The sequence below is a fragment of the Schistocerca piceifrons genome, chromosome 1 (assembly GCF_021461385.2).
Source record: "Schistocerca piceifrons isolate TAMUIC-IGC-003096 chromosome 1, iqSchPice1.1, whole genome shotgun sequence".
Lineage (NCBI taxonomy): Eukaryota > Metazoa > Arthropoda > Insecta > Orthoptera > Acrididae > Schistocerca > Schistocerca piceifrons.
The window spans coordinates 42,296,962-42,585,319 of NC_060138.1; the positions used below are offsets into that span (position 1 = coordinate 42,296,962).

Below are 288,358 nucleotides of genomic sequence, written 5' to 3' on the forward strand. Positions count from 1 at the left end.
CCCATATTGCACCAATAAACAAAAAAATAAATAAATAAACACACCCACCGTACCCACAACTGAACCTATATGATCATTGCACTTCATATCCCACAAAGTGTTACACCCAGGAATTTGTATGAGTTGGCTGTTTCCAACAGCGACTCATTGATATTACTGTCACAGGATATACGTTTCTTCGTTTTGTGAAGGACAAAATTTTACATTTATGAACGTAGAGGACAAGTTGCCAGTCTTTGCAACATTTTGAAATCTTATCAAGATCTGACTGAATAGTTATGTAGCTTCTTTCATATAGTACTTCATTATAGATAACTGCATAACCTGCAAAAAGCCTGATGTTACTATTAATAGTGTGATTGATTGGTGACTCCATAGTGTCCTGTGCACTATGACCAGATATTGGGTATACTTGGAAGGAGAGACAGCATTGGTCGTATATTTTTGTTTATTATCGCAAAATACATTTTCGGTCACTTAGTGACCATCTTCAGTGCTGTAATTATAACTTAAATTAGTAAGCACTGGTGTCAATAAGCTTATGGCGATACATAGAATCTATGTGATAGCCGTAAGCTTATTGACACCAGTGCTTACTAATTTAAGTTATAATTACAGCACTGAAGATGGTCACTAAGTGACCGAAAATCGATTTTGCGATAATAAACAAAAATATACGACCAATGCTGTCTCTCCTTCCATGTATAAATAGTGTGATTAATATATAACATGAACAGCAAGGGTTCCAACACTCTTCAATGGGGCACACACAAAGTTACTTCTACATCTGTCGATGATTCTCCATCCAAGATAACATGCTGCTTCTTCCCTACCAAAAAGGCCTAAATCTAGTCACAAATTTCACTTGATACCCCATATGATCTTACTTTTGACAATAAGTGAGTGTGTGGTACTGAATCAGATGGTTTTTGGAAATCAAAAAATTCTGCATCGACCCAATTGGCTTGATCCAAAGCTTTCGGTATGTCATGTGAGAAAAGTGAACGTTGGATTTCACACAATCGATGTTTGCGGAATCCATGCAGGTTGGTATGGAGGGAGTCATTCTTTTCAATATACCTCATTATGTTTGAGCTCAGGATGTGCTCTAAGACTCTACAACAAATCGATGTCAAAGATATTGAACATAAGTTTTGTAGATCGTTTCTATTATCTTTTTTGTAGACAGGTGTGACATTCTCTTTTCTCCAAGAACTGGGCACGGTTTTTTGTTTGAGGGATCTACGATAGATAACAGTTGAAAGAGGGGCTAACTGATCCGCAAATTCAGTATAGCATGTGACAGGGATTTCATTGGGCTCTGGAGGTTGTTCAGTTTTAACGATTTCAGCGGTTTCTCAACACCATTGACACTAATACTTGTTTCATTCTTCTTTTCAGTGATTTCAGGATCAAATGATTAAATTGAGACCCATTGTAATCCGCCCCCGAAAGCAGGCACAGTCACACTATATAAGCATGGAAGAATGGACGAGACATTTCAAAGACATTCTCAACAAAGATGGTAGAGAGGGAGCACAGGTATCAAGTCAAGAGATCACACTGCAAGAGATGGCAGCCTGGTCCCCACTCACTCCGAATGAGGTCTGAAACATCATTGAATCAACAAAAAGGAAGAAAGCCGCAGGACTGGACATGCTTTACAACGAATACCTTAAAGACACAGCCAATCTGCTAGCACCAACCTGGACAAAACTTTATAACAAATGCATTCAAACAGCAAAAATCCCAGGCCAGTGGAGAAAATCAATAGTAAGGGTAATGTACAAAGGGAAGGGTGACCCAAAGGACACAAACAAATACAGAGGAATAGACTTGGAGAACAACCCTTTTAAGGTATTCACATAACTAGTCACAGGAAGAATAAGACACACTTTGGAAGACCACCTCCCAGAATCTCAATTTGGGTTCAGGGAAAAAAGATCCACTATCTCAGCAGTGGAGCTGCTTTTAAAAAACATATGGGAAACCATCGATAAGAAGCAAAAATATTATGCTGTATTCATAGACTTCACAAAGGCCTTCGACCTCCTCGATCGATCATTAGTAAAAAGGATGCTCGACGAAACCCTGGGAAGAGACAGCATCTGGACGAGGATTATAAACTCCATAAATGAATGGAATGAGATAAGGATCTCGGACAACCTCGACCTGTCTGAACCAATAAGGCAAACAAACGGAGTACTCCAAGGAGACCCACTGTTCATTCTGACCTCTGTTCATTCTGGCAGCAAAGGACATTATGGAAATCGCTCATGACGAAGATGTCGAAGCAAATGCCTACACGGACGACATTGTGATAGGCTCAAAAAACTTAAAGAAACTACAGGAGACTATAGAAGACGTGGAAAAATGGTGCACAAAACACAAGTTTGTAATCAACACCGACAAAACGGAAATGATGGTATTCAGACCAGGTGGGCAAATCCCAAAAACGACAAGAATTGCACTACAAGGAAAGCAAATATGTATCACCAAAGATTACAAATATCTGGAGATAAAACTCCAGCAGTCCGCAAAGTGGTTCACTAAACACACAACAGAGAAAGCGACACAGGCCATCAGAGCGATAAACGAAATAAGTTCCATCAGAACACTAAATCTAGACACAGCTATGGCACTCTACAAATCAAAAGTAATACCAATACTGGCTTATGGGATAGAAATCATATGGATACACCTAAATGAAAAGAATTTAGAAACATTGGAAAGAGTAAAAGCAACCTATATCAAAAGAACATTAGGGGTAACAAAAACCACAAGATCAAGATTAGTCTACCTTCTCGCCCGAGAATCTTTCCTCATCGAGGATCTAAGGACAAGGTTCTTACTTCCCAACACATTAGCATCGGAGAACCTACTAAGATCACTACTCAAGAAAAGAGAGGAAGTACCAATGGAATTCTATGGATCCGGGGCCATGATCGACCTCACTTGAACAGCAGCAAATTTTGAGATGAGACACGTACTTACAAGACTCGCAGTACACGGATTCCACCATGAAATTTGTGCAAATACAACATACCACGAACCGTCAAACCTTTGCAAGTGTACACTATGTGGACAGTCTTGTGAGAGATACCATATAGAAATATGCAACAAGAGGACCAGATCAATTAGAGACTATGCAATAAATGGTTCAAATGATAATCTGTTATAATACCAGCACTGAATGTAATCTACTAAGAATTATGCAGACACTCAACACATCCTTGTAATTCGCTCTCAAATGATTGTAATCTAATGTATAACTATAATGGCTATTTTGCTGCAATAAATCGTTTAAAATTGGGGCAATTCTCCTGGGTTTTCCTTAGTAAAGGAACATTTGGAAACAGAGTCAAGCATTTCAGCTTTGGTATTACTACTCTCAATTTCAGTTCCTGTCTAACTCGGGTGCCACTAACAGCCTCTACATACGACCAGAATCTCTTCATGTTCTGTGAAACATTGTTTGACAATTTTCTGCTACAGTAGTCATTGAAAGCATTATATATTTCTCACTTGACAGCCAAACGCGTTTCATTCAGCATTTCTCTATCTGTATCCCTACACTTCGTTTTACGCCTATAATGCAGTAGTCTCTGTTTCTTTAAACGTTTCTTTACTGTGACTGTATACTATAGAGGTTCCCTCCCATTGTGGACTGCCCTACTGGGTACATGTCTGTTCAATGTTGGTCAACTATTCTTTTAAACTGAGCTATAGTTCCCCTACATGTTCCTACTCTGTGCTGAAAGTATCAAGTTCCTCATCAAGATAAGACATTACTGATCTAGACTCATCTAGTTTACTGAACATACCTCTTTTTCTGCTTGTTTTAGGTTCCTTTGTACTATGGTAATTATTGTTGCCACAATCGTGTCTTGGTCAGTCTCAATGTGGGCATCCTCAAAAAGGTCAAGTCTATTACTTGAGATTAGATCCATATATTTCCATCATGAGTGGGGTTCTTAACTATCTGCTCTAGTTAGTTTTCAGAGAAAGCATTTAGTAATGTTTCATAGGACGCCTTATCACACCCTCTAATAAAAAAACTGTAATTTTCCCAATGAAATGTTGGATAATTAAAGTGTCCACCAATAATTGCAGTATGACTGCGGACCTTAAGTTCAAGTGAACTGAGGTTTTGTCGAAAGTGCTCGTTTACATCAGAAAGTTAGTCTGGTGGGTGACAGAAAGATCCAATTATCATTTTATGCCCATCCCGGATACTGAGTCTTGGCCAAACAATTTCACATGCAACTTCCATTTCCACCTCGACGGATTTGAGTCTCTTGTCTCCTGCGACAAATACACCACCTCAATTTCCCATTGACTATCCATTTGACATACACTTAAATTTTGCCCATAAATCTGACTGCTATCAATTTCAGGTTTCAAACAACTTTCCATATCTAGCATTACGTGAGCTTAACTGCTTTCATGAACTCTTCAAACTCTGGTACTTTGTTGTGAATGGTTTGGTAGTTTACAATTAGGATTTTAATACTCTCACCAGTGTGAGGAATTTCTTTCCATCTTACACTGATACTTCTGCGTTTACTACAGCTATCGTTCTCTGGATTGGATGGAGAGTCGCCTAATCTAAAGAGAAAACCCCTGTGTGTACTCCATAGACAGTCAGCTACAGTTCAAGTCGGTTGTACTTCGTGACGCCACATGCCTTCCATCACTGCTCCCTGGTGGCTGTATTTCGAAATACGAACATTCTGCTGCAGCCACCATGCAGAAATTGTTGCTGTACTCCATCGATTTCAGCATGTTTTTATTTTATTGCTGAAGAAACTCAAAACAGTGGTCAGCAGGTACTCTTTCGCAGCTTCTAGACCTTGAAGAACAAAACCTAATATTACTGTTAAATTTTGTGTGTTTGTGTGCGTGTGTGTGTGTGTTGTGTGTTGTGCGTGTGTGTGTGTTTGCATGTGTGCGCTCGCACACACACACACACAATATTTGCAAGAGAATCATGTATTCCATAATCTTCAAAGATTTTTGGATGAGTGAGTAAATGAACTAAATATGTAACCAAAAAATGGAATCGTATTAACCTTATAATTTGTGAGGTAAGCACTGTGTAAATGGTGAATTATATGTGGGAAGTAATGTGACACCAGTTAAACTAAAAATAGTCTTCTAAATTCCTACATCACAGATTCTAGAATGTTGGAAGAGTGGTGTGGCTGCAGATGTGTTTTCATTCCAGCTGGTTATAGTCACAGGATGGTAGTCGAGTTTAGGCCTCTCCTACACAGCTTCATCACGCGTTCTCCAACAGCCAATAAACATTTGGTAGTGTTCTAAGTGTTCTGCTGTAAGTATTGTACTCAAAGCGAGCCTTATAGGTGATCCAGGACATATCTTTTACCATCATGAGGACTCAATGCTTTCGTGTTTACCTCAACTGTATAGCTGTCATGTTTCTCACTTTGAATCGTGCCTGTTGTTCTGTATTGCTCTCTATTGTTGAACAAACAATTTTTATAGTATACTGAACTTATTTTATTTTAGACAACACAGTTATTCACTCCTTTAGATTTTTTCTCCTCCTTCTCATCAATTTTATAAGCATATATTTTTGCTCTCAAACCATAAAATTCTTCCATTATTTTTCCATTACATTTATCTTTCGTTTTTCCTAAAACTTTCATGCTTACTTCTGGAAAGCCATAAATATCATCCGTTGGATAGTCAATAGTATCAACGTAATCGATTACTGATATCATGTCTTCATAGAAATCTTCAGTACATACGCTGTATATCAAGCTACTTGTGTTATAAACTGTTGTTGAAGAACCTGTGTTAAATGTTCCATTACTTTCTGTATTATATGCATAATTGTCTTGATGAGAAATCGTATGTATCTTCTTTATTTTGTTAATTTTCTAACTCTTCTCACTCTCAGAGATTGTTGTCTTAAAATGTTTGGTTTATCTAGCCTGGTTTGTACAGAAAATGTATACCCCAGTCACTGAAATGAATAGCATAGCTATGAACAAGTAATTTTTCCTTTGTGTCAAAGATAATATTTTTACACATTTTGATTGTAACACTTAGCCCCATCTGCCAGATAATAGCGAGAGCAGAACCAATATATTTCTTCTTTAGCAATATCTGATCGGTGTAATAAAATTTAGCATACTCTGTAACATATTACTTTATGCTTTCAACAGGAAAAATTTTATATACACCACTTGGACTAAGTGTATCAAACATCTTAAAATTATCTTCACACACATGGATTTAACAAAGTTGATATGTTACTGAGTGCCAAAAAATATTTTGAACCCCTCGCATGTGGGTGTATTCCACAACTTCCATCTCCTAAGAAAAAGGTGTTTAAGAATATTGTCTTCATCTCTCTGTTCTCGTTTTTTATGTTGAACATGCTATTTATGAATTCCCTGGCAAAATTGTCTTCAGTTTTTGACTTTGCATTTACACAAGATGAATGGTAGAGTTCATCCCCTATTTTTAAATCTTTAGGCTTCACTTTGTTTAGATTCTTATTAGAGAGTGAATGATGTTCTTTTACATCAACAGCAGAGTTATTTGTAACAACTCTATAAATATCTTTGATAGTTTTATGCCATATTGTCTTGCTTATATCAGAGCAACCGTCATGATTCCAAACCAAGTATTTGTTACTAAATGCTACGAATGCTACTTCTTTTCCATCATTTCTTTCTTTCCAGTGAATAGCTAACTGCTCAATGCATTTTATTCCTACATTACCATTTATTTTATTTTTCAATATTGCTGGTGTATCACCTGTTACTGGACCTCCATAGCAGAAATTAATAGTTTTACCATATTTTGGTTTCATAACTACATAGTAAAATTCATGTATCAGTTCTTTAGGTGAATCAAGTCTACTCATTGCTACATAGATAGGTTTATTAAACGCGATTTTTGTCTTATACGTATGTATGGCAACAAGATTTTCATTAAATACAGTTCTTCCTTTAAAATTTGATTTTGCTGCAAGTTTATCAGACTTTTCTCCATCTGAAACTAATCTTATATCCACTCTGTTTTTTATGGTCTCTATCGTCTTTCAAACACAGAATTACTCGTTAGCTTATAGAAACCTTTTTCAAAATCATGGTTTGTTTTCATCCGCATTTGTTTGTTCAAGACTATATACTTCTTTAAGCTACCTGACTGATTAAATTTTAAAAATCTGTGTATTTTTGTTATCCTAATCCCTAGAGACAGATACTGTTTCAGGTTTCTACAGCACAGTACATCAGTGTACTTAGCAGCCAGAGCAGTCAGCAACTTAGTTTCGTTAGTTCCAGATACAATTTCAGTCTTGGACACTAAAGCTATATCTTTATGTAGATTATGTAGTTCTCCAGAATATTCTAGATCTACTTCAAATGTATATCCAATTTTAAAACTCTCTGAAAGTCCACTTATTGTTTTAGAATCGAAAGAATTTGGTTCACCCCACTCAAAATCATCATATGGTAAATATTGGCTCACAGCGTAACTATACAGATTGTTTGCATTAAAACATGATAAATAATTTGATATCTTTTTTACATCATAATCTTCCATATATTTATTATTTGCATTTCGTATATATTTTCCAACACTCGGATGTACCGCACCTTATTCCCTTTTCAATCATAGGAACAATATCGTAATCATGTAATAATTCTACTGATTGTTCAGTCATTTTTAGCATTGCATCCCAAGATAAACCAGGAGTTGTAAAATACCAAGATGGATCCAAATCATATACTTTTATACAGATCATGATATTCACCAAGATTTTGGATATTAAATTTTTCCCAAACTAATTTAGCATTTTTATTAATTTCAGCACTTATTTCACCATCATTCAGTTTACTGTAAAATTCTTCTTTTTGTTGCAAGCTGTGTTTCTTCAGACATCCTCCAAAACTCCATGTAATCATGTAGACAGACACCTTTTGTGATCAATAAATTGAATAACTCTTCTGGGATCGGCAAATGGTTCAAATAGCTCAAGCACCATGGGACTTAACGTCTGAAGTCATCAGTCCCCTAGACTTAGAACTACTTAAACCTAGCTAACCTAAGGACATTACACACATCCATGCCTGAGGCAGGATTTGAATGTGCGAACGTAGCAGCAGCATGGTTCTGGACAAAAGTGACTAGAACTGCTCAGTCACAGTGGCCAGCTTACATTCATCGTTTGATTCCTTTTCAATACAGGTTTGTAAAGTGGAGAAGCCATAAATTTAAATGTGTCAATACATCTCACCTTGAAATTTTCTGTCAACTGGCGAAAACTAACATATATTTTTTCATTGTTGGGTATCAACTCTATGTTTTTTATCATAACCAAATACTTTTACAAACAAAGGAGTGTCATATCCACATAATTTATGTAAATAAATTGTACAGGACTTCGACTTATAAGTTTTAGATAACAATTATTATGTAAAGGATTTATATATTTTCCTGTTAAATTATCATGATGACGAACTTTTTTATTATTTTTTGTGTAGTGTCATCTACATAATGAGCATATTTCAGACATTGTATGTCTTGATTGTTCTTCAGATGTTAAAGGTCTCATTTCTTCAGTTTCAGAATAAATTGTTCGAATTTCTTCAAGCTCTTTTTTCATACATTTTTTCATAAATTTTTTACGACAATTTGATCCTCTATGTACAATGGAATCTTCATAGTATCCATCAATGTACTTGATATAGTAACAGGAACCATTTGGTTGATGTTTCTGATATTTTATTGTGTATGAAGATTCTGGGTTTGATTGTCATTCATCCATCTTTAATAGCAAACTCTCAAAATCTGGATAAACTACAAATTGAACTTGTTGTGTATGTTGATAATCTTCAAGATTTCCTCTGGTAATTCAACGTTTAATGGTTTGTTAACTAAATATTTTGGTATGCAACTATCTAATTTTTCCTTACTGTTAAAGCGGAGTAAACACATTTCACAAATAAATTTTCCTGCTTCATGTATTGTAATTTGACTTGAAACAAGCCTAGATACATTTTTTATAAAACAATAGTGTCAATTTCCCCCATTCTTAAAATAAAGGGACTTACATCTTCCTCCTTTTGCGTTTTCTTATTTTTAACAGATACAGTTGATATTTTTCATCAACTGAGTAAACATTAATAGATATATTAATTTTAGTCTCAATTTTTGGAATGTTATTATTATGTGTCTCTGCCACTGTTTTATTTACAGAATATAATACAGGTTTTATATCCCACAAAGAAATTTTTGACCATTATTTTTTATATAAATACATGTTTTTTTAATTTTTTCTGGAAATTTCACATTTGGTGATTCTATCAGTGGAACATATCTATTTATCCCTAGTTGTAAGGCAATAATTCCGTTTAAAGTCTGGCCTTATTACCTTGCTTGAAAATTCGACATTTTTGATAAAATATTTTGATTATCATTGTTAATTTTTTTAATTAACTCTCTTTAAATCCTGTAGTTCTCTGTTTGGAACTTAAATTCCTTAACATTTCTACTTCTTTGCATTCTGCACTCACAAAAGGCTTAAAAGTTATTTTTAGATTATCTTTCACAGTTTTCATAATTTCTGGCTTCAATGCATTGAAGAAGAACTCTGGGTCATCAAGTTTAGATTGTTCTCAAAATTTATAGTTTGTAGTCTGTTTGCAAATGCTTAACTAGGTGATATTTAATTGTCCTTCTATTTTCTCGTTTCCCAAAGACGTTGCTTGAAATGGAAATATTCTATTCAATTGTTAATGCCCTATCCTAATCAGTTTTGGAACTTCTATCATCAAAATAAGGTAATTGTTAATATCCCCCTTGATATCTATCAATAAATATAATTAGACCACATTTATGTAATTTAGTATATACTGTCAAATTATTTCTTATATAATAATCAAAAAGTGAACTGATTGTCTGCTGTTGCTATCATCCCATGGCAGAAGACTGGTACATACCTTCTTCAGTACCGAAATCCAAACATCATTCAATTACACTACCTCATCCTCCTCATTGAAATTCCTGGGTTGTTTTACAATGCTACGACCCCTCTGTACAGCCTTTCATGGCATCCGCTTGTGGCTGCCAGTTCCTGCGTCGTATCAGAATGAATATGGTTGTCTCCTGGCTGTAAAGCGTGTTCTGCATCAGATGATCTCTCCATCTTAGTGTCCACACCTCCCTGCAAATACGAGGGTTGACTGAAAAGTAATGCCTCCACCTTCGTAAATCTTCAACAGTTGGCTGCATTGGTATGTAGCAAGTACTGGCTTGTTACATAGCCTCTTTTTTACAGCTCCAGTTGGCGGGAAGCCTTAGCATTGAACGGTTGTGTTGTTACAGTGTAAACAACAAACCCTGCACATACGGTCGGCCAATACGATTTAAGCAATGTGAAGTCATTGAATTCTTAACAGCAGAAAATGTCCCCCAAAGGAGATTAATCAGAAAATGAAAGCAGTTTATGATGGTTGCGTTGATGTAAGTACTGTCGGTCGTTGAGCGAATAAGTTTAAAAATGTTGAGGCAGAAACATCTGACCTGCGTGATAAAGAGTTGGATGTCCTGTGACAGCAACCACCGAGTTTCACAAGCAAAATGTTGACAGATTGATTCAGGACGATCGTCGTATCACTCAGAGAGAAATTGCCAGCACAATCGGCAGTACACAAGAACTTGTGTGTCACATTATTGCATTTCCTTGGGAAACCACACACTTCACGTGCCACCACAGCAGAACTTCAGAGACTGAATCCCACCACCATATGGCACCCTCCATACAGGCCAGATTTAGCACCATCTGACTTCCATCTGTTCCCGATAATGAAAGACCATCTGCGGGGACATCATTATGCTTCCGATGAAGGCGTTCAGAAACCTGTGAGACTGTTGTTGCTGAAACAGTGCGTCGTCTTCTTCCTTGACGGCTTCAGAAAACTTGTTCATCGTTGGCAGAAATGTATTCAATTGGCTGGTGATTATGTGTAAAAGTGAATATTGGTAATTAAAGATCACGTATCACATTCTAAGGATTATTTCTGCATTTGATTTATTAAAATATTTCCATTCAAATACAGTTAACGAAGGGGGAGGCATTACCTTTCATTCAACCCTCGCACACGAAATCTTATAAATTCAGCTTTTTCTAGCGCTTGGTGAGAATCCTTAGCCGGTTTTAGGTGATCTTGTATCTTAGGATTTTTCCTATGCGCTCAATTATGTCCTTAATGAATGACAGAAAAACTTTCGATTTCACTGGCGCTTGAGCATTACTTGGTTTCTATGCAGTCGTGTTAATGCTTTTTCACCTCAGCGAACGAATAATCATTCTTGAGCAATGAATTGGTGAGATTTTTTAATTCTGTGTCAAGCAGCTCTGGTTCGCAGATTTGCGTTGCTCTATTCGCCAATGTTTTTATGGTGCCTCGCTTTTGTTGTGGGTGTTAGGTAGAATCCCAGTGAAGGTAATGGTCAGTGTGCATGCGTTTTCGATAAATCATGTGGCACAAGTTACCATCTTTCTTGAAAGCTAGCACATCAAGAAAATTTAATCATCTTCCTGCCTCTACCTCTTTAGTAAACTGAATCTTCAGACTGATCCCCTTCAGATGTTTGTGGAAAAGATTCAATTCTCCCTGCCATGCCACCAAAAAACAAATGTATCATCCATGTGACGGAATCAAATATTTGATTGCTTGTTTGCAGTTTCCAGTGCCTACTTCTCGAATTTTTGCATAAAGATGTTCGTTATAACCAGGATCAAGGGCTTCCCATAGCGATATCATCCATCTGTTCATAGAACGATTCGTTACATTTGGAATACGTGGTTGTGAGGCAATATCTAAACCATTCTGCAACATTGGGAGGAAAAATCCGATTCATCTGTTCCAACACTTCATTGAGTGGAACCACAGTGAACAGCGACACCAATCAAAATGGACTAGGTTTACCACAATGTCTTTTAATTTGCTTATAAATGTGTCGAACTTTTGATGAACGAATACGATCGGCCCACAGACGGTCATAAGAATGTTGTCAGGAACTTGTCAATTGAATAGATGAACAAACCAACCGCTGTAGGCCTTAGAGGAACATGTTCTGTGTGCACCTTTGGCAATCCACATAGTCTTGGTGTTAGCGCAACTGAATTGAACACGCTTTTCTGAACGCTCTGTTCGATAGAGGACTTCTTTATCAGCCACATAACATTTCTAAGAACCTCGTTAGTGGGGTCTTTGCTTCGTTTCCTATTTGCTTGGCGATCTACTAAGTCGTTAATCTTATTATAATAGTCAGTCACATTAAAACAACGGTTGCATTTCCCTTGTCAGCAGGGAGAATGATAACACTATCATCCTCATTCAGGCGTTTTCTGGGATTCCTGTCACCACCAGTGAAATAACTTTTTGGGGGCCATGCATGAGACAATACTCTTACAGCTCGAATACCTGCTGCTACACTGGCTGTTATCTCTTTTGTGGGCACAATGTGTGGGCTAATGGAAAAATTTCCATCCTTGGCAAGCACAGATCTCTCATCGTCAGATACGAACATGTGGATAAATTGATAACCATGTCAGAAGCATCTAAATCTTGCATCGCTTTATTAGATTACAAACTATCCGATTTATTCTTCTAACAATGTCTAATAGACAGAATAAGAATTTAAGAATGTAATGACCTAAATACAGAATTAATTCTGTTAGGCACTCCTAGAAATTCTCTAATTATTACTCCACTTTATTTATATTTGAAGTCACACTCATCCAATCCTGCATAGAAAGGATCATAAAAGAATAAAAATGCTCTTCCTGTGTTTATGTTTACTACATTGTTTAGTAAAAAAAATTATATATCTCATATTAGCTATTGGTTTAGGATATCTTAGTAATGTATGAAAATACATCAATATATAGTCTCTTGGTATCTGATACACTCCATCTATTTTTTGTAAATCTTGTGATAAAAATTTTAACTAATTAGTTGTTAGAGAGAACCATTATAGTATGCATACATTATTGCTCCATCAAAATCTGTGTGCTGTAAATCTAAGGTGTGACCAGTTTCATAAACGAAAACTTCAAATAGATTTTTTTGATAATCTGATGCATTTCTATCAATTTTCGAGTACCAGATCAAATCTTCATCTAAATGCATTTCTACTTTACCATTATTCCTATTTGGAAAAATGTATAACCTAACACAATTCCTTTTCCATCTAGATCCTAGAACATTAGTGACCTGATATTTCAAATGTATATTTTCTTCTTTTATGTTAAGTTAGATCATCAGAAGCATTGCTGTTGTGAACAAACTGAATATCATTTATATTATGGCCATAAACGAAATGCTGCCTCTGTTACTTCTAATACTTTTTTATTTTCTTTTTGTAAGTCCATTTTATATTATTATTCCATATATACATACGAGTATAATGGTTAACAAATGAATCTTTAACACCACAATTAGGTCTACTCATAAAATTTAGGGTATCTACACTTAACTCACCATTTATCTCAAGACAGAGTATTAACTGAAATAGGATTAATTAGTCTCTTAACACATCATCACTCACTTGTGTAAGTTTTGTATCATACTGAATATCCAAGTAACCATAACGACTTAAATATTTTATTGCTTTACTCTTTTCATATGGACACAGGTCGAAGCCTGCTTCAGCTGGAGCTGCATCTACCATTTTCACAAACAACAATAGTAGTAGTATCTTGAGTTATACAAACTTAAAATATTATAAGATGTGATTAAAAGAGTTGTTGATTTTCTACATCTACATCTACATCTACATGGATACTCTGCAAATCACATTTAAGTGCCTGGCAGAGGGTTCATAGAACCATCTTCACAATTCTCTATTATTCCAGTCTCGTATAGCATGTGGAAAGAATGAACACCTATGTCTTTCTGCATGAGCTCTGATTTCCCTTATTTTATCGTGGTGATTGTTTCTCCCTATGTAGGTCAGCGTCAACAAAATATTATCGCATTCAAAGGAGAAAGTTGGTGATTGGAATTTCATGAGAAGATTCCTTCGCAACGAAAAACACCTTTCTTTTAATGATGTCGAGCCCAAGTCCTGTATCATATCTGTGACACACTTTCCCGTATTTTGTCATAATACAAAACATGCTGCCCTTCTTTAAGCTTTTGTGATGTACTCCCTCAGTCCTATCTGGTAAGGATCCTGCACCGTGTAGCAGTATTGTAAACGAGGACGGACAAGTGTAGTGTAGGCAGGCTCCTTAGTAGAGCTTTTACATTTTCCAAGTGTCCTGCCAATAAAACTCAGTCTTTGGTTAGCCTTCCCCACAACAAGTTTCTATGTGTTCCTTCCAATTTAAGTTGTTCGTAATTGTAATACCTAGGTATTTAGTTGAATTTACGGCTTTTAAATTACACTGATTTATCGTGTAAGTGAAGTTTAATGAATTCCTTGTAGCACTCATGTGGATGAGCTTACACTTTCCGATATTTAGGGTCAACTGCCATATATCTTTTCTAAATCGTTTTGCAATTGTTTTTATCTTCTGATGACTTTATCATCTGCAAACAACCTAAGGCAGCTATTCAGATTTTCTCCCAAATCATTTATATAGATAAGCAACAGCAAAGGGCCTATAACACTACCTTGGGGAATGCCAGAAATCACTTCTGTTTTACTCGGTGACTTTTCATCAGTTACTACAAACTGTGACCTCTCTGACAGGAAATCACAAATCCAGTCATATAACTGAGACGATATTCCATAAGCACGCAATTTCACTACAAGCTGCTTGTGTGGTACAGTGTAAAAAGCCTTCCACAAAACCCAGAAATACGGAATCGATCTGAAATCTCTCAACACTTCGTGTGAATAAAGAGCTAGTTCTGTTTAACAGGAACGATATTTTCTAAACCCATGTTGACTGTGTGTCAATCGACAGTTTGAACACAATATACGAGGTGGAATCCAAAATTTTCGGGACTGACGCTGCCATCTGGAAAGTAGGAGTAGTAGATCTTTGCACCGCTAGGTGGCGAGAGCTGCACATCTGATGAGTCAGTGTGCAGAGTGGCATTGAGCTGGGAGAACGTTTTGCGTGTCCACAGTGATTTCCGTAATACTCTGTGTATGGTGTGTTGCGATTTTACGGTGGATCCACGAACAGATCAGCGCGTGTGTATCAAATTCTGTGAGAATCTCGGGAAAGTTGCTAAGGAGACCCTTGGAATGATTCATCAAGTGTTTGGGGGACAGAGCCCAGGCTCTCCAAGACCCAAAACAGCGAGACAGGTGAAGAGCAAAGTGAAGAGCATGATCATCGTTTTCTTTGATATGAAGGGAATTGTGCTCAAAGAATTCGTCCCACTCAACCAAACAGTAAATTCCGCATACTACTGTGACTTTTGCGACGGCTCTGTGATTACATGCCGCGACGATAGCCGAACTTTGGCGTCAAGGGAACTGGCTGCACCATCACGACAACACGCCCTGTCACACATCCTTGCTCACCAGGAAATTTTGGCTAAAAACAATTAGGCTATTGTACCCTACTCAGCGTACGCGCCACTATTTGGCACCTTGCGACTTCGTGCTATTCCCAAAACTGAAACTCATGTCGAAAGGCCGTCGGTTACACACTCTGGAGAGGATTCAAGGAGCATCGCTAGCAGTGATAAACACCCTCAAAGAACAGGACTTCCAGAAAACGTTTGACCAGTGGCAGAAGCGCTGGGACCAGCGTGTACATGCGGATGAGAACTACTTCAAGGGTGATGGTGACCATTAGTGCAAAGGTAAGGTTTTCAATGGGTGGCAGCACCAGTACCGAAAGTTTTGGATAGCACCTCGTATGTTCCAAAATCCTGCTGCACATCAATGTTAACGATATTGGCCTGTAATTTAGTGGATTATTCCTACTACCTTTCTTGAATATTGGCGTGACCTGTGCAACTTTCCATTCTTTGGTATGGATTTTTCGTCGAATGAATGGTTGTATATGATTGTTAAGTATGGAGCTAATGCATTAGCATACTCAAAAAGGAACCTAATTGGTATACAGTCTGGACCACAGGACTTGCTTTTATATAGTAATTTAAGTTGCTTCACTACTCCTAGGATATTCCTTCTACGTTTCGCATTCGGGAGGACGACGGTTCAATCCCGTCTATGGCCATCCTGATTTAGGTTTTCCGTGATTTCCCTAAATCGTTTCAGGCAAATGCCAGGATGGTTCCTTTGAAAGGGCACGGCCGATTTCCTTCCCAATCCTTCCCTAACCCGAGCTTGCGCTCCGTCTCTAATGACCTCGTTGTCGACGGAACGTTAAACACTAACCACCACCACCACCTTCTACTTACTCATGTTGGCAGCTGTTCTCGATTCTAATTCTGGATTGCTTACTTCGTCTTCCTTTGTGAAAGCATTCTGGAAGGCTGTGTTTAGTAGCTCTGCTTTGAGAGAACTGTCTTCGATAGTATCTCCATTGCTATCGCGCAGAGAAGGCATTGATTGTTTCTTACCACTAACATACTTCACATACGATCAGAACCTTTTTCGATTTTCTGCCACGTTTCGAGACAAAGTTTCGTTGTCGAAACTGTTATAAGCATCTCGCATTGAAGTCAACAATAATTTCGAGCTTCTGTAAAATATCGACAATCTTGTGAATTTTGTGTCTGTTTAAATTTAGCATGTTTGTTTCATTGTTTCTGCTACAATCTTCTAACCCATTTTTTGTACCAAGGAGGATCAGCTCTGTCGTTCGTTAATTTATTTGGTATAAATCTCTCAATTGATACTCGTACTATTTCTTTGAATTCAAGCCACATCTGTTCTACACATATAATATTAATTTGGAATGTGTAGAGGTTGTCTCTGAGGAAGGCGTTAAGTGAAATTTTATCTGCTTTTTTAAGTAGGTATATTTTTCGCTTATTTTTGGAGGATTTGGGGATTACAATATTCAATCTCGCTACGACAACCCTGTGTTCACTAATCCCTGTATCGGTTTTGATGCTCGTTACTAACTCAGTAGTATTTGTTGCTAAGATGTTAAGTGTGTTTTCACAACCATTTAATATTTGTGTGGGCTCTTGAAGTAACTGATCGAAATAATTTTCAGAGAATGCGTTTAGCACAAGTTCGAATGATATTTTATGCATGCCTCCAGAATTAAACATGTGTTTTCGCCAAGATATCGAGGGTAAATTAAAGTCACCACCAACTATTACCGTATGAGTCGAGTATGTGTTTGAAATCAAACTCAAGTTCTCTTTGAAACTTTCAGCAACTGTATCATCTGAATTGGGAGATCGGTAAAAGGATCCTACCATTATTTTATTCTGGTTGCCAACAATGACCTCTGCCATACTAACTCACAGGAAGTATCTTCTTCAATTTCTTGACAAGTTAAACTACTTCTAACAGCAACAAACACGCCACAGCAAACTGCATTTGGCCTATCCTTTCGGAACACCATTAGGTTCTTCGCAAAAATTTCGGCTGAGCTTATTTCTGTCTTTAGCAAGCTTTCAGTGCCTATAACGATTTGAGCATCAGTGCTTTTTATTAATTCTTAGATTTCTGGTACTTTCCCAACATAGCTACGTCAATTTACAACTGTTATACCAATGGTTCCTGTATCTACATTCTTCCTGTGTTTGACCTGCACTCTTTGTGACTGAAGCCCTTCTTGTGTTTTCCCGAGACCCTCTAACCTAAAAAACTGTCCAGTCCACGTCACACAGCCCCTGCTAGCAGTGTAGTCACCTCCTGCGTATAGCGAACACGTGACCTATTCAGTAGAACCCGAAACACAATCAACCTTTGGCGTAAGTCGAGGAATCTGCATCCTAGACGCTCGCAGAACCATCTGAGCCTCTGATTCAGACCCTCCATTTGGCTCTGTACCACAGGTCCGCAATCGGTCCTGTCGACTATGTTGCAAATGGTCAGCTCTGCTTTCATCTTGCAAGCAAGACTGGCAGCCTTTACCAGTTCTGTTAGCCATGCGAAACCAGAGACAATATCTTCTGATCCAAAGTGACACACATCATTGGTACCGACGTAAGCAACCACCTGGAGTTGGCTGCTCCCTGTGCTCTTCATTGCATCCGAGAGGACCCTTTCCAGATCTGGAATGACTCCACCTGGTATGCATCCGGAGTGCACATTGGTTTTCTTTCCCTTCTTGTCAGCCAAGTCCCTAAGGGGTCCCATAACGTGCCTAACGTTGGAGCTCCTAATTGCCAATAATTCCACTCTCCGTGATTGCCTGGATGTTGTTGGCTGAGTGGTTTCCTCTGAAACAGGACAGGCGATAGCATCTGCCTCAGAGACAGTGTCAGCCACAGACAGAACCTGGAACCTGTTTGTCAGACAAACAGGGAGGCCTTACATGTGGCCACCTGGGAAGTCTTTCGCCGCCTGCTGCGCCCCAAAAATGGCTCTGAGCACTATGGGACTTAACTTCTGTGGTCATCAGTCCCCTAGAACCTAGAACTACTTAAACCTAACTAACCTAAGGACATCACACACATCCATGCCCGAAGCAGGATTCGAACCTGCAACCGTAGCGGTCACGCAGTTCCAGACTTAAGCGCCTTTAACCGCACGGCCACACCGGCCGGCTGCTGCGCCCCAGGGCGACCTCCCACACAACCACAGGTGGGGGGTCAACCTTAGTGCGCACAGTCACTGGGTTGGGCGCTGGTGAAGACCAATTGGAGGACTCGGATGTGCTGGACATCTGTTGGATCCCCACGGCTGGCCCACAACATTGGTGCCCACCCACTGCAGCCTCAAACTGTGTAACCAAAGCCATCACAGCCTGGAGCTGAGAGTGAAGTGTCATGAACTCGGCTCATATCAGCATACAACAATTGCAGTCACTCTTGGCACATGCTCTGAAACTCTGCTGTAGAACCTGACGAAAGTGCAGGAATAATATGCAGTTATTCAAAAATCTAACTACCGAAGCATTCAGGTGAAACTTCGAAGCACTCATGTGATACTAAATAATTCGCCTCTGACTAGGAAGTATAATATGTCACAAAATCGGTTTGCTTTCCGACGCAAACGAAAATGCGAGAACTAATGAACGTATTTGAATTTATTCAGAAGCACAACAGGACTGTTTATAGCAACAAAGAACTACTTGTGATTAATGAAATAAAATATAACCCTTGGTTTAAGGCTAAAGATGTAGCTGAAATTTTAGAGTATGAAAATCCCAAAAGACTGTTCCTGACCATTTTCGAAGAAACGTATTAGTTATGAAAATTAAAAGAAGAGTGATATGTTCCCCTTATTAAATGAACATGCATATATTGTTTTATTGATGAACGAGGCTAAAAAATATATCTAACAAACTTTATTTTTATTAAATGCAGTTGACCATAGACATCAGCAGCAACTAGCATGCATTCGATGGTAAGTTAGCATTTGTGATTATTGATGGGAAGAATAAACCTTGGTTTAAAGTTGAAGATGTTAAAATATAAGGAAATAAATAAAGCTATCGAGAACTGTTGATGTAGATGAAACAAAAATACTGTAAATATCAGTTGGACTGGCAGTCCCCTGTACCCCATTATGAAAAAACTCAGTATTTATCAATCAGTCTGGTTAATATTCATTAATCTTAAATTCTACAAAAGAAGAAAACGTACAGTTCCTAAAATGGCTCACACATGACGTTTTACCATTAAGTCGTAAACATGGAGTACACAAGATTAAAAATGAAATGAAAGAGATGTATCAATGTCAAATAACGCATTTGGAATATGCTTTAGAAAAAGTACTGGAGAAAAAGAGAGAAATAGATTATTATGTCATGATGTTCCCAAAACAATCGATCATTCCTCAAGACCAACTTTTATTCTTGTAAGATTATTTGATGACGACTATGAATATAATTATTACGTTATTAGAACATAATAAAGAAGCACATGAAAGCCATTGAATTATATAGATCCAGATTTTGAAGAAGTTTTAAGATTTAATTCAGGTCCTAATTCTATAAATTTATATCAGAGAATGTGAGAAAATTTATGCATTGTTTGCTATTGTAATTATTTTAATATTTAGAACGATTAGACACAAGAAGAACTGAATAATGATATAATAAATCTGCATCAGAACCAGGGAATAAATATTCACTCTAGAACATTAATTACATTCTTTTAAAAACATTGGATATGAAAAACGTTCTGTTAACCATTTATCAACACATTAGTTATGAAACACATGATTGCATTTTGTTTTGAAAACAACAGCAGAAGCAGATATTATTTCATAAGATTTTAATATTTTTTGTACGATAGATTTTGATAGATCTTGATATTTTAAAACATTTCCTCAGTTAACATCATCTTCAAATTCAATAACAAAATCTTTAGGCAGTATTTGTGCATGTGATATATCATTCCAATTTAATTTATCTTTATTTTTGATTATTTTTTGATATCTTGACATATACCACCAATCAAACATACCTAGAAGTCCTCTTATGAAATTTTCAGATATTTCACGATGACTTAATATATATTGTAATCTAATTTATCTCAATGTCTGATGTTTCCACAGAAATTCAATAACGAATTTATCTTTTTAATATAATCAACAACAATATTTCTAAATATTTTATTTGCTAAATATACATATATAATTGATCAAAATTATAAGGTAAATAAATAAAAAGGGCTGTAGTTCTTTAACTGTTAGTTCATCACCTCCTTATTATAATTAATATTATTACTGTTATTGTTATTATCATTATTATTATTGTTATTATTATTGTGGTTGTTGTTCTTATTGTTGTTAATATTATTATAATTGCTCTTGTTAATAAGATCATCAAGTTGTTTTTTTCCCAGTTTAGAACATCCTTTTTTCCTTGTTTCTTTTACTTTGTCTTTTAATTCTTGCACAGTAGATTTCATGATATTATTTTCCTTGGACTAGCTATAGCATTAAAGATCAGTAAGTTGCTGTCTATTCGTTGTAGAATATCCTCTATGTCCTAGTTCGTTTAATCTACCCTTTATGGCTTGTACACCCTTCATTTACAAGCTGCAATTTTATTTTTAGAAAAAAAATTAAAATCTCCAAGGGCCAAATACTTTTTATGCTGGTGTTAAGTGGTCCAAAAAACGAAAGGACATTTACTAGATGCTTTAAATAATTACAATCTAGAATGTTCTGAAATAAATATGACAAGTCATTAGCCTTACGATACAAACACATTAAAAATATTTTTCCTTATTAAATTTTATTTCTTTACAAATGGAGTCAGTTTTCAGCACATGTTATGTTGTTTTCTATGCAGAAGCATCTATGATGAAAATATTTGAATCCATTAATCACAAGAACTATCAACTAAATTTAGGTAGCCATTCACCATCTAAAGCGAACAATATATTGATTGCTCTAGTATTTTAGTGTTTCTTTACAATATTCGAGGGTGTAGAAAATTTTGACCCTGCGTTTTTTAAAAATGTACAGCAAATTATGTTCAGTTTCTCAGACAGAATAACATTCCAGTCAGAGAAATAAAATATAATAATCCATTGGCATTAGAATTTGAATATAAACAAAACATTTTTTTCCTAACAAATTTTATTTCTTTATAAATGGAGCCAATTCAATATACATCTAGTGCTCTAGCAGCTATGATGAATGTAACTGAATTTGTTAACCACAACAATAATCAATGAAATTGAGGTACTGGGTTAAAAAATATTTGGTTTCCATTATTTGAAGTGAGAAATGTGTTGATTACAAATGGTATTTTAGCTTTTCTATGTGATATTACTGGATAATCTAATTACTTCCATGTAGATTTAAAATGATTTAAAAAAAGTTTATTTTAAATTTCGTAAGGATAATGAAATACCGTATAAAGAGATAAAAATGTGATGATTGATTATTACAAGAATATGAACTGAGATGAGATAAAAAATTTAGGAGCAAACAAAATAATACAAAAGACATGGCTATTATTTGCAGTTGATAACTTCAAGGTATCAGTGACTTCATTCAAATCAAAACAATGCGAGCAAGTAGGAACATGTAATGCTCTAGGACGTTGTATTAATGGTTATAAAATTAGAGGCAATTTAAAGATATGGAAAGTGATAGCGAATAATTCAAGAGGTTTTAACTCACACATAAATTGTAAGTAGTTAATCTATACTAGTAGGTTAGTAGTTAATCTATACTTACTTCTATTTGGATTTAAAATGATAATAGCTATGAGTTTTAAAGACTAGGTAGTGGAGGAATTATTGACTTCAATTGGAAAACATGGTGAATACAAACTATGATCAACAACTGAAAACTTACAAGAACAAATTAAAGATTTACAAATTGATGTTGAAGTGGCTATGTTTGTGCTGAAGAAAATAAGAGAAGAAATTCAAACTGTGCTTGTAGAGCAAATAAGACAAATGTATATACATGTCATCGTTCCAACTGAAAACACTGATTTGGGAAATATGTTTATTACTTTAAAATTATTTGAAAATGAATTTGAGTATGATTACTATGTGGTTAGATGTCGTAGAAGAAAACTTCAAACATGATTAATTTTACTTGGAAGCACACATCCAAATTGTGAAGAAATAATAAATATCGAATAGAATCCAAACTCAATCAGCTTGTTTAACAAAATGAAAGAAAAATTGAATCAAAATTTTAATTTTTACCAAAATTATTTTTCGTTATTTACTGGATGCACCAAGCAATGACTTTTACAAGATGTGAGAAACTTTATATAAAATGATTTTATCTTTACTAGGCCTACTATTATTTGAATTGTCAAATCCTAACCCTTCAACATACACTTCATTATCTTTCTTTCACTAAACTTTAACAATAAGATATACATCAGGATAATTAGTTTTCTGTAGCTCATACTCATGAAGGTTTCCTTTTATTTCTTTCTCCATCCAGTGCTTTAGTTTTATGTGAGTTGATCAGAACGAGTAACACTATAATTGAAAAAATTTGTCTTTGCCAATTAGCTGTATATCCTTCTTCAAAAATTCCGTTCAGTTTGCTGGTTCTCACTTTATCACCTATGTTATATTTTGCTTCTTCTAAAACAGATGATAGTCTGCAACTTGGTTAACATTACATACACAGTAGCTTCTTTATAATTTTTTCAGTAGCTTAAATTGTTTTCATTTTTATTGTTGAATGTTTTGTGTTGTTGTAGTCATCAGCTAGTTTCGTAACAATATCTACCCACTTATAATATTCTTGAAGAGCAAATCTCTTCCACATTTATTCTTTTAGCATTCTGTTAAATCTTTCTACTACAGATGCTTCTAATCATTTAAAAGTTGAAATAATGGTTGATCTTGTATTTCTTCACCAGTACTTGACATTTTTTATTGTAAAATTCCTAACTGTTATCTGTTTGTAGATTTCTTGGAGTTCTTACTTTAAAAATTTTTTGTGTGGCATCCACTACAGTTTCACAAGTTTTATCTTATCTGGCATAGCCCAAGCAAATTTTGAAAACACATCAACAAGTCAATAAATATTTATATCCTTTATTTATTTTTAATATTATTGTCAAGCTGTCAGAACCATTTTTACTAGATAGTAGTGCCATATATCATCTACCCTAAATGAAACCACACTTCGTCTTTTAAATGTTTTTCTCTTTTGTTTATGTAATTCATTAATTATTTCTTTACGAATATTCATCACATCACCTTCAAATAAAAAAAAATGTTTTACTCTATTTAGTTTTACATACTGTGCAGACATTCAGCTATTACTTTGCGAGGACAATGTGTTTCAGTAAATTATGTGCACTTCAAGTACCAAATATCATTATCTGTTTATATATATATATATATTGGTACTTAAAGTGCATATATATATATATATATATATATATATATATATATATATATATATATATTAAAATTTATTAACTACTGTTCCCATCTGTCATCATCATTTGATTCTAAAATCAGTTCACATAAGTTAATCACCAGAAACATCTAACAGTTTTAACAGATTGATTTAGGCATATAAATATTTAATCTTCTATTTTCATTTCAACGAATGGATTATTTAATAGAGTCCCATATAAAATCTTAAGTTCATCACATTGCATCTCTTTACCTCTATTTAAAAATGAAGGTCATCATTTGCATTGGCTCCAAATAAAATAGTTCTCTTGATTTTTAAATCATACTCAAATGTGTATTTCAGCATTACTTCACCAGCAACCAATTGAAATTTCTGTTTATGTTTGTCTCACATTCCTTTCTGAAAATCTTTTAGTTGAGTTAATTGTGGTGTTTAATCTGCCTTTGAGAAATAATCTGGAAAAGCTTTTTCATTCTCCTCTCTTGTAATTTGTTGGATTAATCTGTGGGATGTTATTCTGTTATGTTAGAATACTTGTGTATTCAGTTTTTCTAAAGTATCTTTTCTAAGTATTGATTGGTAACTGCATCATTATCACTCATTAGATGTTTGAAATCTACCAATAGTCCACTTTTAAAATCATTTTAGCCTTTAAGTACTTTAAAGATGTTACATAATTCTTTTTGAAATTGTCTACTTAAATTTTGTATTTTTGGATCAATTTCATTTTTAATATTTTCTTGTTCTCTAGATTTTATATTTCAGTTATTTATCTTATGTCCAGAAATATTCCCTTATTAAATTTAAAATATCATGAAACTTATAATTATCTGAAAAGTTTTAAGACAAATGGACATAAATGGCTGCATATTATTTACTTAAATTTTTTATTCATTTTCCATTCTGAAACAACTCACTTGAATCAAGATATTTAACAATTTCTTCTGGAATAGTTCCACCAAATGAACGAAATATAAATTTATAATTTTTATATATTATAGTAACAATTCCAATGTGTGCCCGCATGAACGGATCTATCTAGATTCATATTCTGTAGAATGGTCAGGTGATTCATCAACCATATAAACAGTGTGATTGTAGTTAAAGTTTCAAACCATTGTAGAAATAACAACATTGGCCAGAATGACATTAAATTACAATGGAATATTATTGGAGAGGGGGAAACGTATATCAGAAAGAAAATAAATAATTACAAAATGGAGCAATATATGGCACTGTAAACATCGTAATTTAATAGTGAACCACTACAAATGTCAAATGAATCATACAACATTGCCAAAGGTGTACATTTGATCTTAAACAAACTGTAATACTCAGTGTGCATGGATGTACAGATGTGATACTGTTAGTTATGTAAGCCTATCACCACGTCAAGGTCATATCACATCAGATGGGAAATATCTGTTTTCAGTTTTCCTGAGACCAAACACATTATAGAAAGCATCAATCACATCAGTTTTTAATTGTCCTGAATGCAAAAACCGCATAAAAAGCATGAATCCGAATGAAATCGGATTATTAATTTCTTTGTGACTGGCGCAAAACTTGTCCAATATACTGTTACTGCCTTCTACAACAAGCTGGAGTCGAGAAACACCATGTTCCACAACTGATCAAAGTGTTTCCGAGGTAAAGTCCTGAATGTGTTGTGTAATGTGTGCCTTCAATACAGCTAAGTTTGCAATCGGAAAACTGAGCACATCATCTTTCAGATAGCCCCACAGCCAGAACTCACAAGGTTTAGGATCAAGTGATTGGGACGCCCAGGCTGTAGGGAAATGGTGGCTGATAATTCCAGCATTTCCGAAATGGCGCTTCTGCAGCTGCTTAACTGGATTTGCATTGTGCAGAAGTGCGCTATCTTGCGTAAAAAATGATCCCATCCACACACCCATGCTTTTGGAGAGGTGGAATGACGTGGTTGCACAAAAGACACTCATAGGACATACCAGTGATGGTACAGGTAACAGGACTGGAAGCACTTGTTTCTTCAAAAATATACGGCCCTATGATAAATGATGCTGTAAACCTGCACCACACAGTGACCTTTTCAGGATGAAGTGGTACTGGTTTATTTGCGTGTGGGTTTTCTGTTGCCCATATTCGACAATTCAGTGTATTGACATATACTGACAGACAGAAGTGGGCTTTGTCTGTCCACAAAATCTTCTATGGCCAATCATTGTCCACATCCATGGGATCAAGAAATTCTTTCTCTTTTTCGTTAGATATTCAATAATGTTTTTCACAACCTAATGTTATGAGTAAATTACCAAGAGTTGTATTAATCACTCTTTCTTGAGGTTCAGTTAAAAATTATCAATTCTGTGTTGGTGATCAGTACTGATTTTAATTTTAATTGACTTAGCTCTAGTTTTGCCCATAGGTATCAAAGCATAATCAATGCTGAAGTTATTCATTTATCTAGAGTAAAAAACTGTAAAGGATAAATATTTTTAGATAGCGCTGATATGGGGCTATTGAAATTTTTATAAACCCCCACCATTTTCATCAAGTTCAATGCTCATATCAAATTATCTTTTTCCATACATTATTCCTCTAACTGCTGTAGCTGCTAATTTTTATCCTAATGAATCATCATAAGCATACATTATTTCTTTTGCAGCTAATTGATGGTCTTTACCTACTTAATGTCGTTTTTCTAAATCTTTATTATCTCTGTAGGCAATATCATGACTTTTGGAAGCCCCTTCTAGTGGATTTATAACTTTATCACCATGTGCTAATCGCTCTCCTGTCTGTCAGACACATTTCGAATAGAAGTTTGTCAATCATACTGTTCATTAGGCCTTCACCATATTTATCACTTTTCTTCAACTTGATTTTATCTTGTTGGTTTATCAGCAGAATGCAATGCTCCTGAATTGTACAGTATACCCACATAAACACGACCAAATTTTTCATTCATATGAGCCATAGTAATCTGTTTTTTTCTTAAGAGATTCATTACTCCATCTGTGTCTTCATATTCTTTTCCATCAATTGTTAATTTTTATGCACTGAATTCAACTGGTAAATGTAAAAACATGTCTTAATCAAAAAACTGTATCTTCACTGTTACTAATATACTTTAACATTCTTTCAATTATATTTGACTTTTTTAACAGTACCCTAGGTCGTACTTAGCAGGAGACCATTCATACTTTGGGCTTTCATATCCTGGTAAACCTCCACAATGATGGTAAAGAATGGCTGCAGTGGTGCTACCGTAACAGCTATTTTAGAAATGGATTAATAAATTTAATCATTAATAAGTAATGAACGAGGTTGAGAGCCATCAGTTTTACTCATTCCATTTGATTGAGAAAAGGAAATATAACCTAAATGTTCCTGTAAGGACGCTGCAATGAATGTAAATATAGGAGCTCGATGGCTTCATCAAAATCATGCTCAACTTTAAAGAAGCTTCAGTATTACTTGAACCGATGTTTGAAATTATACAACATAGGACGGAAAAACTAATAAAAATGATTGACAACTATGTGGCAAAGTTATCTGATTTTGTAACCATAAATAAAGGCAACTGTGTTATGTCTAGATTAGAGCATTTTACTTCTCCATGAGTTTTGTTGTACTTGGCTTCATCTTTTAATGATAAAATAAGTGTGTAAGGACATATACTTAGTAAGGGTAACTAAGGGTCAAGAAAAGTGAAGTGCTTTATCCATTAGGAATGCTTAGTGGATTTGTAAAAAGCATATAAAGAAATTATGTGGGAATGACGTTTTTACATGAATGTTTCAGTGCTGGTGATGGTCTTCTTAGTTGGCCTGCTTACAATGATGTTGTAATTGAAATAAACGATACTTTTCCAAAAGAAGTTAAAACCATAGTAGAATGTAAGGAAATTCGTGTGACTATTGTTAAATATGATGCAAATTACAAGCTTTTGCAATAAGAAAATATATTGAAAAATCCAAAACATCTGATATAATTTTATGAATTGCAAACTGTGGAAGTGGCTAAATCGAATGGGAAAAAATTAAGAGCTAGATATCACTACTTTCTATAACTTAGCAAAATTTAAATGTCATACTTCATATCTGTTACATTTCAGACAAATCGAAATAATAATCAGTTGGCTAATTCAGTATTATTTATTCATATTAAGCTACACACACTACACTTGAAAAAGGGAAAGGATGAAGGTTTCCCTCAGGGGACGAGGAACTCGGATAATTTGCTAAAGCTTATGAGTATTTCCTAATTTTAGATGAGTTACACTAATGAAATGAGATATAGATATAAATCCATTTAATTTCATAACAAAATATATCCTATCTATTTGATTAACATGACTCACACAAAGAAATTGTGACCTCACAGACAACAAAGATGAAACTGGTTGCAAATCTTAATTTAAAAAATCGTGCATACACTTGAGAGTATGTAATTATGTATGGCAAGAAGAATCTCACATTTGATGCAAAACACAGGATACTAATTGAGAATTTTTAACAGAAAAACTTATTAAATGATATCTGATTTTATTCATTTTTATTTTTCTGGGTAGTTTTTCTTAGATTACGTTAGTATTTTCAATTTTTAAAATCGGTTAATATTTGGCTGAGAAATTAACAAAAATATTTTGCTCTTTGTCTCTGCATCTTATTCAACCCAACTTACTTCCATTGATTACAGATTTCGGTTTTTCAGGACACTGACCCTGTCCAAATATGCAATAGGAATTCAATTATTTCTAAAAATAAAAATGTTATAACAAAAACAAATTTCATGCACTTTAAACTTCCTGCCTGTGATAGTGTCTGAACTGTAGTGGTGCCAGCAAGCTAACACATGGAGATCAAGTAAATTCCATTTGAATTAATATGGGAAAATTTTTATTTAAAAAAAATTATTATTTTGTAATTTTAATTTGAGTAGTGTGATTGACATTGCATGTTGTTTACAGTTTGTCTTTTCAAATAAAATACAATAATATGAGGAGGATCATATATTTAGATCCATAATAAACTGCTGAAAATACTACATTTTAAAATGAAGTTAAGACCTGCTGTCATGTTGTATATATACATTGTTCAAGACTCTTTACCAAACTCTGCATACCCTACATACGTTGACTGGAGGTAGTCACATTACCAGAGGTCACTATAATGTAATGTGTAGAGAGAGTTAGCCATTTGGCTAAAACAACTAACAATCTCACCTACATATTTAATAGCAGCCTGAATGAATGGGGGCACTGCTGTTAATTCAGAAGTTAATCCCCATGTAGTGTTGTGTACATAGGGTCATAGGTGTCTGAAATACACAAGTTATGTGGATGGCAATGTGGGGTTGTTTTGCAATTTTTTAAAGAATTTGAAGAGTTTCATAAAGATAACTATCGTAAAGTTGGGTATTGTAATAAATGTAATATGATGATAAATACCAGAAGATAAAAGTCACATGTGAATTTGGAGTCAAGTCTTGTGTCAAAAAACATGTAAAGTCGACAGTTCACAGCAATCTCATGGGTGCTAAAGAATTAAAAATTATGAAAATATTAGGCAAACAAATTTACTTTTACTTTAATGCCAAATTGTAATTGTGACTTGTCCTATAGTCATGTGTAACAATGCACAACAGGAGTCCTGGAATAAAAAATTAAATCAGATTAAAAACAATAATACATTTATGTCTCTCTGTGAAAGTACCACTATGAAAACTTCATGAAACAAGTAACTCAATGAATTTTTAAGTTCAGGTGAACAACATCTCATAATTTTGCATCGGATTTCACCATAACTACTTGAACATTTATTTAATAGCATCGAAAACTTGTTTTTGAGGTGCTGGAAGAAGCAGAATTTTGTAACACTTCTTTTAGAAAGTTTTTCTTTTTCAAGTAAGCTGTCTGCTAAGCAAGAGTTTAAACGTAAATTATCTTGCACTGACAGAAAAAAGTACTTACAGTTACTGTAGTTTTAAGGCTATCTTTGATGAGTTTATTATATATTTTAAACACTTTCTTCGTTTTATAAATATGTTTTTCTTCCCTTATTTGTTGCTATAATTCAAATAGTTTTTATATTGTTGCTGTAGGAATTCCTTTTCCTTGGAAGCACAAAGATTTAGATACTTTGATGACTTTCTTTAGATATTTTCAGTACATTCTGTAAAGAGATTTAACCATATTATCATCTGTGTTCATTGATGTCAATAGAGTTTTTTCTTACATAGGAATGATGTTGGGATCCAGTTTGTAACCTGAGGTTTAGCCACGCTTAATATCTTAGGAAAACAGTTTTGAAAGTTCCCAGTCACTGTGTTACAGAACATATATTTTTCGTTTACCCCAGGGGTATTGTGCACATCCTCATAGTCAGTAGTTTGCTAATTCTCCTTGAATTACACTATGCTTTTTCATTCATTATTCTGGTTGTTTTCGACTTATTTTTAGTATATCACATGCTCTGATACTGAACGTCAGCAGTTGACAGTTGTAGTCTGAGGGACCAATAACTATGCAGTATCGATGCACCTATAAAAATGTTGTTAATAGCAGGGTTGCTGTTTCCATAACTGTTGTTGCAAATTGTATATGGGTACTTACATAGTGTGAAATGGCATATTTCTAGAATAGCTATGCTCTAAAAATTGAATTTAAATGTCCACTTAATATTACAACAGTTTTCTTAGAAGTTAAAAAGTTAAATAATGCATCAAGTTCTTTCATAAACAATTCAAAATTATGAGATGATGTCCTGGATGTTGTGACTGATATTACTGACTTCCCATTACTGACTTTTGCAGCAGCAGTTAAAAAAACTGATCAGTGCAAAGTCTGTGGATATCAACATTATTAGATCTGTATTCCTTGGTAGTGAAGTGTCCCTTCCTCCTTCCTCTATAACTGACCTACAGTAACTTTACGCAAAGTTCTATTCATCCAGCAACCCATATTGACCAAAAGAATGTGTATATCATGCAGGAACAAAGAGAGACAACGGATTACAGGCACATAGAATCTGTTTCCGAACTATAGGCTTATTTTTAAAAAAACTCCATGACATACTAAATAACACAAAACTGCTTTTGTTCATGCTCATGGTCCATTAAATTGTAAAAGCAATTTGTATGTATACACTATATACAAACCAATTTTTCCATAAATTTGTTATTGTCTCTTATACGTTGTCCATTTTGTTATAAAAATTTAAATGACATGCCCTTATGAGTTGCAAAATGATTGACAATAAATAATTAAAAAGGTGTATGACAATAACTACAAGACAGTAAAAGAATAAAATATTTATACAGCATGACATACATTGCTATAAAATAAAATGTTATTTTTGCATAGTTCAGTCACATCAGACCAATTGTTACAACTCAAGGAATTCTTGAGAAGAGTAAAGTACTTTATTTTTCATCTTTTCACAGTTATGGCTTAAAATTTATTTGCTAGTGCTGTGTAGGGTTTTTCAGGTAACTTGTTGAAGTAGACGAGACCTGGACATTTATAGCTGTCATGGGTCTTTGCCACCCTGGCATATGGCACATTTAACGCATCCCATGGTCGTGGATTGTTCTCCTTAGAATACTTGGTTAGGTTTTCGTTTACAAAGACAAAACAGTTATAGATATACTAGGTACTCTCATCATATTTAATTTTTTGAAATAATCTACAGCTATATGCACATGCATACTCCGAAAGTCACGATACAGTGCATGACAGAGGATACCTTATACCACTATCACAGAGGGTAATTCAAAAGTAAATGTGCACAATTTGAAGGTGTAATATGCATCAAAATAAGAAGAAAACGTTAAAGTTTTGTCTCAAACTGCTTTATTTCAGAGTTACACAGTAGAGTTGGGATGACAAATCCAACACAAACAACACAAATTTAGTTCTTCCCAGAAAGAAATGACATGATGGGACCCAAAAGTCAACAAAACTACACACTGTATATTTACCCAGAACATGTTGAAAATTATCTCAATGTAGACATGCTCGACGTCTTACTACTCTAGGAATGTTATAGGCTCCACTCATCCTCTTCTGCACAGTTGCACATCCGTTTTCAGCTCGCTGTGGTACTTGTGCTACATTCTCAGTTGAAACACCATACATGAGCTCCTTGAGATGCTGTCAAGGAAGGAGTTCAGGGGGTTGAGATCCTTAGATTTTGGAGGCCAAGCAAATGGTCCTGCACAACCTAACCACATATCTAGCTAAGCTGCTTTGAGATACTCCCTCGCCTCCCCACAGAAATGTGCAGGGCACCGTCATGCATAAACCATTACTTGGTTAATGTAGCGAGTGGGACATAATGAAGCAGACCACCCAATCCATGTTCAAAAACAGTTGATACACTCTGTTAGTCAGGCAACATGGCGCTCAAGCAACCACTGCCAGAAATTCTGATATCTAAGGTCGAGTGTAGGTGTCCGCTCCATTACCTTCTGCAGGTAAAATGAGTCGATTCGCTGTTTCTGAAGCAGGCGCCATACAGTTGATTGAGGAACCCCCACTGTGGCACTTACACAGTGGCTACATATTGTTGAATCTTCATCTACCATTTCAAGTATGTTCTCAACAGCCATTATATCCAGCTGAAGTCGACCTAATCATGGTGCACCACAAATGCCATATTCCCTTTAACACCTGTCTACAGCTGTGAAAATCTAATGGTTCTCTTCTATTAGGAAACATTTCCATGTACCGTCATCTTGATGCTCATGCATTGCCTTCTGGTGCGCCACAAAAGAGGTGCATATCCACATATTCACTGTTTCAGTACACCATAGTATAGTACACAGTGGCTGCAGTGAACTACTGATGGAATGATGTACACAGTACGTCTGGTGCAGCTACACTACAGGAGTACCATAGAGTACAACAAACCACACCAGAGTCAAATAAACAAAGGCAGTTCGTGCTGTGATCAACTGAGCACCGGAGAGAGGTGCACAAAGCACCATCAGTCGATATGCAGGCGAACACAACATGCGAAAAGCCTGTACTGGCCCATGATGTAATGCCTACTACCAATGAAATTATCCACCATAACTCAGAAATAAAGCTGTTTCAGAAGAAAACTGTATTTAGCGCTTTTCTCTTACTTTTAGGCGTACATTACACCCACTAACTATGTACAGTTACTTTTGAATCATCCTGCATGCATTAAAGGGATACTGATCGATTAGTTTGTGGGCGTTCTAAAGGGTTCTGAAAAAATATTCATTTTATGGGGGCATAAATTAATCACTCGTAACCTTTTAAAAATAGACGTTAAGCCCCTTTGAACATAAAGCTTAGATAGCAGCACTGATAATGCTGGATATCATTTAATACTTTTACTTGCACACCCAGGTACCACTATCACTCATGTTCAAAGGAAACAATATGATGCAATTGTTTGGCTGTTTCACATTGTTCTCTTTGTCATCTGCACAGTTAAACATGAATTACATTATAGGCTGGCAGTAGTGTTTGCTGATTATATGTAATGCAACGACTGATACTAAGAGTATACATGTACATAATTATTGCTAGTAATAGAAATATTGTCTATTGCTTTAAAAACTGTAAGACGCGAATGCCTACGCCTCCTAAAATAACATGGCATAACTCATCTGTTATTCAGTTCGGAATAAGAATCACAATCTCAGAACATTTCTGTTACATTTACTGATTTAATAAATTTAATAACATTTTACATTAATTTCAGGCGACAGGACATAGTTTTTTACCCTGGTATAGGGATTTCAGCATTATAAAAGGTAACTAAGGAAACAGAACATATTGTTTACTGCACATAACGTGACAGAGATGATTCTTACAAGGTCGAAGGCAGGTGGAATTATTGTTAGACAGGCTGCTGCTGCTTAAACATTAGACTTCAGGTTATGATAGCAGCTGTGCTACAGGGAGTCCATAATTTCTGAAGAAAAAGCCTCAAAACCAAGGGATGGTGACATTCTCTATAAGCACTTTTTCACATTCAGTTTTTGATAACACAGGACAGGGTGTTAGTATTGCTTCTACAATGATTGATGGACTGATTAGTCACATCTGTCATCTAGACATCGAACATGATCCATTGTCTGCAACAGGAAAACTAGATTATCAAATTAAGTCAAATACTATCAAGGACTTGGAAAAACTCCTACATTACCTACCTGACGAACACTTACCTTCCAATGAAGATACTCTGAAGTGCCCTATAAAGAATGACAGCGAAGACAACGAGTAAATGGACTGTCAGACACTGATTATTGTTGCAGAACGATGCGTTAGTACTGTGATACGTAGAACGGTATGTGTTTTATTGTATGAAATCAAGATAATGTGAATAGAAAAGAGTACGCAATATTAGTATGTTTTATGTACTTTTTTAAAAAGATATCAGTTTCCAGGTTTTAATGTTAACCTTTAAAACTATATGATTCTATTAACCATGGCGTTTCCTGTTAGACTTGTAAACTGGAGTAAGGTTAAAACAGCAGCCTATGCACCTCCATATGAGCCCTAATTTCTCTGCTCTTGTCTTTCTGATCCTAAGGTGACACATATTATACATGATTTGTGATCATTTCAAGGAACAAAAAATAACAGATTTTGTTCTATAAGTAGAATGTAAGTTCTGTGCCAAATTAGTCTTTTTAATGATAATTTTCTAGCAGTCAGTATACCACATGTGATGCTACCTTGTCAGTGAAAAACTTTCGAGACTAGATTAATAAAAAAAAGAGAAACGTCAAGATGGTGGTTTGAATTCTTGAGATGCACTACATATTCTCCTTTGTCCCCTCGCCACTGAAGTACAATGTACAAAGCAATCACACAAATATATGAAACCATTGGAAAAGTTCTTCTTTACTATGTTACTCAACTCACACATCACATTGGTTCGAATTTTTGTTATGTGTGTCAAAGCATAGACATTGTGCTGCACTATGTATTTGTGTGCTAGTTTTGTACTGATAAATTCAAGTCCTGTCACCCATGATAATTTTTCCTAGAAAGAAAAAGCCTGCATTTTACATTTCAGTTAAGTTGTCACATGTGTCCACGCAATGTTTTTTTTATTTTCTATTTTTTTTATTCAGGAGTCGAGATATGTGGGAATCATTTAGCACACACTTTTCTCCCCTCGAAAATATTCTGGAAAGTGACTTATACATTTGATTTAATGTTGCTCCAACTCAATTTCTGCCACACCAACACTGGCACACTAAGGTCATTTGTCCATTACTTAACAATGTCTATTCACCATTGACTGAATGAAATGCACATCTGTAGTTTGCAGTTACTGCTTCAAACTGTCAGTGTAGTTACTGGGCTGAAATCACTTATCTGCCAGGCTCAATATCAGGCTCAGAACTTTTTGGATGGATGGTGAATGAGACTCTTTTGTGACAGTGAAATGAATATTGATATAAACATGCTTTCTAATGAAACTTTTCTTATTGGTCATATGATACTAAAATTGCATATCTTTCAACCTATCTGTTTGGCATATTTTCATTTCCTTCAGATGCATTGCGTCCACTGCTTTTACTTACATAAGTAAAAAAATTGTATCTATTTGACATGCAACTTAAGATTTTCGCTACATTATGCTGATCCTTAGATACAACTTTAGTATAGTACACACACGTCAATTATGCTGTATTTAATCATTAGCCTAATTTCAACCATTTGTTTTAACTGATAATATGAATACTACTGAGTGGTTTACATGTACCTAGTCTCATTTGTGTACATTTTTATGTATTTTTATTCTCCTATTCGTTTTTGTAATTGTAGGTTTTGTCAACTTTGCATTTAAAATGAGCCAGTGTAATGTAGATGCAAATGTTCATTATTTATATAACAATGTAATACAGTTGACTCTACATGTACTGTTTAATTGCTCTCTTTCGCTTCTTTTATGGTTTTGTAATAAGGAAACTTAATGTTCTTATTATTATTATTATTATTATTATTATTATTATTAAACACTTTAATTCATTTTACAGACAGGTCCATACACATATTTCCAAAGAATTATCACCCATTGTCAAGCTATGATACAACAGTTAAGGTAGTTGTGTGCTATGCATTCATTTTTGTTTTAATATATCACTGAAATAATGGCTGCTTGATGCAGCTTAATCACTGGTTAAAATTTATTTTTTTAGGAGAAGATTCACTGTTTTTGCTTCACTGAGGTAAAAGATTTTTCTTACACATGTTATAGTGATACGTATGATAATGGTTAATAATCTTACTCTGTATTTTTATTATCATTCAAGCACACACACAGTTATGATATTTCAACTGTGAGTAGATAACAGTTGGTCCCTCGCTTATAGGTGTTGCTCATTGATTGCTGGTATAGTTAATAATAAATTGGTATATATTATCAATCAACACTCAGTGATTAATTAATGTAATTGGCATTCTTTGTTTTGAATATTTTAGAACCTTTAGTACAAATTTTATTTTGTATTTAATCTCAATTATAAGTTGTAGTTTTTGTGTGGATGTGTAATGTACAGTACTCTAATATACGATTATTATTTTCCACATTTCTACAGTTGAGGGTAAAGGTAATAATAATGTCGTGTGACTAGGGCCTCCTGTCAGGTAGGCCATTTGGCTGGTGCAAGTCTTTCGATTTGATGCCACTTCGGCGACTTGCGCGTCAATGGGTATGAAATGATGATGATTAGGACCCAGTCCCTGAGTGGAGAAAATCTCCAGCCCAGCCGGGAATCGAACCCAGGACCTTAGGATTGACATTCTGTCGCACTGACCACTCAGCTATCGGGGGCGGACAGGGTAAAGGTTACTGTGCATGATATGAATGCACTATATCCTATATCCAAATAGTGGCAGTGAATTAAATAACGTTTTCACTGACTCTGGTTAGCATATAAATGTAGTTTCTATCTACTTAATCTACTTTAATGTTTTCAGACTATATTTGCAGCACACATAATAGTCAGGGTATGTTTATATATGAGTGCTGTTTGATAAGTCTGGTAAATTTCCATGAAAGATCAGAACAATTTTGTTGTGCCTTCAGGATTAGTAAGCACGGTTATTCCAAGGTCTGTGTAAAGAATTTTAACAGTGTGTAGCATACAGTTCATTGTTGACAGCCATCTGAATTGGTCAGTGTGTTGAATGTGATTGAGAATGGAGAAAAGAGAGTTTCATGGTGTTTTAAACATTTTCAGTTGAAGGATTGGACTGCCAAACAAATTCATATAGAATTATGATTTATGAATTTGAAAGTGATCAGACAAGCACCAAACGTGAAGTGCATTCCAGGCACCCAAGTGAGGACACCAGAAAAGAAAATATTGGTAAAATTCATGATATGCAATCCAAAACAGCTGAATAAAAATACTGAGACTGTAGGCATCTCAAATGAGCGAATATCTAATATCCTGCATGTAGAATTGGCTATGAAGTATGTGTGTGTAATGTTAGTGCCCCAACTGCTCACAGTCAACCAAAACACATCTGGCACCACATTTCAGAACAACGTTTAGCTATAATCAATCACAGTTCACAAGAAGTTTTGTGCTGATTTGTGACTGTTGATCAAACCTGCATCCATCACCGAGCAAGGTGGCGCAGTGGTAGCACACTGGACTTGCGTTCAGAAGGACGATGGTTCAATCCTGCGTCCGGCCATCCTGATTTAGGTTTTCCGTAATTTCCCTAAATCACTCCAGGCAAATGCTGGGATGGTTCCTTTGAAAGAGCATGGCCAACTTCCTTCCCCATCCTTTCCTAATCCGATGAGACCAATGACCTCGCTGTTTGGTCTCTTCCCCCCAAACAACCAAACCATCTGCATCCATCATTACATGCTAGAGTCAAACTGGCACTCAAAACAATGGACAAAGGTTGGTAAAAGTACACTGAAGAAGGTAAAGACCATTTTATCAGCTGGTAAGGTGATGGCCCAAGAATTAATTATCGTAGATTGCTTGGAAAAGGCAGAACCATACCTCAACCCTACTACACTTCATTGCTGGATCGTTTGAAACTTGTGTCGGCTGAAAAGAGACCTAAGTTGGCACGTAAAAAAGGACTCTTTTTACCAGGATAATTCACGTCAGTGAAAGAGCACGATCGGACTTTGAATTGCTTCCTCATCCACCCTATTAATCAGAATTAGCCCCAAGTGACTTCTTGCTTTCCGTAGCTCGTCATTTTGGCTTACCGGGAAGAATTTTTCATCAACTGTGGAAGTGATAGTTTCAGTCAACGAGCATTTTGCAGAGAGTGACAGAACCTATTTTTCCAATGAGATGAAAAAGCTGGAGGATCGCTCGACCAACTGTATATCCCTCAAAGGGCACTATGTCGAGAAGTAAGGTGAGTTGTTTATGAAAGAAACATTCATTCTTGCTTTTTTAATAGACTTATGTAATATTACACTCTTCACTACGTGTTTTAGTGAAAATTGCACTTCATCAACTTGACCTAGTTATTGTCCACTCTCTAAGTTAATAACCAAATGCAAATATGCAGACATAAGCAGTGATAATGACTGCAGAAGCTTTAATTGTAAGAGGAGGTGATACATTTGCTCTCTTATTTTATATTTGAAGTTATTTGGTACCAAGTTTTAGAGATAAAAGTCATTATTATTGTGTGATTAATCTATTGTACTGTTGTGGTATTTGTTTTATTCTTAAATATAGGTAAATAATCATATTTTTGTCGTACACTAGACTTCAGTGATCTGATATCTTATGTTTTTTATTTAGTTGGTGAACCTAATTTTCTAACATATTAATAATATTTAATTTAAGTGGATTTATTGATGAATCAAGCACTACTGTAATTTTATAGTTCACACCAATCCTGAGACCACATTACTTCAAAGTTATTAAGCACAAATGATTTTGTTAAAGGTAAGTGTAAGTAACTGTAAATTTCTTACATACTTGTGGCCATATTTAAACCATTTTATTATGCATATCAACAACGAATATCACAGAAAACAATCACATATTTAAGTATCTTTACGTACTTCAGTCATATGTGGATACAAAAATAAAAAGTGCAGGTGAGTGACTTCCAATTTTTACATTACACAACCATTCATTGTTACAACAAATAAGGCATCTTGTATGCAATAGTAACATCTCAAATTTGGAATCAAAGTGAAGTAACCAGGTTAATATGAGTTGTAGTTAATAGTTACATTATATTTTTACAAATCTCTGGCAACAAACATAATTATACTTGATGGAAGCGGTAATGGACAATAAAGACATCAAATTACAAAATTCGTCTAACGTGTATATGTACAATATGGTTGCATAAATATTCTTATCAGTTTAGAAATGAATTGAGCAAAAATAAATGGTTTCAATGTAAAACCTATATTTCACATTGTATTTATATACTCCTTAGAATATTGCACTTCCTTAAAAATCCATAAAACTGATTGGCTTTCAGGTATATCTAGATATTCCTGTTAAAAAGCTATCTGTAGCACATTCTGTAGTTTTGAATTTAAAAAATTTTCAAGCTGAGCAATTGGATATATTTCGAGGGTTTAAAGAAAACTTCGAAAATAATATAGTACAAAGACATTTATATAAAACCGTTGGGAGTCTAAATACTAGATACTCTAAACAGCATTCTGAATTAATTTACAAAGCCCCACACATAAAAACAATTAAAGATTGAAAAATATTACTTATTACAAATTTTATAGCACTTGTCTTCATAAAACATATGCAATTACAACACATATTAAAAATATACAGTTTTATTATATCATGTACAGTACTCAAACCTGATTGTTTTGCAAAAGTATTTTATTTATGACTAGTATCATGTGAAGTTGAATAACCTCACAGAAAATGTGTGTACTAATAATAAGGCTTCTGCTAGTAGTAATTACACTAATTGCTTAAAGGAGATCAGTTTGAGCCTAAAATGTATTGTGAATTGTGCTCTAATTGATGTAAACCAATATGTTAACTGGCCAAATATATGTTTTGATGAACCACTTTATCTGTTAATGTATAATTTGCTAAGAACTGCCATTTTTGTGTGATGTAGATGGAGAGCCACACGACGAAATTAAAAAATAGACGTAGTATCCATCCATACCAAGACGTCATCATTAACTCTACAAGATACACCTGTAAAAGAAACAATCCATGTATCACAATAAGAAGGACTGAACAGCTATATACATAAGCACTCAATTTCACTTCATTACAAGTTAATTTTGATGCTAACTCTAAATTATTTTGAATATGAATTAGTTAGCGTTATTCTGAAAACAGTTTGAACAATTTTATAAATGAAACTTCCTGGCAGATTAAAACTGTGAGACTCAAACTCAGGACCTTTGCCTTTTGCAAACAAGTGCTCTACCATCTGAGCTACCCAAGCACGACTCATGCTCTGTCCTCGCAGCTTTACTTCTGCCAATATCTCATCTCCTACCTTCCAAACTTCACAGAAGCTCTCCTGCAAACCTTGCAGAACCAGCACTCCTGAAAGAAAGGATATTGTGGAGACATGGCTTAGCCACAGCCTGGGAGATGTTTCCAGAATGAGATATTCACTCTGCAGCAGAGTGTGCGCTAATATAAAACTTCCTGGCAGATTAAAACTGTGTGCCAGACCGAGACTCGAACTCGGGACCTTTGCCTTCCGCAGGCAAGTGCTCTACCATCTGAGCTACCCAAGCACAACTCATGCCCTGTCCTCGCAGCTCTACTTCTGCCAGTACCTCGTTTCCTACCTTGCAAACTTTACAGAAGCTCTCCTGCGAACCTTGCAGAACTAGTACTCCTGTATGTATAAGTGAAACTTAGTTTTTATGGTATACCACATCTCAAAGTCGACAAATTCATACATATAAAAAATAACAATTTCAGTAGCTAGCCTTCAGCCCAACCCCAACCCCTGGGTATTAGAGGCCATTCCGCTGATCAAAGTATTGGACTTGCCAGTTCTAAAGTGGATAACTTTTACAGTCGTCAAAATTTCGCCTATTTCAGGGAAAAAACTTAGATCCAGACCCAATTAAAATTAAGAACACATTTTTGAGATGCTTATAGGCACTATAGAGACCTATACCATATGTGTTTCGAAATTATGTGATTATTATAGGAGGCAAAGTAAACAACATAATTTCTACCAGTTAAATATTAACAACAGTGAAGAAAAAATTTTCTGAAGTGTGTATGCAATAAACACAATACAAAAAGTCTGAAAATATTAGTTTCGAGGTCAACAAAAGGAGATTCCAATGATTTCGATAGTTTCAGAGATACGACATACATTAGAAAATGTTTCCTGAGGCTGGAAAATTTCATGCATTTAAAAAGTAACATTACTTTGACTCTAACCGCAGATACAGAAATGCTATGGTGCCCGCCTGCAGATAGTGAGTGCCGTGAGAACATCGCAACATCAATCCTTAAAAACATTGGACGCCAACTGCTTTCAAAGACTGCAGTGTTTGTCTGGGAATTAGACTGTAAATTGAAATTGGCCTATAGTACATAATTTCCTTTGTAAGTCAATCTCCTCTGTAAAAGATGTTTTTAACTATCATGCCAGCATCACTTGTTTACAATTGAACCTTTCAACAGTTGGCAGCATTGGTTTGCGGCAGGTACTAGGTTGTTCCGTAGTCTCTTCTCTACAGCTCCGGTTGGCGGAAAGCCTTATCATTGAATGGTTGTCTTGTTAACAGTGTAAAGTATGAAAGCCTGTGCAGGCAGTCGGTGAATGCGATTTAAGCAACGTGCAGTCACTGAATTCTTGACACTCGTAGGTGCCACCCCAAAGGCGATTCATCAGACAATGAAAGCAGTTTACAGTGATTGTGTTGATGTGAGCACTGTATGTCATTGGGCGAGTAAGTTTAATGATGTTGAGGTGGCAACATTTGACCTGCGCGACAAACGAAGAGTTGGACATCCTGTGACAGCAACCATCGAGTTTCACAAGCAAGATGTTGACAGACTGAATCAGGACGATCGTCTTATCACTCAGAGAGAAACTGCAAGCACAATTGGCTTTTCAAAAGAAAGTGTGGGTCACTTTATTGCTTTGCTTGGCTATCGGAAGGTCTGTGCATGATGGGTACCCTGAATGCTGACTCCTGAAATGAAAGAGCACAGAATTGAAAATTGCCAGGAACTTCTCTCGCATTACGAGAACTCAATTTTGACAGGAGACAAAGCATGGGTACACCATTACGAACTGGAGATGAAACGTCAGTCTATGGAATATGGACACAAAGACTTGCATCAAATTCAAGACGCAGCCCTCAGCTGGAAAAATCATGGACACAGTGTTCTGGGACGCAGATTGTGTTATCCACGTTGATTTCCTTGATCGTGGAACAACAATAAATTCAGAGCGTCACATCACAATGCTGTGACCTCTGAAACGACGGCTAACAAGGATCCGACTGGAAAATGGAAATGTGTTCCTGCACCATGACAATGCCAAACCACATACTTCACGTGCCACCACAGCAGTACTTCGAGATTAAATTTCACCATCGCACGGCATCCTCCACACAGTCCACATTTACCACCCTCTGACTTCCATTTGTTTCCGATATTGAAAGTCGATCTGCGGGGACATCATTGTGCTTCTGATGCAGACGATGAGAGACCTGTGAGACTGTGGTTGCCGAAACAGTGCGTTGACTACTTCCATGGCGGCTTCAGAAAACTTGTTCATCGTTGGCAGAAATGTATCCAATTGGCTCGTGATTAAGTGGAAAAGTGAATATTGGAAATTAAAGATCACATTCTAAGGATCATTTCTGTGTTTGATTTATTAAAATATTCCCACCCAAAGCCAATTTACGAAGGTGGAGACATTACATTTCATTCAACCCTCGTAAATAAATGTCCTTCACTTCACATACAATTGCGTTGTCTATGTTAACCAACATTTCTAAAAGCAAACGGGAATATAAAAACACAAGCACCTTTCAAAATCAGTTCAGCATCTACGTGAAAGCGAATATCGATTGCTGAAGTAAAAATTCAGCACTAGATCTGTATATCTAGAATCAGATTACATGAACAACTGAAAGTAGTACTGTAAATCGGTACTTTCGAAGCCCAAAGATATTCTAGAAATACAGTAACTAGTACATGTTGTGTTCCTACTCAGGTGCAAGCTATCTTCACACTATTTCATGTGCACCAAATACAGATAAGGTATGGAATACAATCATTCGAAAAGTAAACGCAGACCCGATCGAAAAAGAATCACATATGTAGTTTGCTACACACGCACGCTGTGGTGATGTGAATGCAAGTATTGTGTTGGGCAATGAGACCATAAACTGAAACTGGGCTGTAATACTCTTCAGTATGTAACCCGATTTTCTAGCATATCGATCTCCACTGTAAAAGCTGTGTTTGAATTACCTGCTATTAGTTTCCAATTTCCAAAACCGCTTACAAACTTACAGTGTGTGGATACTGCCTGCTAGATAATCATGCAAATGGGACTCAACTGCTGCAGACAAGCTGTTTCCGTAATTTAGAAGCAAACACGCAAAGCAGTCTTTTTTTCGTCATTCCTTAATTGCCTCAAAATTCATAGAAGTATGTTCCGTCTATACAACTAAATGAGAGGCAGTTTGTTTTTTGCCATGCACATTTCGCTTCTTTTATTTCTGGTACATCTACAGTGGCCTATAATACACGTTTCTATTTATATGTATTGTAAATGTATTATGTAGTAGTTCAAATAGCTCTAAGCACTATGGGACTTAACATCTGAGGTCATTAGTCCCCTAGCCTTAGAACTACTTAAACCTAACTAACCTAATGACATCACACACATCCATGCTCGAGGCAGGATTCGAACCTGCGACCGCAGCAGCCGCGTGGTTCGGAACTGTAGCTCCTAGAACCGCTCAGCCACAGTGGCCGGCTATGTAGTAGTTACAATATGTTACTACGTTATATTTGGTCATGTTTTTCTCTGTTTTTCAGATTAGAACCAGCACAAATTTCGTGAGGTTAAATTATTGTTTGGTGTTACTTATGATTTGCAGTTCCACATTATTAGTCCATAAGTGTGGTCCTGGAGATGTGTTCTTTCGAACCCCATGCTCCAGCTGGCTGATGGGGGTGAAAAAACGCTGGAATTCGGACCTCTGGAGCATGGGGGCCGAATCAAGACATCTTCAGAACCACACATATGGACTAACACCCAACGACAATTTAACTTAACGAAATTTGTGATACAGAAGAGAAAAACATGACAAAATGTATCATACTAACGTATTGTAACTACTACATAATACATTTCTCATATGTATGAAAGGAAACGTTTATTACAGGCCACTGAAGATGCTTCATAAATAAAAGAAGCGAAATGCGCATGCCAAAAAACAAACTGCCCTCCATTTAGAGGCATAGACGGAACATTCCTCCCTGAGTACAAATCAGTACACATCTCGCCTGCCTGCACTGCGAGAAAGAGCGACAACTATTTAACGCACTTCTGGAAATTACTTTGTCCCCAACCAACTAATAAATGTGGTGACAATTTTGAGAACTAATGTGCCCAGGAAACGCACAATCTAATTTTCTCCTCCTATCATGTAGTGTGGAAATGGCACGTGCCATTTAAGATGCTACTGAAACGATTACCTGGTCAGTGGAATCTACGTCTCCGAGGACGTCATTTGAGAATTAGCGATACAGTATATAGCTAAAGACCAAAACTTCGTACGCCAATTCGTTTTCGTTTGAAACTTCACTCTCTCCACAACATAAGTATTTAAATTCAGGAAGTTTGCGTACCTGCCATTCGTAAGCGTTGCGCGACTCCTTGCTGAGTTTGTCCAAGTCGTAAGGCAGTCCAGCCAGCTGACTGTACACGTATGCGCAGACAGCATCAGAGTCAATGGCTGGCAGAATGGCCCATATTCCGTCCAACATGGCGCGTGACATCGTAGCAAAATCTTCTGGAGGTTTCTTCAGGTTAGGAACGAAAACTTGCTGCAGCAACATTGAACACAGTTGACGGGTTTCTTCAACACTGTCTGGGCGGCATATGTTGAACCTGTATACACAGAAAAGCATTGTAGCCAGGACCATAGCTCGTATTTCCTTAACGATTTACTAAATCCTTCCATTATTTGTCGAACGTTACTTACAATATAACTTAACTACATAACCAAGGCGCATTTTATTGGTCTTACAAGACATCTTCATGTTATGTCAAACGTCGCGCTTGTTTCTAAAAGGATCATTTCTTTTTCAATTTTTTTAAGGACCCGCGAATTAATGAACAAACAGCTCAGTTCCCAGTAGTGGTGGCTCAGTCGTAAACTGAAATCCAAGAAACGGCATCAAAGACATTTCACGTAGAACAATGAAACAAGGAAATGTAAAGCGACCCCTAGACATTCAACAATATTCACAATAACTCCCGGACGCGCAAAAATATTGACCGCGTAGGAGAGAGATTGAGAGGTTGCGCAATAATTTTAAGAACATCAAAAACTATGGAAACATATTGCGCTGCTTGAAAATATTGTGCTGTCTGTAGGTAGTATTGAAAATTTCTTTGACAGTCTGTCGCGTGCTACAAGAATGATGGCGGTTTCTTATCATTGGATGGAGAATGAGATCAAAACAAGACGAAAGAACATTATTATTAGAGTACTTTAAAATGTATAAATATTTTCGGCATTGTGGGATGTTACAGCAAATGACTAAAAAAAAAAGTGTTGAGAATGATGAATTGTATGATTTGTTGCTCAGAAAGTAGGGAACAATCACGGAGGAAGATGTTTTAAGAAATTTATTTCATGTATGGCTATGAATATCATAGCTAACACTTGGTTTAAGAATCATGAAAGAAGGTTGTATACATGGAAGAACCCTGTAGATACTAAAAGGTATCAGATAGATTATATAATGGTAAGACAGAGATTTAGGAACCAGGTTTTAAATTGTAAGACATTTCCAGGGGCAGATGTCGACTCTGACCACAATCTATTGGTTATGATCTGTAGATTAAAACTGAAGAAACTGCAAAAAGGTGGGAATTTAAGGAGATGGGACCTGGATAAAATGACTAAACCAGAGGTTGCACAGAGTTTCAGGGAGAGCATAAGGGAACAATTGACAGGAATGGGGGAAATAAATACAGTAGAAGAACAATGGATAGCCTTGAGGAATGAAATAGTGAAGGCAGCAGAGGATCAAGTAGGTAAAAAGACGAGGGCTAGTAGAAATCCTTGGGTAACAGAAGATATATTGAATTTAATTGATGAAAGGAGAAAATATAAAAATGCAGTAAATGAAGCAGGCAAAAAGGAATGCAAACGTCTCAAATATGAGATCGACAGGAAGTGCAAAATGGCGAAGCAGGGATGGCTAGAGGACAAATGTAACGATGTAGACGTTTATCTCACGAGGGGTAAGATAGATACTGCCTACAGGAAAATTAAAGAGACCTTTGGAGAAACAAGAGTCACTTGTATGAATATCAAGAGCTCAGATGAAAACCCAGTTCTAAGCAAGGAAGGGAAAGCAGAAAGGTGGAAGGAGTATATAGAGGGTCTATACAAGGGTGATGTACTTGAGGACAATATTATGGAAATGGAAGAGGATGTAGATGAAGATGATACGATACTGCGTGAAGAATTTGACAGAGCACTGAAAGACATGAGTCGAAACAAGGACCCGGGAGTAGACAACATTCCATTAGACCTACTGACGGCCTTGGGAGAGCCAGTCCTGACTAAACTCTACCATCTGGTGAGCAAGATGTATTAGACAGGCGAAATACCCTCAGACTTCAAGAAGAATATAATAATTCCAATCCCAAAGAAAGCAGGTGTTGACAGATGTGAAAATTACCGAACTATCAGTTTAATAAGTCACGGCTGCAAAATACTAACACAAATTTTTTACAGACGAATGGAAAAACTGGTAGAAGCCGACCTTGGGGAAGATCAGTTTGGATTCCGTAGAAATGTTGGAACACGTGAGGCAATACTGACCCTACGACTTATCTTAGAAAATAGTTTAAGGAAAGGCAAACCTACATTTCTAGCATTTGTAGACTTAGAGAAAGCTTTTGACAATGTTGACTGGAATACTCTCTTTCAAATTCTGAAGGTGGCAGGGGTAAAATACAGGGAGCGAAAGGCTATTTACAATTTGTACAGAAACCAGATGGTGGTTATAAGAGTCGAGGGACATGAAAGGGAAGCAGTGGTTGGGAAGGGAGTGAGACAGGGTTGTAGCCTCTCCCCAATGTTATTCAATCTGTATATTGAGCAAGCAGTGAAGGAAACAAAAGAAAAATTCGGAGCAGGTATTAAAATCCATGGAGAAGAAATAAAAACTTTGAGGTTCGCCGATGACATTGTAATGCTGTCAGAGACAGTAAAGGACTTGGAAGAGCAGTTGAACGGAATGGATAGTGTCTTGAAAGGAGGATATAAGATGAACATCAACAAAAGCAAAACGAGGATAATGGAATGTAGTCGAATTAAGTTGGGTGATGCTGAGGGAATTAGATTAGGAAATGAGACACTTAAAGTAGTAAAGGAGTTTTGCTATTTGGGGAGCAAAATAACTGATGACAGTCGAAATAGAGAGGAAAGCGTTTCTGAAGAAGAGAAATTTGTTAACATCAAGTATAGATTTAAGTGTCAGGAAGTCATTTTTGAAAGTATTTGTATGGAGTGTAGCTATGTATGGAAGTGAAACATGGGCGATAAATAGTTTCGACAAGAAGAGAATAGAAGCTTTTGAAATGTGGTGCTACAGAAGAATGCTGAAGATTAGATGGGTAGATCACATAACTAATGAGGAAGTATTGAATAGGACTGGGGAGAAGAGAAGTTTGTGGCACAACTTGACTAGAAGAAGGGATCGGTTGGTAGGACATGTTCTGAGGCATCAAGGGATCACCAATTTAGTATTGGAGGGCAGCGTGGAGGGTAAAAATCGTAGAGGGAGACGAAGAGATGAATACACTAAGCAAATCCAAAAGGATTTAGGTTGCAGTAGGTACTGGGAGATGAAGAAGCTTGCACAGGATAGAGTAGCATGGAGAGGTGCATCAGACCAGTCTCAGGACTGAAGACCACAACAACAACAACATGGCTATGAATATAAGTAAATATAGACCTCTGTGTGTACATTACTTACTCGAGTATAATCATTTAGTGCACATACACTCCTGGAAATGGAAAAAAGAACACATTGACACCGGTGTGTCAGACCCACCATACTTGCTCCGGACACTGCGAGAGGGCTGTACTAGCAATGATCACACGCGCGGCACAGCGGACACACCAGGAACCGCGGTGTTGGCCGTCGAATGGCGCTAGCTGCGCAGCATTTGTGCACCGCCGCCGTCAGTGTCAGCCAGTTTGCTGTGGCATACGGAGCTCCATCGCAGTCTTTAACACTGGTAGCATGCCGCGACAGCGTGGACGTGAACCGTATGTGCAGTTGACGGACTTTGAGCGAGGGCGTATAGTGGGCATGCGGGAGGCCGGGTGGACGTACCGCCGAATTGCTCAACACGTGGGGCGTGAGGTCTCCACAGTACATCGATGTTGTCGCCAGTGGTCGGCGGAAGGTGCACGTGCCCGTCGACCTGGGACCGGACCGCAGCGACGCACGGATGCATGCCAAGACCGTAGGATCCTACGCAGTGCCGTAGGGGACCGCACCGCCACTTCCCAGCAAATTAGGGACACTGTTGCTCCTGGGGTATCGGCGAGGACCATTCGCAACCGTCTCCATGAAGCTGGGCTACGGTCCCGCACACCGTTAGGCCGTCTTCCACTCACGCCCCAACATCGTGCAGCCCGCCTCCAGTGGTGTCGCGACAGGCGTGAATGGAGGGACGAATGGAGACGTGTCGTCTTCAGCGATGAGAGTCGCTTCTGCCTTGGTGCCAATGATGGTCGTATGCGTGTTTGGCGCCGTGCAGGTGAGCGCCACAATCAGGACTGCATACGACCGAGGCACACAGGGCCAACACCCGGCATCATGGTGTGGGGAGCGATCTCCTACACTGGCCGTACACCACTGGTGATCGTCGAGGGGACACTGAATAGTGCACGGTACATCCAAACCGTCATCGAACCCATCGTTCTACCGTTCCTAGACCGGCAAGGGAACTTGCTGTTCCAACAGGACAATGCACGTCCGCATGTATCCCGTGCCACCCAACGTGCTCTAGAAGGTGTAAGTCAACTACCCTGGCCAGCAAGATCTCCGGATCTGTCCCCCATTGAGCATGTTTGGGACTGGATGAACCGTCGTCTCACGCGGTCTGCACGTCCAGCACGAACGCTGGTCCAACTGAGGCGCCAGGCGGAAATGGCATGGCAAGCCGTTCCACAGGACTACATCCAGCATCTCTACGATCGTCTCCATGGGAGAATAGCAGCCTGCATTGCTGCGAAAGGTGGATATACACTGTACTAGTGCCGACATTGTGCATGCTCTGTTGCCTGTGTCTATGTGCCTGTGGTTCTGTCAGTGTGATCATGTGATGTATCTGACCCCAGGAATGTGTCAATAAAGTTTCCCCTTCCTGGGACAATGAATTCACGGTGTTCTTATTTTAATTTCCAGGAGTGTATTATTGCATGACACGTCTCCATAAGTAGGTCTCTAATACTGACAGTGAAGCTGCACTTGTAATGATTTTTTTCCACTCTCAATTATCCCTAACAAGTTTTAGTGAGTTAGTTTCGACGCCCCTTTAACCAGTTTTTAACCACCTTCTTTTCTGCTTGCAGTGAAGTAGAACAATTATCACCGTAGCAGCGTCTTTATCGTCAAACTTTCGAACTGCAAAATTATTCCACAATATTACTAACAATGTAATTGACAGTATTACTGAGCCGTCTAGGGAGAACCTCAATAATACTGCGAGACATTATTGTGTAATGCATGCCATGAGGTGGGAGGTCTCTGGGACCCCTATGCTGAAAACGGCATTTAAGGCGCAACATACCGGAAATTTTTGACTAAAATGAAGTAACATTTAGTTAAAAATGCCGTTTTGATCTTACTGCGGTAAATTAAGCCAGCAGGAACATACTTTTTATCGCACAAAATCACACGTTTTGTGCTATTTTTTTATAGTATACGTAAACGAACTGTTAGAAAACTGAATTTTACAGTCTGAAAAATTATAGTATCTCTGTAACAAGTAAATTTTCACATAGAATTGTATTCTATGGCTTAAAATTGCACGTAAAAATTGCTTTCAATAAGGACAGGAAGAAAGTCTGTAAAAGTGGCATTCAGTGCTGGGATACGCAAATTTCTTTATCACCACGGAGAACACGAGTATACTTGACCTTAAGTAACACTTTAAATATTTGAATGGAAAAACAGAGGACCACGATACGAACGTCCTGAAGTTCTTCCTCTGAATGAGACCTCTGCTAGCGTAACTATGATCACTAGCTATCGTAAAATTGTCGTCCCTTCCCGTTTTTTCTTAACTATTTCACTGTCATCTTCCTCCGAAACGTTCCTACAAGCACATTTTCTACTACATTAAAAAAAAAAAAAAAAAAAAAACAGGTAACGTATTTCACGAGGGGTGGCCTAAGATATCACAACATGTCAGCAACACCTGTCAACAACGCAGGAAGAAGGCGATAACGCAACTGACAGCAAAACATTGTAAAGTTGGTGATTTAAAGAGGATAGGGGGGATATAAAAGCATACCGTCAGAGCTGACGTTGGGAAGCGAGTTTGAAAATCTTCGAACAGCTGAGAGACCTGAGTTCAGTGTTGCCAATTTAGCGACTTTGTCGCTAGAAATGGCGACTTTTTCCTTCGTCTTAGCGACAAAAAAAAACTTTTTAGCGACAAAAATTCTTTAGCGACTTATCTGGCGACTTTTGGAGTACTGACGGCTTTTGAAGTACAAATCAAAACTATTTTGGGCCAGTATTTTCATTAACAAAACGAAGATTTTAACTATAGAATGGATACTACACTGACTTTGTTCTAGATTTACTAAGTTAAATTAAGTTCTTAGCAGATCATGTAGCATTGTTCAGCATTTAGTAAACCTGAATGTGGGAATTGCCTACAGAGTAAGAAAACCTTGACTATAGAACAATTCATTATTCATTACCCACTAGCCTGTTATCGTCGATATCGTATCGATCTATGATTCTTCATCTTTTGAACTCCCTATATTTTTCGAATTGACAAAACATACATAATAATTAAGTATAATAAAATACATTTCTGTCCAGCAACCTCTAATTTTTCGAAATCTTAACTGGCAAACAATGAACAATAGTACTGATATCGAGTTACCGCGTGAGTAGATTGTTTCATGACGTCTAGTTCGCCTGAGTTTTAATGTATTTTCAGTGACTATAAATTGGTGAAACTTATGTTGTGGTGGCTTACATAATGGATTTACCGCAGAAGAAGAAGTAGTACGCTCAAAAATATCGGGATGCGTGGGAAGCAGAACCTGAATTCAATGGGTAGCTGAAACCAGTCGTTGGAGACTTATCTAATTCAAGATGTCAAGTGTGTGCAACAGAGTATTATGCTAAATTGTGTGATATTAGAAAGTATTCGAAAACTATTAAGCATAAACAAAAATTGATTTAAAAAAACACAAGCCACCTTACCTGTGAAAATTGTTCCGAAAACTACAGTTAGAATAGCAAGCAGAGCGGAAGGCGCCCTTTCTTTACTTATTGCTGAACATTGTTCTATTTTAGCTGTAGATCATTTAGGAATACTGTGCAAGAAGGTGTTTTCCGGTGATGAAGACGCTAAAACATGCAATTACATCGTAGAAAGTGCACTAACATTATAACTGAAGTTTTGGCTCCATATTTTACACAATCATTGGTTGAAGATATAGGTAACCAAAAATACAGTGTACTAATAGATGAATCCACAGATGTATCAATATCTAAAATCCTAAGTATCGTTATACGGTTCTATAGTGTAAACAACCAAACCATTAGATCAGCATTTCTCAAACTCGCTGTAGTAGAAACTGCAGATGCAAGAAATCTGGCTGCTGTTCTTGTGAATTCTTTGAAAGATCTCAAACTTCCAATCGCTAATATGGTAGGAATTGGCACAGATAATGCTTCTACAATGGTTGGAATAAACAATGGGCTTTTCGAACAACTCAAGAGAGAATATGTTTTGAAGCATTTGGTATTGATTCATTGCATTAGTCACTCTCCTCAGCTTGCAGTTTCTCACGCCTCTGTGGATACCATACCTAGAAACATAGAATTTCTTGTACGGGAAACCTACAATTGGTTCTCCATTTCACCCAAAAGACAAGAGAAATATAAAAAGGTTTATGAGACAATAAATTGTGGAAAACAGCCACTAAAAATTTTGAAGGTCTGTGCAACACGTTGGCTTTTAATTGAACCAGCAATACGAAGAATTCTGGAGCAGTGGTAAGAACTAAACGTTTTCACTTGCCATTGTTCAAGGCAATTGTTACACTGCCGATCTTTTGTACAAGATGTATTGTGACGACTCAACTCATCTTTACATGTTTCACCTTAAACATACTTTAAAAGACGTACAAATAGCAATAAAAGCTTTTGAAGGAGAAGACAATGACCCCACTAGATTACTAGATACACATTGTATTTCACCGAGCGAGGTGGCGCAATGGCTAGCACACTGGACTCACATTCAGGAGGACGACGGTTCAATCCCGCGTCCGGCCATCCTGATTTAGGTTTTCCGTGATTTCCCTAAATCGCTCCAGGCAAATGCCGGGATGGTTACTTTAAAAGGGCACGGCCGACTTCCTTCCCCGTCCTTGCCTAAGCCGATGAGACCGATGACTTCGCTGTCTGGTCTCCTTCTCTAAAACAACTCAACCCAACTTGTATTTCTCATGCAGTCACTCGGACAAAACATAGTTTTTCCAACTGTTGATTTGTTGACAACACCAGTTCCTAGCGAATGTATGTATGCAAATACGAACCTTGGCTTTATGTTTGAACAGAAATTGTCTGAGTCAAGTTTGTCTGAAGAAAATAAAGTTTATTTGAAGAAGAGATGCATTCAGTTTAGTCTGAAACTCATAAAAGGAATTGAACGAAGACTGCCAAGGAACGTTACGATCCCGAAAAAAAGTCAATGCTGAATGTTGAAGAAACACTAAAAGTGAATAAAAATAATGCTGTAACGGATGCAGCCAAAGAATTGGGTTTTAGTGGCGATTTCATAGACGGTATGCTGCAAGAATGGCATAATATCAACTTCATTAGGTGGAATAACACTACTAACACTGTTCGATTTTGGAGTGAGATTCTGCGGTATAAAAATGCCGCAGGGGAGAATCCTTTTTCTTTGATTTCACAGCTAGCAATGATTGTTCTATGCCTACCGCATTCAAATGCAGAAGTGGAAAGAATATTCAGTTCTATGAACATTATAAAAACTAAACAACGTAACAGATTATCGTTAAAGACAATTAATACTTTGATCATATTGAGAGACCAGCTGAAGAAACAAAATAAAGACTGCGCATCTTTTGACATACCGTCAGACGTAATGGAGCTTATTGGAACGAACAAAAGTTACTGTTTTGCGACAAAACCAGTCGAACGGCATAATCATCTTTTGAGTGACGCTCAACCCTCTACATCAACTACAGTTCTGTCAGAGCATTAAAAAGAAGAGTTATTCGATCTTCTGAGTGACAACGATGAATAGCTCACATACTGGTATGTATATATTTTGTAACCTAATTTGAGTTCTTGCTTTCTTTTGTTACAAATATAGTTGTATATTTCTAGTATATTTGACTACTGTGATTAAAACAACAATTTATGTGTTGCGTCAATTATGATAACATTTTTAATTAAACGTTAGCGTATTTTATATGTATGTTGTTGCAAGCTATGCGTAATTTAATTAAGAGAATATAACAATTACATATGAGACAATTTTTATTAATATTTTATTACCCCTCCCTACCCCACTGGCTTATTGCACCATTCACAGCACGAAATTTTCAGTACACCCCTAGTAAATTCAGTTTTAGCGAATTTCTAGCGACTTTTGATATTGAATCTAGCGACTCGGGTTTTTTAGAGTTGGCAACACTGCCTCAGTTAAGATTGTTCACTGTTTAGGTGCAGCTTGAATGACATGTGGCATTCTCTGCTGGGACGTTTATCCACCTAAATCGGAACGATCCACTGGTTACCCACTCCTTTGTGAAGAGAAAGTATTTTCTATTCACTGTGATTGCTTAGTAAACGTAACTAGTATGAATGCATGTGGATTGTGATAACGTATTCGTATTGTTGATGATAATGGAAGAAAAGGGAAAGGGCGAAACCCCATGTCAGCACGTAACCTACCAACGTGCTGCTAATTATAACGAATGAATTTCAACGTTCACACACTTGCCGGTCAAATACCAGCGGTTAGAATTTCCCCTCCCACCAGCAATGTTCTGTTTCTAACGGTAAACCGAGAGTAGTTACAAAAGACCAAGGGCGCCCGTACCCGGGGGGAAAGGAGGGCCACTGCCCCCCCCCCCCTCCTCGCCTCCCTAGCTCTCAGGGAATGGAAAATTATACTGCAGTCATGTGTTTTACTTTCAAGAAAATTATGTAAAAAGTAGGTATTACGCAGATTTTTAACAAGCTCGAAACTAGGACGTATTTATAGCTACTTACAAGTCACCATTCGTCTTGCTGAATATTACAAAGAGTCCATCCCTCCTCCCCAGAATGCCTTCCCCCACCTGCAAACTATCGTATGGGCTCCCATGATAAAGGTTTAATGTTCCTAATTTTTTGCCTGTTTGCAAATACACTCTGTAGTCATTGTAACTGCTGATATCCCCTTGCCACAGTACTGTAGGACGCAGCGAGATAAGTCAAAATAAAATGGAGCAACCCATGGGCGCCGACTTTCCTAAATTTCTGTAGGTGCATATCAGGCTTGTGTTTTGAGGGTAGTCTAGATTTTTGTTAAAATGATTACCTTTTTTGTTGCTACTGGACTACAGGAACTAGCGGACGACATATTCTCGGATCCCTGATTTTTTGACTGCAGGAGCTTTTCACCACGTTCAGTGCCAGTAACATTCACCTATGATGACGACGACAAACGTATGGCGAATTTGTCCAAAGCGGCTCGCAAACCTACTGTTCGAATTCGAAAGTATATAAAGGGGTAACACTCAGCATTGTATTTCAGCTCTCCACACGCGTCCAGTTATCGTGCCACATTTGAAAATTGCGAAAATTGTTGCGCACAGAAGAGCTCTGAAAATGAGAAATTCAAGGTCTACAGTCGAAGCTCCCGTGCGCTTCCAAGCCATTGTGTCTCACAGAACAAACAAAACGATGGCAATCCGGATTACGTGAAAACAAATTCATTGAAATCGTAAACCACACGGATGTTGTTACCTGACTAAAACAAAAGAAGAAAAAATCAACAACGGTACTGAGGTGGTAGGTCACAGCCGGCTTGCTCGTGTTTCGGTTTGTTCTTTGCTAGTGCTCAGTATCAGCAAGTATTATTTTGAAACGGCTGTTGACGGATGGAGTGAGCGAATTGTAGTGTATCCTTTGTAGGTAAAGGTAAAAGTAAGTCGGAAAGACGGGATTCTATTTATATATACAGTACTTCCATTGTTATTGTGGGGACCGCCTTTTACTTGGACTGAGACAGGCAAGGAAGGGAGGAATGTGTTGCCTAGTTGCTTTCGCACAAGCAGTTTTGAAACAAACAATTACGTTTTAGACGATAGAAATATTAACATCCATCTCAATGTTTTAATTGTTTATTATTTTTCGGTAACGGTAAGGGAGAAATTTTTATTTTATTTTGTTTTATCAAGATAAAAATGTGGTGGATGCGTCGCATACAGACGATTATTTATGTGGGTATTCTAGCCCCGGGGCGACCACGTAGTCGCCAAGCATGGTGCAGCTCAGAGATGATGTGGAGTGCCGCGCGGTAAGTCGTTTTCTGCACCGGAGTGGGAACGAAAACCCGTGTTGAGTTGGTGGAAATGCACGGCGAGAAAGCATCATCATATGGACAGTGGTTAGATGGCGTACATGCTTCCAGTATTGTCAAAGAAGTCTGTATGACGAAGAACGAATTGGCAGAAAAAATGGCTCTGAGCACTATGGGACTCAACTGCTGAGGTCATTAGTCCCCTAGAACTTACAACTAGTTAAACCTAACTAACCTAAGGACATGACAAACATCCATGCCCGAGGCAGGATTCGAACCTGCGACCGTAGCGGTCTTGCGGTTCCAGACTGCAGCGCCTTTAACCGCACGGCCACTTCGGCCGGCGAATTGGCAGACTACATATCTGTTAAGAACCGTGGATGACCAGAGAAGTGGAAACACTGCTGCTCCAAGAGCAGCCTATCACAGTTGAGGTGTTGGTGCAGACAGTGTCTCGGGTCTCGTACGACGTTTTGAAGAAGACGAAAGCGGCCGCCGAATGGGTTCGGCACTGCTCACAGACATCTGCTGCGGATTTGGGGAATTCTTGTGAATTTCGTGCAGCTATGGCTGGAAGGCAGTACGGGAAGGGGTCGTCGTTGAGTGACTGTAGGAGGATAGAAGATGACTTGGACAGGATTTGTGATTGGTGTAAAGAATGGCAGCTAACTCTAAATACAGATAAATGTAAATTAATGCAGATGAATAGGAAAAAGAATCCCGTAATGTTCGAATACTCCATTAGTAGTGTAGCGCTTGACACAGTCACGTCGATTAAATATTTGGGCGTAACATTGCAGAGCGATATAAAGTGGGACAAGCATGTAATGGCAGTCGTGGGGAAGGCGGGTAGTCGTCTTCGGTTCACTGGTATAATTTTGGGAAGATGTGGTTCATCTGTAAAGGAGACCGCTTATAAAACACTAATACGACCTATTCTTGGGTACTGCTCGAGCGTTTGGGATCCCTATCAGATCGGATTGAGGGAGGACAGAGAAGCAATTCAGAGGCGGGAACTCGGGTGGGAGTCTCTAGAGGAAAGGAGGCGTTCTTTTCGTGAATCGCTACTGAGTAAATTTAGAGAACCAGCATTTGAGGCTGACTGCAGTACAATTTTACTGCCACCAACTTACATTTCGCGGAAAGATCACAAAGATAAGATAAGAGAGATTAGGGCTCGTACAGAGGCATATAGGCAGTCATTTTTCCCTCGTTCTGTATGGGAGTGGAACAGGGAGAGAAGATGCTAGTTGTGGTAAGAGGTACCCTCCGCCACGCACCGTATGTTGGATTGCGGAGTATGTATGTAGATTTAGATGTACTGGCACATCGGATGACAGGCATGGGCGATTTCGATATTTTGCAAACGATTTTACGAGGCAGGTTTACGACACCGCTCGCAGGCTAGAAGGCACGGCCCGGCGGGCACTGTATACAAATGTGAAGTAATGTGGGCAGTACAGGGCACCGACGTGCTGTGAAGAAGGCATACGTTTCAGTTACAACAGCGCCTAGTGACCTCCGTTTAGCGGCCGAAGTGGGCTGTCGAAAGCTGACGTATTTATGAAAGAGCATTCCACTTGTCCCCTCCAGAGGAACTGCGTTAGAGTCGTAGGGAAAGATGTATAAATAAGCGAGCACAGTGGCTCAAATCGAGCAGTTGCGTCGCCATTCTGCCCGCGTCTACAACTGGAGAGAATGACGATGGTTTAAAATGCAGGCCAACCACGGCGACCTTCTGGTGATGGATGTCGGTGGTCAACCGGCCCGCTGGAACAACCTCCAACGTCCGCTGCACGTACGAGCCATTGCTGTGACGGGTTGCGTCGCACCTCTGAGCTACACCGGCGCAAGGAGTGAGAGGACTCCCTGGGTGGCATCGTCCGGCGGACTGCAACCTGCCGTCTGCAAAGTCGGGGTCGGGGCGCGAACTAGAGGCCTCCCGGGTACAGAGCTGTCTGCAGGCGCTGAATAAGCTGCCCTGGGCGGACGGCCGGAGACGCTACGGCTCACAAAGACAGAGGTCGGCTGCTTCCCTTCGGCGCTCTACACGGGGTCCACGAGTCGCGCTTGAGGGGGCAGTCAGCCGTGTTACGGGCCAATAGCGCAGTTGAGGACCGCGGCGGCCACGTAGCTGTGGCGTGAACAGCAGCGCCGCGCTACGTCTGCAAGGCTGGGAGACCGGACGCCGACGCTGCAGATTCCGGCACTGGCGCGCGCGGCGCCGACACCGAGTTCACAGAAATGCCCGTCGTGCATCTCCCATGTAATAAAGTCAGTGACACACTTGCCCGTGTTTCTCTGCACGCTTCGGCGTGAGTCATCCCTCTCTCCCAAACTATGCCTCTCGCTCATTCTGACATATTACGACCCCTGAGCTACGGGGCTTGTAACACATGAAACAGGACGAGTGCTGAGTTCATCGGGATCTGCCAGAGAGAAAGAAGCAAAGTAAGCAATGGAAACACGAGGATTCACCAGCACCGAAAAAGGCGAAGACGGAGTCATCATCAGACGAAGGTGATGCTGACTGCTGTTTGGGATTGCCGTGGTGCGATGCTAACAGATTACTCACGCAAGGGACAAACCATCATAGGAGCACGCTTCGTCAAAACGAAGTGAACTGTTGCATGAATCTGTCCGAGGTGGGTGCTTTTGCTCCACGACCACACCCCACCTCATTCTGTACAGGACGCAGCAGCACGTGCTGCTTCTTTGAGCTATCGAATTTTGCCTGTGCCCCATACTCTCCTGACACTGCACTCAGTGACTTCTTCCTCTTTCCTCCGATGAAGAATCATTGCTTGGCAGGCATCTCCAGAACGACGACAAGATCTTAGTACTGGACAGTTTCTTGAACAGCGAAAATTCAGACTTCTGCAACACAAGGTATCTGCCGAGCCATCCACCGGTGAAAGAAATGTGTCGCACTGAAGGCTGAACACGTAGAGGAGGACTAACTCTGTCACCAAGTTTACTAGTCACTGCTTGAATTTTTCGAATCGGTAATATAATCTTTAAAGCTGCTCCTCGTACCTTACACCATGTGATCAAAAGTCTCTGGACACCTCGTTGAAAATGACTTACAAGTTCGTGGCGCCCTCCATCGGTAATGCCGGAATTCAATATGGTGTTGTCCCGCCCTTAGCCTTGACGACAGCTTTCACTCTCGCAGGCGTAATTTCAATCAGGTGCTGGAAGGTTTCTTGGGGAATGGTAACCCATTCTTCACGGAGTGCTGCACTGAGGAGAGGTATCGATGTCGGTTGGCGAGGCCTCGCACTAAGTCGGAGTTCCAAAACATCCCAAAGGTATTCTATAGGATTCAGGTCAAGACTCTGTGCAGGCCAGTCCATTACAGGGACATTATTGTCGTGTAACCATCCGGGCACAGGCCGTGCATTATGAACAGGTGCTCGATCGTGTTGAAAGATGCAATCGCCATCCCCGAATTGCTCTTCAACAGTGGTAACCAAGAAGGTGCTTAAAACATCAATGTAGACCTGTGCTGTAATAGTGCCACGCAAAACAACAAGGGTGCAAGCTCCCTCCATGGAAAACACGACCACACCATAACACCACCGCCTCCGAATTTTACTGTTGTCACTACACACGCTGGCAGATGACGTTCACTGGGCACTGGCTGTACCCACACCCTGCCATCGGATCACAATGTGGCCACATTGTGTACCGTGATTCGTCACTCCACACAACGTTTTTCCACTGTTCAATCGTCCAATGTTTACGGTCCTTACACCAAACGAGGCGTCGTTCGGCATTTACCGGAGTGATGTGTGGCTTATGAGCAGCCACTCTACCATGAAATCCAAGTTTTTTAACCTCCCGCCTAGCTGTCATAGTACTTGCAGTGGATCCTGATGCAGTTTAGAATTCCTGTGTGATGGTCTGGATAGATGTCTGCCTATTACACCTTACGACCCTCCGCAACTGTCGGCGGTCTCTGTCAGTAAACAGTCGTGGTCTGCCCGTACGCTTTTGTACTGTAGTGTCTCTTCCAGTTTCCACTTCACTATCATATCGGAAACAGTATACCTAGTGTTGTTTAGGTGTGTGGAAATCTCACATACAGACGTATGACACAAGTGACACTCTATCACCTCACCACGTTCGAAGACCGTGAGTTCCGCGAAGTGGCCCATTCTGCTCTCTCACGATGTCTAATGACTGCTGAGTTCGCTGATATGGAGCACCTGGCAGTAGGAGGCAGCACAATGCACCTAATATGTAAAACGTATATTTGGGGGGGGGGTCCGGATACTTTTGATCAGATAGTGTAATAATTTTTATTTTGTCAGTAGTTACATGCATAGAATGCCCAGCGTATAAATTTAGATAATTTTATTTAGTTGTCTACTCTTCCATTACAGTATATAAAACTACACAGGAGAGTCACATTAATGTTCGACGTCAAAGTGCTAGAACCACCCGCAACGGCAAGTGGCAGCACTGGCAGTGGAGGGTATAAAAGCGTGTCCCGCGGACGAGGAGAACAGTGCAGTTGTCGTAATGCGGAAACGGGGAGATTCGTCTGACGTCCAGGAGGGCCTGGAGGGGAAGCATTTCCGAAACGGCTAAGTATGTAAACGGTTCGTATGCTGCAGTGGGTAAAATATAGCAAAATGGCGCTCTCCAAAACCGGCGCTGAGGCAGCTGTGTTGCGCCACGGGCCGAAAAATGACAGGGCTGAACGACGGCTGCGGAGGTGTGTACTGGCCAGTATACGTGAAACTGCTGAACAACTGACCGCCCAGGCGAACTGAGGAGCTACCAACAGTGTCTCCTCAATGCCGAGTGCTGTTCAGCGGCGATTGAGGGATGAATTTGCACGCCAATACTCAACTGGACTTCTACCGAGTGGTCACAGAATAATGAATAACGTTTCATCGTCCATCGGACAGATGGCCGTTGGCATGTGCGGGGTGAAACGTCTACGGAGGCCTTAGGGTCTGCGGAATGTTTTCGTGGCGTTTCTTGAGTGACCTCGTCATTCTGAAAAGCACACTGGATCAACACAGGTATGTATCTACGTTTTAGAGCTGTATCAACCCCTACGCGTAATTTGCTTTTCCTCGGCACGTCGGCATCTACGAGCGGGACAAAGCTACCTGTCACACAGCGCGCAGTATTCGTGAGTGGTTCGAATGGCACCAAGATGAGTCTAACACACTCCCCCTGCCACCACACTCCCAGGATTTAAACCAAATAGGCAATCTGCGAGACAATCTCGATAGGGCTCTTGGCGCGATGGATCCTCTACCGAGAAACGTGGCGCTGGTGGCCGTGGCCCTCGGCTCCACACTCACGCCGGCCCCTGCCAGAACCACCTCTTCCCGCGCGTCTCACGGCAGCCTTTACTGCAAATTAAGTGCCTACGCGGGCTTCTGACAGGTGGTCACCGTGTTGTGCTTGGACAGTGTATACTCGTTGTATTAGGCAATGCACGTTTTTATGAATCAAAATGCAATTCTATAGTGACAAACATAACAATGCAATTATTGGATTGCTCAGTTTTTAAGAGGGCACAGAAAATAAACTCATATTAGAAGACACACAAAAACGTTGTGCTTGGCATATCTTAACACGATCGGGCATTCTAAGTGCTAGGCACTTACATACAGTTTTCTGGGAGCAAATACGATTAAAGTGTCGGATAAGACATTTAAATATAGAGAAGGTTTTAGCTAATAAAGTATTTCAGTTCATTGACACAAAGGGGTAAACATTGTGTTTGATACTGCTTGATTTTGTACATTTGAAAACAGTTACATAAGAGCGAACATAGTTGCAGTCATTATTAAATTGTTTCTTTACTCAGAAGATATAATACACAATACTTTTTTTGAGGTATTTGCAGTATTGAGAAAAAATGGAAAGTTTATCAAAATTGGACGTATTCATTACAACGGAGTTATTCGCAATCCTTCTTTATTCGAAATGGTCTAACTATTTCAGTCTGCAGCTGCCTGTCTTTTTATTTCCAAACTACCGGTTCTGCAATGTCGCCCATCTTCAAGTCATATTTCTTAGTTACAGAGAAACTAGTCGAAAAAGAACAACGGTTCGCTGCGATATATACACTGAAGCGCGAAAGAAACTTCTATGGGCATGCGTATTCAAATGCAGAGATATGTAAACAGCCAGAATACCGCGCTAGAAACACATTAGCTGGTTGGAGGGGTCGCGTTTCAAACTATATCGAGCAGACGGTGCTGTACGGGTATCGATACAGTCTCATGAATCCATGGACCCCGTATGTCAGCAGGGCACTGTTCGAGCTTGTGTAGGCTTTGTAATGGTGTGGGGCGTGAGCAGTTGTAGTGATATGGGACTCCATGATATGTCTACATACGACTGTCGCAAGTGACACGTACGTGAGCATACTGTCTGATCACCTGCATCCTTTCATGTCCATTGTGCATTGCAACGGGCTTGGGCAATTCCAGCAGGACAATGCGACACTCCACACGTCCAGAATTGCTACATAGTGGCTCCAGGAACACTCTTCTGAGTTTAAACACTTCCGATGGCCACCGAAGTCGCCAGACATGAACATTATTGAGCACGGTTCAAATGGCTCTGAGCACTATTGGACTTAACATCTGAGGTCATCAGTCCCATAGAACGTAGAACTACTTAAAGCTAGCTAACCTAAGGACATCACACACATCCATGCCCGAGGCAGGATTCGAACCTGCGACCGTAGAGGTCACGCGGTTCCAGACTGTAGCGCCAAGAACCGCTCGGCCACTTCGGCCGGCTATTGAGCATGTCTAGGATGCCTTTCAACATGCTGTTCAGAAAAGATCTCGACCCCCTCTTACGGATTTATAGACAGCCCTGCAGGAGTCATGGCGTCAGTTCCCTCCTGCATTAGATCAGACATTACTCGAGTCCATGCCACGTCGTGTTGCGGCACTTCTCCGTGCTCGCGGGGGTCCTACACGACAATAGGCAGGTGCACCAGTTTCGTTGGTTCTTCAGTATACGTTGAGTATACGACAGTGAACTGACTGTTCATTTACGACAAGTTACTCTGTACCTAGAACGTATCACCTGAATATGGACGACACTGCCCGGACTCCGTAATTTGGAAATAAAGGGGCAGCGACCTGCAGTCTAAAAAAATTAGACGATAAGGGAAAGCGTAAGTTGTTAAGCTAGCTATTTCTAGACAGCATCACTTACTTCATTTTTGTTGAGTTGTAAAAAATAAGAAAACAACAGTCGGTTAACTTAGAATTATATGCCCTAGCTTCTGTGAAGCAATTGGTGTACGCTTGCGAGGTTCATTTACTGCCTGAGCGACTCACTATACGGATGTGAACAACACAAATGTTATATTTTGTGCTCTTGTGCTCTTTTCCACTTTCCACTAAATTTCCCCTACTTCCTTCTACAGGTTTCTGATAAGATGCTTGTGGCAGCTTGAGGAAGAAGATGGAGGGGTGAGGAGGGAGAAGGAGGGTCTCGGTGTGGTTGCGTCCACCGGAGGTTCTTTGTCACACTGCGAGGGCGAGCCTGCTGATGACCTTTTCCAGAGGGATCCACTCAAATTCACGAATGTCTCGCGCTGCTGCTATGAACCCTGCGTGTTCTCACCAGTCTGCCACACGTGTGAGGGGGCCCAGTCTGACCCTGTGGCGCCCTGCCGCCCAGTGCGCCGCGCCCTCTTCCTCCACAACTGACGGCTGTGCTTTCTGGCGCGGCGGCGTCTCGCAGTCTGCTACAGTGACAGTCAGCCATTCCGCTTTTGTTTTTCGCTCAACCGTCCATTTTACTAGCGGCAACCTTTCTTCGACGGTAGTCCAGGTGTCCATTCTGCCTCGCCACAAGAACCGGCGTCCAGGTGTGTCCATCGGACCGCAGCTTCCGCATTTTGCGGTGTTACGGCAGCAGCTTCGCCGTTAGTGGGCACAACATCATGTCTTACTTTGTTCCACGTCACTTGCACTGCGGATGGAATCACCGATTCTGTCATGTTCTGCCACGCCTTCTTCTGTTTCCGGCCCGGAAACTTCGAATTCGACCTTAAGAAGTTCTGTCTGGCAGTATGGAATCGCACTTCTTCCTAATACAGAAATATCCCATCTTCAGAAATTTCCTTGTTAGAAAGTAACTCGTTGGTTTTGGAGCTTAACAGTCCGCACATGTCCGTGGGACTTATCTCTTAAACTAACGAGTTACTTTCTTTGACAAAAATTTGGCGATCGCTAATTGTTAAATACAAATTTGGCACTAACACAGTGGTCATAGTTCTTACGACATAAAAATATATAAGGTTAGCCAACTCCATAACGTTCTTATGCAAAGACTGGAAAAAAAAATCGCAACTCTAAGAAGGAGTTGTGCGACATAAATGAAAGTTGGTAGGCCTGTTTCTACATTTGAATAATGGTGTCTAATCAGATTTTACGCCACTACAAGCATGCAAATCAGGTTTTCTTTAAATACACGCTGTAACTGTCGTGATCTTTAGTTGCTTTTGAGATTGGACGTTGTGTGTTGATGGCAGTCAAGAATGCTGTTAGGGTGATAAAGACGCCATTATCAGTGCCTTTCTGAGTTTGAACGAGGTCGTATAATAGGGCTACGAGAAGCTGGATGTTGCTTCTGCGAAAGACCTGTCAGGAACGTAGTCTCTGTACATGACTGCTGGCAGAGGTGGTCACGAGAATGTACGGTCGCGAAAAGACCGGGCTCCGGACGGCCACGTGGAACTACCGATAGGGAAGACCATCGAGTTCGGCGTATGGCTCTGTCGCGTCGCAATACATCTGCAGCAGCACTTTGAGCAACAGTTGACACTACAGTGAGACAGCGAACTGTTACAAATTGTCAATTTCAACGACAGATCCGAGACAGACGCAGTGAAGTGTGCATTCCACTGAGCGCCAAACCACCACCACTTGTGACTTCACTGGTATCAAGCAAGAGCTCATTGGTTGGCAGGGTGGACGTCTGTTGTGTTTCCTGATGAAAGCTGTTTCTGCCTCGGTGCCAGTGAAGACCATATGTTGATCAGAAGGAGGCCAGGTGAGGGCCTCCAAGCAAACTGTCTGAATGCTAGACGCACTGGACCTAAACCTCGGGTTATGGTCTGGAGTCCGATTTTGTATGATAGCAGGAGCACTCTCGTTGTTATCCCTCACAACCTGAAAGCCAATCTGTACATCAGTTTGGTGATTCGACCTACTGTGCTGCCATTCGTGAACAGCATTCCAGAGGATGTTTGCCAGCTGGATAAGGTTCGCCCACGTACCGCTTTTGTAACCCATCACTTCTACAGACTGTCACTACGTTGCCTCGTCCTGCTCGATCACCAGATATGTCTCCAATCGAACGCGTATTGGACAGCGTCGAACGACAATTCCCGTCTCATCCACAAACAGTATTTTCGGTCTTGCGATTTTTCTCCCACGATCACGTGCTAGGAGCATCGCTTGTGGAGACAATAAGAAATGCAGAAGTTGCAGATATTCACGGATATAAAAAGCGTATTGACCTACCAAGCACAACAGACATGGAACTCCATACCACAAACTGACATCCGGCACCTGCATATCGCAACGCACTAAGGTATGCACGCTTGCATTCAACATCCTGGCGGTTACAACAGTTATTAATGTCCCAGCATTATACATTTGCAATGGCTTACCTCGCACTTACATTAACCTATGATCTTTCAATGTTAATAACTTAAATATATTACCCAGACAAATGTAATCCCGAAATTTCATTACTCTACATTAGTTATTTTTTGGTATTGCTACTTTTCCCCCCCACGATCAGGCCCTAGGAGCATCGCTTGTGGAGACAGCAAGGAATGCAGAAGTTGCACATATTCGAGGAGATCAAAAGTGTAAGTGCCACCAGAACAAATGCTGGAACTGCTGCGTTAACTGTGACACGTTTCAGTACTGGCCGTGCAGCGCGCGCGCGCACGCACCCACCTGTCCTCCATGCCCATGACGTAGCCGATGACGCGCCAGAAGTGCACGATGCCCTCCTCGCCGCCGCGCTCGATGCCCAGCTTCTCGGGCGCCACCATGGTGAAGCCGATGAAGCCGAACTGCGTGACGGCCATGTCGAACTGCGAGATGCTGCCCGCCGAGCGGCTGGCGGCGCAGTGCCGGCCGCGCACCTCGGTCAGCGACTTGAACGCCCTGCCGAGAGAACACTGATACAGCTTCTCCCCCTCTCGGGCGATCGGGCGACATACAGATAAACGAAGCGTAAAGCGAGCGCAGTTCAGCGGCGACACTCGGCACTAACTTTGTACAGGGCCGGCAAAATAAAACTGGTCCGGATAATACTTCGTGCACCTCAACGTAGGCAACCCAACATACACCATCTGCCCTTGGCAGAGCTGAAGAACTACTGTAGGCTATCAAGGACTATTGTAAGTAAATGTACAAGTGTAGACTACGGTAGGTTTCCTAGTAGCCTTGGTCAGTTAAGATCGTAACCGCATTACCTGTATGTTAGGTGTGTTGCTTACCGAGTCGTATGTAGACGCCATTTTGACGCTGTACTACGGCTCTGCCGTCTGTCAGGACTGTTTGAAACCTCACCGGCTCACAGAACAAACATCAAATGTAAAGCACCAACAAGGACGTTTGTCTATGTACATTAATGGCTTTTTTTTTTTTAAATGTGGGTATTACTTATTGAACGACCCTCGTCGATTCACCAAGAAACAGAAGTGATGAACCGTCTTTAAACTGGCTGAGGAAATGTAAAGGACTGTGTAACCTACGGACTATTTTTGTTCTATGTAACTACCTTGCTGTTACTTAAAAATTAACAATATTTATAGCAAAATAGAGATTTTCAATGTTTAATTCAGATTTTATTCGAAAATTGTTGATTTGTTACGTGAAACAGAGGAATGTTTTTGTAAAACTAAGAAAAACAATACACATTTATAATTTAGCACTAAAAACGCAATTTCCTCAAATAAAAAAGACTAAAGTAAAAAAGACTGCGTATTAAAAACATATCAAACATCACTTCAAAACTTTGTCGAAACGAGTGAGGTGGCGCAGCGGTTAAGACACTGGGCTCGCATTCGGGAGGAAGATGGTTAAACTTTATGTCAGCCATCTTGATTTAGGTTTTCCGTGAGTTCCTTGAATCGCTTCAGGCAAGTGCCGGGTTGGTTCCTTTGAAAGGACACGACCGATTTCCTTCGCCGTACTCCTCTAATCCGAGTTTGCGCTCCGCCTCTAATGACCTCGTTGTCGATGGGACTGTAAGCACTAACCTCCCCTTCCGATGCTTCATCGAGCTTATACAAAACACGTGTCTGTTGCCAGAACGCGGTTTTTACTCTGGAGCAGAGTGTGCGCTCACATGAAACTTCATGACAGGTTGAAACTGTGTGCCAGGCCGAGGCTCGAACTCGGGACCTTTGTCTTTCGCAGGCAAGTGCTCTATCGAGTAAGTTGCACAAGCACGACTGACGATCACTCCTCACGGCTTGACTTCCGCCAGTACCTCGTCCCCTCCCTTCCAAACAACTTACCAGGCAAAGTAAGGAGAATTTGTCAGTCGTGTCTGGGTAGCTAAATCGGTAGAGTACGTGCCCCCACAAGGCAAAGGTCTCGAATTCGACGCTCGGTCCGGCACGCCGTTTTAACCTGCCAGGAAATCTGATGTTTCTGTTGTTTGGAAACAACTTTCGCACCTATCAATAATAGCACGAAACTCTTGCCTTTGATTATGATAAAATGAAATGTCGTGTGGTGAGGGCCTGCTGGCGGGTAGACTTGAACGCCTAGTTCAAGTATTTTGAAGTGACACCACTTCGACGACTTGCGCGTCGATGAGCATGAAATGATGACGACGACACAGGCGCCGAGTCCTTGAGAGGAGAAAATCTCCAACCAAGCGCCGGCCGGGGTGGCCGTGCGTTTCTAGGCGCTAGAGTCTGGAACCGCGTGACCGCTACGGTCGCAGGTTCGAATCCTGCCTCGGTCATGGATGCGTGTGATGTCCTTAGGTTAGTTAGGTTTAAGTAGTTCTAAGTTCTAGGGGACTGATGACCTCGGATGTTAAGACCCATAGTGCTCAGATCCATTTGAACCATTTTGAACCATCCAACCAAGCCGGGAATCGAACCCTGGCCCCTCGGCATGAGAAGCCCGTGCGCTGTCCACACTGCTGCGGTGGCGGACTTTGATTATGATGAAGAACATTCTATTGAGTGCAAAAAACAACAATTATTACTTAGAGTAGTTTTTGTTTTTAGTATTTTATCTATCCTCAGTAACTGTAGCTGCTTATAAAGAAAAAAGTAACCATTTGCGTAAAAGGAATTTAATTTCTTTACAGATTCGGGGCAATTAGCGCCCTTCCTCAGAAAGTTATACTTATCGCATTAATTGTGAGTGTCAACAATAAGATCCGTACATCAAAACTTCGTGGTCATGTGGTTCATTGTACCGGTAAAAAAGAAAGTGTATCTCCCTCCTCCTCGCTTAAGTGAACGATAATACGTTGTGTTTCCGGGAGACACACTCCCAAAACTCTTGAAAGAAAGCACACTTGGTATTTATGCACATATGTGATTCAAAACGTGATGGAGAGCCCACTCTGTTTGCACGCCTGTTCGTGAACACTTGCTGTAGAGGTTACCTGATAGGCGCACTGGAAGAGGAGGGCGTTCTCCCTATCAGTTAATTCATTAAATAAAACACCTTTAAGGACAGGGCAATTTTATTGACAAGTGAGGTGACAGGTAGCCATTGTAGGAGAATTCGATAGCAAATTCAGACCAAAGGGACACGCACGCCACAGTAAATGATGACGAAACAACCGCGTCAATACACAGTGCATCCTCGTCTGGAGGCAGCGCTGGAGTCTATTCTCGCATGCAAACTATCGTAAAGGTGCCGAGTGGTATCTGCGACAGATTGTCCCATGCAGCTTGCATCTTTTGTTGCAGTTCGGCAGTGGTTCTTGCAGGCCCTGGAGAACGAGTAAGTTCCCACTTCGCCGTGTCCCATGCCTGTTCAGCTGGCGAGAGATTTGCTTGTCAGGGAGGTTGTTGTACACCACGAAGAGCACATTGCGTCGCAGCAGCAGTATGTGGGCGTTCATTGTCCAGCTGAAAAAGCACGTCACCTCCTCGTCAAGATACGGCAGTGCCACAGGGATAATAGCCTGTGCGATGTATCGAGAAATGGTTACTTTACGCTGCAGAAACACCACATGTGACAGCGAGTTGTAGCTGCCGAGCCCTCATATCATGAAGCCTGAAATGGGATCTATGTGTCATGGGCGAATGCACTCTGGAGTAGGCAGTTTGCCAGGGCTACGCTGTAAACGTGTACGACCATCACTCGCATACAGACAGAATCTATTCTCATCACTGAAAGCAACAGAGCGCCATTTCGTTGTGCAGTCGACTCTTTCACGACACCAGAGTAGCAATGCTTGGCAGTGTAGTGGTGTCAGTGGTAGCTTGGCAAAAGGCACCCATGATCTTAATCCCGCTAATCCTGCTGAAAGCAGACGTTCCCCAATACTCCCAATGACGCAACGTGTACCAGTATTTCTTGTCTGAATGATGTTCTGTCGGCTACCGCCGCTTGCACAGTGCGTCGACCTTGACGTGCGCCTGTACTATGCAAACGTCCGGAACCTGCTCTACGGGTGTGGGAGTGTTCCACATACCACTGTTGATAGCAGCGACACACCACCGATAATTTGCACCCATCATGTGAAGCAATCCATCAAAATGTCCATCCACTTTTCCACAGGCCCACAGATCAACCGCGCTCAGGTGTCTGAAGCTGTTCAACGGGAGTATGTGTCTGGTAGCGAGCGCCGCGGGTTTCGAATCCGCGCCAGACGCGCACGGACCTCTATTACCACTAGAGGTCTCTGCAGCCGCCGCGCCGTAAGTCGTGGTTGCGCGCGCTCCTGACCCGCGTATAATGTGAGGACGCCACTGTGGAGCACGTGGTCGCGGCGGGCAATACAGACGTACGTCATCATGTATTTAAGCGCCTGCCTCTCACTCAGCGAGGCACTCTAATATTCGCGTGAGTCTCTCGATATCTCGCTTACAGACACCGTGTTTACTTTGCTCATTTCCGTGTACGAGTGGACGTTGAGTTCGTGAGGTTTTCGCTTGTGACCCCGTTGCTTCTTGCGTGTTGTTGTTCTCGGTGTCTTGCTCAGCCGTCTGTCGTTGTGGGTGTCCGTCTTGTTCGTTCGCGGGCCGCCCCCGTTCGGTCCCGCCGCGCTTTCGCTCACGGCGACCCCGCAGCCGTTCCGGTCGCGGTTACAACAATGTACTTGTCAGTGGGGCATGATTGTACCATAGAACGAATGTTGCAAATACTGTTCACGTTCAAAGACAGTGCAGTTACTGCCCGCATAGTCCAAACAGAGGGTGGAAATACAGGCCTCCTGCATGCCAGCTGACCTCTGATGATTCTGACAAATGAATCGCTAACCTGTCAGTACGCTCATAACGTGCGTTGACGGCACCGAACACTATCGCTGGTGGTGGTTCACTTTTTCCCCATAACACAATAAATAGTATGAATCCAGAGATGTGAAAAATCTTAGGTACGACACACCTATCTGGTTTGTAAGGGATCCCTTGCCAAGAATTCTCGCTCCCTGTGACATTGCCCTAACAATACCTGTGTTGATCGCAAAAAGGAAAGAAGATTAAGGTTTTATATACCATCGAGGAGGAGGCCATTGGATACGAGGCACAAGCTCGTGCCAGGGAAGAAAATTAGTTGCACGTTTTGCGAAGGACTTTTCCCAGCATTTTCCCTCTGCGATATTGTGAAACTCTAAACTGAAACGGACAGTCGGCGATCTGAACTGCACTCCTCTCAAATATGACTCCAGTGCTTCACCACTGCCTCAGCCACCTCGTTTGGCGCCGACTGACCAAGTGGTGGTCACGGCGAAACACTGTGCAACAATTGAGTCGCTTAAATGCAAAACTGTTCATGTCCACTTTTTAAAAAAATTGAGTTGGCAACTCTGGATTGTAGAGCATGACATTTTACACATGCTTGAAATGCTATTTATGCTCAAAGCTCTCCATGTCCTATGGAAAACAGCTCACGAGAAGTGTGGTTAGATTCAAAACTGTCCATGTCCATCAGTAAGTTGGGCGCAAAACTTGCCTTGTCCCTTTTGACAAATCGCATTGAAGGCTGGGGTCATGTGACTGTAATGCAAGATGGCTACCATAAGCATGTAAACATTGTACTTGTGTGGTCTCTTACAGCTGTTTATTCTGAATGTTATACACATTCTCAGAATGCTATAAAATTATGCCTAATTATAATTCTGAAATCAACCTACCAGTGTCCGTATGCAAACGTGGGAAACACTTAGGACACATAAACCCGAGCTGCATTACGAACACGGTTGTTCCTATTAATGAAAAGAAACTGGAGGATGTTTCAAAACTCCTCGAGAAACACTATGGTGAGTCCTGGAGGGAACGTGAATCCCTGTCGTGGTACATGACATTACTAGTTTCCAGTGGGTCAGGGGCATCAGTTGAATCAGAATGCCTAGCAGGAGAAGATGAAGACATTGTTCCAGATATGATGTGTTAAGTGGATTGCAGTTTGTCAGTTGTTACACCATGTATCTTAAATATTAAAAGAAATTAAAACTGAATACACAGTTTTATGTTCATGCCATATCCTCTCCTGATGTACAACTAGTCAGGTTGAAAACTGTACATGTCCATTTCAGTTGCATGCGAAAGTGGCCATCTGCAAAGTCAGATGCAAAACAGTCCAAGTCCATTTTTATTTTCCTTATATCTTACATGCATTGAGTTCCTGATTTTTTTTTTTTTCAATAGCCCAAATGGTTTTGTACTAATCCATACTTATGTATACAACATACAGTGTAGGGCAGTTTGTATTTACCCAGTGAAAACAGTTTTTGCACTTTTTCTCAAAACTGGTTATGGAGGACATGGACAGTTTTGCATCTAGGCGACTCAATTGTATCTATACAGAAGATGGAGGAAGAAGTATTGCAGATTTAGAACCGTGTGTAAGAAATCATTCCTGGCCGCAGTTGCGGGCTCGGCGTGATGCCTACTGCGGACACCACAGCCGATAACCAGCGTCTGCAGAGAGGGCTCTGTCCGGCCAGGAGACGCTGGGTCGGTCTTCGCACAGTCCTCCTAAGAGCGTTGTGGTTGGGGCCTACAGTGCCGGCTTATCGGGAAATGAATGTCTCATAATGGTAAATGTATTTTTTTTCACTAGCTGCTTATTTTTTTTATGACCCAACGTCTAATTTCTTATGGTGGGTCGTATGTTGCCACTTAGCCGCTGTGACCGAGTCCGGGGTCCGGTGTGACTGAAAGTAACACCACCCCGGCTCCCGTCCCCACTCACACCGTTGCCCGTGTCCCGCCACGTGGAGGCGGGCTCTATTTGTTTACATCCATTTGATATCTTTTTTTTGTGCAGAATTAGAAAAACTTATAACTAATACATGTAAATGTATTGCAGAATCTATTGGGAATGAAATTCTGAAAAGCTCTCGCATGAAGCCTCTTTTACTAGCGTCATTGGGACACGGCAAAAGAAAATGCTGCTCTGGCTGACTGGCTGAAAGGCGTGAGTTTTGAAACAGCTGACGATTCGCGAAGTGGAGGGGCAGGTGGGCAGCGCTCGTGAGTGTGGGGGAGGAGTCGCAGACTCTGCGGGGCGGAGCTGATGTTTTGAGGACGTTCAGTGGGCACGGGTGGCTCTGAAAGGATTCGGAAACACGTTCCCGTGGGCGAGCGCGGAGTTACACGTAGTTCGCCGGTTTCCTACAACAGTGTCGCAGTTCAGAGCTCGTGCACGTGGTGAGTGGGAGAGGGCGCACAGCGGGGTGTAGAGCCATTAGTTGGCTGCAGGTGAACGAGGAGCATTTACCTAGGTGTGTCACTGAAGGCAATAAATTCCATTTGTTCCCTTGGAAATTTGGACTTTCGCATTTTCGTTCGTTGCTGATTTTGCAGTAGTGTGCTATAGTTGTTTTGGGGGAGGCTGTTGGCGAGAGTTATTTGGAAACCCAGCTGGAGGTGGATTCATGGCCGTTTGCCGTGTTCGTTCGTCAGTCTACTGGTCGGGTGTGAGAGTCTCTCTGAAGGTAACTGGATTGTTCCAGGCCATTTGTTAATGGCATAGGGGTAGTGGAAATTTCTCTGGCTCGCGGGTCAGAACGACGATGACAAATTTTTTTCATGAAACCGTCCATTTGCTCATCGGTCGAACTTTCTCGTACGGTAAAACGTGGTCAGATTTGAATCGCTAATTATTACGACACTAACAATGCGTAGACTGTGGTTAAGCTCACAAGGGACGGATGATGTCTGTTCCTGTTTGTTGCTCAGTATTTGTTTTGCCTGTGACATCGGCGTAGCAGTGTTAAGTGGATGGACGTAAACTGGTGTAGCGTGGAAGCGCGTTTAGGTAGGACACTGATTTAGATGTCATTATGAAAGAGCTTGCGAAACACTGCTGGCATCCAATGTGCGACAGTAAAAATTTTCGCCGGAATTAAGTGAAAGTCGGTATCAAATGACAAGATAGTGAAAAATGTCGTCTCATACGGTTCATAAATGTGCTCGGCATAACAAGAAACGCAAGCCAGAGGAAAACTGGCGCCGAAAAGATTTCAAAAACCTAAAAAGTCCAGGGCCGACCGAACGCGAGAGCTACAGCGTCGTCGAAAAGGAAACGAAAAATCGCTGAAAGCCGTTACGTAGCATACAGCTACCAGCGGTAGTTGAAACTTGGGATTTATCTATTCTGTAACCGTTATATACTCAGTGTAACCATTGTATTAAACAGATTGATAATTAAGTTACATTTCAATACGAAACACTTTTTATGACTATGTCCCGACGTTTTCTCGAAAAATCTATGGTACGGTTCCCAAAAGCACTAACACAGACATTTTTTAAACTGATTTAATAGTGCAGTGGTGCAGAGGATTGATCCGGGATCGACAGTAAAAGTTTCCGAGTAAATCTTGCGGACAATACGACTGGTAATTCCTCTCACGCGTCACACGTCGCTAATGGTGTGTGGATTCTCTCCGTGGACGCGTGAGGCATTGTGTGATGGCACGGAATCTTCAAAGACACAAGGCCGACGGAACGTTTTGAGGTCAAAAGTACGTTTACAAGTTGTCATTTTCATTTGCATGCTTCCACTTCGTCATTTCCAGGCCAGTACTCCCCCATCGTCCCCAGACACCGCTCGCGCCGGCTGCGGTGCGCTTACCTGGAGCTGGGGTCGGCGAGGTCGCCGTCGGCGTTGGCGCTGTACCACTCGAGCATGTGCGACACGGTGGAGAGGTAGCGCTTGAACGAGGAGATGGGCGTGGCGGAGCGGCGCGTGTGCACCAGCACTCGCAGCACGCTCGGCACCGCCAGCAGCACCAGCAGGCCCGTCAGCTTCGCCACGAACATGGCGCAGTAGTTGGCCGCGAAGAACCTCTGGCCCCTGCAACACGCGCACAACGTCCTCTGAGGCGCCAGTGCCTCGGCTTGCAAAGTAGATCTTGTCGTCTACAGTCATCACTGCAGGTCTGGTTTAACATGCAAAACGTCTCTGAACCGTCCTACAAAACGATACCAACTACTGGATCGAAATAAAATTGCCTGGGGAGTACTTCGTGCACCTCAAAATAGGCAACCGAAGTTACCTCTTCGGCACCCAGCGCGGACAGTGTAAGTTCGGTTCCCGTCTTAAAAGTGCACGAAATACACACATCAAAAAAAGTTTTGCGTCACCTCGCTTCCGAGAGTTCCGGAATCTGTACAGAAAATTGGAATAGACATCAACATACACATCATTTCCACCCTTTTTAATGCTCATGAAAAGCACACATTGCATGTTGTACCACCATACAGCGAGACCTTCAGAGGTGGTGGTCCAGATTGCTGTACACAGTGGTACCTCCAATACCCAGTAGCACGTCCTCTTGCATTGATGCATGCCTGTATTCGTCGTGGCATACTATCCACAAGTTCATCAAGACACTGTTGGTCCAGATTGTCCCACTCCTCAACGGCGATTCAGCGTAGATCCCTCAGAGTGGTTGGTGGGCCACGTCTTCCATAAATAGCCCTTTTCAGTCTATCCCAGGCATGTTCGATAGGGTTCATTTATGCAGAATAAGTTGACCACTCTAGCCGAGCGATGTCGTTATCCTGAAGAAAGTCATTCACAAGATGTGCACGATGGGGGCGCGAATTGTCGTCCATGAAGACGAATGACTCGCCAATATGCTGCCGATATGGGCGCGCTATCGGTCGGAGGATGGCATTCACGAATCGCACAGCCATTATGGCGCTTTCCATGACCACCAGCGGCGTACGTCGGCCCCACATAACGCCACCCCAAAACAGCATAGAACTTGCTGCACTCGCTGGACAGTGTGTCTAAGGCGTTCACCCTGACCGGCTTGCCTCCAAACACGTCTCCAACGATTGTCTGGTTGAAGGTATATGCAACATTCATCGGTGAAGAGAACGTGATGCCAATCCTGAGCGCTCCATTCGGTATGTTGTTGGGCCCATCTGTACCGCGCTGCATGGTCACGTGGTTGCAAAGATGGACCTCGCCATGGACGTCGGGAGTGAAGCTGCGCATCATGCAGTGAAATAGCCTATTGCGCACAGATTGATTCGTAACAGGACATCCTGTGGCTACACGAATAGCCTTATTCAACATGGTGACGTTACTGTCACGGTTTCTCCGAAACGTAATCTGTAGGCAGCGGTCATCCACTACAGTAGTAGCCCTTGGGCGGCCTGAGCGAGGCATGTGATCGACAGTTCCTGTTTCTCTGTATCTCCTCCATGTCCGAACAACATCGCTTTGGTTCACTCCGAGACGCCTTCCCTTGTTGAGAGCCCTTCCTGGCACAAAGTAACAATGTGGACGCGATCGAACTGCGGTATTAACTGTTTAGGCATGGTGCCTTGGTCTAGGGGTAGTGTCTTTGATACATAATCAAAAACGTCTTCGGTCCCGGGTTCGATCCCCGCCACTGCCTAAATTTTGATAAATAATCAGCATTGGCGGCCGAAGACTTCCGGAATAAGAAGTCAGCCTCATTCTGCCAACGGCCTTGTCAAAGAGGGCGGAGGAGCGGATAGAGGTTCAAGGCACTCTCTTGTCCTAGGGGTGGGAAATTGCCCTAAAAGCGGAAGAATCAGCAATGATCAACGACATGAGGATGCAGAAGGCAATGGAAACCACTGCATTAAAGACACGTAACGTGTATCCACAGGACATGTGGCCTGTATTTGAAGAAGTGTCATGATGATCTCTCCATTGGCAAAAGATTCCGGAATAGTCCCCCATTCGGATCTCCGGGAGGGGACTGCCAAGGGGGAGGTTACCATGAGAAAAAGATTGAATAATCAACGAAAGAATAACGTTCTACGAGTCGGGGCGTGGAATGTCAGAAGCTTGAACGTGGTAGGGAAACTAGAAAATCTGAAAAGGGAAATGCAAAGGCTCAATCTAGATATAGTAGGGGTCAGTGAAGTGAAGTGGAAGGAAGACAAGGATTTCTGGTCAGATGAGTATCGGGTAATATCAAGAGCAGCAGAAAATGGTATAACAGGTGTAGGATTCGTTATGAATAGGAAGGTAGGGCAGAGGGTGTGTTACTGTGAACAGTTCAGTGACCGGGTTGTTCTAATCAGAATCGACAGCAGACCAACACCGACGATAGTTCAGGTATACATGTCGACGTCGCAAGCTGAATATGAACAGATAGAGAAAGTGTATGAGGATATTGAAAGGGTAATGCAGTATGTAAAGGGGGACGAAAATCTAATAGTCATGGGCGACTGGAATGCAGTTGTAGGGGAAGGAGTAGAAGAAAAGGTTACAGGAGAATATGGGCTTGGGACAAGGAATGAAAGAGGAGAAAGACTAATTGAGTTCTGTAACAAGTTTCAGCTAGTAATAGCGAATATCCTGTTCAAGAATCACAAGAGGAGGAGGTATACTTGGAAAAGGCCGGGAGATACGGGAAGATTTCAATTAGATTACATCATGGTCAGACAGAGATTCCGAAATCTGATACTGGATTGTAAGGCGTACCCAGGAGCAGATATAGACTCAGATCACAATATAGTAGTGATGAAGAGTAGGCTGAAGTTCAAGACATTAGTCAGGAAGAAGCAATACGCAAAGAAGTGGGATACGGAAGCACTAAGGTATGACAAGATACGTTTGAAGTTCTCTAACGCTATAGATACAGCAATAAGGAATAGCGCAGTAGGCAGTACTGTTGAAGGGGAATGGACATCTCTAAAAAAGGCCATCACAGAAGTTGGGAAGGAAAACATAGGTACAAAGAAGGTAGCTGCGAAGAAACCATGGGTAACAGAAGAAATACTTCAGTTGATTGATGAAAGGAGGAAGTACAAACATGTTCCGGGAAAATCAGGAATACAGAAATACAAGTCGCTGAGGAATGAAATAAATAGGAAGTGCAGGGAAGCTAAGACGAAATGGCTGCAGGAAAAATGTGAAGACATCGAAGAAGATATGATTGTCGGAAGGACAGACTCAGCATACAGGAAAGTCAAAACAACCTTTGGTGACATTAAAAGCAACGGTGGTAACATTAAGAGTGCAACGGGAATTCCACTGTTAAATGCAGACGAGAGATCAGATAGGTGGAAAGAATACATAGAAAGCCTGTATGAGGGTGAAGATTTGTCTGATGTGATAGAAGAAGAAACAGGAGTCGATTTAGAAGAGATAGGGGATCCAGTATTAGAATCGGAATTTAAAAGAGCTTTGGAGGACTTACGGTCAAATAAGGCAGAAGGGATAGATAACATTCCATCAGAATTTCTAAAATCATTGGGGGAAGTGGCAACAAAACGACTATTCACGTTGGTGTGTAGAATATATGAGTCTGGCGAAATACCATCTGACTTTCGGAAAAGCATCATCCACACAATTCCGAAGACGGCAAGAGCTGACAAGTGCGAGAATTATCGCACAATCAGCTTAACAGCTCATGCATCGAAGCTGCTTACAAGAATAATATACAGAAGAATGGAAAAGAAAATTGAGAATGCGCTAGGTGACGATCAGTTTGGATTTAGGAAAAGTAAAGGGACGAGAGAGGCAATTCTGACATTACGGCTAATAATGGAAGCAAGGCTAAAGAAAAATCAAGACACTTTCATAGGATTTGTCGACCTGGGAAAAGCGTTCGACAATATAAAATGGTGCAAGCTGTTCGAGATTCTGAAAAAAGTAGGGGTAAGCTATAGGGAGAGACGGGTCATATACAATATGTACAACAACCAAGAGGGAATAATATTTATTTATTTATTTATTTAACCTGATCAGATTAGGGCCATCAGGCCCTCTCTTACATCGGGCCAGTGTTCCACACATGCAGCATTTCACACATCAGAGTAACATCATGAACATAGTTTAAAGAGTGGACGATCAAGAACGAAGTGCTCGTATTAAGAAGGGTAAAAGACAAGGCTGTAGCCTTTCACCCCTACTCTTCAATCTGTACATCGAGGAAGCAATGATGGAAATAAAAGAAAGGTTCAGGAGTGGAATTAAAATACAAGGTGAAAGGATATCAATGATACGATTCGCTGATGACGTTGCTATCCTGAGTGAAAGTGAAGAAGAATTAAATGAGCTGCTGAACGGAATGAACAGTCTAATGAGTACACAGTACGGTTTGAGAGTAAATCGGAGAAAGACGAAGGTAATGAGAAGTAGTAGAAATGAGAACAGCAAGAAACTTAACTTTAGGATTGATGGTCACGAAGTCACTGAAGTTAAGGAATTCTGCTACCTAGGCAGTAAAATAACCAATGACGGACGGAGCAAGGAGGACATCAAAAGCAGACTCGCTATGGCAAAAAAGGCATTTCTGGCCAAGAGAAGTCTACTAATATCAAATACCGGCCTTAATTTGAGCCGGCCGGAGTGGCCGTGCGGTTATAGGCGCTTCAGTCTGGAACCGCGGTACCACTACGGTCGCAGGTTCGAATCCTGCCTCGGGCATGGATGTGTGTGATGTCCTTAGGTTAGTTAAGTTTAAGTAGTTCTAAGTTCTAGGGGACTTATGACCTCAGCAGTTGAGTCCCATAGTGCTCAGAGCCATTTGAACCATTTTTGACCCTTAATTTGAGGAAGAAATTTCTGAGGATGTACGTCTGGAGTACAGCATTGTGAAACATGGACTGTGGGAAAACCGGAACAGAAGAGAATCGAAGCATTTGAGATGTGGTGCTATAGACGAATGTTGAAAATTAGGTGGACTGATAAGGTAAGGAATGAGGAGGTTCTACGCAGAATCGGAGAAGAAAGGAATATGTGGAAAACACTGATAATGAGAAGGGACAGGATGACAGGACATCTGCTAAGACATGAGGGAATGACTTCCATGGTGCTAGAGGGAGCTGTAGAGGGCAAAAAAAACTGTATAGGAAGACAGAGATTGGAATACGTCAAGCAAATAATTGAGGACGTAGGTTGCAAGTGCTACCCTGAGATGAAGAGGTTAGCACAGGAAAGGAATTCGTGGCGGGCCGCATCAAACCAGTCAGTAGACTGATGACAAAAAAAAAAAAAAAAGGTATGGTCGAACTACAGACAACACGAGCCGTGTATCTCCTTCGTGGTGGAATGACTGGAACTGATCGGCTGTCGGACCCCCTCTGTCTAACAGGCGCTGCTCATGCATGGTTGTTTACATCTTTGGACCGGTTAGTGAAAGGGACTGTGCCTGTGATGCAATACCCACAGTCAACGTCCATCTTCAGGAGTTCTGGGAACAGGGGTGATAAAAAGTACGTATAACTTACTGTTTATTATTTCCAGAGTAATCACCATAATTGTTAATACACTTATCCGACTGTGTGACAAAATGCACGATACCTTCACGAAAAAATGTTTGTGGTTGCCTACACAACCATGGTTATATCCAGGCACGCATCTCTTGGTCTAAAGCAAATAGGCAGGCACGAATGTCTTTCTTCAGGAGTCCAAATATATGAAATATGGGGAGAGATAGAGACTGTGGGAGGATGTGTAAGGGCTTCCCAGCGAAACTTCTGCAACGCACTCGAGACAACAGGAACGCCATCTCTTGGAAAGTCATGCTGACTTTCTTTTCTGATTGCAACGGCCAGCTGCTCACTGACTCATTGTGCTAAAAAGTTAATTTTAGGTCCTCATCACGGTCATTTTTATAAATTTCAGCCATTGGCGACTCAGCCTTAGGCTATCAGAGATCAAAGTGGAAGACGGTGTTTTAAATTTTAAGGAATGTGTATGATTTGTAAGCCTAATATTCGACACGAAACCTGCCTTTCTACTGCAGTTGTATAGAGCATACGTCCGATCCCGACTGGATTATGACAGCGTTGTTTACTGATCAGCATGAGTCCCTACCTCAAGATGCTGTATGCTGTCCGCCACGAGGACATGAGGCTACCAACAGGAGCCAATGGATCGGTCCAGTTTTTCGTCTTTGTGCAGCTGATGGCGAACTACCAGTGCGAATACAGCAAGACAGGCCCTGTAAACATTAACATTACCCAAGTCACTGGCATTTAGAGGGATGGGCCGTCAAACTTCGTGGGTATATTCTGGAATCGGTCACATACGACCAAGTCATTCGAGATCTGGGCTGAAGAATGACTTATGCAGCTCGAAGTAATGGACCTCAGGGTAAGGAGCCGGGGATGAAGACCCAAAGTGAGTTTAAGCTCAGCAGACTTCAGGAAACTTTGAGCTCTAGACTATATTTTTAAAAGTTCATGTTTTTCAGCGCTAACATCGTACAAAGACTTTATTGTCACTTAAATGTAAGGATCTACGCAGCGGAACAGACTCGGTTGTACAGTTGTTTTTCCTAATAGGATCTTTCTACTTTGCCTTCCAGAACAACTAATATGTTGTCGAGATATAGAGAGAGTCCAGAAGACACAGGGGCAGGTAAGAAGCCATTGCAATAGAAAGTTTCTCATTTGCTTTGACGCTCTCACTGCCCTGAGCTCTGCACAACACGTGAATCCGGTAGGAGCAGTGATGCCTTACAGCGGGTCCGAAACCGACGCAAAGATGTGGTTTTCAGCTGGGCACTGGAAAATGTCGGGATCTGATCTGGGTAAATGATGAAGCCATGAAGCCAACAGAAAACCCGAATAAGTGTGGAGGGGAGTCTTTGTGATTCCGTATGCCCCCTCCCCATTCCTTAAACGTTGCCTCGTGGTTTGCCTCGACCTTATACATTAATGTCACGTGGAGCCCTGCAGATTCCAAGACGATTAATCACGCTATCACTATACCACTCACGACCCTGCTTCATCAGAGAGATATGAGAACAATTTGCAGAATTCGTCGTTTCGGAAGCTGCGTTCAGCTTGAATACAGGTGAATGTTGTGTCTCGAAACTAGGATGAACCCTTCCTTCTACCCTTTCCAGCAATAAGCAGGCAATGCTAATAGCAGGTGGTTACAATTAAACTGAGGGTGTTGCCAGCGCTGCAGTGCAGGCTGCATACATCACAGGACAGTGAAACGTCCATCGACCGCTGCGCCCACGGAGTATGCTAAAAAAATAATAGTTCCACTGTCTTCCACCAGGTGAAAAACGACGTTGTAAGCAGTCAGAACGTGGTGTGGTATAGGAAAATGGCAGGAACGATCAGAAACATGATAGCTGTGGTGCTGCTACATTTATTAGGATACAGTCACAAGTTAAAACATATGTTCAGTATGGTCCCCCGACTCAGCAACATGCTGCATCGGTGACACGGGACTGTCGACAGTATCTCGCAGCACACCTGACGTAATTACAGAGCTATGTCGTCACATGTTATCCTTGAGATAAGGAAGACTCCACATACATCTCTGATAGACTCGATCTTTCAGATATCTCCACAACCAGAAGTCACATGGATTTAGGTCAGGGTGTCTGGGAGGCCACGCATCTTGAAATTACCTAGAGGTGATGCCGTCGTTACCGAATGTTTCTCAAAAAAAAATCTTTCACCCGGCATGCGACATGTGGTGTCGCTCCATCTTGCATGAAAATAGTGATGTGGACACAGTTGTGTTCTTGCGAAGCTGGAATCACGTGTTGCACAAGTAGTTCCTTATAACAGGCGGGCGAGGTGTCATCTCCTCGAAGAAAAATGGACCGACAATTGAGGAGCTTGTGAAACCACACCACACCTGAACTGAGTGTAGTGGATGTTCGTGGACAACATATTGAGGAGTAGAACTCCATATGCCACAGTTCTGTGCATTCACGGCACCGTGCAGAGTAAAATACGCCTCGTCCATCCAAAGAATATTTCCCGGCCGCATGCCATCCATTTCCATGCGTGCCAGAAGGCGAGGGGCAAAGTCACGGCGTTGTAGACTATCTTGAGGCTTCATCTGACGCACGTTCTGAATCCTGTAGGAATACCAGTGTAAAATGCGCCGCAAAATCTTCTGAACTGCTGACCCGTGGGAGCACTGGGTGCACAACCTGAGGCGTGTGCTGCACGGTCGGCTTCGGGTGCAGCAACCTCTTCAACAACTGCCTCGGGAGTGGACCGCATGGGCCGCTTCCCTCTCCCTGCTGCACCACCTAATTCACCTGCTTCTTCAAATTTCTTGATCATATCCTTCAGCCCATTTGTTGACACGGTCCTTCTTTGCAGCTGTTCCTGTCGGTGATATTCCCGCAGTGTAGCGCTGCTGTTGCTGCCGTTCTGGTAAAACATCCTTACCAGAAGTGCACGGTCTTTATTAATAGCCATTGCGTTTTCTACGGATAACGTCAAACTTGTTAATTCTTTACACCAATAGTCACTTGACAAAAGAAATCAGCACACATTACCAAGTGAGAAACAGAATATTGACGTCTAAATAGGAACATTTCAAAGTCTGACTACTGACAGCGCCATGTTTTCCCATGCTGGCAGAAGATGGGACTATTATTTTTTTGCATACACCCTGTGCGCACCGATTAATGAACATACCTACGATATTTCAGCTTCTTGTGATGTGTACAGCCTGCATTGTAGCTGTCGGAACACCAGCACTTTAATTATAACCAACAGGTACGTACGTCAGCTGAAGGTGGCGACAATAGTGTGACTCGGCAGCTTATGAAGTGCATTAAAGCTGCGTTCCTATTCCCAAGCTGAAGTTATTTTGTGGGGGAGAACTAGTTTTTGTGTTAGAGAGTCTTGAGACCCGTTTTGTAGACGACTTCACACCTGTTCGTATAGCATTGTGAGACAGGAAGTGAGCAAGACCAGAATCGAATCTGCGCGGCAGAACGGCGGCTGCGTCTGGCACACCGGCCAGTGTGAGTGCGATTCCCGGCTGGTCTCCCACGCTCGTGTGGGCAACTGCTCGGCTGGTAGCCACTTTGCGTGTCAGAGAGTATGATAGACAAACAGTGAAAATACAGTAACACACACGTAACACAGTTCCCAAGATTCACAGACAGGTGGCGCGCACAGCTTCCACTCGTGTATCAGTTTCTAACCAGCTTGCGATGCGCAGATATTCATCCGTCGTCAGCAACGAAGTTCAATTGCAAACAGGAACACGAGAAGAATAGAATTTGTACTGGGGGAGTTGAAATTATGATGGAGAAATCGTCTGCAAAAAGTCTGAATGATTGCACCATCACGGAATTCGTACTTAAATTCTCAAAGAACATTGAAGAGCTTACATCTAGTCTGATATCACGTTTCTCGTATGCAGAAATACGCTTAGCACTCGTCGATTGGTTTCGATCATTTGTTGACAACGTAGAATTGCAAAGTTTAATCAGAATGAAAGTAGTCGCTACTGTGAGATCCCTGCAGGGGTCGGGTGTCATTGTGCATCCGCACTGAAGGTGGTGGGTTCGTTGCCCACCGAGGTGAATCAATTATTTGAATGTTTAGTTTCTGTTGTTTCGGCCATGTCCGAAAGAACAGGCCCCATATAATCTGTGCCACAGTAGTCCGTCGGCCGCTCCGTATGGCTCTGCGGAGGCGGCGTAAGATTCGTCCGTGGTCTCAAGTTTAGTTCGTGGATGCAATGGAAATGGAAATGAGCGTTCGGCGTCATTGGCCGGGAGGCCCCTTGCGGCGCAGGTCGGGCCGCCGCGGTGCAGGTCTTATTACATTCGACGCCACATTGGGCGACCTGCGCGCCGGATGCGGATGAAATGATGATGAAGACAACACAACACCCAGTCCCCGAGCGGAGAAAATCTCCGACCCAGCAGGGAATCAAACCCGGGCCCGTACGACGTGGATGCAATGCCTCTGCGCTACTAGAGATCGGCGTTAGACCCTGTTGATCTTTTGTGCGTTCTCCAGTATGCTGTCGCTCATACGTCATGTACTGTTTACAATCCGACATTCAAAGTTGGTTAACTAGCAAGGTGATGCGTGTTCACTGCATCAGATGCAGTGTCTTCACTGGCGTCATACGTTGCATCTAGCGGCAACATTCGAGCATCATACACGGCTCGTCTTTAAATGGGACTACCCTTCCCGTGACTGTCCTATCAGTTTAATCTCTGTACAATATATAGACCGCGCAGTTGTTTGCAGAATAGAGATGTAGACGATACAGGACGCCCCAGGAGGAATGGCCAGCATTCAGGGATATAACCGATTATTCGAAGCAAAACAATGCAGTAAACATGGGCTCCAATATGCGTACTTTAAGAGCTATTAGCACTTGTTCATCTCTATCGCTGAGAAAATTATCGTAGCTCTTAAGGCATGCATTTTAGAGCCCATATTTATCAGACATTCCTTTCATCTTTTGGTCCACACTGCCGCCTTCCAAAATATGGAAAGGAAAGAGTTTTTAGTAGAAGAGGTTTGTTTCACAGAATCGAAGATGAATAACTGCTCGTAGCCGTTAGGGAATGCATTGTCAGAGGTTGATGTCATGTCCCTGAACACGGACCATTCCTCCTGGGACAGGCTGACTGGTGTGGTGCAGAGGAGAGCAGAGCGTACTCACTGGCGGTAGAGGTCGGCGTCGTACCAGGGCGGCAGCTGCAGCGGCCCCGTCGACCTGGCGGGCGCCTTCGCCCCCTCCTCCAGCAGCAGCCGCATCTGCTCCTGCACGCTCAGCGCCGACTCCGCGCCTGTCACAACACAACACAGCACAGCACGCCGGCGTCATCCACTGAAACTCTGCCATCTGTTCAATAATACAAGTGGCGCGGCCGTGGACAGGAAAGGAATTACGTCCCTTCACAATGTAACCACCTGTCAAAAGCCAGGATAAATATCTTTTGTACTGCGGACATTCAGGAAGAAAGCGAGTGAGGGTCTGGAAGGTACCGAAAGGGATGTGCAGCCGTGTTGAATTCAGTGCTGTGGCCAGCTCCGCTAAACTTACCGGTCGTGGATCCACGGTGCGAACAGCCTCATCCAGGGGGTCCCACAGATTCTCGATTGGATTTAAATCCGGGTAGTTTGGTTGCCGGGGGCTAAGGTAAACTCATCCCGATGTTCTTCCAACCACGCAAGTACACTGCGAACTGTTTGACACGTTGCATTCTCCTGCCGGTAGATGTCGCCGTGCCGAGGAAGAACAAACTGCTTGTTGGAGTGGACGTGGTCCGAAGGATAGAAACGTACTTGTGTTGATCCGTTGTACCTTCCACGGTGGCGAGATCACCCAAGGAGTGCCACGAAAAATTCCCCAGACCTTACCGTTCCGTTATACGGCCTGCACCTCTCCGAAGATTGTTACAGAGAGTCTGCTTTCAGATGTTCCGTGTCATACACGTCCTGGCCGTCTGCCCGATGCAGCATAACACGCGATTCGTGTGAAGAGGCCGCCCGTCTCCGTTCCGTGGACGTGCAGTGTCAGCAGCACTGGCGCGCGGATTCCAGCCTCTGTCGCCGAAGAACGGCAGTCAGCGCGGCTGCACGAGCCAGCCGCCTGCTGTGGAGGTCGTTGAGGACACACTGTTTGTCGTCCACTGGTTCACCTCGGCAGTCAGTTGCTCAACAATTGCACGTCTTTTCGCCCGTACACTCCGACGTCGTCCTCCACGCCTGCCTTCTATGGCCCGTGGTGCACCGCAGTAGCCACGGCGACGGTTTTGCCTAGAGCCTCTTTGCCATGCACGGTGTACTTTAAGCACAGCCGCAAGCGTTTCCGAAACGGTTCCACCGGGGGCCCGAAAGCCAATGATCACACCCTTTTGGAAGCTAGGTAAATCGCTCCGTTTGTGCATTACGGCAACGACTGCACAGTTTGCCACGTCCCCCGAACACGCTTCATACACCCTACACTGATAGTGCCTCCACCTGCCGTCTGTGAGTCGTTATTGCATGTTGACATCGAGTATAGGCGGTGATCACAGTAATGTCACTGGACTGTGTATTAGCTGTTGCAGCTGACATTCTGAAAACGGATATGACGCAGCAATCCTGTGAAAGTCATCCCATTTCTGTGTAACTATTGCAGTATAGATTCGTTGGGATCTGGGTGAGCCTATTGTATTCAAGACTTGTGCCCTTTCTATTATTTTTACCCCAAACACCTTCCTCCATTTGGTCGCAAGATGAGTTGCGTCAGCATATCTCTTCTTTCAGTCAACTTGTGTTTTTAACATCTTTTATCCACAATTCAGTTCATTGTCTCCTCATTAGCTATTCGATCTACGCATATCTTTATCATTCTTTTCTAGCATCAGACATAAAACCTCCTACTCTCGTCTTTACTCTTTATCGACAACGTTTCACTTCCCTATACTGCAAATAATTAACTTCAGGAAATACTGCCTAATGTATACGTTACGTTCGGTGCCAGCATCTCTTTTTCAGGAAAACTTTTCCTTCTTTGGCCCATCTGTACTTTATCTGTACTGTGTTTCACTCTTTACCCAAACAGAAAAGCTCATCTACCAGTTTCATTGTCTTCTTTCCCAGTCTCATAAGAACTTTGCTCATCATATTATATGTATCCGAGGCTTGACAACATCCGAGGCACTTGGTATGGCTACGACCTATCTACAGTTCAATGCGTTTTGGACAGATGGCATTGGAGGATATGACTAGAAGTTCGTTGTTATTCACAATCAGAATTCACGCCATCTCACTGAGGAAACCCACTGACTCGAGCACTGCTTGGATCTTCCCGTTCCAGATGGCAGCCTGCTGAGTGTCGTCCTCACTGTGTCTGGTGGGCGAGTGTCCAGCTACTCGTTGCCGTCCGCGGAGCTGAGCCGTCGTGTTCTGGCCCTGCTCTGCGGCTGGGCTGCCTGCTCACTCGGGACGATCAGCCTCTTAGGCGGTGGTGGAAACCTCCTGCGTAACCTTGAAAGGGCACACTTGTATGTGGCACCAGAATAACATAAGAATTTTAATAAATGAAAATGCAACTAGCTAGTGTACTATAAACGATGAATGTCTCCGACAGGCTCGACAATTGGGGTCGCTGACTGTGCGCGACCGCAGCGCCATAGACACTGCTTTGTGGGAGTAAGAGAGCGCCTGGCGCACCCTCTGTGAGGGAGAGTCGATGGAGCAGGCACTCTTCGTGGTGTGCTGTGTGAAGCCACCAAGTGTTAGATTAATGTAGGTATGTCAGTATTGTTGAACATGGAAGCAGAAATCTTCATGCAACCAAGGTAAAGATGTTAAATAATTATGATTTTTGTTATTGCCAGCGCTTTAGTATAGATGAACTGGCTGATAATTTGTAATTGTTGAGTAACCCCAGAATGTACGTAAACCGGTTTGATAAAAAGGCTAGTTAGATATTTCACTCTGTAATGTTTTTAAGATTTGTTAACAGAGCTACATGTAATTTCAGGATTTTCATTTATGTTGGATTAATGAGGTTAGATAATATTTCTGTTTAAACCTCGTTGTTTGTGAATCATTTGTGAGTAATGTAACTTTGATTGTCAGATGTTTACGAAAAGCCAAACTTAACATGCAATATAATTTTGCTAAAAAAGTGAGTGTTAGTAATTCACGATAATCAGAACCGCCTCCTTGTCCAAGTCACATATTTTTTAAAGACGTTGGACTTTCTTAAATGTTCTCGTTTACGGGCCAAAAGAATTTCATCTGCATTTCAAGTTGAATTATGGCCAGCATTGCAAACTGCTGAGCCTGTAGCTGGCAAATTTTTTTGTTTTTCATGAGAGACCAGAATATATCGCGTTACTTCATTGCTGCTTCAGAGCTAAGACTGTTTAATTTATTTGTTATGTGCACAGGGACCAAAGTTATCAGTTTTGCATGGGGCCAGATGATTCGGTGCCTAAGGGGCTGAATGTATTTTGCAGAGACAGTATTTATTTGTTGGTACAGGGAGTTGCATTGCCCAATCAATTCTTGCAAGGCACAAGAGTAAGAACATCACTTGCACTTACAACAAGCAACACGACCATTCGAGTTCAGTACCCATTCCATAGATCAGACATTAAATCAACGTAACTTTCTTACAGAACGTTACAACCCCAAAAGCTGAGGACGATACGGTCGTGCTGTCATTCTAATTCATTGTCAAGCACCTTGTAATTACGGCTTAAAAGGAATGACTTCTAACTAAAAACGACTGCAACCAACCATTATCATCCGAAATATTTATTTTCATGAAGAAAGAGCCTTGCGTTAATATAATTTCGACTGATGGAAATGGAGACTGATTAAAACAATGGCCTCGGTTTTCGTAGGAGTGCGGTCCAGATTCCTATTAGGGTTTTCTGTGGCAAGGCGAGGGCCACGGTGCTTCCTTTGAACAGGCCGCGGACAGTATCGTCCCCAGCTTGTCCAACTGAACTAGCGCTACGTCTTAAATCATCTTGACGTCGACGGGGTGTTAAAAAAATCTGTGTTTCCTTCCTTTGGTATAAGAAACGAGTAACTGTTCTACTTCTTTGAAACAAATCAAGTAAATAATAGAGGCTAGTATGTCGTCTTAATTTCATTAAGAAAGCACATTCGGTCATTTTTCTGTCTCGTAGTAATCTTTAAACTTCTACACAGCTTCTATATCCACTATATTGAACGTAACATTCCGCATACTCTTATCTAGCACAATACTTTTCATCTCTAGCACTCCTTCCAGTACGAAGTATAATGCCGGATCACTGTTTTTTTTCCCTAAGACGTCTCGATTTCCTAGCTTATCCGTAGTTTGATGTTTAGCATATTACAGCAACACTATATTTCTATTAATTACAGTTTCTGACGTCAACATCGCATTTCCATAAAATGTTGGACTCTAATGTTGGCGCGTTTCAGAAACATCATCCCCTGACCTCTGTAAAAATTGTCAAAAGAAGATTGAGATTATTGTATACTGGAGAAAGCTTTCTGCCCCTGCACCGTACTGTTGCACATTTCTTCCTTGTTCTGAGCCGGCCGGTGTGGCCGAGCGGTTCTAGGTGCTTCAGTCTGGAACCGCGCGACCGCTACGGTCGCAGGTTCGAATCCTCCCTCGGGCATGGATCTGTGTCATGTCCTTAGGTTAGTTAGGTTTAAGTCGTTCTAAGTTCTAGGGGACTGATGACCTCAGAAGTTAAGTCCCATAGTCCTCAGAGCCATTTGAACCATTTGCACCTTGTTCTGATAACGTACGGAAATGCAGTCGAGTAAAGCCCTGGCGGCTGACTGTACAGAGATACTGGCGTGCACATCCAATTACTGGGATACGCTTGGCAATGAACCTGTCGACATCAAACCAGCAAGTGACTTAATACAAAGCGACGGAGGTTTTTGCTTGAATTATGGTTGAGTTTCTGCTCTCACCCTGCTCAAGTAACGCAGGGACAGAGTGAGCACTACTTGCTAACACGTTGTTCGCTAATATTCCACTAGTGGTATCGCCTGGATTATCTTCGGTCGCGTGGTGACGTTTTTTGTGTCCACGGCTGGTGCATCCCAGGCCCATTGATGGTTCAAATTGCGATGCAGAGCGATCTCTTGCTTCAGTTGTGCCTCGGAGATGAGAGGGTGTTCACTTGTCGGAACAACAAAAGGCAGCCGCCGAGGACGCTGCGCGACTGCACCCCCCCCCCCCCCCCCCTCGAGTAATCTCGAGTAATCTGCTGAACGTTCGATACGCTGGGAACAGCTCAAGTTTCATATTTCTCCCCTGCTTGACCCATCTCTGCTTCTTCCCTCTCGAGTTATTTTATTTCGAGACGACAGAACTTTCACTTCTTCATTCGCGTACCTCGTATTTCTTTAATGTTCCGCATTCTTGCGATTCTCCTTTCTGCCTTTCTGTATCACTTTCGTCTCTGCCTTACTTATGCTCGAATAAATTGCGGTGTCCAATACATTCAAAGTAAATCTGTGTATGGTGAATAAACTAAAATGTTTTAACGAATTTTATGTATGAGCAAAGAAAGTTACATATTTGTCTCCAAAAAGTTACCTTCATTCTGAAGGATATTCTAGATTTTAATCATGATAGTAATGTGAACGGACGTATCGCTTCCGCCTTGTTGTTAGCTCGGATGCACTATCAGCTGTGCTTCGACCATGACTGTTGACTCAGCTATTCTGTTAAGGTGCCGGTGCGAGTGCCATCCTCGCAGCGTCCTCGATGCCAAACGGACGTTGCGTAACTAAGCATGCGCTTCAGGAGTGAGGTAGGACGGTAGTCTTCCGCTTAGCTCTTCCTGCTTCTTCCGCATGTCTCTGCCGAGTATTTTGGACTCTCACACCTGTGCCTTTCACGTTACGTTTTATGAGGGACGTATGTCTTTGTAACCTCTGTTCATCAATGTTATAGAAAATGTAAGGCGGTAATACTTCCGTATGTCTGAATTAATACATTATGCCGCAACGCCCGCAATTGGGGAGATAAAACGTAGCTTTGTTTTGCTTTCATTACCGCGCATGTTCCGCCGTTAGACACTGGCAGAATATTTTGTACTGTAACTCATCAAAACGATCATATTTTGATTAGAATCCAAGCACTCGTAAAATCAAACAGCAGTAAAAACGTAAGGAGTTGGCCGGACTTCACAATTAAAGACATGAAACTCACTATATTTCGAACAATTTATGGTGTCCGTGGACCCAATTGCAACTAAACTATTAGAACTTCGGAACGTCTGTTTTAGACGGATGATTGATTTTCTTATTGTCTATCTTTATTACATTGTCTTCTACTCAGACATTTTCTTTTGTTGCAGAGAGACGTAGATAACATTGATAATGACAATCGTACGCAGTGAGAAACTGGGATGAGCAACCTTTGCTATGTAACAATTTATCCGCTGACGTAATGTCACGTGATTCATGGCTCATAACTCTAGAGACGCCGCGATGCATAAACGCGTATGTATATACATTCCGCAAGCCTGTGTGCAGAACGTTGCGGAGGGTACTTTGTATCTCTACTTTCCATCCCCAGTCTCCCTCCACTCACGTATGTAGCGATGAAAAATGGCTGTATGCTCATGTTCCTCACCTTGTTCTCGTGGCCGTTGCCTTGTGCCACATGGAAGCAGCAGAAACGTCACACGGTCTCCTCACATTTCGAACAAGGATTTGCGAAAACAAGCTCATACCTTCTTCCAGCGATCCCTACGCAAGTACAGCTCCTTAAGTGAAGACTAAAAAGAGCCTGATGTTGCATAAATATGAAATCTAGTGTTGGAGCCTAAGTTACAACAATTAGTAGACCAAAATTTAGATAAGGCTGCTGATCTTAGTGAGATGTTTTCTAAATCACTAAAAGTGCAGCAGTATTTGGTTCTGGAAGTTTGATAGAAAAAATGTTAAAAATTCCGCCAACCAGACAAGTCACCACAGAAACGTTAAGAAACGTTGACTAATAAATATGGGAATAATCGCGCTATCGGTTTCACATCTCAAACTAGAACAGTACACGGCATGAAATGAACGATTGTCTGTTGGGCGTGAAAGAGCGCAAAGGTAACAAAGAAACAATTTTGTTTTTATTCAGATAAATTCATCTACAGAGCCCCATCATACCGAACGAAATGTCAACAATAATATCTGCCAAAGCTCCTTGGAAGGAGAGCTTCTGTAAAGTTTGGAAGGTATGAGACGAGGTACTGGCAGAAGTAAAGCTGTGAGGATGGGGCGTGACTCGTGCTTGGGTAGCTCAGTAGCCGGCACGGTAGCTTAGCGTGTTCGGTCAGAGAGCCGGTTGGCCTCTGTAACAAAAAACTGAGGTGAAGGATCAACGACCGAACTTGAACAGGATGTCTTCCAACGTCCGCAACGACCAAACACAACGATCAATAACGAACAAAATGAAAAAAAAAAGTTGGTAGAGCACTTGCCCGCGATAGGCAAAGGTCTCGAGTTCGAGTCTCGGTCCGACACACCGTTTTAATCTCCCAGGAAGATTCATATCAGCGCACACTCCGCTGCAGAGTGAAAATCTCATTCTGGAGACAATATCAATAATACTTTTGACGATGACCTGTTTCAGTCAGTAATGACCATCCTCAGATCTACAATATTAAAATATATACACCTAGTGAGCAGTGTGTCTTTCAACACTATACAGCATTACGTATCACAATATACTATCATACAGCCAGGGAAATGTACAGATAAAATACGGTAAAACTTACACCACTACCGCTCTCAACATAAATCATCAAGCAAGGCTAGGTGTAAATACGCGAGGCATTGCCTTACTTCCATACATTCGTCGGTCCAATCCTGTTACTGATTATGTCCTACCTATTCATGGATTGTATGGCCAAAGTAGATAATTTTATTTATTGACTGTTAATATGTTGTTTAACCGTTTTCTGTGGGAGACATATCACGAACTATGTAAAGCCCTCTAGTGGTTAAGTTCTTACGATCGGTGCGCGACCGACCCAACAGAGGGCGCTGATCATTGATCTGTCTTTTCTTCAGCTGCCATATAGACATTTTGTCTTACATAGGTAATTTATAGGTTGCTACAGGCAATGTATTACGTATATTAATTTTTGAGCGTAAATTCGGCATAAAAGTGTCAGATCTATTATCTTTATATATTTCCTTTTAATAATTTTATATGGGTAACTGTATTCGTCATTTACTGTATCACAATTAATTTCTATAATAGTTATCAGTATTTAAAAGTCTGCTACGTGTATTTTACCTAATTTGTTTTCATCAGATTATGTTTCTTACGTAAATGATGACTACATCTAAGTTCACAGTAGCGACATCTATGTAGGATATAGGCAAACATATTTCTGTAGCTACTGTGCTTCAGCAGCCAGTTGCAAAAATGACTGTGAGGACGATGTGGCCTATTGTACACCTTATTTTCGATCTATGTGACGATGCCATTACGGCCTTATCACTTTAGGACATGGTGTAGAAAAGGTACGTTTTCCCGTATTTTATCTGAACATTTCCCTGGTTTATGATAGTATATTGTAATACGTAATGCTGTTTAGTGTTGAAAGACATACTGCTCACTAGGTGTATATATTTTTATATTGTAGATCTGAGGATGGTCATTACTGACTGAAACCGGTCATCGTCAAAAGAATTGATATTGTGATCAAAGAGTGGAATAAAAAACTTTTGACAGTATTGGATCACTGTTCATATACGTGACTATGTCGGAGCTGGTGAATCACACTTAAGTGCCTTGCAGAGGGTTCATCGTGCCACCTTCACAATAATTCTCTGTTATTCCAATCTCGAACAGTGCGCAGAAAAAACGAACACCCGTGTCTTTTCGTGTGATCTCTGATTTCCCTTGTTTTATTACGATGATAGTTTCTCCCTATGTAGGGCGGCGTCAGCAAAACTGTTGTGTTGGCAGAAGAGCCAACACCGTGTTACTAGAGGAGGCCGAAATGCACGCATTTTAGCTCACGCAGGCTGGCGTGAGGAGGGAAGGACTATACTGACGTGAGGTCTGGAACATGACAAGGAATTAGAATTCAGAAAGCGGACGTAATTACTTTGATACTTAACTTTAATCCATTAATGATGAACGTCGCTCTTGACGGTACATGATTCACAATATTATCTGTTCAGAATACTTATAGTAACTGAATATGGCGCCTTGCTAAGTCGTAGCAAATGACGTAGCTGAAGGCTATGCTTAACTGTCGTCTCTGCAAATGAGAACGTATTTTGTCAGTGAACCATCGCTAGCAAAGTCGACTGTACAACTGGGGCGAGTGCTAGGGAGTCTCTCTAGACTAGACCTGCCGTGTGGCGGCGCTCGGTCTGCAATCACTGATAGTGGCGACACGCGGGTCCGACGTATACTAACGGACCGCGTCCGATTTAAAGGCTACCACCTAGCAAGTGTGGTGTCTGGCGGTGACACCACAAAAACATTTTCGCATTCGCAGGAGAAAGTTGGTGATTGAAATGTCGTGAGAAGATCCGCCGCAACGAAAAACGCATTTGTTTTAATGATGTCCACCCCAAATCCTGTATCATGTCAGTGACAATCTCTCCTGTTTCTCGATAATACAGAACATACTGCTCTTCTTTGAACTTTCTTGATGAGCTCCGTTAATAGAATCTAGTAAAGATCCCATCCCGCAGCAGTACTCCGAAAGAGGACGGACAAGCGTAGTGTAGGCAGTCTCTTTAGTAGATCTGTTGCATGTTCTAAGTGTTCTACCAACAAAACGCAGTCTTTGGTTCACCTTCCCCACAACATTTCTTGTGCGTTCTTTTCAACTTAAGCTGTTCGTAATAAAGCTATGAAAGAAGCAGTAAAAAGGGAAAAATGGCAATAATATAGTGTTACCGATAAAAAAGGGGACGACAGTAAAAAAGTCGAAAGAAATCATTGTCTACATGTAGAGTACAAAATAAGGATAGGAAAAAGAAAAGATCCAATTCGTGCAGCATTAATAAGCGTTTGCAAGCAACTAAATCTTATTCTCCGAAACAATGATCGAAAATAATGCAGAATTTGTTGATCTTCCTTGGTGCAAATCACAGCGTCTTTTGTACAGACATGTTTAAGTAGTTTTCCTGTCAACGCTGGGATTATTTTCTTTCTTCAAATTCTCCCTTTTTACACATACCTTCAAGATTAGTTCGGAACTCCCTTTATTGTTTTCTAAAGACGCTGGTCAATCAAGTGAAGTGCAAAAAGTGTTTAACGGCTGACTAAGAACTCTAGCTTTTGGGCACATTCCTGCGTAGAATTAAAGCATAAACAATGGCAAAACTGGAGAAGAAAGAAGAACCATATGTAATATCTAGGGACTAAGGGATGATGAAAATTAAAGACATACTAATACCGCAATAAGTTAGTTCAGACTCAACAGACAGGGACTAGAAATTTATGGAAAATCCTTTACAGAAAGCGTGACATGTTGTTGGGGCATGTGCTGATTTAAGGAAAGCGGGGAGGAAGGTGGGAGAAATTACGGAAGACACTGTACGTAGCAATCATTACAGAACGAGTTTTTTGGTGTAGAAAGGAAAGAACATGGAATGTTACAGAAAAAGGAATACAGAACTACATTAATACTGTCGAAATAAAAAAAATCTCACATAAATCGTAAATAAAGCGAGAAAAGTGTTTCAGATTCCTTATAAGTATTACTGTACAAAGTCCACGGAATAAGAGAACTAAAAATTTCCAGTGTTAACTTATTCACCTAGAAAGAAAGAATTCCACATGGAGAGCTGATTTTGTGATAGAAGTCCGAAAGTACTTGAGAAACTTCATTGTACTAAGGCTATTTTTTCTAAGTATCCGATCCGTTGAAAAATCAAAACCGCAGTGAAAATCCGATGAAGGTTTGTTCAGATGTTTGGCTCAGTGCCTCAGGTCTGCCAGTCGATTGCACTGCGTCCACTTTTCAGTTTTAAGCGCACAGCGAGCACGCAACGATGCTTGGAACAACAGTGTCCCCCGCCAGATGTGAAGCGCCTGCTGAGGGGCTCCGCCTGATTGCATGCAGCCCGCGTAACGTAACTGTCGTGCATCTCCTTCACCACGACAATGCTCGGCCGCACATTACAGGTGCAACGACGACGCGACTGCAGCGTTTACGATGGGAAGTGTTTGATGACCCACAATACAGCCCTCACTAATCTTCAACTATTCGTTGGACAGCATCGTGGCACACACAGCGAGTTGTACACCAGCGTAGGGAATTGGCAGAAATCACAGACGGCTGCCTTCTATGACGAGAGTATAGGAAAATTGGCACCACGGTGCCACAAATAAAAGGGCAGTGACTGTGCAGAGAAATAGCTGGCACGTGTAGCTAAGAGTTACAAATGAAGATTTCCATTTTGCATCCTATCGGACGTTGGAAAAGAAATAGTCCTCCTATGTTTACACATTTGTACTTCCTCTTTATTAAACAATCGATTTCGGTCACTTTAGGACTATCTAGAGATTGTGTACGAGGTAATTAGCTGAATGTCACACGTACATTTGTTTTAAGAATGTAAATCATTCCATGATACTGTTAGTACCAAACCTGACTGGAAATGGTTCAAATGGCTCTGAGCACTATGGGGCTTAACTTCTGAGGCCATCAGTCCCCTAGAACTTAGAACTACTTAAACCGAACAAATCTAACCTAAGGACATCACACAGCCGGCCGATGGTGGCCGAGCGGTTCTAGGCGCTACAGTCTGGAACCGCGCAACCGCTATGGTCGCAGGTTAGAAACCTGCCTCGGGCATGGATGTGTGTGATGTCCTTAGGTTAGTTAGGTTTAAGTAGTTCTAAGTTCTAGGGGACTGATGACCTCAGTTGTTAGGTCCAATAGTGCTCAGAGCCATTTGACATCACACACATCCATGCCCGAGGCAGGATTCGAACCTGCGACCATAGCGATCGCTCGGTTCCAGACTGTAGCGCCTAGAACGGCTCTGCCACCCTGGCCGGCCCTGACAGAATTACGCAGACGTTCTGTGTGACGCAGATTTACTGTTATAGTGTTCCTTTTTTTACACGCAGTTACGAAACAAAATGTCGTTGAAATACCAGAGAATCGTTAAGAAAATGTTGACCAATAAATGGGAAAAATCGCAGGATCGGTTTGGCATCTCAAACTACAATAGCACAGGGAATGGTATGGACGATAACTCCTCGGGCGTCTGGACTCGCATTCGGGAGGACGACGCTTCAATAACGGGTCGACCATCCTCATTAACTTTCCCGTGATTTTCGTAAATTACGTAAGGCAAACGCGGGGATGGTTCCTTCCTCAAACCGATCTTGGTCTCTGTCTCTAATGACCTCGTTGTCGACGGGACTTTAATCACTGATCTTCTTTCCTTGGGCGTCAGTGAGTCCGAAGATAGCAGAGACTGCATGCAGAGTATACAAGACTATCATAGTAGATTTGCAGATCACACAAAATTTGCGCCATCATGCGTCTGCTGTATTTGTAGTGCCACGGAATTGCTAACATTCAGTGAAAGAAGTTTCCATATGAAATTTTTTATATAAGCTGAAAATCATCGTAAACTGTCCGGAAACGATAGTTTAACAACAGAAAAGTGCAGCTGTGTAAACATACAATGAATTTCTCAATTACTATAAAGTTGTAAACGACCGCATGCACATCATATCAATGACGAAAGGATTTTGTCATAGAATAAGCCGTGCGTCACACATTAAATGTGCGATTGCACTTTTCATAAAAACCAGTCGCCGTTCGACTAGCGAGAAGCAAAGATTTCGGAGTCGCGAGTGGAACCTGATATTCGGCGAGCGCCTCTTCTGGTGCTTGCAACGTCCGTTGCTCTTGGCATGAAGGACATATTCTTCGATGAAGGGCGCAGCTCATTGTAATTCAGAAGCCAGGGGGCTCGCGGAATGCCGCTAACTGGTAGAGGCTGGAGGTGGAGGTAGAGGCAGGCACAGCAAGGCGACTGCCGAACACGCGTGTGGCGGATAAACGCAGGCCAGCGGTCAGGTTTTGCAGTGGAGAGCCCTTTTTTTTTTTTTTTGTACGAAACTGCGTGAACAGACATACAGTTACCATCCACAGATATTTTTTTCTGCAAGCGTTCCACTCTTGATGCGCTTAACGGATAACCGTAATAACGATTATTTTGCGACCTGTGTTTCTCGATATGTAAATTTTGCAATAAGATGAAGTCGGATGGCATGGTCGGCTATATTACACCGACACCTAGGTTCTACCCTTGCAATGTGTAGCGTGGGATACTTTGTGTACCACTGCACTCGCGAACAGTTGGCGGGAAGAATGGCTACCTGTATACCTCCGAGTGGGGTCCAATCTGACTGACTTTGCCTTCATGGTCTTCTAGCGATATATACATAGGAGGAAGCAACACATTTGTTGACTCAGTTAGGAACGTACGCTCTCATAACTTAAACAATAAACTACACCACGATGCAGAACGCCTACTACAGGAGTGGACTGATCATCTCTGTGACACTTTCGTGCTTACTAAGTGTCCCTGTAACGAGACGCTCTGCTCTTCTTTGGATATTATCTATTTCCTACGTCTGTCGTACATGATTCATATCTCATACGAGCAGTCATCAAATATTGCTCGAAAGAGTGTTTTGTGAGCTACTTCCTTTGCTGATGGACTACATTTTCTGAGACCTCTTCCAATGAATCTCAGTCTGTCATCCACCTTAATATCAATTAGCCTTCTTAGCCTTATGTGCCCATTCCATTTCAAATCGCTCCGTACGCACACTCTTAAACATTTTATGGGATGGTTCTGCGACTGTGTAATCATACATCAAAGTCCCTTTCTGTCTGTGTATTCTCAATGTGGTGTCACCGCCAGACACCACACTTGCTAGGTGGTAGCCTTTAAATCGGCCGCGGTCCGCTAGTATACGTCGGACCCGCGTGTCGCCACTATCAATGATTGCAGACCGAGCGCCGCCACACGGCAGGTCTAGAGAGACTTCCTAGCACTCGCCCCAGTTGTACAGCCGACTTTGCTAGCGATGGTTCACTGACAAAATACGCTCTCATTTGCCGAGACGATAGTTAGCATAGCCTTCAGCTACATCATTTGCTACGACCTAGCAAGGCGCCATTATCCTTTGCTATTTATCTTGTGATGCATGTACCGTCAGACCGATGTTCACCAATTATGGATTAAAGTTAAGTATTCCAGGAGCTACGTACTTTATTTGCTAGTCTCCATTACTTGTCCTGTTCCAGACCTCACGCCATCCTGCGTGTGCTTAAACGCGTGCCTTTCGGCTTCCTCTATTGTAGGTTGGCGCTCTGGCCAATCCACAACACTCAATACGCCTCATTTGTTTATGCTGATGGTCAGTTGCCACTCCCTGCACCAAGCGTCGATCCTGTGCAGATTTCCCTAGACTTCACTACAATTTTCTAGCGTTGCGACTTCTCTGTATACAACACCATCACACGCGAGAAGCCTTGTCGAACACAGGACATTATCTACCACGTTATTTATGTTGTTGTTGTGGTCTTCAGTCCAAAGACTGGTTTGATGCGGCTCTGCATGCTACCCTATCCTGTGCAAGCCTCTTCATTTTGGAGTAACTACTGCAACATACATCCTTCTTAATCTGCTTACTGCATTTCATCTCTTGGTCTCCTTTTCCACAAATTTCTCTTCTCCCTAGTTCTCTTCGGCAACTCCTCATTTGTTATGTGATCTAACCTTCTAATCTTCAGCATTCTTCTACAGCAACGCATTTCAAGTGCTTCTATTCTCTTCTCGTCTAAACTGCTTATTGTCCATTTAACAGTTCCATGCTTGGCTTCACTCCCTACAAATAGTTTCAGAAAGTACTTCCTAACACTTAAATCTATACTCGATGTTAACAATATTAGCTTATTCAGAAACACTTTTCTTCCCCTTTGCCAGCCTGCATTTTATATCTACCCTACTTTGACCATCGTCAGTTATTTTGCTTCCCAAATAGCAAAACCCATCTACTACTTGAAGTGTCTCACACACAGTGTGAAAATAAAGGTCCTATAGCGCTCCCCTAGGGCACGCCCGGAGTCACTTTACGTCTAAAGACTTCTCTTCGTTCAGAATGACATGCTGTGTTCTGTTTGCTTAAAGCTCTTCAGCCCAATCACTCAGTTAGTCTTATATTTCATACGCTCGTGTTTTGTTCAGTAGGGGCAGTGCGAAATTGCATCGAGCGCCTTCGGTAAGTCAAGGAACAGGTTTTCGATTCGGACTGCTTTCCTTTCCTACGCTTCGCAACGATAAGATTAGAGAGCGCGAGTGAAACCCAGTACTGGGACGTAGTCTAACACCAGTGCAGTGGCTGAACTCAACGTGTCCTCACAAAGCACCAGACACCAGAGAAACAACTAGACAACATTTGCAGAAAGGTTTGGTTCTTAAGGTAGAACACTGGTACCATTCCAGCTCTCCTCCACTTTGCTGGCAATTACTGGAGATGAAAGTGCATTCTGTCACGAGGATTCGAACAGGCTATCTTCGACGAGAGCTCAACCGCATTCCCGGCCGTCAGTGCTTTCGGCTACAGTGGCTGGAGGTAATCCAGTATAACATCAGTAAAAGCACTTTGATACAAAATGTGAAAAATATACTATCTGACGATAAAGGAAAAATGGTGTAGTTAACTGAACGGTAGTTTCTCAATGTAACCGCAGTAATTCGTAACTGCGAAATATGTCCAGCGAACGGCCGTTCTTCGATCTTGAACGATGTTCTCACGCTGTGATCATTTAAATCGAAACCCGTCAGATCAACGGCAGCGTACGAGGCGTTTATTCGATTGGTTGGTTGTTTTTTTTGGGGGGGGCGGGGGGGGGGGGGAAGGAGCGAGATCATCGGTCCCATCGGACTACGGGAGGATGGGGAAGGAAGTCGGCCAAGCCCTTTCAAAGGAACGATCCTGGCATTTTCATGAGTCGATTTAGGGAAATCACGAAAAACCTAAATCAGGATGGCCGGACGCAGGTTTGAATCGTCGCCCTCCCGAATGCGAGTCCAGTGTGGTAACCACTGCGCCATCTCGCTCGGTCCGTTTATTGGAGACGAGTCTCGGACGACAGGCGAAGATTTGTAGGAGAAATGAATGAAGACGTGTGTGGAATCAAATGGTTCTTTCACTGAAGGTGTAAACTACCAAATGATGTAGGAACCATCTTACAACTGCCGTTGTTCGCAAATCCTCTATCGCTTTAACAGTTAACACCCTCGCTGTCTGTTCACCAAGGAGCCCGAAGTTCTGTCCCATCTCGTGACAAAGATGAAAAACACAGTCCGCTTGCGCTAATCTACACTCATACAGCTACTTTACAACGTCTCCGTGAATTACGAACTGGAGTGGTAGACAGAGATGCTATAGTAAACTGCGGCGTAGAAGGAACGAACATAGCGACTGTAATAATTGAATAATGTTGATAATGGAAGAGTAAATGCTGAAAAATGGCAATAATGGACGGCAAACAGTCCACACTTCCTTTTTTCGAGAGTTACGCAATGTTCATTTCAAAAGAAAAGGTGTGCGTTATGAACCAATTTGAAAAGAAACAGTCATTACCTCTCATCTAGAGAGAACGTCACGTCCCCTCGAGAGAGAGTAATAACAAGAATATTACGAGATGTCCTGTCCTAGCTCGCGATAACCCGTAGTTCCCTCACCACGAGAATTTCAGTTACCGGCTCACTTGAGTTAGCAAATCTGCGCTTGTGTCGTGCGACATTACTACCTCTGTAAAAACGAATTTATTCGGCATCGGCAGGATTAACATCTAAAATCTGCCTTTGCGAACACTAAAGCAATACTAAAATATTGGCAGACGTAACAAAAATAATTGTTCAACGTTATGTTGATAGAGCCTTTGTGTGTCCTGTCATACAAACAGGACGGTCATTCTCTCTCTCCCACAAGACGTCAAAAAGTGTGGACATCATACAAGCAGTGTAATTCGTGAGACCGTTGAGCAAGTGGACTAACACCTGTCAACACCCTCACCATACGGAAGGAAAATAACATACATCATTAGAATATAGCGGAGACAGTTACTGAGCTACAGCAATACGTAACTTTCTGTGGTTACCAGAGTACCGAGACATTGAATAGAATAAATACGAAGCCCACCTCGGAAAGTATGCAGCACCACAACGCGCGCTCGGTTATTCGCAATATCAGTGCATCCGGCCACGTACCTCAACTTGGAGGGAGGGTGTACAAAGAGTGAAAAGGAGACTGGGGAGAGACACTTTGCCAGTGCAGCCGCCAATACTGCGATGTGTGACATGCTCCCATCACACTACGATCTATGATTAACATGAGGGAAGCGATACCTAATGTCCATGAAAATGACGTTCTGCCTTCGCAGCAGTTACTGCAGTTACCTTCACAGAATAGGCGAAGAACACTTTTGGCGACACCGTCTCTCAGTGGCCGCTTCAATTTGCACACACAACGGCCTGATTGGTTAACTTCAATGCTAATTAACTGGAAAACGGATCAACATATCCAATTTTTTCTTAACAGATATTTTTTCAGGACAATTTGCCCTGTAACACTCTTACAAACTTTTCATACTGTTTCCGGCCACCGTGTATATAGGCTGTTCTCACTGGGAGTTGCCAGGCGCTTTTTTTCTGGTGTTTCGGCAGATATTTGCGATTTAGTTTTTGAAATGTGTAGACGTAGTCAGCCCAGACAAACACTGCTCAAAACGTCTTTCAACATGGCGCCCAGTTTCGACAAAAAGCGTCGGTTTGCTTCCCGTTACAAGAAAAATGATTTTTAAAATGGAATTTTACGTGCCCATTCGACGGAGCAGTCCTTGATTAGTGTACATCGCTATTCGTTCTACCGATGTGTATTGACAGGCACAGTAAAACACGAACAACAGTCAGTGCTCCAGCAGCGAATGACCAGCGCTGCTGCGTCGCGGCTGCAGTCAGCACGGGGGTCTGTGCGGCGATGCCGCTGCTCGAGCACTGGCTGTTCTTCCAGTTCCACTGTAATACACTTCGGTAAAACGAATATTTCACTGCACTAATTTGGAACCACTCTGTCGAATGGACACGTAAAATTCCGCTTTAAAAACCATTCAATATTTTTCGTCCATCCAGACGAGCAGTATTTGTTTGGGCTGACTACAGCTACACACGAAATTGCAGACATCTGCCACAGGCTTATATACTGTAGCAGAAGCCTGTGTCTGGGAAACTGGCTTGAGTGCAGCTGGAGTGCAGCCTTCCTTCGCCATGGCACTAGGAGCAGGAGGTGGTGTATCGTTCCAGCTGCCTTTTACCCCCTGGAATGATCCCCAGTAATCATTTGATAACAGACTGAGTGGACTTTGGGCTGTCCTGGAGGGACTCTTCTAAGAAGAATCTCTGCATCTACCCAGGACTGAACCCAGACCCTCCAGGGATGGAATTTGGTGCTCCACCCGCTACATCACCTCATATATATAAAAACAACGTATACAAATTTGTACCGTTATTAAAGAACATAAGACGAAAGATTTTTGTTGCTTGACACTAATACCACATTAGCACCGTTTCCCCATTAGGGGTATTTGAATGATGAATTGCTGGACTTTGGTTAAGCCAATGTTCACAGTCGTTATGACTGCTTTGCATTGAAAATGGAATATTCTTACTGCTATGCAGGACAATTGTTTATGACTGCTAGTAGTCTCCGCATCCCTGGATAAGCAATTATACTATGCTATGTTTATCTTATGCAGTGTTTCCATAACCCCCCCCCCCCCCCCACACACACACACACTGAAGTTTACAGGCTATTGATGGCTGATTACACTCTAAACGAGCTAACTGACGTGAATCTCATTTATGGGGGGCACAATGCAACAGCCGAGCAGCAAGGCTACCAGGGAGAGGATTACCAAATCATGTTACATTTCAAAAACTTGATGGCCACTTCAGGATCATTAGACCAGACCGATGGGAAGCTGCTAGACCTCGCAGTGTGCAAATTGTTCAGTCTGGGTATGCTGTCTTACAGTGAACTGAAAACAACCACAGCACTAATCACCTATTCCATAATCAAGGAACTAAATACCTCTATCGTCAGTCTGTCGAACCTCCTGCAAGAGATGGGCATGCATTCACTCAAGTATCAGAACGTAGAAGTCCTATCAGCTGATGACTTTACCCAGAGTGTGGACTTCTGCTAACAATATCTGCAACAACTGTAAAAATTCCTAACTTCCATATGTCTCATTTGTTTACTAACATACTCCCTTCCCAAGGAATGGAATATTCCTCAGTGACGATATCCTAGTCTGGGAGTTAGAAAATTTAAAGACAACTCGTGTGTTCCACAATCAACCAAGATTTACCATAAATGTGGTGGCTGCTGTTTTTGGCTATGGTGGCTGATTGTACTGCTTTTCTTTCTGCTCAGAGGGGAAAACTGCCGTATCTTTCTCCATCCAGTATTAGCTTATGTGTTGGAGAACGTCATGTTAGCAGTCAGGTAACAATTACAGTTCAGGCATGATGGGGCCCCACCACAGTCTACCATCGGCATGAGAGAATATTTGAACTATATTTTCCCCAGTTGCTGGATTTGGAAGGGCCGCCAGACTTTCCCAGCCTCATTCTATGGAGTGGGGGGAGATAAAGCGTTTCATGTATGTGACAACAATAAACACTCCGAAAGAGATGGTTGAAAGTTTGGCTGAAGCTGCAGCCGTTATTGATGAAATACCTGGATGATGTGAGCATGTTAGGCAATCATTAGCATGCTGATGCCAGATGTGCATTAATATAAACAGATGACGTTTTCAGGAACAACTCTAAAACAATTTACATCACACAACAATTCCAACAGCACCTGTGAACATTACTAGCCCTAGCATCAGAAGCTACATGGACCTCTAGCAGAAGATATGGTGCACTTGTGACAGTTTTGACACTTGAATCTGTTTATCTCAACATTCTAAAGTTTCGCATATGTAGCCCTGTTAGACTCTATCTGTTATCTGTCTGATATATAAAGCAGGGTCTATGTACGTCCAGAATCTCTTACCAAATCCCTGGATCGATTTCAACCAAATTTGGAACAGAAACAGCAGACCTCATGAGTATCCAACTCAACCTGCTTTGCTGGGCAACCTACATGTTAGGGGCAAGAACTGGTTTTTCCAGGTCCTGACATGTAGGCTGCCCTGCATGATAGGCTTGTTGAAGTAATATCAGTCTGAGTTATCTAGCTGCTTTGCTTAGTGGCTTGTATGTACCATTGGGGCTACATGTACTGATGAGTGTAGTTGGGGAGAACTTGAGATGGAGAGAGGAGGGTGTGGACAGAGTGAGGGGAAGGAGGAAATTGCCAGAGAGGGGGGTGGGGAGGATTCATGAGGCAGGTGGAAAGTGTAGAGGGGTACTTGGCAGGTGGAAATGGAAGAGGGTGAGCTGAAGGTAGAAAGAGAGAGTGGGAGGAGGATGAGGCAGTGGGAGGGGCTGTGTAAGATACGGTCAGAGAGAGGGGGTGGAGGAAATGGACAGAGAGAGGAGGAGGAGATAGACAGAGGGAGAGAGAGAGAGAGAGAGAGAGAGAGAGAGAGTGGGGAAGGAAAGACAGACAGAGACTGAAGGTTCATTCCGGCTACTGTCGCAAGTGGCCTTCAATAAAAGGGCATATCTGCTAGCACTCGCACACTTTTTACCATCAGATGTGCCACCCAAGTAATATGGTGGTGGCTGCACGGATTTACATCAAAAGGCAAAACGGAAGATATTGAATTATCGTCTGCTGCTGAAAAACGTCTCAGTAATAAAAAAGTAGCACCTGTTGAGATGCGCATTTGTTCTACTTTTCGAGTAACGGATTTTTCTCTTTCTGTGCGGCATCTGAATGATCTGTGGCGAGCAGCAGCGAGGACTCCGCAGCAGCACTGCAGCGGCCGGCCGGGTGTGCTACGTGGCTGTCCCCGTCACGGCCGCGCCGGGCCGGGCCCGCGCAAAACGCCGCGACGCGTCGAGCGGCGGTGAAAGTGGTGCGGAAGGAGGAGCGGCCGGGCCGGGCCCCGTAGCACGTTCCGTTCCCTGACGCCGGCCTCTGCTTTCGCCAGCGCAGCGCTCGTAACGCGCCTCTTACGCGTCTGCCGAGGGCGACGTGCGACGTGCGTCGCCTGGCGACGACGCTCGCTGCGGCATTGTGTAACGACGTGACGAGCGTCGGTCCCTGCCGCCCACGTGTCCGCCGGCAAGGGTCGACGGCTACGCTGTTGTAAAGCAGGCACTCACTTTAAGCACCGTGCCTAACATAGCCCGGTCGTCGAGGTGACAGCTGTGGAAGGGAACACTCATGTGACAAAAGTCGGGGGATAGCGACGTGCACGTACACTGACGGCCGTAGTATCGCGTACCAAGTTGTAAAAGGCCAGCGCATTGCAGGAGTTGTCATCTGTACTCAGGTGATTCACATGAAAAGGTTTCCGACGTGATTACGGCCGCACGACGGGTACCTGAACGCGGAATCGTAGTTGCAGCTAGACTCATGGGACATTCCATTTCGGAAATCGTTAGGGAATTCAATGTTCAGAGATCAGCAGCGTCAAATGTGTGCCGAGAATACCACATTTGAGGTATCACCTCTCACCGCGGACAACGTAATGGCACACGGCCTTCACTTAACGAACGAGACAGTGACGTTTTAGTAAAGTTGTCAGTGCTAACAGACAAGCAACACTGCGTCAAATTACCGCAGAAATCAATTTGGGATGTGCGACGAACGTATCCGTTAGGACAATGCGGCGACATCTGGCATTAATGGGCTGCGGCAACAGACGACCGACGTGGGTTCCTTTGCTAACAGCACGACATCGCCTGCGGCGCTTCTCGTGGGCTCTTGACCGTATCGATTGGACTCTTAGGTGGCTGGTAAACCGTGGCCCGGTCAGATGAGTCCCGATTTCAGTTGCAAAGAGCTGATGGCATACTACGAGTGTGGGGCAGAAGTCGTGGATCCAGGTTGTCAACAAGACACTGTGCAAGCTGGTGGTGACTCCGTAATGGTGTGAGTTGTATTTACATGGAATGGACTGGGTCCTTTGAATGTTCGGTTACATGGAGACCATTTTCAGCTATTCATGGACGCCATGTTCCCAAACAACGATGGAATTTTTATGACTGAAAATGTGCCGCGTCATAATTGTTCGCGTTTGATCTGAAAAACATTTTGGACAATTCGTGCGAATGGTTTCCTCAACCAGTTCGCCAGACATGAATCTCACAGAACGTTTATGGGACATAATCGAGAGGTCAGTTGGTGTACAAAATCCTTCATCTGCAACACTTTCGCAATTTTGGACGACTATAGAGACAACGGCTCAATATTTCTGCAGTAGACTTCCAACGACTCACTGAACCCATGTGACGTCGAGATGCCGCAGTACGCCGGGAAAAAGGAGGTCCGACACGATATTTGCAGGTATCCTACGACTTTTGTCACCTCAATATATTATGCAAAATACTTACGCCGTTTGTAGCAGAAATGACAAGGCAGTGTGACATGTCTCTAGCCTGCCACGACATTATTCAGCCTGCAGCACTGAACGGAAACTTGGATGATAAACAGTAGAGACAAGAAGAGAATAGAAGCTTTTGAAATGTGGTGTAACGGAAGAGCATTGTAGATTAGATGAGCAGATCGAATAAATAATGAGGAGGTGCTGCATCGAAGTGGTGCATTTGAAATTTGTGGCATAACTTGGGTAAAAGAAAGGATCGATTGATAGGACACATACTGAGGCATGGTGAAATTGTCAATTTGTTAATGGAGGGAAGTGTGGAGAATAGAAAATGTAGAGGGAGACCAAGGCCTGTATACAGTAGGCAGATTTAAATCGATGTTTGTTGCAGTGGTGTATGTAGAGGTGAACAGACTTGCAGAGACTGACGCCGGGCTGCCTCACGCCACTCAACACTGTCAGCGGGCTGGAGACCCAAGAGTTTCGGAGCTGTAGTATGGTCCAGGAAAGTCTACATTCACCTCCCGAAAGGTTCTTTCGAACTCCATTTGGAGACTGGACTCAAAGAAAAAAATAAATAAATAAATAAATAAATTCCGGGGTACTATTAACAAATAAAAACTGCGGCAGGATAGTTGACAGTAGTGCACCGCTCGTGTGAAAATCGGAAGTAGCAAATTATTTGGATTTGTGAAGCTTCCATACCGTCTGCAACACCTCTAATACTCTTGCAGACACATACACAAATCACAGCACATTGGACTCGCTTTCGGGAGAACGACGGTTCAAACCCACGTCCGGTCATCCTCAGTTAGGTTTTCCGTAATTTCCCTAAATAGCTTCACGCAAATGCCGGGATGGTACCTTTGAAAGGGCACGGCCGATTTCCTCCTCCATCCTTCCCTAATTCGAGCTCGTTCTCCGTCTCTAATGACCTATTTGTCGTCGGGACGTTAAACACTATTCTCGTCCTCCACAAACTACAGGCGTGACTCGGCTAAAGTTGACGCAGTCGTACACGTCCCAGTCACATTAACGTGACCATCTGTCAGAAGCCTGAAGCACCACCTTTTGCAGCCCGGACGTGCAGGAAGAAAGACGTAGAGGTTCTGGAAGATCTCGACAGAGATGTGGAGGCGTTACCACTTGTACTAGGTTTCTCGGTTGAGGATGCACGGCGCGAACAGCAAGATCAAGGTGGTCCCACAGGTTCTCGACTATGTTTAAGTCAGGGATTTTGTTGGTCAGGAGAGTACTGTAAACACATCCTAGTGTTCTTCAAACCACGCACGTGCACTGCGAGCTGTGTAACACTTTGCATTGTCCTGTTGATAGATGTCATCGTGTCGACGAAAAACAAACGGCACGTAGTAATGGACATGGTGACCAAGGACAGATGTATACTTGTGTTGATCCACAGTGCCAGGAAAACATTCTCAACTGTAACGTCCCCTCCTCGGGCCTGGACCGTGACGACGGTCGTTGCAGGGCCATGTACGCCAACGACCATCTGCCCGACGGAGCACGCAACGCCATCCATCTGGAAAGGCCACCTGTCGCTACTCGGGGGACGTCCAGGTGCGCTACTGGCCAGTAGAGATGGGCAAACTCGTTCATCCTTGGGAACTAGTTCACTGCTGATCGTTCTTTTTTGGGAACCGTTCATTTTTACTCGTTCACCGTTCATTTGTGCTTGGTATGGTTCTTATGAAAAACTGAAAACTAGTAGTGTAGGTGACTGAAGGATGGAGGGCACCAAGGGGGGGCACTTGCCTCGCCCCTGCAGTATAGAGTTTTTATTCATTACAGAATTCTTACACACTTTTAGAAGTAATTTCTGTGATTCTGCAGAACCTCTCGTTTAGCCAACTGTAGCGTTCTGTGGCTGATCGCAGGGAAATAATACAGGGTGGTGCACCGAAAACCGGCCCCCAAGTACAGACTGCTCGCCAACTACGGACGTGTGTTGCCCGTTACGAGCAGATACAACAAATAGACAAACATGCAATAATTAGGCAGTGAAGAAATAACAAGCTAATACAAGCAACAATTGCGAAACAATCGATGACGATGTGTAGAGAGCTGGAGAAGAGAACATGAACATCTCACGCGACGCGCATCGGCTATAGCTCATGTAGTCTTGTAAACCTGTTGGTGGTTGTTTCCCAACTTCATAGACCACAAGCGTCTTGTATAAAATTCTTCGTTTCGACTTCCACTACATAGCTATGCTACGTTGTAAATAATAATCGTTTACACCCTATATATACTTCACGTTGTCTCTGAGTTCGAGGCGAAGTAGAGACCTTATGGAAGCATAAAATAAAATGTGGTTTTTTCATCATAGTTGCGTCACATGCTTAGTAAAAATTAGGTTTTTATGTTGCACTATTAAAGTTAATGCAGCAATAATAATAATAATAATAATAATAATAATTAAGTTCGCAGTAGTAAAGTTTTTGGTTTGAAAGCTCCTTCAGAACAAATGTTTTTGACATAATAAGTAAATACGATTTTATGGCAATCTTTGTCTTTTCAAATGGAGAGGCACCGCTTTTCCTACTGAGCCAAAATGAACCACAACCCACTTTTTTTTTTTCAACGAAACCAAACTAACAGGTAATGCAAATTGGAAACAACCGAACATAACAATAGTAGCTCAGCTGGCTCTGAGCACTACGGGACTTAACATCTATGGTCATCAGTTCCCAAGAACTTAGAACTACTTAAACCTAACCAACCTAAGGACATCACACAACACCCAGTCATCACAAGGCAGAGAAAATCCCTGATCCCGCTGGGAATCGAACCCGGGAACCCGGGCGCGGGAAGCGAGAACGCTACCGCACGACCACGAGCTGCGGACATATAAAAATAGTAAGAGCCTTCCTAAATGTAATATTTTGTAAATGAAACATACACGAAAATCGCTTTATATGAATTTTCTTACACTAAAAATTAAGCAAATTATTGAAAGTTAGTTCCTAAATCAAATCGATGAAACCAAAAAATATATGAGTTACAAAAAAAAAAAAAAAAAAAATGGTTCAAATGGCTCTGAGCACTATGGGACTTAACATCTGAGGTCATCAGGCCCCTAGAACTTAGAACTACTTAAAAAAAAAAAAAAAACTTGCCTTGCTATAAGTATGTCTTCTGCTGTTCATCGATATAATGAAGTGAGCTGATATGCCCTTTTGTTACCTGAAAAGACGTACCTATCACATGCAACGTAATTTTTATGTAATTTACGTAACTATAAAATACTTTTTGATTACCGGTCGTGGACGCTGAATAGCCAGAGCCAAGTGCAGGAACAGTTTGGAACACATGTAAAATGGACGAGCGCAGTGAACGAAACGAACAACTGGATACTGAACTAACTAGGAGCAGTGGGCAGTGGAACTGAGACCGGTGGTCATGCGAAGAACGACGAGTGCGGCCGAGGGAATCCTACTCTGAGACGAGCACGCGACCGAGGCTGGAACGAGAACTGCCGAAGTGACCGCTGCGACCGAAGTGAGCTATGAACCGATCGTTCCTCGTTCTCGCGAACTATAAGTAGATCGCCGCGACCGAAGTGAACTATGAACCGATCGTTCCTTGGAATTCGTTCCTCGATCCTTTCGTTCACCTTGGTGAACCGTTCCTTTGCACCCGTTCGTTCGCGAACTACCCATCTCTGCTGGCCAGCAAACTTCAGCCTTCGCCACGGACGAACAGCAGTCAGCGTGGTTGCATGAACCAGGTGCTTGTTGCAGAGGACCACACGCAGCACGCTCGTCGAGGAGACACTGCTGGCAGCCCCTTGGATCATCTGGGAGGTCAGTTGCTCTGTTGCTGCACGTCCATCCGTCCGCGTACGCCTCTGCAGCCGTCGTTCACCCCTGTCTGTCACCTGTGGCCCCTTCGTACGCTATAGTTGCCTCGGCGCTGGTTTTACATGGCACAATTTCGCCACGAACGGTATACTTTAACCACGGCGGCACGGGAACGCTTTACAAACTTCGCCGTTTCGGAAATTCTTCCACCCTTGGCCCGAAAGACAATGATCGTGCCCGCTTGGACGTCGTATAAATTCATCCGTTTCCGCATTACGGTAACGACTGCACTGTTTTCCGCGTCCCTCCCCCCTCCGAGACGCTTTATACCGTCCGTTGCCAGTGCTGCCACCTGCCGCCTATGAGTGGTTACAGCACGCTGACGTCGAGCATGCGCGGTAGCGGCATTAACGTCACTATACGATGTATGTGTCCCATGCTCCTGATGTAAAGACATTTTCTGTCTAATCTCAGACGTGAAATAGGTATGACGATAAAATAGGAATAATTAGAGCTTACGCAAAGGCTTAACGGCAGCTGTACTTGCCGCCTTCGTTAGCGAGTGCAGAAGCAGTGGGAGGCAAAAGGATCGTGTGTGCTAAAGTGCAGGTGTGTCGCAGGGGAGTGTCGTAGGACCGTTGCTATTCACAATATATATAAATTACCTTGTGGAAGTTCACTGAGACTTTTTGCGGATGATGCTGTAGTATATCGAGAGGTTGTAACAATGGAAAATTTTACTGAAATGCAGGAGGATCTGCAATGAATTGACGCATAGTGCAGCGAATGGCAATTGAATCTCAGTGTAGACAAGTGTAATGTGCTGCGAATATATAGAAAGAAAGATCCCTTATCATTTAGCTACAATATAGCAGGTAAGCAACTGGAAGCAGTTAATTCCATAAATTATTTGGGAGTACGCGTTCCGAGTGATTTAAAATGGAATGATCACATACAGTTGATCGTCGGTAAAGCAGATGCCAGACTGAGATTCATTGGAAGAATCCTAAGGAAATGCAATCCAAAATGGTTCAAATGGCTCTGAGCACTATGCGACTTAACTTCTGAGGTCATCAGTCGCCTAGAACTTAGAACTAATTAAACCTAACTTAAGGATATCACACACATCCATGCCCGAGGCAGGATTCGAACGTGCGACCGTAGCGGTCACGCGGTTCCAGACTGAAGCGCCTAGAACCGCACGGCCACACCGCCGGCCGAAAACAAAGGAAGTAGGTTACAGTACACTTGTTCGCCCACTGCTTGGATATTGCTCAGCAGTGTGGGATCCGTACCAGATAGGATTGATAGAAGAGATAGAGAAGATCAAACGGAGAGCAGCGCGCTTCGTTACAGGATCATTTAGTAATCGCGAAAGCGTTACGGAGATGATAAACTCCAGTGGAAGAGTCTGCAAGAGAGACGCTCAGTAGCTCGGTACGGCCTTTTGTTAAAGTTTCGAGAACATACCCTCAGCGAGGAGTCAACCACTATCTTGCTCCCCCCTACGTATGTCTCACGAAGAGACCATGAGGATAAAATCAGAGAGATTAGAGCCCACACAGAGGCATACCGACAATATTTCTTTCCACGAACAATACGAGACTGGAGCAGAAGGGAGAACCGGTAGAGGTACTCAAGGTACCCTCCGCCACACACCGTCAGGTGGCTTGCGGAGTATGGATGTAGATGTAGATGTAGAATTATAGCAGTACATCATGAGCTCTCTGTCACAGACTATAATATAGCGCACGTAGTATCAAGAGGATGTGGATGTAGATGAATGTGTCACTATTTCTTTCACCAGTCTACCCCTCATTCAGTGGCTTAAATACGACGGTGTGCTGTAAAGTAATACCTCGAAGATTTTTTATTTTGTTGTCGATGTTGGTTGAGATATTACATGTCATATATATTACTCGGTGGACGTTTCCTCTTCGCTGACGCAAACGAAACCCTGTGTCTAATTGTAACGTATAACATGGCTGTGTGTAACGTAACTACGTCAGCAACTCAGAAACAGTGTGTTGTAATCGCGTTTCTAACCGCAGAAAACGTGTCTCCAATTGATATCCATAGGTGAATGAAAGTTGGGTGTGTCAGTCATGTGCGACGTTTGGTTGTTCTTGCTCGTAATGAAGGAAACGGTGGTACTAACCTCAACGTGTGTGACAGAGTCCGGAGCGGCGGCCGCGTAGTGCAACCGACGAGAATCATCGGAATCGGATTGATGATCTCATCAGAGAAAACCGTCGGATAGCCGGCCGGTGTGGCCGTGCGGTTCTAGGCGCTTGAGTCTGGAACCGCGCGACCGCTACGGTCGCAAGTTCGAATCCTGTCTCGGGCATGGGTGTATGTGATGTCCTCAGGTTAGTTAGGTTTAAGTAGTTCTAAGTTCTAGGGGACTAATGACCACAGATGTTAAGTCCCATAGTGCTCAGAGCCATTTGAACCATTTTGAAAACCGTCGGATAAGACACACACAGCTCTCAGGTAGGTGTGGAACATCACGAGAGCGTGTACAGATCATCACTGCAGAACTGCGGTACACAAAACTGCGTGCACGGTGGGTGCCTCGAACGCTCAGGCCCGGCGTGAAGCAGAGGAGAGGAGAGTGGCCATCTGTCAACAATTTCTTTTGCGTTTTGAGCGCGTGGGTCACGGGTCACTTTAAGACATTGTTACAGGTGATGAAAGCTGGGTTCACCATTCTGAACCAGAAACTGGAGAGTATCAATGGAGTTCCGCCACACAGGGCCAACGACACCAAAAATGCTGAAGATCGTGCCATCAGCAGGCAAAGTCATGTTCAAGGTGTGGTGCAGTTCAAATTCTTGCCTAAAGTCACCGCCATAAACTCTGCACGGCAGTGCGAGACCCTCAGAAAACTGAAGGCACGAATTCGAAGAATCGGCCCACACACGGAGTGCTCTCTCGTTCAGCGTGTCGATGCCGGACCACACAAACGCGCCGCGACATCTGCCTCAGTCCGACTCTTTGGGTGCACCCTCATCGATCATCCTCCAGACAGTCCCAACTTGGCCTATTTGCATCTTTTCCAAGACTTAAAGAACGCCCTCGACGACTTCACTTCGATAGTGCGAGCAAAGGTGAAGTTTTGGGTCCTTCAAAAAAATAGAACATTCTACAAGGACGGTATTAACAAACTGGCCTCTCGTTAGGAGAAACGTGTTCGTTGCCATGGTGACTATGTTAAGAAATAAATGTATAGACGTGAAGAACAAAGAACGAATGTTAATAAAGTTTGTTTTATTTAAAGAGCTTCAAGTGTTTTCACATTAAAAATTCGAAAGCATTATTTTTCAGTACACACACACTCGTAGTTTCTCTCTAGTTCGCCTTAGCTACGGGAAGTAAGAGACAGCATTAGTTTTTTTGTTTCTGTTCATATTTCATGTCATTACAATAGCCAAATCACGGAAATTGTTAGACATCAGTGAGCTTTTGCAATACTGTTAGAATACTAATTAAAGCAGATCTAAGATTAGCTAGAAAAAGTTCTTAGCCTTGAGTCATCAGTCTTCTGACTGGTTTGATGCGGCCCGCCACGAATTCCTCTCCTCTGCCAATCTCATAATAGCGTTGTACAGCTCCCTCTGGTACCATGGAAGCCATTACCTCATGTCTTAACAGATGTCCTATCACCCTGTCCCTTCTCCTTGTCAGTATTTTCCACACATTCTTTTCCTCTCCGATTCTGCACAGAACCTCCTCATTCTTTATCTTATCAGTCCATCTACTTTTCAACATTCGCCTGTAGCATCACATCTCATTTGCTTCGATTCTCTTTTTTTTCTGTTTTCCCACAGTCCATATTTGACTACCACACAATGATGTGCTCCAGATGTACAGCCCCAGAAAATTCTTCATAAAATTAAGGCCTATATTTGATACTAATAGTCTTCTATTGGCTAGGAATGCCCTTTTTGCCAGTGCTAGTCTCCTTTTGATGTGTTCATTGCTCCGACCGTCATTGGTTATTTTGCTGCCTAGGTACTAGAGTTCCTTAACTTCATCTATTTCGTCGTCCGCCCCTGTTAGCTGAGTGGTCAGCATGATGGAATGTCATACCTAACGGCCCGGGTTCGATTCCCGGCTGGGTCGGAGATTTCCTCCGCTCAGGGACTGGGTGTTGTGTTGTCCTTATCACCATCATTTCATCCCCATCGACACGCAAGTCGTCAAAGTGGCGTCAACTCGAAAGACCTGCACCAGGCGAACGGTCTACCCGACGGGAGGCCCTAGCCACACGGCATTTCCATTTATCTATTTCGTGACCATCAAGAAATAGTACACTGAAATATAATTGTAGAGGAATATTTCGGCAGAAAGCAAAACGCCTCCCGAAGTTACATGCGCATGTACTTATTTCAGTAACAGCAACTTTTGTATATTTTTAACCGGCTGTCTCTTGTCATTCTACACTATGTACTTACTGTGCCGGCACTGACGAGAAATCAGATTATCTTACAGTTTGTTTGAACCGACAGAAAGAGAACACAAATTTAGAAAACATCGTTGTCGTGAAACACAACTAGCTCTTTGCTCACACCAAGTATTGAATGCTATTGTCAAGGGATTTCAATTAGGTTAAGCATTTATAGATTTCCAGAAGGCTTTTGACACCGCACCTCACAAGCTGCTTGTAATTAGATTGCGTGTTCGTGGAATATCGTCTCAATTATGCGACTGGATTCATTATTTCCTGGCAGATTCGTTGTAACAAACGGTAAGTTATCCAGTAAAACAGGATTTCTGGCGTTCCCCAAGGTAGTGTTATAGGCCCTCTGCTGTTATAAAAGATTTAGGAGACAATCTGAGCAGCTGTCTTAGGTTGCTTGCAAAGGATGCTGTCGTTTATCGTATAGTAAAGTCATAAAGAGATCAAAACAAATCACAAAACGATTTAGAAAAGATATGTGTATGGTGCGAAAATTGGCAATTGATCCTAAATAATGAAAAGTGTGAGGTCATCCGCATGAGTGGTAAAAGAATGCGCTAAACTTAAAATCAATCAAATGTAAAGGCCGTAAACTCAACTAAATAACTAGGAATTACAATAACGAACAACTTAAATTGGAAAGAACAGACAGAAAATGTTGCGAGGAAGGCGAAGCAAAGACTGCGATTAATTGGCAGAACACTTGGAACACGCAACAAATCTACTAGAGAGACTGCCTACCCCACGCTTGTGCGTCCTCTTTTGGAGTGCTGCTGCGAGATGTGGAATCCTTACCAGATAGGATTAATGGAGTAGATCGCGAAAGTTCAAACAAGGGCATCACGTTTTGTATTATCGCGAAAGAGGGGAGAGAGTGTCACTGGTTCGATACAGGATTTGGGGTGGACATAATTAAAACAAAGGCGTTCATCGTCGCGGTGGAATCTTCTCACGAAATTTCAATCACCAACTTTCTCCTGCGAATGCGAAAATGTATTGTTAACGCCCAACTACACAGGGAAAAACGATCAACATAATAAAATAAGAGAAATCAGTGCTCTCACGGAAGATACATGTACCCGTTTTTTTTTTTTTTTTTGCTCTCTCTTAGAGACTCGAATAACAGAGAATTATAGGGAAAGTGGTACGATGAACCCTCTGCCAGGAACTTAAGCGTGATTTGCGGAGTATCCATGTAGATGTAGCTATAGATGTAGCTGTAGATGTAGAGAATATAGAAGAGAGTTTTCCACAGCAGCTACGATGCATTTTCTTTGCTTTTGTTTGTAGAATGTAGGGAAATTCAATTCCTAACTTTACCAGCAACTTTATTCAAAATGGCTCACTGTTCTCTTGAGAAAGTGCACTCGCGTACAAGAAAGACGTCTATGGCTGTGTGTCGGAACAAAGAGACGGATAAGTCTCAACTTTCGTCGACATTGAGGCTGTTGCTATCGGAGCAGTAATTCAGATTTAGAAGGATGTCGTGTGGAGTGATCGTGGCCCACATAAGCAATCAAACTGGTATTAGGGAATCAACAGCAAATATAACTCGTGACGGCCATACGAATATTTTAACGCCTCTCCATTTAAATTAGAATTAGGTTAATAAACCTCTAATGCATCTCGTTTAGACACTATGCCATCTCATTTAGTTTCAGTTAGTACGGCGAATTTTCTGCTTAGTACAGGTATCGTCAGAAGCGAAAGTTGTGACGTCAGTCACCAACCCTTTCATTCCCGTAGCCTCCGCAATTTCATTGATTTCCGTAATGTGGTGTATCAGAAGGCGGCGTCCAATCGTTATGGAACCTTGCTTTGTGGAAATATCAATTGTCTACGTGCTTAGGCATTTTGTTGTTTATTGGTTTACTTTGGTCTGTGATTAATTTCAGTTATTGGCTGGTTGGTTGACTTGGTGAGGGGGGCCAAATAGAGAGGTCATCGGTGCCATCGGATTAGGGAAGGATGGGGAAGGAAGTAGGCCGTGCAGTTTCGAAGCGACCATCCCAGAATTTGCGTTGAGCGATTTAGGGAAATCACGCAAAACATACATCTGGAAGACTGGACACGGGTTTGAACCGTCGTCCTCCAGAATGCGAGTCCACTGCGAAACCTCGCTCGGTATTTCAGTTGTAACGACGTTGTCTTTCCACTCATAATAACAGTAAGTCAGACATACACAGTAACGCGACCGACGAATGAAAAGAAGAAAGACCATTCCATAGCTCCCAGAATAAGATATAGACGAATAAATAAATAAGAGATTCCAGTAAATACTGATTATTTCCGAGAGTGTTATCAGCAATCGCTCAGTTACGTGACGCAAGAAAACGTTTGACTGCGACCAAAGGCTAAAGTTCCAGTGCCTGTGTCGAAACGATTCTCACTGACAAAGAAAAGTGATTAACTTCTTGAGATAACGATTCGCGGAAGATAACTGTGACTGAAGGTGGACTGAAAACGGGTACCTGCAAACTTCTGTCGTATTGTTGTTAGACGTATTTTCATGACATGAAGCGTTGATGTGTTTCTTACAGGAACGTTGTTGACTGTAGAAGAAAGTAAGGGAATTTAGCGATCGGTAGCTAACGGATTCACGAGTTTTCGGAGACTAACTACATCCGTAACAGTTCTGAGATTTTCTACGATGAGACAGAGAGAGAGAGGAACGATGAAGACGACACAAACAATGTGTGCGCTGGAGCTGTTGACAGGAAGAAGCAGGAAAGATTATTGGTGCAGTGTGGTGGCCAGCAAGTTTGCGGCCAGAAGTCTGTCGGTGGCCACCTCACCTCAGAGAGCGCGCTGCCGCCGCGTCTGCACGTCTGCCCAAACGGAGAGCATTGCGTCACGTGTGGACACGACCGAGGGAGAACGCTAGCCGGCGGCTGGGTGTTTCGGACTCAGACGGTAATAGGTGGGCAGCGACGCGCTGTTTACTTTCTCCCTTGCTGTAGCGAACGTCCTTCGGTCGAATGACAAACACAGCTGCAACTGCGGTCCTGTGGGCGGACGTGTGGCCGTCGCCGCTACCTCGCAGGCCGCGTAGCTGCGTGTTTCTCACGAGACGAGTCCAAAAATTAAAACAGACGAACAAAGAAATACACGTATGTACTAGCTGCACTTAAAACGAAGCGTTCTGTGTGCCACGCACATATGATCCAGGTACTAAGAATTGCCTGGCAAAAATTATGCATTAGTCTTATTTCACACAGGGGATTATGGCTCAGAACACTGGAGATGCAATAGTTGCAAAAGAAACATACGAGGTACTTAAACACTTTAAAAAACAGAAGTTAGCACACACACAAACACACACACACACACACACACACACACATACACACACACACACACACGCTAACGGAGAGAGAGAGAGAGAGAGGTTAATGAGATGCACAGCACCGTTTTTCTAATTGCCATTTAGCGTTAATTATAAACTTCCTGAGCTTTTATTTATTTGAGTCGCGATTATAGAGACACACCATATACAAAATTAAAAGTTTTTTGTGCATTGGCAATATAATATATTTAGGTTTATCTAAACATCTATAAGATGTAACATCATATTGCGCCTTCTGATTCAGTGCGCCTGTAAAATGGCCTTTTCTATTTACTCTTGTTGATTATTTGTCATCTATATCAGTACGTTTACATCTACGTAATATTCCGCTCAGTGCCGTACCCTCCGTGGCGGAGGGAACGTTGTAGACTGTTAGTAGTTCCCTTCTTGCTCCACTCGCAGTATACAGCAAGGGAAAAATGAGTGTCCATATGCCTCCATGCGAACTTCCACGTCTCTCAAGATTGTGGTCCTTACGCGAAATCTAAGCTGGCAGCAGTTGAATCGTTCCACAGTCAGTTTCAAATGCCATTTCTCTAAATATTCTCACTAGCGTTCCTCAAAAAGAACGTCGTCTTCCGTCCAGGGATTCCCACTTGAGTCCCCGAAGCATCTCATGTTGTTCGAACATAACAAATCTAGCAGCACCTTCCTGAATTACTTCTGTGTCTTTCTTTAATCTGTTCGGAATCCCGAACACTCTAGCAGTACTCAAGAATGGGTCATACTAGTATCCTATAGGAGGTCTCCTTTACAGAAGAACCACACTTTCCTAAAATTCACCCAGCAAACCAAAGTCGACCATTCACTTTCCCCACTGCAATCCCCACGTGCTCGTTTCACTTCATACCGCTTTGCAACGTTACACCATAGATCAAGTAGCCCCCTAATGCTGTATTCGAGCACTATGGGATTGTTTTTCCTACTCATCTGTATTAACTTGCACTTTTCTACATTTAGAACAAGCTCCCATTCATCACCCCCAACTAGAAATATTGTATAAGTCATCCTGTGTGCTCGTACAGTCACTAACGACGACATCTTCCCGTACTTCACAGCATCATTAGCAAACAGTCGCAGCTTACAGGATATACAGAGAACAAGAACGGTCCTACCACACGTCCGTGGGACACTCCTGACGATGCCTTTTCTCCGATGTACACTGACTGTCGGGGACAACGTACTGTGTTGGACCGCTTAATAAATCTTCCCATATCTAGGAACCTATTCCTATTCTAGTCCTTCTTAACAGTCTGCAGTGGAGCACCGTGTCAAATACTTTTCGAAAATGTAGGAATATGGAATCTGCCTATTGCTCTTCATCCATAGTTCGCAGGATACCGTGTTAGAAAAGAGAAAGCTAATTTTCGCACGAGCAATGCTTTCTAAATCCACGCTGATATATGGATAGGAGTGTTTTCTGTCTCAAGGAACTTTATTATATTCGAACCGAGAATATGTTGAAGCATTCCGCAGCAAACTGATGTTAAGGTTGTTGGTCTGTAATTGTGGGTCAGTTCTTTTTACCCTTCTTATGTAGAAGAGTCACCTGTGCTTTTTTCCAGTCGCTTGGCACTTTGAGCTGGGCGAGAGATTCGCGATAAATGCATGTAAGTAATTGGGCCAGTGCCATAGAGTACTCACTGTAAAACCAAACTGGGATTCCACCACACCTGACGACTTGTTTGTTTTTAACTCTTTCAGTTGCTTCTCTACTCCAGGGATGCCTGCTGCGAGGTCATCCATACAAAGATCTGTGCGACGGACAAACGACGGTATGTTTCCACGAGAGTCCAGCGTGAACGATTTCTTAAGCGCGAAATTTAAAACTTCAGCTTTCATGTTGCTATCTTCTATTGACACACCAGACTGGTCAACGAGTGACTGGACAGAGCCCTTGCACACGCTTATTGATTTTACTTAGAACCAGAACATTCTCGGGTTCTCGGTTGATCTGATGTAATACAATAAGGAAGCATTCAACTGACACATGTATCATCTGAAAATGGTCACAGGACTGAAACTATAAAATAACTTACTCAAGAACAAAGAAGTAACTCTTTTACCCTTCTTATGATTGGTTCCATGCACACTCACATTAAACATTAAAAACCAAGAATATTCCTAATCTCTTGATAACCAATTAGTTCTAATTATAGCCAACGGTAACTAAGCGCCACAATGAAATGTTGGGAAGAAAAGGAAAATAGGAAGCCAAAAAATATGGAGTTTAAAGAATCATCGACAGCCAGAAAATGGATATGAATTGCTGTTCAGTTGAATGAAAGAAGACGAAGGTTTCGGCTCTAGTTTTATCAAAATAAGCCATTCGCGTCATATTGTTTGGATAAGTACCAGCATCTTATTCGACTTGTCAAGTTCCTTTCTGCAGTTTAAAAGAACTTGTAAAATGGTGGATTAAGTGTTACATTGTATCGTATAAAAGACTTTGTTATCGAATGCGCTTGTGTCAGAAGACTCTATCACAGCAACTTGGGGACACACAAGATTGCTTTGAGCTTCGAGAATTTCACTGTTGGTCATGTTTTGTATTGTACAAAACAGAACGTAACCAAATAGTAAAGTACGCCAAAAGGAAACATTTTTCAGCCTAGAACGCCTTCGGACGAGGTCTAGAGGAGAAAACACTAGAGGAGAAAACACTTTCACTCTGCCATAAAATTGCAAGCATTCAGACGCAGACACCGTGAAAGCATGAAAATTTTCTGTCATTCTGTTTGTTTTACCACATAGACAACCGCCACTTCGTGAATAATTTGGATTATTGACGCCCCACAGGATTATGTATTTGTGTAGCTCCTCCATAGAGTGGGAGTGAGTTTTGAGAAGCGTAGAACAGTATTTTTGTCGCCAGTATACGTTAGTCTCAGGTAATGTGACTGCAGTGCGCAGTTATGTCTGCCAGTAATACCAGCAATAGCAGTGGTGAATAATTGTCGCTGCTGTGGATGCAAATTTACTTAAATACACGAAAGAAGGCACATTTACTATTTAAAAATATCTCCCACAACGTAATGGGCAATGTACGTTGGCGACAAAAATGTTTTGCGCATCTGAACGCTCACTCTGTAAATATTCCTACTCTATGAATACATCGCTGTTCAAAAATGGTTCAAATGGCTCTGAGCACTATGGGACTCAACTCCTGAGGTCATTAGTCCCCTAGAACTTAGAACTAGTTAAACCTAACTAACCTAAGGACATCACACACATCCATGCCCGAGGCAGGATTCGAACCTGCGACCGTAGCCGGCTCGCGGTTCCAGACTGCAGCGCCTAGAACCGCACGGCCACTTCGGCCGGCACCTCGCTGTTCATTGCAAACAACAGATCTCTCTGACTCGGGAAGGAGTAGTGCGCACGGCAACAAACTCTTGGATGGCATAGCTACGAGCTACGAAATAAAATCTGTGAGTCTGGCGAAATGTGTTTCAATGTTTGTTAAAGCTTCTCTTCTCTTTAAAATTCGTTCGATCCCGTCAATGAGTCATTAAACACGGGTAAGTTAACAGTTTGATTAGCATGTAGTTCAAACTAGTAACGTGTCATACTTCTAAATATAAGTAATGAAATTTCATTTATTTCCTTCAAAATCGTGAGCCACTAGTCAAGACAAATTTCAGATAAATTAATCTATGGGAGCACGTACATATGCTGTCATAATTCAGGTAGGTGTACAAGCCTACTAACACCATTTCAAGCATATGTTGTCAACTGATGGTTGAATAGATACGGTGTTGAATTGTAATTGACTTCCTTAATTTAGATGTCATTATTTGTTCTAGCTCATTTTTAAGAATGTTCAGTGAATTAATCTCATCGCTGTTAGCGTTCTTACATAACTCTCTCAGCTAATTGAGATCCAAACTCTCTTTACGTTCAATGTAATTCCCAATGTTATTCGACAATTTTCTGATTTATCTCCTGTGAAACGGATACAAGTTTGTATCGCTTGTTTGTGAAACTTGTATATTTTCTATAGGTAGATTCGCATACAACTATAAACAGAGCTGCTGAAATAGGAGTTGGGAACTTCGTGTGCTGTTACAAGCCAATAGGAAAGGAATCAGTCAAATAAATCAGATTATCAATAATTTCAACTACCTGCGGAGCTCGCAGTAAGAGCGACCTTTTTTTAAACAAGCATGCGTATTTAACGTATGGGAATGGTGGTTCCGTTTCAGCGAATGAATCAACACTTCTGACGGACTACAAGGAATAAAACAAAAAATATAAATATAGAAGTTTAACTTTCCATTAACATCATTGCTGAGCCTGTCATTTTGTAAATTCTGAAGTACGTAGAGTTATGCCCATCTAGGTAGTATCGCCTTTTTATTGTCGACCTAATGAGCCTTCGACCTTACTATTTCAGTGTTCCTGTATTTTCGGAATGGCAGAGCAACGAAAAGGCGGAGGAGATGATTCGTGTAAAGCGATACATAGAAGTTACTCAAATCATACGGGCTGGATGACACTAGAGTGCACAAAAAACGACAGCAAGCAATTCTGGTTTCCCAGGGAGTCACTCTGATGTAAGAAATTGCTGGTATTCTTTTGTACGTCATTCTTTCATAGCAGAACACAACGAAAAGTGTCTCATTTGTATTGCGTGACTCACGTATAGCACAGAATAACTGCAATTTTCGTCGCAGGTCGGCTGCTTCGTAGGATCTGTAGTTCCATCAGCAGTAACGCTTCCGGTAACTAAGACGCTTTAACTATCTGAAATATACGAGTGTGGCAGTGGCGTATTTGTTCACAATTGATCTCGTGCACAGACAGCTGGTTTCTTCCAGCAGTCGTTTTCACACATCGAGCGTAGCGTGTAATAATCATGGCGACAAGCAACAACAATCGTGCTTCACGTGAGACGCAGCTAGGAAGAACACCTAACAATTTCGATGCCTGGAGTGATATATAAATGACAAAGCATACCAAAATGGGTGCATCTCCAAGCATATTGACAGGCAAATGGGGGAAGTGCCACGCAGCGTTAAATATCCTAAGCTAAAATAACCACGGTACTAATGGTTCGAGGAGGCAACCGTAACGATTACTTTTCATAGCTGTCTGCATCACGTTTCGACTGACTTTCAACGAACGGTTTGACATCGACGAGGTCGCAAGAGGCCGAGTACAATCTCTGCTTTTGGAAGGATGGGGCAGGAAGTGGCAGTGGAATTTTTAAAGCATTCGACTTAAATGATTTATGGAAATCGGGGAATCGTAAATCTGGACGGTCTGAAGAGATTTTACAAGTCCATCCTCCCAAATGAGAGTCCATCTTGCTCAGCTGGTGAACACTCAGAAAGGTGTGAGAGTTTACGTTCGTTGACAAAAAATTATAGCTATCACTGGAGATTACTGTCAAGACGAATAAAGGTGTTTGTATTTTCTCTTTCCTTTGTTTTATGAGTGATCATTTAAATGTTTATTATATATATTCAACACACGAGTACAGCACAAATTCTAGAAAAGCACCCTGATTTAGATTTTCTATCATTTCAAGCAGATGGAGGGACGGTTTCGTCCATAAGGCCACGTCGTTGGTCAGATGAGCTAGTGCTTCGTTCCTGATGACCGTGACCTCAGTCAGGCGTCAGGCCCTAATAAAATGGCTCTGAGCACTGTGGGACTTAACATCTGTGGTCATCAGTCCCCTAGAACTTAGAACTACTTAAACCTAACCAACCTAAGGACATCACACACATCCATGCCCGAGGCAGGATTCGAACCTGCGACTGTAGCAGTCACGCGGTTCCGGACTGAGCTCCTAGAACCTCTAGACCAACGCCGCCGGCGTCGAAACTAAACTAATGATCCATCTGTAATATGCTGCCGATATCAACTTGATCACCGCAAAAACAAAGGAGAAGAAGTACCCCCGAGTGTTTATGTGCTTATTTATGGATGGTATCCAGACCAACAACTGAGTAAAATAAGGACAAAATCACCATGGAACTAAGTTGAAGACATCATCATTAGATTTCAGGCTTCTGCGGAACTGGGGTGCCATTGGCTTCAGTCAACTGTCGCAGTGAATTTCCCATCATTCGCTAGTTTTTATGTTGTCTCTCTGTTTCTAACGACTATTTGCTCAGAGTGAAGCTTGTCTGGGCATGCCTTTGGCTGATGAATTGCTTAGTTCATTGGGAGTGTGGAATTTCGTGCATTGGGGCATTTCGAAGTAATATGGATCAATAATGTGTATGAACTGCGTGGGCTTGGATCTTGGCAGTTCGTTGATGTGGACGTAGAGAAGTTGCATGGCATCTTCCCAAATTACCGCTTGCACAGTGTCAATGTCGTAACCAAGAAACGAATACAGAGTTGAATGTTCCCGTTCCCCAAATGAATACCGAAAGCAGTCTGCCACAAGCACGATCGTCTGAGAGGGCTCTGTTCGCGCCTCAGTCTCTACAGCGAGAACCTGGTGCATTATCAGTAATATTATGTGAAACTTACAACAAATAGATTTGCGATATCAGAGATTACGTCCCTCTAGTACAATGCATGCAAATACGATTTATTATATCAACAGTTCAAAAAGTCCTGTTTAGATAATTGCTTCTTGTTTTATATACTCGTTAACAAAATTGTCCGTAAATATATATACATATATCCATTGTTCCAAATAATGGGTCATTTCGCTAGAATGAAAGCAATCTACATTAGGCTCTTAGTTTCGTACAAAAAAAAAAAACTGTTTAATATTAAGAAACCCAAGTTTTCATGAAATTGCCGCAAATCAAAAATGTATAGTAATTACAAAAGTACAGTTTAAGAAAACCTGAAAGATTTATTAATGGTCATTACTGGAACTGTTTCTTGCAGGCCAAAAACATTTCGTTCTTTTTCTGGCCTACCTTCTTTCCTGTGTCCAGACGCTATGGAAACACATTTTATGATCGGTTATCTGTACCTCGACTGGTTAGAGATGTCTTTACTGATTCAGTCCAATACTCTTCAGATCCTTCCTGACTTTCTTGCACCATTTATCGAAGACTTTTAAGTCTGCTGTCCAGTACCCTAACAAAAAAAAAAAAAAAAAAAGCTGCTCCTTGAGCTGGGTTGCATCTATCCTAAACAGGTGTCCATAGAACTTAAGCCGTCGTTTCCTTATCTTCGCAGTATATATTGTCCATCTATTGTCTTACGACACATTTTTTTCCAAAGGAAAAGATTTATCAGCTTCTCACAGTCCAACGTTTCCTGCCATTCTGAGGCATTCACTACATACAGACATTGGGATTCGACCTCTATGTTATAGCGCTTGAGGTGGTCTTTGTCTTAAGGAAGACATCCGTCATACGAGAATCAACGACCATCTTCTCTCTCCTACTGTGATTGGCTTCTTGTGCACTAGTTTTCGTCTGTACTTTTTCACCAAGGTACCTCAAACTGTCCACTTTATATGTTTTACCGTACTCTGTTGTTATGTGACAAGGCGCTGTTCGGGTGTTGGTTGTATACTTTACTTTCTTGAAAGAAATTCGGAGGCCAGATATTTCTGCTTGCTCCTTAAGCATATCTGCCTGTTCCACAGCTGTCTGTATGTTTCTTGGTAGGATCTCCAGATTATCGGCGAATGCAAGGCCGTTCTTTGAACCACCGACGTGAACTTCGTTCAGCAACCCTGTCCGGGATAATTCATTTTCCCATTGTCTGATGACAGTCTGTAACATGCAGTTGAAGAGAACTTCTGACAGTCCTTCATCCTAACGGGTCCCAATTTTAATCAAAAACTCTGGAGGCTTCTGTCCTGAATTTTATTTCTGAATGTCTATGTAAACGTTTGCTTGATAATTTTCCAATTTCAGGGTCCAGTGCTAATTGCTGTATATATTCCTAATAACTTCACATTAACTGATTTATATGCTGTGTTCGAATTCTGCACAAATTAAGTGCTATCAAAATAAACGTAAACTCCTTCCTTTTACATCTGACTATAATATGATAGGAATTGTGTATATACGATTGTATGTTTATGATAATTATTGTATAAAGTTATAATAGAAAAAGTGCTTCAATTTGTTTTACTTGTTCTAAATTGCGGAGCACCACTTGAATGAAAATTTGTGGAATCGACGTTAAATCTAATCACATAGTTGCTCGCGTAAAATATGTAATCTGTATTATGTTTTTCTGACATAATCCGTGTTCACGAGGACAACATCACTGTTAGTTATCGGTACGAACAGTGCACACTGATCCAGTCCCTACGCGCATCCCTGGCTGCGTCCTACTTCGCAGAGGCGCCTGCCAAGAGGACTCGTATGCATTCGAGCAGCCGTGCCGTGAAGTGCCTTCAGCAAGAGAGAGTTAGATGTGTGCTGTCCTAGTGCCTAGGAGAGCTACCAGGAACTTTCTAACAAAGCTTTGTGAACTAACTGCTCTTCGGGAAGAAAGTTAGGCAGTTCTATTGTTCATGACGTGTAACCTCACGAAAGTAGAAGATAATCGTATTCGTATCAACCGGCTGAGAAACTTTATACGGTTTCTTCATCATCACATTCCCTCTAATTATTAGGCCTGCTGACCTATTACAGGCTCGTCGAGTTCTCCTACCTCCTTTCTGTTGGTCGACCGAACGATCTTACACCGTTGGGACGACAGCGTAGCATGGATTTTGGGATCCTTTTTGAGCTCATCCGTTGTAGAAGTTTCCTCCAGCTGTTTTGGTAGTTCTGAATATAATGTCTGATGAGTTCCATCTTAAGTTCCTTCAAGTCTGGTATTGTTCCTAGATAGGCATACGTGTCAAAGGCTGGAACGTGTTTTATTTTATTCTTAACTTGAGCATAGCTGCTCTAAACTCTGACTATTGCTTTGTTACAATAATTTTACAGTTTCTCAAAACTTCATTCTGATGACGATACCCTTAGAGATCTCGAAACCTAGGTCAGTGTAAAAAAACAGTTATTTGCAACCGGTAGGCTGTGTAATTCCTATGTTTGAAAATTATATACTGTTGCTGAGAAACTCCTTCAAGACATCTTCAATCCTTTTGCGGTCCTATTAGGTGCAACCAGCAGTTCGTAGGCTGTTAAGTCTTTGCGCATATTTTGTCTTTATTGGCTTCTCTTCCATAGCACAGCACTTATCTTGCTAAGGTCTTGTAAATGAGTGTTTTGGTATTCATTGGACGAGGGGAGGGTTCATTACATTATTAATCACTCCAGTTATTTTTGTATGCTTGGTGGCTTTTTCAGATAATTCTGTTTCTTCCGGAAGGGATAGTTTATATCCTAAATATGTGAATTTGTTCACTCTTCTCCACTTTTTAATGATTTTATTCATATAAATAATAAACAAGAGTGGTGAAAGAGCGCATCCCTTTGCTGTCCTGCATTTATCCTGCACCACTCTGATAATTTCCTCTCTTTCTTGAGACAGATTAAATTTGTTCAGTGAACTTTTTATAAACACACAAAAAAAAAAAATTGCATCACCTCGGTCCCGAGAGTTCCGGAACCGGTACAGAAAACTGAAATACAGATCAACATAAACACCGTTTCCGCCCTTTTTATTGCTCATTAAAACCACACGTTGCTTGTTGTACCACCACACAGCAAGACCTTCAAAAGTGGTGGTCCATATTGCTGTACACACTGGTACCTCTAATACCCAGTGGCACGTCCTCTTGGACTGATGCATGCCTGTATTCGTGGTGCCATACTATCCACAAGTTCATCAGGGCACTGTTGTTTCAGATTGTCCCAATCCTCAACGGCGATTCGGCGTAGGTCCCTCAGAGTGGTTGGTGGGTCACGTCATCCAGAAACAGCCCTTTTCATCTATCCCAGGCGTTGTCGGTAGGGTTCATGTCTGGTCACTCTAGTCGAGCGGTGTCGTTATCCCGAAGGAAGTCATTCACAAAATGAGCACGATGGGGGATCGAATTGTCGTCCCTGAAGACGAATGCCTCGTCAATATGCTGCTGATATGGTTGCACTATCGGTCGAAGGATGGTATTCACGTATCGTACAGCCATTACAGCGCTTTCCATGACCACCAGCGGCGTACGTCGGCCCCACATGATGCCACCCCAAAACAGCAGGGAACTTCCACCTTGCTGCATTCGCTGGACAGTGCATCTAAGGCGTTCAGCCTGACTGGGTTGCATCCAAACACGTCTCCGACGATTGTCTGGTTGAAGGCATATGCGACACTCATCGGTGATGCCAATCCTGAGCGGTCTATTCGGCATGTTGTTGGGCCTATCTGTACGGTGCTGCTTAGTGTCGTGGTTGCAGAGATGGACCTCGCCATGGACATCAGGAGTGAACTTTCGCATCATGCAGCCTATTACGCATGGTTTGAGTCGTAACTTGACGTCCTGTGGCTGCACGAAAAGCATTATTGGACATGGTGGTGTTGTTGTCAGGGTTCCTCCGAGCCATAATCCGCAGGTAGCGGTCATCCACTGCAATATTAGCCCTTGGGCGGCCTGAGCGAGGCATTTCATCGACAGTTCCTGTCTCTCTCTGTATCTCCTCAATGCCTGAACAACATCGCTTTGGTTCACTCCGAGACGCCTGGACACTTCCCTTGATGAGAGCCCTTCCTGGCACAAAGTAACAATGCGGACGCGATCGAACCGCGGTTTTGATCGTCTAGGCATTGTTGAACTACAGACAACTCGAGCCGTGTTTCTCCTTCCTGGTGGAATGACTGGAACTGATCGGCTGTTGGACCCCCTCCGTCTAATAGACGTTGTTCATGCATGGTTGTTTACATCTTTGGGCGGGTTTAGTGACATCTGTGAACAGTCAAAGGGACTGTGTCAGTGATACAATATCCACAGTCAACGTCTATCTTCAGGAGTTCTGGGAACCGGAGTTATGCCAAACTTTTTTGATCTGTGTATTATCGATAAGTTGCTGGGGAACCCGACCATCTGCAGAATCTATAATAATTCGTTCCTATTGACTTTGTCAAGGGCTCTACGTTCTTCTATTTGCAATTTCAATGAAAAACAGCCATCATAGTACGGTTTTCCTTGTCAAAGGCAAAAGAGTGTGTACTAATATTTCTTTGTTATATCATTTCTCGAAATCATATTCAAAACCATATGTCCGTCAGTTTTACTGTGTGTGGACATTTTTTCTGCAGATTCATCCCAATAACTGCCGACTAACAGTTTGGCAAAGCATAATTTACGAATCAGAAAATGAAACTAGTACTAAAGTCCGTCCGGCTCCACGGAATTTCCAAATGTTCTCCAGTTGTACCTTATGTTCGTACACATTACCTGCTTTCATAACAAATTTTTAACATCGTTCTTACGAAGAAAAAGGGATAGGCTCTATCAACAGTCGACAAGACAATAGATAGCATTATCGCCTGTCGTCCATCTTCGCTATAGCCGAGCTGGTGTACGTTGTCGGCCTTACTTGAGCTCAGTAGCGTTAATGTCGGTACACTGTCCTCTCCCTTTTACAGCGGATGATGTCTTAAATGTTATGGCAAGAGAATGTAATATCTCTACCGAAGTTGAGAACAGAGTAAAAAATTCAGAGGCATTATTTTACAGTACGCTCTCGTATAATTATGTCCTATTGCTGATACAACCATAAGAACATTATAGAATGTAATGAGTTTCAAGCAGATGGTGGTCATCTTCAGACTACCGCTACACACGTCACTCATAGGGACACGTGGTACAGACAATACGTTGTCAGACTGTGAGCATTAATTATCACCGTGTGCTACGTGTGCTGTAAGAATCTGAAGATGATGGCTTTGTGGCTGAAACTCTTTAGATTCTGGAATGTTCTTATGATGGTATGAACAACAGGCTAGGAGAATATCCCGTACGCATATCATCAGAATCGTGGTGATATGAACGTGTCAACTGCTTTCACCAGATACCTGCCTTGATTCTACAGGTAATAGCTGAACATGTTCGTAATATCGACCAAAACGTCTAACTTTCCAGCACCACACATAACACAGGTGAAATGGCTGCGATCAAATTTTTCGACTAGTAATTCTGAGTACAAACGTAGTGAAAGCACGTTCGCAAGACTCACAGGCGTGTATGAGGTCTAAATGTAAAGCGCTTATGGAGGTTAATCATATGGGGCTTAGAAATGCCGTTGTTGCGAGATAAAATTTCAGATGCATCGTTACACTCCTTAAAAAATTCCTAATAAGCATGTGGGTGTTTTACCGTGTTATATATAAGAAGATTTTTGGCAAATTGAAGCACTATATGAGAGAGATCCGTATAATTAAAAAACAATTTGAAATAAAAATATTCTGGGATAAGAAATTCACAGTTATCGGCTAAATGAGAAGTTCCAAGCTCAATGCCGTAAGTGGAGAGCATGTAGGATGTTTGCTTTCCTCATAGCTTAACGTGTACTGTTCTTTCCTTAGAAATCTTACATGGTACCGATCCAGGTGTGATGTCAATGTGATTAACATAACCGGATGCGCTGTTTATTCTAAGAATCTTCGCAAGATTTCTTAAGTCCTCCATGGTCTGTTGGATATGATACACCTCAAAAAATTAGGCCATAATCCCAATCAGGTGCTGTCAAAAATTAAGCTGAAGATATGCGCATAACAGACGTAAACACCATAATGCGGCGGAAAGGACGGACTATAAATGAAACTGAGAGTAGGAAGATACACCTGCAACTACGACATGGAGAACGATGGAGAACAGACGCTGTAATACTGCAACCTGTTCACCGTGGCTTATTGGCCGCCCAAAGAATTTGACTTTCTGGTGACAAGGATTTCGTTCCTACTTACAAGGTTAAATAGCCCCATTTTTAAATGGACTGACCGTGGATTGACTAGCAGATGTAATGGGAAGAGACAGTATTACGAACAAGACAATTATAAAGAGTCCGAATTAGCCTCAGTGAACAATGATATGTTTTAAGAACTATGCAGAAACCGTATAAACTTGCAGGTACTACTTCCCACTACCGATAATAAACTGGGCGTCAGAAAAACTGGTCCCTAGTCCAGCCGTGGCTCTGCAAACAGAATAGCGTTCCTAGCGCGTTCCACCCTGATCCTCCTACCCGTGTATCCATGCGCAGGTAGTAAATACAGCTCACAAATGGAGCAGGTTATTACGTTCGCCCGCCAACTAAACGAAAAGATTAGTTTTACTACGTGGAATGATAATTGAAATCTAATTATGCCAAAAAATTTAGCGACCACGCGGCCCCACATCATTAGGGAACACTCCGAAAATCAGGCATAAAGTCTAAAGACATGTCCAGCTACTCTTGAACTTCGATATTACAAATTGAAAGTTTGTCTCTACTTTCCCACTTGATAACAAACCCACACATTTCGGAGCTAAAGTGTACGGCGAAACGGATCAAATCCTTAATAAGCTCGATGAGTTAGATGAGGCTTTCATTTATTTCTGGAGGAAGTAAAACGCTTTCTTTGTGGTGTCTGAAGATTCCCATCTCTACTGGTATTCTGTGAAACTTATATTCCCAGCTTCTACTGAGTTTGTGAGTGACCCAAGACGATTTTTGTCAGTCTCCTGCCTCTTTTTACTGAAACAAGTAGATCGCAACAGCTTACTTTCTTATCTTTTAAATTCAAAAACAAATAAGCCTGTTAACATAGCCAACGCTTTGTCAGAGGTTAAGAACTCGGTAACGGACTCGTCGGGGATTGAGCACAACTCTCAACTCTTTAGAGGACTCGTCGTCGTCTGAACATGACACTTCAGCAATAATTAGTATTCGAGCAGACAGAAAACGTCTTTCTTCACAAAAGTCGGGGACCACGGGGAGTTTAGAGTATTTACTACAGTAACTTAACACTGATGTGGCAAAAGTGATGGGATAGCGATATGCAGATATACAGCTGACAGTAATATCGCGCGTACAATGTGTAAAAGGGCAGTGCATTGGCGGAGTTGTCATTAGTACTTAGTTGCTTCATGTGAAAATGTTTCGGACGTGATTATGATCGCACGACGGCAATTAACAGATCCCTAACGACGAGTGGGACATTCGATTTCTGAAGTTGTTAGCGAGTTCAGTATTCAGAGATCCACGGTGTCAAGAGTGCGCCGAGAGTACGAAATTTCAGGCGTTATCTGTCAACGTGGACGAAGCAGTGTCCGACGGCTTTCACGCAACGACGAAGAGCAGCAGCTTTGTGTAGAGTTGTTAGTGATAACAGCAAGCAACACTACTTGAAATAATCGCAGAAATTACTGCGAGACGTACGAAGAATGCATTCGTCAGGACAGTGCGGCGAAATTTGACGTTAACCGTGCCTTTGCTAACATCACGACTTCGCCTGCAGCACCTCTCCTGGGCTCCTGGCCATATCGCGTGGACCCTGGGCAACTGGAAAACTGTGGCCTCGTCTGGTGAGTCCCGATTTCAGTTAGTAAGAGCTGGTGGTAGGGTTCGAGTGTGAGAGGGTCCCCACGAAGCCATGGATCCAGGTTGCCGACAGGGCACTGTGCAAGCTGGTGGTGGCGTCATAATGATATGGGCTGTTTACATGGAATGGATTTGGTCCTCTGGTTCAGCTGGAGTACTTCGAGAACATTTGCGGCCATTCATGCACTTCATGTTCCCAGACAACGATGGAATTTTTATGGATTACTATGCGCCATGTCACCCGGCCAAAATTGTTCGCGATCGGTTTCAAGAACATTCTGGACAATTCGGGCGAAACACTTGGCCACCCAGATCGCCCGTCATGCATCCTCTCGAAAAATTATGTGCATAAAATCCTGCAGCGGCAACACTTTCGAAGTTATGGTCGGCTGCAGAGGCAGCGTGGCTCGTTATTTCTGGAGGGGACTTCCAACGACTTGTTCAAAAAGGGTTCAAATGGCTCTGAGCACTATGGGACTTAACATCTGTGGTCATCAGTCCCCTAGAACTTAAAACTACTTAAACCTAACTAACCTAAGGACATCACACACATCCATGCCCGAGGCAGGCTTCGAACCTGCGACCGTAGCGGTCGTGCAGTTCCAGACTGAAGCGCTTAGAGCCGCACGGCCACACCGGCCGGTTGCCAACGACTTGTTGAAACCATGCCGCGTCGAGTTGCTGCACTACGCCGGGCAGAAGGACGTTGGACACGATATTAAGAGTTATCCCACGACTTTCGTCACTTCAGTGTACTTTACAAAGCACACTGTTAGGATTCTGAGCTAATAAAATACACTCCTGGAAATGGAAAAAAGAACACATTGACACCGGTGTGTCAGACCCACCATACTTGCTCCGGACACTGCGAGAGGGCTGTACAAGCAATGATCACACGCACGGCACAGCGGACACACCAGGAACCGCGGTGTTGGCCGTCGAATGGCGCTAGCTGCGCGGCATTTGTGCACCGCCGCCGTCAGTGTCAGCCAATTTGCCGTGGCATACGGAGCTCCATCGCAGTCTTTAACACTGGTAGCATGCTGCGACAGCGTGGACGTGAACCGTATGTGCAGTTGACGGACTTTGAGCGAGGGCGTATAGTGGGCATGCGGGAGGCCGGGTGGACGTACCGCCGAATTGCTCAACACGTGGGGCGTGAGGTCTCCACAGTACATCGATGTTGTCGCCAGTGGTCGGCGGAAGGTGCACGTGCCCGTCGACCTGGGACCGGACCGCAGCGACGCACGGATGCACGCCAAGACCGTAGGATCCTACGCAGTGCCGTAGGGGACCGCACCGCCACTTCCCAGCAAATTAGGGACACTGTTGCTCCTGGGGTATCGGCGAGGACCATTCGCAACCGTCTCCATGAAGCTGGGCTACGGTCCCGCACACCGTTAGGCCGTCTTCCGCTCACGCCCCAACATCGTGCAGCCCGCCTCCAGTGGTGTCGCGACAGGCGTGAATGGAGGGACGAATGGAGACGTGTCGTCTTCAGCGATGAGAGTCGCTTCTGCCTTGGTGCCAATGATGGTCGTATGCGTGTTTGGCGCCGTGCAGGTGAGCGCCACAATCAGGACTGCATACGACCGAGGCACACAGGGCCAACACCCGGCATCATGGTGTGGGGAGCGATCTCCTGCACTGGCCGTACACCACTGGTGATCGTCGAGGGGACACTGAATAGTGCACGGTACATCCAAACCGTCTTCGAACCCATCGTTCTACCATTCCTAGACCGGCAAGGGAACTTGCTGTTCCAACAGGACAATGCACTTCCGCATGTATCCCGTGCCACCCAACGTGCTCTAGAAGGTGTAAGTCAACTACCCTGGCCAGCAAGATCTCCGGATCTGTCCCCCATTGAGCATGTTTAGGACTGGATGAAGCGTCGTCTCACGCGGTCTGCACGTCCAGCACGAACGCTGGTCCAACTGAGGCGCCAGGTGGAAATGGCATGGCAAGCCGTTCCACAGGACTACATCCAGCATCTCTACGATCGTCTCCATGGGAGAATAGCAGCCTGCATTGCTGCGAAAGGTGGATATACACTGTACTAGTGCCGACATTGTGCATGCTCTGTTGCCTGTGTCTACGTGCCTGTGGTTCTGTCAGTGTGATCATGTGATGTATCTGACCCCAGGAATGTGTCAATAAAGTTTCCCCTTCCTGGGACAATGAATTCACGGTGTTCTTATTTCAATTTCCAGGAGTGTATTTTGCATCCTTCATACTAATGTAAATATAACTAAACTTGCAATAAATCGGACTTTTCGTATGTTACCTGATATGAATCTGTTATCCAGACCTTTTCTGTTCTGGTTCCCTCCTGGGTAGAGAGGGCTAGAGGTGAAACCAAACATGTAAAGATTTTTGTGCGACTAGGCAACAATGAAATATGGAAACGAGATGGACACCGCGAAATTGCGTGCCACCGCCGCACGTAGGGAAAGAGGCGTGCCACTGGCTCGAGTCTGCGCTGTGCGTTGCGCGGAACCTGCGCTGCGGTACCGCAGTCTCAGCCCGTGGCGAAAGCCGCCGCCGGCGCGCCTCAGTGACCTCGCAGCTCGCCGCTCGCCGCGCCGCTTTCCCACTTCTGCAGCGGCGGACGTGGCAGTGGGCAGCCAGTCCACGGACCCGAACACGTCACGCCGGAAATCCCGCTAGGCAGCGCGACTTCTTTCTCTTCTCATTCGATCTGCTCTTCTCAGCTCACTCTCCAGCTGTGCTTGTGTTCCTTTCCTGTTTTAAGGTGACCTCTCAACCTTGCGGCAGCAGTGTCGTAAGTAAGACAGAATGCTTGCACTTCCATCGCAACAACAGAGAGGAAAACTACCAGCAATGTATCGTGTCCGGCACCACAAAGTCACAATGGAGGCCTGTAGCTTTAGGCGTTCGGTATTAGGTCCTACACTCTTTCCACTGTATGTCAATGACGTGTCATCAGTTTTGTCCTGCTGCAAAACCGCATGTACGCTGATTACTTCCAGTTGTATGTAAGTGCAAAACCAATAAACCTGAAGACAGCTATCGCGAATCTCAATACCGACCAGTGTCCACTACCAAAAGTGACCCACGATACTGGGTTACAGCTCAACCCATACAAAACCCAAGCGGTACTGGTTGGTCATTCTATCCTCATTAGCGAGACGTATAAGGAATCCCTACCATCTTTAACCATAAATATGGCAAATATCAATTTCTCCCCTTCAGCGAAGTGACTAGGAGAAATCGCAGATGAAAATCTAAATTGGACTGAGCACGTAACTACAATGTTCTTCATTCAACCACTTTCTCGAAGTCCTTTTCAGTAGCAGCAACCTGATTCTGGAATAACTTCACGCAATATGCAAGGAAACTGAATAACATCTACAGCTTCAGAAGACAGTTAATGACGTATCAACTAAAGCAAAAGTAATGATTACCATAGCCGCAGTACGCACTCGTTACCTTTGTACATCCTTCTTCCAACCAGATCATCCTCGTTTGTCAGTATCCTTAGCTTCGCTATATCGCAAAACATCTGCTTTGTACACCTATAAATTCTTTTTATACCTGACACTATTAGTATCATTATTATTATTATTGTCATTATTGTTATTATTATTATTATTATTGCTACCATCACTATTTGTGGCAGCAGTTGCAGTAGCATAATTATTAACCTTACAAGTTGACAGTCAATGTTACTTATTCACATTGTCACTATAGTCACTCAGATCATTTTAATACTATTTGCCACATTAAAATTGTAATTTTTAGGTAAACGTAGTGTAAAAAAGATACTGTATGTTTGAAACCATCGTCCGATGGCCAGATGGTCCCGGTCAGATTAGGTTAATGAAATAAATTAATATATTAATGGAAATTCCATTAAATATACAACCCAAGCCCAAAGTACTTGCGTGTCACACTTGACAGATCCTTGGCCTATAGACCGTGATTGACTACTGCCACGGGCGAAGTTCGCAACAGGAGCAATATCCCCCAAAACTCGTGTGCTTCGTTGTGGCCGGGCAGTTCTAGGCGCTTCAGTTCGGAACCGCGCTGCTGCTACGGTCGCAGGTTCGAATCCTGCCTCGGGCATGGATGTGTGTGATGTCCTTAGGTTAGTTAGGTTTAAGTAGTTCTAAGTCTAGGGGACTGATGACCTCAGATGTTAAGTCCTATAGTTTTTAGAGCCATTTGAACCATTTTTTTCGTCTGCTTCCACATGGCGAAAAACGGCTGCAACGCACCGCTGATGCGCACTCGGATAAGAATACTGTGCTGCTGTGCGGCTAAACAGCGTCCTATATACCAGCCAACTCGACACTCTACTCGATGCAACAGTGAGTACTGTCACAAGCTGTCTAACAACTCCACCACGTTGGTGGCTTCCAACACAAGCCGTACCTCTCCGTCAGAGCTCAGAAGGCTCGATGCTTTGTTGCATGAATATAAGGAGATACGTCCTCTATCGTTATTGTGAGTAGAACTAGATAGTGCATAGTTATTTAGTGATGGCTCTGGAAACATTCTTTGCAGAACTGTAACAAGTACAGTGCGCCTAACGTGCCCCAAGGCAACTGCGATAAAGGAATCTTGCATTTCTCGGCGTAGTCGGTAAATACTCCACTGGATGCGGCAACTCTCTTCTTATTGAAAAAGAAGAGGTAAAACGACGGTTGAGGCATAATAACGTTATTTTTTCTCGCGGTCCGTCCGGTCGCGAAATGAAAGCCACAGTGCAAATCAAAAATGTTTTATTTGCATCATTTAACTACATCGCCGCCCGACTTAGACATTTATCGTAACGTTGTATCAGATTCCCAATACCAAAGTCATACAAGGCTGCCGCCTGTGGTTTCCTCCCCATTCTCTTCGCTGGCCTGCAGCTCGATGTCAGTACCAAAGAGTCCTCATAGCCAGCGGTTCATGTGAGCAAAGAGATCAAAATCAGAAGGCCAACTTAGGGCTGTATGGCGGGTGATCAAACACTTCCCATAGAAAACGCTGCAGGAGCGTCTTTGTCATCAAGAAGGACTATGGCTGATGACGCTTCTCTTCGCTTGTTCTGAACTGCTCTTGCTACACTACTTTCTCTAACTGCCTGATCCAATCGCCGACCGATCTTAGCGGTTGACGCTCGGTTCCTTTCATGACAGTCTCCATCATGAATGTGTACTTAGTGCTTCGAAATTCCCGCAGCGTTGCCGCACTTTGCTGCCACGCATGACGGTTACGCTATGTCCGCTGCATGAAATCACGGGGAACCCATCAGCATGTAGAAATTAAATGACAGCATGCACTTCGCACTTGACGGGAGACTGTAATGTTGCAGGCATGTTTACGTGTCCCCTGTGCAGTCAGAACTGAAACATGCGACGTGACGGTATCGATGAGCGTACTAGACACATCGCGCAGCACGTTCGCGCGAAGCTGTATCGGATTTTCACTGTGGTTTAAATTTGGCGACCAGGTGGATCCTGGAAAAGGAAACAGCCGTCGTATGTGAACGCACGGCAAACTTGCATGTAATATAAATTTTGAAGAAGTTAGAAATTTAAGTAATAATATTAGAGGCAGGAACAGCAGATTTATAGAGGTATAAAAAGAAAAATGAATCTTACTTGAGGTCATAGAGTAATGTAATACGGGGAGTGTAAAAATACACTCTAAGGAGAAAAAAAAATCGACAAGCAGCAGAAACCATCGGCGTGTGAGGGTGAGCGACATCTTGCCGAAAAGTAAGCCCAGAATACCTTTTCGGATAACAAAAAAAATGGCTGTTGCTACGAAATGGAATGGCACGCTAGACCGTCACTACTGGTTGTCGGCCCCTGTGATGGGCGAAATTGTCTCCAGTGATGAGTCCCGCTTCCAACTGAGCCCCGATGACCAGCGAAGACGTGTCAGAAGACGTCCCGGACAGCGATGGGATAAAAACATGGCCGTCACCCGCCAGCCCGGACTCATGGTTTGGGGTACCGTTTCGTTTCATGATGGAGGTGGACAGCGACCGCTCATCATTCTCTCCAAATTGGACGGCGTAGGTTCAATATTATTGAGATATGGTGACTGGTGGCCAGGGGAAATGCGACAATTCATTCTCGTGCTCACAAAACGAGTCCTAGGCTCTGCGAACAGGGGCTCAGTCGTCTTGGAAAACAACATCATCATCGGGGAACAAACGTTGTAGCATGGGATGGAGCTGATCAGCCAGAATGGTCACACAATTCTTTGGTTGTCATCTACGGCATCCTTACAGCACAGCGGTACATCGGTTATATTTTACGCCCCGTTTTGTTGCTCCTGATGGCAAGCCATCCTGGGCTTACGTTTCAGCAAGGTAATGCCCATCATCACACGGCGAGGGTTTGTACCTACTGTCTTCGTGTTTACCAAACTCTACCTTGGCGTGCAAGACCACTGGATCTCTCCCCAAATGAGAGTGTTTGGAGTAGCGTCCTCCAACCAGCTCGGGACTTTGACAATTTAAAGCTCCAATTAGAAAGATTTTGGCACAATATTGTGGTGTCAACGTTAGACACCACGCTAGAGGTTCAGCACTTGCAACCTCCCTGGTCCCGCTGGCGCTTGCAGCGCCGCCGTATGGCAAGTACAGAGACTTGCAGATCGCACCGGCCCAGTCAGCTGCAGGTCGTGAGCCAAGTCAGATTAGAACAGCTTTCATCTCGATAGGTTCGCAGCCTCTAGTTCACGCATGTGTTACGCACGTAATACCAGAATTGTGTTATCTTGCTTGTTGTATAATCCAGTTAATGTTTGTTAATGAGTCATTTGTATTCAAGAAAGATAGTTGTTGTTAGTTAAGTTCCTGGAGTGCAGTAGCAGGACGAAGTTAAGTAAAAGTTATTTATTAAACTATTCCAGTACTAATTATTATAGAATGTTCCAGATTTCTACAACCACCCCACTCGTGCTAGCCTCTATTCATCCCACTACAAATCCCGGGGGTATCGATCGAAAAGCATCCTGCATTTGTGTGAGGTCATGACGTGCTGCCATCAGACATTCCTCAGGAGGATACCCAGCAACTATGTATTACTGCTTGTATAAGGGCCAAGGTGGATCAGCGCGACATTGACTTGCTCAATTTGTGAAGCTCGTTCTCTTGAATAAATCATCCAAGTTTTCTGAAATTATTAGTCTTTATTTTTCTGTACATGTACGTCACTTTTATTGGATCTTTAAAAGTGTGTTGTTACTCTAAGATAACAGTAAATGATTTTGGAAAAGATCAGCTTAATTCAATGAAAGTCAGATTTGGAAAAAAAATTCGTCAAAGTCTGGAAATTTACCTCAGGCTTCTTGACTCCAGCAGCGCTTCGCCGTTCCAGTTTTGTAATAATTAAAACTCCAAGATACTGGAGTAATTGTTTTTTTAATAGGCGACTTCGTTAAGGAAAACTACATGGTAGCTCATTTTTAAGTCTACGGTAGAAGTTGGAAGTATTTCACCAAGTTATCTGACTCCAAGACTGGTCGTAACGCGTATTTTTGTGGTAAACAAATGTTACTTCACCGTCTGCCCATTCAGCAAGCATTCCGTTTTGGTAAGGTGCGTAGCCAGAGGTCTACTTTCACCAGGGCTGTGAGGTAACACTTGAGTTCGGGGCAGCTGCTAACCGAAGCCTCATATCGAGGACACGCTGTCGACTGCGATACACCTCGCTCCCGCAACAGCAAATGTAGAAGTGAATGCGAGATACCTTTGGGATGCTAGTAATCTATCTTTTCGGGAAGGAGACCGAGGGTATTAATTCATATTCAAACGTAACTTTCTGACTGGTGTGGTGCGGCATTCCGTTTCTTTTTGGTTTGTGTGAGGAATCTCTTTCACTGCAAACGTTAACAATATTGGTACGCACCATAGATCATTTCTCGAGAACTATCGAATGCGGTAAAAGAATACAGGAGCTAGGGAAAAATATGGAAGCAACAAAATCACAATACACCGCCACGTCTAATACGGTGTAGGAAACCAGTTAGCATTCAAACCATCTTCCACTCGTCTGGGATTGGACAAACGCAGGTTCCGTACAGTCTTCAAGGTATTCTTATACCATTCTTCCTGCAAAATGGTGGCACGTTCAGGTAAGGATGGTGGAGGTAGAGAGCGGTCGCTCATCTTTCTCTCCAAATTGGACGACGTAGGCTCAATGCTATTGAGACATGGAACACAACATCACCATTGGGGAACAAATATTGTACCATGAGACGGAGCTGATCAGCCAAAATAGTCACATAAGCCTTGGTAGTAATGTGACCTTGCAGAGTAACCGTGGGTTCCATTGAATACCACGATATGGGTGGCGAAATCATCACAGAAGCCCCGCCCGGTTTCACTCCTGGGAGTTGGATACAGTGTGAAACAAGACTCACCCGACCAAATGACATTCTTCCGTTCGACATGGCTGCGGCACTATCTGTTCCTAATACGGGAATTTAGATCACTGACGAGCGGTTCTGGAGTTCCGGTTCGCCCTACAATTCCCCGCTTATGGAGCTCTCTTGGTATTGCTTTGGTGCTGACACGATTCGCGAGCGTCGCATTCAGATCTGCAGTGATTTTTGCTGCTGTCGTCACAATCCTCTTCAGTGACAGTCCAGCAAGATCAACAAAAACGCACTTTCATCCACGTCGTGGCTTAGCGGTTGATGTTTTTCCGCTTTCCCTGTGTACAGTATCAATCTTCGATACGGTCCCTCTTGTAGTACCAAACACTTCGGCTACCTTGGTTACGGAAGCACGGACCACACGACCACGTACAATTTGCTGGCGTTCGAATTCACTGAGTTGCGACATAATGCACTCACAACTATACAGAATACAGTTCTGACCATGACTGGTCTTGCAACGGATTGCGGACACTGCACAGTTGCCGTTCGTGGTCAAATACAACAAGCCGCGACCTGCAGGCTTGGCTAGCATGTACATGGATGCATTTCTGGCACTGTTTCCATATAGGTGTTCCATTAAAATTGTAATTTGCTACAAAAGTAAGAATATTAATCATACAGCGAAATACTAGTCTTTTCCTGAAAATTCTGTTTCCATCTCTAAACCAGATCTGAAATACTCAAAGTGCGCATGGACTCCTGAAACTATAGGCAGAATTCGCGTGGCAGTTATGAGAAGCCCCCAAAAGTTGGTAAGGAAGTTGTCGCAGCATATTGATGTATCTCATACATAGTGTCATCGCGTACTAGAAGATACGTAATTAAAAGCCTATTGTGTGAGCGTGGTGAAACAGTTGAAATTTGAGGATAAGGAAAAAAGAGTTCATTATTGTAACTGGCTATTAACATCAATTGCTAACGGTTACTTGGACCCGTTGTTTTACTTCATGTCCGGTTATGTAAACTCCCAGAGTTGCAGGTACTAGTACCAGGACAGCCGACGTAGTCTGCATGAAGAACCTCTACACTCAGAGCAGTTACGTGTTTGGTGTTCGTTGTCCGGCATGCGCATTATTGGTCCCATATTTTTCAGTTACACCGTAAACAGTGCCAGATATCCAGACATCTTTGACTCTTTCTATGCACAGTTAACAGATGTAGAGAAGATGTATGCAGCATCCCAACAAGATAGAGCAACCGCTCACACTTCCAAGCAAAGCACGGCCCAAATCAGCAACGTGTTCCCTGAAGACTGACTTGTCAGCAGAGCCCCCGGGCACCAACATCCCTGGACTTAACGTCGTGTGATTTTTATTTATGCGGCACACTAAAAAGCAAAGTATATGCTGACAATCCTCGCGCAATAGACGATCTTAAACGGAACTTTATTAGGGAAATTAACAACATGACGCCTGCAAAATGACAACGTCATCACACGAAGCATCTCTCATCAAGGGGTGACTACACGTTATTTAACGTTACTGTTACCTGCTATTCTTCAGTTAGTTCATCGTTACTTGAATCTCTGGCGTGAGGCGTACCAACTTTGTCTGGGATAGCCTATCCTGTGTATAATGAAATGTTGTTAGTAAAAATCTCGAAAAGTGCTTGACTGATTTACTTCAAATTTTAAATGATGTTCTATTAAACAATCAGGTACATATAGATTAAACAACGCTGTGCAGGTTTTATGTTAAAATTGACTGCAAGAAATAAAATTCTCTTTTGTAAAAATGTGCGATTTTGTTTCATTCGTCGCAGGCAGTCTTAACTACGATAGCAGGGCACTTTAACCATTAGATAAATTTTTTCTCCCATATACATTCTTTCTCATTATGTATAGTTTTAAACCTAAATTGTAAAGATAACAATGTCCTCACAGACGGTTTTCGTAGAAAACAGGAAAGTTGTATTTCTGGCTTACCGGCTTATGATTGGAATACTGCTATAGAATCTCAATTTTCAGTGATACAAAGGGAAGCACCTTCTGGTATTCTCTCGACAGTGATTTTCCAGGCTATGGATGTAGATGTTACGTTACCCTCGTGGTCTCTTGCAAGTGACATATAGTCACACCCAGACGAGATGAAAATTTATCAATTCAGCAGCAAAAGACTGTTTTAAATGGTTAAATGGCTCTGAGCACTATGGGACTTAACATCTATGGTCATCAGTCCCCTAGAACTTAGAACTACTTAAACCTAACTAACCTAAGGACATCACACAACACCCAGTCATCACGAGGCAGAGAAAATCCCTGACCCCGCCGGGAATCGAACCCGGGAACCCGGGCGCGGGAAGCGAGAACGCCACCGCACGACCACGAGCTGCGGACAAAAGACTGTTTCTTTCAGGTGTAAAAACCTTACTTTTCTACCTCGAACTCTTACAGAAAAATACTCATTGTATAGCTTTTCCGGTGAATGTATATCGTCTCTGAAATTCGATTGTGGGTGTTTTGCAGAATACGTATACATGCCCTTAGCCCCTTTTTGGGCAAAGGAAGTTTTGCAGATAGAAATATATTTAGATGGAACAGATGAAGATCGGAGGATACCAACGTGATGACTAAGGATGTTCTAACAATAAATTCTTAATTTGCGTCTCTTAGTTTTACCATTGCCAAAGCACGAGTCATATTACTCTTTCCCTGGCTGCTAACTAAATAAATCGTTTAGTTTAGTAATTTACGGTATCATTTGAATTTTTGGTGGTGGCGCATATTACGATTGGCTAGGAGCTCGCTTGGTAAATTACATACCTGCTATCACCTAAGTTTCATTTCTCGTCAAGGGATGAAGATCAAGGCAGTAGAAAGTGATCAGTCCATTGCGGTTTGTGTTCTACTCAGAGCAAGGCTGCCACCATTCTGAGCATTCAGAATAACAATCATTTCATTCATTTGTTTCCATTTACTTTTCTATCATTTGCACGATATTCAATTAGAAGAATTCATTATAAATGTTAACGGAAGATGACATTACCTGATATACAGCGTGTACATAAATACTGGGAACACTTTCAATTATTCATTGCACAAGAACTAAACATTTTACATATGTCATACATAATGCATTTTGAAGAGAAACTCTGAAAGTTTGTTTTACAAGCATTCGATATGCGAACCATGAGTGACCCGGCAGACGTCAATACGGTAATCGAATTCTTGCCATACCCGTCCCAGCACGGCATCGTCGACTGTGGCAGTCGCTTCCCGTATTCTCTCCCGGAGTTCTGCTACATCACATGGTAGAGGCAGTCTTTATTGTGTCCCCACAGAAAAAAGTCACACGGAGTGAGATCTGGTGATCCGACACACAGAAAGCTCGCTCCGCACCTGAACTCGCCATGTTTGCGACTAGCGCTACCTATCGGCAAATTACGATACTATGCTGTGGCGGTACACATGAAAAAAAAAAAAAAAAAAAAAAAAACTTTCAGGGTTTCTCTTCAAAATGACATATGTATGATATCTGTACAACGTTTGGTCCTCGTGCAATAAATCATTGAAAGTGTTCCCTGACTTTATATACACTGCATATTACTGCCGGCGAACTGTTTCCGTCTGCTGCTTCGAATTCAGGTTAGTTTCCGGCTTGATCTGGTGAAATCGCCCCCCAACCAACACAACAAAATGGCGTGAACAGTTCGTAGAATTCTTTCTAAAATGATCCAAACATTTCTAAGAAATTCCTTTCCGCGTATAGTTTTGATCTCCTAGAGAGGCTTGTTGCACCTCATTCTTCATATGAAATGTACCAGACTCTTTTGCTTTGCCATAAATTATTTAAAAAATATTTAATTTTCCAAAGATCACTGACTCTCTGTCCTGACTTCGTAGTTTTCATGTTGATCACCTTGAAGGTATGGTTAACCAGACTTGAATTTAGCCAAGCATTTCTGGATTAAAATGAAGGAGCAGATGCCTCATGAAGTTTCACCAACGTATAATAATTTCTATGGGCGATAAACAGACGAATAGAAAAGAAAGCAAGAGGCGTATAGCATTGATGACTGGGAAGGTAGATCGTTCCGCTGTCTTAAATGGAAAAATTTTTCTTCCTCGTCACACAGCAACCACTTCCCAAGTGGTGTGCCAGAGTTGGAGAGCTGTGTTTCAAGTGTATATCTTGAATGTAAATAGCCACAGTAGGTTTATGTATAAAACATCGTTATTTTGCGGTCTGTAGTGGTGAAATAAGGGAAGGGAGAAACCAGGTACCGGCACGCGGCCAAAGTTGTGGTTGCACTTTACATTGATCGGAGCTCACGTACAACAAACCTGTAAAAAAGCTATTGCACAGCTCCAGTTAATTCTTGATTTACGCAGTTACATAATCTGTACCAACAAAATTAAACTACACTTTCATTTATATGGACGCCTTCTCGGTGCCAGGTCGAGAATTTTTTGCCTACCAAAAGTCTTCGTCATTTAAAATAGAACTCCCATGCCATTTCATACCACTCTTAGCACAATGCCTTGCTTCAGTTCTACGTGTTCCCAATTAACAGAGAACGAAAACGTAACAGCAGGTAATGATAGCAGACATGTTTTTCCTGCTATTTCCCTAACAGAATGATCCATTTCTTTCCTTCTCGAGAGAAACGCGAAATTAAAATCGTGCTAATATAACTTATTTTTAGGTTGGTTTAAAAAAAACTGTGGCACCGACAAATATCGTAGTTGTGTCTACATAGGCATCAGTGTTTCTTGAAGTCCTTGTAAGAGGCTAGTAATCATCTGTGGATGTGGTAATGATGGTTCTGTTTTTTTATATTAGTTTCCTTTTACGTTGTCTGTTTTTTTATATTAATTTGCTTTTACGTTGCTCGAGTTTCATCATAGTTTCCTGAGGAGAAACAGCGCCAAGGTAAATTGCTTTGACCTGTTGACGGCACTTAAGGAGATGCCCCTGGGGAGCACACGTAACCTGTCGTGATGTGGACTAGCTTTCGTGCTTCTCCCACAAAACAAGTGCCTTCTTGCTGGCGTGCGTATTGCCAGGAAAATTACTTTCAAAATTGGCGGCCAGCGTGTCCGACCTAGGAAAGCAGTATGACGTCAACCAGTGGCGTATTTCCTTCTTTTCATCATGTCGCGCAGTTCCGAGTGCCACACAGGGACCTCCCGGCTTTGAAAACGTCCATAAGGACTGAGAGTGTTCAGTCGAAATTTGTAGTGTACGTGAAAAAGCGCTTTAAATTTCAAATTTGATTTTATTCACATCCTAATACGGAAGTAAAGAGAAATATCAATATCTGCTCTGATTTGCCTGTCGCCGGCCGGTGTGGCCGTGCGGTTCTAAGCGCTTCAGTTTGGAAACGCGTGGCCGCTACGGTCGCAGGTTCGAATCCTGCCTCGGGCATGGATGTGTGTGATGTCCTTAGGTTAGGTTTAAGTAGTTCTAAGTTCTAGGGGACTGATGACCACAGTAGTTACGTCCCATAGTGTTCAGAGCCATTTGAACCATTTGAACCATTTGCCTGTCGGTAGATGTTCTCACTAAGCTTAAGTAAAATAAGAATGGGAAGCCAGACACACCTCCAATTAAAGACTGTTGCCAAAAACAGCAACAGAGCTACTTGATGTCTAAAATTGTAAGGTTTCAAGCTTATTTTATGTGTTCAATGAAAGTGATGTCGGTTCTCTTTTTATTCGACGAGCCATACCTCATATTTGTACACAGGATATTTTTCGAACAGAAGTCTTCAGTAGCTGCCGTTACGCCACAGAGGTTCTGAGTACAAGCAATGCGTTCTTTGGTTGTAAGTAGCATTGTCGTTCCCAGTAGCAATGAGTGAGAAGTAAGTGAGAGAGTTGGGTGTTGGTTACGCACCTGAGTAGCCTGGAAATAACTAGCAAAACACAGGCAAATGCAGAGGATGTTGCTTTTTAGAAATATGATTTTGTAAGGATTGATTTGAGAAATGTGAAGATTTCCAAGTACGTAGTTGCTGCATTGCTTGCTCGCGCGCTATTTATGATGAGTCTTTGTAACGCAAATTTTCGGTGATTTTTCTTTATTTGATTATCCAGACGTGATTAAACAGTTATCAACTCACATAGCTTGCACACAGAGTAATATATACACCACTCCTTTACCATTTAGTAACGTGTTATATGGCAGAGTAACATTTTTAATAAGAAGTGATTTTTCTAAAGATGGTGGTAATTGTTAAGTAATCAGAGTTCCGCAATACAGTTTTTGAATGCTAGTCTCTTTCAGTCATTTAATTTACCACCACCTCCCCACGAACATTTTGTTTTGTGATTGTCTGTTGAAGCATTGCACTTAGCAGAACACTTTTGCTCAAACTTAAAGCATGATTTGCTTAGCATAGCTGCTTTTCCTTGCATTGCACTGGGAAACGTTTCTTTTCTTTGGCTGGTTTGCTGCTGTGCTGGGTATTTTAATTTTCACTACATTTACAGTTAAGCTTTACATTTTAAAATTGTTATCATGTTCAGTTTAGGTAAAGTTAAGTTCAGTTTACACTTATTTGTCGGACAGTCTTATTCTTACAGTGGAGTGTTACATTCACATGTGTATCATTTAATGTTTGGGATTGCATTTAGTCAGTTCGTAACATATTTAATTACAGGGCATTTTTATAAAAGCGTTTTGGATATTTATTCATTCAAAATTCGATTTGTGACGTTACGTAGAACTTTTATTCTGTTGGTTTTGTGTGTTGGAACTTCATGTCACGTACACTCACACACACACACACACACACACACACACACACACACACACAGTCAGACAACAAATGGACTCGTCTTCGACGTGATATTAAATCTTAACCTTCCTTCTTTCTTTCCCAAGTCGAGTTGTTTCACACGAGAGAAATAGCCTATTGGTGCTTCAAATATGAATTAAGTAAGCTCTAATGACAGTTTCCAGCGAAAAATAATCTACGAACTCGCTACAGACTTTCACTTTTCGTCGATTTGAGTCCAAAATCCATTGTAAAATTCAGCTTCTTATGATTTAGTAGGAAATCGCTAAACAAGAGTATAATGCCATCGATTCTATTATTCAAGCGTCTGACTTTCTTAGTAGGTAGCTGTGATAAGAAACATCGAACAGATCCAACGGATCACAACAGGTCGATATAGCCGATACGAAAGTTCAGCAGACATGCTCGGAGAACATAGTAGGAATGCTGGGAAGAAACGAGATGTAATTCTCGCGAACCCCTTCCAATTAGTTTTAATTTGCTGCAGTAATTTGTTTAGTCTGTAGAAAACACGAAATTAACTCAATCAACAGTTAATGTTTCTTAATAAGATTTTTTCGGTCCTCAGCAGGACATGCGTAGTTCCTTTACCATTTAATATCCAGTCCATAGGCCTTCCACTTCAATGACCATCCGCATACTGCGAGGAAAGGAGTCTGCAAGGACAGTGATAAATCTCTAGTTTTCTCCCATCTCTTCAAAGGCAGCTACGGCGACATTGCGAAGGTAACAGCTGGCTCTTACAGCGGTATCAACTCCGCTCATGGGCTGAGGTCTAGTGCAAGGATGGCAATCGAGGACAGAACTCTCATACTGTTCTGCAAACCATTCTTGCACCACAGTTGGCATGTGTGCTGGAGACTGATCCTGCTGGAAACAATTTTAATTCCTCAGGATATAGTGGACGCATTGATGGGATCGTAGTGTGAGTATACTGGGCAGCATCAAGTCGGGCATCTGTCCTAAGAAGCACCCCAAGTTCACGGGAACACATCCAGCACCCACCTGCCACAGACACTTGGTCACTGTGAGATGACCCGCGCATATATTCTGGGTCTAAACGGGCTCATGTATCCTGTATACTCGTACTGGAGCGTGATTCGCTGAGGGCAATGCATATTCGTCTTAAAATATTCGTCAGAATAACTATTTTGCTCAGCAGACATTAACTGGTAGATTCGATTATCATCATTAAGTTTGTGCTTGCTGGTCGCACCGTTTGCTTTATGATCCAGCCTCCCGCAGCCAGCGCCGTTGCGCAGTGCTCTCAGGTAAGCCATACTGTGCCCCGCTTCCAACGATATCAAATTCCCTTCCTCCACAAGAGCAAAGAAGATATCACGAATAACCTGTTGACGATGAAGCGTGGCTCATGAATAAAGTGGCTGGACGCAAAGCGAGGTGTCTGACCGTGAATTACGCACTGTCATTGGCTGCTATAGACCGACGTGACGGATATAACTCGCTGCTTTAGACTGTCAGTCAATGCAGCAGAATACTGCCACGTCATGCGGGGACAGCGTCTAGCGTGAAAATTGCTCCAGAATGATGTTCCCTTTCGGGTGAGGTGGTACTACAAGGAAGTTACGCAGTTTAAAAAAATGGCTCTGAGCACTATGTGACTTAACTGCCGAGATCATCAGTCCCCCAGAACTTAGAACTACTTAAACCTAACTAACCTAAGGACATCACACACATCCATGCCCGAGGCAGGCTTCGAACCTGCGACCGTGGCGGTCGCGCGGTTCCATGCTATAGCGCCTAGAATCGCTTGGCCACTCCGGCCGGCTACGCAGTTTAGTCCTCTGAAGGTGTCATACATGGATAGGCCACTACGCCTGAGCGTTTTTAAAAAAAATCTAGTTCAACAGTTACCGCGTTAGACTGCTTTACTAGATTCAACGCGGAACTTGTCGCGTCGATTAGAAAGATTACATACTGACAGGGATGTCATGGGTTCAAATCCCCACGCTTCCGGCTTTTTTTAACCGCATTTAACAATAAAACTAACAATTAATCTTACTTTGCACAAGTATTACACAATAATTTAATGACACAGGTGAGAACAACATAATATGCAGTCATAGAGAATCACGATGCATGTAGTTTCGTGATATCATTCAGGCAGTCTCTTACCATTAGCCAATTACGCAAAGACTCCTTTAGACGAATATTTTATTCCTATATTGCTCATTTAGCCTGACCAGATATATAATCCATGTTCCTTTTTCGCCGACTTAGACAAAAGAAATTAGCTTGCACCGAAGTGCCTTTAATTCGGCATGGAAAATGCAGAACTTTCATGTGTTCTGAGTGCCTTTAGAAAGTTTATCGTCCGACACCTTGTCAGAACGAAGTTTGGGAAATTCTGCCTGAACGATAAAACGAAACGATATGCGTTACGATTATCTAGTTTTACTAATGTTAATTCTTAGTAGCCTGAATCCTTTTACAAGAGTTACGTTTCAGTGGTACGCAATTAGTGTGTTAAAGTGCATCGAAGTCTCTGGGTCTTCGGGTGTAGCCTCCCCTTACCCGAATTTCGCTATGGAATCGTGAGAGAGGCTCCAGCTTTGTTATGCTGTTGTTGCGTGGATTGAATAAACACCTTTTGATGATCTTCGCCGTTATGATAAAATAGTGAAATTAATTTATTATTAGTACATTATTATTATCATTGTTACTATTTGCAGACGTCATAACGATGTCGTACAGGAGAGCTAACAGCAAATGTTGCATCAGTTTTATCATACTTGCCACCACAAATGAGCCTCGTTGTTTTACGACCTAAAGGTAGTAAGAGCAAGGGCCCACATATTACACATCTCTTAAGAGCAAGGAAGAAAAAGAAAAGACTCTGCAATGTGCCACGGAATCGAACCTCTGCCCCTTTACATACTAATCCTAAAGTTGATTGTTGAGTTACAGCGACGAACAGCAAAAATTATACCCAATTAAGGGTTTCTGTAATTTATAGTTAATAACATCATATTTTATTTCCAGAATTTTGTGGCTTCCTGTAATAGCTTTAGAATACCGACTGGAGGATTTTTGTGTAATATAGCACGTAATAATTTTTATTCTCGGGGGTCTCAACGTAATTTAAAAAAATGGTGTGTTGCATTTGATTCATGTCAGTGCTGCACCGCAATTCGGTTTGCAATTTTTCGTCGTCATTTTTTGTGCTCTCAGGTGTCTGTCTACACTGATACTACGCAAGCCACCACGTGATGTACACCTCAGGGTGCTTCCTATAAGTATTAGTTGGCTACTGCCCCATTCCGCACACGGATAGTCCATGTCAGGAGTGACTTCTTATACACTGACATCAACTGTTACGTCTTACGACTACTATCTGTAAATGACACGTATTCATCAGGCAGCGACACATTTTTAGAATTATCTGTTACGGCAGATAGTCGAAATTTCAAGAGATTCTTGCGTGCTGCCGGTGCTTTGTCTGCAGAGCTTGCTAGTGGAACTTGGCGATAGCTTGGCCGGACCAGGGCTCTAACCTGGGCCCTTGCTCTTACTAGCTGAGCTACCCAGGCAGACCACACGGCGAGATCTACAGTTTAAGCATGTTTGGCAGAATGAAAATGTGAGGCGCGACGCGAAGCGCGCTCGGATAGTTCAGCCACAGGGGGTGCTGCCCACAAAAGGCTAGGGTCCCGGTTTGATTCTCGGTCCTGTACGTAATTTTGATTTATCACGGAGTTATAAGACTGTACACTATGCTGCAGAGTGAGAGGCGCATTGTGGAAACGCCCCACAGGAATCACCAGTAAAGTGACCACAGATACCATCCACAATTAGCTACTCAATTTTGGTAGGAATTTTTATATGCACGTCTGTTAGTTCGTTATAATAGGAATGTCAGAGGAACGAGTAGTAAACATGTATGGGATGGCCGCACCTCTTGGGCGCTGTTCCTTTCGTACATCTTCCCATTCTCCTCCTAATAAATCAGTCTGCCCACTCGCTTTCTCACAATAATATTCTCGTCATCGTTTCACTTAAATCTCTACGATTGCCGCGCGAGAGGCCGTGCGGTTTAAGGCGCCATGTGATGGATTGCGAGGCCCCTCCTGCCGGAGGTTAGAGTCCTCCCTCGGGCATGGGTGTGTGTTCTTAGCATAAGTTAGTTCAAGTAGTGTGTCAGTCTAGGAACCGATAACCTCAGCAGTTTGGCTCCATAGGAATTCACACATATTTTGAACATCTCTACGACTGGTGATATAAAGGACTTTAAAAAACGTTAGTAGCCGTAGTTTTGCGTTGCTAACGACTTACTTGGGCTATAATGGAGATTGCCTTACGTAAATTGAATGACATTTGCACGTCTTCCACATATCCTCCAAAAAATTTCTAGTCTCGTGGCAGGTTGTCTCTTTAAAAATAACAGCATTATTAATGAGTAATCTCAGAAAACTGCTGATATTTTTACGTCTTCCATTCATACACGTCGTTACATTTCTCTGACTTAACGATAAGTCGTCGATCAGGTCGCATATCTACTACAACACTGGAAAGGGCGTACCTCACTGGTTAATGGGTTATTGCGAGTTGTATCAAAAGTTATCCGAAAGTCGAGGGACGCAGCATCAATCAGACAGTCGTCACATTCTGCCGTCTAATGTCATTCTTGCGGGGAGTGAGCTGCACATTTCATGTGGACTTTTCACGAGGAAAAATAGCTTTTGTTGAGAACGGGTGGCGCGTATATTTGAAGGCTAATCGTTCTCGAATTGAACATCACTGTTCTAAATCCGTGTAGGATGTACATTTTTTACTTCATTAATCAACGATAGAAGAAGGAATGGGAGTCGATAGGGAAGACACTGGGCTTTAGAAAGAATTAGAGTCAGTATTTAACAGTGCTTTGTAAGACGTGCTATCAAATAAGGCAGAAGGGATAGATAACATCCCTTCGTGATTTCTAAAATGGTTGGTGGAAGTGAAAAACCAAATGACTAGGTAAATTGGTGTGTAGAATCTCTGAGACTAGAGATATACCATCAGACTTTCGGGAAAAATATAATTTACACAATCCCGAAGTACCAAGGGGAGGTAAGAGCGAGGACTTTGGCACAAACTGCTTAACACCGCATGCGTTCTAGTTTATGGCAAGAATAATATACAGAAGAATGAGAAAAAAAATTAAGGATCTGTTAGACGAAGATCGGTTTCATTTTCGGAAAGGTAAATGGATCAGAGAGGCAGTGCTGACGTTTCGCTTGATAATGGAAGCAAAACTTAAGAAAAATAAAGACACGTCCATTATTTTGTCTACCGAAAAGCAGCGTTTAGTACCGTAAAATGGTGCAAGATATTTGAAACTTTGTGAAATATGGGAGCAGGGTTTAATCTGTAGGGAAAGACGGGTTATATCCAATACGTATAAGAACCAAGAGGGGAAAATAAGGTTAATAGGATAAGAATGAAGTGCTCAGATTAAAAAGGGTAAGATAGGGATACCTTTCGCAACTTCTGTTCTCTCTGTACATCAGAAAAGCAATGACGAAAATAAAAGAAAGGTTCATGAGTGGAATTGAAATTAAGTGTGAAAGGATATCAATGATGTGATTCGCTGATGATATTGCTGTCTTCACTAAAAGTGAATTACAGGATGATCTGTTGAATGGAATGAACGGTCTAATGACTACAGAATATGGATTCAGAGAAAACCTAAGAAAGACGGAAGTAATAATGAGTTGGAGGAATGAGATTAGCGATAAACTTAACATCAAAAAAAGGAGACCGCAAAGTAGACGAAGAAATTCTTCTACCTTGGAAGGGAAATAGCACCTGACGTACAAAGCAAAGAGAACATAAAAAAGCAGACTAGCGTAGGCAAAGAGGACATAGCTGACCAAAAGAAGCATCCCAGTATCAAACATAGGCCTTGATTTGAGGATGAAATTTCTGAGAATGTGTGTCTGGGGCATATCATTGTATGGTATGATTCATAGATTCTGAAAATACCGGGAAAGAAGGGCGTCGAAGCGCTTTAGATGTGGTACTACAGAAGAATGTTGAAAATTAAGGGGGTGATAAGACAGGAATGAGGAGATTCTCCGGAAAATCGGAGGAAAAGGAACATACGAAAAACACTGACAAGAAGGTGGCACACGATGATAAAACATGTGTTAGACATCAGGAGAGAACTTCCACGTCACTAGACGGAGCTGTAGAATTTGAGAACTGTAGGTGAAGACAGAGATTGGAATACGTACAACAAATAATTGAGGACGCACGGTGCTAATGCTACTCTGAGATGAAGAGATTACCACAAAGGGGAACTGGTGGCGGGGAGAATCAAATCAGTCCAAGAATTGTGACTTAAAAAAAATAGGAACCAGAATTCTTTATGATCATGTATTTTAACAACAACAAACTACTTTATTTCATCATGTAGTTTAACAACAATAAACTACTTTATTTCAGTACTAGACACATTCTACAGTTTTCCTTTTTACGCTACTTATTTTGATTCAGTTTCATCCAAATGGTTCAAATGGCTCTAAGCACTATGGGAACATCTGAGGTCATCAGTCCCCTAGACTTAGAATTACTTAAACCTAACTAACCTAAGGGCATCACACATATCCATGCCCGAGGCAGGATTCGAACCTGCGACCGTAGCAGCAGCGCGGTTCCGGACTGAAGGGCCTATAACCGCTGAGCCACAGCGGCCGGCTCAGTTTCATCCATCGGAACATAAGTGCCACATATAAATCGGTATATATTAACGATTTTTAATACGTATTTCCGTCCAAGTAACAAATGGGATATTCGTTTACCATTTCCAAACAGAGAAAAACCAATTCAGCACGATCATAGAAGGAAATAACATAAGCTATGAAGAGTCCATAAAGCGGTGAATAATGCCGTTAGTGCAGTGCAGTTTCCATATAAAGACCAGCGATTATTTTAGTCAGTAACGCAAAATTTATATTTTTGTTGTGTGGAAGCACCCGTGATTCCTGAATCTGTTAAAATAATTTTCATTTCAAAACACAATCAAATTTATATTTTTGCATTAAGGGTTTCAACCATTTTAAACAGACGCTTTCAAATCAATGTGCCTTTTGCCTTGGACGATTTCATGAATTGTCACTAACAACACCTCCAGTTAGCGACAAAGCGTCGTCCTCAACGAAGCTGTGGCTTGTCTGCTGCACGTTCATTTGAAGATGATCGCAAGCTGAAACCGGTAAAAGTATAGCCTTGATTGTGCCAGGAAATAGTTTTAACAAAATTTATTACATCAGTAGTCAGTGGTTAGACCGGTATGTGGCAATTCATTAGCGTCAGTTAATTGTTTAGTGGACTAGTACAGTTTACAATTGCGTTGAATTGATATTTTTCTGTCTGCAGAACCTATAACAGTATAACAAGCACCCGGCATTACTTTTTTGTTTCCATCAGCAGTAAAATGTGTCTGAGAAATGCTTTGGCAGGAACTCGAAACCCCTGTGGCGTCATCGATCGTTGAGAAATGGATCTACTGTGACAATTACTTTTTGCGTTTTTGATTTTCATTTTCTGTGCTACTTTTAGATTATTCAGTATACATTTAAGACCACCACTCCGCAAGGCTCTAAAATATCGCCTGGGTATTCGTATAACAGAACACTCGTGGTAATTCCGAAGACCGTTTATCAGCAGAAGTCTTTTTGACGAGAAAAGAGGACAATGAGTGAGAGAAACGTGGAGAGTAGCGACGTCAAATGGCAAGACGTCGCAGCCTTGACCGCCCTGCTCCACGCGCCGACAGGACACGGAGGTCAGGAGAGCTCTCCAGCCGGCGGCGGCGGATCCCAACACGATTACCCACTCCCTGAATTTATGGGACTGGTTGGTCACCAGCGCGTGGGAAGAAAAAAAGAAACTTGTAGTCTGCATTGCTACGATTGCAGCCTTTTTATTTTTTTCTTCACGATCCATCCCGTGCCCAGAATACGTGCATGGGGATTTTGACAAACTTAATAGCGCGGAGCTCGTAAGCCTTTCAACAGAGGAACGTAGAGGAGATTTTTTGTTACGCTACTACCCGACGCCTTGCATGGACACAGCGCTTAAAATGATAGCACGACGGCGGTGACAAAAGTCAACCAAAATAAAACCATTACAAAAAGGAAGAAGGAATGGTGGTGGCGGGAGGTGGGGGGAGACAAGGCAGAGAAAGACAGACAGAGAGAGAGAGAGAAAGATACGGGGAAAGAGAAAGAGAGAGAGAGAGAGAGAGAGAGAGAGAGAGCAGTGAAGGGGAGGCGGAATTCTTATAATTCGGCCCTATTGAGTTGGGATTTTTTCAGCGTGGATACGTGTAGATGAATCCTAGTTGTTTGAGAATGTTTATAAGGGAAAGTAAAGTCGGGGCACTTGCCTTACAATGAAGAAAACTCTCCAAATAAATTTTATCAATGCTGGGGGTTGGAACTATTTTAATTTATTATTAGGACAACAGTGTCCAAGTCAAAAATATACAACCTAGTTTACGACAGAGCTGCTGATTGTGTGTCAGAGTTACGTCGTGGGTTGCTTGACATTTACTGTGTGTGTGTGTGTGTTTGTTTTTTCTTCTGGTTGCCTTAAGAAAAGAACTTTGTCTCTCCGAGAAGTTATATGGACCTGTAACGACTTATTACGGTAGAGTTTCAGTGGAGCCAACCCAGTGATAATTTAAAACCTGGACCTCTGAATGTAACCACATAAATGGCTCAGGAAGAGACGAAAATCGTGAACGAAGCAATAGAAAAATTAAGCACGAGTTTTCAGTTGTACGCTTTGCACCAAGCTTGTAGGGCACCATAGATGAATTAACTGCATTGCAATGTAAGTACTAAATTTTCTCTGGCGAGTTTAGCTCAGTGAATTTTTTTTTTTTATATAGTTTCTGTCAGAGTTACGGAAAAAGGAACTGATATTACAAGAAAAGCGTACAACAACCGCTGAGATTGTCGTATCAACTAAAGCTCTTGGTTTGCGTGTCAGGTGCAATATTATACATAATTGGTTCTACTTTCATAAAGATTCAACCACAAAAATAAGTTAAAGACCACAATATAGAAAACCATAGAAGTAAGAATTGTTTTAGGTTCAAAAAATACAACGTAGCTTCTAATGGTCTCGTTATATTTGATCTCCCTTAATTCCCAACCCTGCCCCCCCCCTCCTCCCCGATGTAACTACACACACACACACACACACACACACACACACACACACACACACAAACACACTATCGTTGTGACAGTGTTGTGCTGTTTATGTTCTAAGACCGTACAGAAACTACTGTGATGGACTATTGCCACACAGAAGCATGCTGCACTTATTGCTATGAGTAATTTAATTCCCCACTAGCCTACATGGACAGCCTAAGGTTCAACGGCAGTAAATACCGCAAAAGGCACAATTTTATGGTAGAGAATAAAATTAAAGTTGTCATTAACCCAAAGGATAGTCTGAAAACGGCAGCACTTTACTTCGCGTGGTCTCGAACTGACTTGCAATGCCAGTTGTAGGGGACTCAGAACTACAGTACAGTTGGTCATTTTTCACAATAACGGATATTGCCAGAGGAGAAAGAAATGATAGGTAAGAGACTAAAACTGCGGGAATGACCAAGGATCTAACCCTCGGTCTTTAACCCGTACTCTGTCACTGAATGACCTAACCAGATTAAAACTAAATGTAGCGATGTATCCTGGAGTAAATCAGTAAAAAGTAATTCGATATTTTTCTTCGCTGTCTGCATACCGGTGCCTGGAACTGAATGATATTTCCTTTTCCTGAAACGGACCGCATATTTGATGGATTAACCTTGACACAAGGAGTGCCCTTGTTTCTGTAATGATCTTGAAGTTAAGAGCCAGACATGCAGCTTCAAATGACATAAAAGACATCGTCACAGAAGGACGCAGGCTGGAAGGCGTATTGAAAAGACGGCTTTAGTCCAACTGATACATTTACTATAACTTACACTCGCCTGTAGACTAATTCTGCAAAGAACCCCTGGGCTATGGCTAAAACATCTCCCCACAGCAGGTTACGCAAAGGAGCTTCTGAACACACAAGTGGGATATGAACCGTGTTCAGCTGATATCAGTAGCGTTGCTGACGAGGGCTGGTGGTCGGAGTCTGAATCCCGGTCCAGCGCATAGTAATGAGTTAGAAAATCCATTACGGCGTGCACTTCGTTGTAGAGTGAAACGTTAGTTCTGGAATCATTCAAGTTAGCACATTATGAGTGTCTGACTTCGCAATGTCAGATGCATTTGAAGTACTATTCGTCCAGGCGGATAAAGGATATTTTTATATCTCGTCATAGTATTTTTGGCTCGAGAAGAGCTGGAGAAAAATGTTCGTACGTCTTAGCGAAGCGTGTAAGGTCTACTCAGAAGTAATTACTGGTATTTATCGACTATTGTTACATTGAAAGGAACGCAGATTTTCTGCCAAGAGAAACGCGGTAAAATTCTTAAAACTCGAAAATAGAAGTTGACTAGGTATCGCTTTTTCTTGACAAGTTAAGACTGTGTTCCTGACCCGGAATTCATCTTCGATACTTGCTTGTTGCGTACAGTGATATCCCAGTTGCGCCACTGGACATACCTAAAGGACAAACTCACTGTGTCCCTGACCCAGAATTCATCTTTGATACTTGCTTGTTGCGTACAGTGATATCCCAGTTGCGCCACTGGACATACCTAAAGGACAAACTCACTGCCTCAACATTGCCAACTAGCTGCTCCTTGCAGACTCCATAGAGACAGTAACGCGAGGAGAACTGGTGCAGTGGAGCTGTTGACTTATTCGTAGCCACAGGATTGGACGACATTTCGTTTATCGTTGGCGGATCAGGTGAAGTGTTGATTTGTGACACAAATGGAAGTAGACGAGCTAGTGCTAAGTCGAAACTTTGACGGAGTCTTGGAAGAGGCCCGTAGAGCGACCTGGATTCGAGTCTGTGCCGGGCAGAATGTGTATCGTACGGTCCTGTCTCGTAGCAACAGAACTATTTCATGCTCACTGTTAGTGAATTTTGATGAGTTAGGCAGAGCACGAATTGTTAATGTGGAAGTATAGAGAAGACATATACTCCTGGATAGATTCTAATAAATTTTCCAGTGCTTCCCTGAAAACTTCGGCCGAACGCTGGGTAAGTCCCTGCACATCTTCACGTACAGTCGTGGACAAAACGTTCGAGACCCCTCACCTTTTCGTTATGCTGATCTGCACAGCTTTAAAGTCTGCTACACAGCATAACAGGCAACGCGACGAAGTGCTACCAACATACTATGCACAGGCGTGAAATTAACAAACCATCCGAACTTTGTCACACTGTTTTCAATCATGAGGAAGACTATATTATGCTGATTAGTGTGTTAAACACAACACGTAAATAAAGATATAAATGAAAGAAGAAACGCTAATTAGTGTGAAATGAATTAATAAAAATGAATTTCAGCTTATCGAGATAACATAACTGTTTTAGTAAGACGAAGTACACCAGATCGTTACGAATTAGCAAAATATTATGTGCATTCGGCCGCGAAACGGTGTGTGTCAACGTTCAGACCAGTCATACTGGAGTAAAGTTGCTGACCTACCATGAAAAAGTGCCAATTTAGCAATGTGTGAAGATTTATAACGAAATTCAGACAAAATCATTCAGTGCCACACTTAAGTCAATTTAATTATTGACAAAGCGGAAAAAGTAGGCAGTAACAAGTATGAAATTCTACAAGACTTTCATATTAACATCCACAGTTCGCCGGTACAGAATAAAGGAAGCAATAAAGTGTATTGGGGGCGCGAGAATTTCTTAAAATTGCTTTAATGATAGTCTATCTGCCTCCATCTAGATTAGAACCGAAAACAAACTACACTACTGGCCATTAAAATTGCTACACCACGAAGATGACGTGCTACAGACGTGAAATTTAACCGACAGGAAGAAGATGCTGTGATATGCAAATGATTAGCTTTTCAGAGCATTCACACAAGACTGACGCCGATGGCGACACCTACAACGTGCTCACATTAGGAAAGTTTCCAACCGATTTCACATACATAAACAGCAGTTGACCGACGTTGCCTGGTGAAACGTGTTGTGATGCCTCGTGTAAGGAGGAGAAATGCGTACCATCGCATTTCCCACTTTGATAAAGGTCGGATTGTAGCCTATCGCGATTGCGATTTATGGTATCGCGATATTGCTGCTCGCGTTGGTTGAGATCCAATGACTGTTAGCAGAATATGGAATCGGTGGGTTAAGGAGGGTAATACGGAACGCCATGCTGGATCCCAACGGCCTCGTATCTCTAGCAGTCGAGATGACAGGTATCTTATCCGCATGGCCGTAACGGATCGTGCAGCCACGTCTCGATCCCTCAGTCAACAGATGGGGACGTTTGCAAGACAACAACCATCTGCACGAACAGTTAGACGACGTTTGCAGCAGCATGGACTATCAGCTCGGAGACCATGGCTGCGGTTACCCTTCACGCTGTATCAGAGACAGGAGCGCCTGCGATGGTGTACTCAACGACGAACCTGGGTGCACGAATGGTAAAACGTCATTTTTTCGGATGATTCCAGGTTCTGTTTACAGCATCATGATGGTCGCATCCGTGTTTGGCGACATCGCGGTGAACGCACATTGGAAACGTGTACTCGTCGTCGCCATACTGGCGTATCACCCGGCGTGATGGTATGGGGTGCCATTGGTTACACGTCTCGGTCACCTCTTGTTCGCACTGACGGCACTTTGAACAGTGGGCGTTACATTTCAGATGTGTTACGACCCGTGTCTCTACCCTTCATTCGATCCCTGCGAAACCCCTTCATTTCAGCAGGATAATGCACGACCGCATGTTGCAGGTCCTGTACGGGCATTTCTGGACACAGAAAATGTTCGACTGCTGCCCTGGCCAGCACATTCTCCAGATCTCTCACCAATTGAAAACGTCTGGTCAATGGTGGCCGAGCAACTGGCTCGTCACAATACGCCAGTCATTACTCTTGATGAACTGTGGTATCGTGTTGAAGCCACATGGGCAGCTGTACCTGTACACGCCATCCAAGCTCTGCTTGACTCAACGCCCAGGCGTAACAAGGCCGTTACTACGGCCAGAGGTGGTTGTTCTGGGTACTGATTTCTCGGGACCTATGCACCCAAATTGAGTGAAAATGTAATCGCATGACAGTTCTAGTATAATATATTTGTCCAATGAATACCCGTTTATCATCTGCATTTCTTCTTGGTGTAGCAATTTTAATGACCAGTAGTGTAGGCCTCCCTTGCAGCAGCAAACGCCTTTCACTACGCTAGCAGACAACCCAGGCCAACAGCCCTCTGTTATTACCCATGACATGAATAAGTCGGCAATTCCGCAATGAATATGGCAAAATGATCTGCAGTTTCTGTTGCATAGAGCTTTCTGAACTCAAGAACAAGAATTTTCTACCATCATGTCACCGCTTGTGTGACAATCATTCGGATTGTTCATCGAAATAACAAAAATACTGTTATTAGCGAGTAAATTTAGTAGGATTATTCTGCACCACCCCAGGATATTAGCGGCTACGTAGCTGCCAAACGTATTCTACAATATTTCGAATTCTCCATTAGACTCACGAGAGCCAGAAAACGTTCATTAGCCGAAGTGTTTCTTAAGTTAGCTAGCAACGGGAACGCTCGCACTTTTAAAAGGGGGTGGCATCAATACTGGGATCTGAATGACCACGTGTGTAAGCAAATGGATTTTATCTGCATTCCTCTAAATGTGATTTGGATCGAAAGCGTAGCCACGATTAATATGCAGATGTATCGACTGCAACTAGAACATTTCGAATAAAGAGTAGGGGGGATTATTTATGCGACCCTCATCTTCAGTAACTGTCGTGGCTATTTTCGTTGTTAGGATTTCGTCACCTAAATCGGTAAAAATGGAACCATTCTAGTCTCACTTTCTTGACCGTCTATCTGTCTACCCAACCCTTAAAACCCGCCGGCCGAAGTGGCCGTGCGGTTCTCGACGCTGCAGTCTGGAACCGCGAGACCGCTACGTTCGCAGGTTCGAATCCTGCCTCGGGCATGGATGTGTGTGATGTCCTTAGGTTAGTTAGGTTTAAGTAGTTCTAAGTTCTAGGGGACTAATGACCTCAGCAGTTAAGTCCCATAGTGCCCAAAGCCATTTGAACCTTAAAACCCGTTTACGTCGAATACGGGCAGACATTATAAGCGGAAATGTATCACACTCCCTGCGGTATACGGTCCCCTGGTGGTGTAAAAATGTGAGCTTTTGTGCCTACGCTATCTAAAGACATGGCCATTTATTTAAAGAAAATTTACGCGAAAGGTCAAAAAATGGCTCTAAGAACTATGCGACCAAACTGCTTAGGTCATCAGTCCCCTCGACCTAGAACTACTTAAACCTACCTAACACACATTCATGCCCGGGGAAGATTCGAACTGACGGTGCAAGCAGCCGCGATGTCCGCGACATTACGCAGTTGAACGCACGGATAACCCGCGCCGGCAAGCTGTTAACATCATCTGGTGTTGCTAAAAAGTTATTCACTTCTGGTGAATGATTTTCCGTGCATTTTATTTAAGTTTGAATAACTAAAATATATTTGATGTTACGCAAGAGGAAGGACGCCTAATTCATTTCCCATTGTCTCTATTTATGATGTTAGACTCGCAATCTGAGCATACGTGCTATCCATAACCACACTTTAGCGCCAAGTCATAGTCACAGATATACGAATACAACACGTTGGCTATTTCGTTTCGCACGAAGTAAAGTGGTCGCAGACGATGCTGTGGCGTCTTCGAAGCGCGAATTTCGCCAGTGCTAGCTATCTCAGCACATCAGCTGAGCGAACGTTTTCTTCCTGCTGCTAGTCTAATGAACAATGGCAACACCGCAGTATACGTTTGACAACCATCTGACCATCGATGTACGTTCTTGAGTGGTTCATAATTATGTTAGTAAACCCACCCGATACATGATTCGCACTGAAGACGTAGGAAATATATGTTATTTGGTCCAGGAAGCACGTTCGAACAGTAATTGCTGCTTACATTGACATTTACGGTGCGAATTAGTCGTATGTTGGTAGCACTTCGTCGCCTTGCCTATTATGCTATGTAGCAGACTTTAAAACTGTGCGGATCAGCATAACGAAAAGGCGAGGGGTCTCGCTCGTTTTGTCCACGACTGTACATCGGTATCTATAGACGATGAGTAGCTATGAAATGAACAGCAGAGCGCATTTTTGTTGAGCCATATAATAAGATTCGTTCCAGTGCTATACACAAGTTGAAAGTGGGAATAATGACAACCAGAACATATCCGTGCTAGCCGGTTTTTGCAGAACTTTACAAATGATTCAAATGGCTCTGAGCACTATGGGACTTAACTTCTGAGGTCATCAGTCCCCTAGAACTTAGAACTACTTAAACCTAACTAGTCTAAGGACATCACACACATCCATGCCCGAGGCAGGATTCGAACCTGCAACCGTAGCGGTCGCGCGGTTCCAGACTGTTGCGCCTAGAACCGCTCGGCCACATCGGCCGGCGCAGAACTATACATCTGCGATCTCCATGAGAAAGATACCTGGGTGACTGAAGGTTTTTCGCAGTTGCCACATTGAAAGACTGTTTTTGAAATTGCTAAGCAGTTGATCACGAGAAGCTGAGACTTTTCAACACTTGTTTTACACTCTTTCGTCATTCAGACATGCCTGTAACCATTCGCTTGCTGTGCTGATAAGGGTCGTATTTACTTGAGTACGATTCAGACAGACATGGACCACACAAGTGTTTTGTAGAAAAACTGCAATTTCCCTGTATGTCACTGATGTATCGTAACTCGGCTTGTACTGCAGTTCCACTTCATATTTCTAGTCGCTGTTCTAGTTGTGACATTATGTTACGTTTCGTAAAAAGTAATTTTTCATTTTGCTGCATAAAGAGTTAGTTCGCAGTCTTTGCCTCAGGTTAATATTTTGTCGAGATCTAACTAGAGGTTAGTGCAACATTCACCTGATAGAAAGGCCTAATAGATAACTGCACCATCATCCAAATGGTAACTTAAACTACATGCCGAGTCCCAGTTCCGTTAGGACTGTGCCTAAGAAAAGTAAAAGTCATGGATTTTGTTCACAAAGTCACTGTATTTTTTCAAAGTAGTCTCCCCCAGAATCAAAACACAGCTGAAATCGGTTAAAAGTGTTTTGAAACAGTCATTGTAGTCCTTTTTTGGGGTTACGCAGTTTTCTTGGACGTCTTTAACAACACCATAACTGTCTCCTTTCATTGCCAACTTAAATTTGGGGAACAACAAGAAGGCGACTGGGGTCAAATCCGGCGAATACGGTGGGTGACCCAGGACTGTGATCCAATTGCTGGTGATAAACTCGTACACAACCTTTGCTTTGTGGGCTGAGGTGTCGCCATGGAGGAGCAAGCAGGAACTTGTGTCTCGATATTTGGGTCGAATTCGACGAAATCTCGCCCACAAACGCTGGAGGACTAAAAAAACTTGATGTTGCCTCACTTCTGCACTACCATTTTCCGACGAATGTCAGACACGTACCGTACTGTTCCATTCGCGGCCAGGATGCCTGCTGCACCAATACTAGGGCTTTGTTTTTGAATCTTCTAGGACTGTAGCGCCGCAGCGCGCCACGAGATAGAATTGCAGTTTGGAATTTCTCACGAGCAGTCCTAACGGAACTGGGACACACTGTGTATTTCAGTGTCTGCAGATGGCTCTCGATCCAGCGTTGTGACTGCCAGCAAATGTTTTATTCAGCTGCAATCCTGATAAGATTTTTTTTTTCAGAAAGCGCCATTGCGATAGTGAGCCAAACACTGTTCCGAACTTTTCAATTACCGAATCAGCTTGATTTCTTCTAGCCGTGTCACTGAGGACATTGCACGTGAAGACCTCGATTTGGGTTTAGCTTAATCGATATTTTCAGAACCCATGCCGATTGGTAATCAGAAGCTTCCAGCTAGGTCACAGCGTTTGCATTCAGCGTGTGTTCCAGGATTCTGCTACAGACAGATACGAACAACGTAGGGCAATAGTTTTGTGGATCAGTTTCACTTTTTTCTATAGGTGAGTGGCTTCCGTGCTGTTTTCCAATTGCTGGGAACATACATCTGGTCAAGGGAGCTGCGGAAAATTGTGATCATGGGCAGAGCTAATTCAATCGCAAACTGTATGTAGAAGTGGACATTTAATCCAAAGGATTGCTGGGCAACACAAAGTTTCTTAAGTTACTTATCAACTAGCCAGTACATACAGAATTACCGTGTCGGTCCCGTACATCTTCATCGATACTCCGCAGTCCACCTTACGGCGCGTGGCGGAGGGTACAACGTACCCTTTCGTGTTCCACTCGCTAATAGAACGAGGGAAAAACGACGGTCTATATGCCTCCGTACGGGCCCTAATGTCTCGTATGTTATTTTCGTGGCCCTGACGCGCAACATATGTTGAAGGAAACAGAATAGTTCTGTAGTCAACTTCAAATGGCAGTTCTCTAAATTTTCTCCATAGTGTTCCTCCAAAATAACGTCCCCTTCCCTCCAGAGATTCCTGTTTAAGTTCCCGAAGCGTCTCCGTAACACTTGCGCGTTGTTCGAACCCATCAGTAACAATTCTACCAGCCCTCCTCTGAATTGCTTCGATGTCTTCCTTCAATCCGACCTGGTACGGATCCCCAACACTCGAGCAGTAGTAAAGAATAGGTCGCACCAGCGTCCTATGTGCGGTTTCCTTTACAGGTGAACCACCCTTTCCTAAAATTCTCCCAATAAACCGAAGTCGTCTATTCGCCCTTTCCACCACAGTCCTGAAGTGCTCGTTCCAATTCATATCGCTTTGCAATATTACGCCCAGATATTTAAACGACGTGACTGTTTCTCTGCTCTATCCGAACATTGCGGGTTTATTTGTCCTACTTATCCGCATCAACTTACATTTTTCTACACATGGAGCTAGTTGCCATTCATGACACCAACTCAGCAGCGTTACGGCCACTGCCCTAGAGTCGAAGCTACTGATCTCAGCGGTATACCTGTAGATGGCGCAATAGGTACGGTAGCGGGAGGAACGAAGTTCAGATCCCCGTCCGGCCATCCTGATTCAGGTGTCCCTCAGTTTCACCACCAAATCATTGGGCGCGAGTAGTTCCATCAGAAGTGTTGCAGACGATCATTGTTCATACGAGCTTATGTGTCGTTTTTTATCGACCTCGATGTGGCGGGAAGTTAAGCTGTAATAGTATTTCTCTTCTGTCTCGACATTGACAGAAATTTACAGAGCGAGATGGCGCATTGGTTAGCACATTGGACTCGTATTCTGGAGGACGACTATTCAAACCCGCGTCCTGCCATCCTGATTTAGGTTTCCCGTGATTTCCCTAAATTGCTTCAGGCGAATGCCGGGATGGTTCGTCAGAAAGGGCATGTCCGATATCCTTCCCCACGTTTCCCTAATACGATGGGACCGATGACTTCGCTGTTTGGTCCCCTCTCCCAAATAAACCAACCAACCAACTGACAGAAATTTAATTTATTACTGAGAGATACAGAGTTAAGAATCTTTTGGTGCTGATGACCAGTTCCGAAGCAGCTGCGGCGATTGATGAAATTGCGCCGCGTGAGGCTTCAGACGCGATGAAAGCAGCGACGTGGAGCGGCGGGTCGCGCGGCTGAGGGGGTTGGGGGTGGGGGAGATGTGTCGCGGAGGGGCGGGACGGGAGGAAACTTTCTCTGGACCAAGGCCGGCCTGGCGCGCGCCGCAGCTGCTACAAACTCTACACGACGCGACTCGACACGGCGGCCGGTGGCCGCTGCAGGCAGCCGGCTTTTGCAACAGCCGAACCAGGCACCGCTCCTGCCAAACGGGGTGAGCGTAACTGCAGACACTTACTTCCAACGTGCACCTGTGCGCTTTCTTGCAAGTGATAGCTTAACCTTTTTATGCATATACTTCCAAACGTATATGCAGTTTTTTTGCTAATGGTAGCTTAATTCACGAAATTTTTATGGATACACTTATACTTAAAATTCATGGAGAAGAAATGAAAACTTTGAGGTTCGCCGATGACATTGTAATTCTGTCAGAGACAGCAAAGGACTTGCAAGAGCAGTTGAATGGAATGGACAGTGTCTTGAAAGGAGGATATAAGATGAACATCAACAAAAGCAAAACAAGGATAATGGAATGTAGTCTAATTAAGTCGGGTGATGCTGAGGGAATTAGATTAGGAAATGAGGCACTTAAAGTAGTAAAGGAGTTTTGCTATTTGGGGAGCAAAATAACTGATGATGGTCGAAGTAGAGAGGATATAAAATGTAGGCTGGCAATGGCAAGGAAAGCGTTTCTGAAGAAGAGAAAGATGTTAACATCCAGTATTGATTTAAGTGTCAGGAAGTCATTTCTGAAAGTATTCGTATGGAGTGTAGCCATGTATGGAAGTGAAATGTGGACGATAAATAGTTTGGCCAAGAAGAGAATAGAAGCTTTCGAAATGTGGTGCTACAGAAGAATGCTGAAGATTAGATAGGTAGATTACATAACTAATGAGGAAGTATTGAATAGGATTGGGGAGAAGAGAAGTTTGTGGCACAACTTGACCAGAAGAAGGGATCGGTTGGTAGGACATGTTCTGAGGCATCAAGGGATTACCAATTTAGTATTGGAGGGCAGCGTGGAGGGTAAAAATCGTAGAGGGAGACCAAGAGATGAATACACTAAGCAGATTCAGAAGGATGTAGGTTGCAGTAGGTACTGGGAGATGAAAAAGCTTGCACAGGATAGAGTAGCATGGAGAGCTGCATCAAACCAGTCTCAGGACTGAAGACCACAACAACAACAACACTTATACGTGTGCTGTGACAGCATATAATTACTCTTCTATGTCTCTTTTTACAGGTAGTGTAATTTAAGAGTGCTGCTGCCACAATAGCGTCTATGCAGGAGAAAGGGCAACGCGTTTGCTGGTTTCATGAAACACGTCGTCTATTACAGTTCAGCGATAGTTCCGAAGTCCCTATCGAGATGTGTCAAATATGATTGGCACCTAGGATGGTATGGAAAGTTTGAACAGAGTGGCAGTGTCGGTGACAAGGCGAGAGGCGGTACAGCATTTGGCCGCAGTCCGCGGAAATCGACACGTATCTGTCCACACAAACAGGCATACTTCAAAGCATTGGGCTGAAGATTTTACGCAAACGGCTACGTTTCCTAGCACGCACAGTGCAACTTCTGCAGGCTTTGCAGTCAGTTGATACAGCCAGATGTGTCGGGTTCACTAGTAACATGGTGGAACAATGCGATGGGGACAATGACTTTCTTAATAAAGTTAACAAATATTATATTCTGAGTCAGAAAGCCCCACGAAGACTGATTCACATAGCCCCAGTCCTTTATTATTTTTACTATTAAGCAGTTGCTGAAATTAATAAAAGATGTTTTTCTGTTTACCGACCTGGTGGATCCTATATAACTGGTAGCTGAAGGATTTATAACTAGCATTCATGTATTTCAACAATAGACTTTATTTTAAATAGACTTACTATTGAATGGGGGATTTCTATAAGCAATACTGCCTTACCTCTTCTATTTCCTTCTGGGCGACTGGTGTCTAGATTACATATATTTGGTAAAACCTTTTTGCCGTTTGTGTCCTGTAACATTACTGTGTCCGAACTGCACAGACGAGCTGAACAGTAGAATATTTTCCATCTACACAGACCCAAGATTCAGAAAGCACAGCGAGCGACGTGGCGCACACTGGACTCGCATTCGGGAGGGCGACGCTTCAATCCCGCGTCCGACCATCCTGATTTAGGTTTTCCGTGATTTCCCTAAATCGCTTCAGGCAAATGCCGGGATGGTCCCCCTGAAAGGGCACGGCCGACTTCCCTCCCCATCCTTCCCTAATCCGAAGAGACGGATGACCTCGCTGTTTGGTCTCTTCCACCAAATCAACCCTAATCAGAAAGCACCACCCTACTTTAGATGTACTAAGTTCCACAACTACATGAATGGCACAAAACAGTCCTGATTTAGTATTCGCTTCACGTTTACATTTACATTTCGTTCATGTGAATGACACAAAAAGAGCTGATTCGGCGATAGATTATAATGTACACTCCATGATAAGAAAACAACGCCCACGAAGGAATTGTCCGAATGGGATGAAAATCAGTAAATGTGATATACATGCTCAAACGAACAAATGATTACAATTTCAGAACAGTTGGATGGTTTATTGAAAACAGAGAACTTCACAAACTGAACAAGTCAGTAACTCGTTGTCCACCCCTGGCCCTTATGCAAGGAGTTGTTCGGTTTTGCATTGAGTGATAGAGTTGTTGAATGTTTCCTAAAGGGTATCGTAGCAAATTCTGTCCAGTTGGCGTATTAGATCTCCAAAATCCAGGGATTGTTGGGGTGCCCTGTCCACAATGCTCCAAACACCTCAATTGGGGAGAGATCCAGGGACGTTTCTGACCAGCCTGGCCAAGGTGAGGATTGCAAGCAAAAAGGCGAGCAGCAGAAACTCTCCCCGTGTGAGGGTGGCCATTATCTTGCTGAAACGTAAGCCCAGGACGGATTGCCATGAAGAGCAACAAAACTGGGCGTGGAATATGTTCAACGTACTGCTGTGCCGATGTGTGCCACGGACGACAGCCAAAGGCGTCCTGTCATGAAATTACATGGAACCCCAAATCGCCATTCACGGTTGTCGGGCCGCTATATGGGGCGGCTCCAAATACGTCCTCGCTGGTCACCTGAACTCAATTCGAAGCGGGACTCTTCACTGAAGACAATATTGTACTCCAGTCAATGAGATTCGAGGCCGAATGGACCCGACGCCTCATCAGATAAGCTTGTTGATTTCAGAAGTCAGTGGTAGTCGGCGCAAGGGGCACCGTGAGTTCAAGTGCCTTTCAACGGTACTTGTGGTCACTGAAGCTCCACTTGGACGTCGGATCGATGAGAATGATGAATCTGCGGCTCTGAGTCCCTCTCTGACGATTGCTCGGCCCTCACGTTCTGTCGTTCCTCTGGATCGACCGCTTCCTACTTGACACTGTATACGGCCACGGTTCACCCATTCGTGCCAGCACCGTCGAATAGTGGCATCGCTCCTATTCAAATGCCGAGCGATTCTCCGATTGCTCCAACCGGTTTCTTTGAGCCCAACTCCACGTCCTTCGTCAAATATCGTTGACGCATTTGTCTGCGAGGCATAGGTTCTGTGCAGCTGAGTACACGGAATGAAATTCGCAAAGACTACATGCCCTGATAGCAAAATGTCCCCTTTTTACTGTCTTTGCCAGCTGCGAGGTGAAATTGTGCTGCAGCGTCACAAATTCATCCATCGGACGCCAATAGTCACAATAGTCATACATGTATCCGTCGATACATGTACGAATATCAGTTTGTGACCAATTTACATAACTCGTTCGTGGTGCGTCGTTTTTTCATCTTGGAGTGTATAAAGCGTGACATGATGAAGCAGTGAAGTATATGTTCCGACTGTTCAGCATAAATTTCATTCTTCTCACAAAAGTGTGAGGTGATCAAGTCATGCGTAAAAGACTGCAAGTAATGCGATTTTCTTACAGAAATGTTCAGAAACAAATGGGATGCTTCTCAATATTATCAAAAAAGAAAACTGGCAGACTAATTACGTTTTTCATCGGCAAGCTGCGCCTCAGTCCGTATAATCTGAGAGGTTAAGAGTCACGAGAAGGAATGTCCCGTTTGAAGAGGAGCCCTGTGTAGATGCTGTCTCCGTGCAGTCTGTTACAGGCAAGTGTCTGGTTAACGGGCTGTGAACGTGGGATGCTAGACAGTGTTATTCGCACTGGTCATAGCATGTCGGACGTTACACTAGATTTCGGGTTTATGAGATTATCAGTTTCCAATGTGGATCTTCAGTATCGGAGAGTTGTTTACACATACGCAAACCGCCGCACATGTAGACGACAGGTGGCTGAAGGACGGACTCGTGCCGCCTCCTCAGTGCCGTATGACACTCTACTGCGTGTCAGGTGGCCGCCGATTTGAACGTGGCCCGTCAGGAAGCAGACAAGTGCGACGCATACGCTTCAGCAGGCGGCGTGACCCACTGCCTTCCCGTGGCTTTGGCTACTCGGCGTACAACTTCCCACTTACGTGCATTTGCAATTCCTTTCAGTGAAAAATTCGGGTCGCGCCATGAGTCAACCTGTAGCAGAGAATTACATCTATACCGGTGATAATTCTTTTCGCTATGTACGAAAAAAAATTTCCGTGTCTTTCTACAAAACTACTTGGCACTGCTGGTAGTGGGAACTGTTAGGAGAAAACAAGTAAATGATTAAGAGAAGAGACTGGAGAGGAAGCCGTAATAACGCCGATAGTGAAAACTGAACGATAATGGGTGGGACGTGTGGCCAGATGAACTTCATGGAGACGGAGCGATCAGGTTCCCTGCTGGATTCCAAGATGTAAGAAATGCAGGGACGACATTAGACAACATACCGAACAAACATGACTTATATAGCAAAGGACTTCATGCATCGGAAACTTTTGCAGAGTCCTTAAACCAGCGGTGGATGTCGAATGAATAATGGGTGGTGATGACGCTGATACACAGCGCATGACTTTCGAAAACCACACCAGTTCCTCTCACTGACTTTAAGCCCCGCTCAACATCAGTTTAGGAGATTCTGCTCCATACCTTGGCTTCTTCGTGGTGTTGCACAAACCTCGCAGAAAATTGCAACCAATTCAACGTCTGCTGTCTATCTCTGCCTGTTAAACAAGTGGTTTTTCATACTGACGTGCGAGACCACGTTAAAGCATAGATCTCAGCACAGAACAAGTTACTCTGCTGAAACAACTAAACAGTTTCGCCTGCTGCTCCGTACGCACGAGTCCGCGCTGGGCTGTGCCTATGTGTGTGTGTGTGTGTGTGTGTGTGTGTGTGTGTGTGTGTCTGTGAGAGTGGGTGGATGGGGTTATCCTGAGCGAATGTGTTACAGTTCAAAGTGATAAAGGTCGCCGGAGATAAAAAAAATTGAGGTTTGCTTGGTTCACAGAATACATCTCAAAGATCTGGAGACTCGAATGACTAGGTAATCCATTTGTTTACTGATAGACTCAAGATAAAACAATACTTATCTCAGGAATGTCTCATTGAAGTTGATGTTCTCTTATCGGCCGCTGTCGAAACGATAACAAGCAATCACTATCACAATTAATATGCTGAGAGACCTATCACTGTAAACAAGCATCTTATCGTCATGTAAAATCCCAAATTTCTTAATTTCTGTTGCTTTGCTCCTGAATTTCGGATCCCAGTCAACAGTTCAGTCACGTGTCATTACAACGTTCTGCAGTTTTACTTGTAATGCGAGCGTTTTTTTCTGACCTGTTGTAAAACGACTGAAAAGCACTAATCCGAAAAATACGCCTCATCGGAGTGAATACCATCGCATTTGGACGTACTTTTTTGTTCTATAGTCCAACGTGTGGAGCGGCCCGTTGGTGATCCGGCGCATTATAGACCCTCAGACCTTTGCAGCCAAACACTAAGTGAGAAGGTAGTGAAGCAGATTTGAGGGGTCCTAATTCTAAGTAAGTTGGAGGAGTCACTATTTGTGGCATTTACCTTGCAACCAAGGTATTCTTGGTTGGAACAGGAGGATTTGATTTATTTTCAATTTTATGTCAGAGACAATGTTGTCCGTCGGCTTATAACTGTATTCGACGTTACTCATGAAATCGGAATCCGTGACTCACACCAAAAACATGTTGAATTACAAAGCCTTGAAAACTGGTTCCGGGCACGAGTTTCGCCCAACAGTATTTTCACACATTTTTCTTGTTGAAATTAGACACAGTGACAAACTGGATCACAAACACCCGCACCCTCACACTCATTCACATTCATTCATCTCCCCCCCCCCCCCCTCTATATATATATATATATATATATATATATATATATATATATATATATATATATAGAGAGAGAGAGAGAGAGAGAGAGAGAGAGAGAGGGAGGGAATTAATGAATGTGAATGAGCTGGCTTGGAGCGTTATACCATCATCTTCCTTTCTTCTTTGTCTTCTCTTCATACTCTGCTCGTGTTTTAGAATCATTAGACACGAGGCATTTCACTAGGAATGTTTGTATCGTGACCTTTTTGAAAGAAATTGCTACGTATTCAGTTGTAACAAGTGACTGTTCCAAGGAAAACGTAAAGGTACGGACGCCTACAACTCGAATGTTGGTATGATAACAAAGCGCTTTCAGACACACTCCTACTGGAAATCGTGTGCCGTTGCTGTTGCCTTCTCACAACCTTAGAACTGACCTAGCCAGACAGTTGTAGGGTGGCCTAGAATTTAACGAGGGCTCCGAACTATGGTGCAGCTCGGCAATTTTCACATGTACTAACGACAGCCAGAGAGAGATCACGCAACAAGTAACAGAAACACACTTTGCGCCGACTAACTACTGAACAGGGGATCTTTCGATTAGTAATCTGACATCCACTTACATGTTTTTGTTTTGTTTTAAATTTCTTAACGGTCTACTTCTTTCCTTTCCAAACCAGTCTTCCATTCGACTTTAAAAGCCTTCACTGGAGGTAGCACTTGGCTGAAACGAAAGGATCTTCTCAAGTTCTGTGAGCATTCTGGAGTGAAAGATGAATAAAAAAGAATCCTCTGAAATTGTTGAAAATGCGGTAAAGAAAAGCAAAGAGTCTTGAGGTTGAAAACCTTAATGAGAGTCGCAGTTCTCTCGTAAACTGAATGTTATTGGTGTGATTAGTCCATGGATCCTTATAAGTATACCATGGCTGGAATGTAAAATAGCTATCCTTGTGGTCGATTGTCCGGGGGATTTCAGCTGTTCACTTACATAACAAAATGAAACGCCTGCAGCCGTCGTTTAGATGTTATTTTATTGTTTGGCAACCAGTTTCGGTGAATCACTACTCCGTCTTCAGGTGATTACATTACTTTGTTAAAGAAAATATTGAAGGTGTCTGCTTAATTCTTCCTTAATTTGTTTTGTGTTGTTCGGTGTTGGTAGCGGAGGTAGTCTAACCAATCCCAACTGTAGGGGATGTGACCACCGGGGCCCAGGAAGAAAACAATGGGGAGCGTAAATGAGAAAGGCGACAACGATTCCAGCATCTCGGTCTTCAGTCGTGAACACTTGCTGACTTTAAAGCGGAAACAAAGCTGAAATAAGCCGCAATAAAATGAAGAACAATAAGAAAAAAGAAAATTGGATTTAGCGTCCCGTCGACATGGAGGTCATTAGAGACGGAGCACAAGCCCGAACTGTGTCAAGGATGGGGAAGGAAATCGGCCGCGTCCTTTCAAAGGAACCATCCCAGCATTTACCTGGAGCGATTTAGGGAAATCAAGGAAAAAGTAAACCTGGATGGCCGGACACGGGTTTGAACCGGCTTCCTCGCAAATGCGAGTCCAGTGTGCCAATGACTGCTCCACCTCTCTCTGTAGAAGAATAAGAAAAAAAATCGGGTGTTGTGTTGCACTAGTGTGAAGGCAAGCAGGGGGACAAATAAACAAGCAAAAGCGCTTTGAAAACATGCGTACACGAGATTGCACAATCGTGACGAACTCTTTCCTGTTTCTTTCTGTTATGCAACTACATGCTTAAGCAGGTTACCAGATGTTAACAACTTTATAGGGTCAAGAAGTAAGTGTTATGTTGAGAAAGAACACCACGAAAATACCACAGAATTTGGTACATTCACTTGGACTGAAAACGAGATCCCATTCTTTAAAAAAGAACACCGAGAAGGGAGGAAGATGTTTTGTCATCTTACAAAGAAAATAGAACTGCAATGGAAATTATTTTGCATTAAACAAAAACTAAAAGTTGCACAGTTAGTGGTAAAAAATACAGACATGCGTAAAAGTATCTTTTTTTAGTCTAGATTAGACCTTTTCTCTTGGTCACTATGGCATGTTGACAAATCACCGCCAGGTCTGCAGTCTCTAATCTTTGAGCGCGTTACTGTTCCAAGTACAATTTTCAAGTTATTGAAACGTACGGATCAAATTTACGTAAATATGGAAACAAACTTTGACACTTCGAAATATTTTGGACTATTCAATATGAGCTGTTAAAAGAGAAATATGTTGCAAATTAGATTTTTCTGTTTTTCTGTCCATGTAAGTGAAGATTCTATGCAAGCGTTCTCCAGCCCTTTTGCTCATACATCATCGCCCACTTTGATCTTCAGTAGCTATCATTAGTAAGTAAGATTACTTAGGGTGCCGTTTAACTTTCCTCCGTGAATTATTTATTGTTAATACAGCGTCGCACAAAAAATTTCCCACCCGAAAAAAAATTCCGCAACTGAGCGATGTTAATAAATATGTTCATGTTTAACATCAGCGTTTTGTATTTCATACTTTTGACAACACATTTAACGAGTAACGTAATTAACGTATAATGAATCGAAGCACGTAGTTGTGTTGAGCTCGCACAGATCAGAGATGTACAGGGTGTTTCAGCACAGCGGTTGCAGACTTTCAAGAGAAAAATTGAAATGACTGTATGGCATAGTTGGCCGGGAGGCCCCTATTCGGGAAAGTTCGGCCGCCAGCTGCAAGTCTTATTTCATTCGACAGCACATTGGGCGACTTACGCGCCGGTGATGAGGATGAAATGATGATGAGGGCAACACAATACCCAGTCCCAGAGCGGAGAAAATCTCCAACCCTGCCGGGAATCGAACCCGGGCCCGCTTGCATCCAGGCGAGCACGTTACCACTCAGCTAAGCAGGCGGACCTTTCAGGAGAGATAGAGTATGTCTGTCGGATGAAAAGTCACAGAGCATTGCATGGTGGGAAGCGATTACCTAGCGCAGCAGTGACGACACAAAACACAAGAAAGGAAGGACAGGAACAGGGTGAAAAACATGCTTATTGTGTTTAATACAGAAGAAAGCATGAAATAAGAACAAAGAAAGACAGCGATGGTCATTAATGGAGGTGTTTGAAGATTCGATTCCGGACAGTGATGCAGGCCTCACATTTTGGGTGCTCGGAAAATGTGATGTTCTGGAAAACACCGGTCGTGTCCTGAAGTTCCCTACCAGCTGCCACGATACGTGCAAGTTCCCCAGCGCTGTTAATGGGGGTTTCGTTCACCGTCGGCTTGTCGTATCTCCAGAGGAGGCAGTCAAGGCAAGTGAGTTCTGGCGCTCTCGAGGCCGATGCACCGAACCACCCCGGCAGATCCAATACGATACGTTGCATTTAGGTGACGGCTCACATCATGGTTGTAACGTATGCTCCGTCAAAGCCGGCCAAGCATTTTATCTGTGCTAAGTACAATAAACATGATTTCTCACCCTGTTCGTCTCCTTCCTGTCTTGTGTTTTGTGCCGTCATCACGGCCCCAGGAAAGCGTTTCCGACTGTGCATTACTATGTGATTTCCCATCGTGTATGTCTGTGATCGTCAAACGATTTTGATCAGGAGCCAATACGGACATTATTTGGCGGCACTTGGGGCTGCCTATCTTGTTATTAACATGTGACCTGCATAAATTAGTACATTATGTGCCTCCAGTAAACCAGCTACAGGAAGGGCGCGAGAATGTGGTCGCCGGCAACCACGTACTGACTGCTAAAAGTCGGCATCCTTCCAAAAATCATTCGTGTTGACTGTCGTATGTTTCAGACTGCTGCCAACCTCAGCAGTCTTACAGCTGCCACGCTATAGTCGCGTGATAAAGTGTTGTTGGTTTTACTGTGTATGCGAATGACTTTGACTAATAGTAGCATTTGTATTCATATTTAAATTCATTATTAAATATGAAACACCATCAAAAGAGGTCGATAATGGATGTAAATCCCAGTTTCTTCTACTCCCTGTTCTGTATTACAACAGCTCCTCCTCCTTTGATGATGACCATCTCTGCGCTGTGTGCTGACGAATCGGTGTTATTTTCGTGTTAGAATTTATACCATAGCAGTTGATCGGTACGGGTCGCCCGCGCCCATGAGTTACCAGTGTTGGAAGGCAAACAATAGTACACTCCCCCTCCCACATCCTCTGAACCCCGCAGTGGTCATGATGGCTTTCCCCTCTGCCACTGAGGTATGCGGCCAGCATTGCTAAGACCACGGGCGCATTCACCAACATCAGTTCAAATTAAGCATATTGAGGTATTGTTGTCTCTGTAAGTATTTTTTGTTTGTTACCGAGCACCAACACTACACTCTTAAGTAGCTCCTAACGTTAGGTGACGTTATTGGATTCGGCTGTTAGTTGCTAGGCGCTTATTATTATAAAAATTATGGCTGAGAACCGCGGGCCAGGACAATACTCGATACGGGTCGCAATTTGATGATCACTGGCCTAGGTGTACTCTATCTCCCCCGAAAGCTTGTAACCGCTGTGCTAAAACATTTCGTAGATACGGAAATTGGTGTGTGCGGACGACCAGTGCGTTGAGTATGATTGAAGTGATAGCCTGCTTTATCAAACATTGAAAATTGCTATTATTTTCGTCAGTCCGAAATAAATTTCGAATATTTTTGCTGTGCGAGTAGAGGCTTGTCCTGGATTCTAATAAATTGCACATTTTTTTATAAAAAAGCTCTCTGTAATAAGTATTCTAGTTCAGTATTGTATGCATCAACAGAGGGAGTTACATCAGTAATTAGGCTTTGAGGTGACACGCCACTCACATTATGTATATTCAAAAGAAAAAAAAGAATATTTGCTTTGTCAGTGCTGCTGACAAAGGTAACCGTCTGGTTTTCTGAAAATTTAACTTCAGATCTTCTCATATCACATGCTTTCGAATAGTACACCCCAAGCTATAGAATCAAAAATTTAGGATGATTCGCGATATACGGTATTTCGTAGTGTTCTCCAGGAGCGCACTGCGACAGGTAGGTTACTTTCAAAAAATTCAATGGGGCGATCACTGATTTTATTTTCTTCATTATCACATAGACTCAGATTCAGAATGTTAGTTATTTGCAGAATCTTCTGGGTTTGACGCTGCACGACATGGGTTTGTCTTGATCACCCCTGCAATAAGTGCACGGCCGCTTTACTGCGCGGTCCTACGCAGGCCCTCTTTACCACTTAGAACCGCATTCGCAGAAAAGCTTAGGAGCGCGCAATATGGTGCATCCATCTAAAGTTATCGCCCCACCATGTTCTAGTGGACTTGCGAAGATGTGTCAAATCGCTACAAAGAATTTACACCCTATTCTTCTTGCTATTCTGAAACACTATCTGTATTACTAAACTGCTAAAAAGGTCACCCGGCGCCTGTTGCAAGTTGTCTACACGGGGTGTAAAGGGTGTAGGTGCAGCTATTTCTATGGTGACCGAGGACGGTCTGCTGAACAAAATTACATCAGCGTTTACGTCATTTGCAGACTAATAATTAATGCTTTTACAAGTCGTATGTTTTTAGGCTGGTTAGTGCCTGGTAAGAGCACGCCATTGTTGCTTATTTTCCCTGGACAGCAGGTCAGATGTTGAAGTGAGGATGCGCAGAAGCAATAGTGACAGCTTAATCCATTTGGTAGTGCAGTTATCGGCGTGCAGAAGACATCAGGTAAAAATAATGCGACGTGTTTGCGGAAAAACTGTTATATGCAGAGAAAAAGCAACGAACGCACTAATGTTCTTACCACATACAAAAGTATCTGCTCTTATATATCCTTTACGCCTTACGCCTTGTATAACGGCTTCCAGGAACAATAAAGACTGGACTTTCGTTTTCACGTAATTGTTATTTATTATTACACATTTTTGTCCTTAAGACATTGATTAACTTGAATGTTACGTGATCATTCTTTTTTTCTTATTTCCTTCTTCTTTTTCTCATCCCAAATCTCTTCATTCTTTGGCTGGGTTTCTGTTTCCATTTTTTCCCTTTTTTCTTCCCTTCTCTTGCTTCAGATTTCGTGTTCATAATTTTATTTCCAAATCTGTCTCTTTCATATGTCATTTTCCTGCTGATCCCTGCTTATTTTAGGTCTTCTTCTATTTCTTCAAACCAACTGGTTTTCATCATTAAACCGTTTACTACATCAGAAACCCTTAATGCAAGTTTGTTGTTCATTCCATGTTTGTGACCACAGAATGTTAGTTAGCGTTTTATGATCATGTTTTTGTTTTAGTATAATTCTTTGGTTGGTCTTTTCATCCATAAACCATCTCTGTGTACTGCTCCAAAAATTTTTCTGAGGACATTACCGTCTATTTTATCTGTGTCCGTGATGCCTGATGCCCGAAGTTTGGTCGTTTCTGAAGCTTAGAGTACTTCTAGTAGTACAACTGTATTGTAGTGCCGGAGTTTTACCTGTCTTGAAACGTTTCTTTTATCGCAGAGCGTCCATGGATGCCTTGTTTGATCCTCCTATTTGTATATATGTTCCAAGAGATTTGAATTTTTCCACTCTGCTAACCTTTTCGTATTTTGTGTGCATGTCTTGTATGTTGCTGTTCTTTGTTTCCACGTATTGCTTTTTCTCGTATAATATCCGTACACCTGTTTTGTCAGAGACTTCATGCTACTCCAGTGCTTCTTGTCTATTCTTGTTGAATATTATCAGTTCGTCTGCAAATGCCAGGCATTTTATGATTGTCTTGTTTGCACATGTTCTTCCCAACTGAGTCCCTTTTACTTTTCTTCCCATTGTTTGATAATTTCGTCCAATATCATGTTGGATAAAAGCGATGAGAGACATCTCCTTGTATGACCCCCAGTATGTATCTCGAATGGGTCTGAGATTTCTCCTATAAATTTTATTCTGTTGTATGAGTATCCTAGTTTTTCTGTTTATTCCATATTCCTCTAGTGTGTCAAAGAGAGTCCGCCTGTCTATGGAGTCGTAACCCTTTTTAAAATCTACGAATGTGACTACAGTGTTGTTCATCCGTATTACCTTCAGGAGCTTTCGCTGGTTCCAAATCTGTTTATTACTGGATCTTCCTTTTCTGAAGCCTGCTGGATATTCATCTATGTTTGTGTAGTTCGTGGTCCTAGTCTGTCGAGTGATGCCATGGAGGGAATTTTGTAGCTGATCGGTAATAATAAGAAACGTCTGTAATTATTATGGTATGTCTTGTCGCCCTTACTGTGCAGTGGAATTTTCTCTCTACTCCACATATGTGTGAGAATTTTATTAATTTACTTTGTGATGTTTTGGTCTTTGAGTTTCCAGATCTTGGAATAACGCTGCTTTCTCCTGGGGCCTGTTGTTTGTTTTATAATCTCCTCTACCTCTGTAATTGGAGGCGGTTTCGAATCTGAATTTGGTACTGTTTCATTGAAGTGTAATTTTTCTTTAAGCTTCTCGCAGTTAAGGAGTTTATCAAAGTATTTTTTAAGAATTCTGCAGCTTCCTTAATATTGTTTCCAGAGATCCGCCAGTTCTTTTGAAGAAGATATTTGAAGGCTGATAACTTTTTATATTTTCTCTGAATTTACTATACCATTTTTTTTTCTTCAAGCCTTCCTCGATTTCATTTAGTTTATTTTGTCAAATGCCGTTTTCATTCTCGTATTTTCTTTCAAGTAGTGTTTCAGGACTTTGTGGAAATCCATGTGTCTGTTGTTCTGCCACTGATAAAAATCTGAAAGACCTGGATTCTACATTAAATGGCACGATCACAAGTTGCGTTCCACAATCTACGAGTTTCCTAGGAGGTAGACCCCTAACGGATTGCATTCCGGATTATCTTCGCGAGGTCTGTCCAATTTTCTGTTGTATTGCGATTGATTTCTTCAATAATTTTATATTTGTTTGTCTTAAAAGTGGGAACAATCTTATAATATTACTTTCATATAATTATTGACCGAATTTAAAAATTTAAATTACTGTTATAATCTAATCATTAAGAGGTATAATCTTACATTCGTAACGCTACAGCTACATCGAGCGTCGATGGGTTTTTTCCCCCCGCTTTAAGGTAGTAACACCAAGTCATTGCATTGAAAACGTTTGTTGAGTGAAATAAAAGCAGATGTAGGTGGGGGGAAATCATTTTATTAATGTTCGTGATAAATATGCTTCACGTCATCACTCAAGAGTGTACGAGATGCCACGCAGCAACTCGTACAGGGGAGCACGGCAGGCAGCAGACTGACCGACGCCGGGCGACAAACGGTCATAAGAGGGCGAGCGCTGCTGACGACCTGCCTGCCGGGGTTTTCTGCATTCCAGAGCAGCGTCACAGTCAGTCTTAGCACCGCGTCCATTCCTCACTGACGTAATACTTTTAGTTGCACCACACCAAAATAATTGAAGCGCGGAAGTGGAAAACGTTGTAAGAGACGTTTTTCCACTAAACGTGTTTTCGGTGCTGTTGCGTTCTCGGTACTCTTACATATCCCTAGACTTGATCCAAGTGCCAAATCACGGAGGAAGTGTTTCAAACATGTGGTTTTAGATGGCGTCTTTGTGCCAAACACTGCATCCCTCTGGCTTCGCAAAATTTAGAAGATACGAGAAAAAGTTTTTGTTTACTTCAGTTCTACTAGTTAAAAACTTATCGCTGTATTTCTGTACGTGTATCATCACAAATGAAACTTAGTCATCAGTACTAGTTGCACGTGAAACACAAATTTTCTACTAGGCACTTGGACGCAATCGGATTTCCAGTATATTTGTTAGAACGTTCTTAATAAAGTATTTATTTTGTAATTTGTCTTTTTTTTTGCGGAGGTGTGGTGAGCTGTATAACTCTGCGGTATCAGAATACCTTCTCAGTTTTTTGGACAGAAATCAGTTATGTACAAATAGAGCTGCGTTGTGTTTCTTGAAGTTTTCCCAGAGCATCAAGTATTCCGTCATCCCCAGATACAGACCCGAAAGATACTGGGATAGAGGTACATTTGTTTTTTCATTCTGTTGACAAATGTGGCGTTTGACACTTAGAACGTTTTCGATTTCTATTCTTCAGTTAATATTGCACTTGACAAGTTATTTGACACAGATGGAGGTTAATGAGTTACCATGAGGCACAGTGACTGTAATAGTAGTTTCAGAATATACGAATGGGTAAGATTTGGCTGCGTAGCCATTCATTGCTTTTCTTATACGCGATGAGAGGCTCTGAGTGACTGTATGGTGACTTATATGTCCAATTATTACAATACTGTGCGATCTACTTCTCGTCCAAAGCTTGATATACAGGGTTATTACAAATGATTGAAGTGATTTCACAGCTCTACAATAACTTTATTATTTGAGATATTTTCACAATGCTTTGCACACACATACAAAAACTCAAAAAGTTTATTTAGGCATTCACAAATGTTCAATATGTGCCCCTTTAGTGATTCGGCAGACATCAAGCCGATAATCAAGTTCCTCCCACACTCGGCACAGCATGTTCCCATCAATGAGTTCGAAAGCATCGTTGATGCGAGCTCGCAGTTCTGGAACGTTTCTTGGTAGAGGAGGTTTAAACACTGAATCTTTCACATAACCCCACAGAAAGAAATTGCATGGGGTTAAGTCGGGAGAGCGTGGAGGCCATGACATGAATTGCTGATCATGATCTCCACCACGACCGATCCATCGATTTTCCAATCTCCTGTTTAAGAAATGCCGAACATCATGATGGAAGTGCGGTGGAGCACCATCCTGTTGAAAGATGAAGTCGGCGCTGTCGGTCTCCAGTTGCGGCATGAGCCAATTTTCCAGCATGTCCAGATACACGTGTCCTGTAACGTTTTTTTCGCAGAAGAAAAAGGGGCTGTAAACTTTAAACCGTGATATTTCACAAAACACGTTAACATCTTGTGAATTGCGAATTTGCTGCACGAATGCGTGAGGATTCTCTACCGCCCAGATTCGCACATTGTGTCTGTTCACTTCACCATTAAGGAAAAATGTTGCTTTATCACTGAAAACAAGTTTCGCACTGAACGCATCCTCTTCCATTAGCTGTTGCAACTGCGCCGAAAATTCAAAGCGTTTGACTTTGTCAACGGGTGTCGGGGCTTGCAGCAATTGTAAACGGTAAGGCTTCTGCTTTACCCTTTTCCGTAAGATTTTCCAAACCGTCGGCTGTGGTTACGTTTAGCTCCCTGCTTGCTTTATTCGTCGACTTCCGCGAGCTACGCGTGAAACTTGCCCGCACACGTTCAACCGTTTCTTCGCTCACTGCAGGCCGACCCGTTGATTTCCCCTTACAGAGGCATCCAGAAGCTTTAAACTGCGCATACCATCGCCGAATGGAGTTAGCAGTTGGTGGATCTTTGTTGAACTTCGTCCTGAAGTGTCGTTGCACTGTTATGACTGATTGATGTGAGTGCATTTCAAGCACGACATACGCTTTCTCGGCTACTGTCGCCATTTTGTCTCACTGCGCTCTCGAGCGCTCTGGCGGCAGAAACCTGAAGTGCGGCTTCAGCCGAACAAAACTTTATGAGTTTTTCTGCGTATCTGTAGTGTGTCGTGACCATATGTCAATGAATGGAGCTACAGTGAATTTATGAAATCGCTTCAATCATTTGTAATAGCCCTCTATATAGTAGGGAGAGCCGTTTACTCGTTGGAATTGTTATTCGTCTGGAATGGCGGAAATTTTAAAAATTGTAGGACGTACGTGAGTGTAGATAGTCAGATGCAAATTTAGCGTGGCAGTGAGGCTTTGTGCACTGGATCCGTTGCGCATAATGGGGAATTTTTAGGTTGGGGCCCTTTTTTCTGAACAATTTACCCGAGTCATATCATCGAGACTGATACACTCCTGGAAATGGAAAAAAGAACACATTGACACCGGTGTGTCAGACCCACCATACTTGCTCCGGACACTGCGAGAGGGCTGTACAAGCAATGATCACACGCACGGCACAGCGGACACACCAGGAACCGCGGTGTTGGCCGTCGAATGGCGCTAGCTGCGCAGCATTTGTGCACCGCCGCCGTCAGTGTCAGCCAGTTTGCCGTGGCATACGGAACTCCATCGCAGTCTTTAACACTGGTAGCATGCCGCAACAGCGTGGACGTGAACCGTATGTGCAGTTGACGGACTTTGAGCGAGGGCGTATAGTGGGCATGCGGGAGGCCGGGTTGACGTACCGCCGAATTGCTCAACACGTGGGGCGTGAGGTCTCCACAGTACATCGATGTTGTCGCCAGTGGTCGGCGGAAGGTGCACGTGCCCGTCGACCTGGGACCGGACCGCAGCGACGCACGGATGCACGCCAAGACCGTAGGATCCTACGCAGTGCCGTAGGGGACCGCACCGCCACTTCCCAGCAAATTAGGGACACTGTTGCTCCTGGGGTATCGGCGAGGACCATTCGCAACCGTCTCCATGAAGCTGGGCTATGGTCCCGCACACCATTAGGCCGTCTTCCGCTCACGCCTCAACATCGTGCAGCCCGCCTCCAGTGGTGTCGCGACAGGCGTGAATGGAGGGACGAATGGAGACGTGTCGTCTTCAGCGATGAGAGTCGCTTCTGCCTTGGTGCCAATGATGGTCGTATGCGTGTTTGGCGCCGTGCAGGTGAGCGCCACAATCAGGACTGCATATGACGGAGGCACACAGGGCCAACACCCGGCATCATGGTGTGGGGAGCGATCTCCTACACTGGCCGTACACCACTGGTGATCGTCGAGGGGACACTGAATAGTACACGGTACATCCAAACCGTCATCGAACCCATCGTTCTACCATTCCTAGACCGGCAAGGGAACTTGCTGTTCCAACAGGACAATGCACGTCCGCATGTATCCCGTGCCACCCAACGTGCTCCAGAAGGTGTAAGTCAACTATCCTGGCCAGCAAGATCTCCGGATCTGTCCCCCATTGAGCATGTTTGGGACTGGATGAGGCGTCGTCTCACGCGGTCTGCACGTCCAGCACGAACGCTGGTCCAACTGAGGCGCCAGGTGGAAATGGCATGGCAAGCCGTTCCACAGGACTACATCCAGCATCTCTACGATCGTCTCCATGGGAGAATAGCAGCCTGCACTGCTGCGAAAGGTGGATATACACTGTACTAGTGCCGACATAGTGCATGCTCTGTTGCCTGTGTCTATGTGCCTGTGGTTCTGTCAGTGTGATCATGTGATGTATCTGACCCCAGGAATGTGTCAATAAAGTTTCCCCTTCCTGGGACAATGAATTCACGGTGTTCTTATTTCAATTTCCAGGAGTGTATTAAACTTGAAGTTGACGGTCAGGAACTTTAGTCTGGAGTTTCAAGTTTTAAATCCAACCTTTCAGACCATTAGTCACGAGAACCGCCACACCATAAAAATGTAACAGAATCAGGTAAATATTAAGACTACAAACTGTGTGTGTGTCCTCAGGCGCGGGGATTACTCAGAATATATTCGTCCGGTATTTGAGAATGAGAGCACTTTAGCGACCTCCAACAGACTCTACAGATACTCTGAAATTTTTTGGAAACTTTTTCTCATTGACACCCTCCATAAGATAACGAAACCGAAAAGTTCGTCACTTACTACATTTTCGCTGTTCATGCAGTAAAACATCTCCATCAGACATTACGTGAGTTACTTCTTTACTAGTAACATGGGAGGTCGATTTTTAGAGTCATCGGTACGGCGGTTAGTGGTGTAGTATTTAAAAACATGATAGAACGTTATACGTGTTGACTTGCTGTTTTATGTTCCCAAGACATTTAACGACAGAAGCAGATGGTTCCAGTCATGTAATATGATCCATAATTTTATTTCATCCCCTTAAGATCTGAAAAGCAAATGAAGTGCTGAAAGTGTCACAGATACAGATGAGAAGGGTGGTTGGAAACTTAAAAGTCCGAGTCTAAAAGTGAATGTCCGTCGCTACCCAGTTACAGATGGACGAATGTTAGTTATCACTGCGCAATGAACGAGAAGCAGAAGTTATGGTATTTTTTCTAAATTAGGCGTACTGGTTTATATCTCACGCGTAATGAATAATTATGTTATCATTTGTGTATTTCCGTCTACAGAAATCATTATAAAATCGAACACATGTTCTGTTAACGTTATCTATGTGATTGAACATCTCTTTTCGCAACGCGACAGGCAATAGGAATCCTAATACCCCTCAAACCTCGAAAATCACAAGACCACTGTTAACATGTCGACAAATGGTTCCAACAGACCTAGACTGTGACAGAACTTGACATTAGTGAAAGTAGAACTTCCGTAATTACACTTACTTTATATTTTTTCACATTTAAAAAGCACTACGTTGGTGCATAAGTTCATAGCGTTTTTGTTTGTATTACGATTGTTTTGCATTGCTGTTGGTACAGGTTTCTTTATCGATTGCCATTTCTTATTTGTAGTTCATTGTTGCTATTTGAGTTTACATATTGTCTTTTTGTCATTTGGATATAGAGGACGGAGCTGTGGACGCTAGGATATGGTGTGCCAAGTGGAGAAACCGGGACATTTCCGACATATTCTTCTGTTTGATTTCGACAGATGGGTGACAGCAGCGGGGGCAACCAGAGACATTTTTGCCGAGTATGCGGATAATTCCACTGGACAGACCACGACATAAAAATGATTTCTTGTTTCAAGCAGGATCGTTTTACATTAGTGACTTTCCGCGTTCAGGAAGACCTTCGGGGTTTGATGAAGGTTGTGTAAACACATTACTTCACAGTGATGCAGAAGTGTACTCGAGAATGAGTAAATGCGATGAACATTCCATCATCGTGCTACGTTTGCTTGCAGTGAGTAAGGTTCAAAAATCGGGTGTATGGGTACCGCGTGCTCTTAGCCAAAATCACAACAATCAGCGAGTGCATCTCGCTTTTTCATTATAATTCCACTGCTGTATCGTTACGGGTGACGAGGAATGGTGTCTTCGTGCTGACATAAAAGGAGAAAGGAATGGCTGAGCCCAAACAAAGCAGAAACAGCAACAGACCAGCGCGCGTCCACAAGAGGTAATGTTATGCGTCTGGTGGAGCAGCGACGGTGTGGCGTACTTACTACGAATTGCTTTCCCGAGGTCTAACCATCGCTGCTGACATATATTAACAACTGAGACGTCATGCAGACGCAGTCCGAGAACAACGAGTAGGAAAACTGCGTCAAATCATGGTTCTCCACAATAACGCCCACGCGCATTCCGCTAGACAGCCAAAAAGGAGTTGGGATGGGAAGTCATTCCGGACCCACCTTCTTCACCTGACCTTGCGCCATCAGTTTTCACCGTTTCCGCTCTCTAACGTACAGTCTTCAAGGAATTCCCTTTCCGGATGAAAATGCGCTCCGAACATGGCTCGACGACTTCTTCGGATCAAAACCCTGTGATTTATACAGTCGCGTAATCGAAAAGTTATCCGAGCGATGGCAGGCTGTTGTATATAGTGAAGGAGAATATATTGTTAATAAAGTCACTCTTATATGTATCTATTAAGTTTATTAAACTTACCGAAAAATATCATGAATTTATGCACCAACCCAGTATTTCATGTTTTAAATAAAAGATCTTGTATCATGGTGTAACAGGCAATTTGCTTTCAAATGCTATATTTCCGTCTAGAAGAAACAAAATGTCTTGAATTATAGTGTATGTATTGCCATCGAAGTCATCTGTAACATTAATGTTGTTATTGAATATTAAAGCAGTAGTTTTGAAGGAAACTAAGTATTGTAATGTGAATTCGTTTCCGCCGTGTTCGCCAGTAGCAATAAATACGCTGCCTTATGGCACCGCCGCTGCAGCCAACATTTCGAACACGATCGAGTGCAAGCGTTCATCGTCCTCCTGAGTCATCTGTCGTGCCGACAACAGCAGTTTCGCCAGAATGATGCCCTTCGTATGCGGTGAAGGAAGCCGAGTTGCAGAGGAAGTGCTGTGCGTCTTTGTGGCGCTGCGGCCTGGCTCCAGATCAGACGGGTGCCGGCTGTGTGATGTGCACCGTTACCTCGGCCCGCGGCCGTACCTGGCCAGCTTTTTTTGCTCGGCTGCTCACAGAGCGGGCGCTCCATCCGCCGCTATATCGCTTTATTGGCGTGACGCAGGGGCAGCAGAGCAGCCTGGGCCGGGGCAATACTGGAACCCGGCTGGAACGTGTGCCAGTGCCTCGCCTGCGGGCTAACTGCTCCGCTAGCATTTCCAGCTCCCAACAGCTTCGCAACTTATCTAAAAGTGTACTTACCACCAGTACCCGAAATCCGGATTTGGTAGCACACTTGTGATTCTCTGGGATATTCGCCACGCGGAGTGACCGAGTAGTTTGAGGCGCCATGTCACGGATTGCGCGGCTCCTCCCGCCGGAGGTTCGAGTCATCCCTCGGGCATGGGTGTGTGTGTGTGTTGTTCTTAGCATAAGTTAGTTTAAGTAGTGTGTAGGTCTAGGGACCGATGACCTCCAGCCTTTTGGTCCCTTGGGAATTCACACACATTTGAACATCTTGTAGAGTATTTACACCGAAAGTTATGCAACATAACAAAGCGGGATTTTCGACATACGTAACCTAAAGTTAAAATATTTCTATATTCGAGATTTATTTACGTGGTTTTCAATCGTTATTAGGTACAGTTACAGGTAAATAGGCCGTCTCTCACATCGATTTTCTGTAAGACACCATCACCCTAAGTAACATTCATTGCAAAAGGGGAATAAAGAGCCGAAAACTAGTATAAACGTCAACAAATATATATCTAAACGTGAAAAGCTGTCTGAAGATGAACCTGTCAGTTCGAAAGCATTAACGGCTCTATTTGTAAAAATAAACAGCATTATTGACAGTGGCTGGTTGCTGCTGTCTTCTTCGCAAGAATCGATCTGTATAACAAGTAGTAAGTATAATTATTTTGGAGCACGACATTGACATATTTTAAGCATTTTACTAAGGCTGTGGAACTATATCTCACGAAAATATTTGTGTTACGCTTTAGGATCCGTGTGTACACGAACGAAATAAATTCAGATAGTTTTCTGCGTAGGCTGTTCTGTCTTTTAACCGCATGCCGACATTTTCCTTCACTTTTGTGTCACAACCAGCAAGCCATTTAAGTCGCGGGTGTGGGCGGAGACACGAGCAGCTCTCAGACGACAAACGCAGAGCTGACGTGCTCGGCACACTTTCTTCGCTGAGCGGCCGCCTCGTCCGTGCTTGTAAAGCGGCTTACGACAGAACTGTGCGTCAGTGTTCAACTTGCTTTTTATGGAAATTCGTCAGCCGATCATCATCATACATCATAACAAACGTATAGCAGTTTCTGATTTGAGGTCTAAGCATGACACTTGTATTACGACTGCAGCATTCCCACCCCCTCAAGAAAGAGAAAAAGCGCCTCGGAAGGGTGTTTCTTTTCTGTTAGAGAGGCACTGCGACATACATATTGCTCAGTGGTTTCATTTACACCGCTTTTCGTTAACTAGGCCTCTCGAACTTGCGGTTGGCTTCACTGATGAAGCGATTAACGTCGTTCTTATGAAGAAAGCTAAATTCGAAGACAATTAAATCTGAAGTGCTCCTTCTTTCACAGCTACCTCTGCTTCTCCACGTACGTACACCTGTGCACACACATGTGTTGGGTTCAGCTATTTCCATCTGCGACAGAATTCTCTTCGAAATAAAACTAAACCATACCCATATCATCTGAATGTTCCCCGTTCTTTCACTGTACAGCAAAATTTTAAGAGTCTACCATGAACGCCCACTATGCATCTCCGTCATAAGACTTTCAACCTGTCTGACAGTGAATCAGAAAACATGACACGATTCTTCAATGACTTTCACTAGGATTACCCACATCTGGTAGGAAATAAACCTTTAAAAAATCGAAAAACAGTATGGAGTATTTATAGTAACATGAACTCGATTCTGATGCTAACCAAATAAAACATTTTAGTTCGTGCCGAAGACTGAAGGCCGTTTGCGCCACAAAGGAGGCGTGCAAAAATAAAAAGAAAAAAAACCTGTTCACAGCTTCAGATTTGCCAGTTCTTGTTTAGTAGGGGCATTTCCCGCGGAAGTTCCGCGTTCGAGAACCGGTCAACAAGAAGTTACACAGGACAGCATGCTCCGCTGCATTCTGGAAATCCCCTTTAAGATTAACAGTTCTTTCGATAACTTGAACAAATACATGTACATTGTACGATTAATCATTTTTCATTCAAAATGCATAATATAGATTGCGTACTGCAAGCGATAGTCATTACTTAACAGGAAAAAGAGCATCTGCATTCAAGGTTTTATCAGGGTAAAGCACGATTATCCACTTATTTTAAAATTAACAAAGATGTGTTCTACTTAAAATGTACAGACCGTTTTCAGGACGCAGAAGTCACTAATGTTAGCTAAGGTGAAATTTAATGGTTCAAATGGCTCTGAGCACTATGGGACTCAACATCTGAGGTCATCAGTCACCTAGAACTTACAACTACTTAAACCTAACTAACCTAAGGACATCACACACATCCATGCCCGAGGCAGGATTAGAACCTGCGACCATAGCGGTCGCGCGGTTCCAGACTGAAGCGCCTAGAACCGCTCGGTCACACCGGCCGGCTGAAATTTAATATTAGCTAAGATAAGGTTCTTATGATTACTTCGTTTGAGAGGGAGACCCCACAGCGTTTACTTGGTCGGATTGTGTGGAGTTTGATGTCCTCTACGTGGTAATGTACCTGTTCTCATTGGTATAATTCAAGTTACTATTAAATGTACGCAGAACAGTAGGGTGCTACTGTGATTATGTAGTTGCTCCAGGATCTCTGAAATTAATGAATGGTTCTCCAAGATAAATTTCTAATTAAAGGCGTAAGTGTGACAAAGCTCATCGAACTGTCAAGTACTGTATTAAGGGGTTTTCCCGGTCACGAGATTTAAAAAAAAAAAAAAGAAAAAGAAAAACATTTTTGCGTATTTTGACTCCTTGTAGCCTTGTGAATATATGAGCTAAAGGATTTTGTCGGAAAACTCACGTTTCAATGGAATGGCGCATACGCCTGCTCTAGCCCGCTCAGAGCTTGGGCCGTTCGCGACTCCCATCGATATCTCCTTCTCTGTAAAGGTCGTGTAACATATCGATATAGGTGTTGTGCTTGCCCAACAGATCTCTCAATAAATGCTTTCGACAGAAGTGAGAGAAAAAAAGCGGTAATGACGGTGCTTTCAACGAATGACGATGCACAACACGATTACTGTTTGAAGTTTGTGCAAATGGATGAAAGTTGCGATGAACGGGACACTCGATACTTTTAATCGTAAGCTACCACCGTGCGGCGAGGTTATTACTGATGTGTGCAAACATCTGACTGGCGACAGCTTGATGGAGAGAGTCTTGGAGCCTATAGGCAGACCAATGAAGCAGTGAACTCACTCGCTTCAAAACACATGTTTTACGGAGTAAAAGTCGTCCAGATTGCTATTAATCGGCGTGCGTTATTTTTACCGACGAATTGAAGGGTGTCATGCGTACCACGGAAGTCACTGCAGTCGTTGCCGGCACCATCCGCCACGATAGGCGACGAGAAACGCCTCAAGAGTTGGGACCGGCGCTCGTTCCAGAGAAGCGTCGAGGCTGGAATTGCAGCTAGAAAGGCCCTCGCCTTAGAAAATGAAGTCTTCGAAGAAGAGGGAGCTTTACTGTATGGCTCAGGCATAGCAGCTTAACGGTAAGTTCTAAGTTTGTAAAGTTGTGTACACAAAAATCACATTTAAAACTTTAAATGCGTATTTCTCGAGACAATGTTTGTTAAACTAGTACACGTGTTTAAAAAACAAGTACTCGGTAAAATTAGATGCCGTTTTGGTTTTAATGAAACAGACACTTGCAATTTTGGCGTAAACCTCAAAAAGCAAATGTTTGTTATTTATGTACATTTAAAAGGTACAAAATAGAACGATTTTCAGTACCTACGTTTTCAAGTGGCCGCCATTTTGAAGTACACTTCGGGAAATCTGATTATCGAAGTTCACGCCTTCGAAAATATGATTATGATAATGAACGTGTGTTTAATTTTGACTGCAGAGCTCTACTTCACCCTCAGTGGTGCAAACCGTTCAGTTGCACAAACCGCGCAGAGATATTTTGACCGCCACTTTCTGCTGCATGGGCTCATCAATTCTCCGCCGAAAAATATTTACATAGTATTTAAGTACGCATTTTTGTTTTTTAATAAATATTTGTATCACAAAACAATTAGTTGCCAAAAAAAGTTGAACATAAAGTAAGACTCCGTGACCAGAAAACCCGCTTAAACTATAATACATCTCTGTACACTTCACTGGCTACATAATAAGCCTACCTTAACTTACAGTTTACGCTGCTGTTGGTTGGAATAACGCTGCGGTGGTACTAAGGCTTTAAAGAAGGAGTTTCAGTACCTGTAGTTCTGGCGGACGTAATCCTAAGTATCAATAAGAGCCATAACTGCTATAAGAGTTATCACCTAAATACACATTTCTTTTAATGACATAAACAGCAATCCATTGGAGTTAGACATAATCATATATACGGTTTTGTAAGGGAAGTTAGTGTGCACTTCTCTCTAGTGAATCTAACTTTAACACGGAAGAGAATGAAATCCGCAATTACAAAACTCTTTGACAATGCGCCTATCAAAATAAAATGTCAGCAACAGCATAACTGTTTTCATAGGTCCACTAAAGTTTTTTCTCTCTAACAACTTATATACTACCGATGAATCCGTGAACAGACATTAGGAGTCAAGTACAATCATCTGAATGTTCAACATGTCGCCGTATAAATATATTTGTTGAGTTCTCTATGCGTGTTTTTATTCTATCAACACGTGCCACATCATAATCTTTATTGTGAATATTACCTATGGAACATGGAAATAAGTAGCCCTTTATCGTTGATGGTCTAAGGTATCTGTACATCTTTGTGTGAACTACGGGGCCATAGTTACGAGTGAGATACGGCCATAGTTTTTCCCGTGTCCTCGTGAAACTGAAGTTCTTTTTCAATTCGCTCCGGGCTGGTAAGTTAGCGAGACCTTAAGTGCTGCTGCAAAACGGTTGTATCTCAAAACCTCGTAAACTGTTATACGATAAGTAGTATGGAATCTCGTAAGTATATGTTGGTCTGTGGCAGACGGTGCGAAGAGACTATATTGCACAGAAGCTGAAATGCTTTCGCTTTAGAGGTTGGAGTCATATTTCTTAGTGCCTTAGTACGGGATTTGGCAAAGACCATTTGTAATGCTGGCAGTTTCTAGCAGTAGCCTGTTCTCTGTTGCCTAACGTGTCACCTGAAATGTGAGTTCTGATGTTAACGGAGAACTAAATGTTTGGCACTGTGGCCGTAGAGGTGGCTGCTACAGACATGGAATACTCAACATACGCATCACGCGGCGAATGTCCAACTTCTTCTATTCTCCTGCTGAAGCTGACTCATTCTTGTCAGAACCTGTTTTGTCAAGGCTACAAGACTCCTAAGTTACACGTGTGAGTCTCTATGGCTTTACGAGGCAGCAGCGTGGGTGCGCCGAAATCTTAGTTGCCTTCCTAGCCGTTTATTGAATTCAGAACGCTGCCCTATCATTTTCATTAATTTTTGTTCCCCATGCATATTTGAACCCTGCGACATAGACTCACTTCTTCCCGTGGCGTAAGATATCCATCTATTTCCGCAATGATTTTATGAGTGATTATGAATATCAGAAAGTACAAAAGGATCGCCGGTTTTAACGTCCCAAACAGACGGACGGTTAAACACCAACCGCATTGAATGGTCTTGCTAGGAGATAATTTTGTGCTTTAACTCTCTGCATTTGGCGGTCAGAAAATTTGCATATCGTCCTCTCACCCCGTCGATATCCAAAATAACGACGAAAGAAGTTTCCAAGTTTCTGGATTCGAACCAGTTACCTCCAGGTAGTGCCCCCACGCAATTGCGTGTTGTGTTCATCTCGGTTAGGGTGTAAGATCGAAATCTTAGGTGGCTACGGGAAAAAAAGCCTACATCTTCACAGCCCTCTTTAGCAACATTACTATTTGACAAACTATATCTTACACGTTAAGTATTATATCCGCCTATATACAGGGTGAGTCACGTAAGATGTCATACCCTTCTATTTCGTGAACAGTTATATCGAAAAGCCGTTTTCGGTATACGTTAGAGCGTCTAATGGTTAATGTTTTTAGCGCTGATATCAACGGAGATAATGAAGTGAGTACACTGTTTAAATGGAATCGTATACTTTTTATAACTGCATCCGATACTTCTTGAGAAGGCAGTTATAATGATATAGCATTTGTTAATGTTGACGTTGAAACGCCGGCCGATGTGGCCGAGCGGTTCTAGGCGCTTGAGCCTGGAACCGCGCGACCTCTACGGTCGCAGGTTCGATTCCTGCCTCGAGCATGGATGTGTGTGATGTCCTTAGGTTAGTTAGTTTCAAGTAGTTCTAAGTTCTAGGGGACTGATGACCTCAGAAGTTAAGTCCCATTATGCTCAGAGCCATTTGAACCTTTTTTTTACGTTAAAACTTGTCGTAAGAAATTCGAGAAATATCCTAGAATTTTAGAGCACTTGGGCCGGAATCGGCATTAGTGGTGCAAACACAGCTAAGCAGAGCTCTCGTGCTACGCTGTGTCAGAATGTCAACACATTTCCCTATTTACGTCAGTGGACTGCAGGCAGCTCGTTCCTGCTTCAACATTCGTTGCGTGCAGACATGTACACCAATGAGGAGAAGTTGGGTATACTACTTTTATATGATGACTGTAAAAGAAATGGCGTAAAAACAGTACTGCGGTATAGAGCTACCTATCCGGACCGCGAATGTACGACGCGCCAGCAACTGCACGAAATATGCTCTGAAGACATTAGCGCGGACAGGCTGCTTGGAGTCAAAAAAGAGGACAAGAAGGAAGACTGCAACTGGCAGAGAACACGAAGGAGCTGTTCTGGCTACGACGGTAATGAATCCGCACAGTGGCACGAGACATACTGCCAAGGAATGTGGAATCAGCCAGATGAATGTCATTCGCATCCTGCAGCGACAGAATTTCCATCTCTGTTGCTGTCACTATATCAGGCACTCGACGACAGTGATTTCGAACGTCGTCTAGAATTTCGTCGGTTTGCCCTTCAGCAACAGAGTGACGACCCTATTTTTTTCCAGCCTTTGCTCTTTACCGATGAAGCAACATTTACTAGCCACGAGAATATAAATTTGCATAACATGCACTACTGGGTAGCTGAAAACCCACACTGGCTACGTCAGGTGCAACATCAACGCCCGTGGAGCGTAGACGTTTGGTTCAAATGGCTCTGAGCACTATGAGACTTAACATCTGAGGTCATCAGTCCCGCCGGCCTGTGTGGCCGAGCGGTTCTAGGCGCTTCAGTCTGGAACCGCGTGACCGCTACGGTCGCGGGTTCGAATCCTGCCTCGGGCATGGATGTGTGTGATGTCCTTAGGTTAGTTAGGTTTAAGTAGTTCTGTTCTAGGGGACTGATGACCTCAGATTTTAAGTCCCATATTGCTCAGAGCCATTTGAACCATCATCAGTCCGCTAGAACTTAGTACTACTTGAACCTAACTAACCTAAGGACATCACACACATTCATGCCCGAGGCAGGATTCGAACATGCGACCGTAGCGGTCGCGCGGTTCCAGACTGAAGCGCCTAGAACCAACCGCTCGGCCACTTCGGCCGGCTGTAGACGTTTGGTGCGGCTTCGTAGGAAGTTACACTGTGGCGATCTTACTTCATCTCAGGCATTCTAAATGGACAATTGTACGGACACTTTCTGACGAAAATTCTGCCGGTTCTTCTAGAAGAGGTACCACTGGATATTCGACAATATACGTGGCTGCAACACGACGGTTGTCCAGCTCACTCGTCCCGTGTTGCAACGCAAATACTGAATGAAGACTTTCCTGGACGTTGGACAGGACGAAATTCTGTAGTCAAATGGCCTGCGAGGTCCCTCGATTTGATCCCTCTCGATTTCTTTATTCTGGGAGCACTCAGAGACGCAGTCTATGACGAAGCCCCAACTACGCCCTACGATATGTACTGCCGAATCGCCTCCGCATGCTCTTCCATACCATCCACTGTTATTACGTCTGTTCACAGTTTTTTGAACGGCGATAGCAAATGTGCGTTTCAGTCTGTGGTCAACAGTTTGAACACATGCTTAAATAAAGGATAAAGTTATTTTTGGAAGACAAAATTTATGTTATGTGATTTGGGTGGTTACCAAATCATCGCTGGTAAACTGTTTATTTAATTTACGTGTGTGCGAAATTGCACTGCAACGTCAAATTCGAAAGCGTGTAATGCACGTAGCTAGTAACAATGTCATTACGCGCTTACCTTCAGCATGAAACGACGTTTCGTTAAGAACAATATTTATTTTGCGGTGTATAGGTGGTCACCAAAGCATTTATAATAAATTGTTTAGTTCAACGAATATATCCAATATGATATAATTTAGAGTACTGTAGGCAGAGAAAGCTGTCCGATAGCACGTATTTTACCTCTAAGAAGCACACAGCCACGTATAGGAAAAGGGAGTTCAAATCTTACTTCTAACATTTACATATTTAATACAGTAGTCCTTTTTGCGGCGTATAAGATCTCCTTATTTTTAAAGAATGAACAGTTGATTTCTCTGTTTCATCTCAGGTAAATCTGGGAGGATACACGAATGTGAAACGATTTTCCTAAGCCCTTGGTGATACGCTAGATTCTAGACTATGACCAATTCCCATGTACAGCATTCGTAGGTGGACCTGCTCGTATTCGAGCCCTGAGTCTTGTCTGGGTGCAGCTTCGATCGGTGCGGATATACAGTATAAGATGTATTCAGAAAGACCAGTCGGAGGCTGTAAAATAAAAACCACCAGAGGGGTCGTAATGCCATTGTCTGCGGAAGAAGGAGGGCGCAAACTCGAGGGGCATGACGACAGACTGAGCGCGTGCGAGAGTGGACCGCCGAAAAGAGAGACGGGGTGGCTTCAGGAGGGGGGCAGGGGGGCGGAGGGGCGGAGCGCGCTTCATTGCAGCGGAGGGAGTGCGGTAAAAGGGAATTCACCAAAGCATGGCACAAGTGTATGGAGAGCTCTGCATGTCGAATCCAGAACACTGGAATTGGGCAACCAACTGCGCTACCGAGTAGACCAGGTGACAACCCACTTGTTACTTCGGACACGGCTAGACGCATGGATTGTTAACATTTGCTTTGAATTAACATCGCAAAATTCTTGCCTAATACAGTATTTGTTAACTGCAAAACTGGTAGGACAATTTTGTAAAATCGATGCAGCTGCATTCGGAAAGTTTTATTTTAATTTTTTAACAAAATTTACGGTGGATCGCTTTTCAGAAGCAGAACCATAGTTACAACTATATTGGCTCGTAAATGGTACAGTGAAAAGTTTATATCTTGAACGGACAACCGCTCGCTCTATCAGATGCGGCACGAACTGCCAGCTACGCGCCAATTATCTCTTATCGCAACCGATAAACTCTTGATATGTATCGCATTACCTACGGCAATGAAACCTGACTTACGACAGAAAACAAGACAAAAATTAGAATTCATAATCTTCTTCTTTACGTCTCATTCAGTGCGCTCCAACAAACATAAATAGAGTGCGTTGAATTCCTGTACTTACGCTGTACTTCATATTGCATTTCCATTTTTCTGACCTGGTTCAGAATAAGAGGATCAATATTAATGGTATGCCTCCCGGCATAGAGTCGAACTGTTGTTTTCATTTATGCATAATTTTTCAACGACAGAACCAGTCGCTTTCTTCAGAAGAAATATAATGCATAAATGGAAACTACGATCCAGCTGTGTATCCAGAAGCATACCATTAGTCACGTCAAGAAAATCTGAGAGATCAAATTGCATAAGCATTTGCAGTAATTTTATCCATCTGTTTTTATTGGATTCCTGACTGTATGACTGATTACCCAGAACGTTTGTTTCATCCATGCCATTACCATGAGCGCATATAATGAGAATAGCAGTTGTCTGTTAACAATGATAAAGGTTGTGATTATCACGTCACAGCAAACGACGTACGCAACTCCAGGTTATATCAACGTACTAGAACTTTGCGTCGTACAGGGAGCAAGCCGCTTCTTATGAACAGAACACAGACGAAAGTCAACCGCAAGTACTGTCTCTCGACGAGTGTGATTTTCACCAGAACATAATTGTGGTAGACAGAAATATAAAATTTTCGCCAATAAATTGGCCAACTGTAGTAGGCTAACGTCTAAATCTCTTGTGTGGAGTTGTTACTTTTACAATCTGATAGCATGCACATGTCATAAATGGACGTCGATATCGAGGCACAGCAGCCATTAGTAAAGTATGTAGATCGCCAAAGTGTAGGGTGCTGTTGTGATAGAAAAACACAGTTTCTCGGAACTCGTAAGCATGCGGAGACGTCACGAAACTGGACAAACTGGTTCCCCACGATGTCTCTGAAAAATATCGAAGGCGTCGCATGGAATTGCGGCTCGGTATATCTTACTGGAATATAGCGTTTCCTTGAGAGCACTTGTATGAGAATTGACAAAGGGTATCGTACGTTAGTTGTTGTCACTGCTCTGCACAACGGCCAGTGCTGCCAAGAGCACCAAAACACGCAGAAACACAGACTCCTCTTGAAAACTTATTCAGGGAACTTCCGGACAGGACGTGTTTAGAAACACTACGGTAGAAGAACTGCATAAAAAACTAAGAGATATTCGACACAGAATGCTCAATTGAAAGCGAAAATTTAGTGATTCCTCTTAGGTGTTTAGAAGACGTATCACCTGGTGTTCATCCACACAGACAATTTATTTTCCCCCTTTCTTTAACACAGTATTTCGTGGCAGAATTTGACAAAGATGGCTGGGTCAATCCTTAAAATATTTTTCAGAAGCAATGGAAACGTTTTAGCGCCATGACACACTTAAATATATCAGATATTTGCAACACAGCTTGTTTTGCTACTTCTTGAGTACATTAATCTGTTCTGTTGCTGTTTCAACACCTTGTTTCATTATGGGTATATCATCCGTAAAAGATGAACAGTCTACTTCCACACCACTCTTCTTAGTCCCATTCTTAAATTTTTGAATAATTCACGGAGATTTCAGTCCTTGCACAATTCTTGCAGCGTTTTTTTTCGTGAAAATACGGAACACCGTTTGCCAAGTAAGACTGCGCTACAGATTCACAGATAGCACTGAGGAACTCTCGTTTTCATTCACGCTTTTGGATCTTTCACTAATAAAGTGGCTGTCAAAAGCGACTTCGAAGAGTCCTTCCCTTCGCAGATATCGTGCTGGTTTGTCATCTGCAAAACTTGTGATATTTTATTTCAAAGCAGTTGAAAGTGTCGCTAACAAATCCAAGGTTTCACGACAGTAGCGAAAGAAGCACCGCATTCGCACCTGGAGGGTCGTGACATTTGAGCGAGCGTGGCGGCGCGCGCCTGCGCAGAGCAGAGCAGAGCGGTGTAGCGGCCGCCGGACTCACCGCGGCTGCGCGCGCCCGCGCCCCTCTGCCGGGAGTCGGCCATGGCGTGTCCTCGCGGCTGGCGGCGTCCAACTGACGGCCGCGGCGCAGCGTCCGCGGACCCTGCCGCTCTGGCTCCGGCTACGTCACGAGCGACGCGACCGCCCCTCCAGCGCAGCGAAACACCAGCCCGACCTGCCGCCGCCGCCGCCGCCGCCGCCGCCGCCGCCGCCGCTGACCGCGATCTTATTGCGGGCCTCCGAAGGACATCGCGAGACTGTGGCCCACCTCGGTCGGATTCTGGTTACGTGTCCCCATACCTGTTGCCACCTGTCTTCTTCTTTCGCTTCACCCGACTTTGGGATACGTCAAATCAACCAATTTTTAATGTTCTGTGCATTTCTGTTAGTTCAATATTGTTTAATTCGTTCCGATCTTGCTTTCCTTTCCTCTTAGGAGATTTACACTGTTCGTTTGGTTTTCATTTTCATTTTGACTTGTCTGTCCTTTTTTTTTTTTTTTTTTTTTTTTGCAGTTTTATCTACGACCATATTTTCTGGGAATTGGAGTCCTCTTAAGACCTTCTCTTTCGTTAAAGCAATTTTCTTGATTTTTTTTCTTTTTTTTGTGCAGAAGTAGCCAAAAATTTTTTGGGTTCATTCTGAGGATGTTTCCATATAAATTAATTCTTCTTTCCGTTATTGTGTCTGAGAGTTTTTCGGTAGTTTAATAAAGGGTTTCATTTGTTATGTGAATCTAAGGCCAAGTACTTTTCTTAATGTCTTCTTTTCTTTGATGTGCACCCTTCGAACTGCAGTGTTTCGACTGAATATAGGGTTTCCAGTTTGATTACTGCGTTGTAATGTGTTATTTTTGCATTCCCTGAGAGGGACTCTCTGTTACATATGCTTTTGATGAGTTGGACTGGCCTTCCAACTCATCAAAAACTTTATAACTTGTACATTCCATTATCTTTTTCTCAAGGGCATTCCAGCTGATCCATTCTCCAAGATATTTGAATTCTTTAACGGTCTCAATTTTTTGATTGCCCACTTTAAAAAGTTTTGGTAGGTTTTTTTATGTTTGTCGAAGGAGATTTCGGAACCTATTTTTTCTGCTTGTTTTTGTAGTTTGTGGGTCTGTTCGTTGACTTCTTCCCAGGTATCGACTAGGAGGGCAAATCATTTGTAAAATCTGCAAAGGCTGGACGATTGTCTTTGATGCCTTCGTTGTTTTTTCTAGTCTGATTCCACGATGTGTCTTCGTGTTTTACTCTCAGACCATTCTTTATAGAGCGCAGTTAAATAGCAGTGGGCAGAGTCAATCTCCTTCCCACACAACAGTTTTTATCTCAAAAGGGTCGGAAAGTTCACCCATGAATTTGACTTTGGGGTATGTGCTGGTAAGGGTTTTTCTGAATACGTTTGTGGTTTTGTCTAGGTTTAATTATTTTAGTGCAGAGGTAAGGGATTCCCAGTCTATTGGGTCATATGTTTTCTGGAAGTCAGTGAAAGTGATAACAGATGATTTTGCTTTTAATTTTTTTTTGGGCCGTGACGTTTCTGGGGTTCTGCTCCGTTCAGTAGGACTCTACAGAATATCTTGTACGTTACGTCTGGGAGTGACATCCCTCCGATTTTGTTGGGGTCTGTTTTGGACTCTTACAGATACAGTAGGTGCTCGAGGGCCATTATCCATTCGTCTGGGATTCTTTTATTTATCCTGATTTCTTCAAAGATGTTTTGGAGAGAGTCTATGGTACTTTTGTTGACACTTTTCCAAAGTTCAGCTGTAATTTGGCTTTCTACTGAGGCCTTACAGTTTCTGAGATTTGCAGTGCCTACCTGTTGTTCGTCGGTGATGGGTGCTTCAGAGGTAGGGTTGATTATTGGTGAAGCCTTAAAGCCCTTTCTTTCTGTGGATTCTTCACAGTTGAGAAGGTTTTTGAAATATTGCACCGATATTTTGCAGTTATCCATGTTGTTGTGGGCAACATTTCCCTTTTTGTCTTGCCATCTTTATTTGTTTATAGACGCAGTTATTTCGCCTGGCAAGAGTAAGTCCCTCGCTTCCATTTAACCAGACATCCTTATTGAATCATCGTAACGGTATGCATAGTGCACGGTAGGGGTAATATCTGGTTTCCACTCTAGAACCTCTTGTAGACATTTCTTTAGACGGGCGTACTGACACCATCCTCACGGTACATTTACTCCGTTATCAAGCTTGTTGTCAACAATAAGTCACAATTTGAGAACAACAGTAACGTACATGAAAGGAGAAATGATCCACAGTCAGCGTGACACAGACTGAGGTATTCAGTCATAAAAATCTTTGACCGCACATCAAAAGATGCAAAGAATTAAACGGATACTGACTTGCGGGAAACAGATTGTTGTATATCAAACAGCGTTCACAGTTCTTCAATCCTTTACAACATAGGTCACAACAGTTGCAGTGTAACCGAAGAGGTAAGTGTTGGTTCTCCTAATCGTCGAATCAATTTTCCTCATGAGAATTGCAGCTGCCATAATTGACTGTTTGAGGCAGTTATTATGTTTGAGGGAGACATCGTGGTACTAGTGTCCTACTGGCCGCATTAACTCGATTTATTATATAGAGACATCTTTCTGTATCCATGTGTCAAACAAAAAATTAAGTGGACGGCGATGTTCATCACCTCAAAAAGCTGTTGGATGACTTCAAAACCAGGTTTTTGAGGTACCACAATCAAAGCTGCAACCTTTTTCTGAACTGGTTCGAAAGCATCTCGCCTTAAAACTCGGTCCAAACAGGCCTCGGAAGTCCCAACGGTACCGACCGACCGCAGAGCCGATAGGCATTGCTGTTCGCAAACGTGGAGTGGCATGTCGTCAACACACAGCTCTCCCGTCCGTTGTCGGTTTTTGTGACCCGAGCCGCCACTTCTCAGTCAGTAGGTCCTCAGTTGGACTCACAAGGGTTGAGTGCATTCTGCTTCCCAATAGCACTACACCGATGGTCACCCATCCGAGTACTAGTGAAGCCCGACAGCGCTTAACTTCGGTGATCTGACGGGAATCAACGTTACCTCTGCGGCAAAGCCGTTGGCATGTTGGCTTAAAATTGGATACATTTTAAAGCAAAAAGTTTTGAGAAACAACAAACGACTTCTATTAAAAATGTTTTTCTTTCACTCTTTTTGCAAAAACTTAAAATGTGGCCCCGATAAAAGAGAAAGCCTTCCCAGCGGTGACTCCTCAAACGCGGGGAGGGAAATCTCGGCAACAAGAGTACCATGGGTGTGAGATGAGGTACTGAGGTGCAAATGGCTGTAAGCATTATGGGACTTAACATCTGAGGTCATCAGTCCCCTAAACTACTTAAACCTAACTAACCTAAGGACATCACACACATCCATTCCCGAGGCGGGATTCGAACCTGCGATTGTAGCGGTCGTACGGATCAAATTTACGTAAATATGGAAACCGTAGCAGCAGCGCGGTTCCGGACTGAAGCGCCTAGAACCGCTCGGCCGCAGCGGCCGGCTGAGGTTCTGAGGAAAGTCGGGGTGGTAGTGAGTGTGTCCATGTAGAGAAGGGACGCTTCCGCGGCACCTGATCCACAGGGTAACATAGTTCACGGTGGACACTGGAGGACTGCCCTTTAGCTGGGCGTTAAAAGCGCTCCTCTCCAGAGCGTCCAGCCTTCCAGTGGAATGGACCTTCCTGGATGGTTTTTGAAAGAAAGAACGAATGGAGATTAGGCTTTAGCATCCTGTCGAGACGACCTCATTAGAGACGGAGCACGATCTCGGATTGAGGAAGGATGTGAATGGAAATGGCCATGCTCTTTCCAAAGGAACAATCCCACAATTGGGATTAATCGGTTTAGAGAAAGCACACAAAACAAGAATATGGATGGCCCGACGGAGATCTGAACTGCTACCATCTCGAAAGTGAGTCTAGTGTGCTCATCACTGCATTACATCGCTCGCTAGCCGGTTTCTTGGTGTAGCCCTAGACCAGACTACCAAAATCTTCACTGCGAGCTGTTTAGCTTCTGGGAAAACGAAGGGATGAATCGAAGCCCTCTCAAATTGAGGTCATCCAGAATGTGACGAGTTATCCTACAATGACACACTGCAAATTTCATATGGACTCAAACTTGTTCGGTATGGTTGACGTCAGCAGATACTGCTGCCCATTCCGTTCAGTCAGTTCCCGTCGGCAGGATGAAAGTGTTCGCAAGGTGGGTGTCGTGTGCTCCTGCGATATCGTCTTGAAATGCGGACCATTCGTCGGAACATCAACTGTAACGCTGGACAATAGGCTAGAGTATCCTGTCCCGGTACTGCACACTCCTCAAACTGTACTCGATAACGGCGAGAGGCATCCGACATACCTTCACGACCCCACCCCAAAACGAGACTGACTCATCTCGCCGCTGATTTCTTGGAACTGCGTGCTTGACAAGTGCATTAGTACCGGGTAGCCATAATTTAAGTCCTGCTAGTCACTGAGGTCCAGTGTGCACTGTAATCACCGTACACCTGTGAAACTTGGTAGATATGTTAATGCGTTAATGTGAAACCGATTTACGCTGGGAAAAAAGTTCCAATTATGGCCATCAGGTGCAAATCTGGCGCTGCACAGTATCTCTACGACATCTCCCTTGCTCATATTGAACAAATTCTGTTAAGAGGCAGTTAATATTAAATCAGCATCATGCCTTCCCACTTGTTTGACCTTTTCTGCCCACGGCCCATTCCTAATACATTACATGTAGTTTCATTTTCTATACATTCTCGCATTCCCTGCACACGATTTGGACCTGGTGCCCAAAATTAAACTAATTATTTTCCAGCGTTAATCTGTTCTGCATTACCGCATTAGAATATCTACCACGTTTCGCTGCCATACGATAACCACAGTCCTCACTGGACCTCTGTTAGTAGCTGCACTTTCACTGTAACCACCCAGTACCTGGTCGCCAACATTCTTCTCAACGCTGAGACAAGTTCTCCACCCGTAGGTGAAAAGAAGAACCCGACGCCATTGCCATTCTCGATCGCCCAGCTACACTATGTGATCAACAGTATCCCGACACCCCCAAAAACATGCGTTTTCATATTAGGTGCATTGTGTTGTCATCTACTGCCAGGTACTCCATATCAACGACCTCAGTAGTCATCAGACATCGTGAGAGAGCAGAATGGGGCGCTCTGCGGGAGGTGGTCAGGTGATTGGGTGTCACTTCTGTCCTACGTCTGTACGCAAGATTTTCACACTCCTAAACATCCGTAGGTCCACTGTTTCCGATGGGATAATGAAGTGGAAACGTGAAGGGACACGTACAGCACAAAAGCGTACAGGCCGACCTCGTCTGTTTACTGACAGAGACCACCGACTGTTGAAGAGGGTCATAATGTGTAATAGGCAGACATCTATCCAGACCATCACACAGGAATTCCAAACCGCATCAGGATCCACTGCAAGGACAGTGACAGTTAGGCAGGAGGTGAGGAAACTTGGATTTCATGGTCGAGCGGCTGCTCATAAGCCGGTAAGTGCCAAACGACGTCTCGCTTTGTGAAAGGATCGTAAACCTTGGACGATTGAACAGTGGACGAATCACAGTACACAATGTGGCGATCCAATGGCAAGGTGAATGCCCGGTGAATGTAATTTTCCAGCGTGTGTAGTGCCAACAGTAAAATTCGGAGGCGGTGATGTTATGGTGTGGTGGTGTTTTTCATGGAGGGGGTTGCACCCCTTGTTTTGAATGGCACTATCATAGCACAGGCCTACATTGATGTTTTAAGCACCTCCTTGCTTCCCACTGTTGAAGAGCAATTCGGGGATGGCAATTTCAATACGATCGAGCACCTGTTCATAATGCACGGCCTGTGGCGGAGTGGTTACACCACAATAACATGCCCGCTATAGACTGGCCTGCACAGAGTCGTGAGCTGAATGCTATAGAACGCCTTTGGGATGTTTTGGAACGCCGATTTCGTGCCAGGCCTCAACGACCGACATCGATACCTGTCCGCTGTGCAGCACTCCGTGAGTATTGCGCTGCCATTCCCCAAGAAACCTTCGAGCACCTGATTGAACATATGCCTGCGAGAATGTAAGCTGTCATCAAGGCTAAGGGTGGGCCAACACCATATTGAATTACAGCGTTAGCTATGGAGGGTGCCACGAACTTGTAAGTCATTTTCAGCGAGGTGTCCGGATATTTCTCGCAACAGTAAGCCGAAGGTCTTGTAGTTTTTTCATAATGGACGCCTAGAGACCAGAGTCACGCCTTCAAGAAGGCGACACACATTGTGCTGCATCTCCTCGCGGTACTGAGGAGCTGAAATCTGTTAGCAGGGATCAGCAGCTCGTGTAGCTGACTGTCGGCGAATACGACGAGCGGACAATTTCCGGCGCTGACAACCCGTCTTGCTGTAAAGTGCGAAGCGCACACGGTATAAAGTCGAAACGACCCTCCGACGCGTGCTGACAGATTGGACATTATACGTAAGGCACATTGCCCAGTTCAGAATTGGAGATGCAGTGCTCTGTACTCAACTAAGCACTGACCGCTGCTTCACTTTCTCCTCCGTTACACAGGTGGCTACACTTAGCGACTAACTACGGTCGAGAGACAATGAAGCCTCCAACAAAAGTAACAATTTAGCAAGTAGTCATCTATAAAACCATTTTTGCGTGGTTTATTCACAAAAAATATTTGACACTGCGGCCGAATGTAAAAGCTGTAGTGCAATTCACTCAAAAAATAATTTTCTACGATACTATCTGCTCGAAAGTATCTGGACACCTGTTATTAGATGTTAATAATAGGTGTTTGCTTTCTTCGTCTTTATGACGACTTAAAGTATTCTGGGGACACTTTCAATGAGCTGTCTTAATTTCTGTGGAGGAATGGTAGCACAGTTTTCCTCAAAAACCAAAATGTGAGAAGGTAGTGTAGTGCCGGACGAAAAATACACTTGAGATATTGGCGACGGCACTGTAGCGGGTTCTGGCAAGCCCAGATTTGCTTCTGGGACAGGTCGAGCAGATACTAAACATACAAAATATTGGATCATTTTAGTAAAACTTAAAGAATCTGAAATAACTTGGAAACAATCAATGCCCACAAGGACGTCATTTATGTATTTATTACTGTCGCAGAACACCTATCACTTTATACAATACAGAATGATTGTCGCCTCTGAATGTACAATTGACTATTAACTTTGATAGACAGTTCTGGCCTCTAATACAACTCTCACTGCTGATCTGATCTAAGACGATGCTGTCGCCATAAGCGATATATGCAGACTCAATTAGAGACGCACGTAATTAATCTTCCAGCAGCAGTGACGTATGGAGGCTCCTGAGGGCGTGTCTACACCGACGTCTCTCATTTGTCGCTGCGTCACGCAGCCACTGTCCTTACTTGTGGTTTCAACTTTGACATAGGACCTCGTTCTTCGACGACACCACAGGCAAACTGGACGTTCTAACTAATGCCATAGCTGCTCCACTTAATTCATGTCGGTACTCTGGAAAGGTCAATCGATTTCAGAAATGTTGTAGCCCACTGCCTCACAGATGCTGCTTTATGATACGACGCGTTGTTATCCTCATACGAACAGTCACGTTGTCCGAAATGTTTTTCTACTAATTTAGTGCAAAATGCTGTAAAATGTGTTTTGCATTTACCGTAGTTCGGAGCGTGATAGGGGAACCACACTCTAACCGTGAAAAACACACCCGTATCTCCTTCGTACTTCACTGTTGGCCTTACACGTAATGCCAGACGGCGTTCTGGAAGCATCCGCCAAACCCAGACCCTTCCGTTGGATGGACACAGGGCACACCGTTATTCATGAGTCCATTCCCTCGTCTCCGGTCCTCCAGTGTCCTCACGCAACCTCAGCCGTCACTACGGACAGGTGTGCTTTGTGAGGAACCGCTCGCCAACCTGTTTAGCTCCCTACATACAGTGATTGAGCTAGCCGTACTGCTGGTAGCATTTTGGAACTTACGAGTGATTCCTTCCGCTGAACTCATGCAATTTTTTTACAACAATTCTCGACAGAGCTGTCTGTCAAGTGCAACACGTCTGCCAGGTCTTGGTTTAGCTATGGTTGCCACGTCGTGTTTCCACTTCACAGTCACATCACCAAAAGCTGACTTGGACTGCAGGAGGGTTGAAATATCCCTAATGGATTTGTTACTCAGGTGACATGCAATGACTACTCCATGTCTTAAGTCACTGAGCTCCCATTCCTCTTACACTGACAACACAATACTCCCCACATCCTTTTATGCTGGCGCGTCTGCCGCTCGTGACTTCGTCAGGTGTTTGGGTGCGAGTATGTGAGTGTGTGTGTGTGTGTCTGTGTGTGTGTGGGCGCGCGCGTGCGATATAAATTGAATTACTTCCCTGACTAGAGGAGCAAAACCTTCGGCTATTAAACATGAATCTGTATGCCACAAAAACACTGACTGAAATGAATTTTTCATAGCGGACTGTTCAACCATGAAACAATATATAATTTTCCACGAGAACCCGTCTAAAGAAAACTGAGTAGTGTTTGCTTTCGGCTGATGGCCTCGAGGAGTGCAATTGAGGATGTTCCCTCATGTATGTATTCATTTAATCTAGACTTGAAAGAATAATTAACCCAAAACTTGCGTGAACCATTAAGATCGGGACACAACTTCTGAATATAATCTCCTCCGAACATTGTAGTTTTAAAGCCCCTTGCTATCATGTATTTTACAATGTACCGGGTGATCAAAAAGTCAGTATAAATTTGAAAACTGAATAAATCACGGAATAATGTAGATAGAGAGGTACAAATTGACACACATGCTTGAAATGACTTGGGGTTTTATTAGAACCAAAAAATACAAAGTTCAAAAAATATCAGAGAGATAGCGCTTCATCTGATCAGAAAAGCAATAATTAGCAAACAAAGTAAGGCAAAGCAGAGATGATGTACTTTACAGGAAATGCTCAATATGTCCACCATCATTCCTCAACAATAGCTGTAGTCGAGGAATAATGTTGTGAACAGAACTGTAAAGCATGCCCGGAGTTATGGTGAGGCATTGGCGTCGGATGTTGTCTTTCAGCATCCCTAGAGATGTCGGTCGATCACGATACACTTGCGACTTCAGGTAACCCCAAACCTGGGAGGCCAAGCATGACGAAAGTGGCGGCTGAGCACACGATCATCACCAAACGACGTGCGCAAGAGATATTTCACGCGTCTAGCAATATGGGGTGGAGCGCCATCCTGCATAAACATTGTACGTTCCAGCTGTAAGTAGGCTGTTTATGTTTTCTTATTGGCAATGTTACGTAGCGCTCAATATGAAAATCACTGGCTGTGATGTGGGCAGTCTGTGTCTGCTTTGCATTGTTGTAATACTCGCCATTGTAGTGTTAGGCAGCTGGCTGCGAACAGCGCGTAGCGTTGCGCAGTTGGAGGTGAGCCGCCAGCAGTGGTGGATGTGGGGAGAGAGATGGCGGAGTTTTGTAATTTGTCATGAACTGATATATATTGTGACTTGTGATGATATTAAGGTAAATACATTGTTTGCTCTCTATTAATATCTTTCATTTGCTAACTACCCCTATCAGTAGTTAGTGCCTTCAGTAGTTTGAATCTTTTATTTAGCTGGCAGTAGTGGCGCTTGCTGTATTGCAGTAGCTTGAGCAGCGAAGATTTTTGTGAGGTAAGTGATTTGTGAAAGGTATAGTTTAATGTTTGTCGGGGCCATTCTTTAGTAGGGAATTTTGAAAGTCAGATTGCGTTGCGCTAAAAATATTGTGTGTCAGGTTAAGCACAGTCATGTATAATTGTTCCAAGGGGACGTTTCACAGCAGGTGTTTGTCAGCCAGGCTGGGGATGATGCGATTCTGTAACATATCGGCGTACCTCTCACCCGTCACGGTAGCAGTTACAAAACCAGAATCACGCATTTCCTCGAAGAAAAAGGCCCGATAACGGTAGATGTGGTAAATCCAACCCATTCCATGACTTTACGTCGTGCAATGGATTTTCCACGACAGTTCTAGGACTTTCGATAGCCCAAATTCTGCAGTTGTGGGAATTGACAGACCCTCGGAGCGTGAAATGAGCTTCGCTGGTCCACAACACGTTACTCAACCAATCGTCATCTTCCGCCATCTTTTGAAACGCCCACACCGCAAATGCCTTCTACTTCACTAAATCGCCAGGTAGCAGTTCATGATGCCGATGGATTTTGTACGGATAACATCGGAGGGTACGCCTAAGTGCCAACCAAACAGCAGTCTATGGAATGCCGGTGCGACGTGCGACTGCACGAGCGCTGACTTCCTCGTGCATAGACGAACCCGCTGCAGTCTCCATTTCTTCCTGAACTGTCTCAGCAGCACTACGTCGGACATTTTGTGAACTTTTTTTGGTTCTAATAAAACCCCATGTCTTTCCAAGCATGTGTGTCAATTTTTTACCTCTCTATCTACATTATTCCGTGGTTTATTAAGTTTTTAAATTTATACTGACTTTTTGATCACCCGGTATATCACTAATATACTAGATCAGTTTGCATTGCATTTAGAAATCTGCGATCCTCCAAAACAGTAGCCGACAACTTATCTTTCTCCACCTGAAATCTAATTTCATGGACAGAAATGATATTTATTGCCAGTGGTTTGCAATTATAAAATGTAGTTGATTTAGTTAACTGTCCGCGCCCTCTCGAAGCACGTACGTGACGAAGCCGGTGTCAAGAAGAGTGCACAATAAGACGGCGTGGCAGCATGTAGCTGTATTAAGTGCAACTAATAAATGGAATGGCTGGGATGGGGTAAGATAATTTAAAGGAGATGTTAAGCATGTGTACAGATATTGTTCTCAAATAATACGGTTGAATCAAAAAGCTCACGTAAATTCTCAAGAAGAAAACACAGATTTCTCGCAGTGAATAACAAGAATACATAATCTCAATGCACAGCATCCAGTAAAACAGCTACGTATTTGTAGTGCAATAGAGAATAAGTGTGAATCTACAACACTGTAGTTTGAAAATATGCTGTTTGAATCTATAATCAGCTTCCATTTAACAAACAGTGAGCAACCTATGGCTCTTATTTAAGCACGCGGAAGGATGTAATGCGAATGAAAACACGAAATGATTACAAGCTAACCGTGCACAAATTTAAAACGAGCTTTCAAAATAACGTGTACACCTCCTAACAAATACCACTGCAAGTAATTGAAAAAATCTCACGTATTTTCTTCATCATTGCAGAATCTCCAAACCAACTCGCACCTACACCATATAAAGATAGCCCTCCCAAATCAAACAGAAGAGAACTCGATGAAAATAAGCACAAGAACAGGAACAGGATCAGAAACAGAATGGCGAATGTACCTTCGAACTAATGTGCCGCGAACGCTCCCCATTGGCTGATGGCCCAAACCTACCTCCAAATATGCGAAATGCGTCAGCACGGACACAAAGAAATTTCTCAAACAGCTTATTTCCACTAATCGAAACTGACTATAGCAGAAACATGCAAAAACTGCAAAGGTGAACTTCAGACTAAAGATAGAAAAAAAATTGGGACGAAAACTGAAATTACAAATAGCCAGGCAACTTTCAACATCTAGCTGTCAATTGACAGTACATAGTGATGTCCGGATACTTTTGATCAGATAGTGTACATCTTGGTTGCTTCTAGATGTAATTTTTACGTCAATGTACAGTATAATAAATCGTATAACGTTAAAAACCGTGGGAACTTAGCGCAGTTATCAGATAACGTAAAATTCAACAGACTTTTGCTGCGGAAATGTTCCGATGTTCGGTCTGAAGATTCTGATAAGGAATTCGTGAATATTCCCGTTTTGTTTCAGAGTACCTATATTCTAATGAACCAAGTAGTTGATGCATTTCTTTCTGTTTAATGTGAGGACTAATCTAAGTAGAATATGAGAACTGCTATACGTAAGTAATACCATCTTAGGTTTATGGTTGAAAACGTCTGTGTATTTACCCATTATTTCGCAGTGATCTATTTTTAGACTGCATTGCCGCCGTTGGATAAGCAGCGGCCAGCAGCAAGTCGTATACTCTTAGCTTACTTATTTGTTTCATAGTTTAATTCTTAATTTCTTTGCGTGTTTTTGGGTACTTGCATAGTTTAATTTACAAATTTCGGGCGTATTATAGTATTTGAGAGTTGTAGCATCGCGCTTTAGTACCCTTATAGTGTAAATTCGCGTAGTCATCAGTCATTTGTTTGTTTTGAACGCTTGTGAGATAAAAGAGAGGGAAAAAAATGTTAGGGATGGCTAGGGACTTCTCCTGTTGTGTACGGATTCAGGGAGAATTGGCCACCGTCCGCAAACAGCTGGAAGCTGTGCTGACCTTGGTCGACAGGCTGCGGGCTGGTGCCCTGGGCCGCGGCGAGGCGAGCGCTTTGGCGCCTCTGGAACCTGTACCACCGCCTGGGATCTCTGATGCCACTGCGCCCTCGGATTCGGACGTCGCTGCCGGTCGACACTTGCCTGACGGTGATTGGCGAACCGTGGCGGGGTCGCGGATCCCTGGGCGGAAGGCGAAAGTTGGTGCTGGCTGCAAGGCTGTACCCTTACGCCTCCGTAACAGGTTTGAGGTACTGCCCACTGCCGAAAGTACTGAGCCAGCAAGGGCAGACTCGCCTGTTGGGGCAGTGGCCGGTCTTCCTGAGAGGTCTGCACAAGCCCAGAGGGTGGGATTACTTGTCATTGGGAGCTACATGTTAGGCGGGTGGTGGAGGCCCTTAGACATATGGCAGCTAAGGACGAAAAGAAAGCCAATGTGCACTCCGTGTGCATACCGGGGGGAGTCATCCAAGATGTGGAAAGGGTCCTTCCGGATGCCATGAAGCGTACAGGATGCAGACAACTGCAGGTGGTGGCTCATGTCGGCACTAATGACGTGTGTCGCAATGGATCGGAAGAGATTCTTTCTGGTTTCCAGCGGCTATCTGAGTTGGTGAAGACTGCCAGTCTTGCTAGCGAGATGAAGGCAGAGCTCACCATCTGCAGTATCGTCGACAGGACCGACTGATTCAAACCCTCCACTCGGATCTTTACCAAAGCTCCACAGAGTCCCAGGCGGTTCTGCGACCGTGTAGGCTGCAGATTCCTCGACTTGCTCCATAGGGTGGTGGGGTTTCGGGTTCCGCTAAATAGGTCAGGTGTCCACTACAGACAGGAGGCGGCTACACGGGTAGCAGGGGCTGTGTGGCGTGGACTGGGAGGTTTTTTATGTTAGACAGTCTTGGGAAAGATAAAAAAAAAGGCTTCAAAGGGTACAGGGCAAAGAAATGACGAGAATCGACCAAGCAACAGTCGGTATTGTAGTTGTAAATTGTGGTAGCTGTGTTGGAAAAGTACCAGAGCTTCAAGCGCTGATAGAAAGCACTGAAGCTGAAATCGTTATAGGAACAGAAAGCTGGCTAAAGCCGGATATAAATTCTGCCGAAATTTTTACAGAGGCGCAAACCGTGTTCAGAAAGGATAGATTAAATAAAGTAGGTGGTGGTGTGTTTCTGTCTGTTGATAGTAGTTTATCTTGTAGTGAAGTTGAAATATATAGTTTCTGCGAATTACTAGGGGTAGAGGTTATACTCAACAGCCGTTCCAAAATAATAACTGGCTCTTTCTACCGAACCCCCCCCCCCCCCCCCCGATTCAGATGATATAATAGCTGAGCGCTTCGAAGAAAACTTGAATCTCATTACAAATGAGTACCCCACTCATACAGTTATAATTGGTGAAGACTTCAATCTACCCTCGATTTGTTGGTGAAAATACATGTTCAAAGCCAGTGGTAGACACAAAAAATCTTCCGAAATTGTACTAAATGCTTTCTCTGAGAATTACTTTGAACAACAATTAGTTCATGAGCCCACACGAATTGTAAATACTTGCGAAAACACACTTGACCTCTTAGCCACAAGTAATCCTGATCTAATAGAGAGCGTTATGGCGGATACAGGGATTAGTGAACACAAGGTCAGTGTGGCGAGGCTCAAAACCATATCAACCAAAACCACTAAAAATAAACGCAAAACATATCTATTTAAAGCAACAGATAAAAATTCGCTTGATGCCTTCCCAAGAGTAAGTGTAGACCAGATATGCCTCAAATTCAAAGATACGGTATCGACAGCAATAGATAGATTTATACCGCATAAGGTAATAAGAGACGGGACTGATCCACCATGGTACACAAAATACGCCAGAACACTGTTGCAGAAGCAACGAAAAAAGCATGCCAAATTCAGAAGAACGCATAATCCCCAAGACTGGCTAAGTTTCACGGAAGATCGAAATTTAGAGCGGCCGTCAATGCGAGATGCTTTTAATAGTTTCCGCTATGAAACATTGTCTCAAAAATGGTAGAAAACCCAAAGAGATTCTGGTCGTATGTAAAGTACACCAGAGGCAAAAAACAGTCAATACCATCCCTGCACGATAGCGATGGAAATGTTACCGATGATGGTGCCACTAAAGCGAAGTTACTAAATACAGTTTTCCGTAATTCCTTCACGAAAGAAGACGGAGTAAATATTCCAGAATTCGAAACCAGAACAGCTGTTATCATGAGTGACATAAAAGTAGATATCATAGGTGTTGCGAAACAACTCAAATCATTTAAGAAAGGCAAGTCTTCCGGTCCAGATGGTATACCAATCAGGTTCCTCTCAGAGTTTGCAGACACAATAGCGCCTTTCTTAGCAATCATATACAACCGATCACTTGACGAAAGGTCTTTTGCTAAAGACTGGAAAGTAGCACAGGTTACACCAATATTCAAGAGAGGAAATAGGAGTAACCCATTGAATTACAGACCCATATCACTGACCTCAATTTGCAGTAGGATTTAGGTGCATATACTGTACTCGAACATTACGAATCACCTTGAAGAAAATGACTTATTGATACATAACCAACACGGATTAAGAAAATATCGTTCTTGTGCAACACAGCTAGCTCTTTATTCCCATGAAGTAATGAGTGCTGTCGACAAGTGATCTCAGATCGATTCTATATTCCTAGATTTCCAGAAGGCTTTTGATACCGTTCCTCACAAGCGGCTCTTAATCAAATTGCTTGCATATGGAGTATCGTCTCAGTTGTGTGACTGGATTCGTGATTTCCTCTCAGAGAAGTCACAGTTCGTAGTGAAAGATGGTAAATCATCGAATAGAACAGAAGTGCTATCTGGCGTTCCGCAAGGTAGTGTCATAGGCCCTCTGCTGTTCATGATTTATATAAATGATCTAGGTGATAATGTGAGCAGCCCCCATAGATTGTTTGCAGATGACGCTGTAATCTACCGTCTAGTAAAATCATCAGACGGTCAATTCCAACTACAAAATGATCTAGAGAGAATTTCTGTATGGTGCGAAAAGTAGCAACTGGCACTAAACGAAGAAAAGTGTGAGGTCGTCCACATGGGTACTAAAAGAAATCCGATAAATTTTGGGTATACGATAAATCGCACAAATCTAAGGGCTGTCAATTCGACTAAATACCTGGGAATTAAAATTACGAGCAACTAACACTGGAAAGATCACATAGATAATATTGTGGGGAAGGCGAAACAAAGACTGCTTTGTTGGCAGAACACTTAGAAGATGCGACAAACCCACTGCTGGAATACTGCTGCGCGGTATGGGATCCTTACCAGGTAGGATTGACGGAGGACATCGAAAAAGGACAAAGAAAGGCAGCTCGTTTCGTGTTATCGCGCAATAGGGGTAAGAGTGTCACCGATATGATAGGCGAGTTGGGGTGGCGGTTTTCTTTGCGGCGAGATTATTTACAAAATTTCGATCACCAACTTTCTCTTCCGAATGCGTAAATATTTTGTTGACTCCCACCTACGGAGGGAGAAATGATCATCAAAATAAAATAAGAGAAATCAGAGCTCGAACGGAGAGATTTAGGTGTTCCTTTTTCCCACGCGCCATTCGAGAGTTCAAATGGTTCAAATGACTCTGAGCACTATGGGACTTAACATCTGTGGTCATGAGTCCCCTAGAACTTAGAACTACTTTAACCTAACTAACCCAAGGACATCACACACATCCATGCCCGAGGCAGGATTCGAACCTGCGACCGTAGCGGTCTCGGCGGTTCCAGACTGAAGCGCCTAGAACCGCACGGCCACACCGGCCGGCCCATTCGAGAGAGGAATGATAGAGAAGTAGTATGAAAATGGTTCGGTGAACCCTCTGCCAGGCACTTAAGTCTGAATTGCAGAGTAACCATGTAGGTGTAGATGAGATGTTTTTTATTTTGTTACTGATAATGGGATATCTTATACTGAATTCCAGTTTTTATGTTATAAACCTACATCATCGACAGCAATAGTGATTTTTTATTAGCGAACATACAAATAATGGGACTTTTCATAAAATTTAAAATGAGACCACAATTGCCGCAAATGCAGCACGTTACTTTTTATGCCCTCTCTATGTTTATCAATTACTTCTTTGTGTCTGTTGACTCTGATTGTGTAGTAGAAGGTTCATACAATAATACTGCAATATTGGAAGTAAATAATATGCCGTTATTTGACTCACATTGTTGTTCATCTAGCGTAAAGACAAATGATGTATTTTAGGTCACTAGGAGGGAACAATATCGTCTGCTGACACAACTGTAATAAAAGCAATGCAATAATAGCATTCAGTTCTAGTAGTGGAGTTGATGAGTGAAGCTTACTTAATTCAGTGTAGCACAATAAAAACGAGAAAATGCAAGCAAACTAAGATGTCATTGCAGCGGATGGAATTTTAGACATTATAAATAACGACAATTTTGAAGGACTGATTGATGAAAACAAGCCGCACAGGATTAGCCGAGCGGTCTAGGGCGCTGCAGTCACTGCCTGTGCGGCTGGTCCCGGCGGAGGTTCGAGTCCTCCCTCGGGCATGGGTGTGTGTGTTTGTCCTTAGGATAATTTAGGTTAAGTAGTGTGTAAGCTTACGGACTGATGACCTTAGCAGTTAAGTCCCATAAGATTTCACACACATCTGAACATTTTTGATGAAAACAATGAAAATGTTGATGTGCTTGCTGTTCCTCCGGATACCGATGCTTTGACAGATGAAGATGAAGCAGACGATGGTGCAACAGGTACTGTAAATATTCTGGATCTTCCTGGATCTGTGGACGTTCCTTTTCGAAGTACTGAAGATACGTGTTTGAGGACTGTGGATAATGAAGTATTGGGTACTGGAGGTAGAGTAAGCCCAAGAGAACAGAAGAAAGCTTGCACCCAGCTGCCGACTTACAGTACAATGAAGCCAATATATATTTCAACTAAAATTAAATAACGTTGCAGCTCTAGAAGAAACGAAAAACAAAATAAAGGATCTCACGCCGTGGGAAGTTGGAGGAAATATCTTGAATGTCAGCACTGCATTTTGATTATGTTATGAGAGAATCAGTGCGACGTGCAAGTCATTCTAAAACGTTTGCGACTGCCCTTTCGTCGTGAGAGTACTCCCAGGCATATTATTGTCAGGCTACCACAGACTTCCATGGGAAACATGTTATTGGTCTGAAAACGATGACTTAGGACTGGAAATCGTCAAGAGAGCTATGTCGCGGAATAGATATCAGAATATAAAATCTCTAATTCACTTCTGTGATAATGATTAAGCTCAAGACAACAAACATGATAGAGGGTTCAAGGCTAGGACACTAATTATCGAGATGAACGAGTCCTTCCAGCAGTTTGGTATATTTTCGGAAAACGTGAGTGTTGAAGAAATGATTGTGAAGTGTTACGGCCATCACCCACTAAAATAGTTCATTCGAGGCAAGCCAGTTCGATCTGGCTATAAACTACGGGCATTGTGTGCTTATAATGGTTACTGTTTCAAGTTTGATGTGAACTGTGGCAGGTAAGTGACAAAAATACTGACCTTGGTATTGGATCTTGGGTCGTGCTAAATATTCTTGAGTGTACTGCAAAACCTCAGGGTATACTGTTTCAAATGGTTCAAATGGCTCTGAGTACTATGCCACTTAACCACTGAGGTCATCAGTCGCCTAGAACTTAGAACTAATTAAACCTAACTAACCTAAGGACATCACACACACCCATGCCCGAGGCAGGATTCGAACCTGCGACCGGAGCGGTCGCTCGGCTCCAGACTGTAGCGCCTAGAACCGCACGGCCACTCCGGCCGGCGGGTATACTGTTTACTTCGACAATTATTTCACTAGTCGAGATCTCTTGCTTCACCTGCGAAACAACGGGTTTAAGGCAACAAGTACAGTGCGAGAAAACAGAACTGAAATGTGCAAATAAAGCAACCGGAATAATTGTCTCTTGGCTCTTATAACATTTTCTTTGATAGTTGTGAAATACTGTTTGTCAAATGGAATGATAATAAATGCTTCTGTATTCGCACCAATTTTGATACAATAGAGCCACTCACTCCGGCAAGTAGGTGGAACAGAAAATCTAAGCAGAAAACCAACATTCAACCGTCACAATTTGTAAAGAATTACAATACAAATATGGGGGCGTAGACGCAGCAAGAAATGGTATTGGGCTCTCTTTATAAAAATTATTGCTAAGGTTGGTGTGAACAGCTGGATCACAAACGCCAGGGTACATCGTACAAGATCTGTGGATTTGTTGGAGTTGCGATCATATCTTCTTGTCCAATATCTGAAAATAGCTACCAATCTCAGAATGGGACGTCCCTTATCAGCACCAAGAAGAGCATTTCATGACGTGAGATACGATGGAAAGGACTACTTTATGTCAGCACGTAATTCACAAAGACATTGTCTGTTTGCTGGTTGCAAAGGCAGACCACTGACATTTTGTAAGAAATGTAACATTACCCTTTGTCCCACCTGCTTTGAACGTAGCCACAAAAAATTAGATGGAACGATGTAAAAGCATAAATAGGTGATAAAAACTGAAAATCATTGGTTTTTACAATGATAGGTGAATGAAAAGTAAATTTTAAAAGTAATAAATCATTTTCTCGTAAAACTGAAAGATATTTGTGTAGTGTTGACTCAAGAACCAACACCGTGTCGCTACAGGAGGCCGAAATGCACGCTTCCAAATACACGCAGACCGGCGTGAGGTCTGGAACAGGACAATGTCTTGAGAATTGCAATAAAGTACGAAAATCTGGTAATACTTAACTTTAATCCATAATCGGTGTACATCGCTCTTGTACAGATATAATCTCCATTTTACTATACACTGGTAATGGCGCCTTGCTAGGTCGTAGCCAATGACTTAGCTTAAGGCTATGCTAACTATCGTCTCGGCAAATGAGAGCGTATTGGTCAGTGTAGCTTCGCTAGCAAAGTCGGCTGTACAACTGGGGCGAGTGCTAGTAAGTCTCTCTAGACCTGCCGTGTGGTGGTGCTATCACTGACAGTGGCGACACGCGGGTCCGGCGTACACTAATGGACCGCGGCTACCACCTAGCAAGTGTGGTGTCTGGCGGTGACACTACATTCCTCCCCGCAAATCGGCGAACGGTTGTGTTATAAGGCTTCCGCCCGCCGTGGGGAGGACCCCGTGTTGACGTATGCGACGAGGTGGGGAGCCTAACAACAGGCGAGGCTGTGCCACCCGCACCCGGCCATTCCGTCCGAGGGGAGCTAGGAAACGCCTGAAAACCTAGTCCAGGGTGCACGTCAACATGCGGTGTATGCGCCCTTAAAGAGACAGGAGGGGCCGAAGATTCGACCTCCATCGGGGCGGGGCAGCCGACGGGCGAAGACGACGTCTGGTCCGGAGCCGGCAAGAGTTCCAAGTCGGAGGACAGCTGGTCACTGGAAGCGCTCGGCGGCGCGTGACCCAGGGAGGCGCCTGGCGGCTGCAGCGAAGCGTCCACTGCGGGCGGCGCCGGCGGGAGAACAGGCGGCTGCGGCAGCGGCGGCGGAGGCGCGTCGCCACGGGGCAAAATGGAAGGCAGGTAACACCTGGGGATGAGGCGAGCCAGTAGATGGGTCCCCAGGGCGCTGACCGGACGGCACCGTCGCTGAAAGCAGACGGGGAGCGGCAGAACCCGTGCGACGACAGAGGCGCAGCTGATTGATATGCCGACGCACCTTACCAGAGGCCCCCAAAACCAGATACATAGCGCGGCCGAGGCAGCGAAGAATGCGCCCTGCGAGCCAACGCCGTGAACCTCGATAGTTGCGATAATATACAACGTCGCCTGGAGCAAAAGCAGGTGGCTGCCGCTGCACAGGAACCTGATGCGGCGGATGCAGCAAAGATATCAAGGTTCGATGAGGACGACCGTGGAGCAACTCAGCCGGCGAGCGACCATCTCGGGGCTGAGAGCGATACGAAGACAAGAAGAGCAACAACGCGTCCTCCCGAGAATGCGACTCTTTCAACTTCAACATTTGTGACTTGAAAGTCCGGACCAATCGTTCAGCGGCACCGTTTGACTGAGGCGAAAACGGCGCGGATGTCAGATGTTGAATACCATTGGCCTTGCAGAATGACTGAAATTCTGCGGACATGAATTGTGGGCCATTGTCGGAAACAATAGTCTGTGGAAGACCTTCAATGCAAAAGATAGCAGATAACGCTTGGATGGTGGCAGATGACGTCGTGGAAGACATCCTGACAACAAAAGGAAAATTACTGAATGAATCTACCACAACCAACCATCTAGCATTCCAGAAGGGACCAGCAAAATCGATGTGTAAGCGTTGCCAAGGGGAAGTGGCTGTTGGCCATGCAAAGAATTTCCGCGGCGGTGCGGATCGTTGTTCGGCACACGCCATGCAAGAAGAGCACATATTCGTAATCGCAGCACCGATTCCGAACCAAGTTCAGTGCTGACGAGCAAGTTGTTTCGTTCGCACTGTACCCCAATGTCCTTGGTGGAGAAGCCGTAAAACAGAGGACTGTAACGAACGTGGGACCACGACCATGGACTGATCATTATCAGAACGCAACAGCAAAATACCACTTCGAACAAAAAGTCTCTCCTTGTGAGCAAAAAATCGGCGAACCAACGGATCCTGGATCCGTGACTTGGACAAGGGCCATTGCGTAGCAACAAAACGCAAAACGGTAACAAGGACTGGGTCAGCAGCTGTGGCTGTAGCTACACGACGAAAATCAATCGGAAACGATTCGACCACGTCATCGGTTTCCGCATCAATGAACATGCAAGCAAGTTCGGAGGAATCGAATGCTCTATCCTCAGCAACAGGCAAACGGGACAACGCATCAGCGTTTCCGTGCTTAGCAGTGGACCGATACAAGATATCGTAGCGGTACTGCGAGAGGAAAATTGACCAGCGAATGAATATCTGCGCTGTACGTGGAGGTACAGGCTTGTTCGGATGAAAAAGCGATGTCAAAGGTTTGTGGTCTGTGATGATGGTAAAGTGACGACCATACAAGAAATCGTGAAACTTAGTAACACCAAATACGAGAGCCAAGGCTTCTTTCTCTATCTGTGAATAATTTCTTTGCGCAGACGAGAGCAATTTGGACGCAAAGGCAATAGGGCGATCATGCGATCCATCTTTGTGCGCAAGCACAGCACCGATCCCGAAATCCGATGCATCTACCATCAACAAAAGGGGTTTCTGGGGATCGAATGGCGTAAGGCAAGTATTAGAAAGCAACGCCGATTTCAACTGGCGAAAGGCGCGTTCGCATTCCGTCGTCCAGATGAACGGAACACCTTTACGGCGTAAGCGATGAAGCGGAGCTGAAATGGAAGAGGCATTGCGCACATAGCGATGGTGGTAATTTAATTTACCCAGCACATTCTGTAGCTGCTTCAAATTCTGCGGCGAAGGCAAGTCTTGTATGGCACGGAGGTGCTCTGGACTGGGACGTATGCCTTGGGCATTGATTACATGGCCCAGATAGGGTAAGTTCAAAAAATGGTTCAAATGGCTCTGAGCACTATGGGACTCAACTGCTGAGGTCATTAGTCCCCTAGAACTTAGAACTAGTTAAACCTAACTAACCTAAGGACATCACAAACATCCATGCCCGAGGCAGGATTCGAACCTGCGACTGTAGCGGTCTTGCGGTTCCAGACTGCAGCGCCTTTAACCGCACGGCCACGATAGGGTAAGTCCCGAGCAAAAAACACACATTTGTCGTTCCGCAAGCGAAGACCATTTTGTCGCAAGACCTGAAATAATGTTCGGAGATTGGCTAAATGTTCTTCTTCCATCTGTCCGGAGATCACAATATCGTCCAGATAGTTTGCTGCAGTAGGGACCGACGCACAAACAGTTTGCAGATATTGCTGAAACAATGCAGGGGCGGATGCACACCCGAACGGCAGTCGTTTGAATCGATACAAACCAAGATGCGTGTTAACCACCAAGACGCGCTGGGATTCTTCGTCCACTGGCATTAGCAAGTACGCATCTGCTAGGTCCAACTTCGAAAAATATTTACCCGGGCACAGTTTGTCAAAAGGATCTTCCGGGCGGGGTAAAGGAAAAGTTGCAATCACTAGTTGTGGATTCACTGTAGCTTTGAAGTCCACACAAAGTCTCAGTTTTCCGGAAGGTTTCGGCAAAATTACTAAGGGTGATGCCCAGAGAGAAGCCTGCACACGTTCAATCACACCTTGTGACTCCAAATCGTGTAAGGTTCTTGCGACCTCATCACGCAATGCGTGGGGAACATTGCGCGCTCTGAAAAATTTCGGTTGCGCGTTTATTTTCAGTTCCAAATGTGCTTTATAGTTCTTAGCGCAACCAAGGCCCGGAGCAAAAATGTCTGCAAACTCTTCACATAGACGAGAAACACTGGCTGAAGGCACAGTCTGGTTCACTGATAGGACCTGATTTACTATAGACAAGTTAAACAACTGAAATAAATCTAAACCAAACAAGTTCACTGCAGAAGAAGAACGAAGGACGTAAAAAGACACAAGTTTTGTTTGTCCCTTGTATGTTGCAAGAAGGCTGCACTGTCCTAACACAGGGATATTCTGACCTGAATAACTATTTAACGTAACATTTGCGGCACGCAACGGAGGTGTGCCCAGTTGTTTGTACGTGTCTTTATTGATCAATGAAACTGCAGCTCCGGTATCGAGCTGTAATGGGACCAAGAATACTCAGGCTCGTGAACCTTCGCCCATGGACATTCATGTAGTTAATTCCACTCCGCCCAGTGCCACTCTCTCTAACAGTGACTGTGTTCGTCCCACACATAGTGTGCGTCGACGTCGACGGAAATCCCGTCAAGTCGCGAGTGCTTCTGTACCAGTGTCAGTTCACGTTGCACGAGACGGTCGCTCTTGTCGTCAGCAGGACAATAAACTTTTTGTGGACTTGGACATTCATGGCAACGTGATCCCATCCTCGTCTCCAATTTGTAGTGTTGACTCAAGAACCAACACCGTGTCGCTACAGGAGGCCGAAATGCACGCGTCCAAATACACGCAGACCGGCGTGAGGTCTGGAACAGGACAATGTCTTGAGAATTGCAATAAAGTACGAAAATCTGGTAATACTTAACTTTAATCCATAATCGGTGTACATCGCTCTTGTACAGATATAATCTCCATTTTACTATACACTGGTAATGGCGCCTTGCTAGGTCGTAGCCAATGACTTAGCTTAAGGCTATGCTAACTATCGTCTCGGCAAATGAGAGCGTATTGGTCAGTGTAGCTTCGCTAGCAAAGTCGGCTGTACAACTGGGGCGAGTGCTAGTAAGTCTCTCTAGACCTGCCGTGTGGTGGTGCTATCACTGACAGTGGCGACACGCGGGTCCGGCGTATACTAATCGACCGCGGCTACCACCTAGCAAGTGTGGTGTCTGGCGGTGACACAATTTGTAATACAAAAATATAATGATAACGAATAATATATTGAGTATTTTGTTTAGTATATGTAATTTACCTTTACAAATAATAAAGCCGTAATAATTTACTTATGAAAATAAATATCAACAGAATACATCAAAATATAGACGTCTGTATAAACATGAGACACTCTACCATCCCGGTGATCTATTTATATATCAGGCAATTCTGTTCATCTGAATACTTTTAAAAAATAAATGCAGGATTTATTTACATTATTTGACATCACTATATTATATAAACAGGGAAAAACATTGTCATTTCCCAAAAAAGTAAGTTGGGACGTAATACCTACTGAATGAAGATTAGACTGATGGTCATCATTACAGTTTACGTCTAAGTCGCAGATAACTAAGACGACTTTTTTCGAATTCTTAATTTTTATTAAGCTTTTTGGAGAAGATTAGTACGAGCCGGAATGCAGCCGTCACGTCCCCGTTAGATTTATTCCTCAGAGCTACGCCAATTGCTGGTGATAATTCTGGTGATGGAAGCCACGTGAGAGCTGATGTCTACTCGTGATTTGCCTCTGGGACCACAGTGAGGGCCTTATCTTGCCGGCCGCGCATGCTTAGCACGCTCAACTCTCATTCCAGAGGTCTTGGTTCAAATCTCCGCGTGGCGATCCACATTCAGATTTCCCACACGATTTCCTTATATATATATATATATATATATATACACAATCACTTCCTTATGATACAATCACAACCGGTTTCGGCCATCAAATACAATCTTCAGATTCTACAACAGAGAACAGAAAAGCTTAAATTAAGACCTGAAACAAGTGCAATTACTTTTACTAAGTCTACTAGTGAGCATAGTTCAGTGCCATTAACATGCATATGCCTATGGGAGGCACTTGATAAACAAATGTTCGTTCGTTATCAGCTAAATGTAAAAACAGAAATCCGGGAATTATACGCACACAATCGAGTGTACTTTTCCTTCCTTACTCCTTACTCCTTGCGCTAGAGGCGCACGTCCGCTATAAGACAATTTTAAATCGTAAAAACCATGACTTATAACAACTACTACAATAATATTTCAATCAGTTATTGATCGAATACGGAAGTAAATACAGGTCGTTAAAACAGTAAAACCTATTTAGAACAAAATGAGGTTTTTACAGCAAAAGAGACAGTAGTAATCCTTGTGACACATTTAATTAAACACTTTCTATCAAATGCCGCCCATAGGCGTGAAACTTGTGCATGTTAATAGCACTTTACTAAGCTAACAAGTAGACGTAGTGAAAATAATTGCACTTGTTTCTGGTCTTAATTGAAGCCTTTCTGTTGTCTATTGTAGCATCTGCAGATGGCCTGTGGAGGTCGAAACTGCTTATGACTGTATTATAAAAAAGTGATTGAGCCAATATTAAGGAGGCGCACTGTGCGACCTCCTATTTATGCCAGCCGTTTTCTGTTTTCTGGTAAACGCGTCTGATGTACATCTTGCTTTTCCCAACTGACGCTACTCCCCAGTATAGCACAGAATCTTCCCAGTGCTACATCTCTCTAGGTCATTTCTGTCGAGTGCGTAACAGCAAATACTGACAAGTGATCCGCTTCGTAGTGCTTGACGTCCTCCGCCAAACCGTATGGATACCAAAGTTGTGCTCGAACTTAGAAATTGTTGCCGCAGATTGTGATCAACGGGAGGACAGACGCTTAACATCTGACTGAGCCAGGTGGCTCCGTCGTGAAGACGTTTGACTCGCATTCTGGATGACGTCCGTTCAACTCTCCGCCCGTCTAACCACGTTTGGATTTGCCGTGGATTTCCTGAATTGCTGAAGACAAATACAGTGCTGTCTCCTTTGAGAAGGGCACAGACGCCTTCCTTCACCGTTGTTTCCCAGTCCGAGGCTGTGTTCTGTCTGTAAGGACCTCGTCGTGAACAGAAATTTAAACGAAATGTACCACCCTTCCTCGCTCAGCTGCTGAACTGTCTCTGTCGGGGCCTGGCGTGACCCTCGCGGGCCAGTGTCCCTCTGTGCAGTTCTTGCCGCGATATTTCGGCCCCTCTCGGCCTAGATGGTTGTCCCAACATAAACTTGCCTGCTACGTTGAGAAGTCATAGCTGTATCGCAGAGCCACTGGTGGAATTTTAGCCAGCATACTGCCAGTTACTTCATGTTTCATCGAGCTACTGCTGTTCTGCGATCTGCCATTGTCTTACATTCAAGACAGAATTAACTTTAAGTTCTTCACTGTCCAGAGTACACAAAATTTCCGATTATACATATTCTTACAGGCAAATAACTAGAGAGCTCCCATAGTACGTTTCTAACGTAAGAAAGTTTCCCCTTGAAGCCCTTCTGACGTACAGTACCTCTCATATGTACTGGTTAGTATATGCGAAAAGTACGAGCCTGCAACGGAGATTACAAATTAACGTCTCGACGAAGAGACCGAGCCGTTGCTGTGCTGTGCAAGATAACGTTAGAAAAGAGGCGGTGCTCGTTTTGCAGGAGCTAGAGTGATTTAGAGAAACCTATAAACCTTTGGAAATCACGTGACCAGAGGATAGTTGAGTTCTATGCTCCTCAGTCCCCCATGCATTCCCCTCCTGCCTCTCAGCCGTGCATGAGATGAACTTCTATCCAGCGATCTCACCAACATTCCTTTTTGTTCAGCCCTTCCCTGTCAGTCTCCACCCAAACTTTCAGCAACAAAATCTAAATATGGCCCTCGACTATCTACAACTCTCTGTGGTAGTAAGTCAAACACGTAGGAAATTTCAGTGCATAATTTTTTGTACTGTTAACTGGCTTTAAGGGCGAAGAATATTTTTATTTTCTCTGTTAATGGGGTCAAGCAGAAGGAAAAATTGCGTAGCAAAGAAGTTGCTATCAAATTATTTGTTTCAAACGATTATGATCTAGTCTCTTTATCAGACAGGAGGCAAAGGTGGTCTTAACGTGCAGATAACGGTGGCGCCATCTTGTACGCTCTTGCGCCCTGTAAGATAATGCGTATCAGATAATAAAAGAAAAGTTTTGATCACGACCTATTGTCTTAGTTAAACTCTGCGTCCGTTGATTGTCCTTATCCGTAACGTAAACATAGAATTTTCTAGATGACCAAGGTGCGCTTTTATCTTTGTTAAGTTCTACGTCCGTCGGTTGTCCTTATCCGTAACGTAAACAGAGAATTTGCTAGATGACCAAGAAGCCTTTTATGCATACTCCGTTTTCTTTCAGTTTTATTAAGGCCTGTGCGTAAATCTAGCAACAAAACGAGGGCTCAGATGGGAACCTTTGATCGAAGTGTGAGTATCTTATAGATCACATAACGTTGTTGCCCTTAACGGCAGTTTTGACACCGACATCAGCCCGCCTCCTCGCTGAGGGGTAGATCTAACAATACTCGACAACAACTCACTGCGCTCAGTAGAATAGCAAAAAATGGAAGAAACCACTTCTCAGTTAAGCTTCCAGTAATATCGGTAGATATTACCACCTAACAAGTAGTGTTGTAATACCTTCATTACAAAGACTTATTGCACGCATACGTAACTAACTGCTAGGCTTGTAAATTTTCTTCGTTTGAAAACTTGTTCATATGTTCCCTGAAGACATCGTTATAAATGCTCTTACGGGAGAGAAGATTAAGAGATTTGCAGCAGCCCTCGATCGATTCACTTCACGTACTGCAGCGTGTGATCTTGTTTTAGAACAGTTTGGAATGTTGCGTTTTTCGTTATGTTTATTCGCTCTTTGTTTTTAGGACTTTTCAGTAATGTGCGGTATTCACAGACAATTCTTCACAAAAATATTCGATTGAAAAACTTCGTATCTAAACTAGAGCTTCAAATAGGACTAGACACTATTAATTTATTTCTCTTTCATTCGTAGATCTGCAGTGACTCGTATTTATACATTTTTATTCATGCGTGAACGTTTCTGTAAAAGATAGCCACTTTCTTCACACACACATGAAAATCAAAAGAGCTACAATTTCCAAAAGATGGCAGAAATACGATGTTCGGACCAAGAGAAGTGAGCCTTGGGCTGGTTTTGTGGAAGCTACTCCCCGGTCGAGTCTGTCTGGTTTATGTTAGCCCATCGCTTCCTAACACTACTTCTGACGAATTCCTGAACGATCCTCCATTGAGCCTGCTGCGACTCTATAATACATCCTCGTTCAACCTCAGCCAAATTCCCGTCTCAGCAGACAACCTCCCCATGTCGAGGGGCGGTACGGTAATCTCTCCGCCCCCCCCCCCCGCACCCCCTCCACCCCCGTCCTTCCCCCCCCCCCCCCCCCCCCCGCCCTTCACAGCAAGGGTAAGCCGAATAGAAATATAGACGTCATTAAATTTTAGCTGTTTTTTTTATGTTAGTCCAACATAAACACAAATTCAGTACAGTTGTGATAAAATTAATGAATATTGTTTGCAGAAATACAAGAGTAGTTAAAAGGCGATATCTTGGTGGTATAGTTTGCGGCATTTTTGTACCGATTTCGAATATACTCTAAGGGAAAAAAAAAACGACGCACGACGAAAGAATTTTCCTAATGGGACGGAAATCAGTAGATGTGATGTACATATGCAGACAAACAACTGATTACAATTTCAGAAAAATTGGATGATTTACTCAAGAGAAAGAGCTTCACAAATTGCGCAAGTCAGTATCCTGTTGGTCCACCTCTGGCACTTACGCAAGCAGTTATTCGACCTGGCATTATTTGATAGACTTGTTGGTTATTCTCCTGCGAGATGTCATGCCAAATTCTGTCCATACGGCGTCTTAGATCGTCAAAATCCAGAGTTCGTTCGACTGCCCTGCCTGTAACGCTCCAGACGTTCTCAGCTGGCGAGACATCTGGCGTTAGGGTTTGGCAAGCACGAAGACAAGCACAGAAACTCTGGCCGTTTATAGGCTGGCATTATCTTTCCGAAATGTAAGTCCAGGATGGCTTGCCATGAAAGACAACAAAACGGGGCGTAGAATATCGTCGACGGCGCTGCCTTGAAAAGAAATGACAGCCCAGACCATCACTACTGGTTGTCGGGCCTCAAGGTGGGCGCCAGACAGGTTGACATCCCAACACTGTCTGGGGTGTCTCCACGCACGTCGCTGGTCGCTGGGGCTCAGCTGGAAGCGGGAGTCATCGTGAGGACCGTTCAGCTTCAGTCAGTGAGATTCCAGGCCGCAATGGCCAGCGAAGACGTGTGTGAAGACGCTCTGGACGGTGGTGGATATCAGCCTGACTGTTGCGCTCCACACAGCCTGACAACGATGAGTAATTATCTGGGGTCCATTTCTTATCACAGCAAGACCCCTTTGGTTGTCAGATGCGGCACCATTACAGGATAACTCTATGTCGACGATATTTACAGCGTCTGAATGAAAGGAGAAGCCGTGAATAGTTGATTCCGACGGCTAATGAGAGACACGAACTCACGCGAACCGTCGCGAAACAGGCGCTTAGAAAATTTTTCTTCCGGGAGCGGGGAGTTCAGTTCTGCTCGACTACAAGACCTTCACTCAGATCAGTATCGTAAGATACTAGCAGCTGAACTTTCACCAATTGTTTCAACATTTAGAATTGTATGTTGCATCTACTGGAAAAGAAAGCACTGTTGTAGAAAAACTGTGATGTGTGTTGAAGCTGACGTAAATCGTTCCGTAAATAACGAGTATTTGGTGTCTTTAAACTGCATGTTATGCGACAGTCCACTTCAAATGTTTTCTTTATCACCATAACTGATTTCAAAAGAAAGCGCTTTACAATACGCACCACACATGTGAATAAATAGGCATATCTTCAGTTAGCCTGAAGACTGTCTCTGAACAGTGTTTATCCTAGAAGTGTTTTAGGCCTAAATATAAGAAGCATTGTACGAAGTATTGGTGACATCCAACCGAGTGTATTGTTCTACAGGTGAATTTATATACGTGGTATAGCTTCCCAAACCCCTGGATCGATTTCAACCAAATTTTGCAAACAAACACCGAACTTCATGAGTATCAGCACTGTGACGTTTATAACCTCCAAGCCCCAGTAGGAGCAAAGATAAGGACAAAAACGCGTTTTTAAAGACTTGTGTATAGATTGCCCTGTGAAACAATGAGTTGTATGGAAATATGTTATCAACCTGCTTTGCACGGCAGCCTACACATCAGGAACAAGAAACGGTCGTCCAGAACATGACGTGTAGGCTGCCCTGCACGGTTTAATGAGGAAAAAAAATAATTATGTAAAATGAATGTATGAAAAATGGGGAAGAAATGGCTTTAAATATTTTTGTTATTTACTCTTTCAGTACGAACTTTGTTGTAGAACCCCTTAATTACGTGAACCTTAGCAACCCTCTCCTGCTGATAAATTCAAACTAACTGATTAATAACATTTATGACTTTGAAAATTATTTAAATTAAATTTTTTACGTATTTCGGCCTTGGAACACATTTTCTAAATGCAGTGGTTTTTTAAATATTTGCTGAATTCTTTCCCGGCGTTAGCTATGGAACACAAGACTGTCTCTGTTAGCATAAAATGGTTAAATATTGCCAAACCGACCTGAACGTTTAATCATCATTGACAAAACACACTTCACTATACGTTTAAGTTATTTGCTTTAGAAATTGAAAGAACCAACAGATTAACAACTTCAACGTTAATTATCCGCCTATGAATGCACAAATGTAAAACCAGTAATAAAGTCAGTCAGCCTCAGGATCGCTGTAAAAGAAAAATATTTCGTAATTCACTGCTAATTTTACCTGCTCACGATTTACGGGTTTGGTTAATTTTATAGCGGAACAATTTTTTTTTAAATGTGCCGCCGCTGCAAATCATTCGGTCGCGGCACAGCCCAGCAATACCAACGATAATCGCTAAAAATGCTGAAAATTCTTTAAAGAAATATTATAGATGACATGGGCAAGCTAATTTACATTAGTAATACACAATTTTGATAAATTATAATGTATTTAGACCATAACAATAATTAAAATTACACACCTTTATAATTTCTGCTCTAATGGCGGGTAAAGATAGATACAGACAAAAGAAGTCTACTCATTCATATAATGCTACGTCACAGGTTCCTCTCTCTCTCAGCTCTCGAGGGAGACGACAAAGAATGCACATTATGTAGTGCTTTTAATAGTATTGCTGATAATGAATATCTCTTTGTAATCTTACAACATTATTTTCCTCTGTGGCTATATTTTAAATTTTTTCATCGCAGATATTAACATATTTCGTAATTACATTATGAGTATAGAAATATTACACTCATAAATACATCGAGAATATTATTACAGAAAATATTACAATAATAACCAACGTCCTTTATACAAAATTAAATAATATTTTTTGTTAAACAATTACAGTGCATACGAATTGCTTTTTGTTGGTATGAACTGTACGTAGTGTTCTCATTACCGTACACGTTCCTAATAGGCATGCCACAGTTGTTGTTAAGCATTTGCAAATGTGCACGCTCGAGTTCAGCAATTCTGCATGTCATTTCATTTTATTAATAGTGTGTGTGCCGCCAGGGAACGTTACAACGGCAGTTGTGTTGCATTGCAATAGTTTTGGCCTGATTTATCGACCTCTTTTGCAGTGTCTACACATGCCGATGTGCATAGCTGGGAGAAGTTTGAGATGGATAAATTAGGGGATAGACAGAGAGAGAGGGGGCAGTGGGGGATGGATAGGGAGAGAGGAGGCAGGAGGCAATGGAGAGAGAGGGGGGCAGGATGGTTTGTGGCAAGGAAGGAGGGGAGGGACAGAGAGAGTGGGGGGAGAGGATGGTTCGAGAGAGGTGGAGGAGGAGGTGGACAGAGAGACAGATAGAGGAAGAAGTGGCCACAGAGAGGAGGAGGAGGTTTGTGCAGTATATGTTTGGTTTTCACACCTGACATTCAGGCTGCCCTTCGTAATGGGCGCGCTGTGTGGGTTGTTTAGATATGCTTCGCAGGGTCTACACATGCAGATGGGCATAGCTTAGCAGAAAAAGACAGGAGGAGACGGATTTTTAGAGAGAGGCAGGATGGGATACCCAGAGAAAGGGGGGAGGAAGAAGTAAGAGAGGAGAGGATGAACAAAGAGGGGGAGGAGGGGATGGACAGAGAGAGAGGGAGGAGAAGGAGCTTGACAGAGTCTGAAGGAGGATGGGTTGAATAGAGAGAAAGAGGCGGAGGAAATGGACAGAGGCTGGTACGAGGAGGGGACGAACAGAGGCAGGGGGCGCAGGAGATGCACAGAGAGAGGGGGGAGCAGGAGATGATCAGAGGGAGGGGGAGGAGAAGATGGAGAGAGACTGGAGAGAGGAGAGGAGATGTAAAAAGCAGGTGGAAGGCGTAAGGGCGAGCTGACACTAAGAGCTGACACTAAGAGGCAATGTACCAGCCATTACACAGTGAACTGCTTGACCATGTGCTGTGGCATTTATTTAATTTATTAAATTTTATTTCAGAATTAATACCACCAGTAAGTAGTACATGTGGACGTGAACTTTCACAAGCCCTTCTTATTTGCTTGCATCGTTTCCATCTCAGCAATCGGTCTGATTATAGTGAGAGCCTCACGTGTTCTCGGCACTGTGGGAGATTTCGATCCACAACATTCCTCTCATTTGCTCACCACTTCGTTCCGTGGGCTCTGTGCTGATATGGCACAAAAATAGTGAATGAGCTATACGGCTATTAGCTTATGGCAGAAAAATTAAGGTTCGCCATACTGGATTTATGTGATTTCGCCGTATTCAACAGTTTTCAGTTTCCCTCGTTATGTTATCAATTTTTGCTGTTTTTTTAGATGAACACGAATTGAAAATACTCTCAAACTGAGTTTTCTGAGGCATAATCTGAAGGCGTCACTTATCAGGGAAAGGATCACCAGTCTGTTGGAGCTATTATAGAAATGAAATATCAGTCGAAAACAAGATTATATGTTCAGGTATGCCAAATTATTCGATGAGTTTCTTGCCTTCCCTCTTCCCCCACACAGCAGTCTCTGTGAGGATGGTAATGACATTCATGCAATTAAGTGAGTAATGAAACATTTCCGTTCGTTTTCGAACATTATTCCCCACTCTGCAGTAAATATAAAGTCACATTTCAGTTCTTAAAGTGTTTTTATCCCAACGGATCTGTCTTCTGTAGCATTACCCTTATTTTTTTAATGCATTTAAAATGTCACTAGAAACAGGCTACCGGTATTTATGGTTTACTTGGAAAACCAGCTGTGTCAATCTGGTATTGTGTTGATCAGAGACATAAGGGGGTCTAGTGTTTTGGATAGCCCTTCGCCTAGCGAACATTTGTACACCTATCGGAAAAACGAGCATACTGTAGCTATCCTATAGGACCAAAATTTAAACATTACACACTTCGTCCAGCCCAAACAAATAGCGAGAATCGGTTCTTTTGCTTTAGTTGTGTTATAGGGTGGACCTTAGCCGGCTAATAAAAGCAACTGCTAAGAGCATCACGAAAAACCATGAATTCTGGGTATCTAAAGTACCAATTGTGGGGATGGCTGCTTCTGTAGTTTCTATTCATGACAAATTGCCGAAATTTTGATCATATGTTCTTAACATTATGTGTTCGGGGAACTTTCAAACTTTTCTCGATATCGTTATCCATTTCCAAGATCCAAAAGTTGAAAGTTACTGTCCTTGTGCGCGTAAAATATACACGTAATATACGGTTTGAGACGTAAATGTAGTTTTAAGTGACTTAGTGAAGAAATAGCAAGGCTTCCAGGATCGTCACAAGGGTTCTGAGGTCACCAAACTATATTTTAGAAAACAAATTTTCACAAATAAATCTTTATGACTCTTGTCTCTGTATAATACACATCTTACATTTATAAAAATGTTCCCATTGAGTTAGAGCAGTTGCAAAAAAAAAAAAAAAAAAAAAAAAAAAAGGCTGAAAAGGGTCTTAACTTGAAGAAAAGGAACTTAAAATAATTGCCAGAAATTATGTAAAACTGAAAAGACTACGAATTCTGTAAAATATTTCCAATAACACTTTTACTCCTGAATTGCGATCACTGAGCAACGTATCAAGAAAACAAGAAAAAAATGTAAAGCGAACGATTTTGTGTTAACCTAATATTATGTGTTCCTATTATTTTGTTTTTATATGTATTATAGTATACAAATGTGTTGAAGTACATAAATAAACTTTCAAAACTTTTTTCACATATAGAATCCGTTTCAAACAGAGTGATTCAGGTTCCCTTACCGATGGGTTTTATGTAACCTGCAACACCTTCAAAAACCATATGTGATGTTTTCACGTTCTCTCGCTCACTACATGCAAACTATTAGTTCTACCAGAAAATGCACAGGTCCTTTTTCTAGGAAATTTGAAGTAGCTAAATTTTGTACTAGGATATGTTTTTGTTGGAGGCCATGGTTTTTGGGTTATTCAAGAAAAACGCATTTGAAGGTCACTTTTGTGCGTTTTTCTTGAATAATTCAAAAACTACAGCCTCTGTCGAAAATGTATTGCAGTACAAAATTTAACTACGTTAAATGTTCTACAAAAACATCCTCTTCATTTTTTCTGTGGGACTAATAGTTTGCACATAGTGAGCGAGAAAATATGATAATCTTGCACGTGGTATTAGAAGGAATAGTGGGTTGCATAAAACACATCAGCAGAGGCAGTTGAATTGCCCCATATATTCAGCACACGTTGCTGTAGAAGGGAAAAGAAGGGAACCAGTGGACAAATGTTCCTTTTGGAGTACAAATAAGATGAATGTGTTCCTCTTTATAAAAGACTCTGACAGAAAATTGGGAAACCAGCTGTGTCAATCCTCATTCCACCTTCCTCACGAAAACTATGGCATGCGAATATATTTGTGTCTTTTTGTGCTCAAAGAGAGTAGCAGAGAGACAGTGACGGTGGAAGAGAGAGAAGACAGTGCCAACAGGAAAGGAAGAGAAGAGAGACAGTGGTGATGAGAGAGAGAATGTGGTGATTAAAGAGAAAGGAATGGATGGAGAATAGTCGTGGGAGCCAAAGAGAGAGGAGATATTGATTGTCAGTGAGACTATGGTTAGTGGTAGTAAATGAGAAAGACAGATGGATGGGGATAGAATCAGTGGGAGCAGAAGAGAGAGGAAACAGTAGAAATGAAAAATACAGGTCAGAGATCATACGTAGGGTTGGACTGTCTGGACCCTTCCCGAACAGCGAACTTTAAGACTTTGGTATAGGAGATGGGGCATTTTGAACCGAAATTTTAAACATGTGGGCATAGGAGAAAATATAAGTGGGACCCCCATAATTTTTGAGCTTCCGAGGTATGTTGAAGACAGTGGCAGTGGGAAGGAAAGACAACCAGAATAAGTGTGAAAGGGGAGACCATGGCAGTAAGATGTACTGTAAATCAGTGGGAGAGGAGAAAAAGACCGTGGGAGAGAGACATAGACATGGCAGTGACAGGGAGACGCTGAGTATGAAGGCTTAACTACAAAGAGAGACTTGGTAAACAGATTTGAAATGTTCTGTGTTAAAAGAACACGAATGTGTTCGCAAGCGAAAATTTTTGGTGTGTAAAGCGAAATGAGGCTTGCCCACTTCTCTGTTCTCCTTTTTGTGCTCCAATAGGAGCATTTTCCCGCTGGTTCATTACACTTCACTGTTCCAAAATATAAATAAACATAGCATGAAATATCACTTCAGCGGAAATGGGCAGTCAACACAATGTCAATCACGCCAAGTACGACAACTCCCTTCTTGTTGTCCTTGTGTCGAAATGTTTTAAATCCTCTGCAGACTCTGTTTGTTGTTTAACCCTCGTGTAAACAATCATCCCTCAGTGATTGGTGAGTGACCCTGTTGGCATCCGTAAAAGATGATCTTGGTTTGCGTAAGGCTGGGGTCTATCGTATTCCTTGCAGTTGTGGCATGTCATATATTGGTCAGACAATCAGGACTGTGGAAGACCGGTGTATTGAACATAAGCGTCACACACGCTTACAACAGCCGAGCAAATCCGCTATTGCAGAACATTGCCTTGACACCGGTCATCCTATGGAATACAACAACACGGAGATTCTGGCTTGCACGTCCAGCTATTGGGATAGTGTTATTAAGGAAGCTGTTGAAATCAGTCTATCAAGCAACCTTATTAACAGAGATGGTGGATTTTGTTTAAATGCTGCTTGGAATCCGGTCTGTCCCTTATCAAAAAACAGAGGGACAGAATTAGCGCTACCTCACCTGTTGATTAATAGTAACTATCGATATTTCTGACGTTGGTTATCTTTGTTTGTGTTGACACTTGTTCTGTGTGTGGTGTCTTCCTTGGTTCTCCTCTGTGAACCGAGGTATTAAATTTGCTTGCACATTTTTTCTTCCTTGCATTTGTGCCTTGAGAATGGCAGGGTGTGCTCCTGTCGAAATATCGGCGGTGTTCGACGACGTGACCCGGCAGCAAACCCGTAAGTTATTTGAACAGGTCCAACTTACGTAATAGGTACACTGTTGTTACACCACTACGAATGAAAATTTGAGACAGTCTAAAGTCCAACGTTTTGATAGCCTTCAAGTCTTTGTAATTATTATATTGTTTAAGTCATGTTTCTTTTACTTCAAGTTTTAGTAATCTCAGAGCCCGTAGATGTCAGTAGAAGTCGATGTAATTTGTCATCCGATACTGTGCTAAATGCATTCTCTGGAAATTATTTCGAACAGTTAGTTCATGTTCCCAGAGCGAATAGTAAACGTTTGTGAAAACACATTTGACCACTTAGCAACAAATAATCCTGAGTTAATAACGAGCATCAAAACGGATACAGGGAATATTGAACACAGGCTTGTCGTAGGGAGAGTGAATATTGTAACCCCCAAATCCTCCAAAAATAGACAAAAAATATACCTATTCAAAATAGCAGGTATAAAAATTCACTTGACATCTTCCTCAGGACACTCTACACTCCTTCCAAATTAACAATGTAATTGTAGACCAGGTGTGTCTTGAATTGAAATTAATAGTATCGACAGCTGTTCAGAGAGTTATACCAAATAAATTAACTAACGACGGAGCTGATCTCCCTTGGCACAGAAACTTGATCAGAACACTGCTGCACAAACAACGACAAAAGGATGCCAAATTCAAACGAACGCAAAATTTCCAAGATTGGCGATCTTTTACAGAAGTTCGAAATTTAGCGCGGACTTCAATGCGAAATGCTTATAATAGTTGCCACGACGAAACTTTGCCTCGAAACCTGGCAGAAAATGCAAAGAGATTCTGGTCTTATGTAACGCATGTTAGTGGCAAGACACAATGAATTCCTTCTATGCGCGATAGCAATGGAAATACTATACTACCTTCCGAAATTCCTTCACCAAAGAAGACCAAGTAAATATTCCAGAACTCTAATCAAGAACAGCTGCGAACATGAGTAACTTAGAAATAGATATCCCCGGAGTAGTGAAGCAACTTAGATCACTTAATAAAAGCAAGTCTTCCCGTCCAGACCGTATGCCAGTTAGATATCTTTCAGAGTATGCTGATGCAATAGCTCCATACTTAACAACCATACATAACCGCTCGCTCGACGAAAGATTCGTACCCAAAGACTGGAAAGTTGCACATGTCACACCAGTATTCGAGAAAGGTAGTAGGAGTAATCCACTAAATTATAGGCCCGTATCGTTAATGTCAATATGCAGCGGACTTTGGAACATACGAGTATATTGTGTTCGGACATTACGTATTAGCACGAGGAGAATGATCTATTGACACACAGTCAACACGGATTCAGAAAATATTGTTCTTGTGAAACACAACTAGCTCTTTACTCACACGAAGCGTTGAGTACTATTGGTGAGGGATTTCAAATTGATTCCGTATTTCTAGATTTCCAGAAGGCTTTTGACACTGTACCTCACAAGCGCCTTGTACTCAAATTACGTGCTTATGGAATATCGTCTCAGTTATGCGACTGGATTCGTGATTTCGTGTCACAGTTCGTAGTGAATAACGAAAAGTCATCGAGCAAAACAGAAGTGATTTCTGGCGTTCCCCGAGAAAGTGTTATAGGCCCTCTCCTGTTCCTATCTGTATAAACGATTTAGGAGACAATCTGAGCAGACGTCGAAGATTGTTTGCAGACGATGCTGTCGTTTATCGTCTAGTAAAGTCATCAGAAGATCAAAACAAATCGTAAACGATTTAGAAAAGATATCTGTATTGTGCAAAAATTGGAAATTTATCCTAAATAATGAAAGCTGTGAGGACATCCACATGCGCGTTAAAAAGAATCCTTTGAACTTCGGTTACACGATAAATCAGTCAAATAGAAAGGCCCAACCGCTGACCCGAAGTTCGTCATCGGCATCACACAATCAGAATCTGGTTTTATCCACCCTGTTCTAGGGACGGCAGCCACTGCTTATGTTTAGTGCTTCGTCCCTCTCTCAGCTCCTGCAAATTCTGCAACATGGAATGAGAAGCATCCCTATGTTCTTGAGCTACAGCAAGTAATCAGTAGGTGAACGATGTAAGAACGTTAGTACTAGTGGTAAGTAATATATGTTGATACTGGTAATGAAATAAGGGTGGGTCCGCCTTTCTGCAAGTACATAATTGATTGTTTTGTTTTAACACCAAAATATGTTTCACCACAGTTGTGCCATCCACAGTGGGTTTTTCTTTTATTTTTCTGAAATACATACATACGGATTATGTTTAGACTAGGAAATATGTTACATCGGATTTTGTGTGACATGTGGGTGCCAACCGATTTTACCAATGTCCACAGGTCAGTTCAACTGCATAAAAACAACAAAAACACGTTTGGCACACAAAAACCCTGTCACAGCTGTAGGACCAGCCAAGTATTACAATGGTAAGCCAAAAAGGGACATATATTACACCACGATTTTTTCCTGAACGCACGTTTTAAAGATTGGATTACAAAGAAAAATTCAATCCAGGCGATATCCTAACATCCCTTATGTTTGCAGATGACATGGTGTACTAATTTAGACCTGTGACTGATTTCAGTTGGCAGTCACAGGAGACACACACTGTAATATAACAGGCAACGTGCCTACGGCTTAGTGACAACAGTGCATCCCAATTTAAGTTATACAATATAGCACTGAAGATGGTCACTCAGTGACAGAAAATCGATTTTGCAATAGTAAAAAATATACGACCAATGCTGTCTCTTTTTTCAAGTATACCTGTTATCTGGTCGTAGTGCACAAGACAACATGGAGTCGCCAATCAACATCCTTGTGTCATTACTATTTTCTGCGAGCACAGTAACTGAGCTCAAATCTCCAATACGATAATATACGTTTCACTTACAGTTTGTAGAATTGTGTGTATAAACATGCATGTAAACAAGTGTTGAATATTGACAATAACCGCTATGCAGCAACAACATCAATAGATTACTACTCCTTGTGATTGCTTTGCTGTTATTGCCTATCTTTAATCTTAGTCAACAAGTCAAAACCTGTTTGCAAAAAGTAAATCACTTAGTTTGCAAATCAAAATATGCGTTCTCAGAAAGTTGAGACTGTTCATTGTCTGCACAAACGCATTCAAGAAATTTTCATGCACGTCATATTCTGATGAGCAGACTCAACTCAGAACTGAGAAGCATTTGCCTAATCACCTGAAAGCTGCGTAACAAAAAATGGTTCATATGGCTCTGAGCACTATCGGACTTAACATCTGAGGTCATCAGTCCTCTAGACTACTTAAACCTAACTAACTTAAGTACATCACACACAGCCATGCCCGAGGCAGGATTCGAACCTACGACGGTAGCAGCAGTTTGGTTCTGGACCGAATGGCCTAGAACCGCTTGGCCACAGCGGCCGGCAGCTGCGTAACATAAACATTGTAACGAAATTCCGATTCTTTCAATAATTACATAACTTATCAATACTTTTCAGTACTTTCGAAAAAGGTATACAGCAATAACAAACACCTTTATAGAAACATCAGCTGGCTTGATTGCAAATTTATAAAGGGCGTAGGTTATTTCATTCCACGCTTCAAGTATCAGTCATCTGCATATCATTAATCTACCTTCATAACGAAAGTAGTATGATTTTTCACAGTTTGCATGATAGGTTGCAAATAAAATAATATGGATGCCTTGGCATCATTAAAACACTGTTGTTGTTGCGGTCTTCAGTCCTGAGACTAGTTTGATGCAGCTCTCCATGCTACTCTACCCTGTGCAAGCTTTTTCATCTCCCAGTACCTACTGCAACCTACATCCTTCTGAATCTGCTTAGTGTATTCATCTCTTGGTCTCCCTCTACGATTTTTACCCTCCACGCTGCCCTCCAATACTAAATTAGTGATCCCTTGATGCCTCAGAACATGTCCTACCAAGCTTCTTCTGGTCAAGTTGTGCCACAAACTTCTCTTCTCCCCAATCCTATTCAATACTTCCTCATTAGTTATGTGATCTACCCATTTAATCTTCAGCATTCTTCTGTAGCACCATATTTCGAAAGCTTCTATTCTCTTCTTGTCCAAACTATTTATCGTCCATGTTTCACTTCCATACATGGCTACACTCCATACGAATACTTTCAGAAATGACTTCCTGACACTTAAATCAATACTGGATGTTAACAAATTTCTCTTCTTCAGAAACGCTTTCCTTGCCATTGCCAGCCTACATTTTATATCCTGTCTACTTCAACCATCATCAGTTATTTTGCTCCCCAAATAGCAAAACTCCTTTACTACTTTAAGTGCCTCATTTCCTAATCTAATTCCCTCAGCATCACCCGACTTAATTAGACTACATTCCATTATCCTTGTTTTGCTTTTGTTGATGTTCATCTTATATCCTCCTTTCAAGACACTGTCCATTCCATTTAACTGCTCTTCCAAGTCCTTTGCTGTCTCTGACAGAATTACAATGTCATCGGCGAACCTCAAAGTTTTTATTTCTTCTCCATGAATTTTAATACCTACCCCGAATTTTTCTTTTGTTTCCTTTACTGCTTGCTCAATATACAGATTGAACAACATCGGGGAGAGGCTACAACCCTGTCTTACTCCCTTCCCAACCACTGCTTCCCTTTCATGTCCCTCGACTCTTATAACTGCCATCTGGTTTCTGTACAAATTGTAAATAGCCTTTCGCTCCCTGTATTTTACCCCAGCCACCTTCAGAATTTGAAAGAGAGTATTCCAGTCAACATTGTCAAAAGCTTTCTCTAAGTCTACAAATGCTAGAAACGTAGGTTTGCCTTTCCTTAATCTTTCTTCTAAGATAAGTCGTAAGGTCAGTATTGCCTCACGTGTTCCAGTGTTTCTACGGAATCCAAACTGATCTTCCCCGAGGTTGGCTTCTACTAGTTTTTCCATTCGTCTGTAAAGAAATCGTGTTAGTATTTTGCAGCTGTGACTTATTAAGCTGATAGTTCGGTAATTTTCACATCTGTCAACACCTGCTTTCTTTGGGATTGGAATTATTATATTCTTCTTGACGTCTGAGGGTATTTCGCCTCTTTCATACATCTTGCTCACCAGATGGTAGAGTTTTGTCAGGACTGGCTCTCCCACGGCCGTCAGTAGTTCCAATGGAATATTGTCTACTCCGGGGGCCTTGTTTCGACTCAGGTCTTTCAGTGCTCTGTCAAACTCTTCACGCAGTATCGTATCTCCCATTTCATCTTCATCTACATCCTCTTCCATTTCCATAATATTGTCCTCAAGTACATCGCCCTTGTATAGACCCTCTATATACTCCTTCCACCTTTCTGCTTTCCCTTCTTTGCTTAGAACTGGGTTTCCATCTGAGCTCTTGATATTCATACAAGTCGTTCTCTTATCTCCAAAGGTCTCTTTAATTTTCCTGTAGGCGGTATCTATCTTACCCCTAGTGAGATAGGCCTCTACATCCTTACATTTGTCCTCTAGCCATCCCTGCTTAGCCATTTTGCACTTCCTGTCGATCTCATTTTTGAGACGTTTGTATTCCTTTTTGCCTGTTTCACTTACTGCATTTTTATATTTTCTCCTTTCATCAATTAAATTCAATATTTCTTCTGTTACCCAAGGATTTCTACTAGCCCTCGTCTTTTTACCTACTTGATCCTCTGCTGCCTTCACTACTTCATTCCTCAAAGCTACCCATTCTTCTTCTACTGTATTTATTTCCCCCATTCCTGTCAATTGCTCCCTTATGCTCTCCCTGAATCTCTGTACAACCTCTGGTTCTTTTAGTTTATCCAGGTCCCATCTCCTTAAATTCCCACCTTTTTGCAGTTTCTTCAGTTTTAATCTACAGGTCATAACCAATAGATTGTGGTCAGAGTCCACATCTGCCCCTGGAAATGTCTTACAATTTAAAACCTGGTTCCTAAATCTCTGTCTTACCATTATATAATCTATCTGATACCTTTTAGTATCTCCAGGGTTCTTCCATGTATACAACCTTCTTTCATGATTCTTAAACCAAGTGTTAGTTATGATTATGTTGTGCTCTGTGCAAAATTCGACCAGGCGGCTTCCTCTTTCATTTCTGTCCCCCAATCCATATTCACCTACTATGTTTCCCTCTCTCCCTTTTCCTACACTCGAATTCCAGTCACCCATGACTATTAAATTTTCGTCTCCCTTCACAATCTGAATAATTTCTTTTATTTCATCATACATTTCTTCAATTTCTTCGTCATCTGCAGAGCTAGTTGGCATATAAACTTGTGCTACTGTAGTAGGTGTGGGCTTCGTATCTATCTTGGCCACAATAATGCGTTCACTATGCTGTTTGTAGTAGCTTACCCGCATTCCTATTTTCCTATTCATTATTAAACCTACTCCTGCATTACCCCTATTTGATTTTGTGTTTATAACCCTGTAGTCACCTGACCAGAAGTCTTGTTCCTCCTGCCACCGAACTTCACTAATTCCCACTATATCTAACTTCAACCTATCCATTTCCCTTTTTAAATTTTCTAACCTACCTGCCCGATTAAGGGATCTGACATTCCACGCTCCGATCCGTAGAACGCCAGTTTTCTTTCTCCTGATAACGACATCCTCTTGAGTAGTCCCCGCCCGGAGATCCGAATGGGGGACTATTTTACCTCCGGAATATTTTACCCAAGAGGACGCCATCATCATGTAATCATACAGTAAAGCTGCATGCCCTCGGGAAAAATTACGGCTGTAGTTTCCCCTTGCTTTCAGCCGTTCGCAGTACCAGCACAGCAAGGCCGTTTTGGTTATTGTTACAAGGCCAGATCAGTCAATCATCCAGACTGTTGCCCTTGCAACTACTGAAAAGGCTGCTGCCCCTTTTCAGGAACCACACGTTTGTCTGGCCTCTCAACAGATACCCCTCCGTTGTGGTTGCACCTACGGTACGGCTATCTGTATCGCTGAGGCACGCAAGCCTCCCCACCAACGGCAAGGTCCATGGTTCATGGGGGGGATTAAAACACTATGGTAGATTAAAACACTATGCCTAACCAAAACAGCCACACTTGCGAACACCAATCATCATAGCTGCCTGAAATGCGTTAGTGTTGCCACACTGTTTTTATAAGATGGAATACATGTGGAAATATTTGCCATATTTGAGTATGTCTATTAATATTATTTAAAATTCCGATTTGATTTTATTGCGGAAAATTTGAATTCTGACACACCTGTGAAAGTTTATTAGCATATTTCAGACTAGCAGAATTACTGAATGCCTACACAGTGCAACTCTCCAAAAAATTTTCTGACTGTATATGAACAAAGTAATTGAGCAAGGTAGATTTGTTACACACACATCAAAAAACGTTTTGCGTCACCTCGGTTCGGAGAGAACATTGAAATAGAGGTCAACATAAACATCATTTCTGCCCTTTCTATTGCTCCTGAAAACTACAAATTGCATATTGTACTACCATACAGCAATATCTTCAGAGGTGGTGGTCCAGATTGCTGTACGCAACGGTACCTCTAATACCCAGTAGCACGTCCTCTTGCATTGATGCACGCCTGTATTCGTCGTGGCATAGTATCCACAAGTTTATCAAGGCACTGTTGGTACTGATTGTCCCACTCCTCTACAGCGATTCGGCGTAGATCCCTCACAGTCGTTGGTGGGTCACGTCGTCCATAAACAGCCATTTTCAATCCATCCCAGGCATGTTGGATAGGGTTCATGTCTGGAGAAAATGCTGGCCACTCTAGTGGAGCGATGTCGTTATCCTGAAGTAGGGTCATTCACAAAACGTGCACGATGGAGGCGCGAACTGTTGTCCATGAAGACGAATGCCTCACCAATATGCTGCCTATTGGTTGCGCTATTTGTCGGAGGATGGCATTCACGTATCGTACAGCCGTTACAGCGCCGTCCATGACCACCAGCGGCGTACGTCGACCCCACATAATGCCACCTCAAAACAGCAGAGAACCTCCACCTTGCTGCACTTGCTAGACAGCCTGATCGGGTTGCCTCCAAACACGTCTCTGACTATTGTCTGGTTGAATACATATGCGACACTCGTCAGTGAAGAGAACGTGATTTCAATCTTGAGCGGTCCACGTTGTTGGGCCCATCTGTACCGCGCTGCATGGTGTCGTGGTTGCAAAGATGGACCTCGCCATAGACCTCGGGAATGAAGTTGCGCATCATGCAGCCTATTGCGCACAGTTTGAGTGGTAACACGACGTCCTGTGGGTGCACGAAAAGCATTATTCAACATGGTGACGTTCCTGTCAGTGTTCCTCCGAGCCATAATTCGTAGGTAGCGGTCATCCACCGCAGTAGTAGCCCTTGGACGGCTTGAGCGAGGCAGGTCTCTCTGTATCTCCTCCATGTCCGAACATCATCATTTTGGTTCACTCCGAGACGCCTGGACACTTCCCTTGTTGAGAGCCCTTCCTGGCACAAAGTAACAATGCGGACGCGATCGAACCGCGGTATTGACCGTCTAGGCATGGTTGAACTGCAGACAACACGAGCCGTGCACCTCATTCCTGGTGGAATGACTGGAACTGATCAGCTGTCGGACCCCCTCCGTCTAATAGGCTCTGCTCATGCATGGTTGTTTACTTCTTTGGGCGGTTTAGTGACATCCCTGAACAGTCAAAGGGACTGTGTCTGTGATACAATATCCACGGTCAACGTCTATCTTCAGGAGTTCTGGGAACTGGGCTGATGCAAAACTTTTTTTGATGTGCGTAGCATTACTGTCGATCAGAAACCAATATGATTAATTAAAAAACTAATACTGTGATCAAAATAGAAGTGGACCAGAGGGGATATCAGCACAATGATTTATGACCCTTTTGTAAACAAGCAGCATCTGTCACCACTTCCTCATCCCCCTGCCCATCCCATCCCCTCTTGCAGTAGGCCACTTGGGCTGTTATTATGTATTTATTTAGGATCTAATTTATGACTCTGTGCGTTATCTTAAAAGAATTAATAATTAAATACTTAATTAATTCTTCTTATTGCAACTAAGATAACCACCACTATCTATTAATTCACGATAATCTTGGTCACTATAATCGATGACACAATGTTACTCCCAGCTATTTTTCCATTTACTTTAATTAGTATGGTTTATGACATAAGATAGTTGTGCAAAATTCCCCCCCCCCCCCACCACCACCACCACTCGCTCAAAAACAATAGTTGTGCCAGATTGCAAGGTGCTGCAGACACCTACACGCTCCACTCATCTGCGCATCTAACAAGCGGATAGTCTCATCACTCCTACTGTGTACGCCATAGTGAAAGGTCGATCATCGTGAAGTAAAACAGAGGTCAGTCACATGCAGCTAGAATATAAGAAACTGACTCACACAGCTGAATTTAAGTATTATTAGCCCTTTCATCTCTCTCTCTCATTGACCAGTATTATTATTAATATTCTTTGTGTATATGTAGTTTCATTTCTTAGTATTTTTTCCTCAGCATAACACCTCCTCTATATATTGGAGAAGGACATACAACTGTTCCCGGACATTAAGTTCCCAACGGACAGTCGGTTCCACAGGAAAGTGTACGCCGTTATCTGTATGAAATAAAAGACACTATTATAAATATATGTTTAAACTGGAATACGTGTTATTACTAATTGTACAATCACATTATAGTTAATCCAATCTCCGCCATTATCGATTATAGCTTGGCGCCTTAGCCCTCTCTCTGGTAAATCACAACGTTTCCAACCTCTAAATATCGTTTGACCCGCTTCACAATGAAAGTCTTTGACTTTCTAAGAATTTTAGCAGCAGCTCCATATGAAAGCTTTGGACTCTTTGGATGATTTACAAGGAACACACCTCATGACACTTCAGGTATTTTGCACTCATTTTAAACTGCAACCGACAAAATAAAACACTCAACTCTCACACTATTTGTCTATACATTGTGGAAAAGCGCATTGATTGCAGATTCGAGACCACTACCAGGGATGCCGCTGCGAACGTTACATTTAAAATTATGGCGTACACTTTCTTGTGGAACTGACTGCCTACACCACTGCATGCCGAGCCACAGCTAATATATTATATCGGAGCAGAAAAGGAGGTCTGGGAAGGAACTCTGCAGAGTAATTCACCTTGACGTTCATTCATATATTTTTGCGCCTTTCTGTGAGGGGTCATCATACAAGCCAATTCCACAGAATGCAGATAGAACAAGTGTAATTAATAATGTCCAAAATGATGATGAATTTTGCTCTGTGTGGTCACTTTTGGTTTGCGAAATAAATTACCAGCAAACACACAGTGTATAACACAAAGCTAATAGTTTAATGTTCATGAGCATTATAACTTTAATATTTAGTGCCAATTGTCAATATACACTCCTGGAAATTGAAATAAGAACACCGTGAATTCATTGTCCCAGGAAGAGGAAACTTTATTGACACATTCCTGGGGTCAGATACATCACATGATCACACTGACAGAACCACAGGCACATAGACACAGGCAACAGAGCATGCACTATGTCGGCACTAGTACAGTGTATATCCACCTTTCGCAGCAATGCAGGCTGCTATTCTCCCATGAGACGATCGTAGAGATGCTGGATGTAGTCCTGTGGAACGGCTTGCCATGCCATTTCCACCTGGCGCCTCAGTTGGACCAGCGTTCGTGCTGGACGTGCAGACCGCGTGAGACGACGCTTCATCCAGTCCCAAACATGCTCAATGGGGGACAGATCCGGAGATCTTGCTGGCCAGGGTAGTTGACTTACACCTTCTAGAGCACGTTGGGTGGCACGGGATACATGCGGACGTGCATTGTCCTGTTGGAACAGCAAGTTCCCTTGCCGGTCTAGGAATGGTAGAACGATGGGTTCGATGACGGTTTGGATGTACCGTGCACTATTCAGTGTCCCCTCGACGATCACCAGTGGTGTACGGCCAGTGTAGGAGATCGCTCCCCACACCATGATGCCGGGTGTTGGCCCTGTGTGCCTCGGTCGTATGCAGTCCTGATTGTGGCGCTCACCTGCACGGCGCCAAACACGCATACGACCATCATTGGCACCAAGGCAGAAGCGACTCTCATCGCTGAAGACGACACGTCTCCATTCGTCCCTCCATTCACGCCTGTCGCGACATCACTGGAGGCGGGCTGCACGATGTTGGGGCGTGAGCGGAAGACGGCCTAACGGTGTGCGGGACCATAGCCCAGCTTCATGGAGACGGTTGCGAATGGTCCTCGCCGATACCCCAGGAGCAACAGTGTCCCTAATTTGCTGGGAAGTGGCGGTGCGGTCCCCTACGGCACTGCGTAGGATGCTACGGTCTTGGCGTGCATCCGTGCGTCGCTGCGGTCCGGTCCCAGGTCGACGGGCACGTGCACCTTCCGCCGACCACTGGCGACAACATCGATGTACTGTGGAGACCTCACGCCCCACGTGTTGAGCAATTCGGCGGTACGTCCACCCGGCCTCCCGCATGCCCACTATACGCCCTCACTCAAAGTCCGTCAACTGCACATACGGTTCACGTCCACGCTGTCGCGGCATGCTACCAGTGTTAAAGACTGCGATGGAGCTCCGTATGCCACGGCAAACTGGCTGACACTGACGGCGGCGGTGCACAAATGCTGCGCAGCTAGCGCCATTCGACGGCCAACACCGCGGTTCCTGGTGTGTCCGCTGTGCCGTGCGTGTGATCATTGCTTGTACAGCCCTCTCGCAGTGTCCGGAGCAAGTATGGTGGGTCTGACACACCGGTGTCAATGTGTTCTTTTTTCCATTTCCAGGAGTGTATAAAGGTGCATACCATATTTGCCCTAGGTGACTGAATGCGTTTTGTACAAGCAGGTAACTAGCAAAGCATCTATTGAATTGCTCCACACGTGGCTATGCCGAGCAAGGAGTGTGTCCCCTGTGTTGTGTATGAAGACTTTGAGTGTCTTCTGGCTCCTGTGTGTGCTGTGTGCTTGAGGCCCGTGCCTTACATACTACCTTCACAGAACAGCATGAACCATGTGCTGCAGAGTATCAAGTTGCATGCACAAACAATCATTTTCAATCATACATGAAGGACAACTCTGAGAGATTGCTGTTCTCTGGACTCGAGCAACTTGGAAGGGAATTTGATGTGATTTATTGCACCAACATTCCTATGCTTAAATCGAAGGAAAATGAAGCGCTATACAAGAAATCAGTTAACTGCCGTATTTGTGAGCTGCCACTAGCTAAAAAAGCAAAAACTATATTAAAGGATTGTTGTCAACTAGGTTGGTTGTGTCCTTCAGGTGAAACGGTGGACGCATACAGTATACTGTCTTTTCAATGACAGTATTCGTTGCTCCCATTTTGATTCTGTTGTGCAAAGCTACTCGTGCCTCTTGGCGTCATGTTATATAGCCTACTTATGGTTAATGACAAGCTGTTTGGTTTGATAAAGGCCTAGCCAGCGTGAAACTCATAACCGCTACAGCAATAAATTGTATATTCATGCACTGAAATGGACAAAATTTTGTCATATTTTCCTCAGTACTATACAATTGTGGACCAACCATCCCAAAGCAGCTTGCCTCGAATCGGTAAACGTTGTAGGGTATGCAGAATAGTTGGTAGTGTAAATAAGTATGTCGACTGAGACAACTAGAACCATAAAAAAAACTATGCACTATATCCCATATATATATTGTGTGTGTGTGTGTGTGTGTGTGTGTGTGTGTGTGTGTGTGTGTGTACCTGAGTTGATTGTACATTGTATGTGATTGTACATATAAGTCTCTTTCTATTACTGAAATAGTCGTATTAAAGAAATAAATTTTAACATTTCATCAACTGCATTACAAAAATAATGAAAATATCAACAATCTAATGTCCCTTCATGAGATATGTTTATTGTGGCCTTGAGTTCCTATAATGGTGTTTGTACTTTGAGGTGTCATTGTGAAATGCGTATGTTGATTCTTTTTTGGTGTATATTTTCTCTGAAGAAGCCGAGTAGCCCCGTGGTGTAGTGGTTATGATGCTAAGCTGTTGCATGAAGGGCTGTGAGTTTGAAACTCACCTGGACTGTACATTTTTAATATCTATATTCGGTTCGAGTACATTCTAGAAGTATCCACAAATATCAAGCATCATTCTTTCATCTAAGTGACAGTATCATAGTCATTATGATTTCTTTTTTGTATAAAAGTACCATATCTCTAACATTGCCAAAATTTTTAAAGAACACACTATACATAAAAATTGATACCAAAGAAGATAATTTATATATTGTGTGTAAACAAAAAATTAATTTGTCACCATATATCCCTGTTCTTATCTATCTTGATTCCCAAATCCAATCAGAAATATAAATGTATATGCTCCAAGCTGAAACCAGTGAGTATTAAAGGAGCAATATGTGTATCTGGTAACGAAACACCAAATACAGTCAAAAGAAAATTTATTGGTATCATTACTAAGAAAGTACATTTAGCAGATAAGAGATGTACCTCAATTCGCATAGTAATTACTAGAAGTTTGCATATCGTCCTGTACATATTGGTCAATGGGTGCAGGTGGAACACAATTATTGCCAGCTTCACAGACGCACTGAATACTTGGGTAAAATTATATCTCCTGCAGTAGATAACCAGCACAGACATGAATAAATCTCTTCTTACTGCATAAATCCTTACTTGCACATGTTGAACAAAAGCTGGTGCAAACATGCTGGTAAAGGATAGCAGACATGTTGGTGCTTCATCAGCTTGTCTATTGGTGGAGTAATAATGAAATGAAATGAAATGAGCGTATGACACTATTGGCCGCGAGGCCCCATCCGGAGAAGTTTGGCTGCCAAGTGCAGGTCTAATTTCAGTCGACGCCACATTGGGCGACTTGCGAGCCGGTGAGGAGGATGAAATGATGATGAGGACAACACAACATCCAGTCCCCATGTGGAGAAAATCTCCAACTGGGCCAGGAATCAAACCCAGGCCCAGATGCATGGGAGGCGAGCACATTACCACCCAGCTAAGCAGGTGGACGGTGGGGTAGAAGCAGGAGGAGAACAGATGCTGAAACTGACCAGTCCAGGAGGTTGGATGTGGTGGACAAATTGGAGTTTGGTGAAACCAGTCTGCAGAATAGTTTAATGATAATGATGAATTGGGAAAGTTACAATAAAAATACTTTGTTTTAAAAAGCATCATTTATTTGCCACCAATTTATAGTACTTTTACGTTATCTGAAGCAACTATAACACTATTTTCTACTTCTTCTCCATGCTTCTGCTTGCGACTCTGGAGGTTTTGGCAACTGTATGATTCCAAACTGCAGTTTGCTTGTAAATGTCATGCACTCTGAATACTTTTACAGTCTTTCATGTACACAGTCATGTATGTGCCGGCGAAAGCTGTTGCCAGCATACTGATTGAGAAATATCTAGCAAGAAGATCGATAGTAGGCACTGAATCAAGCCACCCATCAGGAGAGAGGCCAAAGACAGATTTGCAAGCAACAACGCCCTCTCGACCACAAGTATTTAGATCACCGCCATGTACTTGAGGGCTCAGTCTCAGTCATCAGTCAGTCTCAGTCACTATGTCAGTCAGTAGCTCAGTCACTATCCTAGTTCGCATCTGTCAGTTCACATCACCAGCTACTGCCTTTCATACACACAGTCATGTTTTTGTGGTCACACCTTTGATGTGATGTCAGCATGTCTTCATAAGCTATCCAAGTATCACCCCAGTATATTCCATAGTAATTACGTATTGAACATAAAACAGTTTTAATTGTCATGGTGTACTTCATGCCTCTGAAGAGTTTCGGTGATACAACGTTTGCAGAGAACATTGTGATTTGTCCAACAATTTTAAATATGATGAAGGCAATAGTATTAAATATAAATGATCACATTCACTGTAGAAGCCTTGAGTGTCTATAATGATGTGTGCACTTTGAGATGTAGTCATGAAATGCTTTAGACGTGGTGCAGCCCTGTCCATTTATACAACTTGTTGCACAATGTTTGTAAGTGGTGGGTAATAAACCACACGGTCATGTAGTGATAATGCATAAACTGCAGTTTCTTTCAGGAAATTTTTTAATGATTCTAATTCAGTATGGGATTCTATCAGCCCTGATTTCACAGTTTCGCTTTGCTGCAAGCAATCTTCCATGACAACGGGCGCTGATTCCTTAAATTTCTATGGGTTGAGCGCATCTAAATTCATCTTCTATAATATCCTCACAGTAAGAAGGATGAAACATGCATACGTGTCAAACAGCAAGTTGTAAAGGTTACTAGCCCAGACCAGCTGCAAATCAGCAAAAGGGAAATTAAAGCAAACTTAAGTATTGGTTACAGTTATGAAATATGCTCAAAACCTTTTTCAGTCTCCGTTTCTTGCCATTTTGCGGTGTCAATCCTGCACTTTGATACCATTCAAATACGAAGTCGATGCGTAAAAATGTTTTAGGAATTGATGTGACTCGAATATGTCTTGTGTGGTCAGTTTCAAGCTCATTCACTTCATATCTGGTTTCTTGAAAGAGAAAGGCAAAAGCATTACATGTAAGTTGTGATGTTGGTGTAGAGCCTCTATCCTTTTTCACAAAATTTTCTTGTAGTTACAGGAAAATGTTTCTTGGAATCGTTAAAGCACCCCAGTATTTAATGAGAACCCTAATCTTCTTCTCAGTGCTGTCCCATTGGAGTGGGGTCTACTTTTTGAGTCAATGCAATCCATTTCTTATGGTCCTGTGGATTTATAATTCTTGATCTTATATCTGTGTTTTTTAGTGTATTGTAACTAAGGTCTTTTATATTGCGATACAGTGATAGGGTGAGCTGATGACTGAAGCAGGTGATGCCCATATGGTGTGTCCATGCTACCAAAGTCTCCATGTTCTCATTGATTGGAGGCACTCCAACAAGTTGTCGGATCATTCCATTTTTGATGTGGTCTAACACGAAAATGGCTAATGATCTTCTTGGTATCTGCAGTTTCATGAATGCTCAACACTTCTGGCTGTGAGACAACAATCGGTACCAGATAATACAACTGGACTCGTCATTGTGTTGTATATCTTTGATTTTAGGTGGAAATTTTCTTATCACAAAGAATACCAGTGACGCCATTGAATCACATCCAGATTACCTTGATCCTTGGTTGCACATCCTCTTTCACATAGCCGTCACTCTGTAGTCGAGAACCTAGGGATCGAAATGTATCCACCTTGCTAAGAGCAAATAGTCCAGGAGATGGAATCGTTCTGAGGTACTCAGTCTTGTGGATGTTTACACGGAGATCAAATCTTTATTCATAATCCTCCCTGGTATCTGCCACAATCATCACTTCATCAGCGCATAGTATTGTCCACAGTATACACTCTTGTAAGTCACGTGCTATGGTAACCAAGAGCAGGGAAGACAGAGCTGAGTCGTGACGATCACGAACTGTCACAGGAAAGCTGTCAGTCCGTCCTGCAGAGTATTGCACCCGGCTCTTGGTGTTTTTGTACAGCATTTGATGTAGGTCTCAGGCACTTGATGATCGCGAAGAGCATACCAAATCATCTGATGTCGTACTCTATCAAATGCCTTCTCATTGTCAAGAGAGGCAAGATTTAGTGACTTCCTTTTTGGGGGAATGTCTCTATCAGCTGGTGTACAGCGAAAACTGCGTCTAATGTGGCACATCCTTTCACTAAGCCACACTGATTTACTGAGAGATGGACTGTGTTCTGCAACCTGTCACCAAGGAAACGTTCGAATATCTTCACTGTTTGGGAGAGGAGCCTGATTGGGCGGTAGTTGGTACATTCAGAGAGTCACCCTTGCCCTTAAAAGTAGGTTCTGTGTTACTAGACGAGCAATCGGTGGGCATATGATTGCAGTGAATGATGGAGTTGAATAATTCTGCCAGCCAAGTGGTCGCTTTGTCCCTCAGATTTCCAGATGTCTGCAGGAAGGTCGTCTGGTCCTGGAATGTTTCCATTTTTCATGTAATGAATGGCGACTGCGAGCTCATTTGTTCTGATACATGGAACTGGTCCAGTCGGGACTCTACCTTTCACTGAAATACTCTCGCCAACGCCCCAGAATCATCTTGTTGTCGCGGAGCTGCCGACCGTTCCTATCTTTTACCGAACTGTAGTTTTTCATATCCTGACCTCCTCTACACCAGGCTCAGGCCAGTCGGTAGATGATTTTGTCACCTTCATTAGCTGTTATCTGATTATATAAACGTTGGTGGTGATTTGCTTTGGTTTCTGTAACTTCTCGTTTCGCCTCTTTGGTGGCTTTGAAGTTCTGAAATATCTCCTCATCCTGGGAAGTTTGTAACTGTTTGAAGGCTGCTTTCTTGCATGCTCTTATTCTTTTACTTTGTCTGTTCACAACCACGTCTTTTTAGCAATTCTGTGCATACCTGCCTGTGTTACACCAAGCTCAGCTTGATCTATACTAGTTACAAAGTTGTTAGACAGTTACCAAGCGCGATCAGTACGAGCAGGATCAACAGGAGGGAACACTATCTTCTTGCGAAGGCCACTTGATGCTCTTGTAGCTTCCGCCATTTGGTGATGGCTTGACATTTCACATAGGACTTTCTTATGTAAGCTTTCATTCAGCTGTCGGTAACCAACAGTTTATGTTGAGGCGCTAGGCATTCAGATGGTGCGACCTTAGCTTTATGTGACAATAGGGAGGTCACGTCTGGGGAGTAATATAATCGCTGTCTCCCCTAAGAGCTGCCAGGCACAAATTCTCTGGTGTTTCCGCAGATATTTGCAATTTTGTTCTTGCAGTGTGTAGCTAGAATCAGCCCAAACAAATTTTGCTCAGCACGTCTTTCATGCGATGCCCACTGACAACAGAACGCGTCGGTTTGTTTATCATCACAAACAAAATTATTTTTAAATCTGAATTTTATGTATCAATTCTATAGAGCGCTCACAAATTAGTGTAATTCGAAATTCGTTTTATCGATATGTATTAACATGGAAAGTAAAACAGCAATCGAGCAGCTACTCTGTAGTGCTGGATGCTTGGCGGAAGCAGTCAACGCGAGCAATTGTGTCATTGCTGGAGTACTGGTTATCCTTTGTGTTTTACTGCGCCTGATTTACTGTGCACATTGATAAAAAATCAATCTGAAACCGCTCTATCGAATGGGCACATGAAATTTCGCTTTAGAAATAATTTTGTTTATAACGTTTCCCGTCGACACTGCGTGTCGCATGAAAGACGAGCTACACGGAGCAAATATCTGCAGAAACACCAGAGGAAATGCGCCTGACGCCTCTCATGAGAGACACCCTGTACAGTCACAGTCAGTGTGGGTATTGTGCCCACTGCTACGTAATCAGACGTGATGTGCGTTTCTTAAAGAACGTACTGGTGACAACTAGGTCTTTTGCTTCAGCGAATTCTAGGATTATGCGCCCGCCTTTAGTTGTGTCATCGCAGCCTGTCTGTGGGGCATACGCGGGAAACATATGAATTCGACGAGTTGGGCTGTTGATGACTACTGACATGAGACGATCGGGGTATCGACATACAGCTGATACTGGGCTGTAGAGTCTTTCACTCACAACTACAGCGATTCCTTGGTTATTAGTTGTTCCACGATAGATCAAATTATAGTCCCTAGGTTGGTAGCCCTTGCTCTCTTCTCCTGTTGGCCAGGTGAGACCAATCTGCTTCGTCTGCAGTGGACAGTGGACACCGTAGCATTTTCCAATAGTTTAACTTGTCCCATCGACCCATGAGTTGCGACAGCCACTGACCGACCGAGTTGTCGCCAGGGCCTATCGTTGGGCATTTCACACCTTCTGCCAGGTTTAAATCGAGACAGTTAGACACGTTTTGTAGTCGCTCCTCTGGAGCAGAGACGCTATAGATTTGCCTCTTATGCCACTGATGCCTTGCACAATTTCACCTTGTTTGCTGCTGCAGGTGTATTGAGGTCTTCACCATAACTGTAGCACGAAGCCCTGTAACAGTGTCCTACCATCCAGAGGCACATGGGCCCTGGTTTTTTAACGAGATTTATATTCCAGCTACACCTCCTTCCTCATCGCTTGTGGGATGAGGCCCGAGGCTTGCAATCGTTGTAGCAGAATGGAATGAGAAACCTAATCTCATCATTATTATTAAATGTCGTTGAAGCAAGAGGTTTTAGGGAGAAATATTCCAGGTGTATAATTTGGTCTTCTTAATGAACTGGGGCTCTTTTATTGAGTGATGTCACTGAGTGCTTTCAAGCCTATCAATTTATGGAACTTGTAATTCTCTCGTATTATCACTATGTGCTTCCACTGTGAAGTAGTGTACTCATGCCTCTGTGTCTTTGTTCAACTCCACGTCTTTGTCTGTGGATGCTTATTGTTTCTTCTTGTTTGTTCAGCAGCATGTCCAGACAGGCAGGAACCTCTGCCTTGTCGGGACCTGCAGCGACCTCCAGCCTGTCAAGAATGGCGATCACAGCAGCAATGTGGGATTGTGTAGCGCATATGACCAGCAGATTGGAGGAGGATGACAAGTTCCTATTACCAATCCCACTCATCGATTTATGTATTGAAGACACCCAGCCAGTCTTCGACTTGTGCTGAGGCTCCTCCGCCACACACTGCAGGCCTGTACTGGTCCCCAACACATGCACCATCCCAAAACATTCTGGTGCTACTGCAAGGACAGAGCGCTGATATGGTGGATGAGAAGCTGCCAGTTCCAGTGCTCTGCTGCTCTACACTTCAACTTATAATTGAACTGCTAGAGTTTCAGGGTGCTTGAATATTGGTACAGAAGCATCAGTGGACAGTGGCTGACATGTTGCATTTAATATTGAAAACGCAACAAGAAGTGCTAAAGTGCACTTCACGGAGATAGAATGAGATTAAGTGTATTGTGCAGAACCCTACATCTATCAACAAATGACCTGCGAGTATTGTCTATCTAGTGCACCCTTGGACATTTACTGTGCTGCCCTGACGCTATCTATAACATTACTGTATGGTGGCGCAGCACTCATGGTGAGATCTGGAGTTCCATCCATTTATCTGCAACACTTAACTGTTACAAACTTGTTTGCCTATGGATGGAGCTATCCCCAGTGTTGGGAAGACTGAACAGATAGTTGCCTTGTTTCAAACTGTGTGTAAAGACATTGTGAACTATCTCTGTACTTACAGTGTGCATGCAGACGATTTAGAACAGTGCATCAATACAATGTCAAAAGAAGAAGCTAAAGGAACACCCACCAGTACCAGAGAAATACACGCTGAAGTCTGTGCATACAAGGAAGCTTTATTTGCTTAATTACGTACAGGTGTGAAGATAAAGAAAGGACCAAATGACTTTTTTGGTGTAGTGCACCCAGTGTATTGCTGTTGAATAAAAATATGTGTATTACCAGAAATTGTGCTACCAGTATTTCCATTGCAATGTCTAGAATACTACAGCAGCACCAAGCTGTCTGAATCACCTCATCACCACGGTTGGCATCTCCAGTCATTATTAAACTGAATGACGACGAACTTTCTTGTGTATATATACCCCGTGAGCATTGCACCTTAGATGCTGATATGTAAGCCCATTGCACACCAAAATCTGATGTAGTCGGTACCATGGTGGGTGAAGCGTTCTCGACACTAAGACTTTGTAGTAATCGACTGATCATGTGATGGTGCAGAAGAAGACGAGAAGAAGAAGAAGAAGAAGAATGAGATAATCCTACCCAATAATACACAGGTGATAATTGTAGGTCCGCCCCGGCCGCGGTGGCCGAGCGGTTCTAGGCGCTTCAGTCCGGAACCGCGCGACTGCTACGGTCGCCGGTTCGAATCCTGCCTCGGGCATTAATGTGTGTGATGTCCTTTGGTTAGTTAGGTTTAAGTAGTTCTAAGTTCTAGGGGACTGATGACCTCAGATGTTAAGTCCCATAGTGCTCAGAGCCATTTGAACCATAATTGTAGGTCCATCCAGCTGCGCCAAGACAAATGTTGTCATTCACTGCTAACATGCCCAGATGGAAACCGCTTTGAGCATGTATGTGTATTTTCATAAATACTGTTTCATCCCAAGTACTAGCTGCTGCAACACATAGTGCAAGGTGACCATGGTGTAACACACATGACTTCAGTCAAAGCAGCGAAATCCCCACCAGAAAATGAAAGCCAAACACTGTGTTCATATTTGATGACGTCGCAAAAAACACTGTGTTCGTATTTGATGATGTCGCTGTGGAAAACTAGGATCAAATTCTACTATGTTACTGTTTGACTGTCATATGGGTGTTGGCGTTTTTTATTTGAGTCAGAGATTTTCCAGAACCCTGAAACAGTTGTTGAGGGATAACGCAAACCTCATTAAAGCTTTCAAGCGAGACAACTTCAATTTAAAGCACATTTGCCAAGTTCATGTAGGAACTGACACATCGGTCAATGAATTTGTAAGGATATGTGGAGGTTGCTGGAATCACATATGCTATGGGTTTCTTGTTATTGGTAAAACAAGAAAACTAAATGACGATAGGTATAGACACAACTTCCAGGAGTTTCCATATATACTGAAAGAACATTAATAAAACCGACAAACTGCAGGGACGGCTACCTGACTGGAAATGGAGGAAAAAATGGTCCTATGAAAATGTGTCTATATTGATAACACAAGAAAACTGGATGATGGTAGGTATAGACACAACTTCCAGGAGTTTCTGTATATACAGGGTGAAGATTAATAAAACCGACAAACTGCGGGGATGCATTTCGCACTGGAAATGGAGGAAAATAGGTCTCGAAAACATTTGTCTGGAAATGCATAGTTGCCACCGTAGATGCTGCTGAAAAATGAAAGTTCCCCTGCTCATGTGTTGTGTGTCTCTTTCGTTTTGCAGGCTATGTAATTGACGCAGCATACTGTAAGCAGTAGAATGGCCCAGTATTCATGTCGGAAACAAGCCAAAATGGTGTTGGTGTACGTTCAACGGTTGAGGTAGGCAGCATGGCTGCGCCAAAACAAGTACCCTCAGAGATACCAACCACATCATACAACATTTTAAGCCATTTTGGGCGTTTGTGTGAGCCTGGGTCCTTTCACACAGGCGAACTTGCAGGGAGGTGGCGGATATGCTTACACCAGATTTAGAGAACCAGGTTTACAGTATACTGAGATGAACCCTAGTGCAAGCTCCAGGTAAGTGGCTTGGCAACATGGTGTAAGCTAAAACACGATTACATGTGTCCTGTGTGACAGCTGCTGCTATCTCTATCGCCTGCAACGAGTGCAAAAATTATCTGCAGCGGATTACCCTCCATGGGAGGGATTTTGTCGACACTTTTTGCCCTAGACCACCACTACTATGGAATTCCTGTGATCAGTCCTCTTTGCCAACGAAGCAGCGTTTACCATAACTGGCATCATGAGTCTGTATAATCGTCCTCTATGGGCTACAGAAAATCCTTGGGGAATGGTTGAGGCATCTCATAAGCGTCGGTTAAGCGTCAATATGTGGGCAGGGATTCTTGGTACCCACGTACTTGGACCAGTTATTATTCCACAACGCCTTGACAGAGGAACGTACCTGTATTTCCTGCAGAATACTCTGCCTGGGCTGCTTGAGAATGTGCCTTTGGCAATACGACAGGTCATGTGGTTTCTTCATGATGGAGCACCACCCCTCTACCGTATTACAGTTCGCCGACACCTCAACAACATCTTCCCCATACGTTGGACAGGATGCAGGGGCTTGTTATATACTAAGACGACATGGCTTGCTAGATCACTGCTTAAACCCCCCCCCCCCTGCATTTTTACCTTTTTGGTCATCTGAATAGCGTTGTGTATGCTGAAGCAGTTTCCGGTGTGCAGATGCTTCAGAGAGACGCCAGAATGTGTGAAATAGTGTGGCAATCCATGATGTAGCATGTGAACACGGGTACTGCATCACATGGAGGATGCTTTGGACATCTGTTATGACATGAATGCGATGCAGCTCTGTTCTGTACTCTGGGATGATTTATTGTCATTGATGCACTACGTCCATTTCCAGACACATGTTTATAGTGCCTTTTCCCTCCAGATCCAGTCAGGTATCCGTTCCTGCAGTTTGTCGATTTTTTTAGTGTTAACCATGTATAGTTATGAAAGAGGTGAGTATGTTAGTGTACATTGCGCCATGGATGGCTTCACATGCATCCCAGGCACTCCACCTGAGAAGATGGGTATGCATAGACAGAGAATTTGTCTGTACAAAGATGAAAAATTTCACTCGCTCGAATGTAAAGTTATGGACTTAGAGATGTACAGGGTGATTCAAAAAGAATACCACAACTTTAAGAATGTGTATTTAATGAAAGAAACATAATATAACCTTCTGTTATACATCATTACAAAGAGTATTTAAAAAGGTTTTTTTTCACTCAAAAACAAGTTCAGAGATGTTCAATATGGCCCCCTCCAGACACTCGAGCAATATCAACCCGATACTCCAACTCGTTCCACACTCTCTGTAGCATATCAGGCGTAACAGTTTGGATAGCTGCTGTTATTTCTCGTTTCAAATCATCAATGGTGGCTGGGAGAGGTGGCCGAAACACTATATCCTTAACATACCCCCATAAGAAAAAATCGCAGGGGGTAAGATCAGGGCTTCTTGGAGGCCAGTGATAAAGTGCTCTGTCACGGGCTGCCTGCCTTGAACCAATTTCAGACGATAAGGTTTCATAACTAACCTTTTTCGTAGGACTCTCCATACAGTTGATTGTGGAATTTGCAGCTCTCTGCTAGCTCTGCGAGTCGATTTTCCTGGGCTGCGAACAAATGCTTGCTGTATGCGTGCTACATTTTCATCACTCGTTCTCGGCCGTCCAGAACTTTTCCCTTTGCACAAACACCCATTCTCTGTAAACTGTTTATACCAACGTTTAATACACCACCTATCAGGAGGTTTAACACCATACTTCGTTCGAAATGCACGCTGAACAACTGTCGTCGATTCACGCCTGCCGTACTCAATAACGCAAAAAGCTTTCTGTTGAGCGGTCGCCATCTTAGCATCAACTGACGCTGACGCCTAGTCAACAGCGCCTCAAGCGAATAAATGTACAACCAAATGAAACTTTATAGTTCCCTTAATTCGCCGACAGATAGTGCTTAGCTCTGCCTTTTGTCGTTGCAGAGTTTTAAATTCCTAAAGTTGTGGTATTCTTTTTGAATCACCCTGTATATCCAAACCCTTCTGAGACTGGCCAACGAATTAGATGCTAGGGTGACTCGACTTCAAAAGAATGTAGACTACTTAACAGTTAAGATTGAATTGGATGGAATGTATGTTTGGTGCACCCTGTGAACAAGTCGGCTTATTATATAACAAGAGTCGACTAATCATTAGGTCATTGTGGCACGGAAGGCTGTTTGAGAGAAGTTATGACTGCTAGGCTTGTGACATTTGTATCAAGAGCAGGGCCTGAGATAAACTTTTAAACCAGTTACTGAATCCATCGATGAACTCTCTGCAAAATTACACAATGACGGCGCCGTTACTGATTTCATTAACATCACAGCAATACTAGAACAGATAAAGCATTCAGTGTCAGATGTGAAAAACCATACATGTTTGGCATGCACCCTGTAAATTTACAAGAGAAACCAGTACAGATAGGTGATCTGGAATTACAAAGAACAACTGGGCTAATGAACCTCATTTTCCTAAATCCCACGAAAACTGTAATTTCTTGACCCAAACATCTGGAGAAAAATGGTGATATACTGAAACTGACCAGTGTACATAGGAAAGCGACAGACCAACACAGTGCAAAATACAGAACCATTATAAAACCTATATTAGATGCTTGATATAGCATTGGTGATTGCTTTACATCCAGCATAAAAGAGTCCTCAATCGACACCCCCAACACATGACAATCCCAGTGTGCTAATAGATCAACTATGACTGCTCGTGTCATCAGCTGCGACTGGTAATACTGTTCATTTGGGTGAGGTTGGTTCGATAATCTCCAAGCTTTAGAGAGAAAGGAATAATCGAGTAAGTATGCAGACACTAGTCTGAGAGCTGCAAAAATCAGCATGCAAAACACACCCTCATGTGCAAGTTATGGTTAAAAGTTTGGTCGACTTATGACAAGCTGATCTTGTAGATATACTGGAATATTGATAAATACTCAAAATTCGCCTGGGCATTAACCATTAAAACAAAAATGGGGAGAGATTTCACAGAGGTGTCTGAGGGTTTATTGCAGACAGGGAAAATTGATGCCCAGACAACATCCGAGGCGATCGTGGTGGAGAGTTTTACGAGAGCTCTTTCAAGAACTTGATGTAGCGGTGTGGAATACGTCACTGCTGAACATTTACTCACCTAAAGGTGAGCATCGTGGAACGCCTGAACTGAACAACAAAAGCTCAAATGTGAATGCATTTTAATCTCTGTGGTTCATACAAATGGATGGATATCCTCCAAGAAATAATTGCACAGTATAATCGAATCAAACATAGCACAATAAAACTCAGACTAATCGATATTTCTGATGATGGACTCGTGGATACGGTATAATACCATATCAGGATGTTGGATCCACATGATTTGGTGCGTATCTCAAAACATATGACAGTATTTGAGATGTCATGCTCCCCAAACTGGTCGAGTGAGATATCCACGGTTTCCTTGGTGCAGAGAACAAATCCTGGAACCTACATCTTAAGGGATAGAAGTAGCACTGAAATTTCAGGATGCTATTACACAGAGCAATTGCAGAAGAGCTCAGAACCACATGTTCCTCATAGAGCACATCATAAGACATGGAGGAAATAGAGAGTTAGTTAAATGGCTTGATCTTCCTGCAACACGAAACAGCTGGATTAACGATTTGCTACATAATGGGCGGCACAGAGCACAACCAGCACAGTAGCTTATTATGCACAATATGTGATCAAAAGTATCCGGACACCCCCCAAAAATACGTTTTTCGTATTAGGTGCATTGTGCTGCCACCTACTGCCGGCTACTCTATATCAGCGACCTCAGTGGTCATTAGACATCGTGAAAGAGCAGAATGGGACTCTCCGCGGAACTCACTGATTTCGAACGTGGTCAGGTGATTGGTTGTCACTTGCGTCATACGTCTGTACGCGAAGATTTCCACACTCCTAAACATCCCTAGGTCCACTGTTTCCGATGTGATAGTGAAATGGAAACGTGAAGGGACACGTACAGCACAAAAGCGTACAGGCCGACCTCGTCTGTTGACTGACAGACTGCCGACAGTTGAAGGTCGTAATGTGTAATAGACAGACATCTATCCAGACCATCACACAGGAATTCCAAACTGCATCAGGATCCTTTGCAAGTACTATGACAGTTAGGCGGGAGATGAGAAAAGTTGGATTTCATGGGAGCGGCTGCTCATAATCCACACATCAAGCCGGTAAATGCCAAACGACGCCTCGCTTGGTGTAAGAAGCGTAAACATTGGACGGTTGAACAGCGCAAAAACATTGTGTGGAGTGACGAATCACGGTACACAATGTGGGCAGGGTGTGGATGTGGCGAATGCCCGGTGAACGTCATCTGCCAGCGTGTGTAGTGCCAACAGTAAAATTCGGAGGCGGCAGTGTTATGGTGTGGTCGTGTTTTTCATACAGGCGGCTTGCACCCCTTGTTGTTTTGCGTGTTGAAGAGCAATTCGGGGATGGCGTTGCATCTTTCAACACGATCGAGCACCTGTTCATAATGCACGGCCTGTGACGGAGTGGTTACACGACAATAACATCCCTGTAATGGACTGGCCTGAACAGAGTCCTGGCCTGAGTCCTGTAGATATTTTGGAACGCCGACTTCGTGCCAGGCCTCACCGTCGGTCATCGATACCTCTCCTCATCGCAGCACTCCGTGAAGAATGGGCTGCCATTCTCCAAAAAACCTTCCAGTACCTGATCGAATGTATGCCTGCGAGAGTGGAAGCTGTCATTAAGGCTAAAGGTGGGCCAAAACCATATTGAATTCCAGCATTACCGAAGGAGTGCGCCAAGAACTTGTACGTCATTTTCAGCCAGGTATTCGGATACTTTTGATCACATAGTGTACATTACAGGAGGCGGTGGTATTCTCGACAAGTCTTCCAGTTTACCTGCGTATTGCTGGGTATAAGTACTGCGGACATGGTACAAAGCGTCAAAAACGTTTGGCTCGTGGTGATAAGGGGATTAACCTGCTTGACGAGGCGCGTTTGGAAGACGACATTGCATAAGCAAAACATGAAGGTCCCCTAGAACGTCACGCTGCAGATTGAATTTTAGTTGTAAAGCCAAGGCAATATGTGCGAGAAAGGAAATTGGTTTAGGGCAGCGCATTACAGCATGTGTAGTCGATAAAACCATGCATAGTAAACTTAAGTTGGGATTGGGTGTACATTTCCAGCAGGTTATGAACGCTGGAGATAACAATGAAGAAGAAGAAGAAGCCCGGGCAGGGGTGTTTAAAAAGCTATAACCTGACAGTGATGTATCCAGCTAAAAGTGCCCTGAAGCATAAAGGACAGATCAAAGCGCTCCAGGTTCTGCCAATAACAAATACATCAGGCGGAATTATCACCTTCCTCATTCCTGACTTTTAGGTCTCTCAGCAAAGGGTTCACTGGCTGTTGGTGCTGCGGCTATTGCCAGAACAGTCAAGACCGCACAGAAATCCCAGAAACAGCTAGAAGAGGCAAGGAGATGTTACCGCGTGATGGAAGCAACAGCCTCCGGTAGAGAACTATACCTGAAACCATACAAGAAAGGTCTAGATCTCTTCGTAAGTAAAAAGATAGCTGTCCTACCAGATAGCCCGATTTTAAATTCAAATCTGTTCAAGTTTGTTAGGAAAAAAATCAGCATTCCAAGATTGCGTGGTGTGTTTGTGCGGGACACATTACCAAAGACTATGTGGAAATCCAGAGAACGTGGATTGTGTATTTAAATGTTTCTGGGGGATCAGAAACCCACTGGGTGGCGTATGTTAAGATAAATACAAATATTGTCTATTATTTCGACTCATTTGAAGATCTGAGGCCACAAGAAGGGTTATAACGATGCTTCACCAACAGAAGATGTATGTTCTACAATTTTCATCACTACCAGTGCTTTAATAATAACCTGTGCTTCTGCGCATCATGTTCCTAACGTATACGAAGAAGAATAAGGAGGTCATTAAGCAACCACTCGTCAGTTGAGGTTCAGATGCAGTGCTACATAATCTTGCTTTAAAAGAACTACCGTCAGTATCAGTTGCGAATTACTTGCCGCCGACTGATTAAAAGCAGTGGAGAGTGGAGTGCTGCGCTGATTGGACTGGAGACTTGCAACAGCTTTCCGAGTATGACAGAGGCTAACAACAAACTTCATATTGAAATTAATGGTAGAAAAGAAATTGTAGCAACAGAATCCGATGCATACGATATTGACGATTTAAACATTTAAATCTGAAATAAAGAGAGCGAATGCAACGATTGACTTTAACCAGAAAGATACAGTAGGGCGACTACTGCGTTTCACAAAAGGACAGGTTTTGAAGAAGGATCGTACTAAATTTTACAGATCTCACTAGCCAGTGGATTTACTTCCTGTCAGTACAATCCGTGTCCAGTGTAACATTGCAACAAACTCCTATCTCAGTAATAGACTGCTTCATACAATATACAGATTCTTCCCATCAGCTGGAAATGGGTATAAGATCGTTGACCCCTACAAACGCTATATATCTCCCAGTGACGAGTTCAGACCTTGGACTATCTGGAGCTGCGTATTGTGGACCAGGATAAACAACTTGTCGATTATTTTGGTGAGTAAATCATTGTGTGTCTACATCTAAAGTGGAACCAGCAGTGACCTCCAACGTGTAGACATCTGTCAGCTGCGGCGGCGACCTTCAAGCAGTCAGGACTGGAAGCTACGACGACGATCTTCGACTTGCTGGACCGGAAGTGACGTTGACCCTCAACCGGCTGAGACCTATCGAATGTAGAAATGACTATGACGACCTTCAGCTTGCTCGAACCGAAACCAGTGGTGACCCTTAACCACTCATGACTTCGAGCAGCCTCCAGCTTCCCAGCGTTTACATATTGTCAATGGAGAGAGGATGGGCGTAAGGTATAAAACCACCACACACAACTCACAGGGCTGGACTTCGCAACAGAACAGCAAGGTGATTACACATGCAGACTTTGAGATTCTTAAATCAGTGGGTCTTCACCTTGCAATGATGTCATTTGATATAACTAACCCGGTTGAATGTGACATGCTGATTATATGTCAGGAATATTTCTTGCATAAACCTTATGCATCAACCACAAGAAATTAGGATTGCTATCCAACATCAAGATACTTTTATCCTCCCATGCAGCAGTTTCACATATAATGATGAACAATTTATGAAAAGGGATGGTAGTGCTACAGTGGCATCGAACCTTACGTACAGTGCTTTAGCATTGCTGTTTCATAAGACATGATATGAACTTAACAGGTCTGAGATTGTCTGTACACGCAATGTAGGCACAGCATGAACCCTTAAAATGTATGTCTCTGCTTCTCCCTCGAATTTGAACGACTTAGAAAATACTGGATGGTTCATTGAGGAGCTAGTGAGTAGAACAGTGGAGGAGTACAAGATATGTAGTGCATGTAGACCACTAAACTGCTTATGGTTACTTTGAAGACATACGGCGAATTGCTATGAATGCTAAATGGGAACTTGTTATCGTACAGAGTCCAATGGATAACAACTCACATATTTATATGGCTCAAGAAGAGAAGGGGGTCACCATCAATAAAATAATATGGAAAATGCCACACTTCACTGTATCGGATGAGCAGCATTTGAAGCTTTTAAAAGTTCTGAATGCCAGTGTATTTCTTTTTTGTGATTATGATTTTATGTGTTCTTTATTTTTGTGTAGCATGTGAGTGTACGTACTTATTGCTTCTCCCTGCCTCGCCATATATATCTTGGGTTTCACTGTACTGCAGCTCCCACTCCATTTCCTCCAGTCTGGCATCTCAATCTCATCGTCATATACCCCTATAGAAGCTGTAAGAACAACATGAAGACGAATTGCAAACTTTTTTTTCTAAATCAGAATATCCTACGAAACACGATTTGATAAACACAAATGTACTTACATGGATGTTGTGATAGGTTTGTTGGCGTAGTGTAACGCACCCCTCAACCTCCTCAGAATCACCTACTACAGGAAGAACATATCGCTTTAAAAATATAACAGCAGGCACGCAGATACATGAAATACAACAACCAAAAATATTTTTAACAGTAATGTGTACTTACATGGCTTGGGACTCCTCAGACTCTTTGACCTGCTTTCCTATAGGCACCAGCAACCATTCATATCGAGATAATGTACTATAACAAGAAAGAAAAACTGTAATATTCTTCTAAAGTGAGTAGATGTTACCAAATCTGAACACTAAATTATGAACTCGTACTTACATAGCCGATGTGCTGGTGGAACCGCAGGTGGAGGCTGTGGTGTGATCAGAGGAGGCTGAATACCCCTATCTACTTACTCTCTTTCGGCCTCCAGCACTGGAGTTAATTCCTCCTGAATTTGCCGAATGAATGCTGTAACAAAAACAAAGAAACTTTTTGTAACGAAAATATACTACGAAATCTGAGCACAAAGTACGAAAATGTACTATGATATCTGACCACAAACTACGAAAATATACTACGAAACGTGATCTGACACACACGTACACACACACAAACACACACACACACACACACACACACACACACACACACACACACACATGGTATGAGTGGATTGGGCAGCAAACTATCATTGAAGTGTAGGGAGACTAATTTCCTACCTATCTACAAGTGTATAGGTGCTGAAGAACTTGTAGAGAGACACACAGATACACGGATTTAACGAAATCTCAATTGGTGAAGATGAATATATACAGGGTGATTCAAAAAGAATACCACAACTTTAAAAATGTGTATTTAATGAAAGAAACATAATATAACCTTCTGTTATACATCATTACAAAGAATATTTAAAAAGGTTTTTTTTCACTCAAAAACAAGTTCAGAGATGTTCGATATGGCCCCCTCCAGACACTCGAGCAATATCAACCCGATACTCCAACTCGTTCCACACTCTCTGTAGCATATCAGGCGTAACAGTTTGGATAGCTGCTGTTATTTCTCGTTTCAAATCATCAATGGTAGCTGGGAGAGGTGGCCGAAACACTATATCCTTAACATACCCCCATAAGAAAGAATCGCAGGGGGTAAGATCAGGGCTTCTTGGAGGCCAGTGATGAAGTGCTCTGTCACGGGCTGCCTGGCGGCCGATCCATCGCCTCGGGTAGTTGACGTTCAGGTAGTTACGGACAGATAAGTGTCAATGTGGTGGCGCTCCATCCTGCTGAAATATGAATTGTTGTGCTTCTTGTTCGAGCTGAGGGAACAGCCAATTCTCTAACGTCTCCAGATACTGTAGTCCACTTACAGTAGCACCTTCGAAGAAAGAGGGACCAAAAACTTTATTGGCTGAAATGACACAGAAAACGTTCACCTTAGGCGAGTCACGTTCATACTGAGTTATTTCCCGCGGATTCTCAGTGCCCCATATACAGACATTGTGACGGTTGACTTTCCCGTTAGTGTGGAAAGTTGCTTCATCACTAAACACAATCTTTGAAACGAAAGATTCATCTGTTTCCATTTGAGCAAGGATAAAATCACAGAAATCGATTCTTTTAATCTTATCAGCTGCAGACAGTGCTTGAACCAATTTCAGACGATAAGGTTTCATAACTAACCTTTTTCGTAGGACTCTCCATACAGTTGATTGTGGAATTTGCAGCTCTCTGCTAGCTCTGCGAGTCGATTTTCCTGGGCTGCGAACAAATGCTTGCTGGATGCGTGCTACATTTTCATCACTCGTTCTCGGCCGTCCAGAACTTTTCCCTTTGCACAAACACCCATTCTCTGTAAACTGTTTATACCAACGTTTAATACACCACCTATCAGGAGGTTTAACACCATACTTCGTTCGAAATGCACGCTGAACAACTGTCGTCGATTCACTTCTGCCGTACTCAATAACACAAAAAGCTTTCTGTTGAGCGGTCGCCATCTTAGCATCAACTGACGCTGACGCCTAGTCAACAGCGCCTCAAGCGAACAAATGTACAACTAAATGAAACTTTATAGCTCCCTTAATTCGCCGACAGATAGTGCTTAGCTCTGCCTTTTGTCGTTGCAGAGTTTTAAATTCCTAAAGTTGTGGTATTCTTTTTGAATCACCCTGTATACTTACATAGCAATCATTCAATCTTAGGCATTTGCCGCAGTGGCCCTGCTGGAGGATGAGGAATATTTCATGATGATCACAGAGAGTCATCAAACACAGCTGCAGACTAAGGCAGAATGAGGATGACTTTCGAAGGGGAAGGGTTTATACAAACTCAAGCTCCTCCTCCTACTTTGGCAGTAGCCAACAGGATTGCAGGAACTCTGACCAGCAGGCTGGAGCAAGTCTACTCGTCTATCTTTCTCAACATGTTAGACCAAAAGCCTTTGTCCTATCAACATGCAAGTGTTACCTCTGTGTTTGACTGCCAGAGACTTGCAACTTCTATTGGGTGGTTTCCTTTTTAGAAAGAGTTGGTAGATCGCTAGTGAGATAAACTGCCATATTTCAGACAAAACGGCAAATTCTCACAGACGAAGTAACTGCCTACTTCTTCCTCTGGGGTGATCCAGACTCCTTTGTGAGTGGGGGTAACACCCTATTCCTGGAAGGAGTCGGTATCGCCTTCAGTAGTGAAATATTTTCTTCTGTTTCAGACAAAGCTACAGTCCCAATTTTCATGGTAAACAGAGACCTATCGGCTTGTAGTGGGTAGTCTGGAAACCTTTATGAACATACCCATTCTTAGAGGGAGCCAGTACATCGCTATCGCCTCTGGCAACAAGATAAATTGCACTGTGGTACTGTTTGTATGTCTTTCGAGAAATACTTGACAGTGTTCGAAGTTTTGGAGAATATTAGATCAACTCAACCAGGTGTTCTTTCAAATTCTCGATTCCCGACCTGTAGTGCATGTGTTGGTTGGTTTGGGGAAGGAGATCAGACAGCGTGGTCATCGGTCTCATCGGATTAGGGAAGGATGGGGAAGGACGTCGGCCGTGCCCTTTTAGAGGAACCATCCCGGCATTTGCCTGGAGTGATTTAGGGAAATCACGGAAAACCTAAATCAGGATGGCCGGACGCGGGATTGAACCGCCGTCCTCCCGAATGCGAGTCCAGTGTCTAACCACTGCGCCACCTCGCTCGGTGTAGTGCATGTGTAGTTACGTTTATACACATGTGAAAAGCATATATGATGGTTCCCTGCTGATCCCATACGCTCCATCTTTCCTAATTTCTCTGTGACAGTTACTGAAACCGGTAATAGTAATTCCTCCTTCTCCTCCTTCTCTTCTTCCGCCTCCATTAATCTTATCACGTGCGTGGGAGAGTCGTTTACGACTTTTACTTACAGGAATAAATATTTCTGGGAGAGAATGGTCTCATTCCAACTGTTCTAATTTTAGCAGTCGTACTTCTGCTCAGTTGCCTCCTGTGGCTTCGTAACGTTTCGTTCTGTTGATATGCCATTACATACTAAATAGACTCAGGGATAGTATATAACTTATATACACTTGGGGTTTTCTTTTTTTATTTAACTGTTCTATCTCAGTTCCATCTCGATGGATTATTTCATTCAGATGTTCCGTCTGGAATTCATACATATCAACATTTACGGCTGTTGCCTTGATAAACCTGACTAATTCCATTATTCTCGTGCTGCGACTTTCATTGATTGTTTCAATTTTTCCCTCAGTGTATATCTCACATGGATGGATTCTTTTACTCAAATGCTTCAACTGGGATTCAAATATACCTCTCTTTTTACAGCTGTTGCCTTGCTAAGATTATCCAGTAACACTGATTTTGAGTTGAGACTGTCATTGATTGCTTCAGTTTTTCTATCCACGTACAAACAGATTTTTAGTCTGCGCAATATCCTATCGAACTGAATGCATGACACGTGTACAAACATGTTCGTGGTTCGCAACATACTGACACAGTTCCGTACTGGTGTACTATCTTTTCAAAAGAAACTTTGGAAGTTTCATTTATATCACCAGTCACTCAATTTTTCTTGAGTCATCGGTAACTAGAAACCCTACTGTGTGTGATCCAGCAATGTCCACATATGATTATAAGTTTATTCAATGCATTCCAGTATGACAGTTCATAAATGTCCTTATTAAATATATTTTAAATCCATTTTGTCTTGTTTGAAAGGTATAATAAGGTTTGCTTTATCCCTTACCAACTGATTCGGAATCCTCGAATATGTTGGGCTTAAATAAAACATGTCAACTTCCTATGATGATCTCAAAACAGAAATATTTCCATATTAGATCGAGGAGCTACACAGTAACACCATCAAATATGAACACAATTTTCAGCTTTACCCTTTTCAGTGGTGGAGTGTCACTGACTTAGCTGAATGTCATGTACGTTGCACTTATCCTGTAATAGCTGTTATTTGGGCTGAAATCACGTTTTTAAAAATACAAACGGATGCTTGAAGTGAATCCCACCAGGATATGTTGGCAAGGACAAAATAACATTCATGTTGCTGCAGTCTGATGAACCAACATTTGTCACTCATATATTATTGGGAAAAAGTGGTTCCATACTTTTCTTCTGCTTCTTCTGCTTTCTGTAGTCTTGCAGGACCAGTCAGCTACTGCAAAGTCCCTGTCACGTGAGTGGTTTGTCCATTCAGTCATGGTAATGACTATAGGTTTACATTGGCATACAAAGGGTACTACTGGGAAAAAAATCATATACAAGTGGCTCTTACACGATTTTATTTATAATCTCTTACATATAGGTGGATATACACTGAAGCGCCAAAGGAAGTGGTATAGGCACGCGAATTCAAATACATAGATATGTAAACGGCTAGAATACGGCGCTGCTGGCTGCAACGCCTATACAAGACGACAAGTCTCTGGCACATTTGTTAGATCGGTTATTGCTGCTACAATGGCAGGTTGTCAAGATTTAAGTGAGATTGAACGTGGTGTTATAATCGGCGCACGAGCGATGGGACACAGTATCTCCGAGGTTGCGATGAAGAGGGAATTTTCCCGTACGACCATTTCACGAGTGAAGTGTGAATATCAGCAATCCGGCGTCCGCTTGCTTAGCTGGGTGGTAACGTGCTCGCCTGCCGTGCAACCGGGGCCGGGTTCGATTCCCGGCCAGGTCGGAGATTTTCTCCGCTCTGGGACTGGGTGTTGTGTTGTTCTCATCGCCATTTCATCCTCATCACCGGCGCGCAAGTTGCCCAGTGTGGCGTCGACTGAAAAAAAATACTTGCACTTGGCGGCCAAGAGTCCCCGGATGGGGCCTCCCGGCCAACGATGCCATACGCCCATTTCCATTTCCATTTCAGGGATCCGGTAAAACATCAAATCTCCGACATCAGTGCGGTCGGAAAATATCCTGAATGTACGGGACCAACGACGACTGAAGAGAATCGTTCAACGTGACAGAAGTGCAATCATTCCGCTAATTTCTGCAGATTTTAATGCTGAGCCATCAACAAGTGTGAGCTTGTGAACCATTCAACAAAACATCATGGATATGGGCTTTCGGGGCGGAAGGCTCACCCGTGTACCCTTGATGACTGCATGACACATAGCTTTACCCCTCACCAGGGCCCTTCAACACCGATATTGGACCGCTGATGACTGGAAACATATTGTCTGGTAGGACGAGTCTAGTTTCAAATTGTATCTAGCAGATGGACGTGTACAGAACCTCATGAATCCATGGATCCTGCATGTCGGCAGGGGACTGTTCAAGCTGGTGGAAGCTTTGTAATGGTGTGGGGCGTGTGCAGTTGGAGTGATGTGGGACCCTGCATACGACCCTGGCAGGTGACTCGTACGTAAGCATCCTGTTTGATCACCATCATCGACTATGTCCATTGTGCATTCCGACGGACTTGGGAAATTCCATCAGGACAATGCGACACCCCACACGGCCATAATTGCTACAGAGTGGATCCAGCAATACTGTTCCGAGTTTAAACACTTCTGCTGGCCACTAAACTCCCCAGGCATGAGCATTATTGAGCATATCTGGGGTTGCCTTGCAACGTGCTGTTCAGAAGATATCTCCACTCACTCGCACTCTTACGGATTTATGGACAGCCCTGCAGAATTCATGGTGTCAGTTCCCTCCAGCACTACATCAAACATTAATGGAGTCCATGTCACATCGTGTTGCGGCACTTCTGGGTGCTCGTGGCGGCCTTACACGATATTAGGCAGGTGTACTAGTTTATTTGGCTCTTTACTGTATGTGCATGCTTAAATAAGAACGTAGTTCAGTTCCTACATCAGAAATGGTTGGTTCAAACATATTTCCATGTACTAATGCCCAGTGTGAGTCATAAAACTGAGTCGTAATTTTTCCGACGGTTGCAGAGTTTGGCGCTTTAATTCCACTAAACCGGTCCAAATTTTCTCCTAGAATCCGTACAAATATGGTTGCCAGCACCATACAGAGGGCACCCCACTGCCAGTCACTGATGTTTATAATATTTCATGACTCCCTCTATTCTATTTACAATTATGCGTATTGGGTGATCCTCTTAAACTAGATAGAGGGGCATTCACAAACAAAATTTTTGTCCCAAATACCTCTCATAGATCGTTCAACCTCTGGACCACGGCCCAGATTATCAGCTTCCAGAAACGCCACTATCCTAAGTGTGACCTTTGATTATTAAAACTCCGTTTACTCAATCAGAATCAGATTCGAGGAGACGACCGTAACATTAATTTTTATCTTTGGATTGTGTGAGAAGTAACATCTTTCAAGACTGTAGCATCTTAAAAATGACTGAAGATCTAGCAAACAGTTTAGCAGCAAATCTCGACTTACAAATCAGAATTATTGCGTTAAACAGCATCTCATGAAGAATTACTCTGCTGACATTTACATTGGCTCCTCCCCCATTCAATTACAAGATATTCAGAGTGATCATCATTCATATTTGTCCTTAAGAAATGAGTAGTGTGTATAGCACAATTTCTGAGTTTATATTTATAACAAAAAGTTGTACATTGACACCTTTGGGTGTGATTGAATTTAGCTTTAAACTGACCAGAACAAAGTCGAAGGTTCAACATTGCAACAGTTAATATCGTTAACCAATGAACATAATATTGATGAATCATCTGAGAAGTTTTTTATGACAACTCATGTTTCCATATTGCTCAAGTTGAACTATGTATAGAATGCACTGCTTCATAGCCGGTCGGTGTGGTTAACCTTTTCATGGTTAAACTTTATTTAGCATATATTTGAAAAATAAAAGGTCAAAACCTGTCATTCTTTGTGATAAGTAATACGCTTTCACTGCCAAAAAAAATTAAGCTGACTGATGTTGAAAATTGATGGTGGGGCACATGTGTCCCATAAACCTAACTAGATCCACATTTTCATGTGAAACTCGGATTTAACTATAAATATTTAATTTGCAATGATTTTATCAGGACGTTAACTATGAATAAAAGTATAAAGAACAGCATCGAAACATATTTATTTTCTTGTCAATGAAAAACATGAAATATTGCACACAAGTTTTCAATATAATACCTGAACGAAGGTTTGAATAACCACACACGAATGTTTTCCGACTACTTGCAAATTATATATAAACCAGCGGAACTACGGAGGTGTTATTGATGTTCGAAAACAATGTCTGTGATGTAAAAGAAAGCAGACACGCTACAGACACACACTACCCCATTTGATTGCTCACAGCCTTCTATACACCCATCCCGTGGTCTGTGGTACTTTTCTCCAAGTTCTGGAAGCATCTCGCTACATGCTGGCCTTAGGTAGGTATAAGAGACAGACATCTCAATATTCAAAAGTGCATATTACTTTATGGGACATATGTGCCCCATCAATCACGAATTGGTTCAAATCTACTTGCTCTGTAGAAACATGGTGAATGTTTGAGATAGATACGACAAGAACAATGCACAAGTCAACAGTGTGTGTATGTGGTATTCTTATGATATAACAAGTGAAATTTGAAGTACTCAAAACAGTTCATTGGCAAAATATACGTGAAACAATAAACTCATAAGACAATAAGTTCAGTAAGTAAATAAACATGTTATCAATAGTCTGATGAAATGAGCTTGATTTGTGTTTTTGGGAAACTGTCGTTAAACGCTACATGTGCACTTCGCCACCGACACACACTTACTGTGGGTATCATTTTACTGTACACACAACTAGGGAAGGGAATGTAGAATAGGCTACAAAGTCACCTCACTTGTGTGTGCAGTGTGGACATATTGCTACGCTGGGGCAGGCAGTATAGAGTACACTGGTGGCCTCATTCTAGTCCTTGACAGTTTCAGAAAGGGATCACTGTGCTGCTATGACATCACCATTCTTGACTGTTCGAGGCTAATCTTCTGCAACATGGTAGTTCTTGAACCAAAGGCATGTGATCCGGAGCAGCAGTCATCATGCAGATGATCTTTGACGCTTATGTGATTCAGTTACCATGCCAACTACACAAATTTTAAACTTCAGTGTTTACATCATTATTTCAGCAGCTCTATAAAGTGTATGGTATATGGAATAACGGATAAATTTACACCACCTCATGCAAATACTCTTTCACAGAATGGCACAGCTTTATTTAACTGAGCAACATCCCAAAATACTTGAAAATGATAATATATCGAAATTGCAATTGCAATAAATAATGCTTTAACAGCCAAAAGCGGAAATGATTTCATTTAAAAATGATTATAATCATCTTGACTCTGCCAAGGTGACAGTTCACCGACGTGTCCTTCTCTAATTTCACCTCCCTCCGTGGCTGTGTTGTGTACTGAATACAAATTCTAGTTCATGCAGCATGGTACAGGACGTATTTATGTACATTTTGAATCTCCCACTTAAAACGTTTTGGCAATGAGTCAGAAGTTTCGTGTGGCAGTGTTGATCATCTCTTCTGGTTTGCATGGCACGCCCAAATACAGATTTTCTTGATCATGAATTCTGAAAATTTTATTAGTCTCTTGAATCTCGAGCCTACGTAATCTTTCGCAACGATCACCTCGTGCTTTATTCCTTCTTGTGTGTCTCTGTAGACCAAAAGCTCTGCAGGAATGCATCACGAAAATCTTGGTAAGAAAGACACTTTGCGACAATTCCTTGCATCTTTTTCACTGCCATTCCTTTGAATGACCACAAATGACATCAATTTCGTACAGTAATGGCCAAGATAGTGGTAATGATACATCAAACTGTAAAGTCAAAGTTTTGGGATGAAGTGAATCCCCTCGTCCTTCAATGTTCCGAAATTTCGAATCTGCAGAAAATATTTGAATAAAACGGTACTTCTAATGTTACATTCGTTTACACACTCGCCACTACCCTTCCCACGTCTTCTTGCCTCTGTATGATTTCTGAACTTTCCCTGCTGTCAATACTGAAGCTAAATTCACTAACGTTCTGATCCTGGCATCTACACACTGGTACACAATTGTGTGACTCATTTGATACTTCTTCCATGCCGACCGTCTTCCTACTTTTTCCATATTGGCAGATATGTTTTATAATCCCCTCCTCTAGCTTCTTCTCCAGATTCGAATTAATTACTTTCTTTTGATTGCTAAATTACAATAGCATACATGGTTCTTGTGTCTCTGCCATTCGTGTCGAGTTTTTGACGTCCTATCCAACACTGAGTCCATCAACCGTGAATTTTGGTTTCGTTTGCAAGAAAGTTCGTAGCTCCTTACAACCTTACGTCGCTACGCTGCCCTGTGCCCTCGACTCTGTGGTATATTTCTGTTATCGCTTCACAACTATTCTTGTCGTTTACTAGCTGTTAACGTTTCATTCAACACCCTTGTTGCTTCCCTTGCTTTATCTATCGCCTGATTTGGCTTTTCTGAGATTCCTCTGTCGCTCTGGCAAATTTTTTGGTTTCTTCCCTTATCTTCCGAATTTCGTTTCTTAGACTCTCTCCCATATCTTTATATTTTTATCTGATCTTTTCTTGCATTTCTTTCCTGGTGTCTTTATTTTCTTTCCTCATTTCTTCTGTCTGTGTGAGCTTCTTTCCTATGTTTTTATTTAATTTTCTCGCTTCTTTTAAAAAGTCAATTAGGTTGAATCAGTTGTTCCCTGACACACTACTTCCATCTGGCGAAGCTGCTCTGGAATGTACTGAGCCGATCTCTACTGTACCTAGTTTTCATCCTCGCCTCTCCTCTGGATTACGTATGATTACTATGACCCCAACGTGTTGTGGTACAACCTCTTCCATTCCTCTTGCGTATTCCCATTCACGGAACGTATATCGTTTGCTAATTGGCTGTTATCTGCAACGTTAACAACATCGGACTTGACGGCTCTGCAGAATTAACATTACGTTTCACTCGCGACTGATAAGAATTCATAGTCTCATGTGGCACCATAATAACAGTCAATTTTGACTCTGTTCTCTTCTAAGGCATGATGTGTCTCACCCTGTGTTAACGTTCAACTTTTAATTAACCCAACAAGCGATACATGAATTATCATATTTCCCCTATCATTTAAAGGAAAGAAAAAAAAATGTGCTGCTCACAATCTACACAACTGTCCTCTACATAATAATTTCCTTCCAACATTTCAATAATGGTTTGCAACTCCGCCGTTTCGTCAGATGTGGGACGGACCTCACGAAAAGTTTTTTATAACTTAGTGGAAAGCAAATACAAATTAGTAAATGGCTTTAATTTGGACTACAATAACCGCTCTTTGATTTGTTATCTCTTAATTTAGTCGCCAACACGTGTATGAAATGCATCCAGCTGAAATTATAAGTGCCTGCAAATTACGGTAACGCTATGATTCATGAAACGGATTACTTTCCTGAGAATCAAAGCTCAATCTTAGATCTGGCCTCACCAAATTATGTGAACCCTACAATTAATGTAAGTAACCGCCTTCTGGAGAAATCTAAACTTAATCCTGGCACGGGGACGCCAATTTCATCTTGGGGAACGCCGGATATTACTTGTTTTACTCGATGACTTTCCGTCTATTACTACGAACTGTGACCTTTCTGACAGGAAATCAGGAATCCAGTCGCACAACTGAGGCGATACTCCGTAGGCACGCAGTTTGATTAGAAGACGCTTGTGAGGAACGGTGTCGAAAGCCTTCTGGAAATCTAAAAATATGGAATCAATTTGACATCCCCTGTGGATAGCACTTATTACTTCATGAGTATAAATAGCTAGTTGTGTTTCGCAAGAACTATATTTTCTGAATCCGTGCTATGTGTCAATAAATCTTTTTCTTCAAGGTACTTCATAATGTTCGAATACAATATATGTTCCAAAACCCTACTGCAAATCGACGTTCGTGATATGGGCCTGTAATTCAACGGATTACCCCTACTTCTCTATTTGGGTATTGGTGTGACTTGAGCAATTTTCCAGTGTTTAGGTACGGAACTTTCTGTGAGCAAGCGATTGTACATAATTACTAAATATGGAGCTATTGTATCAGCGTAATTTATGCAAAACACCGTTGTCTAGAATTTCCCTTAACTCTTCAAAACTAACTGTCGGCAGGCCAGCTCATTAAGGACTAACCTCTAATCTTTTTGTGCAATGTTACACTGATAACGCAAAAATTACTGCCTTAGGCATAGCTTTTAAAGCGGGGAATTTGCACAGAATTTCACTCTAACACCACCTGAATGGAGTAGTGTATTGGGTTATGATTTTGAGCTGACTGCTAAAATCTTCCAGGACACAGACTGAAAGCCTACAACTTAAAGTAAGTGAAGGGAACGAACAGAAACAATTATGAAATTCGGTATTCACATTAATTCATAAACACATTTAGAGGATCAACGTATAAAATGAATAAACAAAAACCTGTGACTATTATGTTCATCCAAATTTGTATGAAGATTAAATGGAAAGTAGTGTCACTCCCCTATCAGTTAAATTATTTCTTGTACTCTCACTCTTTCCTGAAGTTCAATGAACAATAACATTTGTTTCATCCTGCAATTCGCGATCGGAAGAGTGAGTGGAAGTTCGAGACCAGAACCCAGCAGTCCACACATTCACTACCAGTGAAAAAGGAGAGGAAACAGACGACCGTGTTCTATTTCACTAGTGTGAAATCAAACAGAACTACTCTGCCAGTGCTTCGATTTATGCTCAGCGTGCTGTGCCGAGCTGTGCGCTGTGAATGTGCTGGCCGCTGCGCGAAGACGGAATAGTCAGCACCTCTGTGGGACTCCAAGCTGGGGCAGCCTCTACCTCACTGCTACGCCAAGTCGATCAGGAGGCCAGAGCACCCAAACACGAAATCAGTGCGGACAGTCTTGCATCCCGCCCCGCCCTGCTTCCCTCAAGGCGCTCACTCACGCCATGCCTGTTCCTCGCCGACAAAAGGCGCCGGTTGCCAGTCGCAAAATTTCAAACTACTGTGATCCAATCACGAGGATTCCCTCCAACAGAGAACCACGCTACAAATAGCGCGTCTTTTTCAACCTCCAACGACAGCACGAAACTGTCCCCTACTACCAAAAATCATTCATTTCAGTGCTGAAATCTGACGCCACACATACTTACACCAACCACACGGTCTCCCGCCGATATTCATCGTAGCCTCGTGACTGGGTTCGAGAAATTCAGAGAGGACTGCCACGAGGCTAGAGTTTCTTTCCTTTGGACTGACTTTCTGCGTGCGGCAAATGCTAATTTTGAAATGAAGTAATGAAGTCAGAAAACATGGAAAGGTAGGATTTTGAAGAAGACCTCAAATGAAAGTTCCAAAACAAAGGAAAATAATAGTTTGAAAGCTCTGGAGACCATCAATAACTAATACAAAAATCGGTGCCCTTTTATTATGAGAAATGTTTACTAGATCTGCACTGAACTATTTCTAGAATTGTAAATAGTTGGTTGACTACAAGTGTGCCTATATATGTCTTCACTGGTAAGTATGAAAAACTTATTTAAGAACAATAATAATAGTCAGATTAATTGGCATATTGATTCCAAGATGCTGCAAGTGTATGGACGAACAATAAACAACACCAAAACTTTTATTTCTGTAGTTTGAAAGTTTTTTTGACATTAAAAAATTATGGGAACAAGTTAATTGTTTATATAAGTGCAGTTCGTCTTTGTCTAAGCACTCTAATTTTGGAGATTCTTGTAGCTTATATCCCATGATCGCTGCAGTGTTACTTCTTAGCATCTACACACTGTGATTTAATTAGGTTGTTATTTACAGTATTTGCCTCAATTTTAGTGGACTAATGTCAAGTGACAAAGAGTGTCATCAGCCCTTTAATTAAATTTAATGAATTATGATTTTATATTACTTCTGTAACATGCAACTCACATTTCACAGTTCCTGTAACTGTTTCAAAATGAAATACTAACATATCCATATCTCCCCGGCCCTGGTCTCGCACACGGCGCCTTACTGTCCCCCGGTTGGAGATTAGGCGCAAGCAGTTGTGTCGAAGGACAATGCTTGCCTCCCCCTGTAGGTTCTGGACCGACCTCATTTCCCAGAATGTAACGCCACCCAGGCTGCGATCCCGACTACCGTACGCTGACCTGCTTGGCCAAAGAGTCTCCTGTTGCTCTATCTCAAGTCCAACGCACTGCACATTCGCACATGTCCCAGGAACAATGATATTCAATTAAAAAAAAAAGAGAGACATTTAAATTGCACAGGACACCCTACGGCCAGTCACCGTCGTTTATAATACCAGTAACATTTTCATACCGATTTTCCATGCTGTCAGACTCAGAATGGCAAATATATTCTAATTTTTGATGAAACAGGCATGCAAAATGCTTGCCGCGCTTCTTCAGGTACGTTTTTCGCTAAGCTGTAGCGGTCAGTACCATGAATCTGGCGACGCAAGCAAGTAGAGTTTAACATTTATTACTGTCGAATTACGACACAGACTTGTGTGATGCAACTATGTACGTTATTACTTGACATTATAAAGAGTGTTCGAAGAGGACTTAACGACACAACATGAGGGCAGACGTTTGTGTGACTTCTTCTCTTTTTATCGGATTATGTAAAAGATATAATTCTCAACTAAATATTCTTATTCAGTTAATATGAATTTATCAGCATGAGAGGGTTGACTAAGTTCACGTAATTTAAAATGTACTTAATTCTGTCTAAACGAATTTTTATTACCACACGTAAATAAGGGGTTCTACAACAAAGTTCGTACAGAAAAAAAGAAAGAGCAAATAACAAAAACAATTTAAAAAAGGTAACATTTAAAAAACAAAAATCATTTCATTATATATATATATATATATATATATATATATATATATATATATATTTATTTATTTATTTATTTATTTAATTTCATTAAATCTTGACCGCAGGACGGTGGTTTGCGACTCTGTTACCTTCAATTGGTTGATCAAGTTCCACATACGTTATGCCAATGAAGTACTCTTCGAAGACTCTTTTCAGCTACACAGAAAAAAGTGTAATGTTCCATAAAGAGACAAAGTCGGTGCCACAAATCGGGAGCTATAATGTTAAAAATTACTGTCGTACGATGACAAGTACGCTACATTTACCACTATAACTTGGCGAAAGGCGCACCTCTATATGCTTCTTCCTTCTGTACTTATTCTGGGTGGCTCCTCCTTCCTGTCTCGCGCTGTGAGAAGGCTGTTGTGTGCCACTGCAGTCATTTCAGTTAATTCCATCAGGAACTCAAGTATTCGTGGTGAGAATAAAAAGAAACAGTGTCTCCGATAGATTTTCATACGGAGTGAATCTGTTTAGCCTCCTCTTTTACGCAATTTCTCCGATCGCCTACAGCTTGCTGTCTAATCTGACATGCCATCCATCTGCTCAAATCCTTGTTCGTGCTCTTCTAATCTTGGTTGTTTACTCGGCAGCCGCTCGTGAGGGCTTTTTGCAGCCACGCCCTCGGTGATTCTGTAAACTTGGTCTGCCCCGTACGTAATGCCTCGTATATCTTACCCGTTGCATTCATTTAAAAACTCTGCCACCTTCAGCTCTAACGCCCTTTGCGCCTCGTACTGTTTATGTGACGAGACCACCCCAGCATTCTTCCACTTACACTCTGCACTTGGCTCCTCACCAGGATTTTGATATGCAGAAAGCTCGAAGGCCGATGAAGAACATAGGTTACTACAGAAAGTGTGTAGTAGAATAGATTTATTTATTTGAAGAGTATAACGGTCATTTGGGAAACATATTTACTCTCAAAACTGTTTACTCTTTGGAGCTTTAATTTATAATATTTGCGAAAATGCTTTTATCGAGCGATACGTTTACACAACAGGATGCAGTGTATTGAATTCAATGCTTAGGCCTATACAACCATCAACGTTCGTAGACTTCCACGGCGGGTATCATTTTGGACAAAATAATTTTGGGTATGGCCCGTGTCCTTGTAACTACTAGAACTGCTAAATTTTTAACGTTTCGTCCTACTTGGTGAGGTACCCTTCAGGGCGGTTCTCTCTGTGAAAAAACCCATACTAATATTATAAATCCGAAAGTAATTATGTCTGTTACGTTTTCACTACTAAATCGCTGAACTTATTTGTATGAAATTTGATTGGAGACACCTTGAACCCTAAGGAAGAACATAAGTTATTTTAAAAAATGCCTAGTTCTAGATATTTATTGATTTAAGGAATATTACGTGAATTAGGAGTAAATATTTGCTCATCATTTGGATTTCCGGCTCCTTGTGTTTACTGTGTTTGCAGTTAAAATTATAAATATTTACTCTTCTAAAAACCGGTTTACTCTTTGACTTTATCATATTCGAGAAAATGCTTTTATTGGTTGATATGTTCTACATCATAACATTCAACCTCAGACACACATTACTAGACTGGCAAAGATGTATATTGTACTGAAGCCTGACGTTTGGTGAGGTAAGATGGCGGCGTCAGCAAGTTTGTGTATGGTACCACTACGATTTTCTGAAACCAAAGGACGTTGTAACCTTTACGAGGTGGTTTAGTCAACTTCTGCAGATGAGCAAATATTTGCGTACTAGTGGAGGTCAACACATACATTGTAGAATCGTGTTATGAGAAGAACATCAAGTCAGATATACACACGTTTTAAGCTGACTGTAGTTTTCGTAAGAACATTCAAATGAATAAGCACACTTATTGTCAACGACAAACAGCACGCTCTACTTATAAAAAAATGGCACTGAGCACTATGGGACTTAACTTCTGAGGTCATCAGTACCCTAGAACTTAGAACTACTTAAACCTAACTAGCCTAAGGGCATCAAACACATCCATGCCCGAGGCAGGATTCGAACCTGCGTCCGTAGCGGTCGCGTGGTTCCAGATTGGCTCTACTTATAGCTGCACTTTTATTATGAGCATACTATTCGAAGAAGAGCCAAAGTTGACCAAAAGTGCTTGAGAACACACCATTAAGCTACGTCTGTTAATAGTAGATTTACAGCCGGCCGAAGTGGCCGTGCGGTTAAAGGCGCTGCAGTCTGGAACCGCAAGACCGCTACGGTCGCAGGTTCGAATCCTGCCTCGGGCATGGATGTTTGTGATGTCCTTAGGTTAGTTGGGTTTAACTAGTTCTGAGTTCTAGGGGACTAATGACCTCAGCAGTTGAGTCCCATAGTGCTCAGAGCCATTTGAACCATTTTTTAACTAGATTTACAAAAACCCCTAAAATTTACATAAACTATTTAATCTCTGCTGGTATTTCCTGTAAGGCAAACTGTATTGTAATTATTTACCCTTACACACAGCACAGAAGCAAAAATAGGTTAGATGTTACTAGTTATTCTTGCATTGTGACGTGTTCCTCTCCTTATATCTTTCCGTCTCCTGTACGAAAAATTACAATCAAACACGATGCATATATTCACGACTTTGTCAAAACTCTATAGGTAACGCAGTTATATCAGTTTATCCCTATTTCTTACTATTGTTTTATCAGTTCATAAACAGCTATTTACACCTTCTTTGCGCTCGCCGCCATGTTGCTATATTTAAGTGCTGGCTTCCGTAACACCGATGGTATTGTATCTGGTATTGCCAGTCTAGCAATGTATGTCTGTGCAGTCAACATAATCAATACAGTGGTTATACATCTCTCAATGTGTTTAATCTACATTTCCATACTAATATTATTAAATGCGAAGGCAACTCTGTATGTCATTTTATCACGACTAAACTGCTGAACAGGTTCCGATGAAAACTGAATTTTAAGTATGGCTGCTGCAGCAACTATGCAAATGTAACGTATGGAGTAAAAACAACCACCAGTTGCGGAAAGGAGTGGCCAAAAGCTCTTGACATAGGTTTCAACCCATGTAAAAGCGCCTTTATCCGTCACTGGTCACACACACCACATCTAATATGTGTATTATTTTATGTATGACAAAGCCAGACGGCTGCTTTAGTTATGACTAAGCCTCTTGGCGGCACATTATGGTCAGCAAGTAAAACGTAATAGTTTTCTGAAGAAGGATCATTTATATGGGTTGAAACGTAGGTCAAGAGCTTTTCACTAGCGCCTCCGGCATCTGATAGTTGTTTTTATTCCGTATGATACCTTGAACCCTGGGAAAGAACATACAAAAAAAAAGTAAAAAAGAAAGTAAAAAAAATTAAAAATCGGCTCCTAGGAGGGTAGAGGGCGAAGTACGGCATAGAACATCTTTTTTTCCATCACTGAACATAAATTATGATTTACAGGTTGTATAATGTACGGTTACTTCAGTAACACGATGCATAGATGCACCTTGCTGCCCGCACGCCCCTCTGCTCAGCGCCTACACAAGGTATTCCACTGCTGCACTTGGGCAATTTGGAGAAAGCGGTGGGGGTCTCTGGGGCGAAAAGCGCTCTGTCAGAAATCTGTTTTGGGTCTAGCAGAATAAGGACCAAAACCTGTCTGGCTCAAAAAAAAAATATTCGATACAAAAACTAAAAGCATTACACGTATTGAGAATTCTTATTTTGTTTTCCAAATAGAACTTTTCATATCCCTAATTACTTTATTATGACATTAAATTTATGACCTTTGTTTGTCTGGCAATACATTAAGTCACTGACATCAAGTTTAAAAATTCTTTTAATTATTTCGGTATATCAGTATTTTTTCTTGGTTTTTTGTGCTTATAAGATTACTTTGGCAGGTATCCTGGACTGATTGTACATTGAACAATTAATGACAAAGAAAGAATCCTTATTGTACAACGTAAGTCCATATTGTTTCAAACGGAGGGGTTGGGTTTACGTCTTTGAAGTGCTTTATCATTTGTCTGTCTTTCTTTTTTGTCACTTCCCTCAATTCCTTTCCTCCTCCTGGTCTTGGTGTATCAAGATGTGTGTATAGTGGTAAATGTACTGGTGAGAATTATTATATGTATAAGACGCTTGTGCATGCATGTACTATCACACTTTTCTTCACGACTACGCACTGCCAAGCACTCGCGGTTGTGGCGGTAGACAGCCCTTGGAGTCTGGTGGCGGTGCGTGGCAGTGGGTCGGTGCGGCGATAAAAAAAAAAAAAAAACGCGAAATATGGAGCAATAAGTACTCTTAGGAAATTGGAAATTTGTTGCAAGGTCTTATGGGACCAAACTCCTGAGTACATCGGTCCCTAAGCTTACGCACTACTTAATCTAACTTAAACTAACTTACACTAAGGACAACACACCCACCCATGCCCGAGGGAGGACTCGAACCTCCTACGGAGGCAGCCACCCGGACCGTGACAAGACGCCTAACACCGCGCGGGTAAGAAGTACTCTTAGGTAAAGCTGTATACTATGTGACTTACGAACTTTACCGCAAATGTGAAAACGTATTTATTGCTTCAGTTCCTTATACATAATACGATGGTTGTACGGTTTCGACATTCAGACTTTAATAAAGACGTGTAATATCAAATAGATCAGTTTTTAATCTCTCAGCGCGTTTCCGCCAGCAGAGACACACAGAAACAAATCCAGATAGACTCAAAGACAAAAGTACTCGTAACCAACAAATGAATAATCGAACGGTACACTACTGTGATTTCGGATAAACATTTCGCTTACTCTTCATGAGTGTAATCCTCTTCATAATTTAGCACGTTTTCGTCAATCACTTTGCTAATTATTCTTTTTCATTATTCTTCGTGAGTATAATTCTTATCATACTTATTTTAGTTACTTTGGATGATTTCATATTACTCATTACTTAATTTCGTTTCCAGACAAGATGCCGAAGCGTAAAACTGTGTTCACACAGTTTTATGTGAATTCGCAACAATGAAAACTAACACCAAGAAACGAAACGGAAAAGGAATGGGAAGCAACACTTAAGAAAGTGTGCGTGGGCCGTGTCCTACGCGAGCGACCGAAGTGAGCAACAGCGCGCGACAGCTTCAGGCGACAAAACACAACTGCAGGTGTAGTTATGGAAGCGTCCCACGTGAGCGACATCTGTGTCGCTGCCTGTCTCCCGCTGCAACTGGCGACGTTTCAATTCAGACGTGTTTGAATCTTGCCGCTGCAGCACGCGCGACACAGGGCGACAGCCACGTGTCTTCTCGGCAAAGCAGTGGAGCGGACGCGACGGCAGCTATGAATTACTTAACATCCGTTTTTAAGAAAACTATTAAATCGTCGTATCTCATAAAGGGTTCAATATATCGAAACCATGATTTTTGGAAATGACAGCACGCAGAAAGGACTATTTTATCATATGATTAACACTCGATACGTTTTTGTAAACGCGTGAGCAAAGCAAAAACAAGACTCCCTATAACGTACACCATGAGGTTTTCTCCAAATTTTCATAGGCAAACAAAGGGAGAGAAACAGGTGAGCGGGGTATCAAAGTGGCCAGCATGAGGTCTAGTTTGGCATGAAAATATTTAACTGCTTGAAAGTAGTCAGGGTAATGAACGAAAACTTAATTAATAAGCTGAACTGTCAAAAATCTGATCTGTTCAAGACCTAGCTATTTTGCACATAAAAAGATACATTGGTGTGGTATTTAAATGTCAAAAAGGCTTCCTTCGAATCAAGTACGTCAGGAAGGCAAACGAGGAGTCAGTAAGATCATGCTTCCTGAATGAAACTTGAAATTAAAAAATGAAAGAAATCACTCAAAAATTTTATGAAATTATTTGTGTAAAAGAAATAAGTAGATCAGAGAAACGTTCTACGTGCCTTTGAATGATGCTCGAAATCATGAACAAAAAATGAGGTGCACCAAACGTTTCCCTAATGTTTTTTATTTCATATTGACTTATCTTAGAAAATAGATTAAGGAAAGGCAAACCTACGTTTCTAGCATTTGTAGACTTAGAGAAAGCTTTTGACAATGTTGACTGGAATACTCTCTTTCAAATTCTGAAGGTGACAGGAGCAAAATAGAGGGAGCGAAAGGCTATTTATAATTTGTACAGAAACCAGATGGCAGTTATAAGATTCGAAGGGCATGAAAGGGAAGCAGTGGTTGGGAAGGGAGTGAGACAGGGTTGTAGCCTATCCCCGATGTTATTCAATCTCTATATTGAGCAAGCAGTAAATGAAACAAAAGAAAAATTCGGAGTAGGAATTAAAATCCATGGAGAAGTAATTAAAACTTTGAGGTTCGCCGATGACATTGTAATTCTGTCAGAGACAATAAAGGACCTGGAAGAGCAGCTGAACGGAATGAACAGTGTCTTGAAAGGAGGGTTTAAGATGACCATCAACAAAAGCAAAATGAGGATAATAGAATGTAGTCGAACTAAATCGGGTGATGCTGAGGGTATTAGATAAGGAAATGACATGCTTAAAGTAGCAAATGAGTTTTGCTATTTGGGGGGCAAAATAACTGATGATTGTCGAAGTACAGAGGATATAAAATGTGGATTGGCAATGGCAAGGTTCAAGTGGTTTCAAATGGCTCTGAGCACTATGCGACTTAACTTCTGTTGTCATCAGTCGCCTAGAACTTAGAACTAATTAAACCTGACTAACCTAAGGACATCACACACACCAGTGCCCGAGGCAGGATTCGAACCTGCGACCGTAGCGGTCGCTCGGCTCCAGACTGTAGCGCCTAGAACCGCACGGTCGGCCGGCAATGGCAAGGAAAGCGTTTCTGAAGAAGAGAAGTTTTTTAACATCGAGTATAGATTTAAGTGTCAGGAAGTGTTTTCTGAAAGTATTTGTACGGAGCGTAGCCATGTACGGAAACGAAACGTGGACGATAAATAGTTAAGACAAAAAGAGAATAGAAGCTTTCAAAATGTGGTGCTACAGAAGAATGCTGAAGATTAGATGGGCAGATCACATAACTACTGAGGAGGTATTGAATAGATTTGGGGAGAAGAGAAATTTGTGGCACAACTTGACTAGAAGAAGGGATCGGTTGACAGGACATATTCCGAGGCATCAAGGGATCACCAATTTAGTACTGGAGGGTAGCACGGAGGGTAAAAATCGTAGAGGGAGACCAAAAGATGAATACACTAAACAGATTCAGAAGGATGTAGGTTGCAGTAGGTACTGGGAGATGAAAAAGCTTGCACAGGATAGAGTAGCATGGAGAGCTGCATCAAACCATTCTCTGGACTGAAGACCGCAACAACAACAACACTTTTAGACAAATCATTACACAAAACGCTTGATTTTCTTTTCAAAAAGTTTTACTTTTACAGACTATTTAGAGTAATTGAAACGCTTGGCCTTAACACTGATTGCTGACGAATTACGTTCGC

At 42.5% G+C, this 288,358-nt stretch overlaps 1 protein-coding gene across 1 annotated transcript; it reads right to left on the reverse strand.

The window, feature by feature from the left end:
• Positions 1-38,849: 38,849 nt before the first annotated feature.
• On the reverse strand, positions 38,850-200,178 carry LOC124794985. The gene is made up of 6 exons (XM_047258734.1): positions 200,120-200,178; positions 85,006-85,132; positions 74,239-74,460; positions 65,905-66,117; positions 44,737-44,998; positions 38,850-40,074 (listed from the first exon to the last, which is right to left on the reverse strand). Exons 1-6 carry the CDS (start codon positions 200,160-200,162, stop codon positions 39,907-39,909), a joined length of 1,035 nt encoding a protein of 344 aa, XP_047114690.1. The 5' UTR covers positions 200,163-200,178; the 3' UTR covers positions 38,850-39,906.
• Between the last annotated feature and the right edge of the window lie 88,180 nt (positions 200,179-288,358).

Excerpts from the sequence above, each read along its gene's own strand:
- LOC124794985 (XM_047258734.1), bottom strand. The coding sequence starts at position 200,162 with ATGGCCGACTCCCGGCAGAGGGGCGCGGGCGCGCGCAGCCGCG. Across the intron at positions 85,133-200,119 it reads CGCGGGCGCGCGCAGCCGCG|GCGCGGAGTCGGCGCTGAGC; the intron begins GTGAGTCCGGCG and ends GTGTTGTGACAG. Across the intron at positions 44,999-65,904 it reads GTCATGGGCATGGAGGACAG|GTTCAACATATGCCGCCCAG; the intron begins GTGGGTGCGTGC and ends CTGTGTATACAG.